The sequence below is a fragment of the Eumetopias jubatus genome, unplaced genomic scaffold (genome assembly GCF_037043125.1).
Source record: "Eumetopias jubatus isolate StellerSeaLion01/CBP00866 unplaced genomic scaffold, mEumJub1_p1.0 scaffold_4, whole genome shotgun sequence".
NCBI lineage: Eukaryota > Metazoa > Chordata > Mammalia > Carnivora > Otariidae > Eumetopias > Eumetopias jubatus.
Genome location: NW_028274810.1, coordinates 27,235,353 through 27,517,070, shown reverse-complemented (window position 1 = coordinate 27,517,070; position 281,718 = coordinate 27,235,353). Strand labels below are relative to the sequence as shown.

The following is a 281,718-nucleotide window of genomic DNA, read 5'->3' as shown; positions in this document are numbered from 1 at the left end:
AAATAGAACTACCATATGAATCAGGAATCCCACTCCTGAGTATATACCCAAAACACTTGAAAGTAGGATCGTGTAGAGATATTGGTGCAATCGGGTTCACTGCAGCACTATTCACCATAGCCAAAAGGTGGAAGCTACCCAAGTGTCCATCAGTGAATGAATGGATGATCAAAATGTGCTACGTACATTGAAGGGGTAGAAAAATGTTCCCTACTTCCCTGCTATGTTCTTCAACTGGTCTAATAATTTAATTGATATAAGACAGATTAACAGAGAAAAGCAAACTTACCTGCATACATATGGGAGCCCGATAAAGATCTGAAGACTCAATTGAGGTTTATATATCATGGAGCTAAGGAAAAAGGTAAGGATCTGGGGAGACAAAGGGAAGAAAGGCCATTCACAGGAAGGCAGAGGAAATGTTTGGAAAACAAAGGTTACCCTGTTTCACAGATAAGTTTCTCAGGTAAAAAGTTATCTCTGGTAATAGTTCTCTCCTGGTATAGGCCCCCTTTCCAACATAAACTTAGGCAGTTGAAGGGGAATTAAAGAGCTTTTTCCTGAATCTGCTGGGTTTTGAATGGTTTTAGTTCAAAATAATCCTTATGCCACAAAGAGACACATTTTGAGGTGGTTAATCTGCTGCTCTTCAACATATGGTGGAATATTATTCAGGCTTGAAAAGGAAGGAGATTCTGACTCATGTTACAACATGGATGAACCTTGAGGACATTATGCTCTGTAAAATAAGCCAGTCACAAAAGGACAAATACTATATGGTTCCACTTTCTGAGGTACCTAGAGTCAAATTCATAGAGGCAGAAAGTAGTACGGTATCCACCCTACTTAAAAGTCTAGTGGCTCTTCATTTGGCCCCAGGGCCAAGCCGAGCTCTCTACTCTCTTCAGGCTGGCTGTAAGGAGGATTTCAAGCAATCATGTACGCAAAGTGCTTAATCATGTGGCAGTACTTGGCACAGAGTAATCGCTCAACAGTTGGATGTCACTGCCATTATTATTACCATCCTATTATCTGGCCTCTGTACCTCTTCAGCCTGAATAGCCTGGGCTGTTTCACACTTAGGTGTGTCTACATAAGCGGTTCTCTCTGCTTCTATTTGTTAACATTTATCCTTCAAAGAAAATCTTAAAAAAAAAATTTATTCTTCAAAATCCAACTCAAATTTCACCTTTTCCCAAAAGCCTTCCTTGTCTCACAAGCCTCCAATAGGTTTATTCGTCCCCTTTTCTTGTGTCTCCTTTCTATTTCATAAATGTTCTTATTGTTGCTCCTGACACAGTGTACTCGATTTATGTGTTTACATGCCATTGTCTGTCCCAGACTGTGAGTATATTTAGGGCAGAAAACTGTGTATTGTTAATTGCTTCATTCCTCAGTATGTTATATTGAGTTCAGCCTATAGCTGCTGGTCAACACGTTTGCTCAACAAAAGACCCCCGACAAGCACTTTCTTAACAAATGTTATCCCGTTTAATCCTCACAAAAACAACTCCAGGGAGATATGACAGTCCTCATTTTCTTTTCAGATGGAAGAAGCAGGCTCAGAGAGGTTGGTATCTTGTTTAAGGTCGCACAGCAGTGATACTAGAACCAGAATTTTTTTTGCTGCCTCTGAAATCCATGTTTTTCTTACCACACTGTGCTACGTCATTATAATCCATGGTTTCCTCAGGGATGGCATGTGTATAGAAAAGAGAGAGCTCAGCTCTGGGTGGCTTAGATTTGGAGGGAAAAAAAAGCGATGGAGCAAATGACATAACTAAGTACAAAGAAAATCACTTAGGTGAACTCAGAAAACAACATAGAAGAGAGTTGGGTTTTTTAAAGATTTATTTATTTTTTAAGTTTACCGATAATATGGTTCTATTTATTTATTTATTTAGAGAACACACTAAGTGTGCAGGAGTTGGGGGGGGCAATGGCGGGGGACAGAGGGAGAGAGAAAATCTGAGGGAGGCTCCACACCCAGACTGGAGCCCAACTTGGGGCTCCATCTCACGACCCTGAGATCATGATTTGAGCCAAAATTAAGAGTCGGACATTTAACCAATTGAGCCACTCAGGCACCCCTGGTTTTATTTACTCATCTATTTTTTAAGTAATCTCTACATCCAACATGGGGCTTAAACTCACAACCCCAAGACTAAGAGTTGCACGCTCTACCAACTGAGCCAGTCAGGCACCCCAAAGCAAATCTTTATTATTTTTGCCCATAGAAGAGAGTTTTAAGGGGAAAAGTGAGTACGTAAAATGAAGATAAGAAAGGCCATTTTAAGGACGCCTGGTTGGCTCAGTCAGTAGAGCCTGTGACTCTTGATCTCAGAGTCCTGAGTTCAAGCCCTACATTGGGAGTGAAGCCGACTTAAAAAAAAAAAAAAAAAAAAAGACCATTTTACTTTTCACTATGGTCCTTCTCATTGAGAAGCCTCAGGACACAGGTCGAGTAGAAATCTAATTATTGGGCAAGAAAGGGAGGAGCTGGGGAAGCAATGGAGGCAGCAGGGGTAGAAAGCCCATCCATAGTGGAAGGAAGCAGAGAAGCGGGACAGTCCTTAACAAGCAGGCAGCTGGGCCGAGAGAAGCAGAGGGGAATCTCCGGGGCTACGAAGGAACCAGGGGGCCAGGAGAGCTGGAGAGATGAGAGTTCATCGAGTCATGGGGGCTCACAGGAGCTGAGGGAGGCAAGGGCTTCTTCTGGACTTTCAGAAGCGAGGGCTGGCCACCTGTCCCCATCACCCACCTCCTACCTCCACGTCCCCTTCTCTTTGTCTCTTTCTTCCTTCTCTTCATTCCCATATTCGTTCATGCATCACTCATTCTCTGTCTTCTCTCTCCTTTTGCCTTTATCTTGCCTCATTCCTACTTGAAGCAATTGGTAATATCCTAGTAATTTTATCTGTTGTCATTACAGATCAGAGAAACTGCTGATTGTTGGCAGTTGGCAGCACAAAATCACACGAACGCTTCGCCAGCTGCCATAGAACGCGGCAGTCTGGAGAAGTTCAGGAAGACGGGAGATGCCCCGGTCGGGCGTTCATAACCCTCACAGGACTTTCATACAATGACTTGCACGCGTGTGTGTATTGTGCTCATCTACATTTTTCTGGGAAAAGATCCTGCTCCTTTCATTAATTCTCAAGGGGAAAAGGGATCAGAAAGGTTCGGGATCTCACTGCCTTTCACCTCCATCAAGTACAGTTGCTTAATTTTAGCTTCTTTATAATAACTTGTGCTCTTGATTTTGATAAGGATGTGGTTTAAAAGCTTCTGCCTGTAGGGAGTAGGATTAACATCCCGAAACTCAGCTCGGCAACCATGTCGAAGTACAGAACGACTCATGTTCCAGCGTCACATTCCAGTCTTCTTTGTTGCTTATCAAAAATCACAGGTAATTTAAGATGGTATCAAAATACTAATGCAGTTTAATTCCGGTGTAAACTTGTTTACTCCAAAATGTAAAGGCCAGAGTTTCCTACTGAAATGCAACCCCTTTTCACTCTAGGAGGCAGTGGGAGTCATTTTCTAAGGATCTAATTGTCTAAATTTCAGCACGTAGCACCGTTCTGACAAAGGAGAGTACTTCCAGATTATGCTGAAAGTTGCTCAGCACCTGTTTCTTGAAATAAATGTGTTTAGCTTTTGGCAATGAAGACATCTGGAAAATAGGCATTCTGTTCAATAATATTAAAAGCATTAATATAGTAAACAGAAAACTAAACTAACTGAAGTTTTCTTTCAGTTTTCATTAGATTATAAACTCCAGAGGGGGCAGGAGCCATTTCCCTTCAACGTTGTATCCCCACATTTAATACACAGTAGCCATTCAATATATAAAGCTCCTAACAGAATGGATTTTGTAGAAAGCATTTTTCTTCCATTTTCTCCAGGTTTTTTCCAGCTTTGTTGAGATATAATTGACATATTAACACCGTATACATTTAAAGTGGCCAACATGTTTTTTTGATACACTTACCTATTGTGAAATGAGGTTAATTAACATCCCTCACCTCACATAATTACCATTTTTATTGTTGGTGGTGGTGGTGAGAACATTTAAGTTTTACTCTCAGAGCAGCTTTCGAGTATATAATACACTATTGTTAATTGTAGTCACCACGCTGTACATTAGATCCCGGAACTTACTCATCTTATAACTGGAAGTTTATGCCCTTTGACCAACATCTTCCTATTTCCTCCACCTCCTTAACCCCTGGTAACCATCAATCTACTTTCTGTTTCTATAAGTTAAATTTTTTTTAAATTCAATTTATAATTGACATACAATATCCTATTAATTTCAGGTGCACATCATAGTGATTTGATGTTTTTATACATTTTGAAATGATGCACACACTAAATCTAGTTACTATCTGTCATCATACAAAGTTATTACAATATAATTGACTATATTCCCTATGCTGTACATTGCATCCCCATAGCTTATTTATTTTATAACTCCAACCTTGTACCTCTTAATCCCTTTTACCGATTTTGCCTGCCCCCAGAGGCCAGATCAAGCAAGATACTGAAGGCTACAGAGGAGTTCGGCTTTGAAGGAGTAAGGTCCTGAAAAATCCTTGTGTGCTTGTTTTCTGAATTAAAGAAAGATTAAAATAAGCCCAGATAAGTTAAGTATTGAGGTGACTTAAAAATAAAAATTCTTGCTCACCTGGGTGGCTCAGTCGTTAAGCGTCTGCCTTCGGCTCGGGTCATGGTCCCGGGGTCCTGGGACTGAGCCCCACATCGGGCTCCCTGCTCCGCGGGAAGCCTGCTTCTCCCTCTCCCACTCCCCCTGCTTGTGTTCCCTCTCTCGCTGTCTCTCTCTCTGTCAAATAAATAAATAAAATCTTAAAAAAAAAAATTCTTGAGTGGTGTATCTGATAACTCATCTAAAAAATGAAATTAGGTACGTGGGCTCATTTTCCAGCCATTCCTAAATGAATAAGCACCTATTATATTATTATGCTTGTTCAAGTAAAATCCTTATTACTTAGGGGAGGAATGTGGTTGACACAGTAGGAAAAAATTTTTCCACTCTTTTTTGTGTGTGTTTCAAATTGGCTACTCTACTAGTTTCCATTTCTTTCTCCAGTTTTGCACTTTAGAATGCTTGGATCATGATCACAGGCTTAAAAAACATTTTGGCCTCACCTAGTCTTTTTGCAAAAAGTTTTCAAGGAAACTGCTTTGTAAAGTGATGTAAGTACACTTTACTTTCAGCATAAAGAAGGTACGGGTAGGATTTATAGGCATCATTCCCAATACAAAAAAAAAATCCATTTCAGATGTTAAAATTTGCCTTTGAGTTGCTTGGTTTTACTCCTGTCTGCCATAAGTCATATAGGAGAAATAAAACAGAAATATTTCCTCACATGGTGACATGAAATTTCTTTGACAGTTGACCCTTGAATAATGCAGAGGTTAGGAACTCTGACCCCACCTCTCTCCCATGCTCTAAAACCCATGTATAACTTTTGACTCCCCAGAACCTTAACTAATAATTAGCCTACTGTTGACATAAACAGCACATTTTTATGTTTTTATATACTGTATTCTTACAATAAAACAAATGAGAGAAAAGAAAATGTTATTAAGAAAATCATAAGGAAGAGAAAATACATTTTCTCTTATAGTCCTGCACTGTAAAAAATCTGCATATAAAGGACCCACACAGTTCAAACCCATGTTGTTCAAGGGTCAACTGTATATTACCTTTTTAAAAAGAATTTATTTATTTATTTGACAGAGAGAGAGCGAGAGAGAGAGAGTGCGCACGCGTGTACGCGCGCAAGCAGTGGGGAGGGGCAGAGGGAGAAGGAGAGGCAGGCTTCCCGCTGAGCAGGGAGCCTGATGTGGGGCTCAATCCCAGGACCCTGGGATCATGACCTGAGCCAAAGGCAGAGGCTCAACTGACTGAGCCACCCAGGTGCCCCTCTATTATTACTTTTTAAACATGTTCCCAAGGGGAAATTGCACTTACTTTATTAAAACCTAACCCTCAATTATTTATCTTACACTCCATTTATTCGCATATTCTTATCTTGGTACCTGTGAGTTAAAGCACCATTCATCATTATCACACAATTAGCCTTGGGAGAGATCACCCTCCTATCATGCATGTGCAGGGGAGGAAAAAAACTTTTCTTCTAACCTCTTGGGTTTTGTAAATGATGACTGTAAATTAAACCAACAAAAGACAGATTAACAGCACAGATTTACCTGCATGCACATGGGAGCTCCCTGGAGGAGAAGTGAAAACCCAAAGAACAGGGTTGCTTCAGAACTTCTATACCATTTTAACAAGGGGCAATTAATTGTGGAGAAGGGACAAGGCGGGAAGTTAAAAGATTTTGGCTTCTAGGGGTGTTATATTGTGGGAAGGTAAATATATGAGGGAAATGAACGGAGATAAGGGTTATTTTAGTAAGGTTTGTTATGCAAACTCCAGTGATAAGATTCTTCAGGGATTAAGAATCACTCTTTTCTTCCTGGTACAGAAGAGAGGAGGGGGAAGAATTTCACCAAGGGAAATTGTGCCCCTGAGGACAGAGGGTTCCTCCCGTGTCTGCTGTTTCTTAATTGCCTTCACCTCAAAATAATCCTTATGCCAAAGCTACATGTTTTGGGCATATTCTGATCCTCTTCATATGTTATCCCCATCTTCCTATGACATATTTACCTCCATGAGACAGGGGTCATGTTATGGATCTGTTCCCTCCTGGTTCCTAGCCGAGGTCTGAGTGTAAAATAGGTGGCCACACTTACTATTTATGAGTTAAAATTGCAGTGTAGTCAATCATACCTCAATTTAAAAAAAATGCGGTGTTAGCTCCTCAGGACTGCTGAGTCATATATATAACCGAAAGACTGGTTAATATATAACTTAATAGTTTGTCAGCTCCTTCAGATGTAAGCCAAAAATACTGTTCTAGTCAGCATCAACCCACAAAGGATAAATGAAGGTTGGCAGATGGTGCTCTTAAAATACACATCTTTTCATCCAACTCATTCATTCATTCATTCAACCAATGTGTGTTGGGTGTTTGCTGTGTGCCAAGTTCTGTCCTAGACTTTAGAGAGACAGGAGTCAGCAAGACAAAGTCCATAACTTCAAAGTCATGGCTTTCCCTACTCTCTGAACTGATTCAGAAAAAGTCGAGACCTTGTCCTTCTATCTTTGATTTAACCAAAACCCAGGTGCCCAAGGACAGCAGTGCATCCAGTTACTTTTTCCAGCGACTGTAGGACTCATCTGTGCTCCCAGGATCAACTCCAAACATCTTGGAGTTTACAAAGTCCTTTTCACATGGAATGTCTCACTAATAACCAGCCTGGAAACACACACACACACACACACACACACACACACACCCCAAACAACCAAAAAATGCTCTCCAAGCCTGTGTGTTTCACCTTCACATTCTGTGTTCTAGGCAATGACCTGCTTTTAGTAATTTAGGAAAACAGCTGTGTCCAGATAAAGCCTTTTCCATATGTCGTCTTCTGCTTTACCTGGCTTTAGCCTACTAGGTTCATTAGGCACCTCCTCCAGGAAGCTTTCCCTGCTCCTCTGAGTCTGGTTAAGCACCCACTCTGTGTTCCTATGACTTTTTGTTTTTGATCTCTGTCGTAGACATGATAGCACTATATTATAATGGTCTAGCCTCTCTTTTCACTAGACTGTGTGCTCCTGAAATTTAGAGACTAATTCTTTTACATCTATGATGTCCATATTAAAAGCAAGGAAAAAAAGAAAGAAGGGAGGGTATGTGTTGAAATTGATAAGAATTCCCCTCAGAGCACCCACCTCCCCGCCCCCCCGCCCCGACTTCCCCCTTTTTGGAACTAGACCCACCTGGTCCAAACCAGCACCAATACTTCTCAGTTGTGAGGTTTTGGGCACGTTACTTAACTCAGCTGGGTCTCTTCCTCTCAGAGCCAAGCAGGGGCTTCATAAGCATTTGCTTAATGAAAAAATAATAATGATTATTAGAGGTTTAATTAATAGTGACAGTTAACATGCACAGCGCTTAGTCTGTGCCAGGCACTGTTTTGAGCACTTTCTACATATTACCTCTGTCAGTCCTCACATAACCCCGTAACAGTACTGGCATAGTCCTTCTATAGAAGAAATCAGGGAAACTGGCCTGGAGGGGGTGGCCTGCCAGGTGACTTAGCAGGGGTCCAGAACCCATCCTCTGAACTATCACACCCTCCTGCTGGTTGCTGGCTGCAAGGGCAGAGAGCATGGGGGGGGGGGAACAAGATGATGAACGCACAGAATCCCCCGCCCTCGTCACGAAAAGCATTCTTTATTACTATCATTTCGTTTCCCGGGGAGGACCCACCAATACCCTAAAAGTGCTGCTCTTCAGTCTGACATTCCTTGCTACCAGCTAAAACACCCCCTTATCTACCCAAAACTTCCCATGTGAATTTTGTGTGGTTTGGGGGTCCAGCAGGAGAACAGCTCCTTGACTATGCATGGCCGGAGAGTCTTTCTTCTTATTTGGGCTGTCATCCTCTTTGGCAGAACAAGCAGCCGTGGAAGATGTGTGTGGGAGGACGAAGTCACCCCATAGCTGGCCAGTCCACCTCACATCCGCAGGAGACTATTAATTAGGAGAGTGATGTTGGTTTCCCTTCCAGTTTTGAGGATTTCCTTCTCACTCACTAATCCACTTAATGCGTATACTTTGCTTTGACCTGTTATGAATTATTTATTTCTAAAATAACACATACATGTCTCTAGGAATGGTTAGTCTCAGGACAGAGGCTAAGGTCAGTAAAGTAGACAGCCCTCCTCTGAAGACCCCTCTCACTTCACCCCGCCCACAGGCTGAGCCCCAGCTGCAAGCTGTGGATTCCTTGACTCTCCCCGGACAGCTTAGCTGACTAGAAGACCCAGATGGGGCGATCGATTCTCTTGCCTGGGTATTTGATTCTAGGTCAGTCACTTTAACTTAAGTCTTAAAAATGTAGAAGCTGTAAGGTGAGCGTGTTCCATTTTATAGGTAGAAAAGCAGACACAGCAGGTTTATTAGTTAGGTTACAGGTTCCAGCTTCTTTAATAAAGAACCGATATGGGGAACCTGGGTGGTTCAGTCGGGTAAGTGTCCGACTCTTGATTTCAGCTCAGGTCATGGTCTCAGGGTCCTGAGAGCGAGCCCTGCATTGGGCTCCGTGCTCTGCAGAGTCTGCTTGAGATTCTTTCCCTCTCCTTTTGTCCCTCCCCCTGCTTGTGCTCTCTCTCTCTCTCTCAAATAAATAATAAATCTTAAAAAAAAAAATAGACCCAATATAACCCCAGCTTAAATGAGATAGAAGCCTGTTTTCCTTTCATGTAAGAGTCCCTCACTAATATGACGGTTCCATGGAGTTCCATGGACCCAAGCTCCTACCTTACGGCTCCAACATCATCTACTGGCAGCTTTCGCTTCCGGGTCAAAGGCAATGGCTTCATCTCCTGCCATCTTTATCCACGCCTAGGCAGGATGGAGGGAAAAGGAAGGAGAGAGGAGCTCACTCCTTTCCATTGAAGATCATACCCTGAAGTTGTACATATCATTTCCTTCTGTATTGCATTGGCCAGTGCCTAATAAATGGCTACAATTTGCAGCAAGGGAGGCTTGGAAGGGTGGCCTTTGGCTGGGTGGCCTTTGGCTGCGTAGCCTTGCGGTCCAGCTAAAACTCTATCCTCATAGAAGGGGAGAATAATGAGCAATCTTAGCTGGTTTCAAGCTCCCACAGCTAGCTGGTCACTAGCAAGTCAATGAGAAATAGAGACCATGAGAAAAAGCAGCAGTGAGACACTTGAGACCCTCGAGACAAGGAGAACCACGCTGCTTTCAATTGGCACCCACGTCTTAGTTTCATTCTCTTAACTGACTCCCAGCAGCTTGCTGGCCCTTGCTTATCCTAAATCCTTGGCTTTGCATAAGTGAGCCCAGGGGGCCTCTCTTCCTTGACACCAAAGAGCCTTGTCCGAGACCATCAACCTGATGACACACTCCTTGAAGGCAAGGGCCACGTTTTTGTTTCCAGCTCAGGGTTTCCACGGTGCCGATGCTATGTGGATAAATCCTGATTGAACTTAACGTACCCTTTTGCAGCTGGGTGCATTTATTATCCGTCTCCATTATTTTTACCTGTTATAGTCTGTAGACTTCCAAATTACTTCAAAGAACAGAAAGGTTGGGACTGCAGGAGGATCAGAGAGTGTCTCGATTTGAGACTTAAAGAGGAAAATAAAGAGTTTTGGCCCAGGCCCTTCCCTGAAATCGGGCAGCGCTCCGAGGGAGGGGCCGTGCTCCACAGCAATAACGCAACAAAGATCTTCGCCCACTGTTATGTAAACCAGGACTAGAGGGTGTCTCCTCCCCGCCCCCGTGCAGGACAAATGCTCTCATGATGTGTGCGTTAAATACCAGTGCCTCCGGCTTACCCTCAAATGAAACCGCTCTACCCTGAACTTGGAGAAAAGTCTTACATGAAACTGTTTTCGGTGTTCTAAATTTTACCAGCTGGAAAGAAGTACTATTCTATTAAGTGCTTTTTAAATGGAGGATTTGCTTCTTTAATGGAAAATCTGCATTTCATCAAAGGGATGGAAAACAATACACTTGACTAGTTCATTTGATCCAAAGCCCAGCATAACAACATACCCCAAATCCATGCTTTTGTTGATCATCTTTAGGAGAAAAATAAAGCAAGGGATTTTGAGAGGCTTGCCTAACAAGGGCCGGTAAGCTGCATTCTGCGGTATCATAATGAAAACAGCAGGATTCAAGTTATACCCAAGAATTTTACAAGTCTGCCTGGCATGTAGAAGGTATTCAATTAATTCTTGTTGAATAAGTATGTTTCAAACTGATGCTGAAGCAATTAGTCTAGAAATCTCTGTAACAGGATACATTCAAACATTTTACCCTTCAAACACACAGGATTTGTGAATGAATATCGAAATTAACCTCATTAATAGTGGGAATGAAATCAAGTCCACTGGGGAAGAATGGTTATGAGTGGAGCAAGAGGGCTTTTAAAGCTCAGTGATCTAAAAATTGTAAATGACAGCACTTTCCACTTTCTGCTTTCCTCTAAACACTACAGTAAGCCTTTAGACTGCCAAGAGGTTCCGAACAGCTCCTAATTTCAGAGAACGGTCATTGAGGACATTATGCTGCTTGGCAGCATTCTTATCCTTTACTTCTTCAGGAAGCTTTTTTTCCCCCAGATCCCATGTTTCTGAGGCTTTTTATGAAATAGTGTGTTCATTTACCAACATTATATTAGATAGTGCTGTGGTATTTTCCCAAAACCTGTTTTTCGTTCAGAGGCACCTAGCTTAGCGCTATGTTGGGAGATCCCCAAGACCACCTCCAGGTTCAGTGATTCCTGAGGAGACCTCACACAACTCGGCATCCCGTTGTATTCAAGGCTCTGTTTTATTAAAGCCAAAGGATACCAAGCAGCCAGCAAAGGGAAGAAGCATATGGGTGAGGTCTGGGGAAAACCAGGCGCAAGCTCCCAAGGGTCCTCTCCCTCTGGAGCCACACGGGACATGCTAATCCTCCCGGCAACGAATTTTCCATGTGAGAGCACACATAAAAATATTGCCAACCAGGGAAGCTGATTGGAGACTTGGTGGCCAGGGTTTTGTCTGGAGGCTGGTCACGGAGGCAGTCTCTGCCTGGCATGCACCCAGATGAAGAGAGAGCCTCTAAGAGCCCAGCATCAGGGTGTATGCCGGACTCGAAGAAGGAAAGCAGGTGTTCAGCATAAATCACGTTGTTTGGATAAACAGTTTAGGCGCAGCGAGCCACTCTTATCAGTTAAGGGTGGGAACTTTCTCAAAGCCTGAGTTCCCAGACACCTGCCAAGAGCCAACCTTGCGAGCAGGCCTCTTCGTGGCTCACAGTTCAGGCTTGCTCTGTTAATTCTTTTCTGCACAAATGCCATCTGTAGACTGCCAATAGTCATGATAATGACATTAATAAGTTTGATGGGTTTTTTCCAAGTTGATGTCTAGTCCCTTTATTTTATTAATTTTCCTGAAAGATTTTAGTTTTAAGTAATCTCTACACCCAACGTGGGGCTTGAACACTGAGATCAAGAGTCACGTGGTCCACTGACTGAGCCAGCTAGGTGCCCCTAGTTCCACTCGTTAATCATTATGTAATTAGAGGTGCCTGTTGGCACGGTTGGAAGATTGCGTGACTCTTGATCTCAGAGTTGTGAGTTTGAGCGCCATGTTGGGTGTAGAGATTAAGTAAAAAAAAAAAAATCTTGGGGCGCCTGGGTGGCTCAGTCGTTAAGCGTCAGCCTTCAGCTCAGGTCACAATCCCAGGGTGCTGGGATCGAGCCCCGCATCGGGCTCCCTGCTCAGTGGGGGTCTGTTCCTCTCCCTGGCTTGTGCTCTCTCTCACTCTCCCTCTCTCTCTCAAAATGAATATATAAAATCTAAAATAAAAAAAAATCTTTGAAAAAGTTGTATGTAATTCACATTTACAGAGCCCTTATCACATGCCAAACCTATGGTTAAAGTCATTTAATTTTTACAGTAAACCTAAAAAGCAGGTCATGTTTTTGTCCCCATTCTACAAACAGGAACATCAGATCCAGTGAGTTAAATAACTTGCCCAGTCTTACAACTAACTACTAATTGGTAGTGCTAGCATTGGAACAGGAGGTTTGACTCTAAAACGTGGGCTCAGTGGGGAGTTCTTAAAAATTTCACCACATGAGGGGCGCCTGGGTGGCTCAGTTGGTTAAGCAACTGCCTTCGGCTCAGGTCATGATCCTGGAGTCCCAGGATCGAGTCCCGCATCGGGGTCCCTGCTGAGCAGGGAGTCTGCTTCTCCCTCTGACTCTCCCCCCTCTCATGCTCTCTCTCTCTCTCATTCTCTCTCTCAAATAAATAAATAAAATCTTTGAAAAAAAAAATTTCACCACATGGGGCACCTGGGTGGCTCAGCAGGTTAAGCGTCTGCCTTCGGCTCAGATCATGATCCCAGGGTCCTGGGATCGAGCCTTACATCGGGCTCCTTGCTCGGCGGGGAGTCTGCTTCTCCCTCTTCCCACTGCTCCCCCTGCTTGTGCTCTCTCGCTCTCCCTCTCTGACAAATAAATAAAATCTTTAAAACAAATAAAAATTTCATCACACACTTTCTTTGTCTTTCTGTTTTCCTTTCTTCTAATGTGGTCATCAAAAACCCTCTGCATATATACACACACACACATCTATATCTCTCCATGTTGTGCTGGTAGAACACAAACACAACCAAGTACAGAACCTGGGGCAGGCTGGCTTTCAAAGATGTGTTGAAACAAATGAATAATTAATAACAAGTGAATATCTAGCAGAAAGATAGAGAAGTATGGAGGAGTGGGGAGAGAGAGATAGAAAAGTGAAGAAGATTTGTTTTTTTTTGAGGTTTGTGTTTTGGACACCAATAAGCACTTTATCTGTCCATTTGGCCTTTTGTGAACTGGTTCAGGATTTTTCGAAGCTTGGAAGGTTTAATATCTTATGAAATCATGCACACAGTTATCATTACTTTTTGCATCTTACCCATGTGCAGAGCACAGGAGTACTGCTTTTTTTTTTTTTTTTTTAAAGCAAGAGCCATGAGCAATCGGGAGTATGTCTGAGGCCTGCCTACCTCATGTTCACGATCCCTCTGCAGCTTCCTTCGGCCCAGCTGAGGCCAGAACACTGCTGTCATATGACAGGATTCGATTTGTCAGAGTCTTGCTGGTGACCCCAGTGCCTTTGGGAAGAAGGCTCTCTGCCCTAGAGGTGCTGCGAAGGGCACAGAGGACCTTGCATCTGGTCACGAAGCTGGTGATACCCTCAGGGCAGGGAGGAAAGCAAGTTTTGACAAAGCAGAATCAGAGATGAAAAAGATTCCAGAAAATATGAAATTTAAGGGAGTGATCATTGTTTGCCTCTTTGGAATCGGGGCTCTATCCCAAGGTGGTAACAGGCCCTAACATTTAGAGGGTGCTTTACTGTCTTTTCAAAGTGCTTTCGGGTGTACCTTCTCATACTCTCCTCACAGCAGCCTGGAAGGGAGGCCAGATCTGTAGTATGCCCATTTGGCAGACGAGAAACTAAGGCAAGGATAAAGTGACTTTCCCAATACCTCAGGGCTAGTGACTTATGGTCTTTTAATCTTGGACAGTGCTTCTTAATCATTAATGTGCATATGGGGATCAGTAGGCTTAGTAAGTCTGGGGGGGGGTCCAGATTCTTCATTTCTCACAAATTCTCAGGTCATACAATAAGAAATAAGAACACAAAATGCATTACATTTATTTATTTACTTATTTATTTATTTTTAAAGATTTTTTTAATTTATTTGATAAAGAGAGAGAACACAAGCAGGGGCAGCGGCAGGCAGAGGGAGAAGCAGGCTCCCCAAGGAGCAGGGAGCCTGATGCGGGGCTCAATCCTAGGACCAGGGATCATGACCTGAGCCAAAGGCAGATGCTTAACCAACTGAGCCAACCAGGTGCCCCCAAAATGCATCACTATTAAACTGATTTTTTAAAAGATTTTATTTTATGTAATCTTTTTTTTTAAAGATTTTTATTTATTTATTTAACAGAGAGAGAGAGAGAGAGAGAGAGAGAGAGAGCATAAGTAGGCAGAGTGGCAGACAGAGGGAGAGGGAGAAGCAGGCTCACTGCTGAGCAGGGAGCCCGATGCAGGGCTCGATCCCAGGACCCTGGGATCATGACCTGAGTCGAAGGCAGCTGCTTAACCAACTGAGCCACCCAGGTGCCCCTATTTTTAGTAATCTTTATACCTAATGTGGGGCTTGAACTCATGACCCCAAGACCAAGAGCCACATGTTCTACTGACTGAGCCATCCAGGGCCCCCTGACTATTTTTCTTATTGTGAAATAAAACCTACATCCACAAAAGAGTATAAACCTTATATGAATACTTAAAATACAATTATTACGAAGCAAATTCCATGGGATCCCACTCCCCAGGTAAGACATAGAACATTACCGGAAGCCTTCTCTCTCTGTCTCTCCCTAATCAAGGCTCTCCCTCCACCTGGGAGGAAACACTATCTTGACTTCTGTGATCATCATTTTCTTTCTTTTCTTTAGGAAACAGAATATTTGAGGTAATGCTTTTTCATTGGTTCAGTGGTTCCTGATACTTTGGAGTCACCAGTGGTTCACACATGATAATGATACACAGGCCAAGGGGACAGATCTTGTCTTTGGAAGTCTTTAGTAGGACAAAGTCCATTAGAGGGGCTGGGGCCTGCTATGCAAACGTGTGCAGAAACAGAGGGTAACCCCCACACAGGATACTAACTTTAGGGATGTGCTGGAATAAATGAGTCCTGGATCTTTGCTACTCTATCAAGTCAATATTTAACAAATCAGTTGTAGTTGGTCAAAGTTTGTTACAGATGGTGGGACAGATAAGAAAAGTCAGTACCCAGAAGAGACAATAGAACGAGAAGGGTGTTATTAAATGTTCTGTCTGCCTTTGGGTGGTCTAGCTCATGGCAGTTCCAATTCCCCTTACTTCAGGAAATCATCAGCCCTGGATTTTCAATAAAACATTTTCCTAAAACTACTGTTCATATATATGGACCTTTGCTTTGTTCAGTCCAATTAAAAATTCGACTGGGCAGCATATTCAAAGGGCCAAGAGCATCAGAGGTGCCAGTGTTTATGTTCAGCACTAGGTAGGCAGGAAGTCTTGCTCTCTGCAAAAAGAAAGATCAAAATTGCCCAGAGAGCCTGTGATTAGGACTGTGATGCCAAAAGAAGGCAGGCTGAAAACTGCTCCTGCTTCCCTACTGAGCAGCCCTTCCCTGTACAGTCTGTACTTCATGTGTATTAGTCAGCTACTGCTATGTAACAAACCATCCTCAAACTTTGTGGCTTAATAAACAGTTTCAAATTCCTCATGATTCTTTGGCTTGTCCGGGAGGTTCTTGTGCTGGTCTTGCCTGGGCACACTTTGTCAGGACAGCCCGCTGGCTGTCTGGACCAACACAGTTTCCCACACACAGCTGACAGTTGACACTGGCTGTTGTCTGGGGCACCTCAGATTTCCTCCATGTGGCAACTTATTCTTAAATGTTTGTCCCAGAGAAGCTAAGTATTCAAAATTTTTGTAAGTCAGCTGTTAAACCACCGGTAGCCTGAAATCAGCCACGTGGGAGTGTTTATATTGCAAACATTGACAAATGCTATAAATCAGATCTTCTTTTTTTTCTGGAGTGCTGGTCTACCAGGACACCACTGCCTACATCCGTGTGTGTCCTACAGAACCTCACACAGTGTGGGTACTCAGTATATGTTTGTTAAGATGAATCTTAGGTTAAGAGGCAGGGAGTTGTAAACAGTGCTGCAGTCTTAAAGAAAATGTCAAAAAATTTGTAAAACGAGGAGACCAAATCCAAGATAGTGGAGCTCGTTTTGGGGATAGGATCTGATTACTAAACACACACACACATACCCCGTATATTGTAAAGAGCATCAGTGGCTCTGTTCATTTAAACTGTTACAGTGGTGTTTTGGATGGGGAGTTTCTGACTCCCCATAAATACGTAATGTATACTTACATATCCCGAAATATAAATGGAATAATCAAGTTTCCCACAGGACAGTATTCATAAAGCTATAGTGGTATTGGATCTGAGAGAGGTACAAAGTTGAAGGAGAGGTAGGACAGTTCGAGAAACACCCCGCTGCTATTTTCTGGTGTCTGTCTCTGACCTCACTGTGCCTGTGTTCTGTAGGTTTTGATGCCTGTCCCTCTGTGACTGCATCTCTGCCCACATCGCTGCCTCTTCCACGTTGACTGGACTGGCTAGTCTGTCTATATTTCTCTGAATTGGTTTGGGTTTTCTCACATCTCTGTCTGGGTAAAAGGGTTTGGGTGGCAAAGTTGGTTAAAGGAACCCCCCCCCACGGTTTGCCATGCCACTGAGCTAAGCATCGCACCTGTGCGCTGGCACACAGCGGGGTGGCATCTCACCACTCACCTGCTACGTGTGCAAGGGTGGTTTGCATCCCGAGAATGACTGATCAGGACATCCTTACACTACCATCGCAGGTAGCGTCTTGGCTTCCTCTACTTCTCTTGTTTTCCTTTTTGACCAACCTGAAAGAAGTAAAGAATAGAAGCAAAGTACAAAACACTCTATCCCTTTTAACTGTGCTGCAAATCTATCTCCCCTTCTGGCTCTCTTTCCTCTGCCCATCTTTAAATGTCAGTGTTCCCCAAGGCTTTCACTTCTGACCTTTGGCTTCTGCCTCCCCTTGTCCACTGGGTCGCCCTGGGTGATTTAATCCACTCCCAACTGCTGACACCAATGACGCAATCCAGGCCGCCCCAGATCCACATCCTTACTACCTACCGAACATCCCCACTGGAATATTCCAAAGGCTCCCAGTGCTCATGACCCCCTCACACGGACTCATTATTTCCTAAAACCTCAATGAATGGGAGTCATTCTAGTCTTCTTCCTCACCTTCAAACAAGTCCTATTGATTCTACCTGTTTCGGTTATCCAATTGCTGCAAAACAAACTGCCCTCAAACTTAATGGTTTAAAACAACAATGATTTATTATTTCTCATGATACTCTGGTTTGGCTGGGTATCCTGCTATTGTTTTTCCTGGGCTTATTAATGTGTCTGCATACAGCCAGAGAATTAGCCGGCTGGGAGGTTCAAGAGGCCTCACTCCGAAGTCTGGCCGGTGGCGTTGGGCGCTGGATGTTGGCTAGAAAGCCCCGGTTCTTCCCCACCTGGCTTCTTACCCTCCACTGGCCCAGACTGGCTTCCTCACATCAGAGTCTTGGGGCAACGCTCCAAACCAGCCAAGGAGAAGCTGCCTAAGCTTCAGAACGCTCATGTCCCATCTGCTGCATTTCATTTGTCAAACCAAATCACAAGGCCAACCCGGATTCAAGGAGGCAGGAAAACAGACTTCATGCCTCAAGAGGAGAAGAGTGAAGTCACGTTGCAAAGGGGTATACTACAGGGAGGGGAGGAATGTCTGTGCATTAAATACATCCCCATAGTAAGGGTTATGGAGTTTTGTTCCCTGTCAAACTCCATCACGGTCTGACCTGTGTTTTAGGAAGAAAACTCTGCTGGTTTGTACATGAGGAATTAAAAAGTTCGACAGTCTTACACAATTCACAGCGCTCACCATAGCACATACCCTCCTCAATGTCTATCGCCCAGCCACCCCATCCCTCCCACCCCCGACCACTCCAGCAACCCTCAGTTTGTTTCCTGAGATTAAGAATTCCTCCTATCAGTGAGCTCATATGATACATGTCTTTCTCTGACGGACTTATTTCAGAGATTAGAGGCAGGAAGCCCAGTAGAGGGGGGTTTGTTTCAGGGTGCCACGGAAGAAGCCTGAGGGCATTGTCCACAGGACCAGGATGGGGAGTGGGGACGGAGGGTTGAGCACAAGATATTCCGGAGTAGAATTCGGAGACAAAGCTGAGTGTTGCCGATATGCTTCATCCTAGCACAGCTGACATAGGGAGATGAGATGTGAGATGCTAGTAAAACAGGACCCAGCCAAAGAAGAGGCACTCAAATGTTAGCTTGTTTAACGAGAACTTAAAATATTTTTTTTTAAAGGAAAGCCTAATGCAAAAAAACTGGAGATTGTAGTGAACTGCACTCTTTTCCTACTTCTGATAATAAATTCTCTTTCTCATGGTAAATCCGTTCTGCTGGGGGCACCTGGGTGGCTCAGTGGGTTAAGCATCTGCCTTCAGCTCAGGTCATGAGCCCAGGCCCTCCCCCCACCCCCCACTTTGGGCTCCGGGCTCAGCGGGGAGTCTGCTTCTCCCTCTGCCCTTCTCCCCATTCTCGTGCTCACTTGCGCGCTCTCTCTGTCTCTCTCCCTCTTCCCCTCTCAAATAAATAAATTAATTTTAAAAGAAAACTCATTCTGCTGTTTCAGATGGGGTAGGTTAGCCTTACCATACCCTCCCCCAAATACCTTTATTGTCCCTTTCAGGGGGCACATGGCCCAACACTGGCCAGAAGAATCCACCCCTCTGTCCACAGGGTAGGCTCCAGGATGCATATATGACTCAAACTTGGACAAGAAGCATCCGTCCCGGGACTTCCCCATAGGCACGATCTAGGAAGTGTCTCTTTTTGCCGGGCTTGCCAAGGAGGTGAGGCTGGAGCTGCCAATACCATGTTTTCCCTCATACAGGAAAGGGTTGCACACAGAGTCATGTAGCGCCGAGGGATGGGAAGAGCGAACTCTAATGCGCTTTTGCTCCTAGAGTCCAGCCATGCTTGAAACAGATGCAGCCTAGATCACCCTTTTACATAAACCAAGACATTCTCTTTTTGCTTAAGCCTGATAAAGTTGCACTTCTTTATTTTCTTAAAGATTTTATTTATTTATTTATTTGACAGAGAGAGCAAGAGAGGGAACACAAGCAGGCGGAGCAGTAGAAGGAGAGGGAGAAGCGGGCTCCCCACCAACCAGGGAGCCCGATGCGGGACTCAATCCCAGAACCCTGGGATCATGACCTGAGTCAAAGGTAGATGCTTAATTACCATCTGAGCCACCCAGGCGCCCCTAAAGTTGCACTTCTTTCACACACAATTAAAACAGTTCTGACCTAACACAAGGGCAGCCACAAGATTATATCATCAAGGATCATGAAGGTTCCGGGCTCCTGCCTCTGTGTGCTTCCCTCCAGGCCGTCCTGCAAACTTCTACTGTGTCATTCTTCCAACACTCTTCCAAGGCTCTCCAGCATTTCTTTGTTTGTTGGTTTGTGAGAGAGAGAGAGAGAGAGCATAAGGGGGGGAGCAGCAGAGGGAGAGGGAGAAGCAGGCTCCCCACTGAGCAGAGACCCCTATGTTGGGCTCGATCTCAGGATCCTGGGATCATGACCTGAGCTGAAGACAGATGCTTAACGAAGGAGCCATGCGGGGGTCCCAGGATATCCAGTATTTATATATTACTTTAATCCACCTCAAACAGAACCTAGGTTTAATTTGCACCCCCCCTTTGAAGCCAATGTTCTCCCCAGTATTCTCTCCAGTTAGATTGGTTTATCGACTATTCCTCAAAAATGACTTTCTCATTCCTGCCTCTGTTTTTTGCTCATGCCTCCTATTCACCCTCCTTGGAATGTTCTCCCCATTCCCTTCTGCTTATTGAAATCCCACTCATATGTAATGTCTCAGTTCAAGTTCACTTCTTCCCTAAATGCTTTCTCTGGACATAACAACTCAAGAATTCTTTCCCTTTTCTGAACACTCATTGTACTTCCCATCTGTCCTGCTCCTGACACATATAATACACACTGCCTTCTATTATTATTTAACCTTTTAAATTTGTGGTAACCTTGTTTTCCTTATTAGATTTAAAATCTGTTAAGGTCTAATGATATGAGGCTAATCACTCAGAAAATGACAGTAGAGCCTCTGTGTCATGTCAGAAAGAAACAAATTCACCAAAGAAAACACAAAAGGAATGACAGTTGAGGTGGACTAAGTCCTAAATACAGAGATAAGAAAAGTGAGTGTTCGTGAAGATTGCGGTAGTTACCGAAGTCCTTCTTCCTTTTCTACAGTGGACAATTGTTGGAAAGTAGCTTCCCAGTCAAGGACCACACTTCCCAGTCCCACCATCGGTCTCGATGGAGTCATGTGACTAGTTCCCAGCCATGCAGAGTGAGTGGAAATGATGTGTGTCCCGTCTGGCCAAAGTGGTTGAGAAGCAGATGCTCCTCTCTCCTCTCACTTTCCTTTCTGCTGGCTAGACAGAGAGGACTTGGAGGGTCTGGAGGATAATGGCTCCTAAGATGGAAGAAGCCTGGGTCCCTGGATCGCCACAGGGTGAAATAAATACCAGGGACCCTGGCATTGGGCTGCTCCTTGAGCAAGACATTAATTTTGTGTGCAGCCACTGAAATGTGCAGGATTATTTGCTACAGCAGTGTATTAATGAGGGTTCTCCAGAAAAAAAGAGAATCAACAGGATATGCCTATCTATCTATCTATCTATCTATCTATCTATCTATCTATCTAACCTATCAAGAGATTTGTTTTAGGGAATTGACTCATGTGATTATGGTAGATGGCAAGTCCAAAATCTGTAGGGTGGGCCAGCAGGCTAGAGACCCAGGAAGAGCTGATGTTGCAGTTCAAGTCCAAAAGCCATCTGCTGGCAGGATTCCCTCTTGCTCAGAGGTCAGATTTTTACTCTATTCAGGTCTTCAGCTGATTGGATGAGACCCATCCACATCACGGACAGCAATGTGCTTTACATAAAATCAACCAATTTAAACGCTAATCTCATCCAAAATACCCTTACAGAAACATCCAGAGTAATGTTTGACCACACATCTGGGTACCACGGCCCAGCCAGCTCGACACATAAAATGAACCATCACAAGCGGCTAGTATTTCCTTAAGTTACACCAAGATATGTTGAGAATAGCCACTAACACTTGCAGAAATGGCATATTTCTCTTTCCCCTGTCTTCACTCAGCGGCTGTTCCTGATCTGCTAAAGGAAGACATGTTATTTTCAAAATATGCTGAACACATGAAACATTCTACAAAGACACAATATTTGAAAAAGCACTGGAGGGGCGCCTGGGTGGCTCAGTCATTAAGCATCTGCCTTCGGCTCAGGTCATGATCCCAGGGTCCTGGGATTGAGCCCCGCATCTGGCTCCCTCCTCCGCGGGAAGCCTGCTTCTCCCTCTCCCACTCCCCCTGCCTGTGTTCCCTCTCTCGCCGTGTCTCTGTCAAATAAATAAATAAAATCTTAAAAAAGAATACACTATCATCATTACACTGTGATTCATCATGTTCGCAGAGCAGAAAAACAGGACTGAAAACAGGACAGCTATACATCTGGTCCTCAGGAAACAACATCCTTACCTTCAGCAGCAAAAAGATCTAGTTACCCGAGTTTTAATAAACAATTGATCTCTCTGCCTAGAATCAGGCACCGAGAAGGTTATCGCCAAGGAGCCTGCCCTGTGTGTCCATCTTTGACAGAACCACGCAATGGGTGTTTCTGGCCATGAGAGGCTCTTAAAGTAGGATCCCGTGACCCCTGCTGTTCCCCAGTAGGGCTTTTGCGTCTTGGTTCTTTTTAAGAAGCATGTTCGCAGAGCAGAAAAACAGGACTGAAAACAGGACAGCTACACATCTGGTCCTCAGGAAACAACATCCTTACCTTCAGCAGCAAAAAGATCTGTCAAAAGTTAAGTGGTCTCCCCTCCCTCCCATCGTATTGTATAAGATGGAAGCAGAAGGGAATTGGGATTGGTTTTTTAATATCGATTGACTACTACAAGCTGTATAGTAGATAACACTGAAAAATTTACTATAACCCACATTCTGGTCAATGCCCCATAATGATTTGGGTAATTTACTACCTCTTCCATGAAGCTCACTCTCAACCACCCAGGGCTCTTCATTTCAACAGGTATATATTCATTTATTCAACAAATATCAGTCAAGCATCTACTATGGATATAACACTGTATTAGGTAATTGTGAAAAATTCAGACAAGTACAAGTTGTAGTCTCATAAATCTCAGTAAACTCCCTCCATATACTGTGAGCTTGCGTGTGCGTGCGCACGTTTGTGCACACACGCTTCAAGGAAAATGCTCTCCTACTTGGGCCCTGTGTTCCCTCTGTACTTTTCATGTCTGAAGCGTCTGAACACCTCGCTGGCTTGGGGCAAGGGGGTCAGTTTTCTGGGTTTCCTCCCTTGAAAGCCACTCTGTCTCTCTGACTTTGAATTGTAATGGCATTACACACTCACTCCAAGGACAAAAGGGACATGGAGATCTAATGTGTGGGGTCGAGGCGGGCGTGCCCAGTAGCCTGTGGCCTCTTATCCACTGCCCAAAGGTCTTGCCCCAGTTCTAGAAGATCATGGCAGGGATGGTTTGAGGAGGAGGTTTGTTCACTTGTTGACTTGCAAAAGGTCTTCGCAAGGGGCCGGAGCCACAGCACCACCAGGCCACAGGGAAGCTCACCCCGCAGACATAGCTTTTGGCTGGTACCCATATAACCAGATCTGCTGGAGACCACATTCTGGAGCAAGAAACCCACCTGTCCGTTGCCTCCTTCCCCCTTCCTCTTTTTTTTTTTTTTTCCCCCCTGTCCCTGGTTCCTGAAGCTCAGTGGGGGTTGGAACCATGAATCTGGAGCAAATCTCCCTGCTTGGCCATGTTGGGGGGATATCTAGGCTTTCAGCCCACCGGGCTGTCAGTCCCTCAGGCGCCCCCTCATGCCTCAGAGAGGAAGGGGGCACTCAGAGGGAGACTTCCTACCTCACTATATGGTGCAGCTCTTGGTTTATTTATCAGACTGAATGGTTTACACTGAAGTTTAGGTCCTTTCGTTGAATTGAAGCTTTCATTATTCCTCTGGCTAGCCTGCAATTCCAACCTCCCGGTTTTCCAGCTCTCGTTCCCGAATTTAACTGCTGCTTTATTTTTCGCTGTCTGGGCCTCAGAAAGGCAGCCTGCAGAGGCTGGAGGAGGATGGGATTTCCCCTCCTCCTGTCACATAAACAAGGAAGTGAGGGAGGCCTCTGTGCTCTCAGAACACCAAGCGTGAAATGCTGCGGGCCTAAGCATTTATACCACTGGGCTGGGACTAGGCACGGAAAGCGTTCTTTTTTCATACCAATTAATCATGAGCCTCTCTGATGCATTTTGGGATTTGCGGTTATTGTTGGGATTATACTTGGATTCCTATACTGGATGTTCCCCAAAGCTTTAATAAACAACAACAAAGACAGCAGGTACCATTTATATCCATGCTCCAGGCACCATACCAGGAGCTTTAATGCTGTACCCTAAACATTTGCAAGTTTTCTCATTTCACAGTGGAAAGGACGCAGACCCAGAAAGCTCGGACACACCATAGGTCAGAGGGAGAAGTCAAATTTGAACCCAGGGCTGTTGTTTGACCAAAGTGCTTTTCATCGACTCCACTGTTCCATAGGAAAAATGAAGAAAATCAAATTCAACGTTAAACCCACAGAGCTTTGCTATATGTAAGGATCTGGTGAATCTTTCAATCAAGAAAATAATACTTAGTCTGTGGGTAAATCCAGATGGATACAGGTATAGATATAGATTTCTATTTATATATTTTGTGAGTGTCACATACAACTTTGGGCACATTTAAGGTGACCTACAGTGTTTGGTCTTCTTATTCGGGCAAGCAAAGATGTTTAAGGGAATATTAAAGAGGCTTTTGTTCATTCCTCTGCAGATATTTATCAAGCGTTCCTCTGTGGGAATACAAAGATGAGAAAAGCAGATGATCCTCGTCCTCCTAGGGTGTACGGTTTCTGGCTTCTTGGAGTGTGCCACTCCCTATTAGTGGGAGCTGCCTAGAAATAGAATGTTCACTTTCTTTGTGGTAATAAGTCAATAGTTTATTTTTTTTTAAGATTTATTTATCTATTTGAGAGAGAGAGAGAGAGAGAGCAGGGGGTAGGAGCAGAGGGAAAGAGTCTCAAGCTGACTCCCCGCTGAATGTGGAGCCCAACACAGGGCTTGATCCCATGACTTGAGCCGAAATCAAGAGTCGGATGCTCAGCTGACTGAGCCACCCAGGCACCCCTAAGTCAATAGTTTAAAAAACTTTCTTTTCTGTTTACCACAGGAATGCCTCTCATTGTAAAAAAAAATTTAAAAAGCAACGTTATAAGACTATATAATATAAAAAGTTACTTTCCAGTATTGCCAGCCCCAAAGAAACAACCAGAAGTAGAGAAGAAAATTTTAATATTTGAATCTCTTCCTCCAAAGGGGGAACAGAGTAGATGCGCCGGCAAGTTCCTTCACCTGGCTCCAGCAGCTCCCCGGGACTTGTGGAGAGGTCTTTACTCCGCGGCTCCTAAGCTTGGGGCAAGCAGAAACACAGCTGAACGTAAATATGAAGCAAAACTCTAGCCAGAAGTTCTGACAAAGCCTTTTCTCCCCCTGCCTTGTTAATTTATTTCCATGAAAAGAGGCCAAAGACATTTAAAATGAGGATTGTTCTGGAAAATCCAGGCTAGATGGACACCAGATGTATATAGGGAATCGGGGCACACCACAGTAAACACTCAGTAGTTGTCTGCGCAATAAAGCAACGAAAACTCTGTACTGATCTTTAGAAAATCAAACCAAAACAGCTCTGTACTACATGCCCGCCTGCATAGGTTTTACTTTTTTTTTTTTTTTTTTTAATACACAGCAAAGGGAAAAGTCGCCAAGCATTTCTTGGCTGAATTTTTCTATTTTGCTTTCAGTTTGTGCCATTTCAGTTCCTGTTATCATGCTTGGAGGTACACTGAAGTGCAGCAAACCCCGGGGGTATCTGAGGCCGCGCTGAAAACTTAGCACAGGCAGCAGAAGATATTAATAATGTGATGTCAACACAGCGCACACTCAGGAAACTCCAGGAAAAGAACACAAACATAACCCTGGTACGAAGCACTTTTTGGAAAGGCTTTACTGCAAGAGGATGGTAAGGGTTTTACAAGGGCTATGAAGAAACGTATTTAAGTTAATAAAGCTCTTTATTGAGTGTTTACTGTGTTTTACAATGTGCTTTACATCTATTAACTTGCTTTATCTCCAAAACAACCCTATAAAGAAGTCACAACTAGAATCACCACCTTACCAATGAAACAAATGAGGCACAAAGAAGCTCAGTAACTTGCCCAGGGTGATGGGGAATGTCAGGGACAAAGGTTAAACCCAGGCAGGGACGGGTGGGGGGATGGGCTAAGTAGCTGAAGGGAATGGAGAGGGTACAAACTCAGTTAGGAAGTAACTCAGTCACAGGGATGAAAAGTATGGCCCGGGGAATCTGGTCAATAGTATTGTGATAACCTTGTACGGTGACAACACTTAGTGTGGTGAGCATTTTGTTACGTCTCTATGTCGAATCACTGTGTTGTACACCTGAAACTGTATAATATATAATATAATATTATATATCGACTATATTTCAATTAAAAAAAAAAAGTTAAACCCAGGCAGCCTGGGCCCAGAGACTTGATGTTCTGGTATTAAACCACTCTGCTCAGCTGCCTGTCAGAGGACAGGGAAACTCAATGAATTTCTGGGTTGCTGAATTTTATTTTTTTATTTTTTATTTTTTTATTTTTTTAAAGATTTTATTTATTTATTTGAGAGAGAGAGAATGAGAGAGAGCATGAGAGGGAAGTGGGTCAGAGGGAGAAGCAGACTCCCTGCTGAGCAGGGAGCCCGATGTGGGACTCGATCCCGGGACTCCAGCATCATGACCTGAGCCGAAGGCAGTCGCTTAACCAACTGAGCCACCCAGGCGCCCCTGGGTTGCTGAATTTTAGGTTGTGTATATTGATCCCCACCCCGCCCCCCAGATAAGAGGTGAACAAAACATCGAAACAAAACACATTAAGAAGTCCTTATGCTTTCTTCTCACCAAATCTATCATCTATTCATTCATTCGTTTTCAAAAGCATTTACTGAGTACTTGCTATGTGCATAGCAATGTGCTGGCACATGTCAGCTATTCAAAGGTGAATAAAGCACAATCCTACCCAACAGTGTGTCCAGTGAGTTTTGGGATCACAACATCCGTAGGTTTGAATCTCAGTCCTGCCACCTACCAGCTGTAGGACTGTAGGCAAATTTTTTCACCTCTTTGAGTTGTTTCCTCACAGAGAAAAGAGGTATGGTACTCAGAGGAAAAGAAAAATAAAATATCCAATTGAAGTTATTTTTCTTTTGCTGACTGCAAGCAGAATTAGCTTATTTGTGCTTTGGCAAACTGCTACTCCTATGGTTCTGTCTTTGGTTTCAACCCCAAAATGGTTTATTTTATCTCTCAAACTTATATTCAAATGATTACATTTGATTTATTTTGCATGTCAGTCTAACCACTAAGCATATGTCATCACATCACTTAATTTATAACAGAACATACATTTGCTGTGTCAGCTCTGCTAGCTAAAATAGAATCTAGTGCGTTACAGTCATCCACAAAAGAATTTACAGTAACGATGATAAGAATAGTCAAGAAACTCGGGAGAGGATTTACAAAAATTAAAAATTAAAAAATTCAAGGCACGGTTCTGTAAAAAAAAAGAAAATTTCTACCACTATTTAAATTTTTTTTCTTTTTTTCTTGCATCCTGCTGTCCTAAGAGAAGTCTTTACAGATGCACTGCCCCCCCCCACATACCATTCATTTTGGGAGGTGTGGGGTGATTGAACAGGCACAGGAAGAAAGAAGATAAGGTTGTTTGTTTTTTCATTACATTTCAAGCCTCAGATTGAAAACAATTTGTAAAATCAATTTTAAGTGTAAGTTTTGTATCCTTTTTCGGGGGGTGGGGAAGGGTTTACCAAGATTCTGATGAAAGCTATGGACTATCATTCCAGAAAATGCATAGATAAATCCCCCAATGTTCAAACCTTTCCATGCACCCCAGTTTAAGAATCCTCGGCCTAGTCATTGGGGAAAAATATTTAAAATATTATATCTAAGATTTCCAGGTACTTTATGTAGGTAATAGTGGTAAGCTAGATCCTTAGTTTTCTAAACTATTTAATACATAATTTGTGTATGGTGTAGATTAACTCCCATTTACAGCCCAGTAAATTTATGAAAAGTTAACAGGTTTGGCTAAACAAATCTGAGTTTTAGACCATTGTACCCCCCTCTGAAACAGCAGAGGAAAAAGTAAGGAAATCCTTCCATTGTGTAACTGACTCGTTTCCTTCCATAACTGGAATATGCCTTTTAACACACACTGCCTTAAATCTATACATTCGGCACCCTTTGTAAGCCAGGACTCACATGGTAGCCCCCAGATACTTTAATTATGTGGACATTCACCTCTAAAATGTTGTCAGACAATAGAAGAAACAATAAACTCGTAAAAACCCTAACACTAAATCAGAACAGTCTCTATTAATATCAAGTTAGAAGTGCCAGATCAGGGGCGCCTGGGTGGCTCAGTCAGTTAAGTGTCTGACTTTGGCTCAGGTCATGATCTTGGGGTCCTGGGATGGAGCCCTGGGTTGGGCTCTGCGCTCAGCGGGGAGTCTGCTTGTTTCTCACTCTCTCTCTCTCTCTCTCTCCCTCCCTCTTCCTCTGCCCCTCCCCCCACTCATGCTCTCTCTCAAATAAATAAAATTAAAAAAAAAAAAAAGGAAAAAAGAAGCTCCAGATCACTTTAGCCAATGCTGGTATGAAGAATGTGCTGGTGGCTCACCAAAGACACGTTACTTACCCCACTGTTTTTAGGATAGAAATAAAAACCTATCCTGGCTCTTTATGAATCCCTCCAGTTCTCACTCATCGACAGAGAAAGGCAGTCTTCTAAGAAAACTGTTTTAAAAAAAATTTTGTCACAGATGGGAGGTTGTAGTAATAATTTGAAACATGGAGTACATAAAGAGAAAACTGGAGAAAAAGAGAAAAGAGATTCCACATAAGGGGTCTGGAGTGGCTTTATTAAGCCCATGACTTTCAAACATGTTGAGAGGCAGACAAGTCACTTCTCTAAACAGCATAAGGAATGGAGCTTTTTCCAGCAAAGAAAGGCCTTTGGGAGGTGATGAGGTCATGAGGGTGGAGCCCTCATGAATGGGGTTAGTGCTCTTATAAAAGAAACCCCAGAGAGCTTTCCTGCCCCTTCCTCCATGAGAGGTGATGGCAAAGGTTCAGCCATCTATGAACCAGAAAGTAGCTCATACCAGACGTGGAATCAGCCAGTGCCTTGATGTTGGACTCTCCAGACTCCAGAAATGTGAGAAATAAATTTCTGTTGTTGATCAGCCACCCATTCGATGGTATTTCTGTCACAGTAACTTGGACAGACGAAGAAAGAAGACATGGCCAAAATGGAACAGGAACATAGAGTCTAATACCATGTCAGTGGTCCCGGAGATACCATGCTTTGGGGAAGGGAAGACCAGTAGTGGGGAGATGGTGTGTTCAGCACAGAGGCACAAAGCACAGCATCTAGAGTCAGACAGGTCTGGGTCTGAATCCTGGAGCCGCTAAAGTGGCTGACTTTAGGCAAGTCACTGGAAGTCTCTACACCTCAATATCCTCGCTGAGGAGAGGAGTGGAATAATAGTACCTACAGTTCACTGGATTGTGGAAGGTCAATGTAAGGTAATTAGGGCTAAGGGGCACTGTGAGTACCCAGAAAGGGCTTGCTATAATGATTGGTGACTGTGAAGGAGACACTATTGATGGGGTTCAGGGCAGGCCACCCTGAGGTGTATCACTCCGGCATGTTGAGTATTCTGAATTAAAATTACTTGGGAAATAGCAAGTGCAAGGGGGACACTCTGACCCTCCCTGTCCCCCTGAAAGCAAGAAATAAAGTCCCGATGTGAACGGTACCCTCCCAGCACCTGGTGGGTAGAGGCGTCCTTTGTCCTGTTAGTTCTTTATAAACGTATTCTTTGTCTGAAAGGTATAAAAGCTGCCTGCTTTGGTCCCTACTTTGGGTGTCATAACTTTGGGGCCCACGTATGTACTAAATTAAATTAAATTTATTTTTTTCCTGTTAATCTTTTATTACAGGGTGTGTCTCAGCCAAGAATCTAGAAAGGTAGAGGGAAATTTATTTTTTCCCCTACAGTGTTGGTGAGCCAGCTAGGAGATTTCACTAGCTGGACAGGGCTTGCCCCAGATCTTGGGAATTCTGACCAGCACTGACAGAAGCTGGGAATTCTTATCATGTCAGTCTCCTGGACTTCTGCCTGCGGGGTCTGCTGGAAGTGAGAGTGGTGAGAGTCCTTTTTCAAAATTTAGACTGATAGGAGAAAATACCTGCGGAGTTCTTTGTGTAGAGCGACTCTGGTGAAGATTTGGTAATGAGTACTCTCGTTTTCTATCGATCCTCTTTCTCCCAGAGATGGTCATTGTTTTCTTTTGTCTCTGTCTTTTGTGTTGTTTGTCATAAAGGGAAAAACCATGGGTCTGATGAATTTTTCCTTTGTCTTCTTCTATGTCCTGAGAGTTTGGCTTTATGACCACTAAGAATATTCCCTCTGGCCTGCACCATCTGGAAGGTGTACATACTGGTGTGCATCTGGTGGCCATTTGAATAGACTGGAATTCCGAGACACAAAGTCACAAGCAGCCTTCTCTTTGTAGACTGTGCCAGATTTCAGGGGAGTGCGAAGGGGTCCCGGTCCATAAGGGGCCCCTGTCACCTCAACCTTCATTGTCTTTTTTTTTTTTAAGATTTTATTTATTTATTTGAGAGAGAGAGAGAGAGAGAAACAGCATGAGAGGGGAGAAGGTCAGAGGGAGAAGCAGGCTCCCCGCCGAGCCAGGAGCCCAATGCGGGACTTGATCCCAGGACTCCGGGATCATGACCTGAGCCGAAGGCAGTTGCTTAACCAACTGAACCACCCAGGCGCCATCAACCTACATTGTCTTGTTAGTTCTGGAAAAGTCCCATTCCAGTAGCACTTGCCCTGTGACCCAGATAAGTTTTTCTTTTCTTATTTATTTATTTATTTATTTATTTATTTATTTGAGAGAGAATGAGAGAGAGGGAGAGCATGAGAGGGGGGAGGGTCAGAGGGAGAAGCAGACTCCCCGCTGAGCAGGGAGCCCCATGCGGGACTCAATCCCGGGACTCCAGGATCATGACCTGAACTGAAGGCAGTTGCTTAACCAACTGAGCCACCCCGGCGCCCCCAGATTAGTTTTTCTGTAAGAGACCTCACTATACAATTCTTACTACCTGTGACAACGAAGGTCTTTGCTTTCTTAGGCTTATGCCAGGAGTGACCTTTCTGGATCTTGTGTGGACTGCATCTTCTGCACTCTCCTTCAGGGATACCTCTTGCATCCTGGTGAAGCCAAAACAGGCTTGTTGGTTTTAGTGGCTAATGGGATGAAGATCCTACTGGTCAATGGCCAGTCAGTGGACCTTCTGAATTTGAAGAACTTTGTATTTGAAAAAAATTTTTAGAGAGCATTGACCCTAAACAATTGTTTCATTAGTACCTATGGAAAGACCAAATTGAAAAGTGGACACTAAGAAGCAGAATGGCTAGCTCTGGGGCCTCCTTTAACTAGATGAAAGAGCAGAAATTAAACTTAGAGCAAAATTAAAGTCCACACTCCATATAAATTGCCCTTCTTAAAATCTGGTCCTATCTCCTCAGCAAGAAAATTAACTCCCCAAACTCCTCCACCTTCCCCAGAAAATCCCTTAAACACCAAGCTGCTTATTTTAACTTCCCTTTCCCTACGAGATATACAGAGAGCACTCAACCTAATCTCCGGGCCCATGGTCTACAGGTTACTCGTGTAAATGCTAGAAGCCAGGAAATAAATTCAAAAGTGCCTGGGCTGGACAATAAGGCTCTTTTGCTGGCTTCTATAATCAGGCTCTGCAAGCTTCAGGCCCTCCTATGCAATATCCTTTGTGGATATATTCGAGGCCCCAACCCAAAGAATTCATGTCCCCTGGACAGCAGAACATTGAAATCCTTTGATTTCTATCTTAGTTGGAAATTTTCTCCCTGATATAAAAAGGCAAATTCAAAACAGTATGGTTGAGTGGGCTAATTAACCTCTAAGTGTTTTCATGAAAAAAGTTATGCAATTCTTTGAAGATAGTTTGCAGGAATGCAAATTTAAAAAAGGGTTCAAAATCAATAATTCCTGGGGCACCTGGCTGGCTCAGTGGAGCATGCCTCTCTCGATCTCGGGGTCATGAGTCCCACACTGGGTGTAGAGATTATTTAAAAATAAATAAATAAAATAAAAAATTAAATTAAATTAAAAAAAGAATTATTGATTTTTTTTAAAAGATTTATTTATTTATTTAAGTAATTTCTACATCCAATGTGGAGCTCACATTCACGACCCAGAGATAGAAGAGTCGCATGCTCGACTGGGTGAGCCAGCCAGGCACCCCAAGAATTATTGATTTACAACTTAACTCTTTAGAAAAACAAAAGCATAACTCTGAAAGCAACTCAAAAATCTATTTAGATCCTTTCCTATTAGCCTTCAGACATCCATAGATACTGCAAAAATCATTTTGGAAATATAATTGTCCTACACTTAAGAAGAAAAAAAAGCTAGGTAGCAATTACTCTAGACTTCTGGTAATGGAGAAATATATCTAAATTCCTAGAAGAAAACTTGCATTCTTTCTCTCTGCCTTGAAGATGTAAATCTTACCATGTCTTTGAAACACCCTCGGAGGTAACTAAAACTCACTGGAGACTGGGGGGGAAAAAAAAAAAAAGGAAAGAGGCCTTTTTAAAATCTAGATGGCTGGACAGGCTCTCTTACCCAAACTCTATAGACTATAGCCTCCTTGAGATTACTTCTCAAGGATGAATACAAATCTTAAAAGTCTTCTTCACAAATAGTAAAAAGCTTTAGTCATCTGAACGGATAAACTTAACTTATTCTAATCATTATTTATAAACTAGCGAGTTTTACACTGTTATACCTGATTCATGGCTAAAATTTTAAAATGTAAGATAGTTGTGTTTGGCTGTATGTATGTGTGTGCATTTGAGATACGGTTACTCTTCTACCTCTGAATGGTATTGCCAAAATTAATTTGTAAAAGAGCTCTGTTTAATTGGCTTAAAAATAAACACTTTTGAATTAAGTATTTCTAAGTCTCAGAAATATAATAGAAACTAACCCAAATGTTTTTTAAGTTCACATTATCTAGGATAATTTTTGGTAAAGAAGAAGTAGTTTGGGGTGCCTGCATGGCTCAGTCATTGGGCATTTGCCTTTGGCTCAGGTCGTGATCCCAGAGTCCTGGGATCGAGCCCTGCATCTGGCTCCCTGCTCAGCCAGGAGCCTGCTTCTCCCTCTCCCGCTCCCCAAGCTTGTGTTCCCTCTCTAACTGTCTCTCTCTCTCTGTGTCAAGTAAATAAATAAAAAATCTTAAAGAAAAAGTTTAAGTTTGTTGGTTTAATCGATACAGACATGTATTATACTTTCAGAGTTATTGGCATTAAGTAGAATACTTTTATTTTACCTAGGTTTTCTAAAAGTCAAAGAAGCTCATGTTATCTCTGTTACAAGAATTTGTTCGCAAGAAAAATAACAAGATGATGACTAACGTCTCATGAAATCTTGTGGAGTAATCTAAGCATAATTGTTAAGAATAAATGAACTGAATACATGTAAATGAGATGAGTCTTTAGGTGCACTTTTTTGCAATGATTATTTTATGGTATGTTTGCTTAAATAGTTTTCCAAATCTCTTTGGCAACTTCCACCATCTCAGTTAAATTAGATGGGAATTCATTGAATGTCTGGAGCATTTCCAAAAAAAATAAAATATGGAAACACTAATTGCCAAGCAAGTCCAAGTTTACCTACTTTTGACCTCTTATTACAAAGGAACTAAGGATTTTTGGGTTGATTAGGAAACATGTCTTGTGCCGCATTAAAAAACTCTGCTATAAGGAAATGTACGTTTCTAGAAATTATGAAACATTCATAAATTTGCCAATCTAAAGAATGCTGGTATAACAGTTCACAATTGCTTACTTTTTATTTTATTTTATTTATTTTGGTTTTTTAAAAGATTTTATTTATTTATTTGAGAGAGAGAGTGAGAGAGAGAGAGCACATGAGAGGGGGGAGGGTCAGAGGGAGAAGCAGACCCCCTACTGAGCAGGAAGCCCGCTGCGGGACTCGATCCAGGGACTCCAGGATCATGACCTGAGCCAAAGGCAGTCGCTTAACCAACTGAGCCACCCAGGCGCCCCACAATTGCTTACTTTTTAGTTTTCACTAGAAAGTAAGGTTTCTTAGGATTAAGAAGTCTAATTAATATAATTAAAATTACTTGAAATACTAAGGGAAACAATTCTGTATGCAAGGAATGTAGGATATATGTTTTTTTGGAGAGAAAAGGTATGGGTAATGGAGATTCAATTCTTTGTTGGGGGAAAAGAAAGTAGTTGTCCTAAAGTAAAACTGATTATTTCTGAGTGGAAAAGATGACAGGGAACAAACTAAAATGGACATAGAAAGTTGTAGGAGTTTTGTGAAAAAAAGGATCTTGGGAAAGGAATTTAATGTGTGATCAAACTGAATGAAACTGAATGGATTTGTTATAAGGGTTTGAAAAGAAAGCTTTAATACCAATAGTGTACTTATGTAACACTAGAACTTAGTTTTCTTTCAGGTATTAGAAGGACAAAGTTTGCTTGGACTTCCAATTTGCTCCTGATAAGGGATTGTAAAAGGTTTCTCCTTACCTTTTAAGTAATCGGCCTAGAATGCAAATATTTTGTGTTTTAATGTTCAGGTCTCTGATTACTTAAATCATCAACAACAACAACAACAACAACTGAGTCTTCTTTATAAAAAGAGCTTAGTTTCACTTACAACAATTTAACTTCCGGTATTTGCCTGAGAAGTCTTTACTTGTCACCATGGTTAAATGGATAACTAAGCATGTTTTCACAGTGACCTATGATCCTATCTGACCAAGTGTTTTAAAACCTTTTTGATATTTTTAACAAAATTTCCCCAAATCAGATTCTAGACGGAATCTGTTTGACCTCAAACAAACTTTGGGAATTTCCAGAGGGTTCCTGGGACAAGTCAAAGGATTTGTTCTCTCTCCTAATAAAAAGAGAGATGTTACACTAATTAGCCTTATTTGTTATTTTAAATTACATGGGAAGCATTGCCAAATAAGTGGTGATAAGCCTTCCTAGGTTATGTTATATGGGTGAATGTTATTAATATAAGTGTTCAGAAATTATATAAAATTCCTAAAATTCTGATATGTCCTAGTATAATATTATCAGTCATAATTCTAGTTATTATCTTAAAATGTTGTATGACATAAAAATAACCAAATTTCCTCATCAATTGCATTGTAATGAACTCTCATCAGATCTTTAACCATGGGCATTTTTAAGTCTCGTCATTTACAGATGGTTATTGTTTTACTCTGATATTTTGCAAATATATTTCATCTTCAGAGAGGTTCATGGAAAAGACTCTGACAAGTACTCAAAATACAGGTTTCTGATAACTTTAAGATCATCAAACTGAACTGGGTAAGAATTTCCAGAACTAATAGAAAAACTGGATTTAAGCTACAAGAATTAATTAAGTGGGAATGAATGAATTGAGGAGGATAATTATAATTGTTTTATGCCTTTGTTTGAAACATTGCTGATTTTAAAAATATTTTGTTCTTCCAGATTTAAGGAAAACTTTTCCTCTTTTCTCTTAAGCTAACTCTGCCTTAGAGCAATTTGGTAAAATATACCTTTGTGAACAAATATGACACATATATCTTCTTCTCCCCACTTCATCCCCTTAGAATTTGGAAACTCTCACTGGGTACTCTTATATTTTCATGGCAATAGAGCTATTTATATGGGTTTGATAAGAATTTGTTCTCCTTTTTTTTTTTCAATTTTATTTATTTATTTGACAGTGAGAGAGATAGAACAGGAACACAAGTGGAAGGAGAAGCAGGCTCCCCGCAGAGCAGGGACCCTGATGTGGGGCTCGATCCCAGGACCCTGGGATCATGACCTGAGCTGAAGGCAGACACTTAACCGACTGAGCCACCCAGGCGTCCCAAGAATTTGTTCTCCTTATAATAGGACACTGGAAGCATTGGTTATATTGCCAAGACATTGACTGGAATGTCATGTTTGAGAGAGATATGTATAGACTCAGATAGGATCAGACAGCTTTAAGGAACTAAGGTTGGCTTTATGGAGCCAATAAAGTCTCTTGGGAAAATTGGCCTGGTGCTTTGCTTACAATGTTCCGGCAGTCTTACCAGGTAAGTAAGGAAGGTATGATGAATTTACTTTAATGGAATCATAGAATCATTAAAAAAAAAAAAAAAAAGAGCCAGGAGGTTCCTTAAGAACAATAAGTCCTCACCTCTTGTTTTAAATGTAACACTAAAAAAATGATGAGTAATTAAAACACCCCCTACCCTGCTCCCCCCCATCCCCCCTGTCTTCGGCTAGATGCAAACAGAGGAAGAAGCTGAGACCAGGTGGGATTACTCTAGGTAAGAAAGGATGGGATGTAAAGTCCACTACCGTCTCCTCCAGCACCAGGAACAGTCCTGGGAGACACCAGTCATGTCATAAATATTTGTTAAATGAAAATAGACTTGGAATAGGGAGAAATCTTGAGGGGAAATCTGAAGGAAAATCTTTTTCCTTCAGAAAAAGAAGGGGTGAAAAGATTTTTTGTTTTGTTTTTGTTTTAAAGGGAGAAAAACAGAAAAGGAGAATCTGGGCAGCTGGTAAGGGAAGAGGGAATTTGGGGGGGGAAAGGAATTGTTTAAAGGAAACGGCAAGAATGTTTTGCTGGCGATATGTGATGCAACCCTCCTCCCCCTTGTGTTCAGTAGAAATGAACACTGCCATTCACATCTTCTGGAAGAGTATTAGGGGGTTTTGGCATGTGACAATGCAGGCAACTGACCTCCAGGACAGGCACTGAGCCTAAGATGCTCAATTACATTTGTGTTGGACCTAGATGAACAGAGAGGTCAAAGGATTTGCCTACGGACCTAATTAACGGCAGATCCAAGACTGGAACTCAGATCTCCAGATCCCTGTTTCACTGGCCTTTCCATAAACTGGCATGGGGCTTAGTCGGCTGCCATACTTATTCAATTTCATGTTGAATAAGTCAGAATGTGGTCAGGACAACACATTTCTTGCTGCCCACACACTGGGCCTGTGTTCACAGATGCTGCCCTGGGACTGAATATCCCCAGATTCTAGCCCTGCTTTGACCATGTTACCAGCTGTGCAGCCTTGGAAAAGCCACAGCCTCTCAGAGCTTTATTTTCATCACCTGAAAAATGGGAGCTAAGCCTCCTCCCTCTCAGTGCCTTCGCAGGATCAAGTGAGATGTTGTGAAAGCTGCATGTACAACAGGAAGTCTGAGACACATGTTAGTAAGTAGTTATTTCTATTATTATCTGTTACTTTTGCTAGCATGGGATTTCTGTGGACATACCATGGTTTTCTTTTTTCTACTCCCTGAGCCAATGGTTCACAAAAACTCAGTCATTTTTAAAAAAAAACTTTCTTTTCTTTCATTCTGTTATTCATAATCAAAATAGAATTTTAAAAAATCACAGAATAAACTTTATACATAACTCCTTAACTCAGAGATATCCATCTTAAACCTTTATATATTTGTAGCCCTTTTAAAACTTTACATCTATTTACATAGAGTTTCAAACTGTGCTCATAATATATGCTTGTTTCTGTGATTTCAAAAAACAATATAACATTTTCAGCATTTTTCTATGCCGTTAAATATTCCTCAACAATATGATTTTTTAAAAAAATATTTTTAAATATTTTATTTATTTGTGAGAGAGAGAATGAGAGACAGAGAGCATGAGAGGGAGGAGGGTCAGAGGGAGAAGCAGACTCTCTGCTGAGCAGGGAGCCCGATGTGGGACTCGATCCCGGGACTCCAGTATCATGACCTGAGCCGAAGGCAGTCGCTTAACCAACTGAGCCACCCAGGCACCCAACAATATGATTTTTTTAATGACTGTCTGTCTGGACATAAAATTTATTCAATTAAGATGGTCTCTGATTTTTTTTTTCTATTACACATGGTACTTTGATAAAGCCTTTTGTGTGTATGCTCTTGGTTCTCTGTTCTCTGTTCCTCGTCTGTAAAGAAGCCATACCCCGAACTTCTTCAGGTGGCTGTCACGAGGGTCAGGCGAGGGAGACGACGTGGAAGATGAAGAATCACACCTGGTACATAATAAGCGCTCAACACTGTTAGCTACTATTATTACTACTGACTTCAGATATTTGTGGTTAGTACCCAAACAGAACTACATCGAAGTGCTTGGTATTAAGTACATCGAATTATGCATTCTAAAAACACTCTAGGAATATCTTTAGAGCTTTGTTCAGAAATTTGCTTTTTCAAATTACCTAGAATTTGCTGGATGTTTCATTATGAAGAGTAATTGAAAGGATGTTTGTTTAGATTTTATTTCTGTGCCTCAGGATGTCCTTGAAGGGAAGGTGGGGGTCTTCACATATTAGAAGTGATTTCCTGGCTTTAGAGTTTAAAGGAAGTCAACAAAGACTGACTTATTTGATTGGCCACACGCTTGTTGGACAGGGTGAAAATCTAGTTTGGTTACCTTCTTGATATTCCGTGACTGCACCAGCAGCTGTGGGTCAGAAGTTCAGAACAAAAAGTGAAATCCTAGGATTAACTGTCATACTCTTGTATCAAATATTTTTCTGTTGAATCAACTTCCCATGGTAATTGTTTTCGGGGGAGGCTTTGCCACTGCTCTCTCCTACCTACTCTGTCGGCACCGATTACGTAGGATGCTGTCGGAGAGCCACTCCACCGGTGGCCCCCAGCTTTTCAGGACCCTCTCTGTCTCCTGAGAGCCCCGGGGTGGGCGGATTCTGCGGTTTTGTTGGGTGGCAGCATGAAAGGGAGGAGCGTGGAATCGCAGGGATAGCAACCCAAGCCCTGGCCCGGACACTAACCAGCTGTGCCACTGTGGGCAAATTACTCCAGCTTCTGCGTCTCGGGTTTAGTCTCTGTAAAATAGACGTAATAAAATAATCATAATAATAGTAATAATAATAATAATGGGTACGTACCTCATTAGGCCCACCCCTAACATTTATAGGACCTCAGCCGAGCATAAACGAAGCACCCCCAGCCCACATCTCCCTTTTCTTTCGACTTGGTCCCGTCTCACACTGTGAGGAGCTTTGTGCAGAGCGTCCACACCCCAGCCTGCAGGTCCCGATCCTTCCACACTCCCTTCCCTTCACCCCTCACTGGCCAGTAAGCCGACCTTGGGAGGGTGTAACTGAGGAAGAGGCCCATGCAAGCCCGAGAAGGAGGCCTGGGCCACTGAGGCAGGTGAGGCTGTGGTCCTAGGGAGGGCCCTTTCCCCTAGAAAGGGAGTGTGAGCTCCGGGTGCTCGCATCATCCTGGCCCCACAAGGAGGGAAGTGGGCCGTGGAGGGGTCTCTAGAGTGTGGGGCCTCTGTGGTCTGGATCTGAGGATTAACTGGGTCAGTGCCTGACCCGGGCTTAGCAGAGCACGTGGCATGTTGCTAGCGCTCCATAAACGAAGGAAGCTACGATTGTGGTGGCCATACTGTTATGGGAAGAGAACTCAAGCATGATCTCCTCCAAGTCCTTTATTTGATGTGGCGAGGAAACACAGAAATATTAAAATTAACCACTGTTAAGCACATACAGAACCTGGACCTGGGGCTCTTAGCATCCAGCTGCCTCTCCTCTCTCTGCTCGGCAATGCATTCTCTTCAGCAACGTGAAGATGTGGGGTCAGAACCACCTTTAATGTTCAAGGTCCACAGAGGCGACTGGTGCTGTGGTGATTTTCTGAAAAGGGGCAGGGAGTGTGTCCTTGGAGAAAGGGGAACCTTCAGTGGGAGTCAACGCTCCTAGGCCTCCTGTGAATGGCTTGCCATGCTGGTGTTGGAACAACTCAAATATTTACTGAACAATGAGAAGCATATGGATAAAGAAGAAGGTGACATTTTATACTCGATAGCAGTGTACTGGAAGGCCCTAGAGTGAATATTTTAAGTCAGACAAACCTATTCTGGTTCAGGAATCAGATTTACAGGCTGACTGAATTTCTTTTCATGAGTTAAACATGAAATAAAAGTAATTTTGAAATTTCCTTTCTTGTTTTCATTGTAAAACCTAGTTTGCTTCATTTTATCCATAATATATTCTTTGACGTTTTAGCATCTGAAGATTGCTCACTCTCACTAAAAAATGATTTCTGTTTTTAAAACTGTTTTTAAAGGTTTATTTTTATCTAAGTAATCTAGACACCCAACGTGGGGCTTGAATGCATAACCCCAAGATCAACAGGCTCACACCCCTCTGACTGAGCCAGCCAGGCACCCCACAACTTTTAATTATGGAAATGCTCAAACATATAGGAAAGTAGAGGCAACAATATGATGAACCTGGTGTGTGAGGCCCTGTGCACCCACTATCCCCAGCTTCTGCAGTGATTATGTCTGGCCAATCCTGTTTCATCCATAAATTCTCCTGCTTTCCCCACTCCGGCAATGGGTTTTGAATCAAACCTCAGACCTTCTTCTATCATTTCATCCATAAATAACTTGTTTTCTCTACGATTTTGGTGAACATTAAAGCTCTCTCTCTGGCCACTTCAGATTCAGCTTGTTCTGCTGGGAGTCAAGAGACCAACACTTGGGCCCTTCTAGAAGCCTTGCACGGTTCCATGTCCAGAGAATTCAGGGCAAATCAGCTTGAAAATGGAGCCTCAGGTGGGAACTGAGTAAGGGAACATTTTGGATACTTTTTATTCTTTGCCAAATTTCTGCCAACTCTGTATATGGTATTACCATAAAGGTCTTTTTTTCTCCCCCACCCCTTTTCTTTAAGAATGAAACTTCTTTTCCCTTTTTGTGAGAGAGAAGACTGTCCTTCCAAACTCCTTCATCCCCCTTGCTGTTGTTCAGCTTTCCTGCCATTTTGTTCCTCCATGAGTCTTGGTTTGTGTATTCTGGGCTTTGGCAATTCCCCCAGGGGACCCAGGGATGGGGAAGGTGGCCCTGCTCAATGTCATTGAAAGATTATTGCACTTCAGTCAGTGGAGTTCAACTGAGAATTTTAAAAAGTTCTCTGCGTAGTCACTGAATTTTAAATCATGATCTTAAAAAGACTGAGAGTGAAAAAAAAAAAAAAAAGAATTCCAAGTTAGAAAAAAAAGATTTTACATTTCCCTGCCAGAAACACTGTTCTGATTTTTGGTTGAATGGCTTGGCTATTAATTAAGTTTTCGTGCTCAGCAGCTATCTCGTTTTCTACATTCTTGCTGTCAATCGTCATATATGCGACACATGACTTCTGTTTAAATGCTAAAGTTTATTAGAGTGGAAAAAAAAAGTTATTCAGGAAAGGACAAGAGATTAGGAACCAAGTCCAACCATTTGCTTATTCATCTGTATATGGTTAAAAGATTTAAAAGAATCCATTGGTTTCTGTTTCACTGCTACATGCAGGCCAAGGAGCAAGGAGAAAAAAAGCCTTTTCCTACCCATGGTGTAGAAAGATGTTTTCTTCCTTTTGCCTTAGGGGCGAGAAATCGTTTCCTCTCCAATATTAAGCCAGAGTAACCAAGCTTTGGAGAGACTGGCTCCTTCTGAAAGGTTACTGTTCTAATTACCTGTTGCTTTGTAACAAATTCCCCCAGAACTTAATGGCAGAAAATAGCAGGCATTTCATCTTGTTCAGGGACTCTGTGGGCCAGAAATTCACAGGGCACAGCGCCTGAACCTCAGCCAGGAGGACGAGAAAGGCAGGGAGTGATGAGAATGGCAGCGCTGGAATCGTTGGGAGGCTTCTCTCCTCACACGTTTAGCACCCTGGATCGAGACGACTCAAAGTCTGTACTCAGATACATCCGGGAACCAGAACACCCATACATGGTCTCTGCGTGTGGCTTGGGCTTCTCGAAGCACGGTGGCTGGGTACCAAGAGGACATTCAAGAGACCAAGTCAGAACATCACTTCCTACTCTTGCTGCATTCTAGTGGTCCCACAAGCCCCTCAGGCCAGTTCAGTTAGATTCAAGGGGTGAGCCACCGGACTCTACCTCTTGATGGAGAAGTCAAGATCCTACTGCAGAAGGCACGTGGATGGCCAACTGTGGACAATACAAATGACTCAGTCGTCTTGGCTCTTAGCTGGGGTGAGGCCGTGTCATGAGGCGTCTCTAATGAGGAGGTCGGGGAAGGAGTTATTTCATGCTGAGACCATCTTCTTCCTCCAGGCCCCCTCACTAGGCTATTTCATCCAGTTCTTACTCAGCTCTTCCCCAAAGCCATGCTTTGTCCCCAGCACCTTCAGTCTTTGTTTCGTCTCTGGCCGTGGGCAGAGGTAGAATCACAATAAACAAGCACATTCCCTGTAGCAGCTTCCTGGCGGCAGTGCTTAGTTTGCTGTTTCGCCTTTTTCCATCTATATATTCACCCACAAATATACATGGATAGATTCCTTTACTATTGATGATGGAGAAATCATTTTTTTTGAGAAATAATTCACATACCATAAAATTCACCCATGTAAAGTGTACATACAGTTCAGTCGTTTGGTATAGAGTTGTACAACCACAGGCACTATCTAATCCCACAACATTTTCATCATCCCGAAAAGAAGTCCCATCCCCGTTGGGAGTCACCTCCATGGCCCCCTCCACAACCTCTGGCAACAGTAGCTCTATTTTCTGTCTACGGATTTGCCTATTCTGGACATTTCGTATAAAGGGAATCATATGATATGTGGTCTTTTGTGACTGGCTTCTTTCACTGAGCATGCTTCCAAGGTTCATTTACCCATGTTGTATCATGTCATTCCTTTCTGTGACCAAGTCATGTTCCGTTGTATGGATATACCACGTTTTTTGTTAATCCATTCATTGCTCAGTGGACCTTTGGGTTGTTTCTGCTTTTTGTCTATTATGTAATGCCGGTATGAACATTTGTGTACAAGTTTTTGTGTGAATGTGTGTTTTCAATTGTGAGTGGAATTGCTGGGCCATACAGTAACTTTATGTTTAACTTTTTAAGGAACTGAGAAACTGGTGTCCACAGCTGCCAAACCAACCTACGTATGAGAGTAATGTATGAGGGTTTCAAGTTCTCCACATCCTTGGAAACCCTTGTTATTTTCTTTTAAGACAACTTTTTATGATAGCTATCCTAGAGGGTGGGAAATGGTTGCTGCACTTAGTTTAAGGACACCTTCCTTCAGGCCACTTACATACCATGGAAGTCACGTTGGTTACTTGGAGACACAGAGTTACTCAGGGCTTATTATGTGCCAGGCTCTGTGCTAAAGGGGGTACATGTACCATCTTAGTTTAGTGCACACAACTCTGTAAGGAGGGACTATCATTATGCCTATTTGACAGGTCAACAAACCAAGCACAGAAGAACTTGCTGGAAAAGTGAGGCAGTTTGGAAGACATGCATTTCCTGTATTAAAAAAAAATCACAAAACTTGGACATTGAGGTAGGAGTTTGTAGTCTAAGTGAAAGATTTGAAAAACATATCCCCCCTCCCCCAAAACAAAACACCTCTGGTAGATTGTGGTTGGCAGAATTCTTGATGGCCACCAATATTCTACCCTGTCGCATCCATACCTTTATAATCCCCAAGTATTGGTGGGGCCTGTGAATATCATGGGCTATCACTCCCCTGATTATGTTACATTAATATAGCAAAAGGGACTTTGCAGATGTAATTATAGTCCCTCATCATTTGATCTTGAATTAATTAAAAGGAAGATTATCCTACATGTACCTGACCCCGTCACATCAGTGCCTTAAAAGAGACAAGCAGCAGTAGATAATCTCACTGGCCTTTAAGAAACAGGTCACCATGAGTCCTACAACTGCAAGGAACTGAATTCTGCCAGCAGCGACCTGAATAAGTTTGGAAGAAGGTCCAGAGTTCCAGATCCGAACCCAGCCGTGGCTGTCTCCTTGATTAGAGCCTTGTAAGACCCTGAGCAGAGAAGCAGTCATGCCCTGCCTGGATTTCTAACCTATAGAACAGTGAGAGAACAGTTGTTGTCTGAAGCCACTGAATTCATGGCTATTTGTTACACAGCAATAGAAAACTAGCACATAGATCATTGACTGATTAAAGGCTGATAGAAATGAAGTTATTGATGCGCCATTATGTAGAGCAGCAGTTCTCCAAATGTAGCCCAGGGGCCTCTGGGGGGTCCTCAAGACCTTTTCAGGAGTCCATGAGGTCAAAGCTATTTTCCATAATAATGCAAAGATGTCATTTTCCTTTTTCCTTCTCATTCTCTCATGATCTTACAGTCTTCTAGATGCTTCATGATGTGTAAGAATATCATTGCTCTGATGGCTAGTGATACGTGTCCTGTGTATTATTGTGTTTAAAAAGTTTCCCTGTCTTAATTTCTAATGCGGTAAATAGTGACAACTATAGCCACCATAAACAAAAGTTTGTGGGGTCTTCGATAATTTTCAAGAGTGTAATGAGGTCCTGAGACCAAAAGGTTTGAGAACGTTGGTCTAGATGAGCTGTAACTAAGTAGGCCTAGACAAAATCTGAAGGTATGAGAACTTGTATGTGTAGTCAATGCCTACGTTTGGTCCAGAACTGTGGCAGGTGTGACCAAGAGTGGAGCAAGGCCATGAAAGTATGAGGTATAATCCCTGATGTAAGGTGAACATAAAGAAATAATGATCAGAAGCATTCATTTCTTCCTTCTACAGGTGTTTCTAAACACAAGGTACTGCACTATGATGGTCTGTGTAGCTCAGTGCTAACCTTAGGTATGGGTGGCTATGTCACCAAGGTGTTTAAAGAAGAAGTTGCTGAAACAAGGCTGTGGGAGATGGGGAAGAGTTTGTGGTGGAGGTGAAATGTAAGCTGGGAGGGGAAGTGGAAGGAGGACAAATATTCCAGGCTTATCCTTCAGATTTCAGCTAAAACATCCTTCTTAGAGAGGTCTTTCCCGATATCCCTTTCTAGAGCACCCAGCACCTTCTTCTCCATCACAGCGCCCCATTCATCCCCATTCCTGGCACTTTTTTTTTTTTTTTTAAACCTAACCCAGCCGTTAAGGTTAAGTCTGGCTGGAGCTGGAGTGCCTTTGTTCAAATCCCGCTCCGTCACTTTCTAGTTATAAAATCTTGGATAAGATACTTAATCTCCCTATGCCTCAGTTCCTCAACAAATGCGCTAATAAAACAAGGAATTTATGTTGAAGAGTTAGCTTAGGTTGTGACCATGGGACTGAAGAGGAAAGGGTGAGTGTGAACTGGTTCAAAGGCAGAATCAATAGGTGAATTCAGATGACAAGGAGAGAAGAGGAGGGGAAGACAAGGGAAAATTCTGGGGATACTAAAAATAAGCGGAGAGAAACCAATTCTACATGGATTAAGGGAAGAGAGTACAAAACAATTATTCCAAAGTTTGTTGCTTGAGAGAGAGAGGGGCTAGCGGCAGTTAAGTACTCTGGAAGGGAAAAAGGGGGAGCTATGTCAAATCCATGTTTAAAGTGAGTCGGCAGGAAGAACGTAAGTGTAGACAATTTGTTTTTAGAGCACTAGAGTGGCGGGCTGAGCAGAAGAAAGTTCAGGGCAGACAAGAAAATCTGGGTGTCTGCTCATTGCTGGACAGAGCTGAAATCATGGGGAAGAAACTCCACATGGCCCCACTATATGGAGTGAGCTGTATGGAGAAGGACAATCTTCTTTAACACTCACGATGATGTTCTTCCTGTGGATAAAAGAGGCTTAAGACATTGCTGTCAAACTCCTTTTGGTGAGATGGGGCTTTTCAGAAGAAATCAAGCACTGATTCAATCTAAGGGACTGCACAGTAAGGGGGTAGTACATTTCTCAGTTTGAATCTCACTTTGGAAGGCCAAATAAACACGTTTCAAGTTGCTTTTATACGGGAAAGCTAGGGTCATCTCCTTTTTAGCAAGAACTTCTTGCTATTCAGTCTAAAATTGTACAACATTCCTCTTGTTGATACGGCTTCATAGCACTCCGAGTTCCTGGCTAAAGCTTCCCGCGATGACTTTTGGATGTCCTATTTGAAATAGTTAGACTTTTAGCCTGGCAAGCTGCTGAAACCCTTTAGGACAACTGAACTGTAGATAAAAATCTTCCAGGGAAGTAGGTGTGGGCAGGATGTGTGGTTTCCTTGTCTCTCATTTAAAGACTGATGCAATTAATTTTTCGTGAACAGTCTCTTCCAGTAAGAGGTGCATTCCGGAGTGTTTCAAGAGCAATCCAAAAGGACAAGGTAGCCACTGATGTTCAGTTTGAGTTGAGACTAGAGCACGATGTTTTTCAAGCTGTGCCCCTTTGCTAATGTGACCTTGAGGACCTGAATTAGCCATAACAACAACACACAGCAGAGCAGGCGCTTGTTTACCAAATAATCTGGAACCGAGCAAACCTCACTCTGAATGTGTGCACAGCAGTCGGAATCCAGGAAGACAGTCCTAAATTTTTAGTGATATAACACACATGAGATTTTTTTCCCTCTGACATTCCAGGCTAACCACTGTCTAAGTTAAGGCTCTGCAAAACATCTGGGACATACATTTCTGGAAAAAATGATGGCATCTTTTCTAACAACTCTCTGTGGCCTAAGCATTGCGCGCTCTGGCCTGACAGGAGCCTCAGCAGCAGGATTACCTGTGGGGGCTGGGGCAAGCTGTGCCGGTGCGCAGACAGGCATGGACGGAACTGGAACTGAACGCAGTCCAATTTCATGCGTTAACTATGGACCTAGTGCCACTTAGGAACAAAGTGCAGAGCAGAGCAAAACTCAAAGGTGAAAAAATGTACATGCTCTTATCCCCCCCCAAAAATCACTTTCTCTCTAGAGAAGTAGAGGCTTATTTCATCTGACATTCCAGGCCTTGCCACCACTGGAAGCAGGGGCAGCACCTGACGTTCGATGATTAAAGTCAAAGCACACAACGAACTGCCTCCCGGCTGCCCCAAGGCCACAGAACCAGACAGCAAAATAGTTTCCCTATTCCGAGAGTCTTCTCAGCCAAACACCTAGGAAAATGTCCTGGTGACAGATGTGCCTACTTTTTCCAGAGAAGGTTTGCCCAAAGAGCGATAAAAGCTAGATGGGCCTCAGCATGTTCACTGTACCTCTTAGGTATTCACGCATTTTCACGGACACTCCATCTCGTCATTTATTTCTTACCATTTATTAGATGTACATCATACTTCCGAAACAGATTTAAGTGGAGAAAAGGAACACCTCAAACACTACGAGGGGTCTTCTCGCTGTTAAAGGACAGAGCTTAGCAGAAGGGGACAGGACTCCCGTTCGTTGAGGAGCTGCCCGGCCCAGCCCGGCCTGGCCGTCGGGGTTGTACTGCTGGTACTTGGCAGAGTGGCGCAGATTCTCAAGCAGGATCAACGAATTATTTTGTGGGGAACGGGTCCCTTGTTCCACATCCATTAAGAAATCCGTGACAGCAGAGTATGAAAGCAAGTGCAGGGCCCTCCTGAGTATGGGTCCGTGTGTGACGGCACAGGCTGCTCACCCGGGAAACAGGCTTCGCCCTCCAGCCAGGCTGCTGCGGCTGGAATCTCGGCTTTGCCATTTATTGGGCATCTGTAAAAGGGAGATGATAACAGTCCCGACCTCACCGAGTTGTTATTAGGATTCTGTGAGTTAAGATTTGAAAAGTGATTAGAAGAATACCTGGCACATAGCAAGCCCTCACATAAATGTTTAGTAAAAATACACTCTACCAAGCCTAACCATCTCAAAATGCCAGGGATGACGACAGCCATGCTGTTGTGAATTTGAGAGTTTGGGTTCTGAAAAACAGAATCACCTTTTAATTTATTTTAACAATTCAACAAGGGATTTCAAAAGATCTTCTGGATTGAGGGCAATGACTCACAAAGCAAAACTGAAGAACAAAAAAAGATACTGGTTTATGCTCACTGTTCTGGAAGCCTGTGGAGTGCAACTTGTCATGAAGCCCATGTCATATGACTGCTTCCTTTATGCTAAAAGGATTCACCAGGGACTTTACTGCTTCCATACAGGAAACAGAGCCTGCTGTATCTGAACAAATCTAAGAAATATCTTTCTTTTCTTTTTACAATGCAGAATATTGTAAAAAAAAAAAAAAGAGCTGCAGAACAGGAAATGTTACTAATCATACTAATATTATATTTAGCTATAGGAAAAAATTACTAAAACAAGTCAGAAGATAACCTGCAGGTAGTGATACAAAAGAAAAGAAATTTGGTACACAGAGGCATAAATACTTAATGGTTTATTAATGTTTGTTTCATTTTTATTTTTAATTTTTTAAAAATATTTATTTGAGAGAGAGAGAGAGAGAGAGAGCGCACAAGTGTGGGGGGAGGGGCAGAGGGGCAGAAAGAGACAATCTCAAGCTGACTCCATGCTGAGCGGGGAGCCTGACACGGGGCTTGATCTCATGACCCTGAGATCATGACCTGAGTCTGACGCTTAACCAACTGAGCCACCCAGGCACCCCTTAATGTTTTTTTTTATAAGAGCACCTTCAGTTTCCTTACTGGATTATTTACACATTTTTTACTCTTCACCACCAATAATTCTCAGGACCTTCAGAAGCCTTTACGATAAACATGGTTTTTTCTACTCCGATTACAATAAATATGGTTGACTGCAAAATTCTAGAGAAGTAAGTTGTCATTCGTCAAACAATTCGCCCAAGGTACACAGACTTGGGATACTTCTCCTTAAGAGCTGGCCACTGAACAATGAAGTAATCGGAGAGGTGAAACAGAATCTTTCCGGACAGGGATAAGTGTTCTACTCGGCAGATGCTTTCAACATAGACAATGATCACTTTCTTTATTCCTAGTATCCCAAGGAGAAGGGCAGATATGCAGATAGGAACACATGTTCCTGGTCCATTACACAACACCTTAAAAAAAAAAAAATGAAGGTCAAATTAACATAACACTAATCTAAATGAGGCATCTAAAATGAAAAACAGTCACATCTTATGGGAGATTTTTTATTTTTCTAAGTCTTGAATTATTCCTTGTAAAGATCTAGTATGCAGCAAAAACCCATGCACCCGGAGCCAGGTAGGGCTGTGTTGCTGGCTCTCCTGCTTACCAACTGTGTGGCTTGGGGCAAACAGCTTAACTTCTCTGGGCCTGGGTGGCGTGCCCTGTGCTACCAGAGGTGTTTAGCACCATGCCTGGTGCTCAGCCCGTATTCACTGGACGTGTGTGTGCTGCTCTTCTCCAGATGTTCTGTGGATCTTTAATGTCACACAAAAACATAGAAGACAGATAAAGTCAGCTATGAGTAGTTGTTTTCTCATGTATCAACTTGTTCTTGTTGATTTTTTAAAATAATCTTTAGAACAGTTGGAGCACTGACATGTAAGATGTAGGAGAAAATGTCTATGTAGAGTGTCTTTGTGGGGTATAGAATCATTTCAGGAGTTCAATTCAACAAATAGGATATTTGAGAGAAGGCTACTAAATGAATGAGATTTTTTCCTCCAGAAAATTTAATCTGTGCTTGTGGTCCAGAGAGTTTCATGCTTCTGAATTCTGCTAATTTTTATAGAGAGCTACTGTTTAAAAACAATTTAGTTGGCAAAAATAACAAGGGAAATAAAAAATTGACTCCTAGAGTAACTGCAAAAATTTTTTAAAAGTCTTTTAAGAAAATAAGAGGAAACCTATTTCACAGAATTGTTGGTAATTTATTATTACTTTCAGAGAAAAAAGTACTTGCAGAAACATCTTAATCATATGCTCGTACTGGTCAACTGAATTAGTAAAACCTAACAAAGCATTTTTTTTTTAAGTAGGTTCCATAACTAGCATGGAACCCGACCTGGGGCTTGAACTCACGACCCTGAGATCAAGACCTGAGCAGAGATCAAAGTCGGACGCCTAACCGACTGAGCCACCCAGATACCCCTAATAAAGCAATTTTTTTATTCCACAAATGATAAAACAGGAGATTTGTGGTTGTCTATGTATGCCTGTTGGGCATTATCTACAATGTCACATGATCTTTCCAGCACAAAGTCCACAAAACTTATCAGACATCAGAGAATCTTAGAGTTGAAAGGGTCCCCAGATACAATGCCTGACCATCTTGGCATTTCAGATTGTTCCCGATGGACAGACATCCTGTCAGGGCTGTAAGACATAGCCAGGGCTCTAAGGGTTTGATAAAGGTTATCTGATCCCTATGACCACCTGGCACATCATTCACAAAACTTTGGGAAGAGGGAAGGTAGCCTGTTTCAGGTGGGAACCAATCTTTTTTGTGCCTTCCTTAAAGTGTCTACCTACAATTTAACCCCCTATCTCTCTGAAGAATTTTTGTTGTTTTTCTTGAATTACCAGCTACTAAGCTCCTTTTCAGACTAGTCTTTTTTAATCCCTACTGAGTTGCCCCTATAACCTTTCAAGGCAGTGCAATAGAAAGAAAACGGGACTGAGAGTCGGGAACAGGTTTCAACCAGCTGGGGCAACAACAGTAATGAGAGTCACCACCTTGGCTCTTACCACCACTTTTTATCAACAACTCACTGTGGCCAGGAACAGAACTAAACATTTCATATGCATTATTTCAATTACTCCTCACAGCAATCATTTGAGGCAAGTTTTATTGTCCCTTTTGTAGAACAGGAAACTGAGGCACAGAGAGATTGGGGAAGTTGCCTTATCACATGTTTAGGAGTGGAGGAGTTCTTTTTTTAATTATTTTTTAAAGATTTACATATTTATTTGAGAGAGAGCTAGAGAGAGAGAGAGCGCACGAGGGCACAGTGGGAAGGGGCAGAGGTGGGGAGAGAGAGAGAGTCTGGAGCAGACTCCCTGCTGAGCATGGAGCCCAATCCGGGGCTCGATCTCATGACCCTGAGATCATGGCCTGAGCAGAAATCATGAGTTGGACGTTTAACTGACTGAGCCACTCAGGCACCCCAGGAGTTAGTTACCATATGCAAAGGGAGACTGGACTAAATGACCTTCCCTGTCAGCTCCATGATTCTTTTTTTTTTTTTAATTCTATGACTTTAATTTGCCTTTAGTGTTGTCTTATGCCTAAATTACAAGATTGTTCTGAATCCTTTCAGGGTTTAGAATTCTAAAAATCCTATTAATGTGAGGTTTTTCAATAGTGGCATTATTGACATTTTGGACAGGATAATTTTTCATTGTGGTGGCCTGTCCTGCACATTGTAGGATGTCTAACAGCATCCTTGGCCTCTACCCACAAGATTCCAGTAGTCAAGACAATTAAGAATGTCTCCAGACATTGCCAAATGTCTCCAGTGTAGAACCACTGCATGAACGTATTCCCTAAACCCTGGATTATTTGTTGCTTTTCTCTTTTTTTCCATTGTACAGAATAAAATAAAACCTCAAAAACTAATGATGTAATGTATGGTGATTAACATAACAATAAAAAATTATTTAAAAAAGAATAAAATAAAACCTACAGCTAAAAAATAATGTAAATATTACTTGTTGAGTCTTCAATGTCACAAAAATATTTTCATGTTGGTTGTCTTTAAAAAATGTACATATCCACATGTGTTCATCTCACTATCTGTATATACAAACTGTGAATACTCTGATAGAAATGTCTGTATACACACAGGGAAATGACTGGCATTGGTGGGGGATGTATTAGCAACCTGCTATAGATCAGAAGCAGAGACTGTTAAGATAAAAGTTAAAGGTATTCATTTGTTTATCTCTGTCATATCTCTATTTTGAAGTACCTTACTACAAAAGTCCTAGGTACTGTAAGACCACAAAACCATACATCAAGAATTTTAAAAAAGGGCAAATTAGTCTCAAGGAAAACTTAGGCTAAGGAAAGCTATTTTTAATTAACCACAGGTTTTAACTCTGAGTTTTACAGAAGCCTAGGCAAAAAAATCAAAAAATTGTGGATCATGGAGTTTCCACTATTTAATGAAGCAGATCAGAAAGACTTATTCCAAGCATTGAACAAAACAGAATTAAGTAAAAAAGATGTTAAACAATGTTAAATAATACAATGGTTGGCACTGTCTTTGTAGTCTTACAAAAAACACAGAAACACTCTTCATATTTTTATTTCTTAAAATGGACATTCTCAATGAATGTGGGGGCCTTGCTTTTATTCTCTCTCCTTCTCACTACCTTGTAAACTCCTTAATGGGCAGGGTCAACGTCTAGGACAATCTATATTCTGCACCTGGAACAAAAAAGGCACTCATTAAATTTTGCTCAAAGGAAGGAGTGAGGGGGTAAAGGAGGAGGGAATCCTTCTTTGCCTATTGTATATGGGGTCAAATGTTCTATTTGCTACACTCAACTCTGTTTGTAACTCTATCATATGCACTCCTCATAAACATAATGGCTGTAACTGACAGCTTTTAAAAAACCAGCCCCCCCCAAAACCCCAAAACCAAAAAAAACCCCCAACCGTCCCACATCCATTTGCCTTTTCTTCAGGGGGACCACTGTTATCTCTCTCTCAACTTAAGTGCTGGGGTAGACTCCATACTCAAGTATAAGGAGAGGACCTATGACTCCAGTCTGAGCAGTCAGGGCACCGAATTTCTCTGACAAAAATCACTTGTTCAGGGAAGAGCACCTAATCTAGTGAGAAATCATAAGATATAGTGGGACATTTGTTGGGGCTGCTGAGAAAGCAGTGCCTTTTCTGCTATACTGGGACCTAGGAGGATGTAGGCCTGGCACCATTAACATTTATCTTGCTGCCATGAGAATGAAGCCATCACAACATAGAACAGAGCAGAGCTGAGAGATGAAGACAGGCCAGGTCCCAAAGGTAGCATTTACAATCCATGACTCCAGCCGTGCCTGAAGGAAACCAGATCTATCCCTAGACTTGCCAGGTATGTGAGGGAATACATTCCATTTTTGCTTAAGCAGTATGAATCAGGACTTCTGTCACTAGTAATAAAAAGTATACTAACTGACATAGCCCTTTATTTTGTCTAACTCCCTGACTAGGCTCTGACTATTTGCAGTGCCAACTGGTAGGTGTTCAGTATGTCCTGCAAGATGAATTAACAGATCGATAAATAAACTTCTCTGAGAGTAGAAAATCCAAGAGATGTACTAAGAATAATACAACTTATAGGTCTAGAGAAGAGAAAGAGGTCAGGGCTAATATAAATATGAGTCATGAGGGTGGATGAGCCGGATCAAGGATCAACCATTACAAGAGGATTGTTGTCCTGTAGATTTGGGACAGGTCAAGTCCCGCTGGCTGAAACACAACATCAGCACGTGTGAAGAGATGTAGTTAAGCTGGGTAGTCTGAACTCAACTCCCAGCCTAGTAGGAACCCCATACACAGTATATGGGTCCAGACCTTTGGGGTCCTGGATTGGTTTGAAGGTAAGAGACCATGAAGTTGAGAGTGAGCCAATAGGGAACGTGTGAAGGAGAGACTGAAAGCCAGATGGAGAGTCTGACCAGGGCCGCAATTGCAGGGAACGGATAGAGAGGCAGAGTCCAGCTCTTGAGGTACCGGCCTGAAAGCCAGACTTTCAAACAGCCCCTTGCTGGTGGAGGCAGAGGCTGGAGAGAGCTCATGAACCACAGGAACAGAGCTGCAGGGAAGGTTATGCGGAGCTTCTAGGGCCATGGATAAAGCTGGAAAACTGGAGCCCCTATCTCCAAGCAGTTCTTGGATACCAGCAGTCTAACCCACTGTCAAAGCTGAGCAGCTCAGACAGGTAGTCTCTGTGGAGGTCACAGGTTTCAGAATTAACACTTCTGTTTACAGGATATTGGCTTTACTATCTAGACAATGAATAGGGAGATGTGGAAGAGACGGAACAGTGAGGTGTAGGAACAGTCCGGAGACAAAGGGAGAAAAACAGCTTGGATGTAAGGCTTAACAGGAAGCAAAGTCAGATGAGGTGCTTAAGAATGCACCTTCTATTTTAGAAAAATAAGAAAACCTACAAGGTCATCTGACAGCCTGTGCCCAAAAGTGTGCCAAACATAATGAATCAATGTTTCTTGTGGTCACCAAAGCTACAACGATAGAGATCCTCAGATTTGGCCAAGAGAATAGTAATGGAAACCTCAGAGATGGCTATTTCAGCAAATTTTTGGGCTAAAAAACAGGGCAGAGGAAGAGTGCATCCGAGGGGAAGGAGAGCTCCAATAGAGCCGGGTGAGGTAAGCAGGAACCGATGATCTATATGTGAACATAAAGAGCAGTGGGAACACACTGTGGGGGAGGGAGGAACTTACTCCAGGAGAAAAGAGTTAGAATTCAGAGTGTTTAGTTTGAGGTTGGTTTGGGAAAAATTGTACTTTTTGAGGACACGGATAAAAATGATGCCCCCAGAAGTTTGCCCCCAGCCGATTTTCTTTGAAATACTATAATAATTTTCAGCTCAGTGTGAAAACTACAAAAAGCATAAACAAAAAGAGTAATCCTTCCAATCTCATCAATCTGTTATTCTCTTTCAAAGAATGTCTTTATATAAACATTTATATATTTTACTATAAAATAGGATCATATGTGCACACACATAATTGTGAGAGCTTATATACAAACATTGTAAAGTTCTGTTTAGCTATAGTTTTGTGTGTTATAAAAAGTTTTTTTTAAAAATCCATGATTTTTAATGACTGCATATACTTAATTCTATCGATACCTCATCATTCAATGAACTCTTCCCTTATTGGTAGAAATTTAGACTGACTCCTTTTTTTTTCTGTTCTAAATCATGTTGTTTGAACATCTTTCTATATAAATCTGTGACTCCTAAGGTTTTAATTTTGCACTGAACTATGTTCCAGAGTTCTTGTTGAGTGAAAGGTTAGAAGAAACAGCTTCAAGGCCTTAAGGAAGTTGTAGAAAGTTTAATAAAACAACGGTCATGAACTGGGAATGGGCCATGCGGTGTTTTGGTTCTGCTCCTGCCTAGAATCTGTTTGAGTAATTTCTCACTGAACTGCGGCAGCAAGCACAGCCCACCTCTCATACCACAAGTGAGACTCCTTTCTAGGTCTGCTTTGCGGCTAGTGGATGGGCCAGTGACCCGGCCAGATGTTTCTACCCAGATCTGACCAGGGGCTGGTGGTATAGAAAAGCAACTCTGGAGGAGAAACTGTTCTTGTGGCAAAGATGCCATTGGAAGAGTCTCCTGTCCAAACCTAGTGGTGACAGTTGCCGTGTTCTGTCTAGCGGTGACGGCAGCAGTGTCCTGCAAAACCAGCTCCACGGCCATGGAGTTTTGGCCATGGTCCTAGCAGCTCAGCTCCTACCTTGTCCCTCCATGTTTTCTAATCCCACTGTATTAGCTTTCTCAGTAATCCTGAGAGCTCTTCTTTTAAGGTTCCAAACCCAATTCCAACGTGTTTGTATGTGTGTGGCGGGGGGGCAGGTTCCCTATACACAACATCAAGCAGTTCTTGGATACCAGCAGTCTAACTGAGAAGTCAACTCAATCCTGACATTATCTATCCAGCGACAGTACCAGATTCCACAGGTTAAAGGTTCAGTCCTACAAGACTATCTCTCACCCCCCACTTCAGACACCAGTCACAACCCCCAGGCCGTTACCTGTGCTTCTGACTGACAGGCTATAGACTGGAAGTTAGAACAACCTCCTCCTTACATTCTTTTAATTTGCTACAGCAGCTTGCAGGATTCAGGGAAACAATTACACTCACCAATTTATTAAAGGATATGATAAAGGATAGGAATAAACAGCCAGACGAAGAGATTCATAGGGTGAGGTATGGCATGCCACTCTCCCCAATCTCCCAAGGGTTCAGCAACCCAGAAGTTCTCTGAACCCAGTCCTTTGGGCTTTGATGGAGACTTCATTACACGGTCATGAGTGACTAAGTCACAGGCCACTGGCTGATTTAACCTCCAGTGCCCTCTTCCCTCCTCTGAGATGTGGGGGTGGGGGGAACTTGAAAATTCCAACCCTCTAATCACAGGGTTGGTCCTCCTGGCAACCAGGACCCGAAAGTCACCTTCATTAATATAACAAAAGACTCCTTCATTGCCCTATCACAGGAAATTCCAAGGGTTTTAGGAGCCTTGAGCCAGGAACCTTGGACTAAGACCAAATACATAAGAGAAATATATATGGTCATTCAGATGACCAAATATATATTTCTTATAAATCACAAAATTGTAGTTCTCAATAGCCTTTCGCTAAATTCTTTTCCTGTTTCAATCAGCCAGAGTAGACTCTTATGGTTTGTTACTAAGAACCCAGACTGGTATGGGAAGAACAAAGGCTTTGAGAGTAGCGAATGTAGAGTTAGAGGAGGAGTGGATAATGTCAGAACAGGCATAGGATGTGCTCAGGCAGGCTCAGAGAGCTAAACCGTGAGCCCAGGAAGCAGACCCAGTGAAACACAGAGGAGGGTGAGGCCTTAAGAAGGGCCAGGTGAGCAAGCACTCCAGTATGGGAAGGGTAGGTGCAAGGCCTCATCCAGAGAGGAGGAGGGCAAGGGAGGTGAGAGAACAGCTCAGAAAACCGGAAAGAGAAGCATCCGAGAATAAACAAGGGAGTGAGGAAGAAAATGCAGTTGGAGAGCAGGTGGTCTGTAACACATAGAGGTTACCGTCAGAGCACCAGAAGGCTGGGGTGAAGCCTGAGGAAAGGCAGCGCTGAGTGTCCTCGAGCAGTGGCGGTGGACAGCAGATGGGATGACGTATTCCTTGGCTCACAGTACGGTACACTGTATTTCTTCTTTTTTATGTATATTTAATCATCTGAGTACTAACAGTTAAACAGAAACATCTAAATATCAAAAACAACATGAAATAACCAAATAAAATCCTAAACACTAGAATCACTGGCTACTTATGAACCTAAGGTCTCTTATAATTCTATTGCTAACACAGAATTTTCAGAGTTGTCATCATTGTGTAAATAGCATTTTGAGGTCTGCTTTTCCAATTCTATTGCTACTTTCCTTCCATGTTCTACATAGGCATTCGATGCTTTGCTTCAAGAACATGCCACAGTCCACCTGGACACCTCCCTACTTCTCTAGAACCAGGTATAGCTTTCATCTTCTTTTAAACCGTACCAAAAAGGTAAGTAAATTACAAATTGTTTTTATGTAGGCTAATGTGCTCATGTTGTAAGGATACTGATTTTATTGCTGGCTCCTCAAATGATCAGTTACTTGTATTTTGCTTGGTGACAACGCAAAAAAAACTGTTCCTAATGTAAATTAGGTTCCTGGACCCAGTTCCAATGTGTGTGTGTGAGAGAGAGAGAGAGAGAGAGAGAGAGAGAGAGAGTATGCTTCTCCACACCACCAATGATCCAGACACCAGCTGGGTGTCCTACAATTTAACTCTATTCTGACACTACTCAGAGACAGAATCAGATTCCATGGGTAAAAGGCTCAGTCCCACAAAACCTTCCTCCACTTCAGACACCAGTCACAAGCCCAGGATGTTATTTGTGCTTCTGACTGACAGGCTACAAACTGGAGTCTCCAAACACCTACTTGAACTCAGGATACCAACAGCAACTCCATGTTGCTACCAGAACTTCTGACTCAATGGCTATAAATCCCACGATCCCCTGCTTGGGTTCAATTAATTTGCTAGAATGCTGGGCTCATGGAACCCAGAAAAATCCATTTATGCACTAGATTATGGATTTATTACAAAGGATGTTAAAGGATATGGATCAACAGCCAGATGAGGAAATACACAGGGAAGGTATAGGGAAAGGGCATGCCGGGCTTCCAGGCCCTCTCAGAGCTTGCCATTCTCCTCAAATCTCCATATGTTCACTAACCCAGAAGCTCTCTGAGCCCCGTCTTCTTGGGTTTTTATGGAAGTTTCATTACACAGACATGATTGATTAAATCACTGGCCACTGGCAACTGATCGAACCTCCAGGTCCTCTCCCCTCCCTGGAGGCTGGGACTGAAAATTCAAACCCTCTCATCACATGGTTGGCTACATTGGCAACCAGCCTGTATCTTAGGGGCTTTCCAAAAAAAAACCCCAAAAAACAAAAAAACAAACCCAGAACCTTTACTGCTCCCATCACTTAGGAAATTCCAGTGGTTATAGAGGAACTTTGAGTCAGGAACTGTGGATGAAGACCAAATATACATGAGAAATATATTTTGATCACCTGAATGACCAAATACACACTTTTCTTCTAAATCACAATACTGCACAGTGTAATAATAAAAAAAAGAGCAGTAAACTTTAGTCCTGTAGGATCCTGCCCAATTGATTAAGTTCCCTATACCGACACCTCAACACTGATTACTCCAGTTCAGCCAGAATATTCTTGCTTATACTGCATTCACAAGATCCATCAAGAAGCTGGACAACATGGCGCTTATGGGCCAGGGATCTGCAATCACACAGACCTGGGATGGCTGTGTCACAGCACTGTGACCAGGGACAAACTGCTCATCCATTCCATGGCTTAGTTTCCTCATTTATGGATTACTCATTCAAGAAATATTTATTGAGCAAAGATAATATGCCACGTACTGTTCTGGGTATTAGAGGTGTACTAGTGAACAGAAGTCTGTGCCCTCACACAGTGTACATTCCAGTAGGCAGACAGAAAATAACAGATGCACATATGAATATATAACATAAAGCAGGATAAGGAAATGGGAGATATGGAGGTCAAGGAAGATGTGGGAGGAGGGGATCTGTGAGCAAATATCTGATGAAGTGGTATGGTCTTCTGAGTGAATCAGACATCAGTTAGAGCAAGAGGCAGGAAAGATGATGCAGATTTTGTGGACTGACTGTAAGTTACCGAGGGCCAATGAAAAGGTTTGGGGGGTTGGGGATGGGTTGGTGCTTGAGACAGATTATAATTTAACAGAGCTGTTAAGCTCTCAGGGGTTTGACTTCTAGTGGTACCTATTGGAAACAAAGACACGCAGGGCCAGATGACCCTAGTCTGATGTCCTTGTGGGGAGGCAAATAATAAGCTGTAATGTATTCTCCTTCTTGGGAGTTTGTAGTGGTAAGGCAGAGAATGTTAGGGGTGAGGAAGAGTAATCAACCAGAAACAAACAGAACATGAGGAAAACAGCATCTATGTAATAGTGTTACTGTGAAGATCAAATAATACATGTAAAGCATCTAACATAGTGCTTGGCCCATGGTGAAAATACAGTAAATGGCAGCTAGTACTATAATCCATCCAAAGGTCAAGTAGTGTAATTGCGGCATTTTTCAAACTCTTAAGAGTGCTCATAAGGCTCTTCTCTGTCACAGGCATAGCACTGACCTGGCATGGTTTATCCTACCCTTCAGAGGATACCTTGTAAGAGTAACCCAAGCATCCATTTTGGTCTATTTTCCAGTCATATTTTTTGCCCTGCCTGCTCTACTCCAAGTGACGCCTGTGTAAAAAAATGATGGAAGGAGCCTGATGACCAGCACTGGTATTTTCTGGATTTGCACAGATGGTAGATGACTGAAGGATTCTTGAGTGTCCCTGCTCTGGGTCTGCAGAGCCCCAGTAGTGTACCTCTTGGCCTGTGGCCAAAAGGCCGTGAAAAGCTGAAGGCCGCAACATGGTCAACAAGCCTGATAACATGATGAATAAGCCTGATCTTGTTAATTTCAAAACAGGAGTTGGCTATTTTCCCCTTGTATGGGAAACTAGACTTCCCAATCTTCTGATGACCTTCCTGATTTGTTGGGTTTGGGTTCAGCAACAGGGATGCTAGCTAAACAGGTGGCAGAGGCACGCTGACATCAGGCTCCAGTGTCTCCTCCACAACTCAGGGACACTCAACTATAGTTTCAGTGCATGTTAGTAAGGTCCTACAGACGAAGGCTCCACACCGTTGGGCACTCTGTACATGCTGACAGCCAACCCTCCCACTGTAAGTGCAGGGTAGGCGAAAGAACTCAGTGGTTGTCAGGGGACACACTGGGTTGGCATTTCATTGCCTTTCCCTGACCTTCCATCATAAAAAAAGTAAATACAGGGGAACCTGGGTGGCTGTTGGTTAAGCGTCTGCCTTCGGCTCACGTCATGATCCCAGGGTCCTGGGATTGAGCCCCGCTTCAGGCTTCCCTGCTCCACGGGGAGTCTGCTTCTCCCTCTCCTGCTCCCCCTGCTTGTGTACTCTCTCTCTTTGTCAAATAAATAAATAAAATCTTTTTTAAAAAAAGGTAAATACATAAAATTTAAACTTGGATATTTTGGGGGGGGTTGGTTAAGCCATGCCTGCTTCGTATCGTTATTAGATCATTGTCAGGCTAACCAAACATTGTTTTCCTAACCCTTCCTGGAAGCAGTTGAGGAAATTGAATCTTTTAGTTTTCCTGTTCTCAGGACCAAATGGTCAAGATGACATTTCTTGCCTTCCTGGTATTTTTTTTGTTTTGTTTTCATTATATTTTCAATTGTCTGAAATGATTTTACAGAGATCTCTGAATTGTACTAATTCAGTATTTTTTTCCTTTTGCTTTCCCCACACCCTATACTCAGTTGCTCTTCCAGAAGCACAGATTGCTAGCGCTATATGCAGCCTCTGGGAGTCATTTAGTTCAATCCTCTCCCTGTCACCTGAGGAAGAAGGGCAAGACCTTGACCTTTAGAGGCACCTACTATTGCCAGACACAGAGCCTGTGTGGCATTTTGCGTAATTACCTCACTTAAACCTTATAATCGCCCTCACCTTGAGGTGGGTGCTGTTATCCTCATATTTTGGACAAGAAAACTAAGGCAAAGAGAACTCAAATAACCTCTCTAAGATCACAAGGCCGAGACTCAAACCCAGCTTTTCAAAGACAAGCTTGGAGTTCTGTCCACCACCTTGGTCTGGCACTGTCCTACACCTGTCAAGCAGGTCTGGCGTTAGCTGGAAGTGGCTAAAGGCAAGGTTGGCTCCAGGGCAGATATGATGCAGGGAGTTTAACTGAAGGTGAAATTCTGGCAATTGTTACTAATATTTTATTTTTTTAAAAGATTTTTATTTATTTGAGAGAGAATGAGAGAGAGACAGCATGAGAGGGGGGAGGGTCAGAGGGAGAGGCAGACTCCCCACTGAGCAGGGAGCCTGATGTGGGACTCGATCCCGGGACTCCAGGATCATGACCTGAGCCGAAGGCAGTCGCTTAACCAACTGAGCCACCCAGGCGCCCTTGTTACTAATATTTTATAGCTTTAATAGAGAAATTAGTGGCAGACTGTAACATGCCACTGGACTAGGATGGATTAGGAAAGCTTTTCAGCAGATTATAAAGGAAAAATGGTAAACATTTTTATAAGAGCAGGGAGTATCCTTTCTAAACAGGAAGAACTGGCTTGATCAGAGCAATTATATAATTCCCGACTTTTGTCAAGGCCCCCTCTTAACTAGATAAATGATATTTTCTTCATGATCCTTCTCTAATTTTCCCCCCCATGTAGCTATGAATAAAATATCTATCTTGCTGAACTGAAAACTAGTGAGCAGTTTTCCTTAGATAATTTATGCCCAGATTATTTTGGCAGTACAGGCATATCTTGTTTTATTGCACTTTGCTTTATTATGTTCCGCAGATACTGTGGTTTTTGTTTTTGCTTTTGTTTTCAACAAACTGAAGGTCTGTGGCAACCCTGTATGGAGCAAGTCTCATTGCTGGTTTTCCAAAAATACTTGCTCACTTCAGGTCTCTGTGTCACATTTGGTAATTCTTGTAATGTTTTAAACTTTTTCATTATTATTATTTCTGTTATGGTGATCTGTGGTCATTGATCATGAAGGTTACTATTGTCATTGTTTTGGGGAGCCACATACTGCACCCATATAAAATGGCAAACTTAATTGATAAATTTGTGTGTTCTGACTGCTCTACCAACCGGCCATTGCCCTCATCTCTCTCCCTTTCCTTGGGCCTCCCTGTTCCCTGAGACATTATGATATTGAAATTAAGCCAATTAATAAACCTATCAGAGCCTCTAAGTAGTCAAGTGAAAGGAAGAGTCTCACATCTCTCACTTTATATCAAAAGCTACAAATGATTAAGCTTAGTGAGGAAGGCATGTTGAAAGCCAAGATGGGCCAAAAGTTGCTGAACATTCAGCCAAGTTGTAAATGCAAAGGAAAAGTTCTTGAAGAAAATTAAAGGTGTGACTCCAGTGAACACGCAAATGATAAGAGAGCAAAACGGCCTTATTGCTATTATGGAGAAAGTTGTAGTGGTCTGGATAGAAGATCAAACTAGCTACAACATTCCCTTAAGCCAAAGCCTACACTAATGACTCTTTCCTATTATACACTCAAAAGACAGGAACATTGGTAGGAACTGAGAGAAGCAATTCAATTCTAGTGGAAGTTGTTTCATGAGATTTAAGGGAAGAAGCCATCTCTATAACATAAAAGTGCAAGGTGAAACATCAAATGCTGATACAGAAGCTGTAGCAAGTGATCCAGAAGATCTAGCTAAAGTAAGTCATGAAGGTGGCTACACTAAACAAGATTTTCAACGTAAACAAGGCAGCCGTCTATTGGAAGATGTCATCTAGGATTTTCATAGCTAGAAAGAAGTCAATGCCTGGCTTCAAGGCTTCAAAGGACAGGCTGACTCTCTTGTTGGGTGTTAATATTGCTGGCTACTTGAAGTCAAAGCCAATGCTCACTTACCATTCTGAAAACCTTAGGGCCCTTAAGAATTATGCTAAACCTACTCTGCCTGTACCCTAGAAATGGAACAACAAACCTGGATGACAGCACATCTGTTTAAACGTAATGTACTGAATATTTTAAGCCCATTATTGAGAGCTCCTGCTCAGAAAAAAAAGATTCTTTTCAAAATATGACTGCTCATGGACAATGTACCTGGTCACCCAAGAGCTCTGATGGAGATGTACGAGATGACTGCTGCTTTCATGCTAACACAACATCCATTCTGCAGCCCCTGGATCAAGTAGTAATTCTGACTTTTAAGTGTTCTTATTTAAGAAATACATTTCATAAGGCTATAGTTGCCACAGATAGTGATTCCTCTGATGAATCTGGGCGAAGTCCATCGAAAACCTTCTGGAAAGGATTTATCATTATACGTGTCGTTAGGAACATTTGTATTCATGGGAAGAGGTCACAATATCAACATGAACAGGAGTCTGGAAGAAGTTGATTCCAGCCCTCAAGGGTGACTTGGAGGGCTCAGGACTCCAGTGGAGGCAGGAACTGCAGATGCCGTAGAAACAGCGAGAGGACTAGAAGCAGCAGGGGAGCCCGAACATGTATCTGGACGGCTGTGATCTCATGATCGAACTTTCACAGCTGAGGAGCTGCTTCTCATGGATGAGCAAAGACAGTGGTTTATTGAGATGGAATCTACTATGGTTAAGATGCTATGACGAGGGGCGCCTGGGTGGCTCAGTCCGTTAAGCGTCTGCCTTCAGCTCAGGTTATGATCCTGGGGTCCTGGGATGGAGCCCCGCATCGGGCTCCCTGCTCAGCAGAGCCTGCTTCTCCCTCTCCCATTCCCCCTGCTTGTGTTCCCTCTCTCGCTATGTCTCTGTCAAATAAATAAAATCTTAAAAAAAAAAAAGATGCTATGACGACTGTTGAAATGATAACAGAGGATTTAGAAAATGACATATACTTAGTTGATAAAGCAGTGGGGTTTGAGAGGACTGACTCCAACTGTGAAAGAAGTTCTATTGTGGGTAAAATGTTATCAAACAGCATCACATGCTACAGAGAAATCGTTCATGAAAGGAAGCATCAACCAATGTGGCAAACTTCACTGTTGTCTTAAGAAACTGTCAAAGGGCACTTGGGTGGCTTAGTCCGGTTAAGTGCCCAACTCTTGATTTTAGCGCAGGTCATGATCTCAGGATTGTGAGATCGTGCCCTGCATCGGGCTCCATGCTCAGCACGGAGTCTGCTTATACCTCTGCCTCTGTTACTCCCCCTGCTCAAGCATGCTCTCTCTCAAATAATTAAAAAAAAAAATTGTCACAGTGACCCCAACCTTCAGCAGCCACCACCCTGATCAGTCAGCAGCCATCAACATTGAGGCAAAACCCTCCACCAGCAAAAAGACTACAACTCACTAAAAGCTCTGATGATGGTTAGCATCTTTTAGCAATAAAGTATATTTAAATTAAGGTATGGGCAGTTTTTTAGACATAATGCTATTGCACTTAGTACACTATAGTATAGCGTAAACGTAACTTTTATAAGCACTGGGAAACCAAAAGAATTCATTTCACTTGCTTTATTGTGATATTTGCTTTATTGCTGTGGTCTGGAACCAAATCCATAATATCTTTAAGTTATGCCTGTATAAAAAAATGTTTATGAATTTTTATAGAGGATTATCTGATTCCTTAATTCTGAGTCAAAAGGATATAGAGAAGCACTTGTTTATGAGATTCTGGTTGTGTGTGTGTGTAAAAGAGAGACACTCAGACAATGAAACAAAGGCAAAGGATACTATTCAACAAATTGAGATGCAGTAAGTAGCTGTAGTACCTTGTTGTGGTTAAACATGGTACTCTGCAGCCAAGCTTAGATTCCACACCTTGAATAAGCTGTCAAAGTTCTGCAAAGAACATGTGCTTCACTCTGTGCGTTCAGGTATTCACAAGTTATTTCCCTTTAGTGGTCCACCACACACTGATCAAAATCCTAGCAATAGTACACCTGACTCCATCAGTAACATGCAGAAGCAGAATGACATTGCTTGTCAAAATCAGGGTGTTTTCTGAGGTTTTTATTGACTTCAACTTTTAGCTGAGTTTTGTTAAGTATGACACTCTCCTATTAGAGACTCAGAAGACAGCTACTTTGGTAGGAACTGAGAGAAGCAATGAGTTTATCCCTGTTCCCTTTAAACCAGCAAGGAGAGAAGTGACTCTATGCTAGTACTTCTCAGACTCCCGTCACATTAACCCAGGGGCACTTGCCCCAAATGTATTCTTTCCAAAGCAGTATCTCTGGGTCCAGAGTCCAGGTCTGTGCATTTTAAACAAGCTCCCACATTCTGGTGGAAACTATAGCTTGTAAACCTCTGTTCTACACTACAGGAAGAGGGCTGGCACCCCACCTACATTTATTTATTACTGCAAAAGGGATCTGTGTGTGCTAAGGGAGAAGGAGATGTGGCTACCGGTGATCCTTCAAAGGCCATTCTCTCTCCCACCCTGCAAAACCATTCTGGGGGCAGGAGCCCAGCTGAACTCATCTGGAGAAGCTTTTTATTTATTTATTTATTTTTAAAATATTTTATTCATTTATTCATGAGAGACAGAGGGAGAGAGAGAGAGAAGCAGAGGGAGAAGCAGGCTCCCAAGGAGCAGGGAGCCCAACGCGGGACTCGATCCCAGGACCCCGGGACCATGACCTGAGCCGAAGGCAGACGCTTAACCATCTGAGCCACCCAGGCGCCCTCTGGAGAAGCTTTTTAGTGAGCTTGAGGTTCCTACCAGCAGAGAGAACTGACAGAACTCTTTTGGCTAGACTCTTAGAAATCAAGTAGTCTGGGGAGACCTATCTTCAAGGACTAGAACTTAGCTCCTTAATTGCCGGTTAATGCTCTGAAAAGGATTAGTTGATAGCATTCTGAGAATAAGGACAGGACACAGAGAAGGCACTTAAGGTGTGAGAGAACAGAAAGGACATTAATTAATAGGGAGGTAGCAGGTGGCAAGGCTGCATATCCTCTGCCACTCAAACTCATCTTAACTACCAAGGTGCCCCATCTCACCCATGCTAAAGAAGCATCTCTGCAGACGTGGGGGAATGGTTTGCCGCATGCTTTTTGGCATGACAACCTGGGTCTTTGAGGAGGAGAGGGCTAGACAAGCAGGGTTTCGGGGGTGGGGCTCTGCATCTTAAGGGCAGGGGCGATAATAGGTTTTAATCTAGCAGGTAATTGGAGAAACACCCTACCTGACCAAAAGCCAAAGTTTGTTAAAGGAGAGATTCTCAACTACTACAGAAAGAATACCCAACCTCCAGGCTTTCTAACTCAAATATGGAATCCCTGTTTTTTGCAACAATAGTTTCTAATTGTGAACAAGATGGAGCATCTGAGCAATTGACTATCCAGAGAAAGGGCACGACTCCAGGGGAGAGCATGGACTCTGCAGCCAGACTGCCTGGGAGTGAATCCTGGCTCTGCCACTTCCTATCTGTGTGAATTGTGCTAATTATTTCTCCTCTCTGTGCCTCAGTTGCACCATCTGTAAAAGGGGAATCCAAGTAGTGCTTTCCACGTAACGTTATGGTAAGGAGTAAGTGAGGTAAGGTCTGCAAGGCACTGAAAACTCAGCAAGTCCCTTATGCATAGTTGCTATTATTTTTCTTAGTCTCTCTGCCTACGGTTGCCTCACAACAAATACCAAAAGATGAGTCTTAGAGCCGAAAGGAGAAAAGAATCTTCATGTCATCTGTATGGCTGATGTTCTTTCAAGATCAACAGTGGCTCTTTTGACTTAATTAAGGGTCTTTCCTCCTCCCCCAAACCCTGCTGAGGGCACTGCTGGGCCCCAGTCCAGGCATCTTCTGTTGGGGCAGCAGGTTCTCAGGTCCTCTATTAAGAGCTTTGTTAGGGAAAAGGAGGTGGGCTGGCAGAAGAATAAACCCTTATTTTGTGCAGTCCGGTGAAGAGGACAAGTAACGTACACCAAATTCTTTCCTGCTAAAGCTTCCCAGGGCAAGACTGAAAATAAAATTCTGTGAGAGCTCCATTCTAGGGTATAAAACAGAATTCTCTTCGCCAGGATTAAATCACACTTCCTGAGTCTGACTGAGCGTTTCCAGGGAGAGTAAGCGTTGCACAGCCTTTAATGTCGCTCCTTCATTGTTGTCCCTGACCCCTGCCCCCCCTGCCTGTCCAACCCATTCGGTCTCCCCTGCCAGCTCACTGTGGTTTGAGCCTTTCCAACACAGCGCTGGGTTCAAAAACAAACCTGGGGTAATTTCTGGCTGGGGAAGATGCTGGCAAAGGGAATTCGAGAGAACTGGAGCAAGGCACTCACACACGTGATAGACGCTAACTTTAAATCTGATGTTAATTATGATTGAGTGTGTTAAAATCCCTGTTGTAGTTCTAATAGCTACCACTAGCCCATCACTCTGGGCTGTCTCACCTGTATGTCGTTATTAGGACATTTTTTCACAAATTCAACAGTAACGTCCTGAGCAGAGCGAGTAGCACAGTACAATGATTACAGCACGGATGCTGCATTTTCGAACTATTTGGGTTTGAATCCTATCTCTGCCACTTAGTAGCCATCAAACCTTGGGGAAAATCAATTTTTTTCCTTATGCCCCAGTTTTCTTAGCCACAAAACAGGGCTTGAAAATGGCAGGTAACTAAATCGTAGCGTTGCTGTAAGAATTGAGTGAATTAACATGTATAAGGAATTATAATGATGCCTGGCATTTTTCTTGGCACGGTGCGGGGGGGCGGGTGGGAAGATGAGCGAACCATCGGGGAGTCTACAATCTACAAACGCAGTACTGCATTCAGCTCCTTTCGTGTACTTTGCACAGAATGGGTGCACAAAAAAGTCTTGGGGGGGGCTGGCAGAGACTGCTGATTCACTATTGGGTCTCTAGTGGTGGTGGGTGGTTTAACATCACAAAATGCCTCAAAAAAACAAAAAACAAACAATAATGGCTTTATATATTGCCCTTACAAAGAAAAACAAAAGCTTTTGATAACATGTCATTAGTTAAAAACTATCTACTCCAGTGTGCCTGGGTGGCTCAGTTGGTTAAGCGACTGCCTTCCGCTCAGGTCATGATCCCGGGGTCCTGCGGTCGAGTCCCACATCGGGCTTCCCTTGCTCTGCAGGGAGCCTGCTTCTCTCTCTCCCTCTGCCTGCCACTCCCCCTGCTTGTGCTCTCTCTCTGTCAAATAAAGAAATAAAATATTTAAAAAAACAAAAAAATAAAAATAAAAACTATCCACTCCAATACCATGAAACGAACAGAAAATTTTTAGTCTTTAAACAGAAGAAATATTTTTTTCATTGCCTTATATAATCGCTTATAAAACTTAAAGTGTGTGTTCACCATTGATCTGCCCAATAGAGCTCTGCTATGAGGGCCACTGGGTGCTATTATGTTCAATCAGTAACAACCTTTAGACAATCTATAGATAGCAAAGGGTGAGAGAAGAACATCACCTACTGTTCTAATGCCATAAAATCATTCCCCTCGGGGCGCCTGGGTGGCTCAGATGGTTAAGCGTCTGCCTTCGGCTCAGGTCATGATCCGGGGTCCTGGGATCGAGTCCCGTATCGGGCTCCCTGCTCCTTGGGAGCCTGCTTCCCCCTCTGCTTCTCTCTCTCTCTGTCTCTCATGAATAAATAAATAAAATCTTTAGAGAGAGAGAGGCAGAGGGAGAAGCAGGCTCCCAAGGAGCAGGGAGCCCGATACGGGACTCGATCCCAGGACCCCGGATCATGTCCTGAGCCGAAGGCAGACGCTTAACCATCTGAGCCACCCAGGCGCCCAAAATAAAATAAAATCTTAAAAAAAAAAAAATTGTTCCCCTCTCCTTCTCCTTCTACTTTGCAAGAGTATTCACTGATCTTTTCTTATTCACAGTTTTTAGATCTTCGTTTTAAAATCCACAAGTTCTTGTAGCATCCTATAAAAACAGACTACAAGGAGAGAGCCTGTCCCAGGGCCTGAATTCTTTCTAACCTAGGCAATTTAAGGCAAAAGAAGAATGCAATTTAAAAAAACCCAATAAAATATAGTCCACAATACATGTAACATCTAGCTAAGTATCTGATTAAGTACTTTTGATAGATCTGTTTTTTGAAAAAACTGGTTAGACATAATTGTGTATGAGGCAGGAGAGTCTATGACCTCCTTGCATTCTAGAAAGCATGTGGCCCCAAAATATTCCTAACACAGTGACTTACTTTCTTTCTGTCTTCCTTTTTCCTCTTTTTCCTCTTTGCAGTCAGTGGAAGGCAAATCCCTGTGTTACACTATACCCTGCAGCTTTGACCTGCCAGGGGGTTCCCTCTCCAGCTCCCTCTTGGGGAAGTGGTCCACCCCTTCTTACTGGCCAACTCCATCTCTCTTTTGGCTCCAACTGTCTTCCCAGGCTGGATTCCCCATGCTAACCCTCTAATCTGTTGGGGAAGGGCCTGTGGCATTTGAAATCTTTTTTATTTTAACTTTATATATGTATATTTTAAAAGATTTTATTTATTTATTTGAGAGAGAGAGCATTCTCAAGTGAACAGGAGCAGTGGGGAGGGGCAGAGGGAGAAGCAGACTCCCCGCTGAGCAGGGAGCCGATAAAGGGCACAATCCCAGGACCCTGAGGCAAAGGCAGATGCTTAACCAACTGAGCCACCCAGGTGCTCCCTTTCTTTTTTAACTTTAAAAAACAGTGTCTGATATACTTCTCTGTCCCCCTTCTCACCCAAACCCTGCCAATTCTATTTCTAAAGCCTCTTCAATCTGGCACTGCCCTTGATCTCCACTACCTGGGATGAGCCTCTCACCTGGTTCCTCAGAGCACCTGCTTTTTCAGGCTCACCTCCTCCTCCACTCCACTCTCCACAGTGCGGCCACGAGACTTTTTCCTCAAATACAAACCTGATCGTGTTATCACTTATCAAGGGCTTCCTGCTGCCCCCAACATAAAAGTCCAAACACCCTAAAAGTTCTTTCCTAAAACTCCCTATCCGTATTGTCTTCCTTCATCGCCGTGGTTTGTGATTTAAAGGCTCACTTGGATTATTTTCTACAGTAATATTGAAACTCATGAGCATCGCTCAAGTTAATATAACAACAATAAACATGAGGAATCAAGGCACATACTCCCATGTAGCCACGTATTGTCCTTTAGTGACCCTTCAGGTACAGCCAGTTTTGTAGTGCTAAAGTAGACTTAATTGTTCCAAATGCTTTCTTTGTCCAAATTAATGTTTTGTTTTGTTTTTTTAAACACATAAGCCAGGATTAGAAAAGATTTGGCCAGTGTGCTTACTGGAAATCAAAAGCTTGAGGACCAGTATTCCCACTTATTTTTTTTAAACAGGAATGAGGAGGGGAAAAAAATGACCAAGTTAGGGCTCAGAAAGAGAAGAGAGAGGGAGCAACAAAGACAAATCAGACCCCTGAATGACCAATTCTACTTCAGGCTGGCCCTGACCAAAGAAAGACGGTTAACGGGTCCTCAAATTATTTGTAAATAGTAACATTTCATCTTCGTCTCCATAGCCACAATAAGAGATAGGTATGATTATCTGTATTTTACAGGTGAAGAAACAGACCAGCAAGATTTATTTTGCTTACTATGGCAATCACTAATGAAGTGTAATGCTCACAGTTAAGGGGGAATATGCACCCCTCCTGTCTCCCTGGAGGGAAGAGCCAAGTGTGTTCTTCTGTCTTTTCACTCTACCCTTCCCTGCACAGGAGGAGGGGCTTGCCTGGTCGGGTGAATTTAGAACAGACTCAGGATGCTTGGCCCTGGCAGGCCCACGGGCTTTTTCACTCTCTTTCTTCTAGTCTGTCCATCTTCCATATCTATCCTTTACTCTGGGTTGTGTGCTGAGTAGAGGAGAGAGGCAAGCCCACAGTCTAATTCAGGGGAGAAGATTTAGTAAACCCATAGTGGCCACATAGAAAAGCCAATACCTCCAATCTGGCTTTTATCACTCGATAAAGCTAATATTTTCCTTCCTATGTCGTATTTCTCAATTGGTTGTAAACATAAAAGGGGAAGACAGAGGGCCATTAACTGGTTTCTTAAAAGCTAAACACAAGGCACATAATAGGCACTCAATAAATATTTGTTAAGTGAATGAATGAATTTGTCCAAGGCCACAAAGCTAATAAGCAACAGAACAGAAACGTGAATCTATGTCTGATAGAAAAGCCCATGGTTTCCTAAAATTCCACTCTAGTGCTTCCTGTAGAACGTTCTATTTCCAGGTTTCAATTCATGCTTCCATACAGCTGCCAGGAAACTGGAAGCAGTGGCATTAGCCACTGTAAACACCCATGTACGCCTAAGAATTTAGCTGATAATCTATCCGTCCGCAACAGTGGTTAGGGATGAGTTCAGCATGTCTGCTTGCTGCTGGCTATAGCATGGGCCACTACTGATTGAGCCCTGTAGGTACACAAAGACGAGGGACCTGGAAGATACGGAGAAGCAGCGAAATTGGCACTGCAGGGCATGTAACAGATAGGGAAAGGCGGGCAGCTGAGCAGGAAGCAGCAAGCGCACAAAAGGGACAGGGAGTAGGGGCTAGGGAGGAGGCAGGCGAAGGAAGAACGGCCATAGAGATCCCAGCTGAACAGAAGGCTGCAGACACGGGAAATAAAAATATGTCCAAACAAAGAACATAAAGGGGAGACAGATAAAAGACCAGGAGTAAATCACTGGCTATGAAAATAGCCACAAACTGATTTTCCATTTCATGTCAAGATGATGAAAAGTGAGAGCTGATCTGTGTGCCAGTAGCCTTCAGGAACTAAGAAATAAAACACCCAGGTTGAAAATAGTTTTGGGAGCCAGAAGATGACAAGATTCCTCCTGCAGGCAAAAGTGAAGTAAAGTAATGACAACATCTCCTACCCCTTTCCCCCCTGCCCTCCCATCCCCCTCCAGTCACAAAAGAGTGGGGAGCTGTCTGGCTGGCAACCGTGTATGAGCTCAGCGGGGACCCTGTTCAGACTGAGCTAATATAGTTGCTTTTTAAGAGTATCTGGTAGAAGTCAGGATTGTGTGTTCACAAACACCATATAAAAACAGGGTCGTCTCTGCCTTCCAAGCAGTTTTTTTCACTGTTTAAAGGCCGGGCTGAGTCTTTTTTTTCCCCCTTGCTAGAGTGGCACACAAAGAATTCTCTGACACACTGCCCCCACTGCAGATGAAAGGCTTAAGTGTGAGTGAAAGCAACAATGTTTAGAGTGACATTTACTAGCCGCAAACAGTGAAATCAGAGAGCTTCAGTTCACGCAGATTAAATGTCAGGCTTTAAACATTTAGCAGAGTATTAGCTATGGAAGTTTTTTAAAATTTAGGATTTAGTTTTATATTGCAAGCAGCACTTGAGACATATAAAAGGCTTTTTAAAGCAAGGAAACAACTGAGCCATAAGCTGAATAAAACTATATATTTTTAACTGAAGATGAGTTACAGAGCTCAGCTCATCAAACCAGCGGCGCTCACTGTTCTTCCCCATCCCAGATTAGTAAGAGGAAGCTGACATTCCCTGCACTTCACATGTTGGAAGACAGAAGTCAAAATCCCAAACACGCGAGTTTCTAGGCACATAGTTTTCCACAGTGGGCATGGACTTGACAAGCCCAAGAGTTTGTATGTTACTGTTTCAGAATGGATGCTTTTTAATGCACCTAAAAAAGTTAGAGAGGAAAATACATCACTTTCAAAAAAATATTTTCCAAGGTTAAATTTATTCATGACAAAATTGGCCACAACTGCCAAAGAGAACATTCACTTTTGTGACTAAATAATAAAATCTAGAATTTGACAACAGCAGCAGTTCTTTCTTTCCTTCATTCCAAACAGCTGGTAAGCATCTTCTCTATTATGCTTACTTGGGGATGCTGGACAGATACAAAGCCAATGATAATGGTTATTTACATTTCAAGCTTTATCTTAAATATGTTATAAGCATTACATTATCCCCATTTTACAGATAAGAAAACTGGGGCTTCAAGAGATCAAGGGCTTTACCCAGGACCATGGAACTGTTAAATCATGTGACCTTCAAACTCTAGCCATTGTCTCCAAAGCCTGAGCAATTAACTTCTATTCAAGGAACTCAGTCTGGCAGAGACCACAGGCATGTGGACAAATAAAGTTTAATGCAAGAAATGCCAAAACGAAGATATGAACAGAGACACAGACTGAGTAATTCTGTCTTTGGTCTGGGAGCTGAGGAGGAGATGTTTAAGCCAGGTCTTGATGCACGAGGTGGAGTTTTCTAGGTAAAAAAGGTAACACTGCTCTAGGCACAGGAAGCTATACTACAAAAGCATGGAGGGCTTGGCGTGTGTGTAGAGTGCCCAGAGTGTCTTCCCTCTCGTGCTGTCTCTCATTCTCTCTCTCTCAAATAAATAAATAAAATCTTAAAAAAAAAAAAAAGAAAAGCCGAGTTAAGAGACAACCTGAAGGATATCTGAGCATCCTCTCTACGGCATTCTCAACTTTAACAAACACTGAGTGCTTTTGTAGCAGGTACTAAGGAGGTTATAAGAGAACAACACTGGGTCTTGCCTTCCTGGAGTTTATGCACTGTACAGTCTGGTTCTTAATGGTGATAATGTATCGGGAAACTAATAGGATCATTTCTGGTTGTGACAATGACGGGGGTGAGGGGATGTTATTTGCACTTAGTGGACAAGGGCCATGGATACAGACATTCTGTAATATTTGGGACTGTTTAATACAGCAAAGCACTATCCTGTGTCCCACTGGATGTCCGTATAGGTGACATTCCACTTATAATTATTTGAGCTTAGAACCTAATTCTCTTTCACACAGAAAGATAAAAAACATTTTTTGCATGTTTCATATACACATTGAATGTTCCTAAATAGAACTACCATGGGAACTGAGCAAAGACTATACTTTGTTTTGTTTGGACCTTTACCAAGAGCTAGCTGTTCACTATTTAGGAAAATTACATCACGAATTGGGGGAGTTGAAAAAGTTCTGGAGATGGGGAGTGGCGACGGCTGTACCACAAATGGGAATGTACTTAAATGCCACAGTATTGTTTACTTAAAAATGGTTAAAATGGTCAATTATATATATATATGTATATATATATACACACACACATATGTATATATGTTATATATATATATATACACAATATATGTATTTAAAGATTTTAGAGAGAGAGAGAGAGCACACAAGCAGGGGGAGGGGCAGAGGGAGAGGGAGAAGCGGACTCCCCACTGAGTGGGGAGCCTGACGTGGGGCTCAATCCCAGGACCCTGAGATCATGACCTGAGCTTAAGTCAGACACTTAAATGACTGAGCCACCCAGGTGCTCCTGTTATATATATTTTAAAATAAAAAAGGTATGAATTAAAAAAAAAAACAAGAATAAAGATAATTACATGACAGGCAGCAAAGCCACTCACAGTTTTTGAGTTATCAGTACAATGCATCTGCATCAGTCTGCACTGTGGCTGTCCTAATCATGGTGACTCCACATTCTAATCTATCTACCTGATTGTGTCTCCTCGTGTGGTCATGCCTGGAGATACTGTAAAATATGTAATGTGATTATTAATTACTTTCTTTTTATTTCTCCTTTGTATTACAACTAGGGCATTATATTGCATTTTTGGAATTCTGTGATGCAGAGGAGGGTTATATTAACTCTGAGTTTCAGTTCAGGATAGGAAAGGGCATGTTATAAAGTATTTGTTATATAAAGGATACATTATGTTGAAAGGGTTGAGAATCACTAGTGAGAGACATATATAAATGGAACTAAAATATAATGCAAATCATGGAAGCACCTTAGAGAGGTAAAAGTACAAAGGGAGAACAAGGGAAAGAGATATTATTAGCCGTGGGGGAATCTGAAAAGACCCATGGAGGAAGTATAATGTGAGCAGGCACTGACTGACATCCTCTGTTAGAATAACTCCAGAGATGTGGGCCTTGGGATACGCCTCCAATGAGGTCCATTTCTTTTGGCATGGCCCTTGATTTTTATCAAGTTCTTTTTGATGTTCTTCCTTTATCTTCTCCACAGTGGCCCTTGTTCTGGGAGGCTCCAGTAGGTAAAGAGTGATAAATCCCTAGCCTGTGTAGTATCTTTTCCAGAATCTAAAAACTGTGGTCTCTGTAATACTCTCTGGTTAATCTTCTCTTCTTCAAGCTAAAATCTCCCTACTTCCTCCAACTGTTTCTCATATAACTTGGTTTCATATTCCCTCACCATCTGGGTCATTTTCCTCTGAACATGTTCCAATTTGTCAGTGGCCTTTTAAAAGTGTGGTGCCTAGAACTAAATGTGATTTCCAGAACTGAAACAATCTCCTAACATCCCCAAAAGGGGGAAAGCGTTATCACTCCACACAGTGAGATTAGGATGGAGAAGGGAGCAGGGGAGGATCTGTCTTAATCAACACTGTATTGCCAATATTGAAATTTTCTGTTTGTTTAAGCAAGGCAAATCTGAATTTTTAATACTTGCAACTACAATTCTGATCTCAGTGCCTTTTTTTCCTTTGTTTTTGTTTTGAGGATTAAATGAAAATGTGGGTGTGGTTAATAGACCCTAACAATTATTTTTGTTTGCTGACAGTGTGTGCTTACTGCCATTCTACAGTCATTTCTTGTCTGAAGACATTTTTCTCTTAACAGACTGGGCCCTGCTCATGTCCCAAGTCAATCTAACCAAGACTGGCAGGTATGCCACCCTTTCCAGGGGCTTGGCCCATAAACTGGAGTTAGTATTTCTCCCTTAAGGATGGATCTGATGTGTGTGTGGAAAGTTCCTGCATTCTTGTGTATCCAATGAACCTCTGCTTGAGTCCCACTGTATGGATAATTCCATCCAGGCTCCAGATTTTTCATCCCATTTTGGTCCAAGACTGAAACCCTGAAAAAACTTGACTGGCTCTTGCCAACATGCTGTGTCCTGGGGCTGAAACAGTGCCAGTTCATCTCTCCATTCTATATGTTAGAGACTCTTGAACCACAGTGACATCATCCACTGGTCTGAAACTTTGGAAGCCACAGCAGAACTCTACAAAGACATCACTAGGGCACAAACACTAGCTTGCTATCCACCGTGAATGCAATAGCCTCACGTGACTGACCAAGAAATAAGGGACAGATTAACTTCAGACATCTAAACACTTTATGACACTTCTACTGGCTGCTCAAGTTCCAACAAGCTTTTGCAGCTGGCCAGACCAGCTTGAAGATAAACTACGAGAGCAGGGACATCTCTCTGTTACCTGATGTATCCCAAGCCCTTAGAACAGTGCTTAGCACAAAACAGATGCTCAATAAATATTCATTTAATAAACTAATGAACTGACTTGATATGGCAGACATCTTTGTTTTACCCAGCATTCCCTTTTGAGAATTACTTCTTCCCTCTCCCATGTTATTCTGATGGAATTCATGACACTAAACAAGCTAGCAAACTGTGTGACAAATCTGAAGCTCATTAATCTGCATGTCCCTAGTCCCTGCAGTTAAGCATGTATCTCACTCTTTACTTCTGGAGAATCTGAGGCATACTGTCATGAGGTTGATGAACAGAGGTGGTATATTCTGCAGGTAGATCATTCAGAAGCTAAACTTTTTAAGAATGGTCGTCACGAAACCCAAGCCAACAAGTAAAGTGAACTTCTAGTCAGAATAAGCTTATGTTTCTTATATTATTGATCTTCATCTAATTAATCACCAGTACCAGAATTTATCTTACTCACATTCAAATAAATTGGAGATAACATTTTTTCAAATTTCTAATGATAGATGAAATACAATTTTTATAATGTCAGCTTTACTATAATAATGCTATTTAAGGTTTCTCAGGAAAAATCTAATCTGTGAAATATGAAAAAAACATATACTGGATTAAAATAATCCAACAAATGGGCGGGGCAGGAAAGTTACAGTTATTTAAGGCTTTTTAAAAATTGTGGTAAAATATATATAACATAAAATTTACCCTTTTAACCATTTTTAAGTGTACAATTCAGTGGCATTAAGTACATTTACAATGTTGTGCAATCATCACTATTTACCATTTCCAGAATTTTTTTATCATACCAAAAAACAAAAAAAACCCCTCTGTAGTCATTAAACACTAACTCCCCTTTTCCCCTCCTCCCAGCCCCAGGTAAGTGCTATTCTACTTTCTGTCTCTATGAATTTGCCTATTAGAATTACATAACTGAATTATATTGGAAATATAACGGTAATTATACAATATTTTCCCTTTTTGTCTGGCTTATGTCATTTAGCACAACGTTTTCAAGGTTTATAGATATTGTAGCATATATTAGAATTTCATTCCCCTTTATGGCTGAATAATAGTCTATTATATGTATCTACCACATTTTGTTATCCATTTATTTGTTGACAGACACGTGGGTTGTTTTCACCTTTTGGCTACTGTGCTATGAACACTGGTGTACAAATACCTGGTTAAGTCCCTGCTATCAATTATTTTGGGTATACCCAGGCATGAAATTGGGTGGATCATATAGTAATTCTATGTTTAAGATTTTGAGGAACCTGTATAAGGCTTTCAAAATGACTTATAAAATAAAAATGTATTAACTTAGGAACTGTATAGGCAGTAAGTTATTCCTCACCTGATCCTTCACATATCATTACTGGACACAGAGAGACTGCTGTACTAAATAGGACAGAAGATACATCATTTCCTTGCAGTAAAGGAGGGAACAGAAATTTGCAAATAACTACAGATCCCCACGGAAGTAAGACAACACAATAATTGCAGCTGTATGTAAACATCAGGATCTTCATAAACATGAAACAGTCTTTATAAAACCTAAAACTTTCATTCCTAAATAGTGTAAGAATGAATCCCAGGATACATACTACGGTAGCCTCTGTTGTGTGCAAAATAATTGATTAGTACCTTTCTAAAGTGTAAAGGTTATGAAAGACAAGGAAAAAATGAAGAAATGTCACAAAGTAGAGGACGAAGGAGCTCTGATAACTAACTGCAGTGTAGGATCCTGGGTTGGATCTGGAACAGAAAAAGGACAATGGTGAAAAAACTGGTAAAATCCAAATAAAGACTGTAATTTAGTTAATAGTACTGTACCACTGTTAATATCCTGGTTGTGATAACTGTACTATGGTTACAAAAGCTGCTAACACTAGTGAAAGCTGGATGAAATGATATATAGGAATTCTCTACTATTTTTGCAACTTTTGTGTAAATTTTAAATGATTCCAAAATAAAAAGCTATAAACTATAGTCTCTGGACTTTAATGGGCATCTGAAATTATTAAGCCAGATAATCATAAATAGTAATAATAAACTTGAAGTTATAAGTCTTAACTTTGAATGAGCCTTCAACATTCACAAAGAGGAAAAAAGACAGTAATTTTGTAGTTAGTGCCTCTAATAACCAATTCTCTCTTGTACCCTCACTGCCATCCTGGCCTTACATTTCCTCCTCCTAGATCCATCCTCCCAATGCTTTTAACTCTACCTTCTTGAATGGACTTTACATAGGAAAGCTTTCCTAAATATCTTCTTAGATAACCATCCCCTTGACCTGTTGCCAAATCAGTGTTTTAATCCAGATTGTTCTCTGTGCTTTGACAGTAGAGCCACTGGCCTGCTGGATATCCCCACTTCCAAAGGCAGCTGAAATTCAGCATGTATCTAAAGCTAAACCTTCATTTCACTCGTTTTTAAAAAAAATTTTATTTTATTATGTTATGTTAATCACCATACATTACATCATTAGTTTTTGATGTGGTGATCCACGATCCATTGTTTCCGTATAACACCCAGTGCTCCATGCAGTACGTGCCCTCCTTAATACCCATCACCAGGCTAACCCATCCCCCCTCCCCCCTCCCCTCTAGAACCCTCAGTTTGTATCTCGGAGTCCGTAGTCTCTCATGGTTCATCTCTCCCTCCGATTTCCCCCCCCCTTCATTTTTCCCTTCCTTCTCCTAATGTCCTACATGCTATTCCGTATGTTCCACAAATAAGTGAAACCATATGATAATTGACTTTCTCTGCTTGACTTATTTCACTTAGCATAATCTCCTCCAGTCCCATCCATGTTGATGTAAAAGTTGGGTATTCATCCTTTCTGATGGCTGAGTAATAGTCCATTGTATATATGGACCACATCTTCTTTATCCATTTATCTGTTGAAGGGCATCTCGGCTCTTTCCACAGTTTGGCTATTGCAGACATTGCTGCCATGAACATTGGGGTGCATATGGCCCTTCTTCTCACTACATCTGTGTCTTTGGGGTAAATACCCAGTAGTGCAATTGCTGGGTCATAGGGTAGCTCTATTTTTAATTTTTTGAGGCACCTCCACACTTTTCCAAAGTGGCTGTACCAACTTGCATTCCCACCAACAATGTAAGAGGGTTCCCCTTTCCCCACAACCTCTCCAAGATTTGTTGTTTCTTGCCTTGTCAATTTTTGCCATTCTGACTGGTGTAAGATGGTATCTCAATGTGGTTTTGATTTGAATTTCCCTGATGGCTACTGATGATGAACATTTTTTCATGTGTCTGTTAGCCATTTCTTTTTTTTTTTTAAAGATTTTATTTATTTATTTGGCAGAGAGATATACAGAGAGAACAAGTAGGCAGAGAGGCAGGCAGAGGGAGAGGGAGGCGGGGCTCAATCCCAGGACCCTGGGATTATGACCTGAGCCGAAGGCAGCCGCTTAACCGACTGAGCCACCTAGGCGCCCCGTCTGTTAGCCATTTCTATGTCTTCTTTGGAGAAGTGTCTGTTCATGTCTTCTGCCCATTTTTTGACTTATTTGTTTTTTAGGTGTTGAATTTGAGAACTTCTTTATAGATCTTGGATACCAGCCCTTTATCTGTAGTGTCATTTGCAAATATCTTCTCCCATTCTGTGGGTTGCCTCTTTGTTTTACTGACTGTTTCCTTTATGGATTCCAAAATTCTCAACAAAATCCTAGCTAATAGGATCGAACAATACATTAAAAGGATCATCCACCACAACCAAGTGGGATTTATCCCCGGGATGCAAGTGTGGTTCAACATTCGCAAATCAATCAATGTGACAGAACACATTAGAAGGGAAGAGAGAAGAACCATATGGTCCTCTCAATTGATGCAGTTTCCTGATTAAAACTCTTCAGAGTATAGGGATAGAGGGAATATTCCTCAAGTTCATAAAATCCATCTATGAAAAACCCACAGTGAATATCATCCTCAATGGGGAAAAGCTGAGAGCCTTTCCCTTAAGATCATTTCACTCATTTACCCAAATCAGAAACATAGGACTCAGCCTAGACTTGTCCTCAATCATCCCCATCCCCGCTCCTAAGTGATATCTTGGTTGTAGTACATTTATCTTCCATTCACTAAAGTATAAAGTTGAAATCCAGCCATCTTTATCATTGATACACACAGTGAAGTTGTACCCCAAAAAGTGGAAAGTAGTACTTGGAAATTCAGAGCATTTTCATTGTTGAAAATGCATTTTTTTCCTTAAAAGAGAAACTGCTCGCTTTGACAGCACATATGCCAGAACTGGAACGATACAGAGAAGATTAGTATGGCCCCTCTGCAAGGATGACATGGAAATTCATGAATTTCTTAAAAAAATACCATATTTTTAAGAAATTATATCAATTCTCTGCAATCTCTTTCAGAGGACAGAAGTAGAAGGAATACTTCCTACCTCATTCTATGCTACCAGAATTACCCAAATACTAAAACCAAAGACATTACAAGAAAACTACAGACCAATATCTCTCATGAAGACAGATGCAAAAGTCCTCAATAAAATATTAGCAAATCAAATCTAACAATGTTTAAAAATGACAATACACCATAATCGAGTGGGATTTATCCTATGCATGCAAGGCTCTCTAACATTTGAAAACCTAATGATGTAATGTATCATATTAACAGGCTAAAGAAGAAATATCACATGATCATGTGGATAGATGGAGAAAAAACATTTGACAAAATCCAACACCCATTCGTGATAAAAGCTCTTGGTAAAGTAGGGATAAGAACTTCCTCAATTTGATAAAAATATCCACAGAAAACCTACAGCTAGCACACTTAATGGTGAGAAACTAGAAGTCTTCCCACTAAGATCAGGAACAAGGCAGGGATGTCCCCTTTCATTACTCCATTTCAACACTGTACTAGAAGTCCTAGCCAATGTAATAAAATAAGGAAATAAAAGGTGTACTGATTAAGAGGGAAGAAATAAAAAACTGTCTTTGCAGATGGCATGATCATCTAGGTAGAATATCTGAAAGAACTGACCAAAAAATTCCTAGAATAAGTGATCATAGCAAGGTTACAGAATATAAGGTTAATACACAAAGGTCAATCACTTTCCTACTGAACAACTGACATTTGAAATTAAAAACACATTACCACTTATATCAGCACCCTAAACAATGAAATACTTAGGTATAAATCTTAACAAAATATGTACAGACATTGTCTATGTGAAGAAAACCATAAAACTCTAATGAACAAAATCAAAGGTGAATAAAATAAATGGAGAGATATTCCATCTTCATGGACAGGAAAACGATATTGTCAAGATGTCAGTTCTTCCCAATTTGGTCTACAGATTCAAGGAAATCCCAGTCAAAATTCCAGCAAATAATTTTATGGATATCAACAAATCGATTTTAAAGTTTAAATAGAGAGGTAAAAGATACAGAATAGCCATCACAATCTTGAAGAAGAACAAAGCTGGAGGACTAACACTACCCAACTTCAAGAGTTACTCTAAAACTATAGTAATCAAGACAGTGTGATATTGGTGAAAGAATAGACACATAGATTAAAACAACAGACAGCCAGAAGTATAACCACATAAATAGGGTCAATTGATATCTAACAAAAGAGCAAAAGCAACACAATGGAGCAAAGATGGTTTTTTCAACAACTGGATATCCACATGCAAAAAAATGAATCTTGATACAGATCTTACACTCTTCATAAAAACTAACTCAAAATGTATTGTAGACCTAAATGTAAAATGCAAAACCATGAAATTCCTAGACGATAACATAGGAGAAAATCCAGGTGACCTTGGGTTTGTTGGTGACTTTTTAGAGATGACAACAGAGGTATGATCCATGAAAGAAATAACTGATAAGCTGGACTTCAAAAAATAAAAAATTTCTGTTCTTCAAAAGACATTGTCAAGAGAATGAAAAGAGGAGCCAGAGACTGGGAAAAAATATTTACAAAAAACATATCTGGTAAAGGACTGGTATCCAAAATATACAAAAAAACTGGTATCCAAAATATACCAAAAAACTTTTAAAACTCAACAATAAGAAAATGAACAAACCAATTAAGAAATGGACCAGGGGTGCCTGTGTGGTGCAGTCGGTTAAGCATCCGACTCTTGGTTTCAGCTCACGTTGTGATCTCAGGGTCCTGGGATCCAGCCCTGCATTAGGCTCCACGCTCAGTGGAGTCTGTTTGAGATTCTTTCTCCCTCTTCCTCTGCCCCTCCTGATAGTGCTGTCCCCCCACCAAATAAATAAATAAATCTTTTTTTTAAAGAAGAAATGGACCAAAGATCTTAACAGACACTTCATCAAAGAAGACAGATAGATAGCAAATAAGGATATGAAAAGATGTTCCACATCATATGTCATTAGGGAAATGCAAATAAAACAACCCATAAGAATGGGTACATACTGATTAAGTATAAATACACAGAGCACAGATGTTTAAGGCAGTGAAACCATCCTACATGACATTAAAATGCTAGATATGTGTCATTATACATTTGTCAAAACCTACAGAATGTACACCAAGAGTGAAAGATAATGTAAACTATGGACTGTGGGTGATAATGATTTATCAGTGTAGGTTCATCAGTTGTAACAAATGTACCATTCTGGTGGGGGACACTGATAATGAGAGAGGCTATGCTTGTGTGGGGGCAGAGGGTACATGGGAAATTTCTGTGCCTCCTGCTGAATTTTGCTATAAACATGAAACTGCTCTAAAAAATGAAATCTATTTAAAAACATGATAGAAAGAAGCAAGCTAGTATACTGGTATTTCTATTAGCTATCTATTAGCTAAGGTAGCCATTAGCTACTCATTTGTAGATTATGGATTTAGAAATACCACAAGGATGAGTTAGTGCTTTTTTGCTATTCTAAGTTCTACAAAGAAAAGGAAGTTCTTGCTGACTGGAAGGGAAAAAAATATCAGAATATCATTCCATAGTTAGTGAAAAGTTGTACAAATTTGGAAGATAGGATTCAAATTCCAACAGGGCCTAGCAGAAATAAAAACAAGCAAAATTCTTCATTATATAAACAAAGAAATTGAATAAAGTCAGAGGAATTGTTCTGACCATATATTTAGATTACTGTGTGCTGATCTGGCCACACTATGATCAGAAAACCAACTCAGAAAAGAATGAGGGATGGTGCAGGCATCTAAATTAGCCTAGTAACTTACAGATCCCAATTACTTCCATATAAAACAGGATTAAGATTCTCTATCATTCCTTATCATTGAAATTCAAAAACTAAATTTGATTATTGTTTCAGTCTTCATTTTTAATGAATCAAAGTGATAAAAATTAAAAATAATGAAAAAATTTAACCCAACTTAATTTCATTATTGTTTCATCATATGAACTTCCACGTAAATGTGATTTGGATCTTTTGGTGAATGTCATGGTAACCCCAAATCTCTAGTTTAGGGAAATAATACCATCAAACTCAATCAGAAGTGGAGTTGGAACTAAACTTTTATGAACTATTTTATAGTCATTTTCTCCTATTAGAGTAAGCTACCAGGTTATTGTAGGAGAGCTCAGTAAGAATTTGCTGCTCATTAAATAATAATTAGTTCTCCACATCTGTTACTAAGACATTCAAATGCCAGATTTGGTGGTCCCCGAGGGTGTATTAGCAGAGTTAGGGAAAGTTCTGAGGGACCTCTAGTCAGTCAATATTCTCTAAGTTAGTCACATACTATATCATCATATACCGGGTTCCCCTCTTGAGAACATCTATGCTCCAGGGCCAACTGGGCCTGTTCCAAGCAGCCGTTCTTTGGTGGAATTTCCTAGTACATCACTTTAGAATCAAGAACCAGAGACTCTAGGGACCGGGGTGGCTCGGTCGGTTATGTGTCTGCCTTCGCCTCAGGTCATGATCCCAGGGTCCTGCTCAGCGGAGAGCCTGCTTCTCCCTTTCCCGCCCCCCCCTTGCTTGTGTTTGCTTTCTTTCTCTCTCTCCGTCAAATAAATAAATAAAATCTTAAAAAAAAAAAAAGTAATCAAAGACTCTTAAAGCTGGAAGGAAAGTTAAAGATCAAAAATGATATTACAGGAAAAGTATCATCTGGTAAGATATTGTTCAACCCTTTCTTGTGTCTGCACTGTTGATTAAACAACAAACCAAAATTAAGCAAACAATACAGAAGAATCTTTCCTGTTCATTACAAGTATTAGGGTTGCTAAATGTGTAAATATAGAATTGTCTCATTTTTCCAGTGTAGGATAAATAGAGGCCATATTTGAACTTGACCCAAACTCGTTTACTCAGTTTATCCTAACCCTTCATTTCTTCTGATGAAAGTAATTTTCCTGTGCTTTATAATAAAAACACAGCAACCAGAACGTGGATGTTTACAGTGTTTTGCTAACAAATAAGGCAAACAATCCCCCCAAATCTGAACTGGCTATGCTGACAAAAGAAATCAAATAATGACTTCAGAGTTCCAAAACTAATTTATTACTCTAATGAGGGCTAGACTCCAACTTGGATACTTAACTTTTTTCAGGTCCCTAGTGAGATAAATGTTTTACCATATATTTTTAGCTGGGAGTTGTTTTTAATAGCATTGCTTTTAAATAACTTTTCCTTTTAAAAAACAAAAACAAAAACAAAAAACAAAACAAAATTACCCTCCAGCACTTCTAACTTTATAAATCTCTAACTGAATTATGTGATTCGATTAGAAAGCAATGGTTTACTTTACCCAACTTTTATCATTTTGTGTTTAGAATCATTCTCAGAAATCCAAATTAGCTGATTACTGCACAAGTTCTAATTACTCCCCAGAGACTGTGGGAGCCTGGACTTTTTGGTTTGTCCGCTGTTTGGCTGGGAAACAGGCTTTCTCTTGCAGTGCCCGATCTGCTACTGATTTAAAAACTGACCTAAAGGGCTATTTGTTCTGAGTTCTTTGAAGTATATTTGCTACTCCTGCCTTGTGGAATCATTCTGATAGACATCCTGAACCACATGCCATATTCTTTACTATGTAGTCTGTGCAGCTGGGAATCATGGGATAATGGCTCATTAACCTGCTCTCACCTCCAAAAGAGGGCCAAGGATTTAAAATACCTCCAAATAATCACACTGGTGTTTCTGGCTTGAACCTTGAGGCAAGTCAGTTCAGTTCCCAGTCCACATGATCCCTCCTTCCTAGCCTTGTACTTGGGGCCATGCCTGTCTCCTAGATTCTTTTTTTTTTTTTTTTTTAAAGATTTATCTATTTATGGGGCTCCTGGGTGGCTCAGTTGTTAAGCATCTGCCTTTGGCTCAGGTCATGATCCCAGGTCCTGGGATCGAGCCCCGCATCAGGCTCCCCACTCAGCGGGAAGCCTGCTTCTCCCTCTCCCACTCCCCCTGCTTGTGTTCCCTCTCTCGCTGTGTCTCTCTCTGTCAAATAAATAAATAAAATCTTAAAAAAAAAAAAGAAGTGTTTAAAAAAAAAGATTTATTTATTTGAGAGAGACAGAAAACGCCCGTGTGCAGGGGGAGGGGCAGAGGGAGAGGAAGAGGGGGAAGCAGACTCCCCATTGAGTACGGAACCCAAAATGGGGCTCAATCCCACGACCCATGAGATCATGACCTGAGCCAACTCCAAGAGCTGGACGCTTAACCAACTTAGTCACCCAGGTGCCCCATCTCCTAGATTCTATACTCCTCTGAACATAAATGCCGTCCATGCTTCATAGTCATCTCCACCATCCACAGTGCCCAGCTCACAGCAGTTATTCAATGAAACATAGTAACAAATTTGTGAATAATTTAATTACAAATAATTATAACCATTTGTAAACAATAGTAACTTTAAAAAATAGTAACAAATTCAGAAATAAATAACTTCAAAGGATAGGCATTCAGATTATGATCAGTAAAATCCTGCTCTGATATCTAGGTCTTGTGATTTAAGGAAATAGCAAAAGAAAGCAATTTGACATAGATGGTTGCAGATACTCTTAAAAAATAAAAAATGATTCAATGAATCACATTTTCCTTAAGAATCAAGTGGGTGCTTTGGCAGAATGGCAATGAAGGAAGAGGACCTGAGTTCCTAAGGCTTGCTTATGTTTCCTAGTCCTTTTCAATCTGAAGGGAGCTGAGTGGTTTTGAACTTGCCATGGCACTCTTAGAGGAGGGGAGGTCCAAGGTCCCGCGCTCTCTGATAAGGAAGAGGACATGGCATACCTGGATAGGAGGGAGGGAGTCCCAGTGATAAAGATGAGCCAGGAAGCAGTTCAAAGGGCCCCTGGACTCCACTCACCTTCAGTGGGTTCAAGAGGGACAAGAGGGTAGCGGTTAGGGAGGAGATACTTAGCTGACCAAGGAGGAAGGCAGTGCAGTATTCCAGTGGGAGCTGGGATCAGGAGCTGCTAACTTCTGTCATGGTGTGTTCCAGTTCCCTACAAGCCAGTTATGAATCAAAGACCTCGCTAAGCACCTGACACATTGCTAAACTCCGTAGTGGGTCATGATAAAGCCAGAAGACTTAGTTTTTGGACCTGAAAGTGCTCACAATCTAATCTGGGGAAGGAGAAAAGTAATAGAGCTAAGATGACTAGAGAACAATTAAATGCTAACTTAGAAGTTGAAGAGGGGTTCACAGAAGGGAAAGATCTGGATGGAGTGATAGTGCAAAGCAAAGCTCAGAAGAAGCTTCCAGAAAATGAGGAAATGAGTTATGTAACTGAGAATCGGGCCCATGCCGAAGAGCTCCTCCTTGAGAGGGGCAGATTCAGGATGCCCTTGAATGGTGGCCGAGCAGAAGAAAGCTGAGATTCACTGGTAAACCCTGACAGACTGCTTTTGGAAGGGCTGGAGACTGTGATGAAAACACAACAAGAGAGCCAAAAAAGAAAGAACAGAGAAGCAAATAATCCTTGGTTGTTTTCATGCCTGAAGGGGCTCACTGTGGCATGAAAATCAACATGAAAACAGTTAGGCATACCACATCATCCAAGCTGGGCAATGTGCAGACATTCCTTGGCTTAAATTTAAAAATATTAACTCTTTGTTAGCCTCTCAATTTTTGGAAGAGAATATCTAACCTAGTGACAAAGGGGGCGGAGGAAGACCTACGAAACTACCACGGAGGCCGCTTCTGCACATCCTAGTTTTGTTCACACAGACCATGAGGTAGGCATTATGGTCCGTCTTCTACAGATGAAGAAAAGGAAGTTTATGGAGATTAAACAACTTACTTAAGCTTGCCCAAATATCAGAATGGGAGACCTAGATTCTGAACCCCAGTATTTGTGTTGTCCAAGCCCATTTCCTCTGTTCCCTGTGAAGAGTATATACTTGGTTACCCTTAGAGGGGAGAGAAATCTATTTCATATGTAGTGTGGCCTAGAGCTGAGCCCGGAGCTGGGAGTGAGAAGAACCGGTTTTTCTCGTTCATGCTTTGCTATTAATCCCAAGACTCTGGACAAGGCATTCCCCCTATTGACTCTATTATCTAAGCTTTTAAAAGAGAGTGGGGGTGGGGGAGGGGGTGCCGGGGTGGCTCAGCTGGTTGAGCGGCTGACTCTTGATTTTGGCTCAGGTCATGATCTCTGGGCCAGAGGATCAAGCCTGGCATCGGGCTCCATGCTTGAGTGTGGAGCCTTCTCTCTCTCCCTCTTCCTCTGCTCCACCCCACTGCCCCCATTCTTGCTCTCTCTAAAAAAAGTTTAAAAATTAAAAATAAGTAAAGCATGTGAGATTAAATTATTGCTAAGGTATTATCTGTATATGTTTATGGTTCAAAGCATAAAAGTGGATTCTCCACCAGGAGATGACTTACTGTGACTGAGGAAGGGGAATATGAGGATCCACATTGATCTTTGTATCTAGAGATCCACAAAGATAATAAGTCATCTAGTAAGTATTAACTATTCTTCCACATCAGCAGTCGCGGCTCCAGGACTTTGAATAGGAAGGGCTCAGGGACAGCAGGTTTGCCCTGTTACTGTGCACAATAAGCCTACTGTCTTCGCTCACATGGCCTGCATCTAGTCCTCCATGATGTGCATGAGACCGACAAGTTACCCCTTCCCACTGCTACCACCCATAAAGGTCCTCAGGAAAAAGTGTGAAGGCTGGACACAAATGTGGTCCATTGATGGAACCCACCTAAGTGAAACAAGGGTAAGAGACCAGAGAGAGCACGTATCCTGGATGGGAAAGTCACGACTGAGCTCTGGCTAATATCCTCTCCTCCAATATTTCAAAAAGAGCCAGACATATGGGTTTTTTGTGCAATCTGAAATACACTGATTAACTACATGGTCCAGATACTGACCAACTAACTGTATGAATAAGAAAAAACATGTTTGAATCCACATGTGGCCCAAGGAACATCAGTCTGCTTCAGAATTAGCTGATAGAAAAGTCAGGAGGCCTGAGGAGTGCTTGTCTTAGAAATAAAAAAAGGGCTCACTGAAGTAGACAAAGAAAAGGCACTCAGAAAGACCTTATCCAATTCATATTTGAATGAAGTCCATCAGTAATCCATAAACTCTTACACATCTAACTCCCATAATGCTTATAATTAAAAAAAAATTTTTTTTAAGTAACGTATACCTCCAGCATGGGCCTCGAACTCACAACCCTGAGACTGAGAGTCACATGCTCTACTGCCTGAGCCAGCCAGGCGCCCCCCATAATGCTTATATTTTTTGTCAACACCTATCTGCTTCCTATAGCCAACAGCAAGAAAGCCCTTACAACAAAGGTGAGTGTGCCAGGTTCAGGGACAGAAAAAAATGGAGAGAATTGTCAAAAATTAAAACTGAGTTCTATTTCTCAATAGACCCGAGGGAAAAGAATAGTTTCTGCAATAGAAGCTGATCAAGGTAGCTGCCCAAGAGTGGAGGTTAAGAGGCGAAACCCCAGGGTCTTCATAAAGAAAGCAAGGTGGGGGAGGATGTCAAGGGGAAGATGATCCCAATGGGAGGCTGGGGGTGTGAATGAGTGAGAGGAAGAAAGAAAGAATGGTCAAGGTATGAAAAGAGACAGAAGAGAGAAGGCTATTGGGCAGGACAGGATGGGAGGTGCGTAACCGAGCTTTTGGATGCATGTATGTGAGTGATAAGTGTTCCTTAAATAAACCATGAGGAACCCCAGACAGACTCTAAGAGCTAAGTCACCATCCTAATTTTAAGAACATGTTTTGGGCTTCCACTCTATCTATGACCCTATGAGGTGCAGGAGGTGCAAGGAACGTTAAGTCATCCTGGCAGGAGGTGAACAGGAGTTAGTGGTTTTGAATGGTAGGGAAATCACCTTCCTGGCGGAGAGAGTGAACTGTTTAAAAGCAAGTAGACCTGACATCTGTCCTCCCTCTACTGTTCTTCATGTCATTCCCATCTGATAGGAGGAGAAGCTAAGCTCAGAGAGGCTGACTGATTAGCTTCAAGTCACACACCTAATTATTGACAAAGCTGAGAGTAAAACCCAAACCTCCTGATTCCAATATGGCATTTTTTTCTCCCATACCACAACTAAGGTATGACAAATGAATGCAGACCAGAGAAAACAGTAACATGGAAATTTAAAGAAAAAATGTAAAACAAATAGTCAGGGGGAGTTCTTGATGAAACCTATAACAAAAAAATGGAGAACTCTTCTTGTGTGACCTGAAGATTGGCAGTTGGCCACATAGAGGCCCCGTCCAGTTCCCATAGACAGGAGGGAACTCTATACCTCCACTGACTCCTAGCGCCCATCCCACCCCAATTCTGTCTTCCTTTGGCAGGGAGAAGTGAGGAATTTTTTCTTCCCATGTGACTTCACAGCGGTGATCATGGCTCCTTAAAAAGGTGAAACAGGACAGCTGGCTTAGGAATAATAAAACAGCACCAGATCCAGTCTCCTGAGCTCTGGGCGCTGCCTCCACTAACAAGACTTATCTACAAAATCCTGTACTGTGTAAGCAAGTCTTTTGAAAAACAGCATCTGGAGCTCTGAAGATGTGGACACAATTGATCTGAGCATGTGACACCTGTCTTTACAGAAAAGCAATTATTTGGCCCATAAGAGCAAACCTGTTTTCACAAACTGTCAGCAGTAAATATTTTTTAAAAATTGCTTTGTCAAAGATTTGTATAAATGGCTTAAGTGTGAAATCAGGAAGACCAAGAACACAAAATGGTATTCTGCTAACAGATGGAATTTGCTGCCCTTTGCAATTCTACAGCTGATCCCACTGCAGATTTCATTCTTTATGACAGAATATGGAAATTTTGACATCATAAACATATGAAACTTATAAATCTGGTATTCACATTTTTTAAAAGGAATGATCAGTCACAACATGTTCTTTCTGTAATTCAAAGGTCTTATCAGCAGGGAACTTCTTGCTATTTTTAAGAGTGTGCAATATCAGTGCAAGCTCTCTAACCTGCTTGGAATCCAACCCTTTCCACTCCTCTAAACAATACTTCTAAAATATCTTTTTCTGTAAGCCACAACGTTTGAAATTTGTAAGGTGTTTACTCATTCCCCTCAGTAAACCTAGGATAATCATAGTTTCCTCAACCCTGTTTGGAAGGTCCTTTTGAAGAATAATTTTATAATTATTTGCCACCGTGCCTTAGAGAAAATCAGAGTTTGTTCTTATGACCCTGTGAAAAAGGCTCCATGGAAGGCGGGAAGCACATGGCTTACATCTCCTATAAAATGCTGTCCCGGTGTAAGTAGGATCTTAAATCTCATGCTCCATGTAGAGAAGTAATAAGTTTTCTACAGGTGATTTAACTTCATACACGTCTAACACTAGAAAAAGAACTCCAGGGGTGCCTGGGTGACTCAGTTGGTTAAGCATCTGACTCTTAATTTTGGCTCTGGTCATGATCTCAGGGTCGTGAGATGGGGCCCAAAGTCGGGCTCCGCACTCAGCAGGAGTCTACTTGAGATTCTCTCTCCCCCTCTCCCTCTGCCCCTCCCCCCACCCCTGTGCTCGCTCGCTCTCAAATAAATAAATCTTTAAAAAAAAGAAGAAAAAGAAATCCATGACCAGGTGGTTTCATGCTACAAAAAATAAGGATTATACCAGGAGGCCAGGAGAAAAAGAAATCACTAAAAAGCAACTGCCAAAGAGGAAATGCTAGCCTAAAGGGGTACAGTTTTACCCACTGACTTGTGGGGAGGGTAACGAGAAATCCAAAAGACAGACTATGAAGAAGATGGCATTTAGTCTCCAGAGGCTGTTACAAAACACTGACTAGATATGTATACATGTATGTGTCTCTCTCTCTTTTTCTCTTATAAAGAAAAAAGCCCTAAGTGGTTTCAAGACAGGCATTAAAGTAAAGCAACTGTTCGTGAAAATGTTTTGGAACCTAATACAGGTGGTGGTTGTACAATACTGTGAATGTACTCAATGCCACTGACTTTTACACTTTAAAATGGTTAATTTTATGTTGTGTGAATTTCATCTCAATAAAAAAAAATAAAGCAACAGTATTCTGCTTAAGATGAATGAGAAACCTGCCATTTCCTTTCGCTTTGACAAAGGCAACATTTAACACTTCAGAAACGCACGATCAAAAAAATCCTTAGATGAATTCCTCCAGGGATTAATTCAGTTAATTCAAAAGTTAACCAAGGAGGAGCTCTGTAAGGCTTTTTTTTTTTTTCCATTTTTTTTTTTCTACCCCACTTAAGTAAGTTCTAAGAAGTCATCACTAAGTTTTAACAGTTTCTCTGCCTCCTTCCTTCCTACACCCCTCCTCCCCAGCTTCTCTTTACTAGCTGCTGGGATTGCCAAGATGAGTCACACATCTTACCTTTGCTCAAGGAGTTCACGGTCTGCATTTATTTCCAAAAACTCTCCAAGCTGCTTCCATACCAGCTCTGGTTCTAGCCATCTCCAAATCTGTAATGAGTGCACTTGACCTGACTTGCCACAGCCTTCCTAACTAAGCATTCACATACCATACTCAGTTATTTGTGTTCTCTGTGTTCCCTTCTTTTCCTTTTACCCTCAGACCAAAGGGAGATTTTTAAAATGCTAATGAAAAACGGCACTTTATTGATTCTCAGACACTATAAAAATAGAGCTATCCAGATTCATTTGAAACTTTAACGTAGGCCCTTGAGAGGCTGTGAAACTGGGACTGGCTCTAGGAATCACATATTTAACTGAAGATCATTTCAAAGATTTCCTTTCTCTTTATCCCACCCCTCTGTTCTCACTTAGCCGCCAGTGCCTCCCACCACCCTTTCCCACAAGGCCAGGGCTCTCCAAGTGCACTGCCTCTGACCACACATGAGTCCTTTCTTTGGAAACAGCTTTGTTTTCATCGCGCTTCCCTTTCTCATCCTCTCACAACTGAATTCCTTTTCCTTCAACGTTCATTTTTGTTTTCACTGTAGTCACATTGTTATCCTTAGGAAAACACGCTAGCCTTCACTGTGAAAGGAAGAGGCCCCACCGTGCCCAGAGCTCCCAAGCGCCTGTGATGGGCTGGAACAGGGACAACTCAGAGAGTGAGTGACTCAGGCAAAGTGAAATGAGAGAGACGACCGGTAGGCAAAGCCACACTGGCTTCTGCAGAGAGGAAAAACGGAATGTTTGCCAAGTGGAAAAAGGATCAATTTAGAAAGGAAAGAAACATTATTTTCAAGCTCTGGAGAGTCCCCCAAAGTGGAGAAAAATAAAAACAACTCAAAGCAATCTCTGATTATATACAGCCTAACTCTGACCCAGATTTTGTTCTGAGGTCACTCAAAATATGAAACAGAAGTCATAACGTTTAAATTAAATACCTCATTTGTGGATGGAAGCAGCTACAGGTTGTCACCCGGCCAACATGTTAGTGGTACAGCTGGTAATTTCCCCATGCAGCTGGGAAAGGCAGCCTGTCAGTCATAAGAAACCAGATATGTGGGAGGATTTTCACATGGCATCACTTCTCACAGTGGACTCTGGCCATCATCAGACTTGCTAAATGCACGTATGATATACAGTTGGTTCTTCTCTATCTTTATGAATGTTGCTAAGTTTACAATGCATGTACTGAGGAGAAATACAAACTGGGTAAAAGGAACACTGGCATTATTTTAATGTGTTACAGGGGACTGGTTAACAGAGGTACAGGAACCGGACAAATTTAAACAAATGATTTCATTAATCCTGGAAAACATGAAGCAGTAGACAATTGTGGTCTAATCATTTCTTATTTGACTTGGTTGGAAAAATCTTATTCTCACTTAACTCCATTTATAGATAGGCATCTTGGGTCAGCTGACTTTTCCTTTGTCCAGCTAGGTTTCCTTTGAACATGTTATAAAGGTTTTTGATCACCAAAAAATATAATACCAGAGGAAGGTCATTATACAAAGAGAATCAAACTAACGGCAATTCAAGGGAAAAAGAAAGTTCCTGTAAGAATTCTGGCATATCAACAAGAAGGTAGTTGACTCTTCTTAATGTTTCAAACACATGTCAATCAATAGGCTAATAAAAATTTTATATACTATGCAAACAGTGGTAATCTCAGTACCATCCAGTTTGTGGCTCACCACAGAAAATATCTAATGAAAAAAAAAATCACAGTATCCCACTTATGGACAATAACCCACTCTCTATGTCATCAATTTGCTACTGAACTTAAGACATTTCACAGCTCAAACTGGGTATGGAACATGGGAAAGAATGACTAAGTAAAATAATGGCCTTCTTTCATACAAAGCATGAGGGTACATGTAATAAATACATCTAAATTTGTCATGGTGAATTAAACCAGCTTCAGCTTCAGGCAAAGAGGCAGAGTATTAGGCTGAAATGGTCCATTTCTTTCCAATTTGTTATACATGTAGAATCAGAAATTTATTTTTTACTTGATTAAAAATTAAATTAGGTTTCATTTTTATAGGCAGAGCTCTTTCCTTGAGTATTTCATTTAACAACAGCCAGGTTGGCATGAAGCCAGTAATCAAACACTGCGGACTCGGGAAACCCTTCTGGTTTTTCAGACTCTCAATAAAGCCTGAGAAGAGTACCAGTTTAGGGAGTGGGCGTCTTTGTTTTTGTGATGACTCACATCACCCAGTATTCATTCATTTATTTTTAAGTCATTCCACAAATATGTGGAAGGCACTTTTCTAGGAAGGGACCATGGGAAACACAAAAATACAGCCCTTGCCCTCGAGAACTGTACAGATCTTTTCCCCCCAACAGAAGCAGTCCTCTTACTGTAGCTTAATGATTAGCAATCTCTCAAATTCAACTTCCTCTTCTTCTCCTTGAAACAAACTAATTTCTCTTCAGGAGTCTATTTTCAAGAGAGCATGAGGTCAGTCTACTCACTCAAAGACTGATTCAAAGACTCCTACCTTTAGGAGAAACTAAAGACGCAATAGTGAAGAAATCTTTGGGTTTCAAGATGCAAACAGTGAACTACAAGGAGTTCATATTACTGAGACATCAACAGGTCTATTACACTAGGGGAAAAAGGGCATAAAACAGATTATGAAGGGCCAGGATCAATGAGACTATTTAGCCATGGTTTTAGAAGGGCCAACAAAGTGTTCCATGCCTCCCATGGCTACCAGTAGACATATTAAATAGAAAATCAGTAAAGATATAGAAGAACTCAACCACATCGTCCACCAACAGCATGTAACAGACAGTTCCAGGACACTCCACACAAGAGCAGAATACACATTCTCTTCAAGTGCCCATGGAATGCTCACCAAGACAGATTGTATCCTGGATCATAAAACAAACCTCGACATATTTAAAAACAGAGCATGTTTCTTGACCACCATGGGATCAAACTAGAAATCAATAACAGAAGGATAATAGGAAAAAAAAAATCTTCCAATACTTAGAAATTAAGCAAAGCACTCTAAATCCATGGGTCAAAGAAGAAGTCTCAAAGGACATAAAAAAAATACTTGGAACCAAATAAAACAAAAATGCAACATATCCACATTTGTAGGATGAACCTAAAACACTGCTGAAAGAAAAATTAGTAGCACTATATGCTTATATTAGAAAAGAGGAAAGGTCTTATATCAATAATCTAAGCCCCTACCTTAAGAAACCAAAAGAAGAACAAAATGAACCCAAAGCAACCAGAAGAAAGGAAATAATAAAGAGCAGAGAAAATAAATGAAAGGGAGCTGATTCTTTATTTTTTTTTAAAGATTTTATTTATTATTTGAGAGAGAGAGAGTGAGCAGGAGAGAGCATGAGTGGGCAGAGGGAGAGGGTAAGGAAGAAGCAGGCTCCCCACTGAGCAGGGAGCCAGATGCGGGGCTCGATCCCAGGACCCTGGGATCATGCTTAACCAACTGAGCCACCCAGGTGCCCCAGAGCTGATTCTTTAAAAAGATCAACAAAACTGATAAATCTTTAGCAAGAATGACAAATGTAAAAAGAGAAAGAGAGAAGACAGACTTTGCCAATATCAAGAAAGAAACAGAGGATATAACTACAGATCCTAAAGCTGTTAAAAAAAAAAAAAAGGATAATAAGGGAATACCACCAACAACTTTATGTACATAATAATTTAGATGAAATGGAACAATTCCTTGAAAATCACAAACTACCAAAATTCAGCCAATATGAGACAGATAATCTGAATAATCTTATGACTATTAAAGAAATGTAATCCACAACTAAAAAGCTTGTGAAAAAGAAATCTTCAGGGTCAGGTGGCTTAACTGGGGAATTTTACCAAACTTTATTAAAGGAAAATTAACATCAAGTCTAAATAATCTTCCAGAAAACAAAGAGGTTGAAACACTTCTCACTCATTTTGTAAGGCTAGTATTATCTCAAGACCAAAATGGGACAAAGAGAGTCCCAAACAGAAAACTAAAGACCAATACCCTTGGGGTGCCTGGGTGGCTCAGTCGTTAAGCGCCTGCCTTCGGCTCAGGTCGTGATCCCAGGGTCCTGAAATCGAGCCCCGCATCGGGCTCCCTGCTCCGCGGGAAGCCTGCTTCTCCTTCTCCCACCCCCCCTGCTTGTGTTCCCTCGCTGTGTCTTTCTCTGTCAAATAAATAAAATCTTAAAAAAAAAAAAAGACCAATACCCTTTATGACTATCATTATAAAAATTCTCAACAAATTACTGGCAAGTCAAATCCAGTTACATGTAAAAAGAATTATACATCATGATCAGGTAAGATTTATTCCAAGAATGCAAGTGTGTTTCAATATTTGAAAATCAATCAATGTAATGCACAATATTAATAGGCTAAAGAAAAATCACAGGACATCATGTATTAACTGACAAAATTCATTCTGTCATTAATGACATTAATTTTTTCATTTGTGGCAAATTAGGAACAGAGGTTGTGAAGGTTAATACTACATGTCAAGTTGGGCAATGGGGGGGCTCAGGCATTTGGTCAAACATCATTCTGGGTATGTCTGTGAGGGTATTTTGGGGTGAAATTAATATTTGAATGGGTAGACTGAGTAAAGCAGATTGCTCTCCCTACTAATGTGGATGGTCGTCATCCAATCAATTGAAGACCTGAATAGAATAAAAGGCTGAGTAAAATCCTGTACCATTGGTTCTGGTTCAGTTTTTCTGGAGAACTCTAATACAGAAGGGAAGCTTTCTCAACTTGACAAAAAACATCTATAAAAAACCCATAGTTGACATCATCCTTAGTAGTAAAAGAGTGAATGCATTTCTCCTAAAACCTGGATCAAGACAAAGATGCCTGCTCTCACCACTCTTATTCAATATATTACTAGAAATCCCAGCCAGTGCAATAAGGCAAGAAAAGGCTGGAAGGGAAAAACTTTCCCTATTTGCAGAATATGTGACTGTCTAGAAAGTCCCAGGAAATCTATTTTAAAAATTCCTAGGATTTAATAAATGAGTTCAGCAAGATCACAGGATATGAGATAAAAAACAAAGATCAGTTGTATTTCCATAGGTAAGCAACAAACATGTAGAAACCAAAATTAAAAACATAATACCTTTTATAGTTTACAATCATTCCAAAAAAGTTAAATACCAAGTTACCAATTTAAAAAAAAATTATACATGGTCTATATACTGAAAATTACATGAAAGAAATAAAAAAAGACCTAAATTAAATGGAGAGACATACTATGGCAATACAGATGTTAAAAAAAAGACTAGTTAAGTTCTGAATTGAGCAAGTTAGAATTCTGGCAGATTCCAATACATTTCTAAAGAGAACCAGAGTTAAGCCACACTGACTAGTTCTGTGACCTTGGTTACTTAGACCTCTCTGGACTTTGGGCTTCTCATCTAGGGAATGAATATAAAGAGTACTATGTCAGAAGACTGTTAATGCATGTAAAGTATTTAGGAGAGTGCCAGACATATTGGAATAGCTCAGTAATTTTTTTTTTTCCAATGTGGGGCTTGAACTCACGACCCTGAGATCAAGACCTGAGCTGATCAAGAGTCAGACACTTAACTAAGCCACCCAGGCGCCCCTCAACAAATGTTATTTTTCTAAAAGATTTTAAAAATATGAGTTTTAGGTGGATCCATTCTCACGAATCAACATTATAATCAATAAAATGGTTAAGTGGTTATTTCCTTTAACTATTGGGATTTCAACAAAAAAAAGTCTGTTTATGGTGATTATAAAGAAAAAAGCCCAATATGCCATCTTAACAGTACCTATGACATTCAGCTTTGTAAAAAGGACTCCTTATTACTTGCCCCGAGTTCTTAAGTTCCAGGTCCTATTAATTTCTAATAACGATAAAATATTAGATGTAAAATGCCAATTAATAAAGGCGTAGTCTAAAGATTTCAACTTTACATACATTATGTAATTCTCTTACTCAGCTGACTTATTAATCATTCACTCTTCTTAAAATGACCTTTTTCTATTCTCTCTTATCTACCTTTGCTTAAATGTCATCTCTACTTCGAAGCCTTACCCCACACCCCAGAAAGGATTTATCACACTATAACCATCCAGCTATAGGCAAGACTGCTGTCTACTGTGCATACTTTTATACCCCTCATACACAGTATACATCCTGGCACAGAGCAGATCCTCAACAAATATCTGGGAACGAACCAACCACGGACATCCTCTTCCGATACTCCTATGGCAATTTTCACTTGCTATCATTAAGGAACTTGGCATATTGAATTACAATTACTTTCCCATTTGTCTCCTCCACTAGAGTATAAGCTCTCTGAGGGCAAGGCCCATGTCTCAGTTTTGTTTGCACCCTGAGTAACTAGCACAGTGACTGGAACGTTTATCCAGGAGACGTACTGAGAGGCTACCATGGGCCAGGCACCGTTTCCTAAACAGTGAACAAGGCAGGCACAGTTTCTTATGGAATGACAGTAAGTACATAAAAAAGATAACTTTTACTGGGATTAGTCCTATGAAGAAAACAAAGCGGGACAATGTGACAGACGGATGAGGACGTTAGCTGGAGAAGCGTTAGTAGTCAGGCCTTTGTAAGGATAAGTAACATTTGAGCTCAAAGAACAAAAAGGATCTGGTTATGTTTAGATCAGGAGTAAAGAGTCCCAAGCACAGAACAGCAAGTACAAAGGCTCTGAGATATTAATCAGCTGGGTTTTTTTGTTTGTTTGTTTGTTTTGTTTTGTTTTAAGGCAGCAGGTGTGGCTGGCACAGAGTAAACTAAGGGAAGAGAGGAGAAGAGGTCAAAGAAGCAGGTCAGGGCTGGAATGCGCAGGCTACACTAAGTTTGGACTCTATTTTAACAGCATAGAAAACCACTGGAGGACTTTAAGTGTGAAGTAACAGAATCTAAATTACATTAAAAAATTTACATTGATTGTTAAGTGGTAAAGAAATTGCAGGTGGTCTTGAACTTCCTTCCACACGCAGACAGGTTAGGAGACCATGCAATGGGGGGCTGGACGGCATGGTGGCAGTGAAGATGGACAGAAATAAACAGGTGATAAATTTCAAAGACATGGCTGGTAGGACGGGCTACTGAACACAGGAAGTAGGGTGTGGGAAAGAGGAATCAAAGAAGTCTCCTGGGGATTTCACTTGAGCAAATTTGCTAAAATGGGGAAAGAGTAGGAAATATCTACTATTTTGGACTATGAAAGTTTCAGATGCCTATTAGATATCCAACCAGAAAAGTAGCACACAGCAGGCACTTGCTGTATTCTTTTAAAAACTACCACTTTGAGGATAGACTCATCTATAAATCAAACATAATACAGCATTCCAAATTTGCCTAACTCTATTTGCTACTTCCAAGGTAACAGAGAAAAACAGACAATGATAAGTGATTGAAATGACCAGAGATCTCAGTTCATTTGATGAAATGTCATTTTTGCTACTACTGATGCTCCTTGACCCATATTTTTAATACAAAGGTGCCGCATTTTATGTCAGAAACTTTAGACAAATGCTGTCAACTCAATTCAAGGATCTGCTCCACTTCTCTAGGCTTTATAAACACAGGGGTGATTAGTGTCAAGAGTGGTAAGCAATGACTCACCAAATCACTTTTATAAAGATAGTGAAATGCCATACGTAAGCCAAAGGTGCTGCTTTTGGCAATGATATGTATTTTAATCCATTTCATCTTTTCTAAAATTAAAATTTATTGAGATATGATTTACATACAGTAAAACTTATCCTTTTCAGTGTACAGGTCTGAGTTTTGACAAACACAGTCAACTAACCACCATCACTATGATCAAGATACAGGACAGTTTTTCACCCAAAAAAACTTCCTTTAAGTCCTTTTGTAGTTAGTCCCTCACCCATTCCCAGATGCTGGCAACTACTGACCTGTTTTTGGTTCCATTATCTTTTCAAACTCAACAACAGTCTTAGGAACTTATGATGTCTATTCACAGATGCCTGGCAAAACCCTATTTCCTAAAAAATATGATGTGTGAAATATTAGAACCACCCAAAAAGTATTTGATGACATTGTAAAAGAAGAAACCATCCTTTCTAATTATTGATAGAGATTAGACTGAGGTCTCCAAAACAGAGTTTATAAACTTTTCTCTAAGATAAGCTTTTCATTTAATAATTTGCCTGTATGAAACAAGCATGAATTTTAATATACACTCAATAAATATATACTTTTAATGAATTTTAATATACTCTGTAACAGGAAAGTGGTAAATATAAACTTGTTTTTATTTTCCAAGTCAATCTCATTTGTAGAATTCTGTAATTATACTTCTTTAATGGTATTATTTCCCTATTTTTATTATCCATTTTGTTTTAAAAATATTTTGACAAATATACATGACATTTAATTTTGAAATATATGCTATTATTATTCAATTACATCAGTGTTAAATCTGCTATGAAAGCAGGTACTTGAGTTGCTGGGATTTATTTTCATTTTATACTACTATTTAGGGGAAGTGATATTTCATGTAATTTATTTTAAAAAGTAATGTATCCACTGATTTTTAATTGGTCTGAATAAATGAACACAGCGTCCACAGTGGGAGCCAGAAATGGTGGCATACAGTTCAGTGGTTAAGGCCTTGGGCTTTGGAATCAGGAAGGCCTGACTTCCAGTCCTAGCTCCATTATTTTTTGGTTGTGCGAACTCTGGGCAAAACCTCCTGCCTCAGTGCCTCAGTTTCCTCATCCACTAAATGTGAACAACAGCACTACCTCTCTCATACGGCAGGAATGCGAGCTCTCAGTACTCATCTGGCACGTGTAAGTGCTCAATAAACTGTACCTATTATATACCAGATGGAATTTCCATTTGAAAAACATTAAAATGTTCTATTATTCAGCACTCATTCTGGAACAATAAGGAAAGTGCCTGTGTTTATATTTTATGGTGGCAGAGTGAGGTACGGAGACAGCTGAGTGGCGCAGACGACTCAGGTGCACACACTTTCAAGCAGAGCAGGAGGGCACCTGGCCGTTCGGATAACTCTAGTGATTTAAGGTATGATGCTGCCATCCCTTTTAAGAGTGGATTTTTCTTTCACTTTTCTTTCTTTCTTTGTTTTTTTTTTTTAAACAAGTAAAGAAGGAATAGTGCTTTGTGAGAGAAGTCATAAGAAAGCCAAGGATGACTACAGGAGTGATCTACATGTTGTAGTAAAAAAGGCCTCTTAACCATTAACTTTTCTCTGTAAAGCGAAGGGGACTTCATTAAGTGCAAATTCATTTTGTGAGGCCAACTGTATCAGAACAGCTGATCGGATAATGCTCAGGTTTGAAATAATTTTTTTAACTCAGTTCAAAATGGAAATAAGTATTGCACACCCTTTACCCCTTTACACTCTTATTCCTTTAGAAACATCGTAATAGTTTTTTTCTTCCACTTTTTACGAGCAAATTTATAGCACTCATAAAATTTTAGACTAAGCCAGAAGGAAACTGAGAGGATATCTAGTACAATCCTTTTTTTAAGGTAACGGATGAGATCCAGAAGGGAACTGACTAAAATGAAATAAAAGCCAAAGTGGGCCTGGGACCAAGTGTCCTAATGCCCTACCGGTTACTCTTTCCACTGTGAGAGTATCAAATACTTCAGACTATGAGGGTATCAAATACTTCAGCTAGGCAGTCACCAGAGCTCCCCTATCTGTGACTGACATCATCCACCAGTCACTACGTCCTTCTGAGCCTTAACCCTTTAGAGTCCTAAACCACACACAAGCTAGCTGTTGCCAGTGACGGTGGCCATGCCTCTAGTGATGTAGTAAATGTAAATCCCAAATTTCCTACTTAAAATGTCAAAACCTTTTTTCTCCTTTCCATTCTGTCTTTTGAATTTTAGAAATAAATAAACTTTTCTGGGGCGCCTGGGTGGCTTAGTCGTTAAGCATCTGCCTTCGGCTCAGGTCATGATCCCAGGGTCCTGGGATCGAGCCCGCCATCGGGCTCCCTGTTCAGCAGAAAGCCTGCTTCTCCCTCTCCCACTCCCCCTGCTTGTGTTCCTGCTCTCGCTATCTCTCTGTCAAATAAATAAAATCTTTAAAAAAAATTTAAAAAAATAAACTTTTCTGGGCAACAATGATCTTTTAGGGAAATAACTAAATCTACACACTAAAAATGTGGTGGGAGATTGTGAAATAAATTCATTTTGTCAAAAATTTAAAGATAAATATAAGCAAAATTAATCTGTGGTGACAGAAATCAGAAAGTGGCTGCTCAGGGCCAGGGGCTGACTGAGAAGAAGCAGGAGAAAACTTTCTGGGTTGACAGAATTGTTCTGTATCTTGATAGGGATATGGTCACTATACACTTAAGATCTGCTCATCTCTTGGGGCGCCTGGATGGCTCAGCTGGGAGAGCATGTGACTCTTGATCTCAGGGTTGTGAGTTTGAGCCCCACATTGGGTATAGAGATTACTTTAAATAAAATTTAGGAAAAAAAGGTCTGTGCATCTCACTGTTTGTAAATTGAAATCATTTAAAAACAATCTAACCTACTCATGTAGTATCATTTAGATACTACATTCAGATAAAATTCTCATCCAAAGAAGAGACTTGGACTGTAATGCAGCTTATGAAGGGCAATGACCAAACTCATAGAGATCTTTCAAAATCAAGCTAAACACACTTTTGTTCAGTTACTTATAAGAACAACATCCACTGTGCCAGAACTTGTGTATGTGGAGAACAAGTAAAGAGTTTCCTTTCAGGCTATACCAATTAATGGATTCTGCCTTAAAATAGGAATGAAAGTAGCATTTAAGAACCATGTACACTACCATGATAACATATCTATTGTTCTCCATTGTCTACTAAAATGCATTTAGAATTTAATGATAGAACTTCATCCTAAAGACCTTAGAGAACTTAAGATGATAAGGAAGGTGGGGTTCAATACAGTGTCATAATTAAGTTTTTATATTTCTATTTTCTGTATTACTTTCCTACAAAAACTTGGGGTGTGTATAACATTCATCCCACTGCATACCATATCTGGTAAGAGAGTCTCAACAAAAACAAGAAGTACTGAAAAGGAATAAAAAATTGGTTCTCTTCTGATTGATAAGCACATGATGTTGGCTCAGGAACCATAGGTGAACAGGAAGACAAACTGGTTAAAGATAGTGTACTGCTGGGGTTTTATCACCACAAAGAGAAGGGGGAGAAGAGGGCGAATTTAGAGTTCAAGTTACAGATAGAAAGGGAAGACGAATATCTCACCTCTTTCAGCAAAGTGTATTTGTGTGATAAATTTTAGCATACATTAGTGAAAGGTCTAGTCTAAAATCTGGCACGCTGAGACATGGTAGCTGGTGAAGAAAACATTATGGTCCTATTACTGATAAAGGATCTGCGGGAGTGTGACTTGTCCTTCCCTTAGTGATCATTATACGTACCAAATCTGGTTTCACTCTGTGAGTCAAGGGAAAGGAGAGCCACAAGGAGTACAGGGTGGTGAGCACTGTGGAGAGCCAGGACTGCTGAACCTCCCGGCTTCTGGGAACGCGGTGAATGTAGTATTCGGGAAGCTAGAAGGAAACAGTAAAAATCCAAATCAACTAGGCCACTGATACCCAAGGTAAACATAGTAACAGTTAAACTGTTGAAGTTTGGGGAAGTAACCAAACATAGTAATATTTCTGTAGCAAAACATGAATATTCACACTAAGTAGGATAAATAAAGACTATAACACTCAAGCCATTTCAGTCAAACTCTCACTCTTTGCAGACGATATGATACTTTATGTGGAAAACCCAAAAGACTCCACCCCAAAACTGCTAGAACTCACACAGGAATTCAGTAAAGTGGTAAGATATAAAATCAATGCACAGAAATCAGTGGCATTCCTATACACCAACAACAAGACAGAAGAAAGAGAAATTAAGGAGTCGATCCCATTTACAATTGTACCCCAAACCATAAGATACCTAGGAATAAATCTAAACAAAGAGGCAAAGGATCTGTACTCAGAAAACTATAAAATACTCATGAAAGAAATTGAGGAAGACACAAAGAAATGGAAAAATGTTCCATGCTCATGGATTGGAAGAACAAATACTGTGAAGATGTCAATGCTACCTAGAGCAATCTACACATTCAATGCAATCCCTATCAAAATACCATCCACTTTTTTCAAAGAAATGGAACAAATAATCTTAAAATTTGTATGGAACCAGAAAAGACCCCAAAGAGCCAGAGGAATGTTGAAAAAGAAAAGCAAAGCTAGTGGCATCACAATTCCGGACTTCAAGCTCTATTACAAAGCTGTCATCATCAAGACAGTATGGTACTGGCACAAAAACAGGCACATAGATCAATGGAACAGAATAGAGAGCCCAGAAATGGACCCTCAACTCTATGGTCAACTAATCTTGGACAAAGCCGGAAAGAATGTCCAATGGAAAAAAGACAGTCTCTTCAACAAATGGTGCTGGGAAAATTGGACAGCGACATGCAGAAGAATGAAACTGGACCATTTCCTTACAGAAAAATAGACTCAAAATGGTTGAAAGACCTAAAGGTGAGACAGGAGTCCATCAAAATCCTAAAGGAGAACATAGGCAGCAACCTCTTCGAGACCTCAGCCACAGCAACTTCTTCCTAGAAATATCGCCAAAGGCAAGGGAAGCAAGGGCAACAATGAACTATTAGGACTTCATTGAGATAAAAAGCTTTTGCACAGCAAAAGAAACAGTCAACAAAACCAAAAGACAACCAACAGAATGGGAGAAGTATTTGCAAATGACTTATCAGATAAAGGGCTAGTATCCAAAATCTATAAAGAACTTCTTAAACTCAACACCCAAAGAACAAATGATCTAATCAAGAAATGGGCAGAAGACATGAACAGACATTTTTCCAAAGAAGACATCCAAATGGCCAACAGACACATGAAAAAGTGCTCAACATCACTCGGCATCAGGGAAATCCAAATCAAAACCTCAATGAGATACCACCTCACACCAGTCAGAATGGCTAAAATTAACAAGTCAGGAAACAACAGATGTTGGTGGGGATGCGGAGAAAGGGGAACCCTCCTACACTGTTGGTGGGAATGCAAGCTGGTGCAGCCACTCTGGAAAACAGTATGGAGGTTCCTCAAAAAGTTGAAAATAGAGCTACCCTATAACCCAGCAATTGCACTACTGGGTATTTACCCCAAAGATACAAATGTAGGGATCTGAAGGGGTACGTGCACCCCAATGTTTATAGCAGCAATGTCCAAAATAGCCAAACTATGGGAAGAGCCAAGATGTCCATCGACAGATGAATGGATAAAGAAGATATGCTATATATATACAATGGACTATTATGCAGCCATCAAAAGGAATGAAAGCTTGCCATTTGCAATGACATGGATGGAACTGGAGGGTATTATGCTGAGCGAAATAAGTCAATCAGAGAAAGACAGGTATCATATGATCTCACTGATACGAGGAATCCTTAATCTCAGGAAACAAACTGAGGGTTGCTGGAGTGGTGGGGGTGGGAGGGATGGGGTGGCTGGGTGATAGACATTGGGGAGGGTATGTGTATGGTGAGCGCTGTGAATTGTGTAAGACTATTGAATCACAGACCTGTACCTCTGAAACAAATAATACATTACATGTTAAAAAAAAAAAAAAGATAGTAGGAAGGGAAAAATGAAGGGAGGGAAATTGGAGGGGGAGACGAACCATGAGAGACTATAGACTCAGAAACAAACTGAGGGTTCTAGAGGGGAGAGGGGTGAGGGGATGGGTTAGCCTGGTGATGGGTATTAAAGAGGGCACGTTCTGCATGGAGCCCTGGGTGTTATGCACAAGCAATGAATCCTGGAACACTACATCAAAAACTAATGATGTAATATATGGTGATTAACATAATACAATTAAAAAAAAAAAGACTCAAGCCAATTCATCAGGTTTTGCTGTCAAACTTCTGACAAACTTTGAAATCCCCCCCACCCCAAGTTTTCCGAACGTTTTGGGAACTCAGATAAGGGACTATGGAACCTATACTGCAAAGAACATTTGAATCCAATAAGATGTCACTGTTATTATTATGATAAAAATAACCCAGTAGGGTCTTATTACAAAAGTTTTTTTGGATGTTACTTCCCAATTTTGAGGCCTGATCTCAATATCTTTAAATTTTTCTTCAAAAAAACATGGGTGTTTATCACATCCCTCTAATCTCTTAAAGCTGTTAGCATAGAACGTTAAGAAGCAATGCACAATATTTCTGGGTATTTTTAGTGTCCCAAGGGGCTGGAAGGGCAATCAGTTCGACTCTGGCTCTAGAAGCCCAACTCCTCCGATTCCATCTTTACTCCAGAGGGGCAAATGCACAGGCCTGGTAGGGGTTTTGCAAGGGTGTCTGGCCTGAGGACAGCAGTCTCAGACCTGGACTCGGAAGAACAGTCTTCATCTCATCCCAGGTAGCAGCCTGAAGAAGCAGAGAAAATAGGTTTAGGAAGTCTCTGTCCATTCCCAGCAGAGGAATGAAAACTAGTGGAGGGGCGTCCCGGTGTGGAGACTGAGGGATCTCCACGATGGAAACTAGAAAAAACAGGCCTGAGAGTGAAAAACAAGGCTAGTGACCAAAGAGTGATGATCTTTGTTTTGACTTTTGGACACACATGCAAGGAGCCTGACCTCAGCCTCCAGATGAATGCTGGCAGTGGGCAGTCTCAGTTCACTTGTGGCTGGAGCTAACTGGGACAATGACCACATATCTACAGTGACCAATCACACAGTTTGCAGAAGACAGTCCCAGTCTATACCTGTAGGCCCAGCATCATTATTAACAGTGCCCCCTCTGTTCTCAGAAGTGTCCCAGTGAAATGATAAACTATATAGTAATCCACAGGGCAGGACAATGAGTAGGTTTTTCCAAGTCACAGGGAAGGCAGTTTATTCAGAACAGCCCACAGCAACGTGATGGGAGAATCTGCATTACCATCAAGGATGAGAGTGTAAGTGGTAGCTGGGAAGAAAGCCAAGCTGAAAGTTCTACCAGTGAGATAAACAGGGAAACAGTCAGGTGATGACGAGCTTGGGAAAGGGCAGTGATGAGGAGCTAGGCAAGGGATCAGAACCATGACCCCAACTGGCAGGGGACAGGAGAGTCCGTACTGTGCAGCTGTCCAGCCTACAGCTCTATACTGGAGAGGCTCTCCATCTCCATCTCTATGTTATTATTTTTTAAAAGATTTTATTCACGTATTTGAGAGAGACAGAGAAAGAGCATGAGAGAGCACATGCATGAGGTGAGGGAGGGGGGCAGAGGGAGAGGGAAAAGCAGGCTCCCCGCTGAGCAGAGAGCCCAATGCGGGGCTCAATTCCAGGACCCCGAGATCATGACCTGAGCTGAAGTCCGATGCTTAACCGACTAAACCACCCAGGCACACCTACATTATTATTTTTTGATGAGAAGTTCAGGTAACTGGAAATCCTACCAAAAAGATTTCCCTCTAAACTGAAGTCTCTACCCACCCATTCCCCCTGCTACAGCAGGTCTGTTTTCCCCAGAGGCACCTTTCCCAACTAAACTTCTAAGATACCCCCTGCCCCCACATGTACATATACTCTTCCTTCCCCCATTAGCAGGCCTGCTGTATGTTTTAAAATTACTCCACTCACTCTACTGGCATATTATATACTTAACTTATTTACTATCTGTCTCCCCCATTAGAATGTAACTTACCTGAGGAGGCCAGGAAATTTAATCACTGCCCTATCAGTGCCTGCTAAGAGTACCTGGTTTACAGTTGATGCTCAACAAATGTTTATTGAACGAGTGATTCAATATGTTGTTTATTGCACATTAATATAAATTAATCCAATCTTCCTGGTACCTAGCTGAGATGTTTTTTGACGGAGAATATAAAAGGGCAGAAAGAAGGTGATTTTCAGATTGTACATTTAGGGCCTTATTTGTAGAGGCCACTCAATAAATGGGCTGAACTAAATGGGATTCCTTGGATTAGAGATGAAAAAACCTATGCTAAGCAGGGGATTTTAGCTTATAAACAGCTAGAGCCAGGAGGGACTAAGTTCTAAGGACTTTGAGAAACAGGAGGGAGGGTGAAAAGGAATCAAAGACCAATGCCCCCCCACCCCAACAATGTGTCCTAGGTAGATAGCCTACACTTCTCTTCTGTGAACTGACCATTCACAAGGACCTCAAGAAATTTCTCATCCCTGTGGGTCCTCTCCTCAGAAAACAGATTCATGAGAGCGGAGTGTCCCTGAGGCTTTGAGTTCTGAGCATAAAAGGGAAGGGAGCCTGCTAGGTTAGAGCAAGTGGAGCATCCCATTCTGCACCCAGAACTGCTTGAAAAACTGTGTGCCCACAGCTTTTGTATTATACCTGTTATGCAGGCATGTAGTCAAGTGGATGGGAACCTGGGGCCATCTTGATAAGAACAGGGCTCTCAGATTAGTTATGCTTGACACACAGAGACTGGTGCTGGGGTATGTGATGTCCTGTATTGTCTAAAGAAAACACTGAAGGCGGGGCTCCTGGGTGGCTCAGTCATTAAGCGTCTGCCTTCGGCTCAGGTCATGATCCCAGAGTCCTGGGATCGAGCCCCGCATCAGGCTCCCTGCTCGGCGGGAAGCCTGCTTCTCCCTCTCTCACTCCCCCTGCTTGTGTTCCCTCTCTTGCTATGTCTCTGTCAAATAAATAAAAAAAAAACTTTAAAAAAACAAAAAAACACTGAAGGCTAGGCCATGGCAAAAATCTTGATTTTAAACTATATATTAAATAATCAAATACATAAAGAAGTCAACAAGGAAAAATTATTAATAGAAGGCTTATGTTTGGTTTTAAACAAAACAAAGTTTTGTTTAAATAAACAAACAAAAACCCCAAAAGTTCCTCTGAAGATAAAAGAATGGGACAGAATTTCAGAGAGCTACAATTTAGGCCTGGCTATGACCTTTGGCCAGACATTCCTAGGGGTTGTGGCATCTGAGAAATCCAAATGAAGGCATCTTCACAGACAAATTGTTTTTGTTAGTCTATACTTTTGCCTTGAGGACATATGTCCCTGACCTTCTTTCATGTCCTACTAATGGGATGCAGGACATAAAGGAAGCCTCAGCCATCACTTCACCACCACCAGACCCAATATTTGATTTAGGAGTGGCCACACAAACCCAAGCAGGGTCAGTCTTTCCTGGATTCTGGACCCAGGAAAAGTTCTTTCTTTGAAAGACACTGTGGGCTGTTAAACTGGCTCTGAATCCATTCCACTGGGGCCAAGAAATGCATACTTGTTCTAGTATTCCTCTATTCACTAGGCTCTTCTATAACAACTCAAAAGTGAACTATCATTTTTGCTACCAGAACATGCCGTTGTGCATTTCTAAGCCAGACATCAACAAATACACAGTAGAATCTATCATAAATGTACTTCTTGCTTATATATGAAGGGTGTGAAATCTATGTTGGGCTTGGCAGGGATGGTGGGAGGGGGACCTGCTCTGGTGTTTCCTTCTTTCAAAACCTCTACACATATTCTGCATCTATCTACTTATTCCCTATGTCCCTGCTACTCCTGGTCTGACTGTCACCATCTCTCACCATGACTACCATAGCCTCCTAACTCATCTCTGCTTCTCCTTTGGCTCCTCTACGCTTTACTCTCTATAGAACTGCCAGAGATTATAACATACAGCAGATCTTCCCTTTCATTCTTTAAAACTCTCCAAAGCCTTGTGATAAGATCCAAATTTCTAATCATTCCTTGTTCACTCACCAGTCATACCAGCCTTCTTTCTGCTGTGTGAATGCATCATGCTCATTCCTCTCCGAGGGTCTTTTTGGTTCATTCTGAGCAGTCTGCTGTGCCCCCTGGATTGGCTCAACTCAAGTCTTGCTCCAACATTACCTCAGAGAGGAGGCAGGCTCCCCACTGGCCCTTCCCCTGATACTCGGTCACCCTCCACCACACTGTCTTATTTTACCATCTTCACAGCAATTACTCACACTTCCAATTAACTTGTTCATTTGTGTGTTTGACTGTTGTCTGCCTCTCTGTTCAGAACCAAGCTCCACGAGAGGAAAGGATTTCATCTTGTTCACTGCTGTAATCGCAGTGTGTAGAATGGTGTTTCACACGTCACGGGTGCTCAGTCAGTACTTGCCGAACAGATAAATGACTGTCAGTGCAGTTTCTAGATGTCCAGAGTGTGGTCTGTGCTGGAGAAGATGCTGACTCTTTACCTTATAACGTCTCAGGGCTGCAAGAGACCAACTAATCCAACCTCCCCACTTCATAGGTGAGAAATCTGAATTTCCCCGAAGTCACAGAGGTAGAATAGGTCTTTCATGTGTCCTGAAATATGCTGCTGATTCATCCTTCTAAAGGCCCTTCTTCTATTTCTGTACCCCATTTCTGAGGAGCCTGTCTTTCCCAATACATAACGAGCTGCACCAGCTTCCTATGGAGCTGTGCTCCCTGCCTTCTGTTGCTTCTATATATACCCAACCTGACCCATTTTCTTTTCCCTCTCTGTTCTTCAGCTCACCTAACCCATATATATCCACAGCCTCCCACCCACAGAGCTTGTCTCTTTTGCAGGCTCTGCGGGAACAGAGCTCCCTGCCTCCTCCCATCATTTTCTCCTTTGTACCCTGCTCTGCACTGTAGGTTTGGCACACCAACCCCACCTGCCAGTGGTGCCAATGTCTCCCTCTCCTGCCTCCAAGATTTTTTGTTTAAAAAAAAAAAAAAAACAGGGGAAAAAAAAACCCAAAACACATAGGGCCTTAGAAATCTTCAGAGTTTTCTGTTGAACATTTCCAAGTTCTGTTGTTTCGCTATCGCTCCTGCCTGGTAGCCAACTGGGTTACATGCTCCTAGAAAGTCTGTTTTATTAGTAGAGTCCTTTCTTCCTGTGCAGTTCAACATGTATATCCTGCAGTATGCACAGATCCTGCAACATGATCCAGTCTCTAGCACACCACTGGCAGTAAGATAAAAGACAATAAAGTGAGATTCTCTCTTTCCCTTATTCTCTCCCCACTGTATCTTAGAAAAAGACCTATATTGGTTGGTGAGACATCCTTTCCATCCATCCAAGTGTATAGCATCCTTTCCATCCATCCAAGTGTACCCACAGGGCCTCCCAGTGTTTCCCACGCAGGCTTGACTGACACATAACGAAATGTATAGTGGCAAGACAAACAAGAAAGAGAGAACGCTTACAAAAAAAATAATAGAGAAATGGATTACTTTTCAGGCTTCTAGTTTGTCTGAAATTATGTGAAACACTGAGTTAAATGCTAATAGTATATGACAACTTGTAACTTTCAAAGTATCTTCCAGAATTACATCACTGCTAAAACCCACAAACATATCTGGCTTTAGATCTGTGACAACCTAAATAGAAGTTTATAGTGATTTAGATGGAAATAATTCCACCAAGAATCCAGATGGCATCATAAACCACAACAGAGCAGATGAAGTGGTCTATGAAGTCATTCTTTGCTGTTACCACACACTGAAATGTACAATATGTTTATTATTTAATGAATGCCACACTATTGCAGAACCTTGGAAACAAGACAAAACTAAAATGGTAAAATTTCATTCAACCAAAAATGGTTTCAGCTTTCTTTCATAACTATTTTTTTAATAATGCAAAGTATAACATATATTAAAAAAATATGTTGGATGGTTCCATCATTCTGAAATCAAAATGACCATAATTGACTGCATGCACAAAAACGTTTTTATGTGCATGTCCCTTAAAGTACTTGGTAGTTGCTCACTTCATGGTAGCTGCTGAAGAAGGGCCATGAAGGAGTGAGGGAGCCATGGGCTCCAGACTGGGTCTTGCCGAGAACCAGCTCTGCCCCTTTGGACGAGTCAACCCCTCTGGACCTCAGTGTCTCACAAGGAGCCCTGGCAAGATCATGGATCCTCAACAAGCCACCATGATTCTACAACTGGCTCTGAAGTCTGACTTGTCAAAGACAAGCAAGGCTGCTGCTCTGGGCTTGCCTATGGCTTTCAGTCACTCCTCACTTTAATTGCGAAGCCCTTCCCTACTTGGGGGTGTGGGCTTCAGGGAAATAAAAAAAGTCATTTGTTCTTAAAACAATTATGGGAGTCTGACCTCCCCAAATTTCTAATGTCCTTTCTAATGAATATTAGTGGTCCTCTACCCAGGCTTGTATTGCCCCCTCCTTTTGCCAACACCCAGCTTTCTTTTGGGTAACTCACCCCTTCCACCTTCTCAGGCAGAGAGTTTGGGAGGGATTTCAGCCCATCTCCTTCACCCCCAAACCTCCAGTTCCAAGAGTAGGCCTGAGATGGCTTAAGCAACATGGGAATAACCCTCATCCCTGGGCACGGCGATTGACTGAAAGATGGGACTATAATCCAACTGAAGACCACGAGACTGGAGACATCTGCTGGGGCTTCTGGGAAAAAGAAGCTTTGCTCTCTTGGTCTCCTACATGTTATAAGAGACCTTCTTCCTTACACACGGGCTAGAACAAAGACAGGAAGCCAGGAGGTACTACTGGATTTTGCCACCCTGAGGGGAGAGCACGGAGCTGGTGGAGGCAGCACTGCGGGGGGGAGAGGCCAATGGAGCTGACACTGCAGAAGACACAGCAGGGACACGCTATCGCTCCTGAAATCCCTGGCCAGCTGGTCCAGGTCTTGCCCAGAAATAAGACTGAATTTTTCCCACTTTATAAGTTGACACATTCCCTTTATTGTTCAAGCCAGTTTGGGTTTAGTTTTTCACTTGCAGCTGAAACACCCTTCCTTTCAGCTTTGAAACAGTCCGAATTCAGGGTGCCTGGGTGGCTCAGTTAGTTAAGCGCCTGACTCTTGATCCCAGCTCAGGTCTTGATCTCAGGGTCACGAGTCCAAGCTAGGCATGGAGCCTACTTAAAGAGAACAAACAAAAACAAAAATGATATGAATTTAAGACTGTTTTCCTTTTTTTAAAAAAGATAATATATCAATATCCTGGATGAACACTGAATTTCAGAGCTGCATTTTTCATTGTGAGCACAGATTCATTCATTCATTAAATATTCTAGTGCACCTACCAGGTGATAGGAACTGGGCTGGAAACACAAGGGTGGGGAAGACATTCATAAGGAATTCATTACAGTGTGGCAGAGCAATATAGAAAAACGAGTCATTGCAATCAGAGAGATTAATACAACAGGAGACATATTTATTAAGTATAACATTAGCACCAAGTAAGAAACTTTGATAAACTAAGTCAGGCTTTATGGACGAGATACTTGATCTGACTTAGAAGGATATGAAATTTACCAAGCATTGCAGAGAGGGGGGGAAAAGGGTCTTCTAGACATGTTCAGAGCAGTGACACATGAAATAGCATGGGATATTTGGGAACTATGTTTTGGTATACAAGGAGCACAGCAGAGAGCAGCAGAAAATAGAGTTGGAAAGGCAGGGCCTTCAAAGCCATGACGAGGGGTATGTACTTGAAGCTAAAGACAATGAGGAGTCACTGCAGGATGACAAAAAGGGAGAGTGATGTGAAGGATCTGCATTCAGGAACTACCACTCTGGCAGTTATGGAGAGAGTGAACAGAGAAGGGGTGGGGCTCACAGACAAGGGAAATCATTTAGGAGATTCCTGAAATATATCAGGAGAATGATGTCCAAGGCCTAAAGGACACTTGCAGTACTAAGGTGAAGGAATGGGGAGGGTAAATGGTGGGAAGGAGGGACTCAAGGAGGCTGGAGAGTTTGGGGTGATTCTTAGGTTTTTAGGTGGGGTGAATGGTGAAAGGGGAAACAGGCCGAGAGCACATGATTATTGACTATGGTCTGGTTTTGAGCATAATTTTACGAGTCAGTAAAACACTAAGTACAAAATCAATCAATGTTAGGAGATGTTGCAGGCAATTTTTCGGTTGAAATGGGGCAGAGAGGGGCTTGTTCCTAACACTGGGGCAACAGGTTGACCTGGTAGGTGAGCAGACAGAGCAAGACAGCCTAGGAATCTAGGAAAAGGCAGCGTTTGGAAATGAAGATTCTAGGCAGGTACAAATGGGTCCTAGAGTGGCACAGCCTGGGAGCAGAGCTTCATTTGTCTTTGCTAGACCTGAGAGCCAGTTGTGGCGATCACGGTGGCTTTTTGAGGATCCCCTGATCTCAGCCAGGTCTCTGCTTCACAGTGAAAGAATGAGGCCCAGAGAGGCTAACTCACCCAAGGGGGCAGAGCTGGTTATCAGCAGGACCTAGACTGGAACTTATGGCTTCTTCACCAATAGGTCACTTCATGGCACTTCCTCATCAGCTGCCATGAACTGAGCATCCATCATGTTCTTGAAGGACAAGTGAACATCCCTCTGCACTCATCACTTTCACTTCCTTCCTATGCTCAGCTCTTTGGTCAATCCTGAAACTGCAAGTACAATAGTCAGCCTCACTATTTGTATGGCTTGGAATGATGTTGTGCCTGGCATGGTTCTAACTACCAGCTCCACAATTATTTCCTGGAGCCTAATGGCTAAAAGGGACCAAAGAACCTCCATCTGGGCAAAAGGAAGGACAAACGGAAATAGGCCACATCCTGAATCTATGACAACAACAAAAAATTATTGTATGTCATGGCCCATAATGTGAGTATACATTAAAAAAATTATGACATTTATGTAAATGTTTACATTCAAACACTGGCTATTAGAATATCTTTTTGCTTCAAAATGGAGAAACAAAAGCACCATATTCTAAACTGCTACTGGTTCTGCACGTTGTAAGAATCTCACACAAATTTAACTGGGATAAGGAAACTGGACAAATTACCAGAAGGTTGAAACAACCACAGTATGTTATTCACACTTTCTTCAATTCCATCAATTCAGAATCTGATTCAGAGAAAGTTTAACCTGAGTTGCTTTTGTTGTAGAAAGGGAGAATGGGTTAATTAGATTTAGGAAGGAATTTAAGAGATTAAGCTATTTAAGATACTTCAGAACCATGTGCACATCTACCTGATACAGTGTTTTGAAAATAATCTTTCATTCACTGAGATAGCCACATCAGGATCTCTATTGGCAATAAACTACAAACATTTCTTTATTCGGTTATTCCACTTATTTAGAATGGCCTTCACCAAATTAGAGGTATTCTTTATCTATGCCTATAATTGAATATAGTCAAGGTCCACCAGAAAGAGGAAAAGTGCTTATATACGTTACTCACCCTCTAAAAATGTAAAGCATGAATCTGACCTAATTTACAAACCGAAATGAAACTCCACAATTGCCAACTATATAGTTTCCAAACGTATTTCTGTTAGAATTGCTTAGGAATTATGCAAAAGAGTTAGCAAATGCATTAGAGTTAGAAGTTTCCGTAAGTTATAGCAGTCCCAGGTCACTATGTGAAGTTACCACCCCACCTTGTGGAAAACAGTAGGTGCTGTTGAATGAAAGCACACCATGTTAATTTCAGAGGTCATGATAAATCCTGCAATCAACAAACTGCCACTGACTTATACACATGTAAGGAATAAGGAATACAAGCCAAAAGATCTCTATTTATTAAAGTAACTAATGTGCTTCCAAAAAGGTAAAGACATCTGTCCCAAAGAATGGTGCTTATGATATGTATTTGGGTTATTTAGAAAATAAATATTTCATATCAATAGGTTGTTATTTCCACTGGGCTTTTAACTCTTCTTAGTTTGTTTCTAAAACATAACTTTCATTGTTTTCTAATTGTAACCTTAGAAAATATAGAAAAATGTTCAAAGACGAATGCAAACATTAACCATTATTCACAACTCAAGAGATGATCCCTCTACCCTCTGTACCACCTTAAAAAAAAATTGGATCACTTAAATCCTTTCTGTAACTGAAAGCATTCTAAGATGATCTCAGGTTTCTAAAATTGAAATAATTTCTTATCCTGCAATTTAACCAACTTCTTTCCCAATCTGTCTGGTTCGAAAACACACCCTCCATTTGTCTGAACGTGCCCTGCACTTTCCAGCTTGCTTACTTTTCCCCACACTATCCTCCTCTCTTCACATTCTCCTACCGTTTGGAGAAGCCACCTCCCCTCTCACTCCAACACTCGAGCCCTGAGATCTCTCCTTCCCCTGCATTCAAGGCACTTGTCTTTTCTTAATCAAAGCTATGTATTTTTTTATGTGCACACGCACACACACACACGCACGCACACACACACACACACACAGTTTTGACATTCCCTATGAGACTCTCAGTTTGGTCAAACACCTGAGGTAATTCATCATCACCATTGCTTTATTGGCACCATTCCTTCTGGAGCTCTCTGTTCCCTTGTTCCACTCCCAACCAGTTGCTCTCTAGACCTGCTGTATGTGCTGGTCTTCACATGGGAACTCCCTTCACTGCCATCTTGAAAATTCCCTTCATCTGTCTTCTGGGCTGAAACCTAGATTCCAGGACCACAGTCTTCCTCCCTCTTGGGTTCCCCCTGTTTTCATGGAGCACATCCTCTGTGAAAAGGCACACGGGAATCGGGTTTGAGGACTGTCTAATCATCATTCTGAATGGCACCTGGACCCCAGTGTGACTCCTTTTCTTTTTGGAAAATTTTGGTTATCTTCTCTTTATCACTAGTTCTGAAGTTGCATGATGATACATCTTGTATGACTACAGTTTAACTGGGCTGGGGATAGTCCTTTAGTTTGAAGACCATGTCCTTTCAGTTATGGGAGTTTTTCTTGGGTGATCTTTTTTTTTTTTTGTAATTAAAGTTTTGCCTGTGTTCTTGTTCTTTCTGGATAGTAGTCCTCCAACATCCAGTTTGACTGTATTATATCTGATTATATCTTTTATATGTATTATATATATTTGATTATATCTTTTCTCTATTGGTTTTACCTTTTTGTTCTGCTTTATACCAGAATTCTTCAATATGATCTCCGAATATTTTGATTTTTTTATTCCTACGACCAAAATCTTAATAGCCAAGGGTCCTTATAGTGCTAGGTTTTTTAAAAAACAGATACCATTCTTTAAAGATACATTGTCCTGGGGCGCCCAAGTGGCTTAGTTGGTTAAGCGTCTGACTTTGGCTCAGGCCATGATCTCAGAGCCCTGCCGTAGCCATGAGTCAGGCTCCCTGTTCATCAGGGAGTCTGCTTCTCCCTCTCCCTTCCCCCTCCCCCCGCTCATGTGCTTGCTCGCTCTCCCAAATAAATAAAATATATATATTAAAAAAAGTCCTTTCATTTCCCTGAAGATGCCGTTTTCCTTTAAGTCCTCCTCCCCCTCCTTGATTCGCCCTTTCCTCTGATTCCTTTTCTCAAAGTTCCTTCCCTAGTTAGTTTTGCTTTTCCTTATGTTTGGTTTCCTTCCAATGTCTGAATCTGTGGATGCCAGTTCAAGTCAGTGATTCTCAAGAAGGGGGTGGACTTCTCCCCCAGGGACATTTGGCAAGGTTTGGATACAGTTTTGGTCACCAAGGCTGTGGGGTGAGGGGTGGGGAAAGGAGAAGTGCTACTGGCATCTAGTGGTAGAGGCTAGGGATGTTGCCTGAGATCCCATAACGCAGAGGACAGCCTCCCCACACAATTTACCCGACCCCAAATGTCAGTAGTGCTGATGCTGAGAAACCCTGGTTCGTATTAAGGAATGAGGCATTAGAAGGCCGACTGGAAGCTCTGTGTCCTGGGTGAGGCTTGTTAAAGGCAGGATAAAAGTAGTCAGGACGCCACCATTTCAGTGGGGGAAATCCTAAGTGTCAGAATCTATAGTTCTACAATCCTGAACAAATCACTTTCCCCAAAACTAATCTTCAATCTTCTGCCTGGGTGAAATAAATGTAGCATTCTGGGAACTGATCTGAAAGGAGACCTAAGTGATGCATATTGCGGGGACAAGGAGTAATTGCACACTCTCCTTAAGCCCTCTTCACAGGGTGCTGTTGTACCCCAGCCAGTTTGGCTTGGTGTTCCCAAAGCCAAAACTTTTCTAGTTCAACCTCTCCAGTAGTAAATGTTGGGTTTTCTGCCAGGATAGGGTAGAGGGTCTGGGAGCCTAAGTGGTCTATAGGCAGGCTTCAACCAAGAGGCCTCTTTTTAGCCCCAATCTGTCCTCTAGGCTCCAGAGGTAGCACTGCCCAGTGATGCTTTTATTAATTAATTCCTAAGGTTTCCAGTATTTGTGCTTATGCCTCTCCAACTGCACCAAAAATTTCTTGAGGCAAAAGGGCACTTCCTTTCCTTGTGTTCCTCATAACACTTGGTCCAAATTTTGCACACAGAAACCAATCAATATCTACTTTTGATTTTCAAGAAGGGTTTCACTTTGGGGAAGGCATGACTTCCAGGAGCTGTTCTACCTATCTCAAACAAAGAAGAGCTCATAAAACAAATGCTAGTAGTGCAACCTCAGCAAGATGCTTTAAATAAAAACATTCCAGGTGGAAAGACTGCTCTAAATCCATATAACGCCTTTTCAACTCAGGAGAGGAAAATCATCCTTAGCAAGGATATATGATGTTTCTAAAAAAGAAATGACACAACCTCTCCTTATCTTCCCTATGCCAGATTAGTCTGTAACATATACTAGAAATCGCCACTCCAGCGGCCATTCTGAAGCTCAGCCCTCTCGCGCCTCCCCGGAGAGGCAATGCAGGGTGCTACTGTGCAATGATCAGCAGTGCACTGCCACCTGGTGGGAGCAGGAGGGAATGACACCCACTCTGCTGAGTACGGTAATAGAAGTCCTCTGGCACCTGGAAGGACTCTCCAGGACCATTTCTAAAATTTAAAGGACCTTTTTGGTTGGGAGAGGGGGAGAGGAAAGAGAAAAAAAAGGGAGAGAGAGTGCAAGGGCGCGGGACGTAGGAAATGGTTTTGAATCAGGGCAGGGAGGGCCTGTGTGGTTCCCTCTGACTCCCAGGTTGCATCTAGGTCCTACAAGCCAAGGCAGAGGCTGTTGATTTGTCCGGGTGGTATGACATATTATTTACAAAGACACTTTGAGACAGGGATGCTCCACCTAGACTCCCAAGGTCAGTGACGGCAACTCCATTCTTAAAATTGCTCAGACCAAAAGCTTTGTAGTTCTGCCGGATTTCTCTTTTCTTCACATCCCGTAACCCATCTGTCAGGAAATTCTATTAACTCTACTTTCAGAATATATCCAGAGTCCAACCATTTGCCCCTATTCCTATCCCTACTGGTGCAAGCCACACTACTTGTTTGGACTGCTCTGACAGCCTCCTAACTGGTCTCCTTGGTTTCACCCTTTATCCTAGTCTATCTGGTTGCAGAGTGATCTGTTTAAAACAGCTCCCTATTTCCCTCAAAGAAAGACACACAATTCTTACAAAAGCTGACAATGCCCTATATACTCTGCCCCCTGCCCTACCCTCCCATCTCCTCGCCGGTGTCTCCCTCCTCTGACTTGGCTCTAGCCACCAGGGCTCTCTGCTATTCCCCGAGCATCCAGGAATGCCCCCACTCAATCGCTTTCCCAGAATATTCCTTCTGCCCGAAACACTCTTTTCTCAGGCATCCTCATCTTCTTTAAGGACCTATGAGCAAATGCAATTTTTTTGCTCCCTGGGGAACTTCCAATCCCCCCACCCCTGTGTAATCTTCCTATAGCACTGACCACCTTCTAAGAAGCTTTATGATTTTTTTTATTCACTATGTTCAGTATTTACTGTCTTTCTGATCCAGCTCAAGTTCAGTAAGCTCCATGATGGCAGGAGGTTTTCTTTTCTTTCTTTCTTTTTTTTTTTTTTTGGTATGTTTTGTTCATGGGTGTATCCCAACTGCCTATAACAGGCCCTGGCCCAATGGAAAGCACACATTTATTGTTAAATAAGCAAAGTTTAAAAAAAGGAAGGAAAACTTGGGCACCTGGGTGGCTCAGTCAATTGAGTGTCTGCCCAAGGTCCTGGGATTGAGCCTGGCACTGGGCTCCTTGCTCAGTGGGGAGCCTGCTTCTCCCTTCCCCTCAGTCTGCTGCTCCCCATGCTTATTCTCTCTCTTTCAAATAAATAAATAAAATCTTAAAAAAAAAAAGAAACATGTAAATTCCTTAACTGCCAGGCACAAAGCTGATTAAAAAAAAAAAGGAAAACATTAGAATCTGACTACTATTGCATTATAAATTTGGGAAAGCTGAAAATCTTTTTTAAAAAAGATTTTATTCTTAAGTAATCTCCATACCCAACATGGGGCTCAAACCCACAACTCTGAGATCAAGAGTCACATGCTCTAATGACTGAACCAGCCAGGCACCCTGGAAAAGTGAAAATTTTTCTAAGTTTTTTGCATCAGAAAATGTTTCTGTATTTATTCCTGTCATATTTATGTCTATGACTATGAAGAGGGCACAGAAAGTTTTATTTAGTGATCAGAACAACAACTGTTTAGGATATCTATTTGTCTCTACCCCCCATGATATGTATACTCTGTTTATTACATTTACTTTAAATCAAGAATTCAATCAACAACTTAGCAGAATGCTAAGTGGGAAAGGGCTAACATGCCCTTTACTGTCAGCAAGTTACTTAATTTGGGGGTTTTTTTGTTGTTGTTTTTTAACTGTTTTTCTAATTAAGGTAAAACACACATAAGAATACTTGTGTATGTATATAAGTACAAACATGTTTACTGCAGTATTCAGTGAAAAACTGAAAACCACAAGAGGGAAATGGTACATCATCAATACTATAAACTACTAGGCGATCATTAAAAAGTGCAAAGTAGACCAATACGTACCAACATGGCAAACTATCAAGGTACAGAGTTACATGCAAAAATGCTGAAAACAATATAGGGTTTGATTTATAAACTAGCCATCCCCTGCCTCCATCCGTTTATGTGTATATATGTACATGTAATGTATAATATTGTTTTTACAGTACATGCACAAAGCAGGGAAAGGTCATACCAGCAGGTATAACTCAAGCTGGTACAATGTTTACTTCCAGAGAGTGGGACTAGGATAGGAGCAGGGAACCCCCACTTTTTATTTTATATAAAGTAAAGAAGTTCTTTACTGTCCACAGTTTTTAAATTAGTAAATAAAAAAAAATGTGAAATAAAATTTGGGAAGAAAAGAGTAAAGGAACAGAAAAATAACCACCTACAATCCTGCCACAGTTGATTGTGGGACATATTCAATAAAGATTTGCTGAAATATACATATATAAAAGCAAACTGTCTTATACAGAATTGGCACTCATTTAAAATTTTTTTGAATAATTGAACAAATCAATGACTTTCTTGGTGAAACAGTATAAGCTTACTTATAGAATAGAGGGAAATCTAGTTAAATGACCCCAAAGTAAAGTTGGCTCTAATTTTTAACCCTTCAAATCAGTTTTCAGCAACTTTGGTTATTTTATGTAAGAAAAAAGCCTACTCTGTAATTTTTACATGTAGTTTTGAAAATGTTTTATTCAAGTGTCACTGAGCTTTCTTCCTTAGTGGTATGATCTAAAAGGGCTAACTCATGCTCTAACAGAAGTTGCACAGAGTAACGGTTGTCAAGGAAGGCACTTAATAGATAAGGCTCAGACTGAAGCAAACAGAAGGATGAACCAAAATCCATAGTGCAATGCCCTGAGCCTCCCACGTCTCCCGGGGGTAGGTGTCCCTGCTGAAACACAGACCACTGTGGAGACTGCTGCTCTCCAGGAAGCTCTGATTTGATTTTTCACTTACCTTCATATAACACAGCTCTGGTAATTGGTTCTATTTGGAGAAGCTACTATCCAATCTTTCTGAAAGATATTACTTTAGCGACTTTTTACTTTAGAACTAATCCCAGTGGAAATTACCTTTTCTTTAGGAGGCTTTCCAAGATATTTTTTCATATAAGTAATTTCACAGCTAAACATTTGTTTCCTTGTTTTTGTTTTACTTGTTTGTGTGTCTGTTTTTGCTTAGCTTTTGCTCTTCATCTTTGTAATCTCAGTTGCTTTATTCCAGCGGGGTTGAGGTGCTTTTCCCAAGGAAAAGCCTGTTTCTCTTTAAATGCTAAACTATCCATCAAAATCCTAGAGGAGAACATAGGCAGTAACCTCTTTGACATCAGCCACAGCAACTTTTTTCAAGATACATCTCCAAAACTAGTGAAACAAAAGTGAAAATGAACTTTTGGGACTTTATAAAAAGCTTCTGCACAGCAAAGGAAACAGTCAACAAAACAAAGAGGCAACCCACAGAATGGGAGAAGATATTTGCAAATGACACTACAAAGGGCTGGTATCCAAGATCTAAAAAGAACTTCTCAAACTCAACTTCCAAAAAACAAATAATCAAGTCAAAAAATGGGCAGAAGACAAGAACAGACACTTCTCCAAAGAAGACATACAAATGGCTAACAGACACATGAAAACAGGGAAATTAAAAAAAAAAACCACATTGAGATACCATCTTACACCAGTCAGAATGGCAAAAAATGACAAGCAAGAAACAACAAATCTTGGAGAGGTTGTGGGGAAAGGGGAACCCTCTTACATTGTTGGTGGGAATGCAAGTTGGTACAGCCACTTTGGAAAAGTGTGGAGGCGCCTCAAAAAATTAAAAATAGAGCTACCCTATGACCCAGCAATTGCACTACTGGGTATTTACCCCAAAGACACAGATGTAGTGAAAAGAAGGGCCATATGCACCCCAATGTTCATAGCAGCAATGTCCGCAATAGAAAAACTGTGGAAAGAGCCGAGATGCCCTTCAACAGATGAATGGATAAAGAAGATGTGGTCCATATATACAATGGACTATTACTCAGCCATCAGAAAGGATGAATACCCAACTTTTACATCAACATGGATGAGACTGGAGGAGATTATGCTAAGTGAAATAAGTCAAGCAGAGAAAGTCAATTATCATTTGGTTTCACTTATTTGTGGCACATACGGAATAGCATGGAGGACATTAGGAGAAGGAAGGGAAAAATGAAGAGGGGGGAAATCAGAGGGAGAGACAAACCATGAGAGACTACGGACTCCAAGATACAAACTGAGGGTTCTAGAGGGGAGGGGGGTGGGGGGATGGGTTAGCCCGGTGATGGGTATTAAGGAGGGCACGTACTGCATGGAGCACTGGGTGTTATACGAAAACAATGAATCGTGGAACACTACATCAAAAACTAATGATGTATTATACGGTGACTAACATAACATAAAAAAAAAAAAACCCGCTAAACTATACAGAGAAACATAGGCTAATAGTAGAGTTAAAAAGTACACCACAAATAATTATTTCTCTTTACTCCTGTGTAATAAATAGGATGAATTACATACTTTAAGATTTTAAATATCATTTTAAAAATTATGCTGAGTCAGAGGAATTAGGGGAAATTCGAATGAAGTTCCTGCAACAAAAATAGGTCATCTCTACCATTTAATTAGCAAAATTATATTAATTTAAAATGTAGCTTAAAAATCTGCTGTATATTTATATCTAGCATAAACAAACATGAGCATTTAAATATTTTTCCTACAAACCAGCAAAAACATTCAGAAATTTATTGAGTAATTCCATATCAGAGTAAGTTATAAACCAAACAACAGAAAATTTCTATGCTACTTGGGTAAACCTAAGTGATTAATAACTGGTAATCTGTATCTCCTGATTTCTGGGAAGGTCTTTTATGTTTTTGCAAGAGCAGGCTTGTGTTGCAAATGTGGGTTTTGGCTTCTCACCAGAACCAAGTGTGAATCGATGAACTTTTGTTCCTAAAGTGCTCTGAGGAATGTGGATGAGACACCTTGTCCAGGCACAGAGTACAATTACTGTTAATGCTTTCAAATATTGCAGACTTTCTGCTTCACTACAGAGAGAGAGTCAAGGCCTTTAGCCATAAGAGTATTATGTATTGTTAGGAAATTGCAGTTGGTTCAATTCTATTGGAAAAAAAAAAAAAGAAGAAAATTGGTGAGTGGGGGGGTTGCTACTTTTACAAACAGTCCAGAATAGACCTCAATATAGAGAATACATTAAAACTCTGACTTTAATTAGAAAATTAATTTGACTTTGGTTCTGGCAAGATGGCAATATAAACTAACCTGAAAACCCTCCTATAAACAGATTAAAATGCTATAAGAAATGTAACAAAACATTCTTTTATCTGAAGTAGAAAGATGGGAAATCCCTACTTGCCAGGAATAAGAAAAAAATGAAAGAGGAGAGACAGCTTGTGACACAGAGGTCTGGGAAGAAGACTAATTGTGGCAGTAACCCAGGGTAGGGGTTTGAGGCCCCCCACCCCCACCCCCTGGGTTCTGGAGGATGGCCGCAGAGGAACAACAAACTGACAGCTAATATTACCATGACAGTAACACCTCCCTATATTTGAAAGTTAGAGTGCTCTGGGGCTCAGTTCTTAGTCCTCTTCTAATTTCTAACTATACTTAGTCCCTGGGTGATCTCATCCAGCTTCTTGTTTTAAGTACCATCAGGTAAATACAGAAGACTCCAAAATTCACATTCCAGACAAGAGCTCCCTCCTGAACTTCAGATTCACAGATCCAATTGCATAGTCAGCACCTTTACATGTATGTTTACAGACATCCCACACTTAGTGTCCATTTTTCTGGTAGCTCAGGCCAAAATCTGGATGTCATCCTCTACTCCTCAACTCTTTTCCACACCCACACACAGATAAAATTTAGCTTTACCCTCAAAATATATCCAGAATCTGACGACTTCCCATCATATCCACTTTTACCATTGTGGTCCAAACCCTACTGGTCTCTCATAGGATCACTACGGCCTCCAAACTCCTTTCCTTGCTTCTGTCCTCCTCTTTAGTTTATTCAGCAGCCAAAATGATCCTAAGAAAATATAAATCAGAGGTGCCTAAACAACATGCTACTAAACAACCAACGGGTCAGTGAAGAAGAAGAAATAAATACATGGAGACAAATGAAACTGGAAACATAATGGTCCAAAATCTTTGGGACACAGAGAAGTATTCTATGAGAGTAATTTATAGCAATACAGGCCTACCACAAGAAACAAGAAAAACCTCAAATAAAAATCAAAACTTACACCTAAAGGAACAAGAAAAAGAATAAACAAAACTCAAAGTTAGTAAAAGGAAAGAAATTATATAAAGATCAGAGTGGAGGGGGAGGAACAAGATGGCGGAGGAGTTGGAGACCTAAAATTCATCTGGTCCCAGAATTCAGCTAGATAGGGATCAAACCATTCTGAACACCTACAGACTCAACAGGAGATCGAAGAGGAGAGTAGCAACAACTCCCTGAACAGAAAAACGACCACTTACTGGAAGGTAGGATGTGCGGAGAAGTGAATCCAAGGCGATATTCAGGAGGATAGACGGCGGGGGAGGGGGGCCTCCAGTGGCCGCTTCTGGCAAGTGATAGAGCCGGAGCACAAAATCGAACTTTTAGAAGCCGGCTCTGCTGAGGGACGTCACTCCAGTGGCTAAGTTGCGGGTGGAACCCTCGCAGGACAGTGTGGTCTCAGGACCCTCGGGGTCACAGAAAGACCGGGGGTGCCTGAGTGCGCCAGAGCTCCCAGGTATCGGAGCGGGGAAGCCGGCTGCAGAGACGGAGACAAGGAGTGGGCCCTCAGCTCGGGGTTGCCATAAACCGTGGTCCGCAGCACAGTCAGGCCACTGCTCTTCCAGCAGGGACCCAACAAGTGGCAAATCCGGGGAGACTCCCCTTCCTCCCCGGGGAGGAGCTGCACGGGAGCGCACTGCAGCAATCTGCTGGGTTTGGAGACTCCACACGGGGTCAGGTGCCAGAAATAGAAACGCTCGGTCACAGGCCAGGTGAGCAGGACTGCGGCCGGAGACAGGGGAGATGGGAGTGAGTGACTGCTTTTCTCTCGGGGCGCACTGAGGAGTGGGGCCCTGAGTTCTTGGCTCCTCCAGGGGGAGACTGGAGGCCGCCATTTTCACTCTCGTCCTCCAAGGCTGTACATGCCCTCCTTAATACCCATCACCGGGCTAACCCATCCCCCCACCCCAGGGAACAAAAGCTCCCCACAGCAAACCCGAGCAGATTACTTAGCCCGGACCCAGCAAGGGCGGGGCAATTCCGCCTCCAGCAAAGACATTTGGGAACCATGGCAACAGGTCCCTCCCCCAGAAGATCAGCAAGAACTGCCAGCCAAGACCAAGTTTACCGATCAATGAGAACCGCAGAATTCCAGCGCTAGGGGAATACTGCACATAGAATTCATGGCTTTTTTACCATGATTCTTTAGTCTTTCAAAGTTAATTTTTTTTAACTTTCTTTTCTTTTTTGAATTTTTCTTTTTCCCTTTTTCAACCAACATCTTATCAATCCCTTTTTATTTTTCATTTTTAGAGTCATATTCTATCCCTTCATTAGTAGTTAACCTTATTTTTGGTATATATATAAGTTGTTCTCTCTTTAAAATTTTGGGATACAGTTTCTTCTAACAGACCAAAAGATACCCTAAATCTCTAGTGTATGGCTTTGTTCTAGTCTCCTGCCTGATCACATTCTCTCCCCCGCCTTTTTTTTAAATCCTCTTCTTTCTTTTTTCAACCAACTTCTTATCAATTCCTCTTATAAAATCTTTTATAATTTTCATCTTTATAGTCATATTCCATCCCTTCATCGTATTACTTTTGTACATATGTAAGTTTTTCTTTCTTTAAAATTTTGGGAGGCACTTTCTTCTAACAGACCAAAAGATGCCCAAAATCTAGTGTGTGGCACTGATCTATGCACCAGCCGGATCATATTTGATCATATTCTGTTTTTTTGTTTGTTTGTTTTTATCTTTTTTTTTTTCTTTCCTTCCCTTTCTTTTCCCCCAGTTTCAGGTCTCTTCTGATTTGTTTAGTGTATATTTTTCTGGGGTCGTTGTTACCCTGTTAGCATTTTTGTTCTCTCATTCACCTATTCTCCTCTGGACAAAATGACAAGATGGAAAAAATCACCTCAAAAAAAGAATAAGAGGCAGTACCGATTGCCAGGGACCTAATCAATACGGACATTTGTAAGATGTCGGAACTAGAGTTCAGAATGACAATTTTAAAGATACTAGCTGGGCTTGAAAAAAGCATGGAAGATATGAGAGAAACCCTTTCTGGAGAAATAAAATAACTAAAATCTAACCAAGTCGAAATCAAAAAGGCTATTAATGAGGTGCAATAAAAAATGGAGGCTCTAACTGCTAGGATAAATGAGGCAGAAGAGAGAATTAGTGATATAGAAGACCAAATGATAGAAAATAAAGAAGCTGAGAAAGAGATAAACAACTACTGGATCATGAGGGCAGAATTCGAGAGACAAGTGATACCATAAGACAAAACAATATTAGAATAATTGGGATCCCAGAAGAAGAAGAAAGAGAGGGGCAGAAGGTATACTGGAGCAAATTATAGCAGAGAACTTCCCTAATTTGGGGAAGGAAACAGGCATCAAAATCCAGGAGGCAGAGAACCCCCCTCAAAATCAATAAAAATAGGTCAACACCCCAACATCTAATAGTAAAACTTACAAGTCTGAGACAAAGAGAAAATCCTGAAAGCAGCTCGGGAGAAGAGATCTGTAACCTACAATGGCAGAAACATTAGATTGACAACAGACCTATCCACAGAGACCTGGCAGGCCAGAAAGGACTGGCATGATATAGTCAGAGCACTAAATGAGAAAAATATACAGCCAAGAATACTATATCCTGCTAGGTTGTCATTGAAAATAGAAGGAGAGATAAAAAACTTCTAGGACAAACAAAAACTAAAGGAATTTGCAAACACGAAATCAGCCCTACAAGAAATATTGAAAGGGGTCCTCTAAGCCAAGAGAAAGCCTAAAAGTAACATAGACCAGAAAGGAACACAGACAATATACAGTAACAGTCACCTTACAGGCAATACAATGACACTAAATTCATATCGTTCAATAGTTATCCTGAATGTAAATGGGCTAAATGTCCCAAACAAAAGACACAGGCTATCAGATTGGATAAAAAAACAAGACCCATCGATATGCTGTCATAAGAGACTCATTTTAGACCCAAAGACACCCCCAGATTGAAAGTGAGGAGGTGGAAAACCATTTACCATACTAATGGACACCAAAAGAAAGCTGGGGTGGCAATCCTTATATCAGAGAAATTAGATTTTAAACCAAAGACTAGAATAAGAGATGAGGAAGGACACTATATCATACTCAAACGGTCTATCCAACAAGATGATCTAACAATTGTAAATATCTATGCCCCTAACATGGGAGCAGCCAATTATATAAGCCAATTAATAACAAAAGCGAAGAAACACAACAACAATACAATTAATAGTGGGGGACTTTAACACCCCCTTCACTGAAATGGACAGATCATCTAAGCAAAAGATCAACAAGGAAATAAAGACTTTAAATGACACACTGGACCAAATGGGCTTCACAGATATATTCAGAACATTCCATCCCAAAGCAACAGAATACACATTCTTCTCTAGTGCAAATGGAATATTCTCCAGAATAGATCACATCCTGGGTCACAAATCAGGTCTCAACCAGTACCAAAAGATTGGGATCATTCCCTGCATATTTTCGGACCACAATGCTTTGAAACTAGAACTCAATCGCAAGAGGAAAGTCAGAAAGAACTCAAATACATGGAGGCTAAAGAGCATCCTACTAAAGAATGAATGGGTCAACCAGGAAATTAAAGAAGAATTTAAAAAATTCATGGAAACCAATGAAAATGAAAACACAACTGTTCAAAATCTTTGGAATACAGCAAAGGCAGTCCTAAGAGGGAAGTATATAGCAATCAAGCATTTCTCAAGAAACAAGAAAGGTCTCAAATACACAACCTCACCCTACACCTAAAGGAGCTGGAGAAAGAACAGCAAATAAAGCCTAAACCCAGCAGAAGAGAAATAATAAAGATCAGAGCAGAAATCAATGAAATAGAAACCAAAAGAACAGTAGAACAGATCAATGAAACTAGGAGCTGGTTCTTTGAAAGAATTAACAAGATTGATAAACCCCTGGCCAGACTTATCAAAAAAAAAAAAAAAAAAGAAGAAGAAAGAAAGAAATGACCCAAATAAATAAAATCATGAATGAAAGAGGAGAGATCACAACCAACTCCAAAGAAATACAATTATAAGAACATATTATGAGCAACTATATGCCAGCAAATTATATAATCTGGAAGAAATGGATGCATTCCTAGAGATGTATGAACTACCAAAACTGAACCAGGAAGAAACAGAAAACCTGAACAGATCTATAACCACTAAGGAAATTGAAGCAGTCATCAAAAATCTCCCAAGAAACAAAAGCCCAGGGCCAGATGGCTTCCCAGGGGAATTCTACCAAACATTTAAAGAAGAATTAATACCTATTCTTCTGAAACTGTTCCAAAAAATAGAAATGGAAGGAAAACTTCCAAACTCGTTTTATGAGACCACCATTACCTTGATCCCAAAACCAAAGACCCCATCAAAAAGGAGAATTATAGACCAGTATCCTTGATGAACATGGATGTAAAAATTCTCACCAAAATACTACCCAATAGGATCCCACAGTACATTAAAAGGATTATTCACCATGACCAAGTGGGATTTATCCCTGGACTGCAAGGTTGGTTCAACATCCACAAATCAATCATTGTGATACAATACATTAATAAAAGAAAGAACAAGAACCATATGATCCTCTCAATAGATGCAGAAAAAGTACTTTGACAAAGTACAGCATCCTTTCTTGATCAAAACTCTTCAGAGTACAGGGACAGAGGGTCCATACCTCAATATCATAAAAACCATCTATGAAAAACCCACAGCGAATATCATTCTCAATGGGAAAAAACTGAGAGCTTTCCCCTTAAGGTCAGGAACACGGCAGGGATGTCCACTATCACCACTGCTATTCAACATAGTATTAGAAGTCCTAGCCACAGCAATCAGACAACAAAAAGAAATAAAAGGCATCCGAATCAGCAAAGAAGAAGTCAAACTCTCACTCTTTGCAGACAATATGACACTTTATGTGAAAAACCCAAAAGACCCCACCCCAAAACTGCTAGAACTCATACAGGAATTCAGTAAAGTGGCAGGATATAAAATCAATGCACAGAAATCAGTGGCATTCCTATACACCAACAACAAGACAGAAGAAAGAGAAATTAAGGAGTCGATCCCATTTACAATTGTACCCCAAACCATAAGATACCTAGGAATAAATCTAACCAAAGAGGCAAAGAATCTGTACTCAGAAAACTATAAAATACTCATGAAAGAAATTGAGGAAGACACAAAGAAATGGAAAAACGTTCCACGCTCATGGATTGGAAGAACAAATACTGTGAAGATGTAAATGCTACCTAGAGCAATCTACACATTCAATGCAATCCCTATCAAAATACCATCCACTTTTTTCAAAGAAATGGAACAAATAATCCTAAAATTTGTATGGAACCAGAAAAGACCCCAAAGAGCCAGAGGAATGTTGAAAAAGAAAAGCAAAGCTAGTGGCATCACAATTCCGGACTTCAAGCTCTATTACAAAGCGTCATCATCAAGACAGTATGGTACTGGCACAAAAATAGGCACATAGATCAATGGAACAGAATAGAGAGCCCAGAAATGGACCCTCAACTCTATGGTCAACTAATCTTCGACAAAGCAGGAAAGAATGTCCAATGGAAAAAAGACTGTCTCTTCAACAAATGGTGTTGGGGAAATTGGACTGCCACATGCAGAAGAATGAAACTGGACCATTTCTTGCACCACGCACAAAAATAGACTCAAAATGGTTGAAAGACCTAAACGTGAGACAGGAGTCCATCAAAATCCTAAAGGAGAACACAGGCAGCAACCTCTTCAACCTCAGCCACAGCAACTTCTTCCTAGAAATATCGCCAAAGGCAAGGGAAGCAAGGGCAAAATGAACTACTGGGACTTCATCAAGATAAAAAGCTTTTGCACAGCAAAGAAACAGTCAACAAAACCAAAAGACAACTGACAGAGTGGGAGAAGATACTTGCAAATGACATATCAGATAAAGGGCTAGTATCCAAAATCTATAAAGAACTTCTTAAACTCAACACCCAAAGAACAAATGATCTAATCAAGAAATGGGCAGAAGACATGAACAGACATTTTTCCAAAGACGACATCCAAATGGCCAACAGACACATGAAAAAGTGCCCAACAGGGGTGCCTGGGTGGCTCAGTCGTTAAGTGTCTGCCTTTGGCTCAGGTCATGATCTCAAGGTCCTGGGATCGAGCCCTGCATCAGGTTCCCTGCTCCATGGGAAGCCTGCTTCTCCCTCTCCCACTCCCCCTGCTTGTGTTCCAACTCTCTTGCTGTGTCTCTGTCAAATAAATAAATAAAATCTTTAAAAAAAAAAAAAAGAAAGAAAAAGTGCTCAACATCGCTCAGCATCAGGGAAATCCAAATCAAAACTTCAATGAGATACCACCTCACACCAGTCAGAATGGCTAAAATTAACAAGTCAGGAAACGACAGATGTTGGCAGGTTGTGGAGAAAGGGGAACCCTCCTACACTGTTGGTGGGAATGTAAGCTGGTGCAGCCACTCTGGAAAACAGTATGGAGGTTCCTCAAAAAGTTGAAAATAGAGCTACCCTATAACCCAGCAATTGCACTACTGGGTATTTACCCCAAAGAAACAAATGTAGTGATCCGAAGGGGTACGTGCACCCCGATGTTTATAGCAGCAATGTCCACAATAGCCAAACTGTGGAAATAGCCAAGATGTCCATCGACAGATGAATGGATAAAGATGTGGTGTATATACACACAATGGAATATTATGCAGCAATCAAAAGGAATGAAATCTTGCCATTTGCAACGACGTGGATGGAACTGGAGGGTATTATGCTGAGCGAAATAAGTCAATCAGAGAAAGACATGTATCACTGATATGAGGAATGCTTAATCTCAGGAAACAAACGGAGGGTTGCTGGAGTGGTAGGGGGTGGGAGGCATGGGGTGGTTGGGTGACAGACATTGGGGAGGGTATGTGCTATGGTGAGCGCTGTGAATTGTGTAAGACTGTTGAATCACAAACCTGTACGTCTGAAATAAATAATACATCATATGTTAAAAAAAAAAAGATAGCAGGAAGGAAAAGTGAGGGGGGGAATCGGAGGGGGTTACGAACCATGAGAAACTATGGACTCTGAGAAACAAACTGAGGGTTCTAGAGGGGAGGGGGGTGGGGGGATGGGTTAGCCCAGTGATGGGTATTAAGGAGGGCACATATTGAATGGAGCATTGGGTGTTATACGCAATGAATCATGAAACACTGTATCAAAAATTAATGATGTAATGTATGGTGATTAACATAACATAATAAAAATAAATAAATTTAAAAAAAGATCAGAGTGGAAATAAATGAAATAAAGACTTTAAAAAAGCAAAAGAAAAGAACAATGAAACCAAGAGCTGGTTATTCTGAAAAGACAAACAAAATTGATAAAACTTTAGCCAGACTCATCAAGAAAAAAAGAAAAGGACCCAAATAAATAAAGTTAGAAATGAAAAAAGGAGAAGTAACAACCAACACCACAGAAATACTAAGGGTTATTAGAGACTACTATGAAAAATGATATGCCAACTAATTGGACAACCTAGAAGAAATGGATAAACTCCTAGAAACAGACAATCATCCAAAGCTGAAACAGGAAGAAAATCTGAACAGACCGATTATCTGTAAAAAAATTAAGTCAGTAAATGAAAAACTCCCAACAAACAAAAGTCCAGGATCAGATGGATTTATAGAAATTCCCCTTAAACTATTCCAAAATATAGAAGAGGAAGGAAAGCTTCCATATACATTCTATGAGGCCAGGATTACCCTGATACCAAATCCAGACAAAGATACCACAAAAAAAAGAAAACTATAGGTGCATATCCCTGATGAACACAGATGTAAAAAATCCTCAACAAAATATTAGCAAACCACATTCAACAATACATTAAAAGGATTGTTCACCACAATCAAGTGGGATTTATTCTGGGGGCACATGATGGTTCAGTATTCATAAATCAATGTGATACACTACATTAACAAAATGAAGGATAAAAATCATATGATTATCTCAGATGCAGAGAAAGCATCTGACAAAATTCAACATCCATTCATGATAGAAACTCTCAACAAAGTGGGTTTAGAGAAAACATACCTCAACATAATAAAGGCCATATATGAAAGGCACCTGGGTTGCTCAATTAAGCATCTGACTCTTGATTTCAGCTCAGATCATGATCTCGGGGTCCTGGGATCGAGCTCTGCATCAGACTCCTCGCTCAGCAGGAAGACTGTTTGGGATTCTCTCCCTCTCCCCCTGCCTCTCTCCCTGCTCTCTCATTCTCTCTCAAGTAAATAAATAAATCTTAAAAAAATAATAAAGGCCATATATGAAAACCCACAGCTAACATCATACTCAATGATGAAAAACTGAGAGCTTTTCCTCTAAGATCAGGAACAAGACAAGGATATCCACTCTCACCACTTCTTGCAACATTGTACTAGAAGTCCCAGTCCCAGCAATCAGACAAGAATAAGAAATAAAAGGCATCCAAATTGGTAAGAAAGAAGTTAAACTGTCACTATTTGCAGATGGCATGATACTATATACACAGAAAACTTTACAGACTCCACCAAAAAACTATTAGAATAAACGAATTCAGTAAAGTTGCAGGGCATAAAACTAATACATAGAAGTCAGTTGCATTTCTATACACTTAACAAAGTAGCAGAAAGAGAAATTAAGAAAACAATTCCATTTAAACTGCACCAAAAGTAATAAAATGCCTAGGAATAAATTTAACAAAGGAGGTGAAAGATCTGATCTCTGAAAACTATAAAACACTGATGAAAGAAATTGAAGACAACACAAACAAATGGAAAGACATATCATGATCATGGATTGGAATCATATTGTTAAAATATTCATACTACCCAAAGCAATCTAAAGATTCAATGTAACACCATCAAAATACCAATAACATTGTTGACAGAACTAAAATAAATGATCCTAAAATTTGTATGAAAACACAAAACACCCCAAATAGATAAAACAATCTTGAGAAAGAAGAACAAAGCCGGAGGTATCACAATTCCAGATTTGAAGATACACTACAAAGCTGTAGTATCAAATAAGTATGGTACTGGCACAAAAACAGACTCATAGATTAATGTAACAGAAGATAGAGCCCAGAAATAAACCCATACTTATATGGTCAGTTAATCTATGAAAAGGAGGTGAGAATATACAATGGGGAAAAGACAGATTTTTCAATAAATGTTGCTGGAAAAATTGAACAGCTATATAGAAAACAGTGAAACTGGACCACTTTCTACCACCACACATAAAAATAAACTCAAAATGAATTAAAGACTTAAATGTGAGACATGAAACCATAACACTCCTAGAATAAAACGCAGTAATTTCTGGGATACTGGCTGTAGAAACTTTATTCTAGATATGCTTCCTAAGATAAGGGAAACAAAAGCAAAAATAAACTATTGGGATTACATCAAAATAGTAAGCTTTTGCACAGCAAAGGAAACCATCAACAAAACAAAAGTGACCTACTGAACAGAAGATATCTGCAAATGGTATATTCAGTGAAGAGTTAATATCCCCCAAATATAAAGAATTTATACAACTCAACACCAAAACCCCATATGATTAAAAATGGACAGAGGACCTGAATAGACATTTTTCCAAAGACATGCAGATAGCCAACAGGGACACGAAAAGATGCTCAACATCAAGGAAATGGGAGTCAAATCCACAATGAGACACCTCCTTACCCCTGTCAGAATGGCTTGAATCAAAAAGAAATAACAAAGCGATGGTGAAGATGTGGAGAAAAAGGAACTCTTGTGCACCGTTGGTGGGAATGCAAACTGCAACAGCCACTGTGGAAAACTGTATGATGATTACTCATGTAAATACTAAAAACAGAAATACCATATGAGGGGCGCCTGGGTAGCTCAGTCAGTTAAGCATTTGCGTTCAGCTCAGGGCATGATCCCAGGGTCCTGGGATCGAGCCCAACATTGGGCTCCCTACTCAGCGGGAAGCCTGCTCCTCCCTCTCCCACTCCCCCTGCTTGTGTTCCCTTTCTCACTGTGTCTCTCTCTGTCAAATAAATAAATAAAATCTTAAAAAAAAAAAAAGATCTTCTCTCCCCCTCTGCCCCTCTCCCTCTCAAAAAAAAACCAACCTACAATCTTCCTGTATATAACAATCTTCCAAATGTTCCATTAAACCATGAAATTCAGCAAATATTCAATATGTATGCTAAATTAAAACTGGAGCCTCTAATTGGATGCGACTCCAGAAAGAAGAATATATATGCTAATAATTGGGTAAAAAGATACCTGTTCCTTATGTTGAAAACAATAACAATTTGTAATTATTCAACTTTTATATTTTTAAGTAGTCTTTACAACTGCTAAATTATAATACTATATTCCACTTGTGTAAAAAGTCACCATTGTATTCTCCAAATTCTCCAACAATTCTAATATACCCTCTAAGATAAGAGATTCAATGACATTTTTAGTCTCTGATGCCTTGAATAATCCCCAAAGCATTCTTTTTCACTGAGTTTATTGGATTGGAAAAGAATGCATAAAAGAGGCAGAGTGGCCTATGCAGAAAAAGTTTTGGAGAAGACATGTTTAGGTAAGTGCCATACATCAGGTAGACCTTATTTATACTTCTGGGTCTCCATTTTCTCATTTGTAAAATAAGCATGGTATTATCTGTCTTGCACATTATTAAAAGGATCAGTTACACACACAGGGATGAACAGTGTCCCCCCAAAATTCCTGTCTATCTGGAATCTGTCAATGTGACCTTATTTGGAAAAAGGTCTTGTAGGTGGAATCAAGTTAAGACTACGTCATACTGAATGTGTCTGGGCCCTATATCCAATGCCTGGTGTCTTTATGAGAAGGGAGTGTGAAGACAGAGACACAGGAATGGCCCTATGACAATGGAGGCAGAGATTAAAATGATGCTGCTATAAGCCAAGGAATGCCAAGGAGTGTTGGCAACCATCAGAAGCTAGGAAGAGGCAAGGAAGAATTCTCCCCTAGGGTCTTCAGAGAGAACGTGGCTCAGTAGAATCCTTGATTTCAGATTTCTAGCCTCTGGAACTGTGAGAGAATACATTTCTGCCCTTAGTCACCCAGTGTGTGGTACTTTGTTTCAGAGGCCACAAGATTCCTAACACAGAAATGAAGCATTTGGCTTACCCCCCAACAGAGGAAAACATACCACAGCATTTTGTTCTGGCCAGGTTCTGATCTTGTTTGACATGGAATCTCCAAGAACACATTCTAACAGTGTTGTAGTTAGGGATCATGTTTACACAGTTGACACAACTCAATTGAAACAGGCTTTAAAAAGGCGTGGAGGTGGGGTGAGGTGAGGAGGTGAGAGAGGAAATGAGGGGGAGTAGGAGAGTGGCGGTATTAGTGGATCTTCCCACACGGATGCAGCCAGACCTCTGGAGTTCCTGAAGGCAGGTCTTACCACCTGGTTCCTCATTTTACTCTTCCTGTGTATTAATGTCATTTTTTTCTCCAACTGTAGTCTATCTTTACCCAGCAGGTGAAAACATGACTGCCAGGAGCTCCCAAATTTTATCTTTTACAGAGTTTGTCCACAAAGAAAGACTGCCTCCATTTTCTGGATCCCCAAGTCCAAAAAGCCCAGAGAAACACTGAGTAGCCTGAGCTGGGTCAGCTTCCACTCCTGAACTACCTGTTGCCGCTCCTTGGCTGGGCAGGTACCAGAGGGAGGGATGGATGGAGACAATCTACCCAAGTGACAGCTCTAGTTTCCTTCCTTGATAAAGAAGTCATTTCACTTTTGTTCTTTTACCCCTAATTCTGACTAAAATGCTAAACTGAAGTGAGCAACCAGAGATAGAGAAGTTAACTTTAAAGGCAGATTCAAATACAATTTGAAGAATAAGAAGTAGTCATAGATACATCATCAAGAAATGCAATACATTAATAAAGAACTTTAGTGAAGAGCCAATAAGCACATGAACCAGATACTTTATGTAAGTTTAAATTTTCCCAGCTGGAATTAACTGAAACACAATTTCCCCTATTTAAAAGAATAAAAAAGAATATAAGAAATTAAACTACCACTTGAAGATGTAGTTTAAAGAAATTCTTATCTTTTGGTAGTAGAGGAAATACACTTCATCAGCAATAAACATTTGACTGCCCTGTGTGGGCAGGGCACTGAGGTGCCACGAGATTGTTTCCAGAGATAATTCAACTCAATATTCAACTTTTAACTTTCTTAGAAATATAAACGATCACTTACCATGGTACTGGGGTCTCTATCAGCTCGATTTAGTTCAAAAGAATTTATTTTACGGGCACTCATTTCATCAGTATCAGCAATGATATAATGTCTAGGAGAGTAAGCATTGGACAGGTTCTCAAGCAGCCTCAGGATCTCAGTGGTGTGCCCACCTGGAAAAAATATTGGAAGGCCTAAGATTAAGAAATCCACAGTGTGGTTACCAGAGTGGAGGTGGGCGAGGGATGGGGGAAATAGGTGATGGGGATTAAGGAGTGCACTTGTCATGAGCACCTGGTGTTATATGGTATAGTGTTCAATCACTACATTGTACACCTGAAACTAATATTACACTGTGTTAACTAGAATTTAAATAGAAACTTAAAAAGAAAGAAACCCCCAATGGCCATATCTATTTGACTATGTTATACTAATGTTATGTTTTGTGTATTTCTCAATAGGTGAAAGGAACATTTGGAAACAATAATCTATGCCCTTGAATAAATACTACTTTTATATGGGGGAAGAGGATAATAGCTTTATAAAACTAAAATTGGCACTAGCAGTAGGTGTTAAGGAAGGCACAAAGAAGTGTAAGACACAACTCCTGTTATCAAGAAGCCTGGTGAAAAGGGGAAAGACACACAGACATTTAAAGAGTGATGCAAGACAGCATGAAAAACTTAAATGGGGGCAGAGGTGAGGCAAGCAAATGGTTATGAAAGACCAACCCTATAAGAGGAAGGGAGATCCCTGGTATAGCCTGAGAGGCCTTGAAAGGTAAAGCTAATGGACAGATAAGAATAGGGAGGCCCCTGGCCAGGAGTGGGATTATTAGGACATGAGATGGCAAGAGCTGAGATGTGTGTTCAGGGAATGGTAGGAATACTGCGAAGGAGGGTGAAATCAGATCAGGAAAGTAGCCTGGAAAATGGAAAGACGGTCACTGGGTCACTGAAGGTTTCTGTGCTGAGAAGTAATGTCAATGAGGCATGAGCACTGACCCACAGAGCTTGGGGCTTCCTAAGGAAGACTACTGTTCAGCACTGTAACCCCAGCTCCTGAGAGAGGTCTCAGCCCACTACAGGACGTCAAATATTTACCAGCTTCACCAAAAAACTGTTCAATTTTTGAAACTGTACGATGCCCAAAATTTTAATACTTTTAATTTCAAAACTATGAATTTAAAAATCGACTGTGTATACTGAGGTTTCCTCCATGGGAAAAAAAAGAAACCCAAAGAATATCAACCTCTCATGTTAACTATCTAGCATTTAAGCAAAGCAATCAAACTTCTCTGAGCCCTATCATACCCATTTCGTTTCACTTCATACTCAGCCTCAGCCAGGTTGATGTCCTAAACATTCTTTGTATTCATCTTATTTGCTACCACCTCCTTGCCTCTGGTCACAGTGTCCCTCCCATCCACTAAACTCTCCCCCACCAACAACTGTTGTTAGAAAGCGCTTTCAGTAGTAATACAGTGAACATATAGAAGAATAATCAAACAAATTAAGCGTGTGGTTTCTGCCAATGCACATATTTTCTTATAGCAGAAAGGGAAGGATTACTCTCTAGGTTCCAGAAGGAATTAGATATAGAAATAAAATTGGCATAGATTATGTGTGAGGAGGAATTAGAATCATACTTTATAACTTGTCACCCATCTTCTTGTCTGGGGCATGTAATTTACACATCTGATTTATACTCATTTTGGTATTTTTGTTTTTAGCCTTGAGAAAATGTGGTTTGCAAAGTAGGTACTTGTTTTCACAGCTGGACCAATTAAGGATAAAAAGGATAATATCCACATTCCCACTGAAATTAAAACTTCATTATACCTGCTTTAACAGGCTTCTCTTTTTTTAAAAGGAAACATTTACTGAATACATTCTTTGAAGATTTAACCTTGCCACACAATAAAGTCATTAAAATGATGGGCTTTGTCTTCCATTTTACTGTTTTATTAAGATATATTCTTTGGGAACAAAATCTTCTCAGTTTTACTTTAAAATATATCCAGAATCCAATCTCCACCCCCCAACCCCCACATCTCCTTTGCTATTACCCTGCTCCACGCCACATCACCCTCACATCAATTATGACCACGATTTCCTGGTCTGCTCCCCCAGCTCCGCTTGTCTATTCAAGTATCTACATCAGTCTATTCTCAACACAGCATCCAGTGTGATCCTGTTAGAGAGAGTTGATCAATTTACCTCTGCTCAAAACCCTCCAGTGGCTTCCCTTTTCACATGCAATAAAAGGCATCTTATAATTTGACCCCTTACTTTGTTACCTCAAAGACCTCATCTGCTTCTACCTGGCTTAAGTCTATTCCAGCCATTCTGGCCTCCTTGCTGTTGTTGGGTATCTGTCATCTCCCCCGGGAGCTTTTCCTTACAATTCTGTCTAAAACGCAACCTCCTTTCCCTACCTCATAATATTTATCACCATATAATTTAATATGCAGTCTACTTATTTCTTTTGTTTTTGTCTCCCCTAACCCTTGCTCCACTAGAAGGTAAGCACAATGATGGCAGGGACTTCTGTTCATTTTGTTACTGCTGATCTTCAGTGCCTTGAAAACAGTAGGTACTCCTATAATTGAATGAATGGGTAGATGAGCATTTGGTATTAAATCTAAAATTTGCCTAAGGAAACCATATGATATTTCAAAGAAAAGTAGTAATTTTGATTGATGTTCTTTGAAAATATGTGGTTGATTAATCATATTTTATGGAATCTAAAGATTGGACATTTTTTGGTATTCATGGTAAACACTGAAAAATGCCTTCCCCCTCCTCCAAAATTCTGGCCATGAACTATTAAACTATTTGTCTGATTACAAGTCTTTCTTTGACTTGGAAGATTCTTTGAAGTCCTTGACCTCTTCCTACCCTGAATGGTTTGAATGACAAAGGCACCACTTGCCAGACTAATTCTCAATCTTAATTTTGGTGCCCAGTCCACCAAATCTAATACTGTCAAGTGAATGGCTCTAACATCCATTCATCTACTTGTTCAAGACAGAAACCTGGACATCATTCCTGAGCCTTTCCTTTCTTCACCGCCCCCCCCCCCCCCCCGGCTTTCAAACCACAAGTTCCTACTTGTCTCCCTACCTCAGGCTTTGTCAAAACATACTCTTGACAATGCTGGCTGAATGATCTTTGTAAAAAGCTTATATTTAATTGGGTCACTCTCCACTCAAAAGTATTTTAAAAGATCCTTTGCTACCAGGACTAACAACAGTCACCATTTATTAAATGCTTATTATATGCCAAACACTTTGCTAAACACTTTTAATATTACATTTAATCTCTCCTCTTCTCATCCCATATTTTTCAAGGTGGAAACAGAAAGTTCAGTGAGGTTAACTAATTTGCCCAAGATCACCAAGTCAGTTAAGTGGCAAAGATGTGATTCAACTCCAGGATTATGTCAATCTAGAGCCTGTGGTCCTAACCCCTACATGGTATAAAGCAGTGGAGTAGTGCCAATGGCTTTATAGAGCATGGTTTACAACGCCCTTTGGGATCTGGACTGGGCTTACTGCGCCACACGGAACTCAAAGCAACAGTGCCCTCCCACCTCTGGCCATTCCAAGTGCTATCAATTTCTTTTCACACCTTCCTAGTCTTCAAAGCCTCTTTGGTATTTCCTGGTCATCTTTCAAATCTCAGTTTAGATAGACATCACTTGTTCTGAGAATTTTCCTGTCTCAAGTTCAGATAAAACGGTGTGCTTCCTGAAGACTGCCATAGCAGCCTATACTTCCCAGATTATAACAAGTACACATTTGTTTTGTTTTTTGTTTTGTTAGTTTTTCTATAATCTTTTCATTCACTGCTGTATCCTTGTACCTTTCACACTGCTTCACTACCTAGTCACCATTCTGTGGCAAGTAGTAGTAGTCAGTTTTGCTATTTCCAGAGCTTAGCATAGTGCCTGGACTCCCCGATGGCTCAACATATGTTAAGTGAAAAAAGTAATGAGTTATACTTGAACATTAGTTTAGAACATTTGCTCATACTGTAAATATTATTCTAACTGGATACAATCTCCTAGCATTTCTAAGTGTACACAATATATCTGTCTCTGTCAGAACTTACTGTGAGGGCCTGCAGAGCTGGTAGACTCTGTTAAATTGTATTACCTGATAGGGCAGCTTGTTGTTCATATGCTGACACAACATTCTGAAATGTGTATTGTTCTGTGGTCAGTAGAAAATTGTTTCTAACCTCATGGATTTGTATATTTATAAATGTGACAATTCACTTGGCCTCATTTAGCATCTAGTATTTGTGATTCCTAAACTAAATACAAAATGCCTAGATTAATAATGCAAAACAGCAATTTTTAATCAGGAAAATTGTAAGTTAGCGTCGTAAGGCTTCTGCGTCCTCTCTGCTCAATAATAATTTGTTAGAATAATATACGCTACGTGGAAGCTTAATTACAGACAAATGTAAGTTACTCATTTGTCCTTAAAAGATGCTTGGGCCGCGTCAGCAAACCAGAATTTCGCCCCGGCTGGGCGGACCGGTTCCGGTTAACACAGGGAAACTACAAATCTCAGCATGCAATGCTCCAAAAAGTGCTAAGGAGACTAGAGAAGAGAGTCGCGGTGTACTCTGGGGTTTGTAGTGACCGACCCAGGCTCGACAGTCACCGCCCCAGTAACTTACCGGACCCAGCCACCACCAAGAGACTGAGAGATTGACGGGGCACCAGGACCCGAGAATGAAGCACTACCCACAGCCGCAGCGCCAGCAGCGCGGCCACCGCAGCTCCCGCCGCCGCTAGAATAAGGACGCTAGCCATGTAAAGAAACGACGCATGCGTACTATCCCCCCGCGCCGCGGCTCAGAAGCGGTCAAAGTTCAAGAAGTACGGGCTCTGCGGAGGCGCAAATGGGGCGTGTCGAGCCTCTTGATGGGCGGGGCTTGTCTGCGCTAGGAGGAGTTCAGGGCGAGAGGCGGAAGTGCTGGCCCTGGGCATTTTGGTGGCTTCCCTACCGGATTCCATGCGGCTACGTCCCAAGCATAAACTGAAATTCGGCAAGTTAAACGCAGGAGAATTGTGATTTCCACCCGTGACGAGGTCAGGCCACCTGTGCACCCTAAAGGCTCCGGAGCTCCCAAGTTAGGAGGTGTTCCCGCGCCACTAACTTTGTGAATTCCACCTGAGGCCGATAGCGTACATCGTCTTTTTTCTTCCTTCCTTCCTTCCGTCCTTCCGTCCTTCCTTTTCTTTTTCTTTTCTTCTTTCCTTCCTTTTTAAATGCCAAGGGAAAAGTTTCTGTTGCAACATGAAGACAGTACTGTGCTTGCCAGTAAAAGTTACCTTAATACAAAAAAGTAAATTTAGGGCCCTCATCAGAATCTCTTGCCCGACACTCGTGTTTTTAACTTTTCTAGGCATTTTCACATATCTGTGCGATCAGAGTGGCCGAGCGTGATCACCTCCAATTCTGCCATGATCCTGAGAGGAGTGGAAGCTCAGAGACTCAAGGTAGCAGGATAGAGAAGGCAGCGTCCTACAATTAATATTCAGTTAATTTTACTACAAAGCCAACACCTCCCCTAATCCCAGTTTTGCTTATATTTTGTTGCCTGTGTAATCCACATTGCAGCAATATAAAAATACTGAGATTACAGAAGTCCCCTCACCCCAAGTGTAATTTGCCATCAGTCCCTACAGACTGTAGGTTAGACAGGGCAAGTATACAGATGAATAAACAGGTCCTGAAAGATGAAACAACTTGCTTGCTTGAAATAGTGGCAGATCTAGATTTAGAAACCAGAAATCCTAACTCTGGCATAGGAGTATTACATTGTGTATTCCTTTGAACTTTCCTAAGTTCAGACTTGACTTGATTATCACACTTGCCTAGAACCTAGAATCTTGTCTTTTAAAATGTAGCCTCTCAGGAGAGGCCTGGGATCAGGTTATCTACCAATGTGTCAGTTTCTATCAGCAGTCAAGTTTGGGAAGCATTTAGGGCCTTGGTAGCATCATTTTCTGGTTAATGGATCTCATAGCGCTTCCTATATTCAGTCTTCCAATCAACTCGTCTTAACCCTACATCCTCACAATAAGGCCAAAAGGTGAATATTATTTCCCTCTTTAAGGATAAAGACACAGATTCTGTAAAAGTAATATAGTTTGCCTAAGATTTCTTAGCTAGGAAGTGGTGGAGAAAGTTTATAGTTGTGGGCATAGAATTCAGTGCCTCAGATTTTGATGAAATCAGAATCCCCTGGGCTTATAAATACATAGTTCAAAGTGCAGGGGTAGGGCCTCTGGCACAGTATAAAAAACAACTTAAATATATTACAAAGGATGTAGTTTTCTTTCATCTGCCCACTCTGCCATTCCCAGCAATGGCTTCAACCTAAAACTCTCCCCTCATACTTCAAAGAAGATGTTAACGTCTCAGAAATTACATCCAGGTGAGGAAATTTCTGGAGCCAAAAAAGGACATTATCTTGTCATTGGGTCTTTCTTTTTGAGGGTGAGGAAACTTTTTCCCCCGAGCCCTTCACAGACTTTGTTTCACACTCTCTGGCTATATTTGTATCACTGACTTACTCATAAAAGGAATGAGACTTCAAAGCTGGCTGGGGGAGGGTGGAGCATGGCATATAGCTACCTGTTGTATCTGGTTATTTGGTGGAGGGTGGGTACTGCCCACAAAGGTCTCTTGGAGAAGGAAGTTGGAGGAGGGTAGAGGAGAGATGATTGTTGGTGAGGCAAATAATAGTGTTTGGATTGCCGTGAAAATGTTGTGTCCCGGATGGCTTTGTAACCTGACACAGGCAATGTGGATGGCAAGCATATTAATAATTACTAGACTGCAGGTCTCAGAAGACACTCTTGCATTCTCCTTTACCCCATCACCTCACTTCAGTAATTACTTGTATCTGTAGGAAATATCAACTTGATCACATTGGCATGCAGCTGAATGAATGGAGATGATCAAGCATTTAGGGCTGCCAGTAAATGCAGTGAATCAAAGAGGGAGGAGTAGCAGACATTGTTTAGAATTATTGGTTGAGTTATTTTGAATTAAGACTACGGTCAAACTGTTCAGTGTTTCTGACAAGGAAGTTGAGTGCAGAGAGGAGGAGCTAGATGGCAGGCTGGGACAGGAACAACGTTGGGAACTCCTAACAAAATGTCTACTGGTTTGTGACAGGCATAAAATGTGTAGGTAATCAGAGGTCAGGAAGCTGTACTGGATTAATCAGGAAAGGCAAGGCTGAGTGACAAGAAGTGGCAACTAAAATTTCTCTTGGGGATTAAATTGCACTGACAACACAGATTACAGATGCATGGAAGTAAATTATAGTGCTGTGAGAGCATGAAAAATGTATTAATAATTGACAAAATGAGTAATGATATTGAGCCATAGCCAATCGTAAGTAATCTGGGAAGTGATTTTTATTATCTTCTTAAATCTATTTTCTAAAGCTTTTATGGCAAATATCTATTATTCATGAATATTAAAAAAGTTAAGATTATTTTGCACTATTCAGTAGGATTGTGCTTGTTCATTTATTCAACATATTTAATGAGCACCTGCTATGTGCTAGATTTAGGTACAGGAGATCTCGTATGAATAGGACAATAGCCCAGACAAGAAACTTAGATTAGAAAGATGATAGTGGAGAGACAAGAGGGTTTGGGAAGAAGATTTGAGATACATTTTGTGGATAGAGTCGTTAAGACTCATTGATGGATTAGATATTGGGGATCAAGATGGCTCCTAGAGTTTTGGCTTCAAAACTGGTTGGATGGTGTCATTTGCTAAGAATAAATGACAGGAAGAGAAACAAGCTTTTGTGGGTAGACACGGGAGGAGAGGATGAAAATGAAGTGTTCTGTTTTGGATGTGAGTTTGACTAGCCTGTTAGACATCTAAGTGATTATGTCAAATAGGTAGTTTCATGTACAAATCTGAAGCTTGGGTCAGAGCTAGAGTTATAAATTTAGAAGTCAGCATATACATGGTACTGAAAGCCACAAGACTGGGTGAGATCACCTAGGGAGGAGTCTAGGTCAGTCCTGTGCAATAGAACTTTCTGCAACAATGGAAAGGTTTTATGGCCATGTTGCTCACTATCTACATGTGCCTATTGAGCACTTGAAATGTGGCTAGTGCGATTAAGGAACTAAATCTTAATTTTACTTAATTTAAATTATTTTAAATTTAAATAGACACATGTGGCTAGTGGCTACTCTGTTGGATAGCTCAGGATTGAGAAGAATATGGGGTCATTAACATTTAGCGGTCTAGTAAGGGAGATTTAGCCAGCAAGGAAGATAGAGAAGGGAAAGCCAGGGAGATAGAAGGAAAATCAGGAAAGAGTGGTGGCCACAAAAACCAAGAGAGGAAAATGATTCAAGAATGGAAGTGTAGTCAGCTATGTCACATGCTGTTCATAGTTGGGATCAGATGACTTGAAAACAAATTCATCACTGAGGAGTTAAGTGAGAGCTGCATTTCCATGGAATGGTGGTTGTAGAAGGCGGTTGGAAATGGGCAGAAGAGAGAATGGGAGATGAAGAAAAGCAGTGTCTATAGACAATTTTTTCAAGTTTTTCTTTGAAGGGGAATGGAGAAATTAGATGAGAAATGAAGGAGAATTGGGAATTGAGGAAACTTATTTTTTAAGATGGGAGTTACTGGACATACTCATTTGAATTTTAAAATGATCCAGTGGAGGAAAACTGATACAGGAGAGAAAGGGAATGAGAGAGTAGGAACAAAGTTCTTCAAAAGATAAGGGTTGGAATTACAACACAAGTGGAGGGGTTGGGCTTTGATAGGAGGAGGGACCCTTATCCCATGGTAACAGGATATAAGGCAGGGATATAATGCAGGTGCTGGGAGGTTTACAGAATTGGTGGTGAATAGATGAGGGTGAGGGTGTGGGGATATGGGGTACAGAGTGTGAGGGGCTTGAGGAGAAAGAAGTTAGGAAATAATCATCTTGAAAAGTAATTGGCGTATTCACCAGGATCAGCATAGGATTTCTGGGCAGTTTGGAATGCCCATTTGAAGCATGTGATAACAAATTTAGAGAGAAACCACTCAGCATAATTTTATGTCTTTTTCCCCCCTGGAAAAGGCAGGTAGTTGGCTTTAACCAAAGTTAGAGTTTTGACAGGTGAATGCATTAGCGAGGTAAGATTCTTAAGGGAGCAAGGTCCATGGAACTTTCTCTGGACATAGTGGAAAGTGAAGACAGGAGGGTAAAGGTAGGAGAGTGGATGAATAGTGGCAGAGTGTAAGGTTAGGGGATTGGAAGCCTAAAGAAGGTTGAAAAATTGCAATGAAAGAACTAGAGCCAGTGAACTGTAGAGATAAGAGGTGGTGGTCAGAGGGTGGGATGCTTGAAGTCCATATTGTGTTATTACTGATAGTCGTTTTTAGGGTGTAACTATAAGAATGGATGAAAAAGATACAGGGGCCACCACACGAATGCCAAAGTCACTGAAGGGTGGAGAGGAAGATGAGCTCAGGTTTTCAAAAAGTAAGAGTTTGGAAGATGATAGCAACCAAAAAGAACTTTGGGTATAAGCAGGATATCTTCCATTTGTCCCTCAAGATTCACTCTTCCCCACCCCACCCAGCCATGGGAGCTGAAACCTATGGATTCAGTTAGCAGTTTCCTTGCTGTCTGGTTCTGCTTGGGTTTGGCCAATGGGGAGCCTCAGCAGATCTGATGTAGGGAGGCTGTGTCCCTGAATGGGGGAGGACTCTGCTCTTCAACATGGCTTCTGCACCTCTCTCTCCTGGGCCCCCAGAGCTCCCTTTCCTCATTCCTTCAGGCCAAGGGGTGGTGAAAGTTCCACTGTTACTAGCCCTCAGTGACTGCACTATCCCTTGTGCCTTCCTTCCCTGATTCACACCTCTGTAAATCATCCCTTTATTAAATCATCCTCAACTTAATTGTGCCATCTATATCCTGTTGGGGTGGTATAACTGCATGACAGGAACTTCAAAGGAACTAGAGTTTTTAGAAAGGAGAAATGGTTTGGAAGCAGTGATGTGGATCAAGAGTTTCCCCACCTCCTGTGGGTATGTGAGAAAAAAATGGCCTCCCTTTGAGAGACATTGAGGAGCAAGTCTTCAGCTTCTACAGGGAAGTGGAGAAGTCATTCAAAAAGAAGTTGAAGATAGATATAAGGGAGGTTTGCAGGTGACAGATTAGGAGGTCCAAAGTATGCCGTGAAGGGTTTGAAGGGTGGTGAGGAATGGGAGTTGAGTCAGATTGGGGGAATTTAAAAGTAACCATGGAGATAAGAATCAGGATGATAATGGCTAATCTGGGAGGCTTCTGGGGTTTGGAGTAAATAGGGATGAGGGCAGGCTCTCAATTCAGTTCAGTTCAGTTCTACGAGTACCTAATATATGCAGCTCACTGGGCTAGGTACTGGGATACAGTGGTAAGGCAGGAACAGTTAATACCCAAGCAGTGACTCAACAATGAGCCTGACTATGTGAATTGCATACCTCTTAACAGGGCCTCCCAGAGAAAAGCCACCCAACCCATGCTTTCATGGGCTGCCTTGGAGTATGGGCCACTAGGGACCCTGGCATGTAGGCCCCTCCCCAACAGAGGTCAACAATCTTCAGTCCTAATGAAGGTGGTAAAGTACAGATAAAGACTGAAGCTCTTCTGCAAGAGCCAAGAACACCACTTTGGTCAGCATTATGTGTGCCCATGACAAGGTAAAGCTGGAAGGGAGTTCTTAATCTGGGCCATAGACAGAGCTGTGGGCAGCAGGACTGATGGTTGTATGCCTTACCATTAAAGATCTTCTGGAAGGTGTGGTAGGATAGGTGACAGAAATTGTCTCAGTACGATCCAAATCCATAGACAAGACTTTTTTTTCCTTGTCAAATACACTAATGTATGTTTAAGTTGCAACTTTTTCCTGGTTGAAGCCACTTGCTAGGATTCCTTGAATGCTAACCCTTGAAGGCTAAGGCCATTGTTAATATTTAATTGGCATTTACTGTGCGCTTACTGAATGCCAGGCACTGAAAACATGAATTAACTAATTCTCACAATAACTCTAATGAGGTAGGCATTATAATGATCCCATTTTGCAAATGAAGATACTAAGGTACAGAGAGATCATTTGCTCTGGGTCACAAAGCCAGGAATTGGCAGTCAGGATTCCAAAAAGCTCATACTCTTCCTTTCCACAGTATCATTAAAAGAATTTATCATATATTTATACCGGCTGTTATGCTATATATTATTTTTTTAAAAGATTTTATGTATTTATTTGACACAGGGAGAGAGAGAATGAGAGAGAGCATGTGCACAAGCAGGGAGAGTTGCAGAAGGAGAAGCAGGCTCCCCACGGAGCAGGGAGCCCGATGAGGGACTTGATCCCAGGACCCTGGGATCATGATGTGAGCCGAAGGCAGACGCTAAATGACTGAGCCACCCAGGCACCCCTGTTATGCTATATATTAAGGAAAGAAAGATAGAAATCTACTTTACTATGACTGGCTTTTCCTTTATAAAATTAGAGCTAAATAGGAGGCAAAGGATTTTTTAAAAAGTGACCTTTTCAGGGGCACTTGCCTGGCTCAGTCGGTAGAGCACATGACTCTTGATCTAGGGTGTTGTGAGTTCAAGCTCCATGTTGGGTGTAAAGCCTACCAAAAAAAAAAAAAAGTGGGTTTTTCATATTCCAGTTAAGAATTGCTTTTCTGTTTTCTAGCTTTTTCTCCAAGTGCATTCCAAAAGGGCACTAGATTAAATAGGCATGTCTGTTTGTCTTTCTGTCTCTCTCTCTGTATATAATAACTCTTGCATGCCTTAAGATAAACTTGCAGTGAAATTAACTAGACACATTAATTTTATTCTTTTACTTTATGCTCATTTATCGCAGGTATATCTTTACAGATATGTTTATAAATTCAGCTCCAGCCCTCTATGCACACAAAATGCCTTATCAGTTCCAAATTTAGCAAGACAGTAAAATCTTATTTAAAATACATTCCCAGACTATCACAGTAAGTATCATGCCACATCATACTGTTCATTAATGACAACCACAACAATAATGGCTCCTTTAATTTTCAGTTACCATATTTTCAGTTTTAGACCTATAAATAAAGTCAGAAACAAGTCTATTTCTGCACTAAACACTGCTTGTCTTTGAAATCTTGCAAATTAATTTTCTTCTCATCCCAACCCTCCCTCCCCGCAGAGCCTCTGCCTGGCACACCTATCAGGTCAGTCTTTTCCTCACTGTACACCTACGCTTTCTACCCTGTGTTTCCCAAATCCTTTTTTGCTGCCACAGAACTCTTTGTCCTCGGTAGAAACACACAGATTATACCTTCTCTCTTCTCTGACTATACATTGTTCCTGTGAAATTCACATGTGTGATAAAACATGCAGACTACCATTCAGTAGGCTTTCATAAACTTTCTCAACCACCTCTCACAGCCTCCTATGAACTTAAGTACTATTATTATCCCCATTTTGTAGGTGAGGAAGTTTGAGGCTTTACCATGCTAACTCATCACTACTGCTGCTTTGATTGGACTTCCTGTGGATGTACTGTGGCCATCTAGTGGCCTCAGGAATATGGTGATGTTACCTAGGGAAGGTACTTACTGCAGAAAACATCTTACATTAAGAAGAGGATAAGAAGAATGAAATATACAGATGTGCTACTTAAAGGTTAGTGTTATTTTCTCCTGCAAGTGTTGTGCAGATAGTATTTGACTACATTTCACCACAGCGGGTAAATAACTCTTGCTGTGCCCTTTAGCCTGGTTTCTTTTTTTTTTTTTTTTAAAGATTTTATTTATTTATTTGACAGAGAGAGACACAGCGAGAGAGGGAACACAAGCAGGGGGAGTGGGAAAGGGAGAAGCAGGCTTCCCGCCGAGCAGGGAGTCTGATGGTGGGGCTCGATCCCAGGACCCTGGGATCATGACCTGAGCTGAAGGCAGACGCTCAACAACTGAGCCACCCAGGCGCCCTAACCTGGTTTCTTACCAGCTTCTCCAAGCTTTATTTAAAATCCTGTTCATCTTTCATCAACATTAGGTGCCCTCTTTATTGTGAATCCCTTCTCAATTTGTTAGAAACAGGCTTGTTAATTTACCAACAACAGTTTTTGATAGAAATCTCAAATGACTTAGCTATTTCCCAAACTTAAGCTTCCCTTCTCCACGCCAGTACTCCAATGGGATCTTTGCTGGTTATATTTGTTTTGGAGTAAGTTAAAAGACAACTTAAATGAACCTGAGAAAGTCTTACCACTTTGTAATACTTGATGAATATTTACCTAGGAAACTGTGGAATGTCTGCGTCTTAACTTAGAAATTTAAAAGAATCTCTAAATTTCCCTTTCTGAATAGATGCTATACACTAAACAAAACCTCTTATGGTCAGTGTCCTCCATCAGTTATGCCCTCTCTTTCCTGAGTCTCTAGCCACTGACTCTCACCGTGTCTTTATCCTTAGCCTATAATGCTCAAGTCTCCCCCATTAAAAAATAAAAGCAAAATCAATAAAACCTTCCACCAGTCTGGCTCAGCATAACTCCTTTAAACTACCAGCCAGGCACAGCCCAACCACATGAAAATGGCACTCCAGTCTTTAACCACACCTTTATGCTTTTGCCAGAGTGCTTTTCCATTCCCAATCTATTTTTATGCAACTGGGCTGTTTCATGAAGCCTTCTGGTGAGCATGGAGCAAAGTTCTGTTTCAAGTGTCGAGAGGTGGTCGTCTGAGCAGGTAGCCAGGCAGCCGATTCTTGGTGGACTCCTTACATATGGAGGTTCCTCTCAGTGTATAGAGGAAGCATGGCCCTCTCAACGCTACAGAATAGGTATTGACCGACACAGGCCTTGCCCTAGAATGACACTGTCTTATGCATAAAGGAGACCTCTATAATATACCAACCCAAAGAGTGTCTGAGTGTTTAAGAGCTTGGTTGAATTTGTGCTGACCTGACTTGCTCCTACAAAAGGAAACAGCAGAGCCTTCCTCTGATAAAACTTGCAAATAAATGGGATACATTAGGTTTGCTCTATCTTAGCCAATCTTCCCTGTCAGCCACCACTGTATAGCTCTGCAATAACTTTCTGAAAAGACCTAACAAACTACCCAAGAAAGGAACTTTCAGATGCCTTTCCCCATTTTGTTGCACTTCTTCTTAGTCTCTCAGTCTAGTGGCCCCTCTCATCCTTCAGAAATATTCAACCACTTCCCACCAGAGGATGTTTTATCCCTTAGTTTCTTTTCCCATGTCTCAGTGCCCCAGACTTCATCTGAATGAGCATTCTTTTTTTTTTTTCCCCTCACTCATTTGGGACTCCAGAGGATAATGGGCTTAAGTCTCATGACTAAGGGTGAAGGTAAGTCTCCCAATAGTTGTTTCTTCCCACCACAGTGATCTCTATGCCATCTAAAATACAAGCACACATTACAACACAATTACTTTCCTCAGAGACAATCCAGTCCAATCCTTTCTCCATGAAATATTCCTTTTCTTAAAAGAATTTTGGCCTTATAGTATCAGAACAGAGATTGCTACTTTCTCTGCCACTTTAAAGAAACAGCACCAACTTTAATTTGTTAACTCTGGGTCTCTTTTTATGGGGGTTTGGGATAGCAAGGAGTCATTTTTTCAGTTTAATCTGCCAAACAAAAGTGCCCAAAGTTTATGTTTTACTATTGCTGATTCATATCCCTTTTGTCCATTCATATTTACTGATATATTGCACCCCCCTCCACTGATATTCTAAAGGGGGGGGGGTTTGCCCAAACTCCAGCTGTGCCGAGGTGTTTTGGGTCCTTCATTTCCACACCCAGCTTGGATCCTTGATTCTCTGGTGAGCAAGCCGTCTATCTCGCGTAGAAGTGACAGTTTCTGACTATGAGACTGGAGGTAGGTGGAGGTGCTGTCTCTGGAGGCCCTAAGACCCCATGACTATAGAATGCAACCACCATATCCAAGCGTAGTTCTGAACTTTGGGAGAACTTGACCAGCCTAACATGCCGAGCGCTCTGCTGTTCCAGCTGTTCAGGTTACACGTTATATGTATACTGGGCAGCTCGAACTGTGGGCCACCCTAGTCTCCAGAACCCAGTATGGTCCCTGGGGGCTGGTTCTCATCTTAGTCCACTTGCAAGTGCAGCTTGTCATAAGTAGTTACCACCTTATCTTTTTTTCCCTAAAAACTCAAGTGTTCTTAAAAGAGACTAGTCCATGTTTGCTGTCTCATTTTCCTTTGTTCATTTTCACTCCTTAATTTGCTGTATTCTAGCTTCTGCCATAGTTATGCACCAGTAACCTCTAGATTTGCAAGTCCAAAGAGCATTTCCTTTTCTGGCCTCTCTCGTCTTCTCTCAGGCAATTGAAATTTTTTTCTCCCGTTGATGTTCATTACTCCATTTTCTTCTGATTCTCCTCACATCACTATTTTTCTATCTTGATATTCTTCTTTAGTTTTTCTCTTTCTACCTCCCTTAAGATAATAATAAAAAAAAACTTTAAAAATATACTTAGAAAATGCTAGAAATAATAAAATGGAAACTTAGGTAGCCGCCAGCCAGATTTTCCCTTTCATGTATTCTTTTTTCATACTGCCATTCTTGTTCCCTCTAAGAAACAAAATCCTTCTTTACCCCATTTTGGTCTTTGTATCTCTGAGCGTTCTTAACCTTGGGAATCCTTTCTTCTTACTTCTCATGGCAGATGAACGGCTGCCGCCATAACATCCATTCTCCTCCCTTTGGTGCATGTTTGCTCAGCTGGAGACCCCCTTGTTCTCCTTTACAGCTAGCTATGATTTTGTGGGGACATCCTTGCCGATGGACTATAACTAGAAGTGGTGAGTACAACTTTGGCCTTACGTTTGTAAAAGAAGACAGCTTGCCTTGTACTGCTTGCCATCTCCTTCATGGATGTGTCTATGACCATCTGTAACCATGGAGATGAGGAAGACATCCTGGGGTGGGGGGGATAACAAGATAGAAGGAATCCGGGTCCTGAATGACCTCATAGAACAGAGTGCCCTGTCAGTCTAGGCCCAACCATTATGTGAGACGGAAAGACACTTTGTCTTCTTTATTTTCACTTTTCACTTCTTTACATTCATTTTCACTGCTTTCTGGGGTCTCTATTACAGCAAGTTAGCCTTCACTCTAATACAAAAATTGATACCTGGAGATGGGGGACTTCTAACAAAGTCTTAAAACATATAGCATTACCAAGGGGGTCAGACCCTTGGCAGCGAGGAAACAGCTCTTGCAGGCTGGAAAACTGGTGATTCTTGTAATGCCATTGCAAGATGTTCTGTAAAAATCTCACCTACTCAATTTGGAAGACTGACCATGTTTCTTGTATCGCTGAATTTTAGAGGAAGCATTTGGAAAGAACCAGAATAAGAATGTAATTGTTGCTCCTTGGCTAGTTTAGGAATGTTTTTCAAGAAAGAAATGAGCTCACATAAGAAACGATGGGTTTGCAAGGAAAGATGGAAGAAAACACAGTGTATAGAAAATTGGGGCCTCACAGTGTTGGAAAATCCAATTGTTTCTATGGTCCAAACAGGAGAAGACTGTTTTTCAGACACTTAAAGCCCACCTATTAAGATTCCTCAGCCAAAAAGATCTAGCCTTGCAGCAAAGGTCAGATTAGCGGTGTTACCCTCACTTAGTTTTTAAAGTTTTACCTCAAAGTAGCCACCATTAAAACAATGAGAAGAGGAAGGAGTAAAGCATAGAAACTAGAGAATAAGAAAGTTTAAGAGCTTGGTCCAGAAAAGAACTTTGGGTATAGTTTCTGTCGCATGTAACAGACTGGAGATGAATAGCATAGATGCCTGCAAAGATTCTGAGGAAATTTTATTGCTAAAGAAACTGGAAATCTGACCTGTGAAAGCCAATCATTGTGTCCTCAAGCCATTTTCAGGAAAGCATACTCTCCAATTTTCACTTAAATTTTGAACCTGGAGAATAACGGACAAGGAAGAACCTCTAGAGTGGTAAACCCAGGGACGCTATGGGTATAACCAGACACATCCAGATGGGATTTTAATCAGGGAATTTCTGCCATGGCCAGGGCAGGAATTTCTTTCTGGAAAGAAAACTATGAAGGGCTACTGGTCATTGCATGTTTCCCATTCTGTCCTTTTAGAAATGGAAGTTTTTATTGTGGTTGATTGTATTCCTGCTCCACCATTGCATATTGGGTTCAGTGTGGGTATCAAGTAACTTCTTTTTAGTTTATAATTATTGGACTATGTGTAGCCCCATCTAGACATAACAGAGAAGAACTGTGGGCCACCCTAGTCTCCAAAGTACTTTCCCCAGAGATACTGGACTTTGAGCTGGCTACAGAAACTGGATCAGCCCTCTCTCTTAGAGAGAGAGGTTGAGATACATGGGAAGAAGAGAGCACTCAAACAGTTGGGTAGTCGGAAGGATTGAGTGAACCTCTTTGTTTATCTTTGCCTTAATTCATGCAGTCTTCCTGGAAGTTCTGATTTATTTATTCAGAAACCTATCACCTGCATGTTGACAGCTGTCAAATTTGTGTGTCCAACCAGGATTCTCTTTTATGTTCTAGACCTATATTATGCAAATACAGTTAACCCTTGAACAATATGTACGGGTTCACTTATATGCAGATTTTTTTACAGTATAGTACTGTAAATATATTTTCTCTTCCTCACAGTTTTCTTAACATTTTCTTTTCTCTAGCTTACTTTATTATAAGAATATAGTATGTAATACATACAACGTACAAAATATGTGTTAATCGACTGTTTATGTTATTGGTAAGCTTCCAGTCAACAATAGGCTATTAATAGTTCAGTTTTTGGGGAATCAAAGTTTATATGCAGATTTTTGACTGCATGGCCCCCTAATCCCCATGCTGTTCAAGGGCCAGCTGTATTGGATACCTTTGCATGGACTGACCATAGGAGAAATCTTAATCATAACATGTCCGAGACTGAAGTTATTTTTGCTTAAACATGTACTTAATCTGTGAGAGATTGCAATTCATAGTCACAAACTTGGCCCATCCTCACCATACATGCCTTCTTGCACTGTGACTTTTCTGTTCTTCCCATCAAGGAGTGGACTCTGGATTTCCACCTCCTAGTATCTGGGCTTGCTTTGTGATTTGCTTTGATCAGTAAAATGCAGCAGAAGTGGTGATGTGGGAATCGTGAGCCCAGAGCTGAAGAAGCCTTGCAGGCTTTGCCAGCACTGTCTTGGAAAGCTCCTGTCATCATGTGAAGAGACATGGGTTAGCCTCTTTGAGGATGAGAGGCTATGTGGGTAAAGATGCCCAGCTGGCATTCACATTAACCACCAGCATGACTTGGAATGTAATTTACAAGGCCCAGTAGCCTCCCTTTCCCATAATTACTCAGAATCTCAGGAGATTCTTAAGGAGACAGGAATAGCAGAACAATAAACTCAGCACAAGTTGCATGCCCATGAAGCTGGCCTTGACCCTTGAGAAACCATCTTGGACCATCAAGCTCCTGCCAAGCTGCCACAGCTGACTGTCACCAGATGAGTGAGCCCAGGCAAAACCAGCAGAATTTCTCAGCCAAGTCCAGCCCAAATTGTTGACCCACAGAATTATTAGCTAATAAATGATTACTGTTTTAAGCCATGAAGTTCTGTGACAGTTTGTTTTAGGCAGCAATGACTGAGACATCCTTAGTTAATGATCTCCTATCCAGGATGATTAAAGCCCGAATCATTCAGCCTCACCCATATTTTTCATGTCATCCTATGAAGCCTGAGGAGCTCTCTTTTACCTCCCTGTGTATTCTATTCTTGCCTAGGAGTGCGGGTTGTGGAGTCAGAGTGTCTAGGTGTAAATCCTAGGTTCTCCCATTACTAATTATGTGACCTTGGACACATTATTTTACCTCTTTGTGCCTCTGCTTCCATCTCCATAAAACAGAGCTAATCTTATCTTTCATATTAGGGTCTGTGCAGGTTAAATGAGGCCATACATAAACAGGGCCGAGCACGGTGACTGTGCTCCAGAAGTATCAGTGATTCTGACGGCCTTGAATTCAGCCACACTGTCTGTGAGGTTCAGGATGAAACATGCAGGAGCGCCGCAGAAGACTTCGGGGCTTGGGCAGGAACAGCACTCGCAGGGGGAAGCAGATGTGGTCCCAGAGGAACTGTAAAGTAGTATGAGCTCAGAAACTCGAGCTTGGCAGTCAGACTTTCCTCCCTTCCATCACAGCTCTGCCATTTTCTTTCACAAGTTACTTACTCCTTTTAAGTCTTCCTTTTGTCAGCTGTAGAGTGGAAATAAAAGGAAATCTCTGAGAACATCATTGCGAGGCTAGCCTGAGGATTGAATGATTAAGTCCTGTAGGCCTGGCTTATAGAGGAAGCCCCATGAGCCTGACATATAGAATATGCCCCCTACATGATATCTGAAATGTGAGGATTGGTTAGAAAGGCAAGCCAATATCTCTCTGCAAGGATAATTACCAGATACAAAGTTCACCATATACAAGACTGGAAGCAGGATGTGAGGTAAGAGATCAGGTGCCAAGGAGAGGGCGAACGGATCAAGTTTGGAAACCAAGGCAGAAATGAAACCTTTCAGGGCTTTGGTTCCGGCGTTAGAAAGTGTGGATGATGTAATGTGTATTTCCTAAACCTCTCTGCAAGCTACAAGAGCAAAGCAGAAAATGCTTTAGGAGCAGATTTTGGATTAGAAGAAACAGTTCAAACAAATCTCAGCTTATGCGCCACCAATTAGCCTTTGAGGATCCCGTTCATTTTTAGGTTGGTTCTTGTCTTCTCTTTCCTCATCAGTCAAGAATCCAGTTATTTTTTGAGTACCTTGGAATACAATGATGAATGGCAGACCAGTTTTCTGTCCTCACAGAGCTTCAAATTAACAGGAGATTCAGACAATTAAACCAGCAACTCAACACTTTGTGAGAATTTAGGGATCAGGGAAATTTTCCTGGAGGAAGTTAGACTTAATGTGAAACTTGAAATTTAGATGATCAACTAATCAGGGGAGTGGGGAAGAGAGGAAGATTACAGGTCAAAGAACAGCATATGCGGATGCATGGAAGGAAGAGAGAACCAGGAACCTGGGGAATTTAAAGCAGTTCAGTAGTGCTGAAAATTGAAGCCAGAAATGGCTAGAGAGGAGCTAATGGTATGCAATTTAAATTTACCTTGTTAAGGAATTTGGACTTTATCCTGAGGTTAATGGGAAGACAAGTGTTTATACAGAGGAGTGACATTTTGTTTTTTTTTTTTAATATATTTTTTTAAAGATTTTATTTATTTATTTGAGAGAGAGAGTGAGAGACAGAGAGCACGAGAGGGAAGAGGGTCAGAGGGAGAAGCAGACCCCCAGCTGAGCAGGGAGCCCGATGCGGGACTCGATCCCGGGACCCCAGGATCATGACCTGAGCCGAAGGCAGTCGCTTAACCAACTGAGCCACCCAGGCGCCCAGAGGAGTGACATTTTGAAAGAGTACTCTATAATGTGGAGAACAGAAGGGGCAGGACAGAAAGTCCCTCACCTGATTTTGTAAAAAAGTTTTATGGGAACACAACCAACCCCATTCATTTTTATTGTCTATAGCTGCTTCCAGGCCTTCAGTGCAGAGCAGAGTAACTGCCTCTCCGGCCCTTTAAGAAAACGTCTGCTGGGGCTCCTGGGTGGCTCAGTCAGGTATCCCCCTCTTGATTGTGACTCATGTCATGATCTTGGGGTCCTGGGGTTGAGCCCCGTGTTGGGCTCTGTGCTGAGCATGGAACCTGCTTGACGTTCTCTCTCTCTTCCTCCCCTCCCTGCTTGTTCTATCTATTTAAACAAATAAATCAATTAAATTAAAAAAAAATGTTTGCTGATCTCAAGGAGACTGTTGCAGTAACTGTGTAAGACAACGGTGGCCACCTCTGAGGAAAGGCAGACCTATGGAGTTGGTACCAAATCATCAATGACACTGAAGAAATCATGACCCAGCTGAGATAATCTGTTTTGCTTTTTAACTAGTTAAGATTGGTTCAGGCCCCTATTACACAACTTTTAAATAAAGTACAGTACCTGCTGATATGTTCTGCCAACTTCCCAGATGTCTATGAGTTTAGCATTACCCTGAGCCTTGCTCCCACTGATGGGTTCAGTTATGGCTGTGCCGTTGTTCTGGGTGTGCTGTCTCCATTCTGCTCCTTTTGTCTTCTAGCAGTGGCACTTGGCTCCATGGTTTCTTCACTTAGCCCTCCCCCTGCAACCTTCTCACACTGTGTGTTTGTGGGGAGATGTGGGGGCTTGGGGATTATGGAAGGCTTACTAAAGATTTGGAAGACATGAGGGGAGTCAAAGAAATGCAAATAAGATAGAGCATTATACATTTTAAAAGGTATTTTAGGTGTACAGTGAAGTTCCTCTGTTTTTTTTCTCTTCCTCTTCTCTTCTCTTCTCTAACCATTCCTTCCATACCCTCAGCTGAATTTCTGTAGTAGAACATTTTGTCTTTTATGATCCTGTCTCTTGCTAACCTCATTCCTCGATCATACCATCTACTCACAAGGACTCCTCAAGGTGTTTTCCTCTGAAAAGAATTCTAGCACCAGCTGTTGAGAAAATTGGTTTAATTTCACTATAGGAGCAAGGTGTCTTCGAACCAGGGTACTGAGAATAGGTTTGGATCAAACAGGTGTAATCTGACATGTCCAGCTGGAGTAGCCAGGAAAGGAAGTAGTCCAAGGTGGGGGAGGAGGGCAGGTAACCAAGTAGGGAAACCAAGATCATTTCTACAAGAGTAGTGTAAATAACAGACGTTAAGGGAGGGTGAGGCTGTAAATAAGAGAGGAGGCCAGGCATCTAGGATAAGGAAATCATCCAAAATAACTATATTGTAGACTGATGACTTCTTGTGAAAAGAGATTGTGTCTTAACTATTTTTAGGTATGTACCACTTAATACAGTGTTAGACACACACGGTAGGGACACAAGAAATGTTTGATAAACTGAACCCTTAACCTCGTGCCATTCCTGAAATCTGATTCTTTTTGTGCTCCTGGGACTTTGCTGTCTAAATCGGTCTACTATGTCTGAACAGATCAATTTACTATGTCTGAACAAATCAAACAACCTAGGTAAAAGAGTATTTATTTAACATGTTCTTCCTTCAAAAAGACCTAAACTAGGTCTCATTAAATTTGTATCACAACAAAAGTAGAAATAAACAACTGTTAATACTACCACCATCATTTATTGAATGCCTATCAGATCTGGAGTACATTAGCAGGTGCTTACCTACCTTCTTTCATTTAAGCCTCATGGTGACCCTATTATTATATTCATTTTACAGGTGAGGAGACTCTGGCTCAAAGAGGTTCTCTTTCCTGAGGTTATGATAAGTGGCAGGTTGTTGGAGTTCAAAACTCTTGATCTCAATAATACTAGTCTTTGCTGTCTCATAACTGTTTGCCTTGCCTCCAGTTTTTAAACCTTTGATCTCATTCCCTTGCTTAAAATCTGTCATAGTGGGTGCCTGGGTGGCTCAGTTGGTTAAGCGACTGCCTTCGGCTCAGGTCATGATCCTGGAGTCCTGGGATCGAGTCCCGCATCGGGCTCCCTGCTGAGCAGGGAGTCTGCTTTTCCCTCTGACCCTCCCCCCTCTCATGTACTCTCTCTATCTCAAATAAATAAATAAATAAAATATAAAAAAAATAAAATAAAATCTGTCATAGTTTTCATAACCTCCTGAGCAGGGTCTGCAAAAGTTAGTATGGTATAATTTCTTTCTCACAGTCCCTGCCTACTTTAGTGGCTTTACTATTTTATTTTAGAGAGCATGAGTGAGAGAGCACAAGCAGGGGGAGCAGCAGAGGGAGAGGGAGAAGCAGACTCCTCACTGAGCAGGGAGCCCAATGTGGGGCTCGACCTCAGGACCCTGAGACCATGAGCTGAGCTAAAGGCAGCCGCTTAACTGACTGAACCACCCAGGCACCTCTAGTGGCTTTATCTTTGTTTCCATAAATGCATATTGAGTTCCAAACGTCTCTGGTTCCTGGAGCCATGCTAAGCTCCTCCATACTTCCAGGGTTTTGTATGTTCTCCCTCTTTCTGGAGTATTTTTCCTTCCCATCTGCCTGTCCTTTAAAACCAGGGACCCAATTTCTTTTTCTTTCTTTTCTTTTCTTTTTTTTTTTAAAGATTTTATTTATTTAGTTGACAGAGAAAGAGAGAGAGAGTTCAAAAGCAGGGGGAGAGGCAGAGGAAGAGGGAGAAGCAGGCTCCCGGCTGAGCAGGGAGCCGGATGCGGGGCTCGATCCCAGGACCCTGGGATCATGACCCGAGCGGAAGGCAGCTGCCTAACCGACTGAGCCACCCAGGAGCCCCCAGGACCCAATTTCTAATCAGTTTCCCTAGGAGATCTCATCATCTCTCTAGGTTTGATTCTTCATTAGTAAATTGAGGTGATATTTTCTACACTTTGGAAAGAGGTCATCTGGCAATAATTATGGCTTTGCCAATCACTGGCTATATCATCTTAGGGAAGTTACTTGATTTCTCTAAGCCTCAGGATTTTTTTTCTTCTTAAAATAAGAGAATGATGGTTATTTAAAACAGCACCTAAAACATAGTAAGTACTCAATTAGAGTGAACTAGTATTGTATGGCTTTTATGTGAGTTAAATAAGGTTAACATCTGTAATGATCTAGCACAATACTTGTTAGCACACTGTGCTTAGTGATTTCCTACTCATCCTTCAAGATCCAGCTTACATTCCCCTTGATAATGCTTTTCTGTAAGCATTCTGTACCTTCCACACATGGTTAGCCCTGTTGTCAATTGTGCTCACATACTTTTATTTTCACTTACTGTATCCTCTGCAATTATTGACCTAGGTTCTCATCTCCTTGGCTAGCCTGTACTCCTTGATGACAGAGACTATTTTATTATCCACCCAAACCTAGCACGAATAGGTATTCTATGCACATTGGTTGATTGATTGAATGAATATATTTATTAGAAAACAAGAAAGGGTCTCAAAAACCTTCTAGTTAGTGGTAACACTACCACTGGTACTAGTACTACTATGTCATGTTTATCGAGTATCATGTAGTCAACATTGTCCTGCGTGCTTGGTGCTCCTTAACTCATTTAATTCTCGCAAGAGCAGTATTAGGTAAGTATTATCCACATTAAGATTTTTTTTTTAAATTATGAAATCTTATTTTAAGAAAAAGTAACTGAGGCTCAGGGAAGTTAAGTAACATACTCAAAGTCACACAGCTAATAAGAGGTATAGAAAAAAATCTTATGGCTCAGTAGAAAACTCTGCATTGCCTAAAGGACATCTTGTAGGTCATCTGACTCTTTTCATTGTCTTTGAGCTATTGCACATCCTTCTGGATTATCTGGATATCTTATCTATAGCCTTTCGTCATGTTTGAACCATTTTACAACCCTGTATGAATGCGTTTCTTTCAGATTCTCTTCTGAACAGGTTACGACATCTGCCTGGTTACCTCATTGAATGAGTTAAGTAAAATCTTTTAACTTTTTTTTTCTCTTCTGTCTGTATCAGAGTCATGGTTTTATTAGCTTTTTCTGAGAATTATCTTTTAACAGAGACATAACTGGAATGCAACTTCCAGTCTGACTGACATCAAGGCCCATTTCTGCAGTTTCAAGGTCTCCATCTTCATTGCGCACTATCCTGGGGCACTTGCTTTCAGGTTGCAGGTTCTTAGTTCTCCCTCCCGAAACTCTTGATTTGCAAGGGTTTTTGTTTTGCTTTTGTTTTTTAACAAGACTCCAGTTATTCTGTTTCAGGTGGTTTGAAAACACTGCTTTGAACAGCTTTTTTAGTAGAAGAAATAAAATACTTGTACAAAGCAAATCGTAAACTAAGTTTTAAAGAAGGAGAGAAGAGGAAGAGAGAAATTCTGTCTGGAGGAATCTGTAAGTTTTATGAAGAAAGTGGGTCTTAAAACTAGGAATACTTTTGACAGGGAAAGAGGGGAAGAAAAGATTCTATGTGTTGGAAGCAGCATGGGCAAGAGCGAGGCGTCAGGAAAATGCACAGCATTTTTGGGGAATGGATAGTGGCTGGATTTAGCTAGACTGAGCAAAGAATGTGAGAGGGAGAATATGAACCATGAGACTGGAAAGGTAGGTTTGAGCTAGAATGGAAGACTTCCATGCCATTCATTTATTTGATAGGCAATAAAGAATAATAGAAAGCTTTGACCAAAAGTGAAAGAATAAGAAAAGAATCAATGGCAAGTTAGAAGAATCCCGAAGAAGCATGAGATTGGAGAGACAGAGGCAATCTCTGAATGCCAAGGAAAGGAAAGATGTGAGATCACAAGGATTTGAAGTCTCTTCCCTAAGTAATGAATATTTATTGAGGCTCTGTTGAGTGTGAAACATGTGGTACTAAGCACTGGGAGAACATGGGAAGAGAAGTTATTATCCTGGTATACAAAGGCTCAAAGAGGAAAGATGCCAGAGAGACATCAGAGATTGTCTGGGAAGGTATATAGGCCTAAACTTGGGGAGTGAAAGAGGAAGGGTAGAGGAGGTAAATATCTGGAAGATCTTTAGCAAGTAGAATTGATAGAATTTGGTGTCTGCATGGATACAGAGGACTAAGCAAGTGGGAAGAATCTAGGAAAATGGAGGTTTCTTGGGTTTGGTGATTAGAGTCATGATGACTCTGAGAAAAGTGAGAAAAAAGAGTATGGGGAGGAGGGGGGATAATGAGTTCTATTTTATTGCATTTGATGAACCCCGAACACATGGTAGGATAGTGGTAATAAAAATCGGGAGCTCAAGAAAGAGAGTGTTAGACAGATATTGCGTAAGTTGAGTTGATAGTAAATGCATGTCAGTGTTTGGGAGAAGAGAGAGGACAGAGATAAGGCAAAGTTGAGACAGGGTCCAAATTGGATGAGGCCATTGCCAGGAGCCGGTGGAAGTGAACTGAGCAAAGTTAATTGCAGACTTTAGAGCTCAGAACTAAAGCAGAAAAGCCCATGTATTATTGGGTGCAAGGAATCATCAAAACTTAGAGATGAGAGGTCAAGGGCTAGGAGAATGCAAGAGCTTATTGAGAAATGAGAGCAAAGGTAGGGGATCAAGTTGAAGAATGTGTTTACCAGGACTTATTTTAGGGATAGTGCTGCATTTGTTTGGAAGGGCTACTTTAGGCAAGCAGTGAAACTCCAAGGAGTTTAAGCAACAGAAGATACTGTTTCAATTCCCATGTAGGGGAGAAGAGAGAGAACACAGAGCTGGTGGGAGGCCAGTGGACTCCCCAGGAACTCCTTAATTTTAGGTAAAGTTGCGGGGGGGATCATGAACTTCTTGGAGATAATTTTCTATGGAAACTAGTGGAAGGGCTGAGTTCTGGGTTCAGGATGATGAAGTGATGACAGGATGTCAGTGAGTAAACGCTTTGTATTTTTATATTGATTTCCAAATTCAAAGAATGATTAGTTTTCTTGTTATAATGGTCATTACACACTGAAGAAGGGCAGACCTACAAAACAAAACAACAAAACCCACATCTGCATTGTTTCGGACACAAGTGGTTTTGAACTTTAGCTCTATTTGTCCTCTCCACCTTCCAAATCAATATAACAAATGTTGAATGTAAACAGTTGTTTTTAACTGTTGGTCATAGTTACTTATTTCTCAAGAATTTCTTGTATAACTAGCAATCAGAATTTACGCAATTGTTTTATTTATTTTTAAAAGATTTTATTTATTTATTTGACAGAGAGAGAGAGAGAGAGCAAGAGAGGGAACACAAGCACAAGCAGGGGGAGTGGGAGAGGGAGAATCAAGCTTCCCGCGAAGCAGGGAGCCCGATGAGGGGCTCGATCCCAGGACCCCGGCCGAAGGCAGACGCTTAATGATTGAGCCACCCAGGCGCCCCAAATAAAATCTTTAAAAAAAAATCAAGTAAAAACCTGCATCAAAGAATGAGAAGGGGGCGCCTGGGTGGCTCAGTTGTTAAGCGGCTGCCTTCGGCTCAGGTCATGATCCCAGGGTCCTGGGATCGAGCCCCGCATCGGGCTCCCTGCTCTGCGGGAAGCCTGCTTCTCCCTCTGCCGCTCCCCTTGCTTGTGTTCCCTCTCTCGCCATCTCTCTCTCTCTCTCTGTCAAATAAATAAAAAATCTTAAAAAAAAATGAGAGAAAGGAAGGGAAGAGAGAAGGAAGAAGAGAGGGACAGGAGGAGGGGAGGAAGGGAATGAGGGAGAAAGTTGTTTAAGCAACTGCAGTTTGCTGGCACGACGAAGTATCCCTTGTAGATATGAGCATGCTTTCCTCCTAACCGATGCTACTCTTGTGAATCCAAACCCCCACAACTGTGTAAGCATGACTGAGCCACCCAGGCACCCCTACACAAATGTTTTAAAAGTCTCCCATGATACTCTTACAATGTGCGTTCTTTGTTGAAAGAATTGATAATTTGGGTTAAGACGGAGTGAATTGAAATTGAATTCCTCTCACCTCTACATTGGTACATCAGGGGACTACTTTCCCCTCCTGTACCGGTAGAATACTGTGTGCATAAAACTGTTTTAAAAGCCAAATCCTGATAGTTTTTAAAATGCCATCTGGTACAGGACTGCCTTTGCAAACCAGAGGTCAGTTCCTCTGTAGGAGCTCTAAAAGGAAAGGCAAAGTAGTTCTTTAAATCACTTGATTGCCTTTTACTACCTTTGGGTAATTGCTCAGGATAAAAAAATGAGGGGAAGTATGTCATTCTTTTGCTCTTTCCCTCCGTAGATATAGGTGATCAGTTAACGACTCTCCCTGAGCTGTAGAACTTTGAATTCTGAAAGGAATTCCTTAGCAAGCTGAGGAACGTGGGGAAGACAGGTGAGGGAGGAGAATATATGCAGAGCACGCCACCTTTGCAGGGTGCGGCGTCAGGTGCAAAGACGCACAAGACAGACACTCTGTCTCCAAGCAACTGAAAATCCAGGTATCTTTAGTGATTGAACTCCCAAAACACACTTGTGAGACTCTCACTTGTGCTCTGGACTCTGATGGACCATAATGTTGCCTTTTCTTTTGATGCTGGGCTTTGAAAATGAGGCACTTGTCCAGAACTCTGCTGGACTTTGGATGAACATATGGTCTTACTTATTTCTAAATTCAGACAATATTATTTTCTCACTGATGATAGTAATAGAGGTAAATGAGAAGTTACAGGAACAAGGCTGGAGCAGAGGAGCCTAGGACAGTGATGGCTGCTACAATGCGGGTGGTGAGTGCTTCTGTGGGGCAGGAAGGGAGTCAGAGGTGACACTGTTGTTGGCGGATCAGGTAGCCTTGCAGGGACACGGAGAGCCGCTGCATGTAGTAGTCCATCTGCAAACTGGTCATTGCCAAGGGTCCAAAGTCTGAAGACTTCAGCTTATACCTAAATGTTTAGGGGGAAAAGCGAGCTTCCTATTTTCATCAAAAGAAATAACTGCTATGCTAAAAGAATTTGGACATTTCAACTTGGTGTATATAGTATCTTTGCAAAATGCTTGATGTATATTTTAGGGGGAAAATTCAGTGATTAAGTTAAATATCCTGATGGTCTTTTCGTTATTGATATCATAGTTTCTAATATGTTATATATAATTAGTACTAATAGTTAACATTTTCCTTGCCCCACAATCCATTTCTTCCTACTTTTTGGTTCTTAAACATTATGTTAGCATTTGGGGAAATTCTACATGTTGTTGTGAAACATATTTGACAAAGTTTGAAGATATTTAATTGTAACAGTCTTTACCTTGTATTTTCTACCTTGTATTTTATTTTTTTTATTTTTTACCTTGTATTATTTTTTACCTTGTATTTTCTACCAATTTTTTACCTTGTATTTTCATTATTACTATTTTTTACCTCGTATTTTCTACCAATGAGAATTTTAAAATCTGGGACTAGAACCATTCCTTTCCTTGTGGAAAATACATTTCCACAAGATGATTTCTTTTTGATTAAAACCAGATTGCCTTCTTTTTAAAATAAAAAAAATTCTTAGTGTATTGTAAAGTATAACAAAAGTATTTGGAAAAGAGATGGTAAGTTTTTAAAACTTCTTTGCTAGTGGGCAAAAATGTGTTGTTTTTACCAAAAGGCAAAGAATACAGACCTCAAGGTTAAGTGGGAGATCTGAATGCAGCATATACATTTTCTTGATGCTTTTAAGTTTGTATATGGAGGGTCTAAAAACAGGAATTTAAGTTAGTGATGAACATGATTTAGATGTATGGGAGTGGATTGATTATAGTAATACTATATTGTATGAACAATCGTCATGACATGAAGAGACCAATTTCATTGGGACATGTAAGGGAGATAATATGTATATTAAAAAATACTCTCATGAAAATTTCTCTTGTTTTTCTCTTTTTAGTTATTTTTAGGATATATCATATGAATAGTGCATGTGAACATATATGACCAACAAAGTAGTAGATTTACATCACTACAGAAATTTGATTTGGAATTGAATATGTTTGTCAGAGGATCGGTGGGGCAGGAGATGTTTATACTAAGGAATATTTCTAAATTTCAAAGTTGTATTTCTCTATAAGGCCTATGAAAATGACTTACGAATAATTCAACTATCAACTTTATTTTTTTAAAAACATTTTTTCCTAGAACTAGGATAAGGAATATATTCTGATTTTTATCGTGATAATGGGTTTTTCATGTTTCAAATAAACACATGTGCATATATGTATGTATTTATATGTACACACACATATACACATATATGTATATGTCACAGATTTTCATAAATTAATTTTGTATCCTGCTTCCATACTTAATTTTCTGTTGTTTATATATTTTCTCAGTTGATTTTCTTGGGTTTCTTGTAATCATATAATCCACAAAGAATGACAACTGTATAATCTTTTTTCCCAGTAGTTATGTTTTTACTTTCTCTCTTTTACTAGTTCCCTTGACTGATACTGCAAGTATCACTGTATTAGCAGTGAGAGAGTGTGTATCCCCTTGTTCTCCTCTTGACCTGAGCAGGAACCTTCCAGTGTTTCCCCATTCAGTCTAAACTAGCTTTGAATCTTAGAATTAATTTCTAGTCAGACATTACTACTTTGCTGTATCTAGAAAAGTGAAAATTTGGTCCAACAGTAAGGTCCATAAATATTTAGCAGTAATGGATTGGTAAAATACGTTATGGTGCATACATTGAATGGAATAGTCTGAGCAATTACAAAATAATGTGTATGTTTTAGTCCTTTTTGTTATTGTTTAAAAAAAAATCAAAGTATATATAAGTGTGCATGAAAAAGTATCTGGGAGGATATTCAACAAACTGGTCTAAAAGTTATAAATATATTATTGCAGCATTATTTACAATAACCAAAATATGGAAGCAGCCTAAGTGTGCATTGATAAATGAATGGATAAAGAAGATGTGGAATATTATTTAGTCATACAAAAGAATGAGATTTTTGCCATTTGTGACAACATGGATGGACCTAGAGGGCATTATGCTTAGTGAAGTAAGTCAGACAAAGACAAATACCATATGATTTCACTTATATGTCAAATCTAAAAATCCAGCCAACCAAACAAACAAAGCAAAACTGGATCCATAAACACAGAGAACAAACTGATGGTTGCCAGAGGTGGGGGATGGGCAAAATGGGTGAAGGGGAGTGGGAGACACAGGCTTCCAATTATGGAATGAGTAAGTCACGGCAATGAAAGGTGAATTGAGTGAATGTTATGAAATGAAAATTGTAAGGAATATAATCAAAGGTATTGTAATAGTGTTGTATGGTGACAGATGGTAACTACACTTATGATAAGCACAGCATAATGTATAAAGTTGTTGAATCACTATGTTGTACATCTGAAACTAATGTAACATTGTGTCATCTATGCTTCAATAAAAAAGAAAAGAAGAAAGGAATAAATAAGATTATAGAACAGAAAAAAGTTATGAACATAAACTACTGATTGTTAATATCAATTTCTACTAATTTGTAAAATTTTTTTAAAAATTCATGAAAATATTTTGGCACAATTAAAAAGTTAGAAATTTAAGAAAAATAGATTTGACATTTTTCCCTTTCTCTGTTCTGGATCCCTTTCTGTTATTTAAATCTTACTTTGTTTATCCTTATTTTTTGCAAAGTGGTCCACGTAGTGTAGGTAGTGTAGAAAGGGGTTTACAAGATATAATCCATAAAGAAAAAGAAAAGAGGAGAAAAGTCTGCAATCGATGAGAGATTTCAGTAAATTTTGGAAACCAGAAGTTGGATGGAGTAGAGATAATTGACTTGACAAAGTGGAAGAAGGGCTAATCAAAGTGCTTTGAGGAGCCTTAGCACTTGGTGGTCGGTGTACCGTGGAAGGCAGGAGTGAGGTACAAGCCTGAAGGAGAATTGTCCTACAGTTGTTTACAAAGCTCTTGGAGGCCACTGGGTCCCTTCTTGTCCCTCATACAGCCATTGTGCTTTCATGCATGTCATACTGACCATCCTACCATTAACACAATCCCTCTGTGAAGTATGAAGTTTCTTTTCTGGAGAAAGGAGTTTTATCTTTTGATGGGGAGTTCCCGTAACAAAAGGTCTGATCAGAGAATGGGAAAAAAGATTTTTTTTTATGGTAATGCAGTATTTTACTTATTCTGTCTATTAACAACTAATATGCGAGAACATTTATAAGATTAATGGAATTTAATCTAAGAGAAGTGGAGCTTTTTTATATTTCAATATCAGTTATTAATAAGATTGTCAAAATAGTTATGGTCAAAATTATTACATCAAAAACTTACAGTAAGTGTTTGGTGTTAGTCTACATACAATTTAGTTTTTGGCGTAAAGATCTTTGGCTGCAAGAAAGAACATTTGGTTTACTTCACTAATAATATCCCTTAATGCTGGGATGGCCTCTTCTTGATATTTCTTCTGCTGTTGATTTTTAGCATAGTTATCTATGATTGTATGAACAGAGTTCAGTGGAGAGGTTCTCATCATGTTTATTCCAAATAAGAGTACATAACCAATTACTATAGTAATGAGGCGGTAGACGGGCAGTGCAACCACCCAGTATTTTTGAGGCCAGTAAGTTAAGCCTAAGGAGTTTAGGCAAGGTTCAGGAATAAAAGCCCACGCAAGATACAGTATGAAGCCAAATTGGGAGCTTAAGAAAAGAACAAAACCGTAAATAGCTCTTTCTGGCAATGGCGATGGTGAATTTTCCACCATTTTCCCTGTGGCTTTAGACAGTCTGTGGGAAAGAAAGAATCATCGTCAGTGATTTACTCCCCTTCATCACTGGTCTGCTGTAGTCTCATCATTTTGCTATGGGCACTGCCTCTGCAGATTTTTTCCCAGCCTAAACCACTGCACACTGCCATCCTGTGCCAAAAATATGTTTGATATAGAAACTTCAGTACAAGGTTGGAAGATAAAGCTAAGTAATTCTCCCGGTCCACGATTTCTCAATCTTGGCATGACTGACATTTGGGATTAGAAATTCTTTACTGTGGGAGGCTGTGCATTGTAACATGGTTAGCAGCCTCCCTGGCCTCTACTCACTTAAGTACCCATGCATGCCCCCTTTCCCTGTGATGACAACCAAAAGCATCAGCAGATAATGTCAAATGGCCGGGGTGGGGAGAATCAACACCTCCCACCCCCACCCCCGTTGAGAACCTCTGTCTCGGACAATAGATCGTAGAAAAGATGGGTTGCCTGGGTGGCTCAGTTAAGCATCTGACTCTGGACATCAGCTCAGGTCTTAATCTCAGGGTCATGATTTTGGCCCCGTGTTGGGCTCCATGCTGGGTGTGGAGCCTACTTAAATTAAAAAAAAAAAAAAAAAGCTGTAGAGATAATCAGTGGGATAAAAGGACAATCCATCTGGAGAATAATAAAGTCCCAACATCCTGCTGACAAGAGTTCACTAAGAGAGAACATAGAAAATGAGAAGGAGGAAATTAGTTAAAAAAAATAATAAAAGAAAAAATTTGCCGGTAAGATTGAAAGCACCCCCGGGAGTCTAGCACAATCAAAGAAAAAAGGCCCATTCTAAGGCACAAGGCACATCATTGTGCGATTTTGGACTATAAAGGTAATGGGAAGATTCTAGAATGAAGAATAGACCAGATACAGAGGAAGGGGAACCAGAAAGGCATTAGGCATATTTATTTCAGTGGCAACACTGGAAGTAAAAGACAGTGGGACAGTGCTTTTAAAGTGCTGAGGGAAAATGATCTTCATCTTATCCAAATTATCAATGGAGGATGAGAATAGAATACAGACATTTTCAGACATGCAAGCACGCTAAAAAATTTACCTTCTATGCACACGCTCTGAGTAAACTACTGAAATCTGTGCTTTAGCAAAATAAGTGAATGTTTATGTTCATTGTTTGGGCATTGGAAGATATCGATGGGCATTTGATAGGTTGAAGCATCTGGATAAAATTCGGGTTAGATACATTAAAAAAAAAAAGTGAAAAAGGAAGGCAATTATTAACTCCAGGGACAACAGGAGATTTTCAAGAGCAGCACTATCATGGCACCTTACTTGATTCAGCAATGCACTGTATTTACATTGACAGGATGATAAAAATACAAATTATTGATTTGAACAGAAGTGATGTAGCTGTGTGAGAAGGAAGGGTGAGGGGAAAGTGGTGATGGTGATACATGGGAAAGGACAAAATCCTCAAATACCATGACAAGAAGTCAATAAATAATGTCTAAAAATGAAAGTCAGGAAACATAAGCATATTGTTAGGAAATAACCTAGTAGGGTTATGTGGAACATGGGGCAAAGCTAGAAGCTAGGTGGGGGGAAGTTGGTCAAGGGGCTGATGGGACTTGGGTGTTTTTATTATAAGCCTTTATGAACTATTTGAATATTCACTTATATGTATTACTTTCATTAAAAATAAAAAAATGCACACAAAAGCAATATATTCATATTATAGGAAAAAGTCACATAAAATAAGCAAAAAGAACACAAATGACATAAGGATCTCATCTACCGAGAGCTAACCATTGGTAATAACCTGAAATAGTTTTTTCTTGAAAAATTCTGAAAAACAAATGAAAGGACTTTATTTTTAATTGTTTTTATTTATTTATTTGACAGAGAGAGAGAGAGCACAAACAGAGGGAGCGGCAGGCAGAGGAGAGGGAGAAGCAGGCTTCCTGCTGAGCAGAGAGCTTGATTGGGGGGGGCGCGCCTCATGACCTGAGCCAAAGGCAGTTGCTTAACTGAGTGAGCCACCCAGGCACCCCAAAAGGACTTTTAAATACTAAAAAAAGAAAAAAAACCCTCACAAATTCTTGATACAGTAAAACTGTCAATAATAATTTAAAAAGTAGTAACTGGAGTTATTAATTCTTAACTAAATCAATCTGATCAAAATGCTTGGTGTTATTTTGGTTATATCTTCACTAACAGAGCAGAGTGGAGAATTGAGGCAATCTTCCAAAATACTTCTGTGTTAATTATCTTATTATTTTAGAAAGAAGCAGCTTTTGGTCTCAGTTTTCTAAACAATTATCTCTGTTTAGTAGTTTAGGAATTTTTGGAAACAAATTTATCAGGAAAATTTGTCTTCAACGAATGGTATTGGGAAAACTGGACAGCCAGATGCAAAAGAATGAAACTGGACTGCTTTCTTACACCAGACACAAAAATAAGCTCAAAATGGATTGAAGACCTAAATGTGAGACCTGAAACTATAAAAAAGTCCTAGAAGATAACACAGGCAGTAATTTCTCGGACATCGGACATAGCAACATTTTTCTAGATATGTCTTCTAAGGCAAGGGAAACAAAAGCAAAAATAAATTACTGGGATGACATCAAAATAAAAAGCTTCTGCACAGCAAAGGAAACGGTCAACAAAACTAAAAGACAACCCACTGAATGGGAGAAAATACTTGCAAATGACATATCCAATAAAGGGTTAGTATCCAAAATATGTAAAGAACGTATACATCTCAACACCAAAAAACCAAATAATCCATTAAAAAAAGGGCAGAAGACATGAACAGACTTTTTCCAAAGAAGACATGCCGATGGCCAACAGACACATGAAAAGATGCTCAACAGCGCTCATCATCAGAGAAATGCAAATCAAAACTGCAATGAGATAATCATCTCACACCTGTCTGAATGGCTAAAATCAGAAAACCAAACAAGTGTTGACAAGGATTTTTAGAAAAAGGAATCTTTGTGCACTGTTGGTTGGAATGCAAACTTGGTGCAGCCACTGTGGAAAATAGTATGGAGTTGCCTCAAAAAATTAAGAATAGAATTAGCGTATGATCCAGTAATTCCACTACTGGTATTTACCCAAAGAGTATGAAAACACTAATTTGAAAAGATACGTGCACCCTTATGTTTATTGCAGCATTATTTACAATAGCCAAATTATGGAAGCAACCCAGATGTTCGATAGATGAATGGATAAAGGAGATATGGTGTGTGTATATATTTGTGTGTGTGTGAGAATGGGTGAAATAGGTGAGGGGGATTAAGAGTACACCCATGATGAGCAATGAGTAATGTATTTAGTTGTTGAGGCACTATATTGCTCACCTGAAATTAATATAGCACTGTATGTTAATCATAGTGGAATTAAAAAAAACTCAACACACAGAAAAAAGGTACATAGAGAGGAACAAATATAATAAACCATATGCTTGTCTAGAGCATATGCAAAACATTTTTTTATCAGGAAAATTTGCCTCAAAAATTTTTGTATTTTTTCTCTTTTTAAAGAAACATAAATAATTTTCATTTCTCTGAACTGTTTCAGTGAACAAATGTATAAGGAGTGCAGTTCAGCTTTGATACCTCACAGTTCACAAGCAGAAAAACTTAAGACAGTAAAGAACGGAATTTGGGGGAACTGTCCTTGGAAAGAGAGGATTGGTAAAACAAAGTTAAGAATAATTAGAGACTTAAATGTGAATAATGAAATGAATATTTTTAAAGAAATTAAGCTGCATTACAATTTTGAAGAAAAATAATGCAATTTATAGAGTTTTCTACCTCCTAAGGTCATTGAGTTTTGATTAGTTTAAAAGTTTCAAAATTCTGCTGTTTACTGAATTCCTTTCCTTATCTCAGGCCTTGTCCTTGATGTATTCACTTACATGCTGTGTATAATCTCGCAACAATCCTGCAGCTTTGGTGGTGCATTTGTAGAGGCCTGACATGAAGGAATATAGTGGGACATAGAGTATAGAGTGGATTTTTTTTGTGGGTTTACTTGGCTTTGGCTGCTGCTGTGGGTGTTAAGAAAATATGCATATTAAACATATAATGATGGTGCATTTATCAAGAAAAAACAGAGCAACTATCAGCCACTGGAGACAAGCAGAGGGGAGGATCTGGAGGTGATACCTTGAGGCAGAGTCCCCAGAGGACATGTGGAATCTGTACATGTAGGGCTTACTCCACAGGTGTGCACGCACAAACAGCCTGCCTCTGTAGCGTTATGATCTAGCACACGAATGCTTAAGGCAGGTGTGGGGCAAACCGAAGTTGTTGAGGACTGTGTGAAGCAAGTATGATGGGACGGGTTGGTGGTCAAGGGGCACTCCTGAGAATCTTGGGTACAAAAAGGAGATATGCACTGGGGGCCTGCAGGATCTTCTGCCCTGCTTGACTGCAGGCAGGCTGCCATCCCTGTAGGGGAAAATAGGTTCTGTCTTTCTAGGTCAGTCTGAGGTACATTTGCCAAGACTGGGGTCTTCAGGGGTAACTATGAATTATTATCCCCATTTTATAGATGAAGAAATTGAACCTCAGTGAGGTTCGGTTAGCTAACGTGTATTTGTGTGCATGTAAATATTAGGTAAAACATATTAGCTCCACTGATAGGCGTTTCTTAAAAATAACTGCCCTACATTATTAAGGTGGTGCCTACTAATTAACATAAGAACCCACCTCTTTCCAAAAAAAGTATTTGTGATTACTTTTCGCAAATTGTAACAGCCTAAATATACCTCTTCATTGTTTTATTCAAAACAATTCCATCATGTTAATGCAGAACATTTGCAGGTTTTTGAGGCTGTACTTAGCAGGTCAGAAGAGCTACTATTGAATGGCAAACTTTGTGCATTGGGCGACTTGGAATTCTCTGCCAGCACCAAAAATCAAATCCTATTTCCCCACCCTGACAGCAGAGGGGCTCCGGGCGTTATATGTAGGTGGAGTGCTAGTGCACTCTAGGGTGTTTTTCAGGGATCCGGAGGAGGCTGCTGCAAGAGAACGGGCCTCTTTCACACACGCCCCCTACCCAGTTTGGACTGCACCTGCAACCCCTAGCAAGAACGGGGCGGACTTGGCTTTGGCCAAGTCAGACGTGGCATGAAAAATCTGCAATTGCCTTTTCACCTTTCTGTTAATATAAATTCATAATCTGAAAAGAATTTCGGTTACGTGGCGAGCCCAGGTATTGGCCGCTGCGGAGGCGGACTCGGACCGTTCCCCTCACTTGCAGCTTTGCTCCCTGCTTTGCGAAGCGGAGGAGCCGCACGCCCTGTCCCTGGCGAGGTGTGTTCTTCCAGGATCCCACCGCAGCCCGCCTTGTGGGTTCCCGTTTCTGAGCCCTTTCCGGGACCCCAGTCCCAGCACGCGAAGGTCGGCCCTACAGCTGGCCTCGGGGCCCCGCCCACTTTGGCCGCGGGTCGCAGCCGCCGCGAGCCGGAGCGGGAGCCGGTGCCGGAGCCCAAGCGGCCGCGGCCCCTTTAAGGAGCCGCTCTGCGGTAACCCGAACCCGCAGTCCGGGCGGGCGCGGCGGCCGCGGCGGTAGCTGTAGTCTCTGTGACTGCTCTTCCCAGCGGCCCGGGGCCCCGCGGCTCCCCTGGCTCCCGCCGAGCATCTTGCGGGGCGACTCTGGCCGGCGCCAGCTCTCAGGCCGGGCCGGATGACCAGGCTTCTGTAACCACCCGTCGCCCTCCCCGGCCCGGTGCAGCCGCCGCCCGCGTGCGAGTCGCCCCGGGACCCGGCACAGGTGACGCTGTTTGAAGGGGGTTCGGGGGGAAAAGGGCGGGCTCGCTTTTGCGCCGCGGTTCCCCCGTGCCGCCGAGCACAGCCCTCGGGCAGGGGCGCCGCGGCTTCCCGCCCCCGGCCTAGCGCGGCCGCGGGCTCCGGCGCCCGGAGCTGGGTGGGCGTCCCGAGCGCGGGAGGCGGCCAGGGGCGCCGGGGCGGGCTGCAGCAGGTGTGTGCGGCCGCGCAGCATCCTCCCGGCCCCGCGGGCTCCTGCGCCGCTTGCGGCGCTGACTGTGTCCCGGGGCCCGGGGCCCCGCGCCGCCCGTACGCCCGGTGTTCCACTCGCGCCCCCAGGTGCGCGATTCGTGCTGCTGGGTCTGCCCGGGGAGCCTCCCGGGTCTCAGCTCAAAGGGGTGGGTGCGTGGGGCAGCCAGGGAAAGCTTTCTTGTCAGAGGCCGGTACACAATCAGGTGCATCAAGTGGGTAAGTCTCCCCCTCTCCGACCTCCCCCCAACTAAATAAAACAAGACGCTTTTATTCACCCTTGTAGTTCTCAAGTGCGTCCCATTTTTAGCCACCTCATGCTGAAGAGACTAGTAGGAAAGGGACTGGGCTCTATTTACAGCTCTACCATTGTAACCCCACCAAGTTTATTAAACCGAGAACCTCGGTTTACCCAGCCATGAAATGGGATCCGTAACGCGCGCATTTTGCTACAGCCCCAAGAGGGTGGGAAAACCTCTCTGAAAGTACTTTGAGTTGTCGAAGTTCATTAAAGGGTCACCGTTGCTGGCCAGTATTTTTTTTTCTCCGTTGTATACATGTGAGTGTTAATGTAGCACACATTCTTATGTGAAATGATAAAATTGTTCCTAAAGACTGATGTTTGACAGTGTTTAAATGAATCCGATACCCGTTTGAGAACAAGATGGGAGAGTTTGTGTGGATATTAGGGGTTGATGTGTGAAGCTGGAAACAAGCCGTCATTTTAGTAAAATCTTCACTCAGTGGTAAATGAAGTTGGGAAAAATCGATCTTGGACTGTGTGTGTTGAGCGAGATACTGCTGTGTGAGCACATGGTATAGGTTGCAAAGCCGCTCATCTTTATGTAGCCGGTTAAGGTAATGTGACAGAGTATCTCAGTTCCCCTCTAAGTGGGAAGTAGAGAATTTTTTTTCCCTGTGTTAATCTTTTTGTTAAATTGTAGGGATGGCGCTAAGTTAGAAAAGTGGACTCCTGCCATGCTAGACAATTGGAAAGAATGGCTCCGGGAATGGTGGACTTCAGCTGACTTGCCACCTCCCCACTCCTGTGCCATCAGATGATCCAGAAAAATATTTACAGAGTGCTTCTTTCCTTTCTACCCCGCAACTCCTTTTGCCACCAAACCTCCGTCCAGCGCTGGAATCCTTACTGTGTGATCTTGTACAAATTTTACCTGTCTGGAGCTGGGCACCTGGCATTCAGCGGTTCAGGCAGTCATAATTCTTTACTCTATGAGCTTTCTGTTCCTATTCCTTTAACTCTAAGCCTCTGACTTTGTTGGAAAGAATCATGGCTCTTTTCAACTAAAGCTGTGTGCTTGGAGGTGCCTAGGAATGGCAGGGGTCAAGGGCCAAAGCTAACCCAAAGAAGCTGGGTCTTCTCAGTAGACCCTGGAGTATGGCTGCAAGAGGTGGCCTCTCTTTTCCTTCCTTCTCCGAAATCTCCGTCGGAGAGAGACTGATTTGATCACCAAGGTAAACAGAGGCCTTGGGAGCAGGAGTTACCAGAGACCTGATTCCGTGCTAGGTGGATGAAAAGCGTTCCCAGCAAAGGAGTAGGGAGGAGGACATGGTGACTTCGGAGGTTTGGAGGGCCTGCCTAATAATGGGGCAACCAGAGAGGTAGTGAAGGAGCCCTGTATGCCCCACTAGGAAGTGGGACAGGGGTTGGGTTGCGGAAAGGGACTAGTAGTGGAGCTTCCAGGCCAGTTCTGGAATGTGCCCTAGATAAGACCTCCCCTTCTCTCTAGTTCCCTCAGAGCGTGTTTCTTGCCCTTCTGAGTCTAGGGCAGCTCTCTCCTCCCCGGGCCTCTCTAAAAGAGGCCCACCCTGTGTTTATGTCCCACCCTGAAAGCTGGCGTCCCAAATGTGAGGGGAAACCAAGCGGGTTGCAGAAGCAGCCTTTAGACCTCAGAGTCTCGGCCACTCCCTTCTCAGATTAGTGTCCCATATCCTACAGATGAAGGCTCCGTTTAGCTTTGATATCTCTTGGAAGGTTAAAAAGTAGGATAGTCCTTTTGGCTGAAAAAGTAAACGGAACAGTCTACAGGAAGATACAGAAAACGAGTTTTTCTGTGGAGGAAGAGAATGAATTAATTGTCTGGGTGAGAATTGTGGGCGGTTGGACAAGGGAGGGCAGAAGCGGGGGTGGGGTGGAATTGTGCTGGACAGCCTGTGCCCTCGTCCTTGAGAGAGGAAAGGATGCCACCACGCGTGTACAGCCACCTTGCTGTGCTTTCCCTCCTTCCCTTTGCCCTGCAAGAGGAAGAAGGTGGCAATATGGAGGTGGGGTAACCATCTGTTCTTGAGGATGGGAACCAGACTTTAACTCACCACTCGGGCTGAGCTGTATTTACCTGGCACTGGTATCAGGCACTGAATGTATGACACCAGAGAATGCATTCCATCAGGAAAGTGAGGTTAATTTTGTAAGAAAACCCAAGGCATTGTGCAAGTGACTTTGGTGGTGTTTTTTCTTGTTGGAGATGAAAGGTAGCATACAAAGAAGCGGAGTCCTACTGCTCTGAGGTTTGTTATTCATAGTGAGACAGTTGGATGTTCTGCAAGCAGATCCCAGACCTGAAAAGAAGGCAGGAATAGCAAAGGATTTTTTCTTTTCTCAAAACATTAGTCTGTTCAAGGAGAAGGCAGTCCTTTGGATACATGAGAAGGAGCTTGTGAATCATTGTAAAAGGCCAAGGTTTGTGAGAACAGCGGGTGAAGAAGACAGCTGGAAGTCTGTTCAGAGCTTGCGCCAGCATGAGGAAGGGAGTTGCAGAGCAGTGGGACCGAGAGCGAGGGGGTAGTCTGACTAAGGGGACAAAGGCTTGTCTAAAGCAGTGTTTCAAACGTCTTTGGATTGTACAACACAGTACGAAATGGGTTTTTGCACCGTGACCCAGGACATAAGTTAAAGTACATCTGAAATCCTTTTCATGAAACAATATGTACCCTTACTGTGTACAGTGTTCTGTTTTCTGTTTCTGTGCTTTCTGTTCCTATTCAGTGTTCTCAAAAATCCTCATTTGTTAGTGGATCAGAGTCCACTGTTTGGAACTCATTTGCCTAATGGATAAACAGGTCACATTCAGGTTGGAGATGCTGGAGGGGAACATAGAATTGACTGGGAAATCTGGACCCCTGTGGGTGGGGACAGGAGGGAGTGTGGGAACTTGTCTGGTGTCACATGGGTGCAGGACTCACGTTAGTGAAGGCAGCTGGACGGACAGGTGCAAAGAGGGAACTTCCTCCTACCGGTTCTGTTCACTTCAAAGCAGAATAGTTGGCTTTGAGGAAAAAGGAAGCGTGGAAGGAGTAAACTTGGATTTGAAAACAGTGTCTTTAGAGCAGATTTTTCTCTGTAGGTTAAAGAGGACAAGTGAATCCAGAACACATTGGCTGGTGGAATTAGGCCATGTCCACTTTTGTCAGCTGGATGGGGAACAGAGGGGCTCATAGTGCAGTGTGTGGGGCTCATAACTCCCCTTATAGCTTTGAGAAGTTCTTATAGAAGTGGATGGGTTGTGTTGTTGCAAAACCCCATTGCTGATGAAACTCATTAGGAAATTAGCTGTCTTACAGAGAACTGGAAACGTATTCTCCTTACCCTGTGTAAAAGGGTTAGATTATCAAAGCTTCCTTAGATGTCTTTTTTCACCATCAGACTGGAATCCTTATTCATAGTCTTGGGGATCGCCAAAAAAGCTTCTTGGGGAAATAGGTGAGGCAGCATCCTTGAGCTAATTTCTAGTAACCATGCCCTGGAGTTAATCAAGGGCAGAGTTTATCTGCATGCCTTTGATTGCCTTTTCATAACAATTAACCCCTGACACATACACCTGGCACCGTCACCAGTGAGCAGGTACAACAAAGCGTGGAGGGCAGTGTGCACAGGTGTTAGTTCACTGGTGTTGCTTGTTTACTTGCTTGTGTTTATCATCCACATTCTGCCTGGTCAGATCCTCCCTTTGACCCATCCTTGGTTTGTTTGACTTTCTTACCTTAGGTGAGATGTTCTCAGTGCTTCACGTTCCTTCTCCTCGGCTGTCCTGTACATATCTAGTGCTTTCTCTGATGTTATCTCTGAGCTTCGGGCTTACCGGGGTCCGCTTGACCATTCCAGTAGAATCCGGTGTTGGGATCCTGCCTGTGCTGTGCTGGTGTCCACGGCATCCTGCCGTGGCCACCTGAGAAATAACTGTCCATTGATGGGTTTATACATTGGTTTTGATTTGGGATTTTTTACATTTTGGGGACATGGAGAATCTGTCTTGGTCAAGTTAATTTAATTCGTTTTCTCCAGTTAGGCTTAAAAAAAAACACCTTCCAGAAGTACATTTTGAAGGCCTAGAAAACTTCTCCCTATTTGTTAGGTATTTATTGAGTGGAATGGGGGAAGAAGGAATTCTCATTTGGTGAAAAATTTAGAACAATTAAACCCTCCCCCTTTAAAGTGTTAACATTTTAGGGACATAATTCCCCAAACTAGTCTTGCTCAGTTAATGTGTTTTGCTCTAATACATGTAAGAAAACATTGAGACACTTAAGAATTTAAATGTTTTATAATTTGTTATATGCTGTTTTAAGGACTTGTAAAGATTAGCTGTGTTCTGATTGAGAAAATTTTTTTGCCTTTTCATATTTTAAAAACCTGTACATATGTCACTAAACAGATCAATTTCTTCCCTGCTTTGTGGAGGAATCCATGGCAGGATGAAGGTTCTAAGGAAGGGAGGCCAAGTTGCTCTTAGGGAAGGCCTTGCCACGGAACAAAGACCGCTTGTTTGGAGGATCCCAGCTTATTATCTCCCCACCAAACCCTTGAGACAGTAGACATTTTGAGGATTCAAGAATGCTTTATAACCTGAAGTCTCTACATGTTTTTTTTCAGCGTTTTTTGTTTCTTAATTACAAAAGTGGAACTTTCTTGTTACAAATAACATGAAGAAAAACCATGAAAACAACCAATACTCAAGAGAATGACAGTTCACTTCTTCCCCTTTCTCCGGCTACCATTTCCCCTGATTTCACTTCCAAATATAGCCAGTTAGCAGTTTGGGGGTATAGCCCTTCTTCTGTACAAATGCCAAAAAAGGCAGTTAGGTATTTATGAAAAATGTATTATTTCACTGCCTGCTCTTTTTTTTTCACCCCATAGTGTGTGATGGGTGAATGCCCTTCTGTCTCATCTTGTTTATTCAAATGTCTGTATAGCCTATGAGAGTGTGACTGCACCAGCATATGTAATCATTCCCCTATCAGTGGCCCTGAGAGTTGCTTCTAATGTTGTAGTAAACACCCATCTGCCTGCCTCCTTTGACACATTCATGTTTTGAGAATAAAAGATAAAGTCATCAGCTATACTGCTTATTTTATAATTCAGTTAACATAGTGCTATCAAAATTTACTTATTCTACCATTTAATTCTCCAGATATTCATTCAGCAGTAAAAGGATAGCACTGGACACTATACAGATTTCATAGTGGGGCAGCGCACAGCCCTTGCTGACAAGAGCTCACCATCTGGAGTAGGAGAACTAGGCATGATGATATAATATCTTTAGTTTTATTTATACCCTACCTGAATCCAAAAGTGATTTGGGATGGCTTACAAAGATGCATACAGTAGGACAAGTTACAGCAAATTTAGGATGAGAAAGAAAAATAAGCCAAAGGAAAATAAGATGGGGTTATGACCGAGGTTGGTTAGTGTACTTTGAAGTTCTGGTTGCAAGCGTTCCAGCAGCATAAGGGAAGAGGCAAGGAGTCCACAACGAGCTTCAGGGTGTCCCGAAGAGAAACCAAATTGGAGAAATCCATCTATTCTTGATTCTAGGAGGTGAGAGGAATTTCTCCTTCAGATTTTCAGGCAGAGAACACTGCGTTTGCAATGGCCAGCATTCTCAACGACGTACCCAGTGTTGTACAGCAAAACTAGCGATCTTGCCTTATGATGCCATTTCGTACCATGTTCTTCAGTGCTAGTCAGGGGTATCATGCCTTGGCAGTCCTCAGTGAAAGGTCATTAGGGTGAGGGGGAAGTTCATGGGTTTAATCCACAGAGAGCTTTTAAGAGGACAGATGAAAACAGCAATCTGGTATTGTTCTTAGACAATTTCTTTTTCTATAAGGTAGTACAGAATATATCATTTTAGTAGAATTTCTATGAGTAGAACCCACTTGCCCAGGATTTCTAGGCTAGCAACTTACAAAGCAAGAAGTGAGGATGTTTGCTTATTTTTTTTTAAAGTTTTTATTTAAATTCCAGTTACCATACAGTGTCATACTAGTTTCAGGTGTACAGTGTAGTGATTCAACACTTCCATACATCAGCTGGCCCTTGTCACGACAGGTGCACTCCTCAGTTCCCCTTTCCACCCATTTCACCCATCCCCTCAGCCACCTCCAAGAAGTGAGGATGTTTACATGGCATTAATGTATCAGAACTGTAACAACGAATGAAAACACACATGCACAAGTCTGTAGTTGGGCCCTGCAGGAAGGATGGTATGTGTTCACATTGATGAGCTCCACCAGTGAGAAAGGCTCCGAGCCACCATTCCAAGAAATCTTGAGAGCATCTCCGAGCTCTCCGTTATTACCAGGTTGTAACATAGGAGAGTGTCAGCAGGACTCCGAGATCTACAGGTTGGGGCAGTGTGGCCTGTTTTGTGAAGCTGGGAAAGTTCAAGTCTCATGAGCCACCTGGGTCTCTGTTTCCATGGCCACATTCACTCAAGTCTTAACCTCGGAGCATTGTCCCAGAACAGTTCTTTATTCCCAAGTCTGAGGGTCAAGCTGAGGTACTTTTACAGGACCTACCCTGAATTTAAACTTGAGGTTTGTAGTAAATGTTAACCTTGAGGTCACCCAAAGCTTCATGTGATTGTTTTGCACATCACCTCATAGCCTGAGAAACAGTTCAGGGAAAAATGTCACTGTGTTCAGATTTTTTTGGCTGCCTGACAAGTGTCAAACAGATATCATCAGGCTGGTAAATATCATGTTTATTGAGAAACAGTGCAGTTGGCAAAGGCAATCTTACGGGAAGATATCAGAAGAGAAGAGAAACCACTCTCAGTGTACCTTGGTAGGGTTTTAAGTGGCCCTTATGGAACAGCATGAAAGGTCACAGAGAGAATTTAGAAACTCCTTGGCTTCTTCTCATTTAAGCTACCATATCTCCCAATCAGATCAGAAGTGTAGACAAGCTGCAGGGCCCCTAGGCCGTAGGTTAAAAGAAGGGGGAAATGATCACATTGCTTCGGATACCGAACATCCTATCCCTCTGTGACTTGGTACCATTTGAGAGATGGGTGTAACCTTGCTTGGTTAGGAAAAGGTGGTGATAACAAGTGCTATCCTTTATTGAGTCATGTGTTGATGTACTCCTGAATAACCACCCCCAAACCTAGTGGCTTAAAACAATGATTTTTTATTTCTCAGAATTCTGTGTGTGGCTGGGCAGTTACCCTGCTGGTGATAGGCTCGTTCATATGGCTGCATTCAGCTGGAGGGTGCACTGGGCTGGAAGATGGGAGTGGGCTTTCCATCGTGGCTGGTGGCTTGTACTGAGTGCTGTCTGTCCGCTGGGCATCTCAGTTCTCTAGGTGATCTCTCGTGCTCCAGTAGACTAGAGCTGTTTCTTTCAGGTGTAGAGCAACGCTCAAGCAAGCAAAAGCGTGTTGCTAGGTCTTCTGAGGCCCACTGTGAGGCTCCAGGACCCTCACAGCCTCTCTCCTACTCATCACTTGTCAGCAGGTGGCAAGGCCAGCCCAGATTCCTGGGAGCAGGCGCATAGACTCCACCTCTGGGTGACAGGAGTGGCAATGTCACAGTAGCAAGGAATTACCACAAGTGGCTACATGTGCCAAGCCCTGCGTTTGGTGCATTTAATTCATCTCACTCAAGCCAGACAACCGTCTTGCAACATAGGCATTCTTATCCCCTTTCATAGGACTTGTAAGACAGAAAGGTCATACTCTTCTTGCCCGTGACCACTTGACAAATCCTGGGAGCAGGATTTGATTCTAGGTTTCTCTGTAGTTGAATGGAATGCATTTTAAGACTGAACAGGTGAGAGAAATTTGCTGAATTGTTTTTTCAGTCTTTTAACCTATTCAGTGCTATTTGAAATCATGGGCTGGTACCAGTGGAGAGCAGGCAAAAAGAGAGAGACGTGGAAGGCAGGCAGGCTTGTCCTGTTTCAGGCACTTCCTGCATCCCCGGGACTATCTCAGGGGTCATCAGGTCGACAGTTCAAGGGTGAGAAGGACCTCCCTGTCTCCGTAGGTTCTGATTTCCCAGCTTGCTCGGCGGTGATTCCTTTAGAGAAAAAACAAAACATATTTGGAAAAATCTTGCTCTGTCCAGCTTTTCCTTGATTTCACAGTGTTGGCAGAAAGCCAAGAGATGTCCCAAGCCAAGAGGCTTCTTCCAGGAAGGGAATTGCAGGGAAGTAAGGACATCGGAGGTTGGGTAGAGGTTGGCTGCAGAACCTCGTTCCTCTTCCCAAATCCCCCGGGTGACACAGTGCCATCTGGCCTCTGCGTCAGCTGTCGGGCTCCTCACTAACCTCTTCGGAGGCTTGGGGAGTGTGTTGTGTTTGAAATGTTGATTTCCTTAAAGATGGGCCCTCAAATTGTACACGCTTCCAACCGCCTATTATTTGTGTCAAGTACTATATGTGTATGATCTTCCAAATACTATTGTCTCCTGGCTTAAGGCATTCTGATTTAACCAAAATCCAGTGGCTGTCATTGGCACTCTTAGGTTTGCAAAACACAAACTTCTTTAGGAAAGTTTTAAGTGGGGTGAGATGCTAGGAAACGTTTACAAAGTCAATAAAATGTGCTCTCTGTACTCTGAGCCTTAAGGTCCTAGAAAATGGACTGAATTTCTAAGGGGAGAATTATCGGTGCGTTGGGGGTCAGGTGCCAGCAGAGCAGTGGGGAGAGCGGGGGAAGGTGGCCTTTTCCCACCGCCACTCCCTTGCAGCCACACCTCTTGGTAGGCATTATAAAAACAAATCCCGTATCAGAGAGTCATTTCATGTAAAATGAAATAAAAAAATGTAAATAAGACAGAAAATCTTAAAAAGTTGACACAGCACAGATTAACGGTATTAAATTAAATTTTATTTATTTTTAAGTTAGTAGCCAGAACGTGTAAAAAGTGTAAATAAAACATAAGCTAGGAAAATAAGAATAAATGTTTTATTAAAACCCTAATTAAAGGGGCGCCTGGGTGCCTCAGTCGTTAAGCGTCTGCCTTCGGCTCAGGTCATGATCCCAGATCCTGGGATCAAGCCCTGCATGGGCTGGAAGCCTGCTTCTCCCTCTCCCGCTCCCCCTGCTTGTGTTCCCTCTCTCGCTGCATCTCTGTCTGTCAAATAAATAAATAAAATCTCTTAAAAAAAAAAAATCCCAATTAAAAATACCTGTAATAGAAGGGAGACCTGATCAAGTGCTATGGGAAACCAAGGAGAGAAATTATTTCTTGAAAGAGCAGGAATTCTCAGGGAGAGCTTAAGGAGCTGGGATAATGCTTCCCCCCACCTAACACACACACTGTGCCAGAATGTCTTGGTGGGGAGTCTGGGCTGTGTGAAAAAATACCAATCCCTCCGCCCTCCCCCCCCCCCCGACACACACACACACACACACCCACCCACCCACCCACCCACCCACCACCACCACCACCAAACTGTAAAAGGGAAGACTACAGAATCGTCTTGACTAGTTGGAATAAGAATATATATGGAGAAGGTATTGTGTACATGTGAGAGGGGGAGGGAGAAGCTCTGGGATATGAACATTTGAAAAACACTGGATGAGAGGGACCAGAGAAGGATCTTGAAGGCATTTAGCATAGGATGTAAGGAGACAGATCCATGGCAATGTGAATTAGCTGTTACAACAGTTCTCTGAGTTGTGGCAAGATGGGGCCACCCCACAGTCGCTGAGTGGGTTCCTCAAACAGCGCCAGTTTGGGGAACAGAATTTCAGCCTCCCTCCTGTTCATACATGCCATGATTGTAATTATTACATAGGATGGTGGGGAAAATAAAGACCAGTTAGAAATGTATGAATATGTAACCTTAAATATTTTATTTTTTATCATTAAAATGATTTATAATCCAAAAAAATTGTTTCAGGGAGGTGTCCCTTGCATTGCCAGGGTGTGTAACAGACAGAATCAAACAGTGTCTCTTCAACTTGAATTCTGTTATGTGCTCTTGGAAGAAAAAGGAGTGAAGGAATGGGAAAAATATAAAGGATTCCCTTAGTGACAGGGAGGAACGAGAAATCCTTGCTATCATCATGAGCAGTTCCTTGTTAAACCTTAAGTAACATCATATCTGTGAGAAAGGGAGTGTGATTTAATCATAGTAATATAGGGTTCCGTAGCCTTGCCTGGTTTAGTCTTCCCATTGCTTCTGTTTAAAAAGCAGTGCCATGAATATTGGAGGATTTATGGAAGTTGACTTTTACGTAGCTGGCTTCCCGTAGACTTTCACATTAGTGCTGATGGTTCTTTTTTTTTTTTTTAAAGATTTTATTTATTTATTTGAGAGCGAGAGAATGAGAGATAGAGAGCACGAGAGGGAAGAAAGTCAGAGGGAGAAGCCGACTCCCTGCTGAGCAGGAATCTCGATGTGGGACTCGATCCCGGGACTCCAGGATCATGACCTGAGCCGAAGGCAGTCGCTTAACCAACTGAGCCACCCAGGCGCCCCAGTGCTAATGGTTCTTGAACTTGATGCGCAGAAAAGGAAAAGAGGTGGAATGTTTTCTGCACATAATCTTCCTGACTTTTTCATATAGCTCTCAATACAGAATTAAAATAATAGTAATGACAATAAAACCCAAAAACTATAATGGTAGTTAGTTGAGAGCTCTGTACATATTTGATTAGATGTTTAATGGTTTTCACATGAATAAAAAGATAAGAGTGGGTAGTGTGATAGTTATCCTTTACTGAGGGGGGGTTTTATTGTCTCTGGTTAATTATTGATGTTTCATGAGCATTTAACAGTTAATTGCAGTGTACCACCCATATGAAAATGCAAACAAAACCCAGAATGGGGGCGCCTGGGTGGCTCAGTCGGTTAAGCGTCTGCCTTCGGCTCGGGTCATGATCCTGGGGTCCTGGGATTGAGTCCCATATCAGACTCCCTGCTCAGGGGAGAGCCTGCTTTTCCCTCTGCCTCTGATCCTCCCCCCACCCCCTTCCTGGCTCTCTCTCAAATAAGTAAAATCTTAAAAAACAAAAACAACAAAAACAAAAAACCTCAAAACCTAGAATGATTGGGTGAGGTGCAGGTGTGACTTTTTTGATAGGGTTGTTTGTTTGGTTTGGTAGATATTTTCTGCAGTGTGTGTTCATTTAGAAATAGCTTTCAGTTTGCAAATAGAGACTTTTAAAACACTTGAAAATGTTAGACCTACTGATGTAGCTAAATCAATAAATAACTACTTATGTAGTTGATAAGAGTATGAAAATACAGTGCAGATTGTAATTATTATGAAACCTTTGAACACATACCATTTGTTATAAGGAGTTTGGGATGGAGAAACCATATATGCTGCTGCTATGATCTAAATGTTTGTGTCCCGCCGCCCCCCCCACCCCGCCCTGCAAATTCATATATTGAAATCCAACCCCCAGAGGTGGTGGTAGCAGCAGATAGGGCCTTGGGAAGTGATTAGGTCATGAGGATAGAGCCCTCAGGAGTGGGATTAGAGCTCTTGTAGGAGACCCCACTGAGCTGTCTTGCCCCTTCTGCCATGTGAATTCTATGACCTGGAAGAGGGCCCTCACCAAACCATGCCCCTGGTACCCTGATCTCAGACTTTCAGCTTCCAGAACTGTGCGCAACAATAAATTTCTGATGTTTATAAGCCACCCAGTCTGTGGTATTTTGTTAGAGCAATACAGATGGACAAAAACACGTATTCAATATTAGTTCACTTTATAATATTGGTCAGTATTCCTTGCTCTTGGACATTTGAGGTGAGGATCCTTTTGAAGTAAATATGTTTTCATGCTATAATACAAGGGTTGTCAGTTTAGAGTATTCTTTTTTCCAGTATTCTGACTATACTGCAAAATGAGGGACCTCTTGCTGAACAGATACTAGCAGAATGGAAAGCCCATGTGAGAATATGAATGCCTGTTACCATCATTTTGTTTAATAAACATGTATTGAGCACATGCTGTGCGGCAGGCCAGTGTTAGGTATGGGGACGCAGTGGTAAGGGGAAAAATGTCCATGTTTCCCACCTTCATGGGGCTCACATTTCACTGGGGGAAGGAAACATTCATTTAAATTGCAGCTATAACTGACAGTTGAGGCTGGAAAAAGTAGAGTCCTCGTAAGAGCACTTGGAAACCATTGAAGGTTTTAAGTTGGGGGTAGGTGAGGAGGTGACATGATGAGAGGCAGCTTTTAATGAAGATTCCCCTGGAGTTCTCCAGTTTGTTTGGAGATAGTCTTCTGGTTTGCAGACAGTCCAGAAAAGTGATGGTCATAAGGTAGAAAAAAATGGATGTTTTTGAAAGCTATTTAAGAAGTGGGACTTCCACCCTAGAACTTGGTGGATTGGATTATGGGGCATAGTAGGAATGTACAGAAAGCAAGTTATTAAAGGATAGCTCCTGGGTTCTGGCTGTCAAATCTGGAGGTATAGTGCTACCATTCACTGAGATGAGGAACCTAGAAGAGGACCAAGTTTAGGGGTCAGGTCATGAACTTGGTTTGAGATGCCTTTGAAATGCTACGTGGTACTGACAAGTAGGCAGTTGGCTATACACATCAGGAGCTTGGAGGAGACATCTGGGATGGAGAGTTAAAACTTGAGATTTTTCTGCATGTAAGCGATACTGATGTCACAGGTATAGATGAAATCACATAGGAAACAAGTAGAGAGAAGAGGGTCTGGGATTGCGCCTTAGGGAATTCTATTACTTAGTGGCTGGACAGAGGATGAAGTAAGGTGTTAGGGAAGCACAGGAAAGGAAATATTACAAGGAGAAAGTGGTCGGTAGTGTCTGACGTTTCTGAGAGTTCAGGTAACATGCAGGCCACATGGAGGAGTCATTGCTGACATTAGGGGTAGCTATTTCAGGGGAGTGATGAAGGTGGGGCCAAGAATGGAGTGGGCTAAAGATCAAGAGAGATGAGAAGTGATGATCGTATGGATACACCTTTCTAGAACTTTGTCCTTTAAGGGAGTGGAGGGAGGGGGAGAGAGGGCAAGAGAGAAAACTGTCGGATTAAAGAAGAGGTGGTGGATTTGTTGATTTTTGTTTCTCCTGAGAACTTGAGCCTGTTTAAAAGCCAATAGAAAGGTCTAGTTGCAGAGAATAAAGGATCATGGGGAGCAGAGGATTCCCAAGGCAGCCAGAAAGGATGGATCCAAAGTGCACGAGTTGGAGAGGTTGACCTGAGGCGGAAGGACAGATGGATGAAGACGCAGGTAGTTTTTGTGGTTGACAGTGTGATCGTGTTTTCCTATGTCGGCTTCTATTCTTTTGTGAGGTCAGATGGGGGTTATCTGTTGAAAATGGGGGTGGGTGGTTAGAGGTTTGAAAAGTAGGGATGACTTGGAAAATGAATGGTGGCATGTGAGAGGATCGGTCCGCTGGGGCAGTGCGGTGGGAGTGCCGCGCAGTGTTGAGGGCCCTCTGATCCCTCTGCCATTTCTCACTCACCAGCCCCAATCCCTTCTGGTGTGTGACACTTCCCAACAGTGCTCTGATTGTTTAGGGCTCATCGCTGAGTAAATAGTTGAGCAGTTCCGGGGTTGGAGTTTTGCCAGCTCTTGGCAGTGCAAAGGGAATGTAGGGTGTTAGTAAGAGTATTACTGAAATGATGGGCTCTAGGATCTAAGCTGATTAAACAGGGAAGTAAAACACAGGAAAGGGCTAGTGGGTTGAGACCGAGCCAAGAAGTCAGTGGACTCGAAATGTTGTAATACTGAGCACGCTTGAAGGAAAGGTCAACAGAGGAATACTTGTGGTGTTATTGTGGAGGCAGAAAAACAGTGAGTAAGGGACAGTAAAGGTCCATGAGTGGTTGAGGTGGCATGGAAGAGGTGCCATTTCCCATGAAGAAAGGAGGACTGAGTTGTTAAGGAAACCTGTGCCTTCGACAGAATAAGAAGTCACTCAGGATGATATCAGGGCTTGCGGACATCGGCGAACCAGGACCAAAGTCTCTGACTGGGCGGAAACGTCCAGGAGGTTGGAATATAATACCAGTGAGGAGAGGGAGAGGTGGTACAACTAAATAGCAGGACCAAAGCACGCTGGGTGTTTACGGGGGGCAGGGGATGAGAGGATTAGTGCCTGAAGGAGACTGTGAGGAGCAAAGAGGACATAGGGCCACCTCCTGACTCCAAAGTACGGGAGACCAGGCAGCCATGACCTGAGAGGGCTGCAGGGGAGGGGGGTGGTCTTAAGAGCACACACAGGAGGGGCAAAGGATAGAGATCTGTTTCCTGCTCATAGAGCAACAGCCTCAGGGGGCCTAGTGGAAGGGTTTGAGGAGGGGATAAAGTGAGGGGCCGGGTCAGGTGGCTGCTGGTAAGGAACTTAGGAGCATGACAGGGATAGTCACCTGGTAGAGGATAGGTTTCTGCACTGGGGTCTGCCTGCATGTGTGAATGTTGACTAATGTAAACAGGGATGAGTTAGGGGCCTTAGTGGCTAGACAGTGGTCTTGTTGCCCTTGGCTGGAGTGGTGACAGACCCAGAAATTGCATGCCCTCTTGCTGCTGGGGACGGATGATGGTAGAAGCAGAAACTTAACTGAATGTGCACCATATGCCAAGTACTGTTTTAAGTGTCCAACAAGCATGTGGTTTATGCCCCATGACAGCCCTGCCAAGTTAGTACTGTTATCTCCGTTTTACAGAGAACTGATGTTCAGGTAAGGCACATTTAGTAATCTGTCCCAGGTCACGTAGCAAGCGGTGGAGTAAGGTTCAAATCTCAACACTGCGACTAAGTCTGTGTATGCCCCATTAAGTACATAAATATATGTACTTAGTGTTTTCCTACGTATGTAATTTTGATTTTTTTTTAAATTTTTAAATTTATTTGAAAGAGAGAGAGACACCGAGAGAGGGAACACAAGCAGGGGGAGTGGGAGAGGGAGAAGCAGGCTTCCCGCCGAGCAGGGAGCCCGATGCGGGGCTCGATCCCAGGACCCTGGGATCATGACTTGAGCCGAAGGCAAACGCTCAACGACTGAGCCACGCGGGCGCCCCTGTAATTTTGATTTTTTAAAAAACCTGAATGATAGACTGTTGAGAAGCTTATATAGTGTTTTATGCAAAATTGTCTTCTCAGATACAAAGTTCAGTTCAGTCCTAGAATCCCAGAATCTTTCTTTGAGGGGGTCTCAAAGACTCTGGTCCACCCCCTTGAGGTCCTTTTACCACGTCTGTGATGGATACTTGGGCACTTCTAAATTGTTAGAGGGTTCTTCCTTAAATTAAGCTGAACTCTAACCTCCCTGTAATTTTTGCCCCTTTGTGCCATTTTGAGTAATGCAGAATAAGTTCCCTCTTTCACTTTTCCACACGACAGTGAAGATGTTTGAAGAATGCTCTTGAGTCCTTTCTAAGTAATCTTGTTCCCATGGCGTGTGATTAATTCAGAGTAAAGTGGGACTGATAAGTATCTTGATCCAAAGGTATACGTTTATGCTGACTATAAATGAGCCTGAAGTTTGGTGGGGTTTGTTGTTGTTGTTGTTATTTGTATCTTCATTACAGTATCTCTCATTGGTTTGTGTAACTTAAAATGCCAAAGCTTCCAGTGTGTGTGTGTGTGTGTGTGTGTGTGTGTGTGTGTGTGTGTGTGTGTTATGTAGCTATTATACTAAATCCTATACTTAGGTATTGCCTTTAAAACATTTATTCCTATTATACTTTTTCTTTCTGATTTGGACTCACTATTTCAGCTTATGAAGATAATTTAGAATCCTGATTTTGTTAACCCTCTATATTAACTATCTTTCCCAGCCCTGCATTATATGCAGATTGACTACCATGTAAATATTTATTAAAAAAATGTTACTAATACAGACCAAAAAGAGAGAACCTTCTGGGATAGCAGGAGATATTTCTCAAGTCTGTTTCAGATCATTGATCTGCATTGCTGCTTCTAGTTTTTCAGCTAGCTCTGGATTTACCTAATTTTGTTTTCCAGCCACATTTGTTTATATTATTCATAAGGCTGTCATGAGGAACTTTCAGAACTTTCCTGGAATCAGGTTATCCTTCATTTGCTATTCTTCAGTCTGCCAGGATTTGGCAGTCAATTAATTGTGGGTATAAGGGATAGGAAGGGAACCAGAGTGACTGAACTATTCTAGACTGGAAGATGGGGGAAGTGTGGTGGATGATAGTACCATTCTCTGATATATAGAACGCTGGGGAAAGGACTGGTTTGGAATTAAGTTTGCCTCGGGTCATGGAAAGCCTATGGGGCCCCCAGGATGCCCACATGGAGCCATCGGGAGGGAAGGTGACCATCCAGGACTGGTATGCTGGGGGACGTTTGGTTACAGACAACTTAAGCCATGTTGAAGGTGTGGGGCATACACCTAGGCAGAGCCTATAGTGTGCAAACAAGAGGTTCTGTGTTGGGGCAGGGGAGGTAGTAGACATTGCGACACTGAGAGAGTTCATGCTTGACAGCCTCCATTTTTTTGTGTGAAATAGGAAGAAACCGTATTTTAGAGAGAGAACCAGAGATTTGAGATCAGTGTGGGAAACAGGAAGGGGAGCTCATGAAAGACGGGAAAAGGAATGCTAATCAAAAGGAGTTGTTCTTCCCAGCTTCCCCTTCCTTGCTGCCCTTAAAGACAACCCCACAAGACCATTTCCTCTTCATGTTAATGTTTTTACTGCTAACCACTCTGCAGTGGTTCATGTTGTGTCAGAATGGAAAAGAGTGATGTTGTATATGTGTTTTGAGGTGGCATTGGTAATTCTGATATACTCCCTAGAGAAGTCCTTGTATTACAAGGAAATAATGAACATTGGCAATAAGAATAATCTTTGTGTTCCCAAGTCAGTAGTTCTGGACTCAGTTGGTGGAACTGAGTCTTACACTTCAGCATTAAAGGGTTTTGGGATTTTAATAGAAGAGAAGATGTCCTGTTGGTTTACAGTGAATACCTTCTGGTATCTCCTCACTGTTTATGTGTCCTCTCTGCTGGGCATTTATTTCACTGAAAATAGGGAATACCCCCTTAGCACCCTGAGCTTGGCACTCTGTGTGGTGGTGATCGGTTTCTTTGCTTCCCTCCTGGCCTATAAGCATGTTCCCCATTTTGTATTCTGAGTTCTGGCCCAGGGCCTGTCTGGTGGACATGTGACAGATGTCGGATGAACTGTTGACTGAAGTGAGGGCTGAGTCATCCTGGCTGTGCTGTTTCCGGTGGCCCTGCCTCTGGGAGTCCTGCCGGAGAAAGGTTATTATAAGTTAATGGTGGAGAGGTGTACTTCAGACCTTTTCATGTTTTTCCTCTAAGAAACCTGCTTGAATTAAAGTTTATGGAAACTGTCTTGGGAGAAAACATTCACATATCGTTTGTATTCAGGAGGCCACTGGAAGAGTTTCTTTGGTGTGAGTCAAGATGGGCTAATTACATTGTGAAGTTCATGTCCAGCCACTCCCCTTGTAAATTGCCACAGAAGTATTTCCCACTTCTGTTCTGGCTGTTCCTTCCTAGGGTAGTATCCCAGCCACATGTAGAGGTGCATGAACCAAGCCATGATACTATTCTCTCTTTACTGTGTATTCTTCTACTTAATAGTCACCTAACTCACCAAGGTTCTTAATCTATGTCAGTAATGAGCATTGTTTGGTTTTTATCCATTTTCCCCTTTTCTTGCCTGATTCAGTGAAGAGGAGCACTTGCTTTCTACCAGAAGCCTTGGTTTTCTGGGGAAATACATATAAAAAAAAAATCACTGGATTTGTTCTTGATTTGGCATGACTGATGAAGCAAGCAGCTGCTTAATAAGAAGCAAAGCTGGGAGTAGAACAATTTAATTAGATTCTGTCTGTTGAGCCTTTAATAGAAGCCACAACTCCACTATATGGAGTTCTTTAGTTTTAAATGAAACATTTTTGCAAAGGGAGACTCAAACATGTACCCCAAAGACCCCAGTGAAGTGAAAGTATATCTATTAAAAATATAAAATAACCAGTATAACAAAGACTTAAAAACTAGCTTTTTTAGGAATGAGGAATTTCTTCTTTTTTTCTTCCAAATTGTTATTTAAATTCTAGTTAGTTAACATATAGTGTAATATTGGTTTCAGGAGTAGAATTTAGTGTTTCATCCCTTACGTGTAACACCCAGTGCTCATCACAAGTTCCCTCCTTAATACCCATCACCCATTTAGTAATTTCCTACCCCCATCCCTCCATCAACCCAGAGTTTTTTCTCTGTCGTTGAGTCTCTTATGCTGGGGCGCCTGGGTGGCTCAGTTGGTTAAGCATCTGCCTTCGGCTCAGGTCATCATCTCAGGGTTCTGGGATCGAACTCCACATTGAGCTTGGCATCTCCCTCTCCCTTCGCCCCTCCCCCCTGCTTGTGCACGCGCTCTCTCTGTTTCTCTCCCCTTCTCCCTCTCTCTCAGATAAATAAAATCTTTTTTTTTTAAAGATTTTATTTATTTTTTTGAGAGAGAATGAGAGATAGCACAAGAGGGAAGAGGGTCAGAGGGAGAAGCAGACTCCCCGCTGAGCAGGGAGCCCGATGTGGGACTCGATCCCAGGACTCCAGGATCATGACCTGAGCCGAAGGCAGTCGCTTAACCAACTGAGCCACCCAGGCGCCCTCAGATAAATAAAATCTTAAAAAAAAAAGTTTCTTATGGTTTGCTTCCCTTTCTCTTTTTTCCGCCTTCCCATGTGTTCATCTGTTTTGTTTCCTAAATTCCATATATTAGTGAAATCGTATGGTATTTGTCTTTCTCTGACTGACTTACTTTGCTTAGCATAATATGCTCTAGCTCCATCCAGCTCGTTGCAGATGGCAAGATTTCATTCTTTTGATGCCTGAGTGATATTCCATTGTGTGTGTGTGTGTGTGTATGTCTATACCACCTCTTTATCCATTCATCAGTCGATGGACATTTGGACTCTTCCATAATTTGGCTATTGTTGATAATGCTGCTATAAACATCGGAGCATGTGCCCCTTTGAATCAGTATCCGTTGTTTGGGTAAAAACTCAGTAGTGTAATTGCTGGGTCGTAGGGTAATTCTATTTTTAGTTTTTTGAGGAACCTCCATACTATTTTCCAGAGTGGCTGCACCAGTCTGTATTCCCACCAATAGTGTAAGAGGGTTCCCCTTTCTCTGCATCCTCACCAACATCTCTTGTTTCCTGTGTTGTTAATTTTAGCCATTCTGATAGGGATGAGGTGATACCTCATCATGGTTTTGATTTGTATTTCCCTAATGCCGAGTGATGTTGAGCATCTTTTCATGTGTCTGTTAGCCATCTGTGTCTTCTTTGGAAAAATGTCTATTCATGTCTTCTGCCCATTTCTTAACTGGATGATTTGTTTTTGGGGTGTTGAGTTTGATAAGTTCTTTATGGATTTTGGATACTAGCCCTTTATCTGATATGTCATTTGCAAGTATCTTCTCCCATTCCTAGGCTGCCTTTTAGTTTTGTTGATTGTTTCTTTCATTGTGCAGAAGCTTTTTATCTTGATGAAGTCCCAGTAGTTCATTATTGCTTTTGTTTCCCTTGCTTCTGGTCATGTGTCTAGTAAGAAGTTGCTAGCCAAATCCAAGAGGTTGCTGCCTGTGTTCTCCTCTAGGATTTTGATGGTTTCCTGTCTCACGTTTAGGTCTTTTCTCCATTTTGAATTTACTTTTGTCTACGGTGTAAGAAAGTGGTCCAGTATTCCCAACACCATTTGTTGAAGAGACTATCCTTTTTCCATTGGCTATTCTTTCCAGCTTTGTTGAAGATTAGTTGACCATATAGTTGTGGGTCCATTTCTTGGTTTTCTATTCTGTTCCATTGGTGTATGTGTCTGTTTTTGTGCCAGTATCATACTGTCTTAATGATTACAGCTTTGTAATAGAACTTGAAGTCCAGAATCGTGATGCCGCCTCCAGCTTTACTTTTCTTTTTTCAACATTCCTCTGGCTATTTGGGGTCTTTTGTGGTTCCAAACAAATTTTAGGATTGTTTGTTCTAGCTCAGTGAAAAATGCTGGTGGTGTTTTGATAGGGATTGCATTAAATGGGTAGATTGCTTTGGGTAGTGCAGCCATTTTAATAATGTTTGTTCTTCCAATAGGAATGAGGAATTTCTTAATGGTGAGTTGTTTGAGTGCTTCTTTGTTAATGTACTAGTTAACAGTTCATAAAATGGATAATGTTGTGTGATACCTACTGTGTTTTATAATAGAACTTTAGCAAACATTAATGAAACAAATGCTCATTATATAGTTGAATTTTAACAAAAGTAAATAAATAGCTCATGTCCAGCCACCCTCCAGGACTAGCAGGGAACATACAGAACCCTTCGGGACAAACCATCCTCATGCTGAAGATTAAACTCTCCACTCTTTTCTGGTTACTGGTTTCATTTTCTTCATTTATCTGCCCACCTGGCCTCCAGTTCCCCATTTGCCTTAATCTTAGAAAACCATTTTCCCTTTTACATCTCACTTAGTGAATTATAATGATGTTTAATTTATGTACAAAACTTTTATGTATTGGTTAATATTAAACTTAGGCTAAAAGATCACAAATTAAATTTTTAATACCCTAAAACACATGTTGAATTTAAAAAAAAGTAAATGAGCAATAAAGTTAATGGAATCTCATGGAGAAGAATTGTAATATCAATATTTTTACTGAGCACACACACCAGAAAGAAAGAATGGGGAAAGAACTCATTACAGACACATGAGTTCTGTCAGAAGGGGCCCTGTGGGAGCCTGATTCTTATTACGAGGTCCTGGTTGGAAGGGAATGACGTGGGGTTATTGCTAGTGCAGTCAATGACTTGGCTTTTCTCTAGTGAATTGGCTTCAGTAGGGGACTTTATTTCTTCACATTAGGCAGCTGGAAATATGTATTGATTCATTTCCTTTTCATTTGAGGGTCAGCTCTATCAAAGATGGAGCCACTTCTAGAAATGCTGTATTTGCTGGATATGAGCAAATGCTTTAGTGTCTTTCTTTTGGTCTGAATGTTCCTAAGATTTTTAGGGTCCAAATAAAGTTTAGTTCAGTGATAGGAAAACATACTCTGAATGTGTATATATATGCATATTACTATTCTTTCTGCTAACTCTACCCTTAAAACCTGAAGCTCTTTTATAAAAATCTTTTATTTTAGAGGTAAGGTCATGGAGGATTTTTTGGTCCAAGGATGTGTGGGATTGCAGAATACTTTTTAAAAGTTAAATACTAATTTAAGCAACAACAGTGGTATAGTTCTTTTCTAAGATGGTATTATTCTTATTAAGATTTTAATTTTGTTTTAAATGTCATTTGTCTCACTGTACAATTAGTTTTTATAATGTAGTCTTTTTTGTTGTGCTATTGTAGATAATCTTGGTTTTATTATGATTTTGGCCTAATTGTTTCTAGAAATGATCTAATGGACTCATTTTATAGATGAGGAAGTTGAGGCATAGAGAAATCAGGTGATTTTTCCTACATTTAATTAAAAATGTTACTAAAAGAATACCTTCAGTTATAGTACTTGAAATGCCCTCTTAATGTTAAACTCGAAGACAGATAATTTTGAAAATCATGCTGTTAAATTTGCCTTCTAAAATTGATAACAGTGAGATATTTAGGATAATTTTTCCCTTTTTTATTTTAAATACAAATACAAGATACATGACAAATAGCTGGTGAAGAATTAAAAGTCTACTAGTGTCTTTGTATTTTTATATTTGTGCTAACAAGATAAATTACTAAAAATATAAGCATATATTCTTAAAATAAAAAAAAATTTTAATTTAGATTTCTTATGAGCAATTGAAAGCCATTGTTTTTTCTTAACAGGTTGAAGAAATATGGACACCAACACCAAACTGGTCTTCAGTACTGTTTTTACCAGCTTTCTCACCTTTCAGCTTCTTTTCTACTTTATAAGTTTCTGGTTTTCAGCAAAAGTTTCTCCAGGTTTTAATAGTCTCAGCTTTGAGAAGAAGATTGAATGGAACTCAAGGTAAAGCATCTGAAAATGTAACTGATTTTAAAAAGTTAGTTTTATGAAATAAAATTGTTTAAAATATTCCCCCAAAAATCTTTCATTTAAGATCTAACAGAATTTAAGGTCAGATCTTTTATTTGACCTTACGAATAAAAGGAAAGTAAGTAGATAGATCTCATACAAGAAAATTATAAAAATTCTTCTATTGAAAGATGTTAGGAAGAATTGAACTTTCTGGGGAAGCATGGGAAGGTTAAGGAGACTCCAGCTGACTGCAGAAGAGTCCTGTTTTGCATTCTCCTCTGAAACGTTTATGATAACAAACACGTGCTCTCTGGAAGTGATCACAGAAGTGAATGTTAGCTGGGGCTCTGAGTAGCCTATATATAGTGTTGGCTGGCTTAGCCAGACTGAGGGCAGTTAAATGCTATACCAGAGTGTGGTATATGGTTAGCACATCTGTAGCTCTCTTTTAATGAACTTTTCATTATAATTCAGAGCCCATTGGAACCTATTTTTTTTGTTAAAGTAAAAATTGCTTTTTAGATTTTATTTAAAGCAAAAGAAAAAAAATGTAAAATGAGTAATACCTATAAGGGTATAGAAATCTATGGGAATTTTAATTAGTTGGCTTACAGATTTTTTGTGTGTGCAACTCGTTAACCTTTCACAACATTTCAAACACAAAATGACTCTGATGACCGCTTCACGTGCTGGAGAGCTTTTCGCCCACACGTCACCATGTGTTTGCAAACTGGTGAATTGGAGCAGCTATGGGTATATTTTTTGTTGTTACTTACTTGAAGTTAACGCTACCTATACAATGAATTCAGCAGGTCTCTCAAATTGCTATAATTATTTTTCATTGCAGTTTCCTTTTAGAATTAACTTCTGCCAAAGTCTAAGTATTTATTTGAGAATGGTCACATTTGACGGGAAATCTCCTATCTTTGAGCCAGGCTGGTTTGTAGGCATCCACTTTTATAACTCAGACTGTGCTTATGACTTCAGTTGTTTCCTCTTGCACCTTACATTAATTTTTCTGGTTCATACATGCTATAGCTCCTTTTACCCAAAAAGTGAGAATTATTTCTCCATGTAGTTTTGAAAAATAAGTATGATTTTTTTTTTATCTTAAAATAGTACAAAGATGTTGTTCCCAAGTGGGATACAAAAGATACTAGCCATTATTTTTAAAAACCCTTTCTAACATGAAGATGGGTGGAAGAGGGAAAGAGAAGAGGCGAGGAGCGGGATGGGAGATAGATCTTCTGAGAGGAAATTTTGAACTATTTTCGTTTCCCTTTCACCATGGTTAGGGTAGGTAAGAGCAATTGAATCTTGGAGAGCAGCAAGCCAAAGAAATCGGGACGGTACAGAGATAGAGGCAAAGATGAAAATGAAATGAAATGAAATTGAAAAATACTTTGCATTATTCAGTCTTATCACTGCCTTTCTGTGGTGCACAGAATCACCATTTGGGAAACCAAGTTCCTATTGGAAAAAGTCTGGGATTATAGAAGATTCATTACCCTATTCAAATAGAGTTCTCTCTGTCTCTCTCTCACATTTACTCCTGTTCCCACTACAGCTTGGTTTACATGAGACTTAAGCTGTGAGGTAGAGTGTAAAGAAAGAAAAAAGATTGGCTGCTTTTTGAGTAAAGTACATGTATATGTCTTGAAATCCAGCTTCCAGTCTTGAAACACCCAGATCAACACAACCCACATAATTCTTACTAATAATCAGGAAAGAGTCTCTGAACAATGCATGGTCTAAGTCCTACAGTAGAAAAAGGACAGGAGGAAAAACAACTCACCAAAAAATTCACACCTGAGAGATGACAGTTTAATTAAATGTGATAAATTGCTGTACTTAATTGTTGCTTTTTCAGAAAAAAATACAGGTATTATTTATATCTTATAATTAAAAAACATTTTCTTATATCCACTTGTTTTCCTATGGTATAGAAAGTCCAATTGTGTTGAAATACTCCTAATTTTAAAATCCGCTTCTCTGATTTTTAACTCTTGTCTGTTTGGGCTATATAATTTCTATTGGTAGTACCCCTACTACTTGCAAATGGTTAAATCAGTAACTTTAAATTGCTGTTCTACAACGGTCATTATTTCCATTATCTCCCTATTTATTAGCACAAACATTTCTTTTTAATCTTCTTTGAAAAAAAATATTTTCTTTTGGGTAGCATCTTGCTGTTTCATTTTAGACAGTGAGGAATCTATACCCTGCTTTGGCAAGAGTCTGATTTTAAAGAATAGACTGTGAAATGTTTACTAAACAGAAGTTTCTGAAAGTATAGACTTTTAATGCAGAAGAGTATGTAAGCACAGGGTATTTGCTTTTCCTGATCCAAATAAGATTTAACTTTTCTGTCATGAATTATATGCCATTTCCATCAGCTAAGGGCTTGTAATTCTTCCTATTTACCATGTAACATTTCAACACAAAGGGAATTTGAGGGCTGAGTATCAGGAACAAAAAGTTCTCATTTTTCCAAGGGGAAGCTTTTTGATTAAGTTTATTAAACACTAAAACAAGTTAGTGAGAGGTTGTACTTTCTGCTTTCATAGACTTTTGGAATGGCAATAGAAGGCTGGTTTCATGAGTATTTAGATGGAGTGTCTTATTTGACGTAAAAGAACTTACATCCTTAAACAGCTATATTTGGAATATAGGTATGTTTGGCCTGAAAATTCCAGACTTGTAAACCAGATAAATTGGGTTAACTATTCACACGTCAAAATGTTCCTTTGGTATTGCAAAGTATTCTTTGTCAGTGCCTTTAAATTAGTGAAGATCTTTGATCGTTTAAATATGATTTGATTTAACATGATATATCTATTTAGGCCCACTTCATCTATTAGATCAAGCATATTGATTTTTCAAGTTACAATAAGATTTTCTAATATCAAGCTTCATATTGGTTGATATATGTCACTGTTAAAGATTTGGGGACATATTTTAGACAGAAATTTATTACATCCTATTAATTTCTAAAGAAAATTTTGCCGTTCCTTTTATCCTTTATTCTAATGAAGAGAAAAGAATCTTCGTTTCTTATAAACTTTTTCATTGAGTGAATAAATATATTGTATCCTATGTAAACTTCTTTAAGTAGCATATCGTAGAACTTGGGTTTTGGGTGAATCCATTAAATTATTAGCAAGATATGTTCATAGAAACTGGTGTTTTTCATCTAAACCTTATTTCTTCTATAAAAGAAAATTCAGCCTGGATCTCGTGAACATTTTGCTTTCACTTGAGCATTTCTTTTAAAAATAGATTTTCTGTATAAATTCATGGTCCTCAATTTTTCTATTTAGAAGTGGTTTCATAATAATGATAAAAAGAGACTAATAATAGCTGCTCTAGCTTTCTCATGGATTGGTTACAGGAATCGAGTGTCGCGTGCATGTGAATGTGCATTTAACACTGAAATCTCCAAGGCAATACATTTTCATTTCACGATCCATTCAAATTCTGACTCAAGGGTATAGAATTGGTTAAGGTCAGTAGATTTGGAAGTTACTCCTCACTGATTGGAGCAGAAAACTAATGCTGCAGTGATGCTGTTAGGGATGGGGCTTGGAGTAGGGTGCTGGGCAGTGGACTTGCCAGTTGCCATCTATCTGTACAGAACTCTGTTAACTGCATCATCAGATAAGCTTCTGCTTTGAACTTTTTTTTTTTTTTTTTTTGAACTAGGCTCCATGCCCAGTGTGGAGCGCAACATGGGGCTTGAACTCAATGACCCTGAGATCAAGACCTGAGCTGAGATCAAATCGGATGCATTGAATGAGCACCCCAGGCACCTCTGCTTTGGAATTTTTAACCAATAAGTGATTCCACAGTTTTCTAGCAAGAAATTGTAGACCTGGGCATCTTTCTTTCTTTCTTTCTTTCTTTTTAAAGATTTTTAAAAAAATATTTTATATATTTATTTATTTGAGAGAGAGAGCACGAGAGGGGAGAGGGTCAGAGGGAGAAGCAGACTCCCTGCTGAGCAGGGAGCCCGATGCGGGACTCGATCCCGGGACTCCAGGATCATGACCCAAGCTGAAGGCAGTCGCCCAACCAACTGAGCCACCCAGGTGCCCCGGGCATCTTTCTTGTTATTAGTTCCAAAGTAAACTCATAGCCCTTGGATTTCTAAATAGCAATTTTGTATAGTACTCTTAGATGTACTCCATTCCTATATTTAAATGCTTCCAGATTTAACTTCTTCAAAATGTTAAATGTCTTGATAGAATTACAGTTTATTGCAAAGAATCTAAAATCTTTGTATGTATTTTGTTTCATTTCAGGGTAGGATCTACATGCCATTCTTTGGTGGTTGGGCTTTTTGGCCTGTACATTTTGATTTTTGATGAGGTTGCAAAGGCTGATCCACTTTGGTAAGCTGTTTCTTTCCAGTATAGTTAATGTGATTTATGTTTTGATATTAATTATTAATAAGAACATTTCTTACTTTAAAATGGAGAACATATTGATGGCATATGTTTTATTAAAATGCTTGTGTTCAGACTTATTTCAGCAAGGTGCAATAAAAGGATTTATTTTAGATTTGAATACAAATAATGAGGGCCACTTTGTACTAGTATCACAGTTGTTATCCAAGACAGGGAGAATATGATGATGATGTAAACATTTATGTTGAGTTAGTGAGTAAAACCAACTTGTTGTAACCACTGTTCTGAGCAAAAATGAGTTAACTATTGAGATAGGATAGTCAAGTTGGATAATAATCTACTTAAGACTCAGTCTTGTGTTTAACCCATCACTTGATCTCAAAGATAAAAATGAGGATTATAGATGTCCATGTAAGAGGAAGTTAGTACCACATGAGAAGATTTGAAATACTGATAATAACGATGTTCAGCAATAAGAGGATAATTTCTAAGATGACTCTTTGAAAATTTTAAATGTCATTCCAGTGGCAGAGATATTGCAAACTGTATTTCCTGGCATTATACAGGAAGGCTTAGTTCAGCTTAGTTTGAGAGATGAGGTATGTTTGCGAAAGCACTGCATAAATGTAGTAGATGTGGGCTCTGGAGGATGTGGGACAATTTAATTTTTGACTGCAGCAATATCATTTTAATAAGTACAGAATTATGCCCATCAGAATTCTACCAGTATTGATAAATTTTCTTTGGGAAGGTATTTTTCAAAGTGAATCAATTTAGTGAATTTAATTCCATGATGAGGTTTTTATGTAATCTACCTAAACTGTTTCTAAGTTTTTTCTCCTAATTTTATTGTAGTAATGATTGTCAACAAAACCAGTGCTTTTGGGAGATAAATTTTATGACGAAGATTTAATTCACTGATCAATTTTTGTCCTTATCAAACTTTGACATAGTATAATTTTTTTTTTTAAGATTTTATTTATTTGACAGAGACACAGCAAGAGAGGGAACACAAGCAGGGGGAGTGGGAGAGGGAGAAGCAGGCTTCCTGCCGAGCAGGGAGCCCCATGCGGGGCTTGATCCCAGGACCCTGGGAACATGACCCGAGCTGAAGGCAGACGCTTAACGACTGAGCCACCCAGGCGCCCCATAGTATAATTTTTTATCTTTTTACATTTTCTTTAATGCTGCAGTTTAGTCCAGGTTCAATTTTCCTGGGTCATATTTGCAGATCAGAATTTGTAAAGAAGACGGACTTCTGCTAAACCTTTCCATTTGCAGTTTAGCTGTTATCAGTTTAATTTTGAGTTCATTTCAGCAGTAGTTTACATTATAAACCAGACACAAGACTGATAGTTTGTATTTGTTTCTTGGAGTAAAGATAATTATTAGGGCAAATTGTAAGATCGTGATATATATATATATATAACTGTCAAAACAGCAGGATTAAACTCTCCTGTGTGACCATTTTCCAATTGTGTGACAATAGGCAGATCTCTCCAGTCATCAGTAAAGTGATACTGATCTGTATATTGCCTCAAGATCAGGGGCAGGCTGGATGATTTCTTGAGTATTTGAATCTCTGATTTAGAATAAGGAATAAAAAACAAAAACAAACAAAAACCAGCCAGCATCTGGAAATCCATTTGAATTCTTTCACAAACAAATCATATGAGAACACATTTATAAAAAGTTATCTTTTGGTAAAATTATTTATATAAAACTTTTAGCTAATATAAGAAATTATGATTATTTGTGCAGTTAGAAGTATTTCAAACTAACACAGGGCCTGGTACAAATGACAATTTACCATTAAAGAATCTATAGAAAGCATTTTAATTACATTTCTCAATAGAAAAAAAATGTAGCTGTCATCTATAACCATGTGCTAAAAAAAGGGAATTTTTTTTTTTTTAAATATTTATAGGGGTGATTCATCGCTTGTGAAAGTGAATATCTCTATTGCTTCAGGCTACCTCATTTCTGGTATGTGATATATTGGCCACTCTCTCTTTCTTTTTAAACTACCCATGGGATTTTACAAAGAATACATAGTCTATGCTTTTGGTTTATTTATTTGAGAAGTCACTTGTAGGACCCATAAGAGGAAAAAAATATCTGCTGTGATGGTAGGACATGAGACATTTTTCCTGTTGGCTCTCTGGTTCTCTTTGACAATAGAGCTGCAGAGTGGGACCTCAGTTAGGCCTGGATATTTTTTACTGGCAATGGTCCATTTTTTGGTCTACAGCGTCTCTCAGGTGGAATTCCTGGAAAGCTAATGAAGTTTAAGCATCCAGGTGTCTCTCACTTGCAAGGGCCCTTGAAATGTGTACCTGTGCTTGCAGTTTTGTATTGTTTGGGGAGAGTTCACAAAGGGAAATTGTTTTAGCCATGATCAGTTAAGATCATGGACTCTTTCTACTCCATGTTTCCCTCTGTCATATTTCTCCTCCTGTAGGATGGGGTTGGAATAGCCTTTTATACTATGAGACAAAGGGGGAAATTAAGTGAGAATATAGCATTTAAACTTTTTGAAAAGACATTCTAGACAGTCTCTGTAAGACAAGAGAAAAAGAACAGACCCCTGATTTGGTCATTTTATATAGGGAACCCTATTTTATAATTTTTTAACTTAATAAATAGCTGAAAAATCCAAATAAAAATAATGGGATATGAAACAAAAGTGATAAAGATGAGTGATGGACTCAATAGAAAATTTTCTGCCATCAAGAAGTGAATTGTAACAAAAAGATTAAATTATACCAAAACACAGTAATTCATTAGGCGGAAGAGATAAATTTCGAATTAAAATAGTGAATAGGTGATTGGATTATTTGATGGCCCAATTAAAAGAAGACTGAATCATGTGAACACATTGGAAAAAAATTTGCTTGTTTGACACAAAATGCTGTCATTGACAAGGATGACACACAATTTATAGTACACCTCTCGCACCGCTTCATGAGCCTTGTCCGTTCAGAGAGTAGGCACCACCCAGAAAGTCTTGTATGAAAGAAACTTGATAAAGGTTTCCCCAAATAATATAATACTCTGAAGCACTTAAAAATACGAATAATGAACTGAAACCGACTTTTCTAAACCAAGCTGAATGAAAAGTGAATTCTTTTTATTCTCTCTATGGAAAATATTACAAGGTCATTATCATAGAAATTGGTGACCAAAGAGGGTACAGCCAAAATTCGTCGGGAAAATATATCTAGAGAGGTCTATCATGCAGTCAGTTACTAATAGTGTTATATTTTCTTGATTTCCACATTTGTACTGTTTGTTTTCTCTTTAAAATGTGTAATCTGATCACTTTTTTAAAAAATAAATATTCACATCTAGTTTTGTATCAGTAATTTTCATTTTTTTTATATATAAAAGAAGGTTCCCATATTATATAAGCTCCAATCCCATAAGCCTTGAATCCTTCCCTGGCTTCCATCCATGATAGCCACTTGTCTCCATGTCTACCTTTCACATGTAGCCATTTGGTAAAGAACATAGTTGTGTTAACATTTTGAGAAGTTTCTGTTTTGTTAAACATTCTGTTTTGTTAAGGGAAACTATTTTCTGAATCATGGTGTTTAGTTTCAGGATCTCTTAAGGAGAAATTGAGGCCTTGACCTCTTTCTTTGCATATTTTTTTAATAGTTTTAGTTCTTGTTTTTTGCTATTTTGAATTAATATTTAATCACATCCTTTGTTAATTTTTAAATATTGTTTGTTGAATTTGTGTTATAAATGAGTTGGTCATTTTGTACCTTTTCTCCAAACATCTTATCTGTGTGAATTGTTGTAGTCACAAACATTAGTAATTTAAGCTTATTTAAACATTATTTTTATTCAGTAACATTTCCATTTTATTTAACCCTGGAAACAAGTTACTCATTTGTACTTTCAACCAATATATTACCTGTGTGGTGGGCACTATGCTGGATTCCCACACCTGGTCCTCATCCGGGGAGGTTGCAGTAGAGTGGGGGAAACAGTCGTGTGGAAGCAGATACTTTACAATAAGGGGGGTAACTGGACTAGCGAAGTATGAACAAAGTGCAGTGGGCTCAGTATGGACTGTGACAAATAGTTAAGGAGGAAAGTTAAATACACTGGGAAAACAGTACAGCCTTCTTCCTATGTAATATCTCACTTATTTTTCCTTCTTTCAGATTTGTTGATTCTCATTTTGTATTGGAAAGTGATTGGTGACAAATATTTTATAATTCACCATTGTACAGCGCTGTATGCATACCACTTTGTACTGGTGAGTGCCAGGATTTACAGTAGCCTGACAAGTAGACAAGATGGGGAGTGATGACTTAAGGGTGAACAGAAATCGAAACTTAGAGTTCTCAATTTATAAAGACCAACTCCAGATGCTTTCAGGGATCACTGTTGTGATGTGTTCTCTCGTTTGTTAACAAAAATAATGACTTGTGTGTTTGTATTAGTGTGTCTATTTGGATTCATAAAATTGAAGGCAGATAACCCCAATTTCTCGAATTTTCACTTAAAACCTTTAGGATCATGTAGCTATTGATATTTGCCTGTCTTTCTAGATGCATTTATGACTTAACAGCCAGAGCTAGGAATAGATTCTTATATAACCAACTACAATATTTCTTTTCTGTTGAATTCTTGTGCAATTACATGTATATATGTAATTACATTTAAGTAGGCTGGAGCAGTGGGGGAGTCTTGCTCAGAGACTTCATCAGAATTCCAAGACTGAGCTAATAGAGGGTACTCACAGCAAATCTCAGGCAGTAATGCATATTAAGCTTTATGTCTAAAATTATTTTTCTACATTATATATTTGTAAATTAGCAATTTTATATCCCTTGTATGTTTGTTAGATTTCTCTATAATCATTTGTTTTTCAACCTAGATATGCCAACAATCCCCAAATAGATATTTGGAAATAATAGACATATGTAAACTAGAATAATACAAATTTTTTTTTTGAGAGAGTGCACACGGGTGCATGCACGCAAGAGAGAGAGAGCAGGGGGGAGGGGCAGAGAGGGAGGGAGAGAAACATAGGCTCCACGCTCAGCTCAGTCTCACAACCCTGAGATCATGACCTGAGCTGAAATCAAGTGTCAGCCACTTAATTGACTGAGCTACCCAGGTGTCCCTAGAATAATGTAAATTTTATGTAATAGTATGGTATACCATTCCATGTTTTCTCCTTTTTAAAACTTAAATATAACCACTGGATTTTTTTTTCTTGTTGGTATTACTAAAATCCTTACATTACTGGACATCTGTGATTATTTGGAGGGTTTTTAAAAAATTAATATAAATATGTATTAATATTCTTCCACTTTATATTGACCCACACACAGATAGCTGGTGAATAAGATGTCAATTTGGCATTATTTCTGCAAGAATCAGATATATAAAAATATCTCTATCACCCATTGAAGTCATAAATTAATTTTAAAAAAACTATGCTGGTTTTAATGCTATAAATAAGTGATTATGTATACCCAAAAGGTATCATTAATCACTTTATTTTTCTGAACCAATATGCTATTTTTACTGGCATTTCCTACTGTTTGTCTTCTTTTTAGATTTTAATAGATTAGAAGTAGTTATAAAATATAGACTTTTACCTTTCACAGGTCTTAAGTGTTTCGTGTATAAGCACTTGCTTCCTAACCACTTGCTTAAAAAAACATGAAAGCTGACCAACAAAATACTGATTAAATCTGGGAAGAATGTGTGGGTGCCCATGTGAGTTTAATATCATGCTGCAGTGCAGAAGTATGTTCTCTGAACATGCGTCACAAATAACCATTGTGCTATGAAAAGAATATATGTAAGCCGATGAAAGGTAACAGGTCACTTACGTGCATTTGGAAATGTGAATACGATGAGCTGCTGTTCTCGCTCGGCCCCTGAATCCCAGGCTTGGCAAAGGGCTGGCTGTGCGTGGATTGGTGGGTTGAGTATTTAATTATGTGGGATGAATACTGTTTTCTCTTTGGACTTTTATGCCTTTATTAAAAAAAAAAGCAAAGTGCAAAGAAATTAACTCTTTCCTTACTGATAAGAAAATCAACTGCAGTGTTTTCTAGGGATGATTGCTTTTTTGGTGGCTTCCTATGTTCTGTTGTATGAAATAAATGAATGGTATGAGGTAAATTTATCTGATTAAAGTGAATCCATTCAGAGGGAAACAGAAAAAAATTAGAAAATAAATAAATGCTTATAGATATAGTGATCCTTTGTCATTTATAGATTTTACATTTCCTGTTTAAACTATAGAAAACTTTTTGTTCCATGCAGTAAATTCCCACGTCACTTTGTGCAATTTAAGTAAGGCTAACAAAAGAATAACAACAGCAACAACTACTATTATTTTGTATAAACTTTTATGAATTTCCTCACTTACGTGATGAGAACTGGTATGTGAAAGCATTTTGACTTGATAAGTATGCAACTATTTAAGCTGTTTGTACTAACCTCTTTTCTTAAAAGGTTTTCTTTTTTATTTATTTATTTAAATTATTGCTCCACCCAGTATGGGGCTTGAACTCACAACCCTGAAATTAAGAGTCACATGCTCTTCTGACTGAGACAGCCAGACACCCCAAAAGATTGTCTAATTGTAACTAAAACTTAGAGACAAGTTATCTGTAGGTTTTAAATGTATGCTCTACTGAATAGTTGAAAAGTAAGATCCTCTTAAATATAGGTTATTAAATAGGTTATATATAGGTTATATAATGTCTTGATCACTATTTTTGTACCTCTCTCCAGTATATTTATTGGAGTTTTAAAATTCTCTGGTAGAGTAACTTAGAGCTTAAGGAATCTTCTCTTCTGTCTATATAGAAAGGTAAAAATCCTACAGATTTTTTCCTAGTATTCACCCCCCCACCCCGTCAGGATACTAATTATTAGGGGAAATGTGAGAGGATAATTTCTTATCATAAGGGACGTGAATACAATTATGCTTTAACGCCCTATTTTTAAGGATAAACCACTGTCTTTTGTACTCCTGATCTCTTTGATAGCCTTCATTTTTTTCTGTGTTTCTTGTGGATCACGCCATTCCCCAATCAAACCACACCTTTAGATAAAAGTTAGAGTATACTTGGAAAACTTTTGAACTTGAAAAGAAGAGCACTGCTATACATACTTTCCCCAACTCTTCTGCATTATTAAACCACCCTGGAATCTAATCATTAAACCACCCTGGAATCTAATCATTAAACCATGCAGCTGCAATTGCGAAGAAAATTTGGTTTCCAAGGCTCTCAGTGCATTTATTTAAGGGAATTAGCTGCAGTGTGTGATACCTTGAGGGTGAGAATTTGTTTCTTGTTTAATGTTATACCGCAGTGTCTACATTTTAAAAACATTTTGCAAGCAAGTATGTATGAAGCGGTATTGAAAAGTGAAAGACTTGTTATGTCAGAAACAGTAAAGCTGTAATGTATATCAGGAGAGAAGAATTAGAAAAATATCTGTCTTAGTTTTAGTCTAAAGAAGACTTTCCACAACAGTGCCATGAAAGAAATGCCATGACTCACCAACAGTTTATCATTAACAGTGTTAAACTGTTAAAATGTTTTAAGATGACTTGAATAGTGTTGCCTGTTCTCAGTTAACACATAAAATCATGTATTTCCTCCTTTTCTCCCATTAGGATAGTCTTAAAGAAAAATTTTAGGTGACTATCATAGCTGTTAGAGCAACATTTCAAAAGATAATTTCCAAAATTTAACACTTTTGTTGACTAGGTGCATATTAAAATAGCCACCTAATATAGCTTACTAAAGCAATATTATATAGTAAGGTCTGTGTGATTTCTGTTCCCCACTAAATTTACATATGAATAAAACACATTAAATATTTAAATCAAAATATTTTAAAAACTGGAATAACATATTAACCTTTTTTCTACTGAAATAAAACATTGTCAGCTTTTCTTATACTGTAATGAGCAATAGATGGGCAGAAGTCAGTCTTAGAAATTGTTTTATTAGCCTGAAACAAATAATACATTATATGTGTTATATGTTAATTTAAAAAAAAGTAAAAGAAAATATGGTGAGGAAAATTAAAAAAAAAACTTTTATTAGTATTTGTATAGCTTACTTATTTAAATCTATATGCAACCACAGTCATACAATTGGCTTGTAACTCTTGCTACTAATTAAAGGGATTAGTCGTGGTAAAAATGTTAAGTGGCCATTTAAAAAATATGTTACATATGTGGGTATATATATGTAAAGACCTACATACACACAAATATATGTTGTGTTTCGATTTTTGGAGTTTGCTTTCATATTTACTTTTTATTATAGAATACCTGATGTGACCATTCCCCCTATTTGATGAACATAACCAAGCTCCTTAAGACCTTCCTCTGATTTGGTTTAGGAGGAGTTCAAGGCTAGCTCTTCCTTCCTTGCCCTGTGGTTGCTGCTTCATGCTCTTTTGTGGGCACAGAGCATCCCCTCAGATTTGCATAGTTGGATTATCTTAGAACTGTTTCCCTTTTCTCTCTCTAACCTGTCTTGGTTTTTGAAGGCTATTTCCTTTCAATACCAGAAAAGAAAACAGTTCATACATTGGACTTATGTGTGATGATAAAATAGATGTCAGCTGAGAGCATTGCCATGTCTACCCGAGTCAATATTTTGTTCTTAATTAGGTTTTTAAAAAAACAGCCTTACCATATGATGCTCCTTATATGATGTGCTGGAACACTCAAATCCATGGACAGAGAATAGTTACCAGGGGCTGGGTGCAGGGGATAAAGTTACTCTTGAATGGGTGCGAGTTTCAGTTTGGGGATATGAAAAATTTTGGAGACTTAAACACTTAAAAGTAGTTAAACATTTAACTTGAACTACTTAAAAGTAGTTAAAAGGGTAAATTTTATGTTACGTATATTTTACCACAATAAAAAAAGTTTTTTGGTTTTTTTTTTTAACAAGCCTATCAAATGACTGAAACAAGGCTAAGAAGGAGACCTAATAATATGCTGGATGATATATTACATTTTCAGGCTAGAGCAATAGGCTGAAACAAATAGATGGGGGCACCTGGGTGGCTCAGATGGTTAAGCATCTGCCTTCCGCTCAGGTCATGATCCCAGGGTCCTGGGATCGAGTCCCGCATCAGGCTCCCTGCTCGGAAAGGGGTCTGCTTCTTCCTCTCCTTCTGCTGTGCTCTTTCGCTCTCTCTGTCAAATAAATAAATAAAATCTTTAAAAAAAAAAAAAAACAAATAGATGGAACCTAACAGTAATAAATGTTAGGTTTTGCATTTAGGTGTGACAATGTATAAGAAGGGAGGAATGACCCAGAGGTGATAAATGACCAAAACTTCAGTTGTACCAATAGCATGTCACATCTGCTTTAAAAGAAAGCTGGTTTCAAATTTAGACTCTATTAGGGGAGGCAGAGCAATTCAAACAAAAATGACAGTTTTCCTGGTTAGACCACACCCAAGCTCATTATCTAGTGTCCCTGACCTTGCATATGCTTGGCGTTGGGGAGGGGCTGCCAGATAACAGTGGAGATTAGATTAGGAAGCTATTGTCCTGTGACAACTGAAGGACCCAGAGAGGTCAGCCCACAAAAGATAAATTGTAGGACATGGTAGTTAGAAATGCCCTTGGGAATGTGAGAGGACTATTAAGTGGAGAAGAGTAGATTTATTCTGGGTTAATTCAGGTGTTTGAACTGGGATCTCTGGGGACAGTAAAAGAAAGGAAGGTCAGACTTCTGTTTTACAGAAGAGACATCCCCAATAAATAAATAGATGATTGTAACAGTGGCCTTTTAAAATAGTTCTACCATAGGATATCTTCACTCAGATAGATATGAATATAGATATATAGTAAGTAAAAATTTGGGGTAGGAGTTTACCCTAAAGTATCTTTGAAGTTTTATTCTGAGATTCTGTGATTCAGCTGTTTTGTTAAAATGATTTGATTTGGTTCTAATACTGGGGAGCTAGGCAATGGGCAAGTAAGAATAAGCGAAGTTCTGTCACCAAGTTCTTAAGTAACCCTGGAAGGAAGGGGTGAAAGCAGCCGGCCTGCAAATCCGTTTGCTTCTTGGAAGAAAGGGAGGGGGAGAAAGGAGGGCAGGTGACTCCCATCTAATCTTGTCAGCAGGACCCTTGAGTAAACAGAGTACCGACCTCTGTTAGGAGGAAGAGACCTTAACTCTGAAATGCCTTTAAGATGTCCCTGGCTAAAGATTATATGGTAATGTGGGGCACCTGGATGGCTCAGTCATTAAGCCAAGCCTCTGCCTTTGGCTCAGGTTGATCCCAGGAGATCGAGCCCCGCATCAGGCTCCTTGCTCAGCAGGGAGCCTGCTTCTCCCTCTGCCTCTCCCTGGGAGTTCTCTCTCTCTCTCTCTTTCTCAAATAAATAAATAAAATATTTTAAAAAAAGATTATATGGTAATGTGAACCTAGGAGCTGTGAGGCCTGCCTCCTTGGAGAATGTCCTGTCGGCTATACAACTTTCTGGGGGTAGAGGACGGAGATGTTTAACAAGTTAAACTCTCACTGTTTTGTGGGGAACTTTGTGAACCTTCATTTCTTCTGGGCCAGAGCTGCCTGTCCAACAGAGGGAGGATCTGGCTTGCCAGCTGCCTTTGATGTCCCCCACCTCTCTCTTTGTCCTCTGAATAATTTGATGGCCTCTATCTTTGGAACATTTGGTAAAGCTTAATACTAGATAAGATCACGGTTTCACATGAATCTGATTTGGCAATCCAGTCCTGTGTGTTAGCTCAGACCTTCGATTACCTTGTAAATAAATAATCAAAAGCCTTGGATGATTAAAATTCAAATAGTTATTAAATATAGGATGGATTTTGTTCCCAAATCTCATTTTGAGATTGATGGGACTCTGAAAAGGGTTTCCATGGAAATGTGGTAAGGCTCCAGGTCAGTATAATAACCTATGAAAAAGCACCTCATTATTGCTACTGCCGAACACAGTCCCATTTTTACACAAGTGTCCAGTTTTGGATGCCTGGAACGTCTCTCCAGCCCTAGTGATGGGATATGGTGCCCATCCCACGCCAGGCCATTGATGGCACAGTATCTAGAACCATGCGAACAGTAGTAGGTGCGTGATAATTTTAGTTGTCCTTCTCCCTTACTTTCTGAAGCTCTAACCCTAGCCGCTCTCTGCTGAAGAAAATTAAATTTCCCATGGTAAGAAAATCCAGATTTTCATAATCACTGGCTAAAAGCAGAATTTTCTTTTAATCTCCAGAAGGTATCAGACAAATCCTGTTTTGTTTTCCCTCATAGAGTCGTGTAGAGGTCAAGGCAAGTATGAGTTTTACTGTAGGCAAAGCTCCTCAAAGGTAGATGGTGGAGGTGGAAACCCCATATTGGCCAGAAGTGAGTTGTGAGTTTTGTCGTAATTCACTAACAGTAAAGTGTCAAAATTTGTCATTCATTTATCTAAAAATATTAGAGTAGACTTCAACCTTTCACCTCTCCCTTTAATAACATCTACTTCATCTGTATTTCAGTAGGTTTTTTTGAGTAGGAGAGTGGGGGATAAGGTAATGAGGAATTACATGTAACTAAAGCTTATCTAATGGTTACCTACACCCCTAAGTGTATGCCACACTTAATGCTGTCATAGGTGTACTGGATTAAACAGGTGGCCAGTCATTGATGGACAGGAGCAGAAAATGTAGAAGCAAGATGACTGAAGCAGGGCGCCTGGGTGGCTCAGTTGGTTGGGCGACTGCCTTCGGCTCAGGTCATGGTCCTGGAGTCCCGGGATCGAGTCCCGCATCAGGCTCCCTGCTTGGCAGGGAGTCTGCTTCTCCCTCTGACCCTCTTCCCTCTCGTGCTCTCTATCTCTCATTCTCTCTCTCTCAAATAAATAAATAAAATCTTAAAAAAAAAAAAAAAGATGACTGAAGCATAGTTCTATACCCGTGTGGTTTTGAACTAAGGAGCTGTAGGGTGTAGGGGATGAAGATATGAACCTGTTGGATTCTGTTAGGTAGCTAAGAGTTAAGCATAGGAAACTATCAAAAAATTCAAACAATACATCACCCACCGATAAATCAGTAAATTCTCTAAGTCTTTTATAAGTTCTGAAAATGTTTTCATTCTCAGGCCATCTGGTTGGATCATTATCTTTTTTGGTGGCATGTGGATATATAATTATATTTAACGAATTCCCTATTGTTATGTGTTTGTTCTGAGTTTCACCATTATGTATAAATCAAGTGAACAGCCTTATATCTTTTCATATTTGTGCCATACACAATTATTTTCAAAGAATAATTCTGTAGAGCGGAAATTCTCGGCAAGTGGTATGTACATTTTTAGGTATATTTACGTGTTCTGCTAAAATTCTCTTTGGAAGGTTATCCTGTGCCTTCAAAAAGATGTATGTGCATCGTGTGTGATTTAACTGGTTACTGTGTAGAAATTATTGTGTGCAAATGGTTCTTTTCATCGAGGGATTGGTTGGTTTTTGTTTTTTGTTCTGTTTTTGTTTTCTGAAGACTGGCAGTTAATAAGGCTAAGAAACTCTGAAGAGTGTAGACCAGAATTTTCTGAGCAAATTGGAAATGGTACCTGGAAAGAAGATAGACATGCTCTATCTTTAAATATTTCAAGGGTTATCATGTGAAGAAGAGATTTTGGATTGCCAGGATCAGAGAAGTAGGGACTGGCGAGCGGAAGTCAGAGAAGGTGCAGTAGTTCTGGAACTTTGGAATAGCAATCCCAAGACAGCTCCCAAGGCAAATTCAGGAGATGCTGTACTTCTCACCATGGAGTTGTCCAGGCTGAAGGGCAAATTGGAAGAGCTTTGGAAGATGGGATTAAAAAATCTGTGGGTAATAGAAGTAGGCCATCTTCAGAGGCCATTTCAACACTACTATATTGTGATGGTAATGAACATAAAGTTGTCATGAACAGAGTGAAGTTTGGGTTGGGTGAAGTATGGTTATGAGGTAGAAAGTTGGCATAACCTATTCTGTGAATAAAACAGTTCACCCTTAGAAGTATTTCTTTTCCTTTTGAAATTGGATTTTTTTCCGCAACAGTTAGAAAGTAACCGTTTTATAGTGAAGTGGTAATAGTGAGCCCACATTCAGTCCTCACTAATTGTGATGGTGATGTGTCATTCATCTCACCTCTTCCTCAGCTGGGGCCTTCATTCCTGTGAAGTCGACCAAGTATCAGTGAGCTGAAGACTAATACATAGACAGGAAGGAATAGGCCCTTTTAGGACTTGTCCTGAAACTTAATTAATCTTTCTAATCATGGTATGAAAAAGTGCTAGGTTCAATTTCAACTTCAACTACAAATTTTTTTTCACTTTTTGAGTGCCTTTTCTGTTTTCATATTTTTCTTGGCTGCCATTAGTACATAGCTCATCTTATTCTCACGTCGGTTCTGTCATAAAGATGGTATTATGCCCATTTGACAAATGGCGAAACTGAAATTTAGATCAGCTACGCCCAAAGTCACCCAGGAGAGCTAGGGTTCCAGTCCTGGCCTCCATCCCCCAGGCTGTGATCATTTACTGACTATCCCTGCCTCTCCAGACTTAATTGCTTAATTATCATAATGAATTCCCCAAATAGAAAAAGGTTTTGAAAGATTCTAACAGTCAGCCAGCCAAGAAATAATTATGGACATTCTGCCATCAGCATCGGGATACAGTGGTAATAATCAAAGGGCATTCTTAGACACGTCCATCTATCAGTTAATTCTAACCCTGTCATTCCACTGTTCCACAAAACGGGGAAGATGAGGAAGGTGGCGGCGGCAGCCACACACTCCTAACATCAGCTCTAGTAAAAAGTATTCACTGTATTTATAGAGATCTGGAAATGGGGTTAGAGAATTTCAGTAACAGCCACAAGGTCATGCAGTTAATAAAGGGCTCCTTGGGCGCCTGGGTGGCTCAGTTGGTTAAGCGACTGCCGTCAGCTCAGGTCATGATCCCGGAGTCCCGGGATCAAGTCCCACATCGGGCTCCCTGCTCGGCGGGGAGTCTGCTTCTCCCTCTGACCCTCTTTCCTCTTGTGCTCTCTGTCTCTCATTCTCTCTCTCTCAAATAAATAAATAAAATCTTTAAAAAAAAAAATAAAGGGCTCCTTAGTTTGCTGGCATGCTCATTGATAATCTGCTTTCCTTCTGATCCATAGCTAGATCAAATTCTCCTACCTCTTTTTATTTTTAATTAAAATATAGTTGACATACAGTATCTTACTAGTTTCAGGCTTATATCATCATGATTTTATATTTTTGTATATTACCAAATGATCTCCATGTTAAGTCTAATACCATCCGTCACCGTATAAAGTTATTACAATATAATTGACTCTACTCCCCTTGCTGTACGTTACATCTTTATGACTTATTTATTTTATAACTGAAAGTTTGTACCTCTTAACTCCCTTCACCCGTTTTGCCACCCTCCCTGTCCCTCACCAATACCCCTTTCCTCTGGCAACCATGAGTTTAGTTTGTTCTTTGTATCTGTGGGTCTGTTTCTGTTCTGTTTTGCTTGTTCATTTGTTTTGTTTTTTGAGATTCCACATATAAGTGAAATCATATGGTATTCGTCTTTCTCTGACTTATTTAACTTACCATAAAACTCTAGAGGTCCAGTCTGTCCATGTTCTCACATATGGCAAGATTTCATTTTTTTATGGCTGAATAATATTCCATTGTGTATATATACACCACATCTTCTTTAGCCATTCATCTGTTGATGGGCACTTAGGTTGCTTCCATATCTTGGCTGTTCTAAATAATGCTACAATGGACATAGGAGTGAAAGATTCTCTCCGAATTGGTGTTCTTGTTTTTTTTTTGTTTTTTTGTTTTGTTTTGTTTTCAGGTAAATACCAAGAAGTGGAATTTAATTTTTTGAGGAACCTCCATATTGTTTTCCACAGTGGCTGCATCAGTTTGAATTCCCACCAAGAGTGCATGAGGGTTCCCTTTTCTCCATACCCTTGCAAACACTTCCTTTTTTTGACTTTGATACTAGCCAATCTGATGGGTGTGAGGTGATATTCCCCATATCTTTTACTTGTCTACCCACTTTTTTTCTGTCTTGCTTCACTAATCTAAATGTATCAAGTTTTAGAAATTAAATATCAGACTTTTTTATCATAACACATTTATGATGACCTCTAATTCTTCTCTACTGATCTCTTTACAAAATTAAAATCTGGGTATTTTTCTCCTTTTCTTTTAGAATGGAATACTAATATTCTCATCAGAGTGCTCACCCACTCAGAAATAGGTTTGTAGGGACTCTTAGGATTTTGGTTTTGGAGGTGATTCTGCTTGCTTCACACTGAGGAGCAGGTGAGGTTCAGCTCAGGAAATATGGGCCAGGCACTGCACTAGGCTTTATGGATAGAACTGTAAAAGAGACACAAGGAATATAGATATTTGCAGGGGTAAGCATCCTGACAAGCAGAGAGATCTCTTGAGACACTTGACCCCGCTGGGGATTAAGGAGTCCGGAAAATACTTCTAGAGGGATGTAGCTGGTCTGCCTTCATAATGCTGTGGGATCTGATGGGGGGCTTTGTAAATCTTCCCTAATTACAGTTTCAGAGAAGTAGGGAGGTCGTTTTCCCAAGGGCTTAGAGATTCATAGATCATTTGTAAGCTAGGACAGTGTTTCTCTAACTTTAGTGAATATTGGAATCACTCAGAAGGCCTGTTAAAACTCAATTGCTCATCTGACCCTCAGGGGTTCTGATTCAGTAGGTCTGTGATGGGGCCCGAGATATGCATATCTAGCGAATTTCCAGGTGATGCTGATGCTGCTAGTCTGGGGACCACACTTTGAGAACCACTGGGTTAGAAATGAGAGAACTAGCCATTTTCTTTGGAAAGAGGTTAAAGAAATTAGAAGAAGAGCCAGGATGCTGTGCCCAATTTTTTATAAACTCAAGAGAAAGTCTTTTCAAAGTGTGGTGATACTGCATTTTGGCTAAATTTAGATGAAAGCAACATATCAAATTTATAATTTTTACTAGTAACTTTTAATATTTAAAGACTATTATAAAGTCACATTTTATCTGCTATTAACTTGATACTTTGGTTAATAGTTACTTTTAATTTTATACCAATTTGAAAGGAGTTAGAAGAAATACTTTTCTAAACTCTCAAAAAGCCTTAGTATATTGGGGCACCTGGGTGGCTCAGTGGGTTAAGCTGCTGCCTTCGGCTCAGGTCATGATCCTGGGGTCCTGGGATCGAGCCCCACATCTGGCTCCCTGCTCAATGGAGAGCCTGCTTCTCCCTCTCCCTCTGCCTGCCACTCTGCCTGCTACTCTGCCTACCTGTGCTCTCTCTCTGTCAAATAAATAAATAAAATCTTAAAAAACAAAAAACAAAAAAAACAAGACCTTAGTATATTTCATATTTTTTTGTATTTTTAAAGTTCACTAGAGAGAAATATTTAAAATTGTTTCTTGAAGTTTGAGAGTAAAACTATTGCTATGATATTATTTCAATATTTTGCATGACTTTGGTGTGTCCTCTTGAAAATATTTTAGAAATCACAAAAACTTAAAAAAATTTCAGTATTGGATCTCATCTTTGGAAAAATGATTTATTTGAAAGGTACAGTAAGTAATTTAGCAAGACTTTGGCTGACCTTTGGAATGTATTAATTCATACTTTATAGCAGTTTGGTCTGGCATACCCTCTAAACATAGGATATAGTTACCTAGAATGCCATAGATTTAAAACAACTAAACAAAAGAAGATTGTTAGAAAAAATAGATTGGAAGAACTGTCTTTAACTGAGGAGGGAAGGCAATGTCATAAATGAGAGAATTTATGTTTACAAGTAAGAGTAAATGTTTATTACATACATGAATTCATTATAATAGAGGATTGTCCTAATAAAAAATACTTCTAAGATTTTTGTATGTCTGCCTCAGGTAAGAATCTCACTAAAGTAACTATTTTCCTTGCATTTTTTGCCTCTCCAAGAGTCCTGTTCTACCTGTACACTATTTTCAAATCTCTTCTCCCTTGCTCTACTCACTGCAGAATTTAACTATGGTAAGAGAAAAGCAGGACATTTCAGCTTTTTAATTTTCCTGGGATGATCTCCAACTAAACACAATTACTTATTTTTCTGACCTTTTCTTAACTGAAATTTCAACCACTTCCTTTGGAAACACCTAAACTTCAAACATATCATCAAAACTAAAAAATAAGTCCATGAAACATCCAGGAACTTGGAATATGAAAGACAGTTTGTTTCCTATTATCTTGAAAGTGCTTCTTTGTGCTAGATGAGTTAGAGAGGTTTACTCTTTTTTTCATTCCTCTTTCTCATCGCTGGGAATGTGATTTTGATTATGTATTAAAATGAAAAAGTTCACCTGCCATTTGAAATTCATTATAATAAAAATCATAATAAAACAAAGATGGGAGTGGCCTGCCCAAATCCGTCTGGGTTTTACCATTTTACCACTGAAAATCTCGCATCCTGTGAAATCTTTTCCTGTGATGTAAAAAAATCATGGCAGCCATGATTTGCAAATCACAGAAATAATGGATCATTCATTATCACATGACGTTGAATGATGCAACTGAAGTATGTTGTAATCAAAGCATTAACAGTCATCTTTGTACATTGGAAGTTCAGATAATGAGAATGAGAATAGTTATGATACCAACACCAGAATGCTCCATCGTTACCAGTAAAGAAGGTTATAGTTATTATATATGGAAATATGTATAATATATATTATTACATATATAATAATATGTTATTATAGATGGGTAGAAAGACACATGTATTAGGGAATTAGATAACCAAAACAGACCATACTGCGCAATATGCAGAAAAGAATTTGGGATTGGACATTGTTATGGATTGAATTATATCCTGCCCCCAAATTGATTTGCAGAGGTTCTAAGTCCTATTACCTCTGACTGTGACTTTATTTGGAAATAGAGTCAATAAAGATGTAATTAGTTAAGTGAAAATTAGGTCATAGTTGAGTAGGATGGGTCCTTAATCCAATATGACTGGAATCCTTATAAAAAGGGGAAATTTGGACACAGATATGCACACAGGGAAACTGTCACGTGAAGATTGGAGTTGGGCTGCCAGAAGCCACGGAACTGCAAGAAGCTAGGAGAGAGGCCTGGAGCAGATCCTTCCCTAGAACCTTCAGAAGGAGCATGGGCCTTCCAACACCTTGATCTCGGACTTCTAGCCTCCAGAACTGTAAGACAGTAACTTTCTGTTGTTTAAGGCACCCAGCCTGTGGTACTTTGTTATGGCAGCTCTAGCAAACTAATACGGGCCTGCTAGAGATGGGGATGTAAAAGACTGCAGAGACTTGAGTCTCACAAGTCTGGAATGAGACAGGCAGGTGCATCTAATCCATCTGTACTTTTTTCATCTTCCAAAAAGACATTGTCGCTCAGCTGAAAATAGTAGGCACTGAATTAACATAGACCTATCACATGGATATACACATTTTATTTTTTCCCTTGATCATTCTGTGAAACTGACGAAAGTTACATTTCCTGATTCAGAGGTTGCAACTAAAACATCCTGTTGGTGAAAAATGTAAATTTTGATAACAGATGTGTTGGCTTCTTACACATAGAGAGCTGATTCTGTTGGATCTTACCAACAATCATACTTTTTTCACTCTATCAAGTGTTGCATGGAATCACAGCAACACAAGGATGTTTCCCTAGCTCTTAGGTACTTTGATTTGAAAAATGGAGTTTCAAGTTGAATTTTTGATTCCTATAAAGATTATAAAGAAACCACTAAAACAAAAATTGTTGATGTATTGTTCATATATGAATTAGATTTTGCTCAGTCTGCATATTTGGCAGACAGTGCAAATGTAAACTTGGCAAGTTCCATTCAGTCTATAAAATTCTTACCAAAGAAAATGAAAAGATACTACCTTGAGAAACGTCTTCCACACCTTGCATAGTATAGTGCTAAAAAGGGGTGTGATTTGCTTACCTCTGATGTTGAGGCTTTCGTAATGAAAGTACTTTCTCACCTTTAGCTTCCTCAAAACCTGCAAGACCAGTGAGAGTTTTGACTTTATGGAAGTGGAAGGAGATGACCTCCATAGACGTGTGCCTGCAACATAGCTACAATTGTTGCTAGCAGATGTTGGCCACCTGCAAAATCACATGTTTAGAGTGTGGCAAGGAGAGTGTCCTTCTGTAATTTGGAAATAGAGGATGAGAAGGCAAAAAAGTATTGCATTAAATAAACAGGTGTTTATGTACCGTTTCTCTAGTGTCTGGTGGAGTGCTAAGGAACCTGATAAAGCAGCCAGAAAAGGATGAACAGTCCGAACCTTAGTTGCCTAATGTGGTGTGCAGGTTGTGACGAACACTCATACAATGGAATAATGACTCATTTTGGGGAAATAAGACTGCTTCTGAACTCAGAAATGTTACCAGAAAAGAGTAGCTACATTGAACCTGATTTTCTTTACTAGAACCGTTCACTCCATCCAGTATGCTTTGGAGTGTTGAAAAAGGATGGATGTTTTACAAATGGGTAGTCTATATGATGAATTTATACATGCAAAGGACCTTGGAGACAAATACCTGATCTAGCAGAACAAGCCAGTAGGTTCAGAGCTCCCAAGAAAGCTGGGAACTTAATTCCTGTAACTCTAAAAAGCCTGCTGTCGCTAGTAAATAAAATCTTAAGTATTTTAAGCTCACACCTTTCTTAAAATATTTAGGTTGAGGTCATCCTGTTGGACTGATACCAGTAAGAGGGACTTCTGAGAGCAGAGCTTTAAGTCAAAGTGAATTTTATGTTGGACTGTAGTTCATTCCTGGAAAAAAAAAAAAGGCAAAAACATAATATATACCTCACCTAAAGGCTACAGGCAGTTCAGAGAAGTAGTATTGGAAGAGTAAAAATACACTACTGTATCATGGATAAGAAGATGTGACTTTTTTATTAAATATGGATAACAACTGTTTAGTCCCATTGTATTTACATTCCCCTTTTACAAAGTCTCAGATGTATGTTTCTTAAAATATACAATAATATAGCCCACTAAATTTAAATATCCAGAAAAATAGTTAAATAAAAGGGCAGAGAAGAACATAAAAATATTGGGGCACCTGGGTGGCTCAGTTGGTTAAGCATCTGACTCTTGATCTCGGCTCAGGTCATGATCTCGGGTGGTTGAGATTGTAATTCGCTTGGCTCTGCATTGGGTGTGGAGCCTGCTTAAGATTCTCTCTCTCCCTCTGCTCCTCCCCTTCCAACTTTCCCTTTGCCCCCTCTCTAAATAAATAAATAAATAAATAAATAAATAAATAAATAAAATAAGTTTTCACACATTTTATTTGTTAAATTGTCCTATTCTTAATTACTACTAATTACCACTATTAACTAATCTTACTGTTTGTTTAAATAAAAGCTCTTACTGTAACAGAAAAGTAAATAGTACAGAACAGTATATAATTTCAGATAAACATCGATTCTTCATAGTTCTCTGTTAAAGTAATAACACATGTGAGTAATTATGTCTCCTATGTTGTCACGTGTTTTTGGAGTGGTGTGGCTGTGTCTCGGCTGACTTTAAAGTTGATCATCCCCTGTGCACAATACTACCTTACCCAGTGTGTTTGCCCTTTGTCCCTCTTCCTTCCATTCCTCCTCATCACACATTTCAGTTTCACTAAGGCCAGTGAGTTTGAGATTATAAAAAGTTCTAGATTAGTCTTGGAGAAGCTAATTTGTGTAACCAGCTCTGAATTTTTAATCCCTAAAATAATTTCCATGGAGAAGAACTGAAAATCTTCAATAAAAAGTTCATTTTTTTTTATTGCTTTATATTGTTCCCATTTGGAAGGCAGCATGGTATAGCTTGTAGGAATAGGGTTTCTGACATTCCATGTATAACGTTTTGGGGGGAGGCAGGACTATTTCTTTTTAAATTACATGATATTTTTGGAATGTATACTTTCGTTATTCTTTCTAATGTATACTTCTTTGTTCTTCAGAGTTTATTAACTCTGCTCTACTTTTCTTATTATTAAATTCATACAATGTACTAGGCATCATGTTTCTAAATTCAGAGAGGTCCTGGGAGTGTGTGTTTTAGCTGTAGGATCTTCTGATTGACAAATATATTTTTCAGGTCAAATGTAATACATAAGTTTTAGCATGTGTTGTTACATTTGGCAAATACGCATCTGCTCACAGGCTTACGCATTGTTTTAGGATGTTAAGTACACTTCTGAGATTTTTATTAATGGACATAAAAATGAGTTTCTATCAGGTATTTAATTGCTATAAAATTTCTCAGCTTCTGAAATTCACACTACTTTGATAATTATTTCTACAGTAATTTGAGAATGCGGTTACCAATGGCTGTTTGCCGAATTCATTAGTTCAACATGGGACAACTGCTTAAAAATTTGTTTTTATAGGTGACTATAAGTGTACAATATGCTGTCTTTTAAAAATATTGTAGAATTCTAGTGACATTTCTAAATTCTCATGAAGAAAATCAGCTAGGAGACTTGGTCTGTTTTGATATCAATTGTTATTTTATGCTGAGAAGTTATTGAATGTGCCTTTAATATTTGGAAATGTTGATAAGCGTGTCCTCCCTGACATTGTGTTTTATGTTTATCATCCAGGGGGATGGAGTCCTGGCATACATTGGGAATTTTCGTCTGCTTGCAGAACTTTCCAGCCCTTTTGTGAATCAGCGGTAGGTGACTGATCTCATTATTTTAAACTTGTGTTGTTTCCTTTTAGTTTGGGGAGATTTTTCCCAAGATCCTAAACCTACTAAATAAAAATGAGAATATGTGGTATGAATTATTATCTGTGCAAATGAGGAAACCAAGCCTTGGAAAGGTGAGAGAAACTTACCCGGGATCCCCTAGGTAAAAAGTGGTGGTCCCAGCTTTTGAACAGAGCTCTCTTTGAAGGATGGCGATGCTTTATTATACTTTGGTTCATCTTGGGTCCAGTTCACATTCTTGACACCAGCTTATTCCTGTTCCCAAAATCTGATAGCGACATTACATCTTCATCCCTCATTTAAAAAAAAATTGTCTTCTAATTTTAGATTTACAGAAAAGTTGCCAAGATAGCATAGGATAGCCAGGATCCTCCTCCACCTGGTTTGCCCTGTTGCCGATATGTTACATTACCATGGACCATTTGTTGAAACTTAAGAAACCAGCATTTATACATCACTGTTAAGTGAACTCCAGACTTTGTGGAATTGCATCAGTTTTTCCCTTAGTGTTTTCTTTTTGTTCTAGGACTCAGTCCAGACTGCGACATTGCTTTAGTTTTGTGTCTTCCCAATCTCCTGTGGGTCTGTAACAGTTTCTGAGTCTTTTCCTGTTTTTCCTGACTTTGACAGTGTTAAGAGTACTGTCCAGTTATTCTGTAAACTGTCCCCCAGTCTGGATTTGTCTGTTTTTCTTAAGACTAGGTGGAGGTGATGGGGTTTTGGAAGGAATCCCATGGAGGCAAAGTGCCCTTCTCATCACAACATGTTAGGAAGTACATGATGTCCACATCACTGGGGATGTGAACTTGGCATCACACGGTCAAGGTGGTGTTTGCCAGGTTTCTCCACTGTGAAGTTTTTTCTTTTCCTTACTCTATTTAAAAGCAAGATACAAAGGATAGCCCACCCTCAAGGGGGTGAAGGAGAAAGGAAATTAAGCTCCACCTCATGGAGGGAGGTAGATGCTCATATTTGCCAGTGGATTTACTGTGGTGCTGTATGACCCTTACCTTGTCATTTAATTGGGTCTGCTGATATCTTTTGAAGATCTTTCCTGTGTAACGTTAGCTGTTCCTTTCACTCCATATCCATGGTCCTAGGTGAGGGCCTTCAGGATCTCCACAGTTCAGTTAGGGCCTTCAGTATCTTCAGTTAGGGCCTTCAGTATCTTCAGTCCACTGCCGTGGCCTTCCGACTGACTTCCCTCCTTCCAGATTCACCCTCTCTTCAGTCCTTTCTTCACAGTGCTGCCAACATAATCCTCCCTGTGATCCATTTTCTGGACCTTGTTTATTTTCTTCCAGAAACTGCATCCTGTTTAGACTCTTCTCTAACTTTGAGGTTCACTGTAATGTGCTTCATATGTTTCCAGCCTTATTTCTTACTGTTCATTAGAGTCAATTTTGAACCCTTACTGTCTCATGCACCTGTGAGTGGTTCTCAAGTTTCTTCCCTTATTCACATCCTTAATTTCCCTTCCATCTTTGAAAAATTTGCCTATCTTTAAAATTTTCGGTCCGAGTCCCAAAGCCAGGGGAGGCTCCCATGATTGCATGTAGCCCTTTTGTGACTTAGTATAGAGATAACCTAGAGAATTGGGACTGTCAGATCAGACTCGCGTGGGTTAGAGAGTGTACCCTGTATTAAGCCAAGGATCCAGGTAATCACGAGGCACTGGCAAAGCAGGGAGATTTTCAGGACCATCAGAATGGCTCCCTGGGTCCTTTTTGCATTGGGCAGACTCTGGAATAAGGTTATCTATGAGGGCTATAAGCAGTATGCGTAGTTCCTATTGCAGACATAGAAGGAGCTGTCTTGATTATGGAACGTCTCCATTTGATACTCAGATAGTTACATAGCTTATGTAACATTCCCCATGGGGTCAGACCCCATAAATCCATACATTCTAGGTTTGTTTGCCATAAGCAATCCTAGACTAGGTATATCCTAAAAGCATTCCATGGATGAGACTCTCCTGCAACAAATACCATTAGTCTGTTTATCAGGACATCTGTCATTAGTATGTTCACCAAGCAATTAGCCTGATCTTTAAAAAAAAAAAAAAAAGTTTATTTATTTATTTGAGAGAAAGAGAGTGAAAGAGAGAGCAAGAAGTGGGGGGAGGGTCAGAGGGAGAAGCAGATTCCCCGCTGAGCAGGGAGCCTGCCGCGGGGCTCAATCCCAGGACCCCGGGATCATGACCTGAGCCGAAGGCAGACACTTGACTGACTGAGCCACCCAGGTGCCCCTAACCTAATTTTTTTTTTTTTTTTTTTTTTGCCAAAGGCGGTGGGGGCAGGGGAAGAGTGGTCCTTCCACCCCCAAAACAGGAGAGACTAGATTACAGGTCTGCTGCTGAAGCTTTTCTTTCCCAAGCTTTGCTTATTCACTGTCTTATTTTGTTTGCCCATATTTCAGATGGTGTAATCTTATTTCTTCAAGAAGATAATCTGTTTCTTGGGCTTGGCCACTTAAAATTTTAAAATAGTAATTCTGCAATCTTCAAAGACTCTGATAATGTGAAAGTATAGAGCAAAGAGCATGTACTTTGAAGTCAAACGACCTGCATTCAAATCCAAGCTCTCCCACTTAGCCTTGTATATGAGTGGAAGATTATTTAATGTCTCTAAGCCTGGTTTCTTACCTATAAAACAGGGATGATGATGACGATGCTTCACTGTTTGTTGTGCATATTCAATGAGATTACATATATAAAGCACCTGGCATGGTGCTTGCCATTCGGTATATGTTCAGGAAGTGCTAAATGTCGTACATATTCTGGGGCGCCTGGGTGGCTCAGTCAGTTAAGCGTCTGCCTTCGGCTCAGGTCATGATCCCAGGGTCCTGGGATCGAGTCCCACATCAGGCTCCCTGCTCGGCGGGGAGCCTGCTTCTCCCTATGCCTCTGCCTCTCTCTCTGTGTCTCTCATGAATAAATAAATAAAATCTTAAAAAAAAAAATAAATGTCGTACATATTCAACACGCAAAAACCCGGGGAACACTGGAAGCGCACCGTTTATACTTGCTTTCTCTACTTTATTGTATCTTTTTTTGCTCTTTAACTCACTAAAATTAGGCTTCCTCTTTTGTTGCTGGAACTGTTTCATTGGAGTCACCAGTGACTTCCAGTTGCAAAATCCAGCAAACTCCCTTTGGTGCCTCTCTCATTGTGTCTCTCTGTGGACTGGAGGCTGTTGGTCACCTCCTTGTATGGCCCAACTCCCTTTGCTTTCATGACACCGCACTCATGCAGTCCTTGCATGTCTCTGACCATAACTCTTTCAGCCTCCTTGGTAAGACACGGTTCCATAAATGCTGGTGTTCCCTGAGGCTCTCTTCTGGGCCCACTGATCTCCATGCTTCTCCCTGGGGTGAGTTCTCCTTTCAAGGTGTCAGCTACTACCTACTTGCTCATTTTTGTGTGATGGACTATGCACGAATTTTAAAACCAGATAAACTCAAGTTGTAATTCAGCCTTGCCACTTAACTTGCCCTGACCTGGGCTGTTATTTAACATCCCTGTGCTACAGTTGTTTTGTCTTTAGAAAGAGCAGATTTAATGCTACCTACTTCTTTGTATGATAGTCAAGTGTTTTCTCCTCCCAGGTGGCACAACAAATTCAACATGTCTAAAATAGAATGCAGCATATTTCCCTCCATAGTCTTTTGTATTCTCTTGTTCAGCCTGTGGCCCAGCCATTCTCTCAGTCACTCCTGCTTGACATGTGGGAATCATCTTTGACTCTTTCTCCCTCACCTACATTTGGTCCATCATTAGGTCCTACCAGATAACCTCCTAAATACTTCTTGCCTTGGCCACTGACTCTCCATCTCTACTCTCATTGCCCCATCATCTCTTGTTTAGGCTCCTGTATCAGCTTCTAACCCTGTCCTGCCCAATAGGGTAACCACAAGCCACATGTAATTATTTACATTTAAATTAGATTAAATTAAATTAAAAATTCAGTTCCTCCATCTAACTTGTAACATTTCAAGTGCTGGACAGCCCCACGTGGCTGGAGTCTACTGAATTGGGTAGCACATCTATAGAACATTTTCATTATTGCAGAAAATTTTTTTGGACAGTGCTGTTCTAGACTGGAGGTTGGCAAACTAAGGCTCGAGGGCCAAACCCACTGCTGTTTTTTGGAAATAAAGTTTTATTAGGGCACATCTATGCTCCTTTGTTCACATGACTGCTGTTACACTACAACAGTGGAGTCCATTTGTTGGGACAGAGACTGTACAGTTTCCAAAGCCTCTTACCTTATGTCTGCTCTCTGGCTCTTTGTGGAAGAAGTTTGCTGATTCCTGCTCTAGATGGACTGTCTACCTGTCTGCACTCCTGTTCCCCTTTTATTTCGCTTCTATATTATTCTCTTCTATGATGATCTCTCTAACACACAACAATGAACATGCAGCCCCCCTGGTTGAATCCCCTCAGTGACTCTGGCTGCTTACAGGATAAAACATGGACTCTTTAATGGGATACAGAACATTTTCTGTTACATCTGTTATTCTTTCTGCCACATTTTTCCCCCTCAGAAATCTCCTCTCATTCCAGCTTGTCCATGTGCTGGAAAGGTCTCCTGGTTCCTTACTTCTCCTTCAGGACTCAGCCTAAGGATTATTTCCATCACTAAACCCCACCTTTCTCAGGTCCGGTTGGGTGTCCCTCACCTGTGCTTCCATAATAGTGACGTACAGTTGCACCATTATGATTAGTGTATTTTATGATAACATTCTCTCTCTCTCTCATTTTCTGTTTCTTACTCATCTCTGTGTTTCATTAGATCAGGGGCAAAATTTTGTTAAACTTTGCATGGTCCAGCACTCACTGTCTGGCACATAGTACCCATTTAATTACTTTTTGAAAAAATGACCCCCAAGAGGTGATCAGTTAAGCTCTAGCAATGTCCATCTCTTAAATATGATTCAAAATATGATATTTTGAAGCAGGAGAAAATTAACTCTGATGCTTAAAGGAACTTCAGTTTGTTTTTGTTGGAAACTCTTTGAGAACTCGTAAAGTTAGAAATAGTTTAATTCTATACCTGTATCTAAAAGCCTTGAGTCTTTAGTAAATTAGGAAAAGGAGAAGTATGGTTGGAATGTGAACAAGAAATGGTATAATGCAACAACAAGGAGATCATAACAAAATCGAGTGCAGCTACTTCAGCTCAGTTAGAGTTTTCTATTGGTTAATTGTTTTCTTTATTGTTGTGATATTTTTATGTTTTCTCTATTTTAAAGCTTTGTGTAATTTAAGAAGGCACATGGGATGCATGTGGTGGGTTACAGAGGAAAAGAAGACTGAAATAAAGCTTAGACACCTGGGCTTTAATTACATTGCTGCTGCTGAGTTATACCCATGTATCGGGTTTCTTTTTATAATGGTGGTAACTTCTTTCTTGCCTAAATGCCTTTAATTGCCATGAGGGCATATTTATGCATTGCTATTAAAATTAAATAGTTTGTAAGAACTCCGTACATATGCTCCTTAATATGTTAAATCAGTATTTCCTAAATACCTCCTCAGTACTTAAATGTCCCAGTCCCTGCCCTCCGGGACCTTCTAGTATGCTATCTGGTGTCACGTCTATGTTTGAAAAAGTAGGACTTAAAAATATAAAATAATGAACTAGTAAAACAAGTTGCTATATGAAAAGGGGCAAGAAAAAAGTGCTGGTATTAGTGGTATAAAACAGCTGTTTTCAGACTTGTTGATCTCATAAATTATTGAGGACTTGAATGAACTTTTATTTCCTGTGGGCTTGTATCTATTGATATTTGCCAGATTGGAAATTAAAACTGCAACATTAAAAATATTTATTAGTTCATTTAATAGTAACAATAATATTTTATATTAACATAATGTGTATTTTTTTGTGAAAAATTACTACGTTGCCAAAATGAAAAAATTTTAGTGGGAACAGTGTCATGGATGTACATTTTTGCAAATCTTCCTAATGTCTAGCATGGTGGTATTTATCTGGATTCTCAAGGCTGCCTCTGTTTTCAGTCTGTTGTGAAATGTTGTTTTGGTTGAAGCATATGAAAAAAAACCCCGGCCTCTCAGAGTTAATAATGTAGTAGGAAGAGATAAGTATTTGAGTAGCCCTTTTCAAGTATTCAAGGATATTCTTCTTTAACATTACACCAAAATATACCAAGAAGTAGTTTCTTAAAGGTTAGTTAAATGTAGAATCTGAAATTATACCAGCAAACTTTCCATACATAGTTACATTCAAATTCATTGGTCTCTCTGTGCTTTGAATCTTTTGCCCATGCATAATTGTGTAACATCATGCCTTGGTCATTGGGTTATTTGGTCCACTGAGTTATGTGGGCCTTCCAAGTGTTGGTACATTTATTAGTAATATTAAAAAACCTCACATTAGTTAATATCACCACTGATCTTATTTAAAAAGTCTCTAAGCATTGGGAGGCTATCAAAGTCTTTTTCCAGATAAAATTTTTCCAAAATTCTGATTTTCATTTGAAAGTTCAAATTTTGTTATTGGCAACAGATACTGACAAGCTTCTTTTCTCGATGTGACAAACTCACTTTTCATTTTTGAGAAAATGCCTGCCAAATACCCAAGTCTAAATAACATAGTTTTTCAGTTTTTTTCAAGCAAAAATGGTGTTCCATGGAAAAGGCATGTAGTTTAGCTCATAATTCAAATCATCATTCAAGGGTTTTTTTCCTTCAGACAGCTGTTGTACTTCGAAGCAGAAGTGTGTTATGTATACTTCTCATTTTATCACACAGAATATTAAAAAGATGTACTCAAAGGTCATGATGCAATGAAACGACCAGTCTTCATCAGGGACATTCTTAAGTGAAACCAGTTTTTCCCCCTTCTGTAACTTTTTTTTTTTTTTTTTTTACTCCCTGTTTAGTTTTTAATTGCAAGTGTGTGGCAGTAAAGAATACAATGTCCACTAGTACCATTTTGTGCCATTGCTGTGATTTGTGCTAAGATGCCAGTAGTTTTATCTACCAGTGGCTTTGCACCATCATTGTAGAAGTCAGCACAAGGAGCAAAGTGGATAATATTTTAATATTATTATAAAAATAGTTTTCTCTTGTACACCCTCCAAAAAAATCTCAGGAGTGCATGCACCACATTTTAAGACCGGCAGGACATACTCTTAAAATGTTTTAGGATGTTTTTAGAAATGGATGGTGAGGGGAGGCCCTCCATTCAAGGAGGAAGGAATTAACATAAGTTTTTAAAAAGTGGAATAAACATGCCGTATGAAAGGCAAACCCAAACTTGTAGGATCAAAGAATATGTCTGGGAGGAGGGTGGATAGACACAGAGGGTGTTGAGTGTCAGAGAGAGCTGACTGAACTTGACCTGGTGGTCAATGAGAATATAGTCTATGGAGGAAGTCATTCTGAAAATAGCACTGAGTAATTGTAGTTTTTGGTTAGTTTGTAGGATAGATTGGAAGACTGGAGGCAAAAGATTGGGTTAGAAGGTTAGCAGACAGCTCTTAGTTATGTGCATGAATGGTGTAATTTCATTAGTCCAGAAAATAAATAGGAGTCCAAATTAGGATGTGGGGATAGAGAAAAGATGACAAAATAGAGATTTCAGGGAAGAAAAAGTGAAATTGGCAATGGATGAGAAATTAGAGATCGAGAAAAGGGATGAGTGTAGGATAACTTCTCTGCTGTACCTTTGAGGAATGGGCCCATGAAAAGAGATGAGGAGGCAAGAGGAAGCCTGGAGGGTAAGTGGTGGGTTTGGTTTGGAGATGTTAGGTAAGAGGACAGACAGAGCATCTGAGTGGAAAGGTAGTAAGAGGTACAGAGAGGAATTTTGGAATGATCAGATAGAGGTGACATTTGAAGCCATGAGAAAAGATGGCATTTAAACTATAAAGTTGAGTGTCTAGAATGGAAGCATAAGATAAGGAAGACTAGATAATCAAGGAGTAGTTTAGAAGAAGAAGGGGAGTCAAAATAACATTGGGGCAGAAGGCAACTTTTCTAAATTTAAGTTTCTGAACCCGTAAAATTTCAGAGTTAATATTTATTAAATTCCAATGTTTACATGCCTGAAAGGATGACATTTGCAACCAAGATACAACTAGGGTCAGCTCACTGCCCAGTCTCTGTGTAGCGTCCCAGAATCAGTACAGCCATCCAAAACCTTATTGGAGTTTTTCCAAGGATGTCAACAAAGATCCAGTTTGTTACTCACAGCAACACTTCTTAAAATTCTCTTCGCTCCTCTTGAACTCACAATATCTCCTCCTGGGCCCTGCAGCTTTCCCAGGGCTCATTCAAACTTCCGACCCTCAACTCCAAACTCCAAAAACTCACTGGAGGTGCTGTGTAGGGATTGATTTTTTTGCTTCCATCCTCGTTTCTCACTTTTTTCTTTCTTTCTCTACCTGCAAGGAGCCCCTTCTGCCTTTTCCAGATGTGAATTATACCAAATAGTACCTTGTTTTTATACCATTTGTAGTTAGTACCACATTCTGCATAGTTAATTCCCAGGATGTAATTGAAAGGTTCAAATTTGTTTGGAAGGGCAGTGGGAGAAAGAAGTGCTAAATGACCAAAGACAGATTGTTCTCTATGGGATTGGCTGAGGATTATAAACACATACAATTTGCTATCTTTTCTTGTATACCTTGACTTAATAATAACTGTAGATGGTGGGTAAAAGAGTTTTCCCTCTGTCCTTTCTTTCCACATGCATGTCTTCCTTCTTCCTCCTGCCCCTTTCCCTCTCAGCTTGAATACATATATTCAAAAACCATTAGCCTTTATTTGTTGGTATGAAAGTGTTTGAATTCGGTAGGAAGTAGATTCCATCAAAATAAGTGGCCCCTCTGGTGTGAGAGAGGAAGATAAGAGCAACTATGTAAATATTATTTCACCTTAAATTAATATATGAGCTCTTTCTTTTAAAAGAGACTGGCTTGGGGTGCCTGGTTAAGGCAGTTGGTTAAGTGTCCAACTCTTGATTTCGGCCCAGGTCATGATCTCAGGGTCATGAGATCAAGCCCTGAGTGAGGCTCCATGCTGGGCATGGAGCCTGCTTGAGATTCTCTCTCTCCCTCTTTCTGCCCCTCCCCTGTTTGCTCACACGTGAGCACGCTCTCTCTCTCTGTCTAAAAAATTATAAATGAATGAATGAATGAACAAGTCTGGCTTAAAGACCAGGCACTGGTAACATGAAAAAATTGGCAGAAGATAAATATGGTGATTGCATAGTGAAGCCAAAGGACAAGTTCTTTAAGTCTGGATTTGTAGATAATCACCTTCCTACACAACCAAAAATTTGGAAAGTGCATGAAGTACTTGGAGAACAGAAAGTATAAGTATTCTGGACTAAATACAGTCTAGGACTTGTGGAAGAGGAAAGTCTAGAAAGGTTGAGTCAAGGGAGACCAGTTGGGTCATTGTAATCATAGATGTAAGAGATACTGAGAACCAAAAACTGTAACGGCAGCAGTGGGAATGGAATGAATCAGGGAAGGATAAGGGAGAATTTTAGGAAATGAAATGGATAGGGGTTGGTTACAGACTATAGGAATAGTCTAGGATGACTGCAAGTTTCTGATTTGGGTAACTAAGTGATGGGTGATGCCACTGATAAAGATTGGAAGGATTGGTAGGTATAAATTTCCAGTTATAAAATGAGTGGGGATGTAAGGTACAGCATGGGGAATACAATCAATAATGTTGTATCAACTTTGTATGATGATAGACATTAACTAGACTTATTGTGGTGATCGGTTCCCTATGTGTACAAACGTGGAACCACTGTGTTGTACGCTTGCAACTAATATACCATGGTATGTCAGTTATACTTCAGTTTTAAAAATAAATCTACAGAGAACACACACACACACACACACAGACACACACACATTTTCCACAGAAAGACCTGAATTTGAGCAAAGAAAAAGCAAACATTGGGATGCTCATGACACAATAACATACAAACTGTATTGAAAAGATGGCCTTTGGGCTCTTTTGTCTTATCCAGCTCCCTGAAATATAACCATTTAATTACACAAACCAATTTTCTATGGCTTAGTGTTACTGTGAAAGTTTGCTTGTGCAAATTCCTTAATTTTTATATGAAAATGGAGTTTATTCATGAAAATAAAAATGTTTCCATCTATCAAAAAACCCACAAATGATTGGGAGGATCAGAAGAGAAACAGGCAGTTTTCTGTGGTAGGAGGGGTGGTTAGGCAAGGAGTAGGGTATTGGTTTTAGGAATGTTGAGTTTGGGGCATATTTGAGAATTTGTGAGGTAAGAATAAATGAGGTGAAAATGTTCAACAATAAATTAAAAATCTGGAACTACAAGTAGACCTTGAGAGAGGACTTGAAATTAGAGATTTGTGTTAGGGTGTTGAGCCCTTGAGAGTGGATGAAATGGCCTTGGTAGCACATATAGAAGGGAATGGTGCTTGGGAGGCACAAATATTTAAGAGACAGGCAGAGGAAGTAGAGACTGAGAAAGTGTAGTTAAGGAACCAAGAGGAAAATAGTATCATGGAGGTCAGGAGAGATGGAAGTATGATGGTTGGCAATGTTGTATGCTATAGAAAGGCCACTTACAATGAAGGCTAAGACAAACCCACTGTCTTAGGTATGGGGAAGCCACTGGTGACCAGTTTCTTTTGTAGGGGAATGTAATCATATTGTGCTGGGTTGTGAAGTATAGCAAGAATGTCCGTGAATATACTGTTGACTTCTCTTTCAAAAAGTGTGATAGGGAAGACAAGCAGAGGAGAGATTTTTGGATTAGGAAGAATTGAGTAGGTTGGTGAGAGACGAAAGAATCCATCTGGATGGAGCCAGGGGAAGGGGATAAAGTCCTGGAAGGTGGAGTGGGGTCCTGAGCAAGGGCAGGGAAGCAGTCAGCCTTGGAGAGAGCAAGAGAAACCTCTTTATCTGAGTATAAAGGTAAAGGTGCCTGAAAAGAAGTTTTGAGACCTTGAGATCAGAGTTTGAGGAATTCATGGTTGATGGACTCTACTATCTCAGTAGTTAGAAGAGGCTAGTTCCTCTGAAGGGGCTGAGAAATAGAAAAGAATGAGGAATGGAAGTAACTTGAATGGTGAGACAGAGGTTGGAAGCAATTTTATGGAGTGTGGAGTTAAGTGATTAAGACCGTGAAGGAAATTTGAGAATTCAACTGAAGTCCAGCTCTCTTTAAATTACAGTTGTGCCTGCCATTTATCTTAATCTCAGAATTGGTGACTAATAATTATTTATTGAATAGTAAAGTGGGGAGTTTCTTACTATGTGTCATAGCAGCTTCATAGCAGAAGGGAGTTCCTATCATCGTCCCCAGTTTTGTAGAGATAAAACTGAGATGTAGAAGTCAATAACAGTGAGAGAAGCAGGCTCTGAACCCAGGCATCCTGGTTGCAGAGTACAGCACGCACCTGCAGTGTCTACTACATGCCTGGAAAAGCTGGTGGGATAAGAGGTTGGAGGCAGGTGGGGCGGGTGGGTTGGGTGAAGTGGCAAGAGACCTTGAGGGTGCGGATATGTGTTCTGAAGTTAACTGAATTCAGGGAGGTGGGAAAGGAAGTAATCAAGGTCTAGAGGCTGATAGGGATTTGAGAGTTGGGCGGTTGAAGAATGCGTCTAGGTGGAACTGGGTAAAGTGAAATATGGGGTGCTAAGAGTTGTGATGAGAAAGGGATTGGTCATTTGAGGGATAGCATTTCTGTTAATCTCAAGGCCACCATATAGTCTAAGAAATGAACGGCTGAGGTTAACAAGGGAAGTCTTTGGAGTGGAGAAGAATGGAGGATAGGAGATCTGGATTAGAACAAAGGATTTTGACTTTCCTGCCTCAGTGACACTTTTCCTGTTTGTGATATTTTATTAATTTGACCAATGCTGCCTAAATAGTTTCTCTTTTAATTGACTTGAATAATTGGGCTTTTCTCTTTTCACACTACATAATACTTATAAATTGTAATACACCTCTTATCCTACCACTTACTCCTACTTGATCTTTTGATCTCTCTTCGTAAACTATTTTAAGGTTTTCCTAACTGTTCAGTTTTAGTTACTGAGGTTAAGCAGTTTCTAGCTTAGTCATAACTAATTTGGTCAAATTAAATATTAAGATACATGGATATATTTTATTACATTTACCATTTAATCTCTAAACAATGAGGTAAAATTCAACAAGATCTTTTTTAAGGAGCAGAAAGAACGAGAAAATACTGAATTTTTAAAAATAAACTTTGAGAATAATTTTAGACTTATAGAAAAGTTGCAAGGATGATACAGAAGCTTCCTATACACCCCACACCCAGTTTCCCCTATTAATATCTTACATTAGTAGGGTAAATTTGTCACAATTCATGAACAAATATTGATACATTATTATTAACCAAGTCTGTACTGTATTCAGATTTCCTTAGTTTTTACCTAATGTCCTTTTTCCATCTCAGGACCCCATCCAGGATACCACATTACATTTAGTTGTATCTCCTTAGACTCCTCTTGGTTGTGACAGTCTCTCAGACTTTCATTGTTTTTGAGGTGTTTTTGGGTACTGGTCAGGTGTTTTGTGGAGTATTTCTCACTTTGGGTTTGTCTGATGTTTTTCTCATGATTAGACTCGGGTTATGGGGTTTTGGGAGGAAGACTACGGAAGTAAAGTGCCATTCTCATGACAACATATCAGGCCTCCCTGCTATAAACATGACTTATCACTGTTGATGTTTTCCTATTCACCTGGCTGAAGTAGGTAGGGTTTGTCAGATTTCTCAGTTTTAAAGTTACTCTTCCTATGCCACCTGCCTTCTATCCTGAACTCTAGAAGGAAGTCACTGTGAATAGCTCCCCTCTTGAGGAGCGGGAAGTTACGCCTTATCTTGTTGAGAGTGCAGTATCTACAGAAATTATTTGTAATTATTCTGCATAGGATATTTATCTTTTCTAATCACTCATTCCTTCATTCATTTATATTACTATGGATTCATGGATATTTATTTTATACTTCAGGTGTTTTAAATCCAGTACCACATTATTTATTTATTATTTGTTCAAAACGGTACTTTAGCCATTGAGCTCTTTCAGTTGTTTTCTGTGTCCCTTTGATACTACCTCATCATTTTGTTTTTTAAGTACTTCCTTACTTTCTGGCAGTGAAAAATATGCTAGATTCATATTGTATATTCTCTGTTCCAGCCCTAGAATCAGCCATGTCTCAAGGAGCCCTGGTTCCTTTTATTGGAGAATGGTATTAGAGACCAAGATCTAGGCCCTGGGTTTGCTCACCACTACTGGGGCATCATTGTTACTCTGCTCTCCCAGGTGACCACTTGGAAGTATATTAACCTGTGTATACATAGGGTACATAGCTAACTATAATTATTTCTGCTGCATCTATATTTATATCTGTATTAAGCTAAATGAGTTCATACTGATGTTTTCAACTCTAATCCAGTATAATATGGATCAGTCTAGCCTCTTCCATTCACTTGTCTGTAACTTTCCACTCCAACAGTGAGACACCTGGTCCCCACTTCACCATCAAACAGATGTACTTATTTGTTAAATCCCAATATATATGTGTGTGTGTGTGTATATATATATATATATATATATATATATATATATATATATATGCATAATGGTTTCAGAATTGTTATCCTGTTCTTCCATGACACACAACTTTATCAACTAGAGTACAGTGCCTGTGTACAGTTTTCTTTTGTCTTTAGTCTTAACAGCTACCATACATTTTCAGCGTTACTTAGATCACCTGTTTTTACTCCACTTCCTACAGTGAGGTTATATATGTATTTGTAAAGCAGTTAGATTCTTTTGTCACAGTCTAGATTCCATCCTGGCACCCCCAATCTCCTAACTGACATTTTAAAATTTGTACACACTCTTCATGCTGTTCTGTGGATTTTGACAAATGCATAACATCATATACTCACCACTACAATATTATACAGAATTGTTTCACCACCCTAAAATACCTCCTATGCTTTGCTTCACTTACTCTACCCTCTTCCTCTCTCTCTGAACCTCTGGCAACTACTGACCTGTCTTTATAGTTTTGCTTTTTCTGGAATGTTATATAAATGGAATCATAATGTGGGTAGCATTTTCAGACTGGTTTCTTTCATTTAATAATACGCATTTAAGATTCATCCATGTGGTTATGTAAATTGATAGTTTGTCCTTTTTATTGCTGAATGGAATTCCATTGTGTGGATATACCACAATTTGCTTATCCATTCAGCTATTTTTTTTAAAGATTTTGTTTATTTGAGAGAGATGGGGGAGAGCACAGAGGAAGAGTGAGAGGGAGAGGCAGACTCCCAGATGAGCAGAGAACCCAACATGCGGTTTGATCCCAGGAACCTGAGCTCATGACCTGAGCCGAAGGCAGACGGTTAACCAACTGAGCCACCCAGGCGCCCCCTCCATTCACCCATTGAATAACATCTTGGTTGCTTGCTTGCTTCCAGTTTTTTGCGATTATAGATAAACCTGGTGTAAACATTTGCATGCGATTTTTTGTGTGGACACAAATTTTAAAATCAGTTGGAAAGATACCTAGGAGAGTGATTGCTGGATTGTGTGCTATGAATATGTTTAGTGTTATAACTGCCATACTGTTTTCCAAAGTGGCTTTACCATTTTATTCTCACCAGCAGGGCTTTAGAGTTTCTGTTGCTCCATATCCTTGCCAGCAATTGATATTGCCAGAATTTTGGATTTTAATCATTTTTATAGATATGTAGTAGTATCTCATTGTTTTAATTTACAGTTTTCTAATGACAATGATGTTGAACGTCTTATCATATTCTTATTTTCCTTTGTATATCTTCTTTGATGAGGTGTTTAAGGTATTTTGCCCATGTTTTAATTGGGTTGTTGCCTTATTATTGAGTTTTAAGACTTCTTTTTATATTTTGGATATAAGTACTTTATTCTGTATGTATTTTGTAAATATTTTCTCCCAGTGCATGGATGTCTTTTTCTTCTGTTTTTTTTTTTTTTTTTTTTATTGTTTTACCAGTGCCTTTCATAGAGCAAGTTTTTAATTTTAGTAACAATATTTTTGGTAACTATTTTTTTTCTATAGTTGTACTTTTGGTGTTATATCTAAAGTACGATCACCAAACTCAAGATCATGCAGATTTTTTCCTATGTTTTCTTCTAGAAGTTTCAGAGTTTTTCATTTTATGTTTAAGGCTGTGGCTTATTTTGAGTTAATTTTTGTGTAAAATGTGCTCTGCCTAGGTTCATTTTTCTGCATATGAATATCCAATTGTTCCAGCTGTTTGTTAGGAAAGCTATTCCTTTTCCATTGAATTACCTTTACACTGTAGTCAAAAATCAGTTGAGTATATTTGTATGGATCTATTTCTGGGCTAACACTGTTGATCATTTGTTCTTTCACCAATGCTGTGCTGTCTTGAGTACTGTAGCTTTATATAGTAAGTCAGTCTTGAAAGTGGGTAGTATGAGTCTGCCAACTTTCTTCCTTTTCAGTATTGTGTTGGCTGTTCCAGGCCCTTTGCCTCTCTATATAAATCTTAGGAGGATGTTCACTGAATTTTAAAAACTAAAAACATTTAAAATGGTTAATCTTTGGAGATGCAGAGTAAATGTGATGCTTTTAAAAATTTTTTCCAGGTGGTTCTTTGAAGCTCTGAAGTATCCTAAGTTTTCCAAGGCTAACGTCATCAATGGAGTACTCATGACCGCGGTGTTCTTCATCGTACGGATTGTCTCGATACCTCCTTTTTATGGTTACATTTATTCCGTGTTCGGAACAGAAGCCTACATCAGGCTTGGATTTTTAATCCAATTTTCCTGGATCTTTACTTGTGCTATTTTGGATGGGATGAATGTCATGTGGATGATCAAAATTACAAAGGGTTGCATCAAAGTCATCTCTCTCCTCAGACAAGAGAAAGCCAAAAGTAGTCTTCAGAATGGAAAACTTGACTAAAGGTGGGCAACTGATAAGCATACTTCCATACTGTCCACGTTATATCTACTGATAGGATGAATTCTTGGCATGTTCTTGTACTTCTTATTAATTATATTTGGTATCGAGGGTTTCCGTGCTTTCTTTTTTTTAACCTTTAGAAAAGAGAAACTAAAACTTAGTTTTTGTTCCAAGATTTCTTTTCTGATTTTCTTCTGCATTATAAGCATGGATAAAATCTTAAAGGTTTAAATAAAAAATTATAAATATACTGGTGAATCTTTTCAGAAATCTGTTAACCTGCATTGGTATTTTTCTCTGTGAAAAGATGACTATGCTAATTGGGTGCACTTGGTTTTATGTCACCAATTTTGCTGAAAGAATGGGAACTGCTTTTAAATTTGTAAATAGCTCTCAACACTTTGTTGTCCTGCACTCGTTTCTTACTGTGGCTGTCAATACCCGTTTAGGGTTTAATTTCTAAACCATTGAAATGTTCTTTTCTTAGGCTATCAGAAATGATGTATTTTTTGTTTAGATATGCTATCATTTATGAATGATGAAGTACTTTGCTTACTTTGGGAATATTTAATTCAGTCATGGAAAATACTTCAATTTTTAGATTTTTCAGACATCACTTTATTATTTCTATTTTTAACATTTTATCAAAGTACTGCTTTTTTATTTGTAGTAAGGCTTAAGACAGGTCTTACAGAGCTCCTTAAGAGATTAATTCCTCTTTCTAAAAGCATGTTATAGATGACTAATAGGTCATTTTTAGGCTAATAGGAGGGATCATTAAGAAAAAAGCTTTAACACTGCTGTCTCTGTTTCCGTTGCACTTTTTCCATGAAAAATATATTATTTCCATTTGTAAAACCTCCCCTAAGTTCAGAACCCAACATCATCGGTACCAAAGTGTTATGCAGTATATATTTGTCATGCTCCTAATAATGACGTAGGCCTCTTCTTAATGAGACCAAAACTCCAAAAAATCAGTATTCACATTTTACTCACAGTTTACACCTATGCTTGCTTAACCAACATTTTGAGTGCTTTGAATTTCTGTCTTTCCTGAAGGACAGGAAATAAAAATAGATAATTTAATCCAAGTATTCCGATTATTAATATCCTTGTCTCACGTGATGATAAATTTATGGCTGGTGACTCCGGTTTTTTTGGTTTTGGGTTTTTTTGTGTATGTGTAAGTATATGTTTGCTTTTTCTTTGGTTCCTACAACCCCAATATAGAATTATATAATTAGCTATTACTGCCTTTATTTATTTTTCTCAAGTTCTTGATTTTAATGATTGTTCTTACCTAAGAAAGAAAGAAATTTAACCAGTGACGGCTGCTTGAGTTTAACTGAACCCAAACCAAAAGATCTAATCCACTCAGTTTCTCAGTTGGTAGGAGAATGATTCACTTTCTTTGTGCATCTTATGATGGTGAAGGGAGGCTGGCTGGCTAGATCAGACTTTGATTTGGTTTGATTTGATCTGGCTGTCTAATGCAGAGAGAGCCTGATAAGTTTTAGAACATTTACAGAAGGTAATTGAAATCTCAGTCAATAACTCAGTGAGAAAATCAAATTGATTGGCTTATAGTAGGTACACTTATTTTTGAAAGACTTAATTAAAGTAATGTAAAGTATAGGTATTTGTTTTTAAAGCTAATATTACATTGATAATTTGTTACCAAATTTAATGCCTTTGACATCATAGGCACTTAAGTGCATATTGGTTGTTGAGAGGGGGTAGGAAAGCACATGTTTTATCTTGGTTTTTTTCTTGCTCTTTTGCAAGAAAACTGGATTTTTAAAAGGAAAACATTTATATTAGAAAACTATCTTGGAAATTACTTTAAAGAAAAACAAAACTTGAAATAAATATTTTTGACTCTTGGGATATTTCTATAGTTTCTGAACACAGATTTTAAACCCACCATCAAAGTGAAGACAATATAAAGCAATATATTGCAATGTATTGTAATATAAAACTCAGTAATCAGTGAGTTTCCATATAGCAGTTTCAGTTTTTGTAGTTGCTATTTCATGCTTAAAACTTTATTTTTACTTTCATTGACAGCATTTTCATTAGTATAGCTGTTCACAAAACAAGTGTTTAAAATATCAATGCTTTGAACTAAAGTTCATTAATCCCTTAGTCAGCAATTCTTATTTTATGCTGACTGCATGACAGCTAATTCAACATCCACATTCAATATCCAAAAGTAGAAGCTACATATTTCCTCATACAACATGCATGAAATGGAAAAGACACTACAAACTGCCATACTACTTTAAGTCAGATCTTTATAGGAGCTATATTTCACTGTTCTGTGATTCTATCCACCTACCTAAGATACAAGGAGTTAAAGACATAACATATCATTTATTCAGTGATGAATTTGTCATTTATTAAATGACAAACTTTTGCTAGACATTTTACATATTAAGTATTTTGACACCTGGATTAATTTAAATGATTCTGTTAGACATTCTGAATTTAACAACTATTAAAATATTTGTAGAAAATTAAAACAAATTGGTATAAATTTTTAAGCAACTCTATTTTTATAGAAAAAGATTAGTGACAACCTGTAACTATAAAGATGTTCTTTGAATGTGTAGTAGTCTAAAAAATAAAAATTCTTACAAAATTTTGAAAGTGAAGAAAATCAACTAAATAGCATGCAAGATCATAGATTCTGCATCTGGTATTTTATTTGGGAGAATTTGAAAATTATGAGCTTGAATTTGTACAATTTGCATTCTTGTGTCTGAAATCTTTTCAGTGGGTACTGTTAGCATTTATTTAAAACTCAAAATGGAGTTATATATGAGTGCAAAGAAACTAACTCCTTCATAAGTTGATACCTTATAGTAAGTTAAGATGCAGTCTTTATTCCAACTGTTTAGTTTTGTTGTTTCATGGGCTAGTGCTATGTTTAGAGAAGTAATAATGTCTACCATTCCTAAGGGTGAATGACATACCATGGATGCTGCAGTACTACTGTAAAGGTCTAGTTTTAAAAACTGCCTCATTTATAGGTGTTTGAATCAAATTCTTTTCTAAATTTTAATCTATTTAACTCAACATTTTGCTAAAGTGTCAGTTTTTAAATTGTACACTCTGTGAGGTGCGTTGGGTGTTTGGAGAATGGTTCTTCACGGTTGTAAAGGACCAGCTTTATGGTTGGTTACACCATTTGTCATCATGCGTTAGAAACAGTCTTGTTGTGGAGATATCTAGGGGAAAGTGTTGTAATATTCATGTTTGTTCTGTTTCATTTTTAAGGGAAATAAACATTTTCCAAAAGGCACTATTAAAATAAATGTTTGAATAAATTTCAATTTCTAGGTTACTCTTAACTCCAATATGGAAGTATGCATACGAATTGGCTTTCAGTGGTTTAGTCTATTGCTTGAAATTGAAAAGTCCATGTAATTGTTGACATCATCAGTTACACTTCATGGAAGACTATGTATTTGTGTGTCTTGGGTTCCAGAAGAAGCAAACTTGTATAATTTTATCAGAAATGTGGCACAGTGTTTCTCCACAGGTACGAACCAGCACAGCAGTGAGACCCCTCCTGTGTCTAGAGACCCTGGGCACACACACAAACCTCCCAGCCTTAACCACAGTTTGGTTGACAACAGGCACACTAAAGCTACTGCAAGGGATTTTTCACATGAAGCACATGGGGTATGTGTGAGAACAATGAGAAGCCAGCAAGACCTGGAGTTGGAGACACCGCAACTGATTTTCCCTTAAAAGGCATAATGCCCCTCCCTCATCTAGAACCTTTTCTCTGAATCCTGACAGCCCTTCCAACTCATCCTCCTAATGCCCTTAAGACTTTACCAGCACCTCCATCCCTTATGCTGGCACCTTTCAACATCAACTTTTAGAGGCTTCTCCATGCCCATAAGCTTTCTGGTCTATTGCAGCAAACTTCAAAGTTTTCAAGTATATACTTCCATTGAAAAAAAAAAGTACTGCAGTAAGTTTAAGTAGAGGTCAGCAAACCATAATTGCTAAGAGGCTATTGGAAGCCATTTAGTATTTAATAATACTTGTTACAAGATGAAACAAGGCCAATAAGGTTATGGTTTTATTGAGAAACATCTGTAGTCTCTTAAACTGGCTTAGCAGTAAGAGCTTTATCTGTGTTTCAGCTAGGGATTCATTGTAGGCCTGTAAGTTATCTAAATGTTCTTCCTTAGACCCCATGGCAGCAGGAGGAACTGAGGTAGCTCTGTTATGAGGCTGTTAGGAGGAGGGGCTGCTGGTCTGTGGCAGCATTCCTGAGTCCTGCTCTTTAATTGAGCCAGTTGAGTTATGGTCATGTTTCTTTTAAAAACAAGCTTACCAGCAAGTGGATTACTCAGCACGTTTTACAAATGCAACACCCAAGGACTTGAGCCCTATCCCTTTCTAGCCCGGACCTCAAACTTCCTCTACCAGCCTTGGTAGTAAGTTGCACCTTTATTTGAAGATATTTTGGATAGCAATGAAGAACTGAAGGCTAGCTGCTAAAGATTGGTTTGTTTGCATTGAAAATGTTTACACTGATTCCTTTGTTGGTTACACCATAAACCGTTTGTTTGCATTGAAAATGTCTACAGCAAACTGTAGACAGTTTCGGTATCAGGCCCTATATTTAAGACCAAAAACAATGAGAAATATTTCTAAATCTTAAAGATATAAATACAATACCTCTGGCTGAAAACTCGTTAATCATCATCTGTATATTTTTTTCTTTATATCTTTACATAATTCTTTCTGTAATGAAGTGTGCTTAGGTATTTGCTACTTCTTGGTTAATGAAGCCTAAAAATATAACTGTAAATAAAATATGCTGTATATTTTTCTGTTTCTTGCTTGGTTTGCTTCTAGTATAATTATGTCTACTTTTTACTTAAGGAATTTTTGCATAGATAATACTCTCTTAGTAACTTGTACCTAGGATGAGTTATGAGGTTTTTTGGTAATTATTGGAATTTGTAATAATAACTTTTAGACATAGATTTCATTTGAAAAAGCTACTTGAAAATTGCAGCAAATGTGATAGCTCTAGTGATACACACATTTCTTTTTGGGAATATACAACCTTACTATTTAATTGTTATAAAGATTTTGGAAGTCTTTCAAAATACATTTAACATTTTGAGAACACATCTCCTAATTTATTTCCATAAGGCTGAATGAAGAACTTTGTCTTATTTACAAAATGTGAGACCTGGTAATTTATAAATCAGTGTTACTCAGATTTATCAGCAATTAAAATAGCAATTTAGTATTCTTTGCTCTCTGGTTGTGCTTAATTTGAATGGGATTAATTAATATCTCTAGGTAATTCCCTTAAAATTTTAAAAATGTTTGTATTCTTTATTTGTATGTGTGTCAGTTTAAAGTATATACAAGTTCTAAGCAATAATCTGCATGTTCTACAAGGTTGGCATTCCTTTGTCATGACAAATTTTATTTAATACTAATTTTAAGAATGTGTATAAAATCAATATCCTGCATATATAAATCATCCCTCCTCCCAATGAAAACCTTGAGATTTTCCTGTGTTAGAACACTAATGTGGTGCAAAGCTTTGTATTTTGTGAAAAAAAATTAATAAAATCATAATTATTTAGTGCAAAAGTTTGAGTCTACAAAGTGTACATTTTATAACAGCAATTAATGAATAGATGATAAAAATTACTTTCCTCAAATCATCTCTCTTAGCTCTTGAATCCTAAAGTTAATATTTATCCTAAAGCTAATGTTTATTCTTCAAGATGTTTATAGAGCTTGTTTACCCTCTTCCCTCCCTTTGCTCCCTTAGGTCCCTGCCTTATAACAAACCAGGAGACATAGCAAACATTGTAGTCATGCTTGTTGATGGAAGGAATGGTGCTATCTAATCAATAGGCTCTTTTAGATTAAGTAAAACTTTGGCAGTTATGTTTTTAATCTCCTTCCCCATGTCCTTTAGGCCTCTCATGTGGTCTTGAGTGTGTTTTGCCTAATGTCTTGGCTGGAATTCTTTCCTTCTCAAATTACGCATGGTCTTGATTTTGCATCTTGGTCCGAGAATATCCAGTATATCAGAAAGCAGAGAGCTAATTGAATAGAATACTGAAGTCGTTTGGCGTTTGGAGAGCTTATCATGAGTCATGCTTCAGAACATGCCTAAAATGTTGTGTCAAGACTGGCAAAGGAACAGCTGAATTTCAAAATTAAAATAGCAGCCACAGCTGTTAGTGGAGATAGGCCACAGGTAAAATTACAAGGATTCAGAACCCCTCTAAGCAAGTGTAAAGGAGTGCTCTCTCTCACACCTCAGACTGTCTCAAAGATGAGCCACCCTTTATTTCCTAGTCTTTACCAAAGTTAACTGCGTTCTCTCCCTGTCAATGGTCCTTAAACATGCACAAAATAAGCAAGTTGGCAAATGTGCAATTTTCCCCATTCTAGTAACTGATCATCTGTTCCTAGGTGCTTCTTACAAATTGGACTCTTCAAATAAGGCCTATGAACACCACATCTGCTTGAGTAGCCCATTGTTGCTTATGGCACAGTGCTCCTAGGCTTGGAGCTTGACTCTCCCATTGGCTAAATAGCCTCTTCCTCTTCTCATCTACCTCCAGCTAAATTCTGCCACATCTAGTCTTGTCATCTCACCAAATCATTGATTATACCATTCCAGAAATTACCTGAGCAGGACTTTCAAAGAAGGGGACTTGTAGGGACAAATGAAAGGCAGTATCGATGATGGGCCGCACTTCTATGGATAAAGTTCAAGGATAGATAGAAATTTGGGGAAAGTGACACAAAAAAGATAAAAGACTTCAGAGATTAGGAAAAACAAAGTAAGAAAATACTATGTAGGTAAACAATGTATTTTGGGTGACATGAACTTACAAAAATTAATATAATGGAATTCCTGTACAGATTACAGGAATTTATTAAAATGCAATATAAACATTCATTATATATGCCATTTTTTTCTTCAGTTCTTTGTTTAAATTCCAGTTAACATGCAGTGCAATATTGGTTTCTGGTGTAGAATTTAGTGATTCATCACTTACATAAAACACCCAGTGCTCATCATAAGTGCGCTCCTTAATCCCCATTAACCCATCCCCTCCCAATTCCCTCCCCCACCTCCCCTCCAGTAACCATTTGTTTTCTTTCTTAAATTGCACATGAGTGAAATCATGGTGTTTGTCTTTATATATGTATGTGTATATATGCAGGTATGGTGTGTGACTGTATCATCTGTCTGTCTTGGCAGTGTCACCCACTGCTGACTGATGCCTCCGTGCAGAGGCAGGAATGAGGGGGCACCCCCATGGAGCAGGGATTCTAGTAGGCTGCCTGAGTCTGTAGAAGACCCCAAGTCTTGGTCTGTTGTAGTTACAAAAAAGCCAGCTATGCCCCACAATTACGCTTTGTGGAATAATTTGTGTTGTCAGGCTCATCATGAGAGGTTTTAGAAGATGAAATGAGCAGTTTTAAAAGTATACTGTGGAGTCGCTTGGGTGGCTCAGTCGTTAAGTGTCCGCCTTCGGCTCAGGTCATGATCCCAGGGTCCTGGAATCGAGTCCCGTCCGGGCTCCTTGCCCAGTGGGGAGCCTGCTTCTCCCTCTGTCTGCTGTTCCCCCTGCTTGTGTTCCCTCTCTCTGTGTCAAATAAACAAATAAAATCTTTAAAAAATAAATAGAAGTATACCGTGCTGTGGACAGAAAGGATGTATGAATGGATGCGACACAAGAGGATAGGGTTTTGTTTGAATTGTAAATTAGAAAAAAGCAGTTTGCCCAATAGTCAAAGGTACCTGTGAAGAAGTATTTTAATCTCTGTGAGTCTTAGTTTTGCTATCTCCGACGTTCCTTCCAACTCTCCCATCCTCTGAGAAAGAGCTTTAACTTGAAACAGAGCGATTAGAACGGAGCAAGTGTAGCTTTAAGGCTTAGTAATGTGATTGGAATGGCATCTGAGGGAGATTCTCAGTATCAGATGAATGGGAGTACAGAAATAGGCTAGTGATGGGGAAATTGGCCAAGCAACTGCAAAGTGGTTAAGCCTGATGTGTGGCCTTGGACAAGGAAGAAAAACAAAAGGGCCAGATCTGCTAAATATTACAAAGAGAGACCCAGAAGGATTTAGGAAAACTGAACATAGCTCAAAAATAAGGCTGTGGAACTGAGAGGTGACAGATGCCGCTGGATGTGATGTCAGAACATGGGGAGCCAAGGACTCAGCGGGAGGTTGGAGAATGACCGGTGGCAGCTCTTAAGGGGACGCTGTGGATGAGAGGAAAGAGGGAGGTCAGGGTCTCAGGCGTTTTTCTATAAATGAGGAAAGGTAAGGTACAGTAGTTGGAAGAGCGGAGGGAGCCTCTGGTAGACTTCTAACATAATGGCCATGTGAAGAATTCATTCTGGGGGAAAGAAAAGGTCTCAAAGTGCCTCACTGTTCTGGCTTCCATTGCTTTTCTCATTTCTGAACCACGCTCTTGCCTCGACCCCTCGTATCTGTGTATTCCAGGTTCCTGACTGTCACTGACCCATAGTTTCCCCACAGCCCTTTCAGGTCTGCTCTCTGTCCTCATGCCTTGTTGCTGCCATGGTGTCAGCCCCGCCTTCTCTAGTCAAAGAGCTTGGGTAAGGTCTAGAGATGATGCCCCGAGAATAAGGCCCTTCCAGGGAATCTGGCTGCAGGTCCGGTAGTTGGGAGGCTGCTGCAGACGGAGGAAGCTGCAGCCTTGCAGGGGGGTATGACTGTCCAGGTGAGGTCGTCATTGGATGGTGGGGGTAGGGGGGCAAAGTTCAAAGCAGAGACCAGAAGCCCGTGTAACCTGGAGCAGGTGCAGGGAGGCTGCCATGCATGTGTTAGGTGTCCAATTTCTGTGTCTGAATTGCTAGGAAGGTGACATGGAGAAGCACTCTAAAACGTTCCCTCTTGGACTACCATACAGTCTCCTAATTGGTCTCTCCCACTACATACTCTCTCCCCGCCCCATCTGTCACACATGCTACCGACTGACTCATTTTCAAACACATCCTCAATGTGTCACAGCCCTGCTCAGAATTTTTGAATATTCTGAGAATACTCTACTCCCAAGTCTAAACTACTTCAACCAAATTGAAAGTTCTCAGTGAATTTACCCCAACCTACCCATCCCACTTCCAGCCAGTGCGGTCCAAGCTGCATGCCCTTACACTTCCTATGCCTCAAGCCTGAAGGCCCTTGCCTCTCACAGATCTGTCACCTACTTTATCCTCAAGACACATATTAAGAGAATTGATTCTTTTTTTTCTCCACTAAAAACAAAACGTGTTCAGGTAAAGAAGAATACATTCATCAAATCGTGTTAATTTATATATATATTTAAAGATTTTATTTAAGAGAGAGCAGGGAGAGGAGCAGAGGGAGAGGGACAAGCAGACTCCATGCTGAGCGTGGAGCCCGATGCAAGACTCGATCTCACGACCCTGAGATCATGACCTGAGCCAAAATCAAGAGTCGGACATTTAACTGACTGAGCCACCTGGGCACCCCAAATCATGTTAATATTTATTAAGCACTGGCTAGATTGCCAAGTGAGTTCTCAGAATAACCAGGATAAATAAATTCATTCTTGACTGAGCCTGGATCTCAGAACTTCCTGTCCTGGAGAAGCTTCTATGGCCATAGCCAAACCGTTATGTTTTCACTCAAAGAAATTAGTCAGCCACCCCCACTGGCTGGGGCAAGTAGTGGGTGCTCAGCCCTCTTCAGGCTTCTGCACAGACTTTGTTATTTTGAGTAACATGGTGGAAAGACTTCATCTGGGAGTCTGAAAACCTGGATTCCAGTTCCGGCTCACCACCTACTAGTGACCAGTGTAGGCAAGTGTTTTCACCCTCTTTTCACGTAAGGTGAGGAGTTCAACTGGGTAAATTGAAGGCCCCTTTTCTTTCAAGTTCCATCATTCTACGATAAGAGTAATTAGAATCAAGTTTGGGGGACAGCCCAGGTTATGGCAGGCTATGAGCAAAATTCCTGTCAGCCAGCAATTCTAGAATATTGGTTTCAGTTGCATAAGTTTTTGGAGGCGGCTTAAATTCTAACTTTGATTGTGACTATGTGCCCTTGAGTAAGGCCCCTTGTTTATGACTCCCATCTTCCTCACTTGCAAGAGGAGATGGTATCACTTGCAATCGATGAACCTCGCCAAAAGAGTCTGAGTGTAATATTTGCTGAGTGCTTCAGGATTCTTCAGGAAAAGAGATAAAGTTTTAATGATGTACTTTCCCACTATACTTGAAGCCAAGTTGATTTTTTTAATACTCTTCCTAGTGTTAACTTTTGAAAGATATAAACATCTTGATCATGGTATCCAAAAATGGAACCCATTTTCTTTATTTCCCACAAGAAAATATAATCAGAAAGGAAAGGGGATGACTAATGAGAATGTAAATAGTAAGTTATTTATTCCTTGCTCACCAAAATAAAAACTCTGAATCCTCCAATTATCTTGAGAAGCCAGTCTACCACTAATGGGTCAATTACCTCGGTTGACTCAGTACTGGGTAATCAGACTTTCCATAAGATTTCTGTGTTCTTAGTGACTCTAAACATGGCCTGCTAGGGTTATCTGTTGGGCTCTGTGCGAAGTCAAGGCCAGGATGAACTGGGATGGGGAAACTGTTCTGACGTTTGTTACCTGTGACTCAGTTGGGTGGTACACTTAGTTGTTTCCTGTAACTTTATCGGTTTTCGGCTGACTGATAATGGAATTATCTATAGTAAAGATCCACTCTGGGTTTTTACAGTCAGTAGATGGACTCTCTGAGACAACATGTCATGAAGAAAAGTAATAAGTAAATCTGCATTGCTCTAGGGGAAAATGTGAATGATTCCTTAGCATTCTAATGAGTAAAAATAAGTGCTAATTGGGATTTATGTTCTAAAGAATGGAGTGAGAAAATGGATGTGCCAGCATATTAATTTTGTTATTTAAAAATGACTAAACTAAAAACTTTTTATAACTGGACCATTCTTTTTAGAAAGGCATCTAAGCTGTGTATTAAAAATGTGAAGCCGGGCGCCTGGGTGGCTCAGTTGGTTAAGCGACTGCCTTCGGCTCTGGTCATGATCCCGGGGTCCCGGGATCGAGTCCCACATCGGGCTCCCTGCTCAGCAGGGAGTCTGCTTCTCCCTCTGACCCTCCTCTCTCTCATGCTGTCTCTCATTCTCTCTCTCAAATAAATAAATAAAATCTTTAAAAAAAAAATGTGAAGCCAAAAAGAAGTCTACTCTCACTGTCTATCCCTTTCATGACATTAGCTTCAACTCTTAAATATCCTTATTCCGTATCTAACCAAATGCCTACATTTTGTATGTTTAACTCAGGCTCCAGAAACCTGCTGGAAAATCATTCTACACTGTGTAATTGGAGCCACCACAAATTCATGGAATCAGTCATTCACTTTAAAAACATTGACACTTTAGGTACCAGGTACCATGCAAGCAGAGGGTATAAATGGTGAACAAAACTGTCAAGTCCTCCCCAGGGAGCTGGAAGGGAGAGGTATGGAGCAGGAAAGCATATATATATGTCAAGTGACTCTGTGGGTATGTCTTTCCTTTTTGATTCCAGATCTTGCATAGTGTTTCACATATAGTAAATCATGCCATCAGAAGACATCTAGTCAGCACTTACTATGTGCCAGGCTCTATTTTAGGCTCTGGAGGACATCAGTGAACAATGTAGACAAGGAAGGCTCTGCTCTCTAGAACTTACATTCTAGCCACTGGAGAACAACAGTAAATAAGCCTGGGGGGGTAAAAAAAAGAAATATACCAGGTAATTTCAGGTAATAATAAGTGCTGGGAAAGAAATAAAAGACAGTGAGGGATTTGGAGGCGTTTTAGAAGGGCCACTTTGTGGAGATGACCCTGGCACTAAGACCAGGCGGAATCTGCCAGCGTTGTGATGAGTGTGCTAGGCCGGGGAAATAGCAGGTGCAAAGTCCCCAAGGTGGAGATACTTTGGTGTGTTTCACGTAAAGGAAGCCACTGTGACTGGAGAATGGTTAGTGAGGGGAGGCGAAAGAGAAGATGTGGTTGGAGAGGTAAGCAGGAACAGATCACACTGGGTTGTTGTAAGGTTTTGCCTTTTCATCATGTTTAGAATAAGCATTCCAGGTTTTAAGCAGTCCAGGGGAAAATGATGTGGGCTTACATGCAGGCTTTCAAACATTTTTTTAGCACAACACCCAAGAAGACACATATTTTATGTGGTGACTCAGTACATAAACACATATGCATAAACACAAATTTCATGAGACAATCCCCTTAACCATGAGTGATGCACTCTGAGATTTGCTATTCGATTTCACCGTAGGAGAAGAAATACTGGTTGTCACCCACTAAACTGATTTCATAACTCATCAATGGGTTGCAACTCACAGTTTTTGTAAAATGCTGGCTCAGACTAACGTGCTGACAGTAGAGATGGAGAGAAATGAACAGATTCAGGGTATATTTTAGAAGTAGAGTTGACAGTGGTTATTGATGGACTCGTGAGGAGGTAAGGAAAAGAGCCTGATAAACGATGATTTTCTATGATTTTGGCTTGAACAAATGGGAGGATGGTCTTATATCCTGAGATGGGGAAGACCAAGGAAGGAATATGTTTTATGGGAGGGGTGGAGGGGAAATCAAGAAATCTTCTTTAAACACTTTGAATAATTCCAATTATACATGTTCATGAGCATATAGAATATTTGTAATATTGCTTGAAGTACAAACTAACAAAAAATCTTTTTATGTAGACTCTTAAAAATACTTCAAAAATATTAATTTTATTTTCATCATAGGAAATAAAACCTGCTAACCAAAAGGGAAAAAAAAATGGGATCCATGGTCTAGCCACATAAAAATGACTGTGATTAATTTTGTTTAATGTTTCCTTAGTGTAACTTCTTCTATGCACTTTTTTCCTGGTCTTCACCTAAGCTTTTATACAGATAATTGCTGGGATTCGAATTATGTAAACAGTTTAGAGCTAATCAGTGGATTTGGAGACAGTGAGGCTCATGGTAATTGATGTTTAATGAGTAGCTTTATTTTTGTAATAATAAGGTGATTTTAATGGAAAACCCAGTGATTTAGTCCACTACATCTCAAACTTTAAATATCCACACATATGATTACATCATATTTTTCAATCAGTTTTGTATATGTGTCCAGATTTGGATGTATATACTCCATATACACTCCAACACTCATCTCCATACCTACTGAGAATCCTGGGTACAGGATTAAAAATTTTTTTCAAATATAAAATAATAACTAAATATGCTTTTCCAAATTACATGTGTCATTTCTGGGCTCCTTCACTCTTCATTTTGGTACATCCCTTTAAAAGCTATAAACTTTGAAACCTACTTCCTGACCCCATTCCTTGATGACCAGTGATTTCATCAAGCCTTAGTTGGCCTTTACACACAACAAAGCTTATTTCATGGTTCTAATGACTATTAGATACTGTGTCTATAGTAACCTTAAATCCACAAAAATACTTTCTCTTACACTTCAACAACTACTAGTCGTTCTGTTGAAGCATTGTCTTAGGCTTTATGTAAACATGAGGAGGAACATGGTCCTTACCCTCAAGGAGTTTATAATCCAATCTCAACATCAGACAACTTTTAAAAAGTAAACGTCTTAACAGTTTAAATTGGCTGAAATATTGTGAAGATAGTACTGTGCGCATATACCCCAAACCCAGTTTCCCTTTCTATTACCATTTATGTTAGTATGGTACATAGTTTTACAGTCAATTTGAATCATACCATTTACAGAATTTTGAATTCTCCCCTTTTCACTTTACAGTATATCGTCAGTATTACTTAAATGAATGCTAGTGGTGGCCAGGTACTCTAGATATTACCTGTGCCAGCCACCTCTTTTATCAGATGAGGAAATGGAGGTTAAGACCAGCGTATGGGGTAAAACCACAGCTGCAGGCACCCATCCCCAGGTCTGTGAGTGTAACATGGCTGCTTCTTACCTACCAGGGAGATATAAGGATGTAGGGAATAGTCCTTCATGAGTTCATTCAACCAACCAATAGTCACTGAATATCCACTAAGCATCAGAGATTATTGGGTTGGTGCAGAAACAGCAATACAAACTGGTCACTTTCTACTCTCCAGGAATTTACATTATAAATGGTTTTGAGCTGAGATCACGGAATAAAAGGACATTGAATTTCTGCTTTCCTTCAGTGAGGTGGGAAGAGCAAAATGTACTGGGGAATGGGGAGCTGAACATTATTTCAGAGGGTTGTTGTGGTAGGCTGATAATGGCCCTCCCAAGGTGTCCATGTCCAAATCCCTGTAATCTGTGAATGTTACTTTACATAGCAAAAGGAGCTTTGCAGCTGTGAGTAAGGATCTTGATTATACAGGATTATGCAGATGCATCCAATGTAATCACAAGAGTTCTTATATTACAGATGGTTCTTGACGCACAGTGGTTCAACTTACAATTTTTCAACCTTACAATGGTGTGAAAGCAATATGCACCCAGTAGAAATTGTGCTTCGAATTCTGAATTTTGCTCTTTTCCCAGGCTAGTGACATGCAATATGATACTCTCTTGTGATGCTGGGCAGTGGCAGCCCCAGCTCCCATTCAGCCACATGATCACAAGGGTAAACAACCGATATACTTATAACCATTTTGTACCATTTCGGCCATTCTGTTTCTCACTTTCAGGACAGTATTCGATAAATTACATGAGATATTCACCACTTTATTATAAAATAGGCTTTGTGTGAGATGATTTTTTTTTTAAAAGATTTTATTTATTTATTTGACAGAGAGAGACACAGCGAGAGAGGGAACACAAGCAGGGGAAGTGGGAGAGGGAGAAGCAGGCTTCCCGCCGAGCAGGGAGCCCGATGTGGGGCTCGATCCCAGGACCCTGGGGCCATGACCTGAGCCGAAGGCAGACGCTTAACGACTGAGCCACCCAGGCGCCCTGTGTGAGATGATTTTACTCAACTGTAGACTAATGTCAGTGTTCTGAGCACGTTCAGGGGAGGCTAGGCTGAGATACGATGTGCAGTAGGTTAGGTGTATTAATGCATTTTTTACTTATGTTATTTTCAACTTATGATGGGCTCATCAGGAGATAACCTCATCATAAATTGAGGAAGATCTGTATAGGAGAAGAGGAAGGAGATGTGACCAGAGGCACAGATGGTAGGGATGGGATTACTGGTTGGCGGCTGTGAGATGAAGAACATGGGCAGCCTCTAGAGGCTGGAAAAGGCAAGGAACAGTCTCTCCTAGAACCTCCAGAAGAAATGTAGCCTTGCCAAGGGCTTTGATTTTAGCTCCTTAAGACCCATTCTGGACTTCCGACTCCAGAACTGTAACAGAATAAATTCGTGTTGCTTTAAGCCACCAAATTTGTGGTAATTTGTTACGGCAGCAATAGAAACTAATGCAGTTGATAAGTTGACTACTTTTTATGAAAAGAAGAAATTATTAGTAAGATATTGTAGGGTTATAGAATGATAGCCTCTAAGTTTCAACTCTGCTCTAATCCAATAGCTTCATTTTTTAGAGGAAAATAATGACGAAAAGGAAAGTATCTGACAAACTTTTCCTTATTCAAACTGATTATATTGCTTTGGCTTTGAAACCATATATGTAGCAGCATGATTCATAATAGCCCCAAACTGGAAACAACCCAAATGTCATCAGTACTAGAATGGAAAACCGATTCCCTATCTATTCCCACAATGGAATACTACACAGCAATGAGAATGTATGAACTACAATTACAAGAAATAATATGGGCTAATCACATGAACTCATGTTATTGTTGAGTGAAAGAAGACAGATATAAAGAGTTAATACTATATAATTCCATTTACATACATTTCAAAAACAGGCAAAACTAATCTATGATGTTAACAGTTACCTTGGAGAGGGACAGGGGCTGGATAATGATGGGGAGGGGGCGGGATGGAAGCTTCTGGGATGCTGGCAATGTTCTGTCTCTTGATCTCAGTGCTGGTTACATGGGTGAGTTCATTTGGTAAAATTCATGTGATTTGCACAAACTTCTGGATGCTATACACAAATAAAAAGTTTACTTAAGATAAAACCATATGAATGTGTGCTCCCAATGGTTGTTTTAACAGTAGCTTCACATAAAGAATATGAGCTTTTAGAAGGAAAATAATGAGCAAAATCCCTTGCTGGACCCTTCTTGGATTCATTGCCCAAAAAGGGAACCAACACCCCTCCCTGGCTTTAGAATATTGGATTTAAAAGTTTGTTCTAAAACATTTGAAACACTTTTTGCTGTACTTTTTAACCTCTCTCTCCCTCTCCCCCCAGAACACATTATTTTCTGGCTGGTGTTTTAAAGATATTATTTAATTAGGGTGCCTGAGTGGCTCAGTTGGTTGAGCGACTGCCTTCGGCTCAGGTCATGATCCTGGAGTCCCGGGATCGAGTCCCGCATCAGACTCCCTGCTCAGCAGGGAGTCTGCTTCTCCCTCGGACCCTCCCCCCTCTCATGCTCTCTCTCTCTCTCAAATAAATAAATAAAATCTAAAAAAAAATTAAAAAATATTATTTAATTATAGGGAAGGAAAGTCTTTAGTAAATGATAAATAACAATTGCCTAATTATGGTTCTGTGGAAGAATGAGGCTTTCTGGTGTGCTTGGAATTGTATCTATTCGGGGCCCCCTTTATTTTGAGCAGACTGCTGGTGGAAAGCTAAGGCTGGAGTCTGACTAATGAGACCCTTCACATGAAATATTGAGGCAGGGTAATCTGTACAAGTCTGGTGGGTTCATTTGTAGAATGCTGAACAATTTAAATTTAAATACTGAATCTATCAATTAAATGATTTAAATAACAAACATTTAAATAATAAACATCCTACAGATTCAATGAAAAAAAATATAATTTCCTGAAACAAATATTATTTCAAAGGTGTGTGGTCCTCACATAATTTTTTATTTCCTGGAAATAAAAACATTGTAGTTAATAGTTGAATATCTTGGGGATCTTCTTGCTCTTCAGCAAACATTGAGGAGAAGTGCAATTAAATTTAAGTAAGTCTTTACCCCAGAGGCTAGTGCTCTCTGTTTATTGTGTTCTTGAGGTCGCTGGAGTGTGAGCACTTTCAACATTCTCTTATCTTGGGTAAGGAGGATGAGAGCCAGCACAGCATTTAGAATTTTCAAAGTACTTATATCAACAGGATTACTTCGGCAGAAGGTTCATTATCAAATGTCACTGTGACCCCTAGCATTTCTTAAATTTTACCAAAGCCTGCAAACAATTTTGAAGGGTGCTTATAATTTTATATCACAATGTTAAGGGAGCCAAAATTATAGGGAATATTGACTTAATAGTTTATTTTTGGCAACTTACTTACTACCAAAACAAAATGAATGAAAGTTGGTGCCCAACTCCGGTGGAGAATATTAACAACAACAGCACCTTAAAAACATAAGCAAATCAAAGGGAAATAATATGTAAAAACTGCAGTGCTGATCTGCATAGCTAAGAAAGAGAATATCGATGCCCTTAATTTTTTAGGTCAAAGTTGGCAGCATTTTTAATGTCAAATTAAGTAAGTAACAGAAAAAGATGATTTCGTTTGTAGTGTTGAGTGTGCACTGCTTTTTATCATTTCACTGTGTTTTGTTAATATTATTTATTAGCTGGGATAGATTTTGTGACAATAATATAAGCTATTAGAGAACAAATGAAACAAACAAAAAGAGCATTTCATGGACTATAAAACACTTATGAATTTGAATTAAAAATATTTTCCTTATTATCTCCTCGTGTTTAAAGATCTCAAATACTCATTTATTGATAACCTAGCATAAGAGCTTTCAAAATAAGATTGCCTGCCTTCCTTCTTTCTGTCCTTTCTCTCCTTTAAGTATGAGTGAAATATAGTACCAGACTCAGTTCTTCTCATTGTGCTTACAAAGAATCAAGAGCTTTATTCAAATGCAGATTCTCATTCAGTAGGTCTGGGGTTTTTGTAGGGTTGATCCTGGGGTTGATTGGAATTTGTGTTTCTAATAAGCTTCTAAGGGATGCATGCCAGTGCTGTTGTACCTTGAACCCCACTTTGAGTAGCAAGGATTGGAAAGAACAGTCCATCCTCAAATAGTCCATAATGTAACCCCGGAAACAAATAATACATTATATGTTAATTAATTGAATTTAAATTAAAAAAAAAGTTCCATTCTCTGCTGTAGCTCAAAAGGTCTCAACTTATTTTTCAGATTATGTGTACAACCCATATGTCAACAGAAAGCTTCTTTTTCCTCTCAAGATCTAGATAAAATTAGGCCAAAACACATCACTAATTCTGTAGCCTCTGAAAACCCAAGAACTTTCCCACAATTTATGGAATGAACTCAGAGGCAAAACTTGGCCCTTCTCTAATTTCCACAAACAATCCACCTAAACAAAGATGTTGTCTATAGACTTTACCTAGATGGGAGAAAACAAAGGAGTTGACGTAACACAAGCACAAATACTCTGAAAGGAACTGTGGGCTCCTGCTTCTGCAGGATGAGTCCAGCATCTGAGTCTTCTAACTGTATGAGGTGCCGTGTCCATCCTGTACTACACGCTATAAATGTCCCCCATGAGCTGGTGCTTCCTAAGTAGGGCAGGGAGCTGGTATTTGAGCTACATATGATCACACACCTACGTAGAACTCTCTTTTAAAACAAGCAAACCAAAACTTCCTTCTGTCTGGATAGATCCAGGAGAATCCAGTGGTGAGTATAAATCTTTAATATGTAATAAATAATATTAAAAAAACAGTGAAATGATAAAAAGCAGTGCTTAATTAGTTGGTAAATGCTGGCTGCATATCAATGTACGTCAGGTGTTCATGTGACTTCCTATCATTCTTAAAGTCACATAATCACATAAGTAATAATACATATGTATTTAGTACTTTACTTAGATATAGGAGAAAATACTGCCAATGCCATCCAGCCAAAGACCACCAGAAACATACTTGGGAGTGAACAAATTGGGCTTAGTACTCATGGCAGAAAGGAAGAATGCATACCATGGGGAGCTGTGGGATGTTTCCACATTACAGGATTTGGACTTGTGTTAAGTGATTTGGGGAGAGTTTGAGGAAGTGGGCTGTGCTCAGGATTGGATGTTGTCAGGAGACAGGTAATTCTATGATTGGGTATCTTAATAAATATAACCTAAAAGGAGAGAAGACTAGGTGGAGGATAGGCTATAATTGGCAAAGAAGCACCAGTCACTCATACCAGGCAGGTTAGAAGGATGTTTAATTTCTGTGGCTTGCACAATGTTTATGTTATGTCTGTGTGCAAAGATGATGATGGAGTTGCCTTTTTTTTTATTGTCCTGCCCCATCATGGTCACAAAGCAGCCTGGTCTGACGCTGGTTCTATAAAATTGTTAATGTTCAACAGGAGAACCCCAAGGCCTAGCTGATAGTACCAGGCCAATTACTGGAGGTCAAGAGGTGCTTTTCTTTTTCTCAATACATTTTAGAGGAAAAATATTATTACCTTTTTCTTTTTCTTGGAGTAATATAACTTTGAGATAATAATGCGACAGATTGTATGGAATTATCTAGGTGAAGCACAAAATCTTCAAAAATGGCAATATTTACGTGTTAGGTAGAAAGAGCAAAACTTGTGTGACTGGTGTGACCTTCACAAATTTACAAATGTGACCACACGTTTTGCTTAATAAATTGAGTCCATGCTAGTAAGCAGTTTCCATACTTTTCTTCCTCAGTAATTTCCAATAATGGCAGGTACAGATTCAACCCAAGAGTGGGGAGATTTGTGGGTCTCTCCTCTTTCAGGCATCAAGTGGAGAGAGCATTTGAATATTGCCTTTGAGTCCACAGGGTATCACCATTGAAGACTGGTCCTGCAGTTTGATGGATGATGTTGGGATGCCCTTGCTGGTCTGATAGAAGACAGTAGTACCATAGATTGGGCATTAGGGTTATAGCTACTTTTTCTGTTTTTATTTTTTAGCTTATCTGTGTCTCTCTGCAGGGCTGCAGTTCCCAGAGATGGGTTAGGCAGCCAGAGTTGCCAGCAAGCCAGAGAGACGCCTGGCTGAGGAGTAATAGCTGAGACCTAAGACCCAAGAGGAGAATTCAGTGCCCAGGGTAGTGTCAGGAGACCCCAGTCCTTTTTTCTTTTCTTTTCTTTTTCTCTTTTTCTGAGGGAAGAAATGTGGGCTTTGCATCAAGTAGCTTTACTTTAATTTCTAGTATAGTAACTGATAAGCTGTGTAGCCTTAGACAACTTAGTCTGTTTGAGCTTTTTCTCATCTGCTAAAACTAGGAGTAATGATGGCCTTGTGCTTTCTGCTTCCTTTGTACATGGCATCTTCCTCCACATGGCAAGCTTCGCCTATTTCTCTCCTTTCCACTTAGTGGGAATCCGACCCATCCTTGAAGACACAAGCTCCAGTCACTACTTCCTCAGTGGCTCCAACCTATTGTGATCTCTGCTCCTTTTGAACTATTTATAGTAAATAGATACTCAAAGTACTGCTCAATTAGCACTCATCAATCACTTCCTTTGTAGAACATTATTCTCAAGGAGAAAGAAAAGAGCCAAGGAGGTAGGCTGAGAATAAACTGTTTTATTTATTTTTCCACCAATTTTCTGGTCCAGGCCGCCTCCTTCTGCATTCTTGATCTTCCAGCAGTAAAACAGATTGCCCCGGTACTTCTTAGATATTCCACTGTGGGTTCTCTGTCTGATTGTAGTTTGAAAGAAAAAAAAAAAAAAGAGGCAAAAATGCTACTGGACATTGCTTCTCTACCAGGGGTATCAGCCTTCTAACTTTCCTGGCAGTTCCCTCACCTCCCACTAGATCAGGAGAGTTACGAGTTTTCCCCCGAATGACTGAGATCAGCTCCACCATTGCTGCCAAATGACAAAACGTTAGACGAATTTCTCACCAGCGGTTGGAACCATCTGGCTAACACAGGACCCCAGCTAAACTTAAATCGTTTTACCCCTGCCGGTCTCCATCAAAAACTTTCTCTTTATCATTCCTGACACTGCAACCAGTGCTGTTTTCTTGCTCCCAACTCTTTGACCAGGCTCTGCAGTGATTTAAAATGGTTATTCAGAAGCTCTACCTCCATTTCAAAGCCAATCACCAGACTATACACAGCTTGTTCGCTCCGGCTCTGCATCTGGCCCTACTCCACTTCTGTCTGGGATTGTGTTGTGCCATTAGCTTGGAATAGTATTTTGTTATTATTAAAATTTTTTTTTCTACCTCTTGACTGCCTTCACCCCTTTCTCTTACCTCCTGCCCCCCACCTCTGGCAACCACCAATCTGTTCTCTATATCTCTGTGCTTGTTTTAGTTATTATTTATTTTTTTAGATTCCACAGATAAGAAGAATCATATGCTATTTTTCTTTCTCTGCCTGACTTACTTCACTCAGCATGATACACTTGAGGTCCATCCATATTGTCACAAATGGCAAGATTTCATTCTTTTTTATGGCTGAATAATATTTCAGTGTGTGTGAATATATACCACAATTTCTCCATCCATTTGTTCATCAGTGGACCCTTAGGTTGTTTCCATATCTTGGCTATTGTAAATAATGCTGATTACATGGGGGTGCATATATCTTTTCAAGTTGGTACTTTTCTTCAGGTAAATACTCAGAAGTGGAATTACTGGATTGTATGATACATAGTTCAATTTTTAACTTTTTGAGACACTACCATACTGTTTTTCATAGTGGCTGCACTGATTTGCAGTCCCACCAACAGCACATAAGGGTTCCCTTTTGTCCACATCTTTGCCAACACCTGTTATTTCTTGTCTTTGTGAAGTGGTATCTCACTGTGGTTTTGACTTGCATTTCCTTGATGATTAGTGACATTGAGCATCTTTTCATGTACTTGCTGGTCATCCATGTCTTCTCTGGAAAATGTGTTCAGATATTCTGCCAATTTTTAAATTGGATTGAAATTTTTTGCTATTATCTATGAGTTCTTCATGTATTTTGGATATTAGCCCCTTATCAGGTATATAATTTATAAAATTTTTCTCCAATAGGTTGTCTTTTCATTTGTTGATGGTTTCCTTTGCTGTACAGAGCTTTTTAATTTGATGTAGTCCCACTTGTTTATTTTTGCTTTTGGTGTCAGTTTAAAAAAAAAATCATTGCCAAGATCTATGTCAAGGAGTTTACTGCCTATGTTTTCTTCTAGGAGTTTTATGGTTTCAGGTCTTAAGTTCAAGTCTTTAATCCATTTTGAGTTGATTTTTTGTGTGTGGTGTAAGATAGTGGTCCAGTTTCTTTCTGTTGCATGTGGCCTGTCCACTTCTCCCAACACCATTTATTGAAGAGACTGTCCTCTCCCCATTGTATATTCTTGGCTTGTCATAAATTAATTGACCATATATGTGTGGGTTTATTTCTAAGCTCCTTATTCTGTTCTATTGATCTATGTGTCTGTTTTTTATATCAGTACCATACTGTTTTAATTGCTATAGCTTTGTAATATACTTTGAAATCAGGGAGCATGATGCCTCCAGCTTTGTTCTTTCCCAAGATTGTTTTGGCTATTCAGGGTCATTTCTTTTTTTCTTTTTATAGAGGCAGAGAGAGGGAATAGGAAGGGACAGAGAGAGAGGGAGAGTTTTTTTTTTTTTTAAGATTTTATTTATTTATTTGAGACAGAGAGAGAGAGAATGAGCAGTGGGGAGGGGCAGAGGGAGAGAGAGAGAGAGAAGCAGACCCCCCACTGGGTAGGAAGCCCGATTCAGGGCTCCATCCCAGGACCTGGAGATCATGATCTGAGCTGAAGGCAGACGCTTAACTAATTGAGCCACCCCCCACCCCCTGCCCCCAGCTCCCCGAGAGAGAGAGAATCTTAAGCAGGGTCCACGCCCAGTGCAGAGTCCGACCCGGGGCTTGAACTCACAACCCGGACTTCATGACCCCAGCTGAAATCCAGTCAGGCAATTAACTGACTGAGCCACCCAGGTGCCCCTAATCAGGGTCTTTAGTGGTTCCATACAAATTTCAAGAATATTCTATTTCTGTGAAAAACATCATTGGAATTTTGATAGGGACTGCCTTGAATAGGAGGTTGCTTTGAATAGTGGGGACATTTTAACAATATTGATTCTTTGTGCCTTCTTCAATTTCTTTCATTAATGTCTTGTGGTTTCCAGTATACAGGTCTTTCACCTCCTTGGTTAAATTTTTTCCTGGTATTTTATTATTTGTGATGCAGCTGCAAATGGGATTGTTTTCTTAATTTCTCTTTTTAATAGCTTGTTATTTGTGTATAGAAATGCAACAGATTTTTGGGCGCCTGGGTGGCTCAGTTGGTTAAGCGACTGCTTTCGGCTCAGGTCAAGATCCTGGAGTCCCGGGATCGAGTCCCACATTGGGCTCCCTGCTCAGCAGGGAGTCTGCTTCTCCCTCTGACTCTCTTCCCTCTCGTGCTCTCTATCTCTCATTCTCTCTCTCTCTCAAATAAATAAATAAAATCTAAAAAAAAAAGAAATGCAACAGATTTTTGTGTTTTGATTTTGTATCCTACAACTTTACAGAGTTTACTTATTAGTTCTATCAGTTTTTTTTATGAAATCTTTGGGGTTTTCTATACATAATATGTCATCTTCAAGTAGTGATGGTTTTACTTCTGCTTTTCCAGTTTGGATGCCTTTTATTTCTTTCTCTTAACTGCTCTGACTAGGACTTCTCATACTATGTTAAGTAAAAATGAGGAGAGCAGGCATCCTTGTCTTATTTTTGGTCTTAGAGGAAGAGCTTTGAGTATGAAATTAGCTGTGGGTTTATCATATATGGTCTTTATTATGTTGTGGTACATTCCCTCTGTACCCACTTTGTTGAGAGTTTTTATCATAAAAAGATATTGAATTTTGTCAAGTGTTTTTTCTACATCCATTGAGATGATCATCTGATTTTTGTCTTTCATTTTGTTATTGTGATGTATCACACTGATGGATATACCAGATGATAAACCATTGTTACATCCCTGGAGTAAATTACACTGATCAGGGTAGGGTTTGTGATCCTTTTAATGTATTGTTGAATTTGGTTAGCTAATATATTGTTAAGAATTTTTGCATCTATGTACATGTTCTTGCGGTCCTTGTCTGGTTTTGGTGTCGGGGTAATGCTGGCTTCATAAAATAAGTTTGGAAGAGTTCCCTCCTCTTCTATGGAATTGGCTTCTGGTTCTAGTTCATGATAGCAACGTAGGAAGATCCTGAACTCACCTCCTCCCACATACACACTACATATGGAACAATTCCTCTTTAAAAAACCTAAAATGTAGCTGAGTGATGATTACATTTTGGGCAAATGAGGAGAAGACCACATTGAAGCAGAGAGGAAAGCCTGGCACAGAATCTCACCATAAATCCCTCCACCCTCAGCATACTGATCCACAACCAGTAGAAAACTCAAAGCCTGGAAAATTCAAAGCCTCTTCACCCCAAAGACCAAAGGGTTTGCACCTTGTATCGGGCAACTTAACTTTTAAGACCTGCCCTGAGAGATGGGCCCGCAAACATCTAACTTTGAAAACCAAGGGTCTCATGTCTCAATACCTAGAAGACTGAAGTGTATGAGAAATAGCTCTTAAAGGGCCTGTGCACTCAAATTCACCCAGCTCCAGGCTCAGGTCAGAAGCAGCCAATGGCACCCAGGCTTAAAGTGAAGAAGGCTCATGTTAAAGTGTCTGCCTGAAGGGCGGGCATCTAATTTAACACCCACATGTAGGAGCCTGCTGGAACATTCTCTGGGATGGACTCTCACAGGTGCCACTTTTGCCCTATCCCTTTGCCATGCTCTAGAGCATTTGTATCTCCTGGAAGGGAGCTTTTTTGTGACTGCAGCCCAGGTGCTGCCTTGGCCACCCAGCTCTGGAACCCAGGGCAGCTTGTGTTCTTGCTCCCATGGGAGTGCAGTAATTGGTGCGACCCAGAAAGGAGCTCATACCCCTTTCTGGTATCCCAATTTTTGCAGCTGCTACCATGGGTCACTTCTATATCACCTGGCTCTGGTGGCCAGTGGAGCTTATGCTTGTGGGTCCCACAGGACTATAACAGAGGGAGAAAGGCTTTTTAAACAGTACTACCCCCAGGGCACAGCAAGAGGCATCAGACCCAGGAGCTTGGCCGTTCTGTGAGGGAGGCCTATTAACTACCTAATTATCATGGCTGCAGTCTGAAGGACGGAGGCTTCTAATTAAACACCCATCTAGGGGCTGACTATAATTGTTTCCAGGGATTCTATATGCTCTCCCTGTGCTATGCTCCAGAGTGCCAGTGTCTCCCGGAGGAAAGCTTTACATGCATCTGGCACCCTAGTTTTTATGTCTGGTGCCCTGGTTATGACTGCTACCCAGGGGACACCACCTTATTGCCAACTTTGGTGCCCATGGGAGCTTGCATTCCTGGGTCCCGCAGGACTGTGGCAATCAGACAGTTCTTGGGAGGCTACCACCCCCAAGCACTGCACAGGCAGCAGAGTTTTTGTGTTAACATGTCTTATTTTCCTGGTGCATTCAGCTCTTGGAATACTTGGTCAATTCTCTTTCAAGCAGACTTTGGTCAGGACTCCTTGATGGACCCTTTACAGGTTTTCCTACATTGGAATCATGGAAATTGGAGTATGGGCCTCTGATGTCTTTTCTGCAAGAAGGCCCTACGTTTCTTACAGGAACTGAGTCCTCTCCTCCCCCAATGACCAGCTCTGCACACCAATGGGAGAGACAGATTTTGTTAAGACCAAAAAAAAGTCCCTTATTCCAGAATGATGGGTGTCTACTCATGCTATATTTGCATAACTAAAGGGTTACTTAAGTGACCCTTCTCTAGTCCAAGAAGCTCAAGTTCTATCAAGTTTTTTTTTTTTAAGATTTTATTTATTTATCTGAGAGAGAGAGAGAATGAGAGATACAGAGCACAAGAAGGAAGAGGGTCAGAGGGAGAAGCAGACTCCCCGCTGAGCGGGGAGCCCGATGCGGGACTCGATCCTGGGACTCCAGGATCATGACCTGAGCCGAAGGCAGTCGCTTAACCAACTGAGCCACCCAGGCGCCCAAGTTCTATCAAGTTTTAAAAGGCAGAAATAAAAATAGTGGAGGGTAGATATCCTGAGATATTAGCAAAGGAAAAGAAAAGTTATGAGAATAGGGGAGACTGTGGTAAGGAAACCAGGCATTTTTTTTTAAATATTTTATTTATTTATTTGACACAGAGAGAGCAGGAGAGCACAAGCAGTGGGAGTGGCAAAGGGAGAAGCAGACTCCCTGCTGAGCAGAGAGCCGATTCGGGTTGAAACCCTGGGATCATGACCTGAGTGGAAGGCAGTCGCTTAACTGACTGAGCCGCCCAGGAGCCCCAGAAACCGGGCATTTTATAAAAATGAGTGATCAACAATTTCAGTTTTTATCAGGTTACATAAGTGGAGACTGAGAAGGACCCACTGGATTTGGACTTTGAGTCATTGTTGGATAGACACATGATTGCACTGGTTTGAAGAATGAATTTGAGGTGAAGTAGAGACTGTTAAGTCTGCATTTTCCTTCTAAGAACGTTGGCTGTGAAAGCAAAATGAGAGGGGATAACTGTGTGTGTGTGTAGGCTCCTCTCAGCTGTGACAATTTCTCAGACTTTCCTAGTTTTAGATGACTTTGACAATTTTGTTTGTTTTTAAGTAGGCTCCATGCCCTGTGTGGGGGTTGAACTCACAACCCTGAGATCAAGAGTTGCATGTTCTATTGACTGAGCCAGCCAGGTGCCCCATGACCTTGGCAGTTTTGAGGAGTACTGGTCAGGTATTTTTTGTGTAATGTCCCTCGACTGGGATTTGTCTGGTGCTTTCCTCATGATTAGACTGGGGTTATAGGCTTCTGGGAGGGAGACTCAGAGAGTCATTTTAATCACATGACTAATCCCTACTGATGTGAAGCTTGATCACCTGGCTAAGGCAGTATTTGTCAAATTTCTCCACTGTAAAGTTACTTCCCTCCCTCCCCTTCTATACTGTCCTCTTTCAGTGGAAGTTACTATGCAAAGCCCACACTTAAGGAGTCAGGAGCTAACTTCCACCTCCTTGAGGTGGAGTATTTATATGAATTATTTGGAATTTTCTTTTTTTTTTTTTAAAGATTTTTATTTATTTATTTGTCAGAGAGAGAGAGAGAGAGCACAAGCAACGGGAGCAGTAGAGGGAGAGGGAGAAGCAGGCTCCCCGCTGAGCCGGGAGCCTGATGTGGGACTCGATCCCAGGACTCTGGGAACATGACCTGAGCCGAAGGCAGTCGCTTAACCAACTGAGCCACCCAGGCGCCCTGATTCATATTTTTCAATGCAGATTATTAACATGCTGACAGTAGCAGAAATTGAGAGCATGGAAGAGCCTCCCAGAAATATTGAAAGTGTTCACATATTTCACCTATTTCTTTTGCTAGTCGTTAACATTTCCATGGGCCAAGAAAAAAGTCATTTAATGGGAATGACCTGTAACTGAGTGATTTGAATAACATGAAGTTGAAATACTGAATCAACACTTTTGTCAGTTTTAATTTTCTAGTTTCTTTTTTTTAAAGCTTTTTTTTTTAAGATTTTATTTATTTATTTGAGAGAGACAGAATAGAGAGCACAAGAGGGAAGAGGGTCAGAGGGAGAAGCAGACTCCCCGCTGAGCAGGGAGCCCGATGTGGGACTCGATCCCGGGACTCCAGGATCATGACCTGAGCCGAAGGCAGTCGCTTATAGTTTCTGAATACATAAGACTGTTTAAAACATTAAAGTTACTGAGTTTCGTGTCCTCATAATTAGTACTGATAATGAAAGAGAACCTACAGAATAAAACTGGTTGTGTTAAGCAGCTATAATTTATCTAGGCTCTATCACTTACTAGTTGTGGGACCTACTACAACTTAGCTTCTGTAAGCAAACCTCCATTTCCTCACCTATAAATTAGAAAAAGAATAATGCCTACATAACAAATTTTTGAGGATTAAGTGGGAAAATATATATTTATATATATTTTTAACCAGTTAATACAGTGTAATATTAGTCTCAGGTGTACAATATAGTGATTCAACACTTGCATACATCACTCAGTGCTCATCACAACAAGTGCCCTCCTTAATCCCCATCACCTGTTTAACCCAACCGCCCCCACCTCCTCTCTGGTGACCATCAGTTTGTTTTCTATAGTCGAGTCTGTTTCTTGGTTTGCTTCTCACTCTCTTTTTTTCTTTTTACCTTTTACTGATTTATTTTGTTTCTTAAATTCCACATATGAATGAAGATAATATATATATTTTAAAGATTTTATTTATTTATTTGACAGAGAGAGACACAGCGAGAGAAGGAACACAAGCAGGGGGAGTGGGAGAGGGAGAAGCAGGCTTCCTGCGGAGCAGAGAGCCTGATGCAGGGCTCGATCCCAGGACCCTGGGATCACTACCCGAGCTGAAGGTAGACGCTTAACGACTGAGCCACCCAGGCGCCCCTGAATATAATATATTTTAAAATGCATTTGTAACCTATAAAGTTGCACCAAGCCCTCGGGGTGACATTCAACCAGGGTGCACTGCTGCAGCCAGTATGTTTATGCCTAATGTTCATCAGATTGGTTGGGGCCCAAGCTGCATCAGTGCTAAGTATTTTGAACGTCACTGCTGTTAGCTACTTGTGAGATACACAGAGAGTCAGCTTCCTCCTGGCCCTCACAGCCAATTAATTTATGTACTGTTGGAACTAGTGCTGTATCTAGGCCTTGCTACATGTGAATAATTAAGATGCCTTGATGACTGGAGATCTGGAGGCAGGGAGCTGAGGGTTCACCTTGACGGATTTTGGAAGGCAAACCTTGCTCTTGCAGAAGGTGTGCTTGCTATGCCTGAATCAGTAAGTCCTGCTGGGAAGCCCTTCCCAGTGTAAGCACATTCAGGTAGACAGACATGCCCACATATTCACGCTTGTGGTTCCATGGCCCCCTGTCCGCTGGCGTGAACATTTCAGGCAGCGGACATAATTAGAATTCAGTAAAGACAGTTTCGTTCCTTCCCTTGATTTCCATTTGTTAAAATGTTACCCAAAGCAATGAACACAGGAGCAAGACTACTCCCTGAAAAATTTCCTGAGTATAAGCAAGTTAGAAATCATAGAAAGTTATAAAAAATTCCAAGCCATATTTAATACTGAGTTAGGAAAGAGCTGCTCCAGGTGATTACATGACACCAGTAAACAGAAAAAAAAAATATTCAGGAGTCTCTCCTCAAATACATTATTAATTGAAGGCAGATTATGGAATCAATTCCACTTCTGTTGAAAAAAAGATACTTAGTGCTTTTGGAAGAAATAATAATATCATACTTTTCCAATCACATTTCATGTTTTGTTTTTCCAAGTCAACATTTTTTGCTAAAGAGTTGTTTTTTATTTGTAAAAGTATATCAATTACCTAAGATTGAATATACAATTTTTTAATAATTTCAAATCATTTATTAATATGTATTTTTAAAGGTCATCATTTTGGGGAGAAAAGTAATCATATATTCTATTTTGTTATTAAAATTTGAAATCAATACTCTATAAGGAAAAACAGGGACAATTCAGCCTCCTTCTTATTGCCCAATGTTAAAGATCTGACTTCCATTTCAAGGATGTATACTGGGGTAAGAATGAGAACTCGGTGCCCCATTCCAGAACTTGGCGGGTTTCCCTCCCTGAGTCACAAGTCTTGCGGTAAAAACAACAACAACAACAACAAAAACTTCAGATAGTTCCTGGAGATAAGGTTTTTAACATCAATTTATTTTTTCTATTTCATCCATAAATATTTTATAGTTTAAAAAATATTCTTACCACTGAGCAAAACTGTCTTAATTTTGTTAAGCATATCACTGGAAATATTGAATTTGAATTCTACTAAAAAAATACATATTATCAAAGAAACTGGGGGTGGAACTGGCCATGAAAGCCATCGGATTTATTTACACATAGTGTGACTCACGCGATATCTGGATGGCTTTCATTTGTGCGGGAGCCACGAATTTTAACACCAGAGAAGTTCTTTGAAATCATCTCGTAATTTGCATCTTACAGTTGGGGAAATTGAGTTCTCAGAGTTAGGCAGCTTGTAGGCAAACAGCTGCTCACAGGGAAACCGAGTAGGTTTGTGGTCCTGTGTTTTTTTCTTTCTTTTCTTTTCTTTCTTTTTCTTCCTTCCTTCCTTCCTTCCTTCCTTCCTTCCTCCCTCCCTTCCTTTCTCTTTCTTTCTCTTTCTTTCTTTCTTTCTTTCTTTCTCTCTTTCTCTTTCTTCTTTTTCTTTCTCTTTCTCTTTCTTTCTTTCTTTCTTTCTTTCTTTCTTTCTTTCTTTCTTTCCTTTCTTTCTTTCTTTCTTTCTTTCTTTTCTTTCTTTCTTTCTTTCTTTCTTTCTTTCTTTCTTTCTTTCTTTCTTTCTTTCTTTCTTTCTTTCTTTCTTTCCCTCCCTCCCTCCCTCCCTCCCTCCCTCCCTTCCTTGTAAATATTTCATTTACTTATTTGAGAGAGAGAGAGATTGTGAGTGGGGAGGGAGACGGAGAGAGAGGCTGAAGCGGACTCCGCGCAGAGCGCAGGGCCCAATGCCGGCGTTGATCCCACAACCATGAGTTCACAACCTGAGGCAAAACCAAGTGGCAGATGCTTAACTGACTGAGCCACCCTGGCTCCCGGGTCTTGTGTTCTTTGAGCCATACGCTGCTCCCCCAACCCTGCTGCTGAAGCCATACAGCAGGCCCCCCTTGTCCGTGGGCGGACCTTCCAAGACACGCCCCGCCCCCGCGCCCCGTGGACGCCGGGAACCGTGGGTAGCCCTGAACCCTCTATATACCATGGTTTTCCCTACACGGGTATCCCTATGATAAAATTTAATTTCTAAATTAGGGAAGAGATTAAACATTACTAATAAAATAGAACGATTATAATGAGATACCTGTAATAAAAGTTATGTGAATGTGGTCTCTCTCCCTCAAAATATCTTCCTGTTCTTGTGATGGTGGGAGACGACCAGATGCCTCCACCAGGAGATGAAGCGAGGTGAGTGACACAGGCGCGTGACGTAGTGTTAGGGGACTCTTGGCCTTCTGCTGATTCTTCAGGACGATCGTGTGCTTCCCGACCCAGGTTGACCTGGGTAAGTGGAACTGCAGAGAGCAAACCCGCACGGGCCCGGAAACACTACTCTAGCTTAAACCCAAGCCGAATCAGGCGCATCCAGGGCTGCAGGCTGTCCCTGAAACAGCCAGCTTCAGCCCTTGTGCGGCTCAGTGAAGTAAGCCAGCTGGGCTCAGACTGTGTGTTAAAGGTATGCGCAAAGTCATATCTTCTTATCACTAGTAAAATGTGTACGTGTATTAAAACCGTGAAGTCTTATAGTAGTATGCTCTCTGTGGCAAGTGATGCAGTCCCAAAGGGAACTGGCAAAGGCCAAGAAAGAGGGTGGTTTGGTGTTAGGGTTCTGGGATAGCTCACACAAATGAAGGAAGACCTGCACTGCCAAATCAAGATAGAGCTGTCTTCCAGAAAAACGTGCACAGAACTGAATGCCGCTAGGACTCTCTCTCTCTCTCTCTCTCTTTATCTTCTTGAAGCTTTCATTTGAACTTCTGGGGATGGCGGGGTTGGGGTGTTACCCAACAGAGAACCAGTTAGGAACTCAGGTTTGGCTGCTTGTGGCTCCAAAATCAATACTTGAGAGACAAATGACGGTGGGAAAAAAAGGTTACTCTACTCAGGAAGCTGGCAACCTGAGAAGACAGTGGACTAACATCTCAAAGGCCATATTCTGTCTAGGGGAAACCAGAGGGTTTGAAAGGGGAAAAGGGAGGGGGCTACTGGCAGGAGAAGCAGGTGCCCAGGCGGTTAGGTGTCTGTTGATGTGACCCCAAACAGAGTTGGTGGCATCTTTGGCAGGTATTTTCAAATGCAGTCAGGCCTTATCTTCTGGAAAAGTCTGGTCCTCCACTCCTTAAGGCCAGTGGTCTACAAATCTCAAGGAAAGTAAGTTAATTCTGCTACAGACCAAGGGATTTAGGTCAGCAAGCAAGGAGTGCATAAGCTTGAAGCAAGTTAATCCTTCAGAGTAGTTTGAGTGCTGGGGCATCTGGCTGGCTCAGTCAGTAGAGCATGTGACTCTTGATCTCGGGGTTGTGGGTTTCAGCCCCACACTGGGTGTAGAGATTACTTAAAAAGTAAAACTAAAAAAAAGAGAAAGAGAGAGAGAGAGAGACAGACTAGTTGGAGTGCTGTTCAGGGGGAGAGTTGGGAAAGGAGTTATTATAAAAAGGTCAAGAACTTTGGAGGTCAGTCAAAACAAAGTTCAAATTCAGCTTTGCAAACTTACCTAGGACATGTTATTTAATGGTTCTGAACTGATAAAAGTCAGTTCAATAGTAACTTTCTCTCAGACTTTTTGAGGAGAATTACATGTAATGATATACATGTCACTTAGCCTAACACTGGCCTATAGTAGCTACTCAATAAATAGTACTATTGTTATCTACACTTAAGATTCTTTCCTGCCTGCTCTTTCACCCCACCCCCCACCCCCGGTTGAAAAGCCAACAGACAAAAATTGTGATGATCAGCTTCAAGAGCATGCAAGATGCCATCAATTGTAAGATAAGCCATTATTTTATGTACCATCAAAAATAAAATATGCTGCCAAAAAATATACTGCCAGTTATACTATGGCTCAGTCTCTTATCACTTGGAATTTTTTATACTTCTTGAAAAAGCTTTTTTAGACTTACTTAGATGGTACATTATCAAATACCACTGTTGTACATACATAAAAAGGAAGATAGAACAATAAATTGGTTAAAATATTCCTGACACTCCCTCACATTCTGTGTCTGATGGCTGTGAATCAATGTATCAACTCAGAGGCATCAGTGTCTGTGTTTTTCCATATATATCATCCTTTATTCCTTCAAGAGCATCAGTGAAACAGCATTTCTTTTAAAGAAGTCACTCCACTAATGCTAAGATTCTAGGATATTTTCCAAGTTGCTAATACCCATTCAGCCATTCTGCAAGTTTTGAGACTGCTGCTTTCATGCTCTCACCAGAAATCATGTGATCAAGGAAAACATCCAAGTTAATGCATGTGCAAGCCACGTCGGTGTCTGCTGCCTGGCCAATGGCCAATGCAAGGTGCCATCAATGGTATAAAGACTCCCAGCTTCAGAGTTGTTAAAATGTGACAATATGTGCATCTAAGGGTTGATGTACAAATGGTAGACAACCCACATCATTACAGGTCCCTCACTTAGAAAAAAACAAGTCACCATAAAATTATTTGAAATAGTGAGCTTGTTTAGCACATTAAAAAGTATTTGAATAATTCCTCTTTAATCTGTATAAAATGAAGTGTACTTGTACCAATCACATTTTCTTTCTTTTACATCAACAGGAAATGGTAGGTCGAGTTTTAGGCTAAAAATAACTTGCCCTAAGTGAAGGAATGGTTTTCTTCAGTTCTATTGGCATCGTACTCACAGAGACAAGTTGGTGCCATTTGAAGATACTTGAGACCTGCAGCCTTTTCTTGCCAAGATTTGTTGTTATAACATAAAAATCAAGCGGCAGCAAGGCTTAAGAGTTTTAAAAGAACAACTTCCTTCAATTTTAAGTTGAGGGCATATTCAGCTCAAAATCAGAAAAAAAGGAATCTTATAAAAGTATTATGAACTTACTAACATGTATTTTCCTCCCAGTACTCTTTTTTTTAATTGAGATATATGCTATGTAAAATAAAATGCATAGGTCTAAAACAGTACAGTTAAATGGCATAAACTCATGTAACCAGCACCCCAATCAAGAAATAGAATAGTTCTAACATAACAAAAAAGTTCCCTGGGCCCTCTTCAACATACTGTGGTCTTTTAACTTAAATCTTGGGTCAACAACATATTAAAGTATCAACAAAAAAGAAAGAAAAGAAAAAAGGAAAAATGAAACTTTTTTTTTTTAAAGATTTTTATTTTATTTGACAGAGAGAGCACAAGCAGAGGGAGAGGGAGAGGGAGAAGCAGGCTCCCTGCTGAGCAAGGAGCCCGATGTGGGGCTCGATCCCAGGACCCTGGGATCATGACCCGGGCCGAAGGCAAACGCTTAACCAACTGAGCCACCCAGGCGTCCTGGAAAAATGAAACTTCTTAAGTGATCATGAGTTATAGGGTGAAAAATCTGTTTCATAACTTAATTACTATGGCTATGTTGTTGTATATAACTACCCTGTCTTCAAGTGATTTTGTTATTTTTAAAATGATTAATATTAACCTGAACAGTAAATAAAATGTATACCCTAGTCACACACATATACACACAGGTGGAAATATGATATATTTTTAGCCAGGCTGGATCAGGTAGCATGTGGTGTCCCATTTCAATTTAGGATATAAACACTATATAGACTTACCTACCACATGACTTCCAGACTTAGCCAAGCAGTCTCAAAACTTTGTATTGTGTAAATAATTACTTAAAATTTATTTTTTCTTTGTATATAACAAAGTGAAGTGGCAACTGTGGGAGACTATTACTGAAATGTACAAAGTTACTGTAAGGTGACAATATACTTCTCCCTTTCGCTCCCCTGTATGAAACCATGGGACTTTAGTAGGAGTAATTCACTACTTTTTGCCCATTTGTACTCTCTTCATTACTCCAAATGTGATTCCAGTAAAGACATGAGTAATAATCTGCTTGCTTAATGTTGATGTGTATTAACATGTTCAAGGGCTAATAAAACCTGGTCGGAATCAGAGTAGAGGTAATAAGAAAAAATGAACCACAGTCTATTTACTTTGACACTATAACTGTGGGTTCACTCATTCTTGATTTATTCTACAAATACTGAGTGCCTTTTATATGGCAGTCACTGTGCTAAAGTTGGAGGTACAACCAAAGATAGAATAACCAGACCAGAACCCAAGACAGTTTTGGACAGAGTGGGGGCTCAAAAGTTGTCCACCCAACAAGGAGTCAATCACTGTCTGGAGAGCGAGGACAAGCACAATGTCTATTACTCACTGCATGACAGTCATACCCTACTGGGGTTGTAGACACATAAGCAGTTACAGTACAGTTTGACAAGTGTGTAAATATGATAAGTGGTGGGGAAATGTAGGAAGGGTCCTCAACTCAGACTCAGATGGAGGGGTGTGATTCAGATCTAAAGAATGAGTAAGAATTCACCAGGTAAAGAGCTGGGAAAGTAGCTTATAAGAAAGGAGAAGGAGATGGGACAGAGTATTTGGTAATATGATCCCAATAGTAGGAACCCTGGCCATTGCTTCTTCTTGAAGTATAATGCTCCTTTTAAAATAAATGAAGCTATCAGTGAAGAAATTACTGGCCTATCAAGGTTTCAAAGAGCAATGAGAATCACATAAATATAGCAGGATTTTATCTGAAACAATAGACTAAGTATTCTAGATCTACCTTTCTATTCTAAGATAGTTTTTGTATTCCTAGGGAGAGACAGAGACCCTTCCAAGTGATAAAAGTGCCACAAAGGAATGTTTTTTTTTTCTGTTTTCTTGGCTTGATTTTTCTCTCCACTGAAAACAGAACAAAACAAAAATTGAAAACAACAGGGAAATACAGAAACCCTACCACAAAGGGACTATTGTCTTGATCCAGATTGTGCTAGAAAAACTGGCAAACCAGGGCTTCTCTGTTCCAATTGCTGGGAAACATCACCGTCATTATGAAATTCTTGAGATGCAGGCAGGCAGTTTCATCTATTGCCATGATTTCAACAGGCTGCTGATTACCAAATGAGTTATCTCTTAAGACCTGTCTCTCCCACTACACTACAACTTCCAAGAGGTCTGGTCAAAAGCCATAGTTTCCCCGGGGCCTGGTGTAATACTTGGCACATAGTAAGGTGTTCAATAAATGCTTGTTGAATGAAAGTAGAGATTTATCTTTCCAGCCATCTTTTTCTCCAGCTTTCCTCCTTGTACCCTATGATGGGGAAACTCAAACATGATGGCCAAACCAGAATTCCTTGGCCTCCTCTGACAGCCCTCCATTCGCCTGGCAAGACACTTACCAGCTGGCCCCAGGAAAGGCTGATGTCTCTCCCAAACTGGATTGGGAGCTTCTGAAGGATGGTGACTGTGTCATATTCAGTCATGGTCATGGAATGCCTGAGATCTCATAAAGTCACTAGGATATAGTAGGTGCTCCATAACTCTGCTGAATAAGGAATTGTATAAAGAGTCTATAAACTTTGCAGTGGGTTTATTTGTATCAACAAATATTCACTGTATTCCTAATTCACCAGGCACTGTTTTAGATGTGAAGGATACAGAGGTGAACAAGACTGATAAGGCCCCTGGCTTCATGGAGGTCAAATTCTGGTGGAGACAGACAATGAAATAAACATGTCTGAGTCTGTTTTTGATGTTTGACTGCTGACAGCTTTCAAGCCCCAGCCCTCCCTCTTCCCTTCTGTCCCGCCTCTGGACAAGTGGGTAAGAAAGTCTGGGCACTCCCTCCTTTGTTCAGACCACAGAAACCCCAGCAATGCTGGGGTTTAGAATTCTAACCCTGGCCCCAGCCCCTAACCACAATGAACACCAGAGCCATTCACCCCTGACTTCAGTCAGGCCATTTTGAATTGCCCTATTCTTCCCAGAAAGCCTCAGCACGTGAGCAATAAACCCTTTTGGACCCTTCTGGTACATGTGTGTCCTCATCACTCTGGACAGCTGAACCACTTTGGTGGTGCTGTTGGGGGACTGATCCTGTTTTCTGTGGAGCAACCACAAGACACGTGTAAACAAACAAGGTGATTTCAGATAATGGTAAATGTTATGGGAAAAATAAAACAGGACAAGACACACAGTGAGGGGTGGTGGCAGTCAGCGGGTGGGGAAAGGGTGAGCTCTACAGAATTATGTATGTGGCAACTTAATCTCTTGACTAAAACTCCACTTGATGTGGTGGAGACTACCAGCTGCCTCCCAATATTTTCCCTTTCTCCATAATAAGAAAGGAATAATAATATTTCATTCCTTCCTCCACTTTTAGCTGGGTACATGGCCTCCTAGAATAAAAATGCCATTTTCCAACCCCTTAACTGGGGTTGGTCATGGGACTAAATTCCAGTCAGTGGGATTAGACTGAGTGCCATTCTCCTGACCAGATGTAGGCTTGGGGGTTGGAGCTCCAGGGACCACCCTGGAGTATGGCATGACAGTGGGGACCCAAGTTGTACAGAGCAAAGCCACGGAAGGGAAGGACCATAGGTCCCTACGTTGCAGAGCACCCCAGCTCTGCCTACCTCCCTCCACTTGAACCTCTAAGACAAAACCCCAGTATCTTGTTAGAGGTGCTGAAGTTTTAGGTTTTGTGCCTTTCCCACCTGAATGAATCCTAAACCATACCTTTCTTGCACATACCACTTTCGAACCTGTTATCTTCTGTCTTTTCATACCTCTCACCGACTCTGTTTTCTCTTCTTAGTCCTGCTTCTTTTCTTTTCCTTTCCCTCCTATTTCCCCCTTTATTTCTGTTCTTTTCTCCTTATTGAGCATTATGCAAAAGTCAAATATCTTGACCTAGTCTGCATTGAATATGTTTTAAAAGTAACTTATTATAGAGAATGTAAAATACACAAAAGTAGACAGAATAAAATACCAAGGCCTTCTGCACCCACAACTCTGCCGCACCAATTTTTACTCTATGGTCAACTCAGCCACATCCATACTCCAGCCTCTCGACCCTTTCTACGTTATTTTGAAGCAAATCTCGGATCTCGTATTATTACTGAATAAAGTTTCAGGTCTTTCTGTTGCTTCAAAAGCAGATGAAGCTACATTTTTCTTCTAGAAATAAAGCCAAATTTTTTTTTTAAAGATTTTATTTATTTATTTGAGAGAGAGAGAGAATGAGAGATAGAAAGCATGAGAGGGAAGAGGGTCAGAGGGAGAAGCAGACTCCCTGCTGAGCAGGAAGCCCAATGTGGGACTCGATCCCGGGACTCCAGGATCATGACCTGAGCCGAAGGCAGTCGCTTAACCAACTGAGCCACCCAGGCGCCCATAAAGCCAAATTTTTAACTCATGTTTTTCTTCACTTCATAAAACTCATCCTTTTCATATTATCTTAAGTGTTCACCTTAAGATATTTCCCTGCTCTTTGCCCTCCCCATTCCTTTTTTTCTCCCTCATTCCCTTCTTCCTCCCTCTTTCTGTATCCAATACATCTTTTGCCTATAGGCCCCCCCATATTTTTTAAAAAAGGAAATCCAGGCTTAATTTTCCCAGTCGTAGCTGTGGTTCTTTGGTATACCTACCTCTTTCGATTTTCAACCACTTAGAATCTGTTTTGCCACAATGGCAGAGTTTCCTCATTTATAGTTCCTTTATGAGTTTGAAAGAAAGTATTTTTAAAAATCACGTAGTTCCCAAACTACCCTCCCCCTGTCCCCATAATAAAAACTGGTTATACTAGTAGTACACTGTGAGAAAATATAATTAATGAAAGCAATCCAGTTACAGTAATAACCCAAATTAAGTGTTGGATGTTATTTTAATTATACAAACTCTAAAACCCTACTGATACTGAAGACTTGTTTTTATAATATCGATAAGGCATTGAACTTTTATGTCATTGGACCTGGGCCATGTAGATGTTTTCCCACAAAGCAAGCTGGAACTGTTTTGGTATCACTCATGCATAAGAATCAAGCATGTTTCCCATAGGCAGAATGTCACCAGTCTTTTGGAGTGAGTACAAACAATTTGGACATGGTGGAGGCAGATCTTGCCTCCAAATGGTATGATTACAGAGTCACTGTCAAATTCTCATAGATTTTGTTTTTATTTTGTTATCTTGGTGAAAAATCAGTTTGTGACTTTTCACACTGTAATAGAACAAAAAGAACTATGACCAATCAACACACCGGTCTTTACATACCTTTGGAAACAGACTATGTTCCTATACGTTACAAACATATTTCTTCTCTGGGAAGTTGTGGGAAGTGCGTGTCACTCCACCCATTGCTTTCAGCTATTACGTTGACCTTCACACCAATAAGAAAATGTGGTGAAAGAACTTGTAATTGTTGCTCGTTGTGTTTACTTGTCTAACCTAAATCTAAAGTCTTTGAGAGCAAGGGCTTGTTGCTTTCATCTCTGTATCTCAAAACACTCAGCTTGTAGGGTCAGGCCAATCAACCATCAATGTGTGTCCGAGAACATTTTATGAAATGAGTAAATACAGAAACTCTTTAGGAGAACCAGTAGCACAGCTTATTGAAGTTCAGGTTCATTTTGCAAGTTGGCATTCAGTGCCTCTTTTGTTCTTTACTCTTAGTGGTTTTCTCTCTCTTTTTTAATTCCAGTTAACATACAGTGTTATATTGGTTTCAGGTATACAATACTCTTAGTAGTTCTTAAGAAGTATTTTTACTTTTCTTATAGTCTTAACATGATCATTTTCCTTATCATGTCCCACTACTTCAGTATTCTTAGCTTTTTTGACATGATACTAACATTTAACCAACCTCTCCTAATACTCTTAAAATTGTGTGTTCTTACTTCTATGCCCAAGTGGGGTTTGACTTACATTTTCAGATACAGTGTGAGTATTTAGGTCTACGTACTACTCATAATAAAGTGAGTAGAAGTGTTTTCTCAGAAAAGCTAAAAGAACTATTTCCTGAGCTAATGGTTTTAACTGGAGGTCAGAGATTTAAAACTTCTCTTCCTTATGGTCTTGGTAAAACAACTGTTTAGAAAAGTTGCATGTATAAATAATATTCTAGCAAATCACACACTATTTGAGGAAGAAGTGGAGAGAGAGAGGCAGAGAGACCGTGCTCTAACTAGACATTCATCTACATGTCTAGACATTCATTCCACATTGAAATATTTAGACTTTTCAGTAGCCTGTGAATACAAGAAAATTTCTTACATTAAGGTAGGGTTTAGATATTTGACACGTAGCTGATATTTTCATAGTGTGAGAAATATCAAGCTGACATTATGCTTTCTCTGTGATGATTTCTTCCAAATGTCAGAGAGTAGAAACTCATTTGTGGGATTTCAGGGCCTTAGGATAGTGTCAATTTAAAAGACATTCACATCGACTCCTTTTTTATTTAAACATGCTAAATGGAGGATGAAAAGCAGGTTAAGAAATCAACAGAGAAAGGAAGAGCAAAGAAGAAACCTATTGACAAGAAAATTTTAAAATAGATTGATGGACTCTTACATCAATTTCATGAAACCCTAGCTGACAGCAAGCTTTGTGATTGCCTCCTAATATTTCTGACAACTGGAGTCTTGCTGTTCATACTATTTCACTCATATCAGTTATGTTGAATTTGGGAAATTAAAAATAAGATATGAACTATTTGATTTTTTGTAGACTATCTTAAATAAATAACCAATATTTGTATTTTAATACTGACATTGGACTTCAAACTAAAATCAAATAACTTAAGTGATATTTTAAATTAAAAATGTATTCTTTTGTTCACCAAACTCCTTAGAAGCTAATTATGAACCTACGGAACTGCTATTTTGGAAATAACTCAAAGAAATTTTAAAAATTGTTATTAAACAAATTGGCCACATTAGAGATAATTATGAGTTTAAATAAACCTTTGTCTTTCCCAATTATGTGCACGGCAGTGCTCTTAATTACTTGGGGTCACTGAAATCCCATGGCATCCTGCGAAAAGCATTTCTCCTGCAGTCTATCTGGTTAGATTTCCTTTCTTTTTTTGGAAGCCAGCATCTTTTCCTCTTTAAAATCCCTTTTTAGCAACAGTGGGAATGATGTTGAGCATGGTAACATGGATTCAGAATCTTAAAATCAGCCCTGTTTGTTGTGACTTCTGTAGGTCAATGACAGGAGTCACTGTGTAGCCATCTAAGTTCTCTGATTTATCTTACAAACATTTCTGATACAAAGAAAAAATTGTGGAACCTCAGTGAGCTAGACCAGCTACTTCTTGGGGCTGCAAAATTTTAAATTGTTACTTAGAAAAACAAAAGGACAAGCCAAACACGCTGACTGATAGAACTATCACAGAGGATCATTGTAATCTTGTTCACTAAATCAAACCTGGAACAGAATGGGTTGATAATTCTGTTACCCTATTGGTATTGCTTCAAATTCTTAAATTGAAGTGCTGGATTCAAGGACGATCATTCCATTATTAGGCTTTAAGAGCCACACTGTTTTGTATTGCATCGAATATCACAAAATGAATAATATTGAAAAGCTAGAGTTTGCTACGTTTACACACTTGATGTACTCCCCAAGGCCAAGGAGTCTGGGCTGCCTTCTGTGAAGGCAGGAGACAAATGGGGAAGGTTAAGACTTTGCTTCCAGTAACCTGGCGCCTAGCTACCCACAAGGTCCAGAGCCACCCCAGTAACATCCTGAGAATGGCAGGACCTGCAGGTCCTAGGCTTTTGCCGGGTTGAGAGAAAGAGGTCTCAGGAATCCGGCCCTGGTCGAGTCCCAGCGCCAGTTACAGCTCTGCATCTGGGCTTGTTACTGCCCTGGGCCTTTTCCGGGCGTCTCACACTGCCAGAGTCACTAACAGCTTCATCGGGACAGAGTATCTCCTGCTAACTGCAAGGTCCCCAACACCTAGTTCAGTTCTGAGCCGGACCAGGGCTCACCTCCTCACTGGTCACTTTCCCGCTTGTTTTTGTCTTCCTAACCGTCAAGTACCTTTCGCCCAGTCTGTCCACCCCGGCAGCCCAGAGCCAAGTCTGGGCGGGAATGGTGAGTGTTCAAAGCCTGGGCTACAGTTAGGGGATTTCGGGCGTCTCGAGTCTGCAAGCAGGGCGGACTCCTAGGTCCCCGTCCCCGCTCCGGGCGGCGCTCGCGGGAGACGCGGGGCGCCCCCCAGTGGCCGCCCGTCCACGCCGCTCCGGGCCGGTAGGGGCGGTAGGGGCAGTGGCGGCAGTGGCGGCAGCGGCGGCGGCGGCGGCGGAAGGGGAGGGGCGGCGGCGGCGGCG

At 40.6% G+C, this 281,718-nt stretch overlaps 3 protein-coding genes and 2 pseudogenes across 10 annotated transcripts in view; 3 read left to right on the top strand and 2 right to left on the bottom strand.

Moving 5' to 3' along the window:
• Positions 1-47,950: 47,950 nt before the first annotated feature.
• ALG14 (ALG14 UDP-N-acetylglucosaminyltransferase subunit) lies at positions 47,951-141,691 on the bottom strand. Its single transcript, XM_028102056.2, has 4 exons — positions 141,512-141,691; positions 136,842-136,993; positions 102,923-103,054; positions 47,951-48,587 (listed from the first exon to the last, which is right to left on the bottom strand). Exons 1-4 carry the CDS (start codon positions 141,645-141,647, stop codon positions 48,357-48,359), a joined length of 651 nt encoding a protein of 216 aa, XP_027957857.2. The 5' UTR covers positions 141,648-141,691; the 3' UTR covers positions 47,951-48,356.
• LOC114208135 (U6 spliceosomal RNA) lies at positions 79,871-79,987 on the top strand (annotated as a pseudogene).
• Positions 141,692-141,823: 132 nt separating the features above from the next.
• On the top strand, positions 141,824-239,836 carry TLCD4 (TLC domain containing 4). Of its 8 annotated transcripts, none has more exons than XM_028102036.2 (8): positions 141,824-141,926; positions 149,351-149,545; positions 197,219-197,384; positions 201,695-201,784; positions 203,727-203,785; positions 205,975-206,069; positions 223,484-223,557; positions 239,268-239,836. In XM_028102036.2, exons 3-8 carry the CDS (start codon positions 197,230-197,232, stop codon positions 239,584-239,586), a joined length of 792 nt encoding a protein of 263 aa, XP_027957837.1. In that variant the 5' UTR covers positions 141,824-141,926; positions 149,351-149,545; positions 197,219-197,229; the 3' UTR covers positions 239,587-239,836. The 8 variants fall into 8 exon arrangements, with proteins under 8 accessions (XP_027957837.1, XP_027957841.1, XP_027957836.1 ...); XM_028102035.2 differs by lacking the exon at positions 141,824-141,926 and adding an exon at positions 142,248-143,278; XM_088022351.1 differs by lacking the exon at positions 141,824-141,926 and adding an exon at positions 142,269-142,337.
• LOC114207957 (phosphatidylinositol N-acetylglucosaminyltransferase subunit P pseudogene) lies at positions 168,719-169,184 on the bottom strand (annotated as a pseudogene).
• A 41,873-nt stretch (positions 239,837-281,709) lies between the features above and the next one.
• The window catches only part of RWDD3 (RWD domain containing 3), a 10,208-nt gene continuing 10,199 nt past the window's right edge, over positions 281,710-281,718 (top strand). Inside the window, exon 1 of the mRNA XM_028102078.2 lies at positions 281,710-281,718. This exon is cut by the window's right edge and continues 97 nt beyond it. The gene's annotated coding sequence lies outside the window, so the exon portion shown is untranslated.

Bases quoted from the DNA above. Each gene is read 5' to 3' on its own strand.
- ALG14 (XM_028102056.2), bottom strand. From the start codon at position 141,647: ATGGCTAGCGTCCTTATTCTAGCGGCGGCGGGAGCTGCGGTGGCCGCG. The intron at 103,055-136,841 runs GTAAGTGATCGT...GTTTCCTTCTAG, and splicing joins ATAGAGACCCCAGTACCATG to CTTCCCGAATACTACATTCA. The intron at 48,588-102,922 runs GTACGTATAATG...TTTTTTTTTAAG, and splicing joins ACAGAGTGAAACCAGATTTG to GTGTTGTGTAATGGACCAGG.
- TLCD4 (XM_028102040.2), top strand. From the start codon at position 197,230: ATGGACACCAACACCAAACTGGTCTTCAGTACTGTTTTTACCAGCTTT. The intron at 203,786-205,974 runs GTATGTGATATA...TCCTTCTTTCAG, and splicing joins TTCAGGCTACCTCATTTCTG to ATTTGTTGATTCTCATTTTG. The intron at 206,070-223,483 runs GTGAGTGCCAGG...TTTATCATCCAG, and splicing joins ATGCATACCACTTTGTACTG to GGGGATGGAGTCCTGGCATA.